Consider the following 220,763-nt stretch of genomic DNA (forward strand, 5'->3'; position numbering starts at 1 on the left):
CTTGCTTTTTCAATGATTCAATGTATGTTGGCAATTTGATCTCTGGTTCCTCTGCCTTTTCTAAATCCAGCTTGAACATCTGGAAGTTCATGGTTCACATACTGTTGAAGCCTGGCATGGAGAATTTTGAACATTACATTGCTAGTGGGTGAGATGAGTGCATTGTGCGGTAGTTTGAATATTCTCTGGCATTGCCTTTCTTTGGGATTGGAATGAAAACTGACCTTTTCCAGTCCTGTGGCCACTGCTGAGGTTTCCAAATTTGCTGGCATATTGAGTGCAGCACTTTCACAGAGTCATCTTTCAGGATTTGAAATAGCTCAACTGGAATTCCATCACCTCCACTAGCTTTGTTCGTAGTGATGCTTCCTAAGGCCCACTTGACTTTGCATTCCAGGATGTCTGGCCCTAGGTGAGTGATCACACCATTGTGGTTATCTGGGTCATGAAGATCTTTTTTGTATAGTTCTTCTGGGTATTCTTGCCACCTCTTCTTAACATCTTCTGCTTCTGTTAGGTCCATACCACTTGTCCTTTATCGAGCCCGTCTTTGCATGAAATATTCTCTTGGTATCTCTAACTTTCTTGAAGGGGTCTCTAGTCTTTCCCATTCTATTATTGTTCTCTATTTCTTTGCACTGATCACTGAGAAAGGCTTTCTTATCTCTCCTTGCTATTCTTTGGAACTCTGCATTCAAATGGGTATATCTTTCCTTTCCTCCTTTGCCTTTGCCTCTTCTTTTCTCAGCTATTTGTAAGGCCTACTCAACCATTTTGCCTTTTTTGCATTTCTTTTTCTTGGGGATGGTCTTGATCACTGCCTCTTGTACAATGTCATGAACCTCTGTCCATAGTTCTTCAGGCACTCTGTCTATCAGATATAATCCCTTGAATCTACTCGTTACTTCCACTGTGTAATCATAAGGGATTTGATTTAGGTCATACCTGAATGGTCTAGTCATTTTCCCTACTTTCTTCAATTTAAGTTTGAATTTGGCAATAAGGAGTTCATGATCTGAGCTACAGTTAGCTCCTGTACTTGCTTTTGCTGACTGTATAGAGCTTCTCCATCTTTGGCTGCAAAGAATATAATCAATCTGATTTCGGTATTGACCGAAATGGTGATGTCCATGTGTAGAGTCTTCTCTTGTGTTGTTGGGAGAGGGTGTTTGCTATGACCAGGTCTCTTGGCAAAACTCTCTTAGCCTTCACCCTGCTTCATTTTGTATTCCAAGGCCAAATTTACCTGTTACTCCAGGTATCTCTTGACTTTCTAGTTTTGCATTCCAGTCCCCTATAATGAAAAGGACAACTTTTTTGGGTATCAGTTATAGAAGGTCTTGTAGATCTTCATAGAACCATTCAACTTCAGCTTCTTCAGCATTACTGGTTGGGGCATAGACTTGAATTACTGTGATAGTGAATGGTTTGCCTTGGAAATGAACAAAGATCATTCTGTCATTTTTGAGATTGTACCCAAGAACTGCATTTGGGACTCTTTTGTTGACTACGAGGGCTACTCCATTTCTTCTAAGGGATTTTTGCCCCTACTAGTAGATATAATGGTCATCTGAGTTACATTCACTCATTCCAGTCCATTTTAGTTCACTGATTCCCAAATGTCAATGTTCACTCTTACAGTTTGACCACTTCCAATTCGCCTTGATTCATGGACCTAACATTCCAGGTTCCTATGCAATATTTTTCTTTATAGCATCAGAGTTTACTTCCATCACCAGTCACATCCACAACTGGGCATTGTTTTCACTTTGGTTCCATCTCTTCATTCTTTCTGGAGTTATTTCTCCACTCTTCTCCAGTAGCATATTGGGCACCTATTGACCTGGGGAGTTCATCTTTCAGTGCCCTATCTTTTTGCCTTTTCATACTATTCATGGGGTTCTCAAGGCAGGAATACTGAAGTGGTTTGCCATTCCCTTCTCCAGTGGACCACGTTTTATCAGAACTCTCCACCATGACCCGTCTGTCTTAAGTGGCCCTACATGGCATGGTTCCTAGTTTCATTGAGTTAGATAAGGCTGTGGTCCATATGATCAGTTTGATTTGTTTTCTGTGATTGTGGTTTTCATTCTGTCTGCCCTCTGAGGATAACGATAAGAGGTTTATGGAAGCTTCCTGATGGGAGAGACTGACTGAGGGGGAAACTGGGTCTTGTTCTGATGGGCGGGGCCATGCTCAGTAAATCTTTAATCCAATTTTCTGTTGATGATTGGGGCTATGTTCCCTCCCTGTTTGACCTGAGACCAAACTATGGTGGAGGTAATGAAGATAATGGTGAAAAATGTTATGGATGAACCTATTTCCAAGACAGTAGAGAATGGACATGTGGTCACAGTGGGGAGGGAAGGGGAAGATGGGATAAATTGGGAGATTGGAATTGAGATATATACACTACCATGTGTAAAATAGATAGCTAGCAAGAGCCAGCTATAATGCACAGGAATTTCAGCCCAGTGCTTCTATAATGACCTAGATGGGTGGGATGGGGGTGGGGTGGGAGGGAGGCCCTCGAGGGAGGGGATATATGTATGCACACGGCTGATTCACTTGATTGTACAGCAGAAACTAATACAACATTGCAAAGCAATTATATTTCAATAAAAAAATTGCTAATACTAATTGAAAAAAAAAAACAAGAGAAGGGGATAGAAGATAGAAAGACACAGAGATTGAGAGCAATCGTTAAATGAAGTACCATTCACATAGGCAAAATAGTTCTCATAACAGGCATTTTGCAATTGCCTAAGCCTTCAAGAGCACTGAGTTAATAGATACACCTCTGATTCCAGGCAATGGTTGGTGAAATAAACCATATGTTCCTGTCTGGTGCACGGGGTTCAAAAAGAGCCCTTTCTAACCAAGAACAAAGGTTTGTGCGCCCAGTCACACGCACAACGCAGTACAGTGATTGACAGGCTGGTTATGAGGCCCAGTTGGCCTCATCTGGCCTTTCTTAAGTGCAATATGGTATGCATAACATGCCATATGAATGCTGAACTCCTGGCAGGACCTGCAAAGGAGACAATGCAGCTGGCAGCCTGACACTGGAGCAGCTGGGAGGGGAAGGCTTGGTTTCTACACATTAACACATTTGACATTTAGTATTTAAAGGAGAGAGCTAATAAATAACCCGCCAACGATGACACTCTGTAATGACAGCTTTTATAACCAGCCAATTAATCCTCCATGCCAGCTCTGTCCTTTCAGACCATCTGGCATTGCAGTCTTATTTACTTATTTTTATTTTCCTGGGGCCTGAACTTGGAAAGTTTGCCTTCTGCCAGTATCATGTTTTGAAGCTGATTCAAGGGATACGGCAGCGGCTGGTTGTAGGTGACTCAGCACTAAGATCTGCAGAAAATGAGAGGTTTTAGCAGGTGGTCTTGAAATCAGTCCTGAATATTCATTGGAAGGACTGATGTTGAAGCTGAAACTCCAATACTTTGGCCACCTGATGCGAAGAGCTGACTCATTTGAAAAGACCCTGATGCTGGGAAAGACTGAAGGCAAGAGGAGAGGGGATGACAGAGCATGAGATGGTTGGATGGCATCACCGACTCAATGGACATGGGTTTGTGTAAACTCTGGGAGTTGGTGATGGACAGGGAGGCCTGGCGTGCTGCAATTCATGGGGTTGCAAAGAGTCAGACACAACTGAGTGACTGAACTGAACTGAACTTGAGTTTGAGGTTCAACTCCATGAAGAGAGTTGGTCCTCCTAGAACCAGAGAAGTAGGGGAAATTCACCTCTTGATTTATGGCCTCTTTCCAGAACCCATATGCAGGGTTTCCCTGGTGGTCCAGTGGATAAGAATCCTCCTGCCAATGCAGGGGACACAAGTTTGATCCCTGGTCCAGGAAGATCCCACATGCCATGGGGCAACTAAACCCATGTGCCACAACTACTGAGCCTGCAGGCAACAACTGGAGAGTAGCCCCCACTCACTGCAACTAGAGAAAGCCCACACACAGCAACGAAGACCCAGTGCAGCCAAAAATAAAAATAAATAAATAAAACTTTAAAAAAGAACCTATATGCAGAGTTTCTGCCTCAATTGAATCCCACACATTTATAGAGCATCTACTATGTGTCCTCATGATATGTGTTCTGGGGACATAGAAATAAGGCTATTTACATAAAAAAAGAAGATGATGCTATTTGCAGAAACATTGACATAGAGATACACTGAATGTGTCCCCATCTCCAAGGAATACAGGTTTCCCTGAAAATACAGAAGTGTAGAAAGAAAGATCAAGGCATGTTATATGTTGGATTTACAATCCAAGCTCAGCCATAGGCACCCGTTTAGCCCACAGGGCTCTGTGCCGTTTGAAGGTAGGAAGTAGACTGTGGTCATACCTGCTTCCCCAGACTCAATCTGTAATAGGTGCATGACACATGAACGTCCAATAAACAAATAAATAAATGAAAGGACATTTATAGTCCAAAGTTCACAATCAATTGCAGGTGCCCCACATTGTCTTCTGTCTTTAAAGGTGCAGAAATTCAGGAAGCCCCAAATCCATCTCCAGTTTTCAGCATAAAATTCATGCCATGCTTTTACAAATGGGCTTCCTCAAATTAAGGAGGTCTCAAATGTTTGGGGGCCAGATCAAAATGAAGCCCTTCAGAAGAAAGTGACACCTTCAATCATGCTTATTATGGATTGAATGTTCATCTGTTGTTAAATCCTAACCCCCTTGTGATAGTATTAAAAAGTGAAGCCTTTGGGAGGTGATTAAGGCTTGAGGGTGGGGTCCTTATGATGGGATTAGTGCCCTTATAATAGAGACCCCAGGAGCTCCATCACCCCTTCCACCATGTGAGGACATAGTGAGAAGTCAGCTGCCTTTGAACCAGGAAGCTCTCACCAGACACCAAATATTCCAGCACACTGATCTTGGACTTCCCAGCCTAGAGAACTGTAAGAAATAAAATTCTGTCATTTATAAGCCACCCAGTCTATGGTCCCTGGAGAAGGGAATGGCAACCCACTCCAGTATTCTTGCCTGGAGAATTCCATGGACAGAGGAGCCCGGTGGGCTACAGTCCATGGAGTCACAAAGAGTTGGACATGATTGAGTGACTAACGTCCATAGTCTATGGTAGTTTATTCTAGAAGTGTGAACAGACTAAGACAATGGTACTAACTGAATCTACTTTGTAGTCTTCTTTCTGGGCTCTGTTGACCCCTATACCCGTATACTACATCCCAGTCACTGGTCCTGCAAGTCCCCCCATCCTACAGGTCAGTCCCAGGACAGGATGAGCCATCGTGTACCTGCCTGTCCCCAGTGTCAGTCATCAGTCTGAGTGCATACGTAATCAGAGTGATGCTCATACCAAATCCTCCACCTGACTGCAGGACAGCAGCCCCCACCCCAACCTTGCCGTAGGATCTCCCTGGGAGTGTTTCACTTCTGCACAAGAACAGTTCCACTCAGATCTCCCTCTGGTCTCTGTACTGGGCCTCCTTCATGTCTGCCCCCTCCTCAAGTCCAGAGCTTGGCTAATTCAGCTGGGAGACGCCGAACCCCCAGGGCTCTGAAGCCACTGGAGCAATGGGGGAAGGACAGACTAGCCCCTGCCTGCCAGCTCTGTCATCTGGATGTGCTACAGTCTTATGTGGTATCTCCTGAATTCACCTCTCTCGACCTCTTGCCCTAGCCCCACCTTCTGCGGCATGCACACATGTGTGCTAAGTTGCTTCAGTGGAGTTCACCTGTTTGCCACCCTATGGACCATAGCCCACCTGGGTCCTGGGTCCATGAGATTCTCCAGGTAAGAATACTGAAGCGGGTGGTCATTTCCTTCTCCAAGCCCCACCCTCTAAGAGGCCTTAAATTATCCAGTAGTGTCGAGTGGGGGGCATGGTAGCCCTTCACCTTCATGCTCCCATGCTCTCCCATCTCCCCCTCCCTCCCCTGCTCAGTTCAGTTCAGTTCAGTTGCTCAGTCGTGTCCAACTCTGCGACCCCATGGACTGCAACACGCCAGGCCTCCCTGTCCATCACCAGCTCCCGGAGTTTGCTCAAATTCATGTCCGTTGAGTCAGTGATGCCATCCAACCATCTCATCCTCTGTCATCCCCTTCTCCTGCCGCCTTCAATCTTTCCCAGCATCAGGGTCTTTTCAAGTGAGTCAGTTGTTCACATCAGATGGCCAAAGTATTGTAGTTTCAGCTTCAGCATCAGTCCTTCTTCAAACTCCTCCTTCCTCCTTTCATCCACACATACAAGTTGAAACATGCAAGCTGGACCAGCCACTGTCAGGGTAGCACCTGGGAAGGGAGGATCAGTCACCTGTCAGCCCAGCTGAGCAGCTGGAGGTCTCCCCCACTATGAGGAGCCACAGGGCAGACAACAGCGTCCTGCTTCTAGGTGGCCCCGCCCCCATCTCTTGTCTACCTGATTACATCAGATGAAATCAACATCAAAGGCCGCCTGTGGGCGCATGGGAGAAGCAATGGGGCAAGACTTTGCTTTCACAGTAACGAAACATGAGAGAAAACAGCAAAGGTTCTACGCCCAGAATCTGTCTCAGATGTTAGTTTTGTTTTGTTTCAATCTAACATGAGTTGAAAGGATCCCTCCTCTGGTCTGGGAGTACCCCTAGGGGCAGTCAGCTCAGTATGGGAGAGGATGTGAGCAGCCAGGACCTGGGGCTTCATGGGCTGTCCATCCTTAATAGTAAGGAGAAAGGTCTCCCAAGTCCTGAAGAGTTCACAGGCAAAGATCTGCGTTAGTGGGTCCTTTCAGCCACTGCAGATTAGAATCAGAAATCCATAGCCAGATCCCAGCAGCAGCAATGGAAATAGGAACTCCTGTGTTTTGGCCCAAAGGGAAATGATGTCATTCCATTTTACCAAAGTTGGAGAAATTTGTTCTTGACACAATAGATAGCTGGCAGATGATGTGTGCGTGCTAAGCTACTTCAGTTGTGTCCAACTGTATGCGACCCTATGGCAGTAGCCTGCCAGGCTCTCTGTCTGTAGGGTTTTCTGGGCAAGAATACCAGAGTGGGTTGCCATGCACTCCTCCAGGGGATCTTTCTGACACAGATTGAACTCTGGTCTCTTAAGTTTTCTGCAATGGCAGGCAGGTTCTTTACCACTAGTGCCACCTAGAAAGCCCAATGGGTATATGAAATAATAATAGTAAAGATGAAAGTGAAAGTTGCTCAGTCATGTCCAACTCTTTGCAACCCCATGGACTATACAGTACATGGAATTCTCTGGGCCAAAATACTGGAGTGGGTAGCCATTCCCTTCTCCAGGGGATCTTCCCAACCCAGAGATTGAGCCAGGGTCTCCTGTATGGCAGGTGGATTCTTTACCAGCTGAACTACCAGGGAAGCCCAATAATAAAGATAGATAGATGACTAGATAGATGATAGCTAGATATATAGATGATACCCAGTCAAGGTGAACCATAGGAGCTCTGGAATTGCATAAATGACTTCAAGAGAGTAAGTCATAGGAAGGAAGATAAGGTCTCTGCTTCCTTTTTACCTTGAACACCATTCTCTTTCTCTAAGAAATGTAGTTTCTTTAAGAGGACCACTGCCTTCCACTGTAACTTGCTAAACTATTCTTTTTCTCAAGACAACAAATTTGTCCCTGCTTTTGTTTTATTTAATTTTTCTGATGCTTTAGTAGATGTCTCTTCAAATGGCCAGGAAAGATTTGGTGACCACTCTGAAATGGTTTCTCAGTCGTTGGTTGTACTGATATTTGGATCCTGAGAATTCATTGTTGTGGGGCTGTCCTATACATTGTGTGTTGTTTAACGACATCCCTGCCTCTGCCCTCTAGAGGCCAGTTGTGACATCCAAACATGTCTCCAGGCTTGTCCAGTGTCCCCCGGCAGGCAAAACTGCCCCAGCTGGGAACCACCATTCTGCAACAATAGGGCTGTGGTGAAGGGGGGATCTCAGTCATCCAAAGTGAAGTGGACATGGTGTCTTTAAATTCTCCGGACTTTGGAGGGGTCACAGCTGTGCTTTTTCATGCACATCCCTGTACCTGTGCAGGAAATGGGAAAACAATCATTGCGTTAGTAAATCCCTCTGTGGGGCCAGAAGGAAGGAATGGAGGAAACCTTTCAGGGAAGAAAAGGTCGAAAGACATTTGTACATCCGAAATGATCAAGGAATACCAACTGCAATCTTGAGTCACTTGAATTCTGCAACCTTCCGTTTTCTACCACGAGATGAAGACGGAGCAGGTCAGAGGTCCCTCAGCCCTGCCCTTCATGCTTTGTTGCTTTCCCCAATACATTGGAAGCCCTCGATTCATCTGCCCACACCCAGAGTTTGGGTGAAGCAGGACACATTCATTCAACAACCATTGAGATCTGTGCTTTTTCAGGAGGTGGATGCAAAATGGGTTTGTTATTGAACTCAGGTTTGGCTGTTCCGCTACTCAAAAGCCCAGACTTTAGAGACAAGTGTTGGTGGGAAAAGAAAGCTGCTTTATTCAGGAGCCCAGCAACCTGGGAAGAAGTCAGACTCAAGTCCAAGAACTGAACCCCAGTTGTGGATCAGGGGTCAAGAGCTTTTAAAGAGGAGGCACAAGAGGAGGGAGAGGACTGCGTGCAGAAGAGCACAGTCAGCTCAGACAGTCCTCTTGAAATTGGTCATGCAGTGGTCTGATCAGTGTCATTGTTTTACGCAGCGCACGTGTGCTCAATTGTGTCTGACTCTTTGCAACCCCATGGACTATGACCCGCCAGACTCCTTTGTCCATGGAATTTTCCAGGCAAGAATACTGGAGCAGGTTTCCTACTGCACGGGATCTGCCCAACCCAGGGACTGAACCGGAGTCACCTGCGGGTTCTTTACCACTGAGTCTCCTGGGAAGCCCATTTTGAGCACAGTTAATCTACAATTCCAGGGTTGGTTTATTCCCATTTTCTTGAGACCAATACTTAGGGTTGTGCAAGATGGAGCATCTCATGTCTTGGCTACAGTCTGGTCAACATGTAGTTAACTTCTTTATGATGTTAAGTTCCATGAAGGGGTTTCAGTAACTGATGGGGGGTTTCAGTAACTGAGAAACAAAGGATATGGCTCAGGATATTATTTCTAGCCTCTGGAGGAGGAATTAAAGGTCCTTAATTTTGTTTAATCACAAAACTATTATTATTTTGTCTTGCTTGACTATTCTGTTTTGCTTCTGCATTTTCTCACTTCTCTGATTAAATTTGTTCTTTGGCTGAAGTTTTTCTACACACAAGAGGCAGGAGGAGGACATGAAAGTGTCTGTCCCAGGAAGGCCCCATAGGATCCTGCTTGGTTACAATATCCCTATAAGGATAGTTTTGGCACAGTGGTAAAGAATCTGCCTGCCAATGCAGGAGATGCAAGGGACATTGCTTTGATCCCCCGGTCAGGAAAATCTCCTGGAATAGGAAATGGCAACCCATTCCAGTATTCTTGCCTGGAGAATCCCATGGACAGAGGAGCCTAGCAGGCTACAGTCCATAGGGTCGCAAAGAGTTGGACACAACTGAGCACACACTTCAGCAAAAACTTCAGCAATAAGGACAGTTAGGTACAAATCAAGGCACAAATGCTTACATCCTGCCAGCAGGAGCAGAGGCATCAACTCCTGTGTCCTGTGTGCCTGAGGCTTCTGTGCAGGCAAGACCACATCCCCTCTCCCCCACATGAATCAGTCAGTCCCTGTCAGGGACCCCTTTGACTGGCTGGTGAAACCTGTGGATGGGGCTTCCCTGGTAGCTCAGCTGGTAAAGAATCCATCTGCAATGCAGGAAACCCTGGTTCAATTCCTGGGTTGGGAAGATTCCTTGGAGAAGGGATATGTTACCCACTCCAGTATTCTTGGGCTTCCCTGGTTGCTCAGCTGGTAAAGAATCCATCTGCAATGTGGGAGACCTGGATTTAATCCCTGGGTTGCCTAGGGACCCAGCCTTGGAAAAAAGTTCTTAAATTTATAAAATAAGACACATGAGGTTACAAAAGGAACCAGTTATATTGAAAGATAGCTGTCAAAAAGATTTTAGCCCTTGATATATTTATATCTATATTTCTTTATTAATGCATTAACTAACAAAGTCTGGGTTGAGACTATAGTTACAACCCTTTTGGATGAACACATGATATTCTGAAATGTCTGCTTTAACTGTTATATGATACAAAATAGATCTGTAATATCTACTGATTTCAAAGCTGGAGGCACTGTTAATACTACTGGCCTATGTTTGTCATTAAAGGGAACACTCAATTTCAGTTAGAGGACATTAAAGTAAAACTGGGCTTCCCTGGTGTCTCAAATAGTAAAAAATCCACCTGTAATACAGAAGACCTGGGTCCGATCCCTGGGTGGGTAAGATCCCCTGGAGAAGGAAATGGCAACCCACTCCAGTGTTCTTGCCTGGAAAATTCCATGGACAGAGGAACCTGGTGGGCTGCAGTCCATGGGGTTGCAAAGAATCGAACATGGCTGAGTGACTGACACACAAAATAAAACTACAAGGTCTCAGATCAGTGTCACTGACCTCCTGAATTTACAGTTCTGTGGATTCCAGCAGATTCCATGCCCTGATGTAGGAATGCTGCTTTCCCCATCACAGGAACAGGTTGGTGACCCAAGCTGGTCCTGTCCCTGTGGTTTTTTTCAGGGAGGTGAGTTTTTCAAGGATGTGAGTTTTTTTGGGTTGAATAGTTAACCCAAACCAGAGCAATCGGCATCCTCTCTGTAACTTTTCTGGCAAAACTCTCAAGGAAGATTCACAGAGTACACAGAGGATATTGTGGGTATATAGGAACTTTGCTGTATGATTCAGGGAACTCAAACCCAGGCTCTGGGAAAGGCTGGGAGGTGGAAGGGAGGTTCAAGAGGGAGGGGACCTATGTACACCCATGGCTAATTCAGGAGCTTCCCTGATGACTCAGCAGGTAAAGTATACACTTGCAGTGCCAAGAGACACAGGAGATGCAGGTTCAGGAAGATCCCCTGGAGGAGGAAATGGCAATCCACTCTAGTATTCATGCCTAGAAAATCCCATGGACCGAGAAGCCTGGTGGGCTACCGTCTGTGGGGTCGCAAAGAGTCGGACACAACTGAGCAACTAAGAACAGCACAAGGAAGACCCCTTTCTCTGCCTGGCTGTCTCCAAGCTGGGGCATCGCTCCAACGCCTTCAGACTCAGATGAGGGCCAGGGCAATACTCTTGGCTCTCCTGAGCCTCCAGCTTGCCGACTGCAGACCTCAGCACTCCTCAGCCTCCATAATCACATGAGCCAATTCCTCATAATGTGTGTGTGCTCAGTCACTTCAGTCGTGTCCAACTCTTTGTGACCCCATGGACTGTAGCCCACCAGGCTCCTCTGTCCATGGGATTATCCAGGCAAGAATACTGGAGTGCTTAACCATTCCCTTCTCCAGGGGATGTTCCCCACTCATGAACTGAACCCAGGTCTCCTGCATTGCAGGCAGATTCTTTACACACTGAGACACCTAGGAAGCCCATTCCTTAAAATGAATCTCGATATAATTCCATTGATTCTGTTTCTCTTGAGAACCCTGACCAATACACCATCTAGGCCTGCAGTCCATGGTACAAATGTTGTGTTTGTGTGAGATGTGATGCACAAAGACACAAACAGCCTATAGTTTCCACTTCCTGAGACAGAGACCTATCCTTTATGATAGCATAACCCCAGGGCAGTGTGATTTTTTTTTAATAGACTCATTAAGAATAACTGAACTTGGGGCTTCCCTGGTTGCGTGTGTTTAGTTGCTCAGTCATGTCCAACTCTTTGTGACTCCATGGACTGTAGCCCACCAGGCTCCTCTGTCCATGGGGATTCTCCAGGCAACCCAGGAGTGGGTTGCCATGCCTCCTCCAGGGGATCTTCCCAACCCAGGGATCAAACCCAGGTCTCCTGCATTGCAAGTGGATTCTTTACCATCTGAGCCACCAGGGAAGCCCCAAAACCTTCAAATGCCAAAACCCCTTCCCTGGTGGCTCAGTGGTAAAGAATCCACCTACCAATGCTGGAAATATGGGTTTGATCTCTAGTCCAGGATGATCCCACATGTTTTGGAGCAACTGAACCCTGGCATCACAAATGAGCCCCAGCATCACAAATGAGCCCCGGCATCACAACTACTGAGTCCACACTCTGGAGCTAGACGCAGCTACTGAAGCCTACCCTCCCTGGAGCTCCGTGCTCTGCAACAACAGAAGCGACAGCAATGAGAAGCTCACACATGTCAGCTGGAGAGTAGCCCTCCTCTCTGCTACTAGAGAAAACCCACACAGCAACGAAGATCCAGCACAGCCAAAAATAAATACATAAATAAAGTTATTTAAAAAGAAAAAAAGAATAACTGAGCTCCCCCTATGGCATGAACTAGTATAGGTTTACTATGTGGCAAATACTGATCCCATAACTGAGAGTAACATACCTAGTGCTTCTGGGGTTAAGTTGCAAGCCCTTTATACACAGTCCTGGAAAACAGTATTCCGTCAGAAGTACTGAAGGACAGCCTGATTCTAGACGCATCTCCACTCGTCTCACCACCTGGTTGCTGAATCTCCAGCCGAAGCAAGGTCCCCTGAGGTGTGTGTTTTGTCTGGAGAGAGCCAACACTGGTAGCCCAGGTGAGGGGAAAAGGAAGGCCAGGAGCAGGGGTCTCCAGCTGGAGCGTAGAGTCAGGGCTAAAGGCTCAGGGGCACTGAGGAGAAGGCCCAGGGATCGAGAGAGCCTGTGGGAGGTGTCCTGCTGAGGTCCTGTTGTCTGTGTTCCCAGCACAGCCCAAGGGTGGGAGGACGGCTGGGACTGAAGGGCCAGGCACCAGGGCACCTTGGCATCATCCAGTGCCCTTACACGGACCCAGCTCAGGATCCAGCCCTCCTGTTCTGGTTGCCATGCCGATAGCAAAGATGCTGAGTCTACCTATTGGTAACAAGTCTACATTCAGACGCCAAGGCATGGGCTCATCACCTGCTGTGTTTCTACAGCTCCTTGCAGCTGAGTGGTCCCATTTTTGACCACACAGATCTGTGCCCTCAAGTGTGACTGCTCCCAGGAGCATTTCGGTGTGGGTTTGCCTCTGCTTAAAATGTAACACCAAAACATTAAAATAAAATCAACCATTGATAACTTAGGAGTTTGACATTAACAGATACAAATTATACTATACTACATATAAAATAGAGAAACAACAGGGTTCTGCTATAAAACACTGGGAACTATATTCAATATCCTGTAATAAACTATAATGGAAAAGAATATAAAAAGGTGTATATATATATAAACATATGTATGTGGCTGTATAACTGAATCATTTTGCTATATGCCAGAAACTAACACAACACTGTAAATCAACTATAATAAAAAGTAAAATCTAATACTGTAAACTCTGACTCAGTCACCCAAGACTGCATTTTCATTTTGTGAGTGAAAAATAAGTTGCCACATGTTTCAGGAACATTAGAACAGGAAAGTCCTAATTTAAGGATATATACTAAATGACAGTCTTAAAAAAAAATGACCCACTACAATTTTCTGTTAATACCCAGGACAAGCTTCTATTCATGTTAGGCTTCGGAGAAGTTTGGGCTCAGGATAGTGTTCAGAAAGAAGACAGTCTCTCAGCCAAGCGGACTCTTCACAATATCAGTCCTCATTATTTCAAAAAAGATGTGACCCTGTGATGGTTCCTTATGTCACACTGTCAAATCTGTCCCCATAGCTAGATCTCTGAGCTTTTGCTCCCTATTACCCCCCACCCCCAAATGGTTGACATTTAGGCATGGGCTGCCCATCTACAGGTGTTGCAGTCCCTTGGACTGCAAGGAGATCAAATGAGTCAACCCTAAAGGAAATCAGTCCTGAATATTCATTGGAGAGACTGATGCTGAAGCTCTAATACTCTGGCCACCTGATGCAAAGAACCGACTCATTGGAAAAGACCTTGATGTTGGGAAACATTGAGGGCAGGAAGAGAAGGGGGTGACAGAGGATGAGATGGTTGGATGGCATCACCGACTCAATGGACATGAGTTTGAGCAAGCTCTGGGAGTTGGTGATGGTCAGGAAGCTTGGCGTGCTGCAGTTCATGGGGTCACAAAGAGTGGGACATGACTGAGTGAACAATAGTCCACCTACAGATGTAGCATGACTTAAATCTACATATCTGTCAGTCAGCTCCAGCCACAGCCAACAGATAAAAAAGCCTAGGGATGCCAGGAGAAAGATTTTTCAATGGATGCACTATTTCTGTTTCTCTGGTAGTGTCTTGGAAAAGATCTTAGGATTCCTAAGGCTAAAACTGCATGTTTTGGGCAACTTCACACAAATGAAATAATCCGATCAAAATTAGAAATATTCAGATGACTTCTAGAAAACTTGTCTGCCTGTTCTCTGATTAAAGCACAGCAGAAGAGAGTTTACTTGTCATCTTTTCCCTTTTCATCCTGAGGGTGGGACACACGTGCCAGACTCCCTGGAGCTTCGAGTCTGGAAAGGAAAGCCATCCAGAGCCAAGTGATGGGGGCCCAGCAGGCGCAGAGCTGTTTTCTCCACCAGCACCTCACCGTGGGCCCAAACCCAGCCTCGGTTGTTTTTAGTCCCTGGTCGTGCTTCTAATTCCAAAGAAACAGCTATTTTGTTTGGCTCTTGTTGCATTACTCATGCGGTGCAACATGTCTGTGCAGCCACGTGGCCAAGAAAGTGAAATCGAAGAGATTAAAAACAGAGCTGTCTAGAGAACAGGTGTCGAGCATTATCTAATAGCAAACTAAATATAAAAGAGAGACTCATTAGAGTTCTGGCATCTCTCCTGCTGTCGTCCTCACAGCTCTTTAACTCTTGAGATGGCTGCTTAGACTGAAAACCAGAGCTCATGGGAAAGGGGAGACAGCGATGCCGTATTCCTGTATTAAAGGGATGTGTGTGTGTGTGTGGGTGGGTGCGCGTGTGTGTGTGTGAGGGAAGAGACAGGGTGAGAGAAGGGCTGGTATTGCCTGGCAATGCCAAACCATGAGAAAGAGTGATAAAGTTGCAGGTTCTGCTGAGAAAAACCCAGTCTTCTCGAATCTTGCTCCTCAAAGGTTGGTTCTCAGAGCAGCCGCAGTAGCACAGCCCCCGAACTGGTTAGAAACATAGTCTAGTAAGATCCTAGAATTACTGAATCAGAGCCTGTATTTCCAACAACTGATTGCCATTAGACATTAAAGTTTCAGAAGCACTATTCCTGGAATTGAGGTGTGATGGGGAGGGGAGACGGAGGTTAAGGCGGAAGGAGGTGTTGCCTGGGACCTCCTGGAGGTCCAGTGGTTAAGACTCTGCCCTACTATATGGAGGATACCAGTTTGATCCCTGGTCGGGGAACTAAGATCCCACGTGCCTTGGGGCAACTAAGCCCGTGCAACTGAAGAAGCTCAGGCGCAGGAACAAAGAGCCCTCACACCACGAGGAAGACCAAGCACAGCCAAATAGCGAACATCATATGACACCCCTTACATCTGGAATCTAAAAAGAAAGGACACGAATGAACTTACAAAACAGAAAGACATTCTCAGGCTTAGAAAATGAACTCATGGCTGAGGGGGAGAGGGGGGCGGTGGGGAGGGATGGTTAAGGACTTTGGGAAGGTCGTGTACACACTGCTATATTTAAAATGGATGACCAACAAAGACCTATTGTGTAAAACAGGGAACTCTGCTCAACGCTATGTGCCGGCCTGGATGGGAGGGGTTTTAGGGGAGAATGGATACATGTATATATATGGCTGAGTCCTTTCTCTGTTTACCTGAAACTATCACAACATTGTTAACCCCAATACAAAAATGTTTTTGGCGTTAAAAAAAAAAGAAAAGAAGTTAATTAATTAAAATTAAATTTAAAATAAATAGAAGGAGGTGTGGCAGGTGTGCCCCTTGATGGGGCAGGTTCGAGTGGGAGACTGGAGGTTGCCTAATGCAGGGGTCAGCACACTTTTTCTGTAAGGTCCAGACAGTAAATATATAAGCTTTGCAGTCCACGTTGCCTCTGTCACAACTAGTCCCCTAGATCCACGTAGTACTGAAGCCATAGCCATCATGTAAACAAATGGGTGTGGCTGTATCCAATGATACTTTATTTATAAAAATAGGCACTGAGCCCAGTTTGGCTTATGGGAAGTAGTTTGCTGAGACTTGGTCTAAGAGAACAAGTTTGTCTTCATACAGTGTGGAATATTCTAGACCAGCTATGGGTTTGATTGCGTCTGATGCCAAAACTTTGGGTCTCACTAATTTCTGAACCCATCCATCTCTGTCAGTGGGGCAGAATACTTTATTTTTTTTGGAAGTTAATTGCTTCACAATGTTGGGTTAATTTCTGCTGTATAACAATATGAATCCACTATAAATATACATATGGCCCCTCCCTCTTGAACCTCCCTCCCACCTGAGGCAGAATACTTTAAATCAGAACTTTTGGGGAGTGGGGGCGGGTGGGGGCGTGTGGGGAGAAGGACCTATGATCTAACCATGTTCCTCAAATATGCTCCTTATTCTGAAAAAATACAGCAAACTCAGGTCACAGCACAGGTTACTTGGAACACACGTTTGAGATGAGCCTCATTAAGTAGGAGAACCTGAGAAGGAAGAAGCTGGTCACCTAGGATGAATCACGCCTAGCTCACCGGAGATCACGAGCATTTTTTTCACCTGTCAACTACAGAGCTAGGGTTGATGTCCTCTCCTAATTTTGGCATTTCATGGCCAGTCCTCTCGGCTGCCCACAACAACCCCCTCAGAATATCCACCAACCCAGGCCTTACACTGATGCTTCTTTCTCGGGGCAAAATGGGGCATTGGGATCACAGAGAGTTGTGGAGGAGGGAAAGAATCACCAAAAAAGATTGCCAGCCAGAGGCCCCATAGTGCTGCATTAGCAGGAACCATTGCCTGAATTTCACAGCATAGACTGGCTGGGTACATGCAAAGGGCATACAAAAACTTCTGGGCCCCAGTTAGCTCCTGTGACCTCAAAGCAACGCTGGGTAAAAGTTCCATTATCAAAAAAAAAAAAGTTCCATTATCTTGGTTTGGGTTCCCCCTGAGACTGAGATTCTAGTGTGGGTAATTTCTTTGGAAGGTGATCCCAGAAAACTCTGGTAGGAGAGTGGGGACATGAGACAGAAAATGGAAGGAAGCTGCTAAATTATACCAAGTCAGTGGCTACTGCAGGCAAGTGTAGCTTGATCTTGCCCCCTAGGATCCCAGGGGAGCCCTGGCAGTCAATGTAGAATCTACCTCACAGTTATCTGCCAGAGAGGCAAGGGAGCTAGCATATTTTATTTTTTCATTTGTTTATTTGTTTTTGGCTGTTCTGGGTCTTCATTGCTGCATGGGCTTTTTCTCTAGTTAGAATGAGCAGGGGCTGCTTTCTCATTGTGGTGTGCAGGCTTCTCCTTATGGTAGATTCTCATCGTGGGGCCCAGGCTCTAGAGCACAGGCTCAATAGTTGTGGTACACGGACTTAGTTGCTCTTCGGCATGTAGAATCTTCCCCGATCAGGGATGGAACTCATGTCTCCTGCATTGGCAGGTGAATTCTTGACCGCTGAGCCACCGGGAAAGCCCCGGAGCTGGGGTATTAATATATCGACCCCTTCAGGCATTGGGTGAAGGCTGCTCGTGGATGTGAAGAGGAAAGGAACATTAATTCCCTGGAACATCCTTCCAGCCTGTCCCGTGTGCAAACAGAGCAGGCTCTAGTGGCTGGAGGAAGCCCTCAGGCAGAGTCACAGGTGCTGGCCAGATAGAAACCAGGCTGGAGTTTCCGAGTAATGGTGAGCACAGAGAAGCTATTTTGAGGGCACCAGCAGCATCTGGTCAACATAGACCTTACTCTCCTCCAAACACATAACTGAGCACAGACTCACAGTAAAAGATATTTAAAGATAGTGAGGGAATCTGTGTCAATGTGGGCTGCATTCAGCTGCAAGAAACTGGAAACATGACTAAGTAATGATTTAAATATATATAGAGGTTTTGTCTTCTCCTGGAACAAGAAATTCAGAGGCTTCCCTGGGGGGTCAAATGGTAAAGAATCCTCCTGCAATGCAGAAGACTTGGGTTCGATTTCTGGATCAGGAAGATCCCCTGGAGGAGAGCATGGCAACCCACTCCAGTATTTTTGCTGGGAGAATCCTATGGACAGAGGAGCCTGGCGGGCTACAGTCCATGGAGTTGCAAAGAGTCAGACATGACTGAGTGACTAACACTTTCACTTGTTTCACTTTCAAGCCAATCAAATCTAACCTGGTGGCTTCCACAGTGCCATCAGAGATGTAGGCTCTTTCTGTCCTGCCATCAGCTGTCTTTATTGTGTGGCTTGGACCCTCATGTTGGTTGACTAATGGCAGTAAAACATCTGCTCCAGCCTCAGCCCCCTGCCCATGGTCTAGGAAGAATCAGGGGAAGGGCAAAGGCTGCCACCTGAATGAATTCCATTTAAAATAGCTTTCCCAGAAGTCCCATCCATCTCATTGATCAGAACTTTCTTACCTGTAAAGAAGACTGGAAGATGGAGCTACTGCCCTAAACAAAATTGGAGTTCTGTTGGTAAAGAAGTAGAGGACAGACGCTGGCTGGAAAATTAATGGTTTCTGCCACAAAATGTTGCCTCTAATGATGCTGGCATATTAACAAGGTAAGCAAAAAATTTATGTGTATATAGCCAACCATACCCTAGAAAACATTTTACTACATACAGTAGTTTTGGACTGAGGATAAAGACAAGGAAAGCTAATTGAGCAGGACAAAACTTCTTCAGGGCAGACTCCTAACTCAGCAGGATCTGTCATTGCAGATGCCACATGATCTGTTGGTCACTCAAATGAATGGCTTATTCTGTAAGTTTGACCCAGAATTTGAATAAAGCTGCCCAGTTTCTGTGAAATGGGGTGTGATGAACCCAAGCTGATGAGTCAGAAGCAAGTATGACATTTCTTTCATAGTGTGGACTTTTTTTTTTAAGTCAACAGTTGTGACTCCTAAACAGATGAACCTTGCCTGTTTTTCTCTTCCTCCCCAAACTCTATAAAAATGACAGTAGAGGAAATTTTTTATTGTAAGACCACAAGGATAAAAATAACAGTGCAGGAGCCCAGATAGATTACCAAGTAGATGGAGAGGTGGTAAGTGACTAGTAGAACTAAAGAAATCTCAGAGGAAAAAAGAGAGAAGTAAGCCAGTCCCCATCCCATGGAACTGTGGGAAAGCCCAGGAAATGGAGACATCGAGTACACAGGAAGTAAGAGTAGGTCTCAAGGCTGAAAGAGAAGGACTGCTTAGACGTGTACACAAGACAATTGAATCTTCATTTTTTTCCCCATCCTTGCCTCCTATACCTGAGGTGGGAAATTTGTTCTCTAAAGAAACTAAACCAAAGAGATTCTCAAGTGAGGGAACTAAGTTGGGAAGGAACCAAGAGGGAAATGGAGAAATGGGGTTGAAAAATAAGGAACCAATCAAAAGACTATTTACAAAATGGTGGAATTCTTATACACTTCTCCTACCCATTCTCAAAACCCTGAAAGGCAGTTAAACCTTGCTCTTGAGATTCTGAAGAAAGAGCCCCAGAATTAAGACCTCCAGAGATGGATGTTTTGAGATTCCCAATTAAAAAGGCTGCCCCAGTATCCCCTGACTCTACAGTGAAACTGCTCTTCACAGATCCCTCCCCACACAGATGACCTCCACTCAACTCTTCATTGCAGTTCATATGAAGAGAAAGCTGAGCATTGCCTGGCGTTTGAGAAACAGTCTCAACATCAAAGACAAATACCAAAACAAACAAACTAGGAATAAAGAAACCCCGAGTCCTAGAGATACTATTAGAAACAGAAAAGGGTATTTAAACACATACACACACACACACACACACACACACACACACACAAATACTTCAACAGAAGAAGAACATTCCTGAGAAAGTTAAGATTTTTAACTCATGAAACAAGCACAAGACACATTGTGAAACAATCAGAGAATAGAAGAGCTCTCAGAAAATGTTTTTGTGGAAACACATATAACACAAAATTTACCATCTTAACCATTTCTAAGTGTACATTTCAGTGGCTTTAAGTCAAATTGTTGGACAACTACTACCACCATCCATCTATCTCTAGAACTCTTTTTGTTTGGCAAAATTGGAGTATCTTCAGCATTATTTTCTGTTCCCATTAAACAATAACTCTCCATTCCATCCCCAGTCCCTGGCAACTACCATTCTACTTTCTGTCTCTATGAATTTGACTACTCTGGTTCCTCTTAGAAGTGGAATCATACAGTATTTGCCTTTTTGCAACTGGTTACTTTCACTCAGTATAATGTTCTCAAGGCTCAACCATGTTGTGGCATGGGTCAGAATTTTCTTCCTTTTTAAGGCTGAGTAATATATTCCACTCTATGTCTACACTACGACTTGCTTATTCATTTATCCATCAGTGAACTCTTGGGTTGCTTTCAGCTCTTGGTTATTGTGAATAAGGCTGCTGTCAACATGGATACACAAATACTTATCAAGACCTTGCTTTAATTTTTTTGAGTATATACTAGAAGTTAAATTTCTGGAATATAGGATAATTGTTTTTTTTTAATAACTTTCATTCTGTTTTCTTGGAAATTTTTTTATGTAATAGAAAGTTTTTAAAATACTCTCAAAATAAAGGTGGAAAACAACATTAAGAAACTCTCTCAGAGAGTAGTACCAAAAGACTAAAAATATAAAATATTGGGACTTCCCTGGTGGTTCAGTGGCTAAGACTCTGTTCTCTCAATGCAGGGGGCCCAGGTTGGATCCCTGGTCAGGGAACTAGATCCCATATGACACAACTAAGACCAGGGACAGCCAAATAAATAAACAAACACATATTTTTATTTTAAAAAAAAGAGAAAACATAGAGTATCAATCCAGGAGGTCTAAAATCCTACCAAGAGCAGTTCCAGAAAGAAGAAATAGAGAAAATAAAGAGAAATATTATTTTAAAAAGTGCATTTTACTAAGTGAAAGAAACCAATCGGAAAAGGCTGCATAGTATACAATTCCAAATATATGACATTCTGGCAAAGGCAAAACTATGAAGACAGTAAAATATTCAGTGGTTGTCAGAGGTTGGGAAAGAGAGGGATTAATAGGTGAAACATAAAGAACTTTTAGGGCAGTGAAAATACTCTTTATGAGACCATCGTGGTGGATACATGTCATTATACATTTGTCCAACACGCAGAATTTCAACACCAAGAGTGAGCCAAAAAGTAAGCTTTAAACTTCAGGTGATAATGATGTAGGTTCATCACCTATAATAAGTGTACCATTCTGGGGAGTGTCAATAATGGGGGAGGTTGTGCATGTGGGGGGCTGGGTGTACACAGGAAATGTCTATACATTTGCTTCAATTTTGCTGAGCACCTTAAACAGTTCTTTAAAAAAAATAAAATAAAGATTTAATAATAAATACAAACACAGTGCAGGATATTTTCCTCAAATCTTAAGGAAATTGGATCCCAAAGTGAAAAGCCTCATTGAGTTCTTAGTATATGCCCTCATGAAATTTCAGACTCCAGAGAGAGAGAAAGATATTTAAGTTTTTAGAGACTGAAGTGGGGGATCAGATAACATACTAAGGGGTAAACTTAGGATGGCACCTTACTTCTCAATATCATCTCTGGAAGCTAGAAAGCAAGATAATGTTAACTTTAAAATTATATATAAAAATGTGCTTCAACCTAGCAATCTGTACCCAACTAAAATATCAGTTGCCACCTCTATTGTCTCTACCATCATAGCCACAGGTCTAATTTTTACCTTTTTCAGGAGTGACTCAGACACCACCAACTAAGTCCCTTTGAGCTCTTAAAGATTCAGATCAGGTTCTGAGGGGACCCACTGAAACCGCTTTGCATAGGCTGAAGTGTCTCATACCCCCTTCTGTGTATGTTCGTGTCTGGATGGGAGAGTTTTTGTGTTAGGATCCTCAGCACTGTGACAGCTCTCTCCAAAACTACTCATCCAATCTGCAATCCTCTAGTCTTCTACAGCCTTTCTTTATAGGCTGGAGCTGGGTGGTCACCTAAGGACAGAATTCAGTTATTGGATTCTCCATTGCAAGTCCTGCTCAGGCAGCCTCAGGCCTCACTTTGGAGTATGAGAATCAGCAGCATCTGTCATCTTGGAGATTCAGCCTAAATTGAGAGAGAAAAAAATGGAGGTCCCAGTTTTAACATCCTATTACACATAATATGCAACCTGGCTCAGCAATAAGCAACATTTATAGGGTCCTAATTATGAGCAACGAAGAACTGATGCTTTCAGACTTGTGGTTCTGGAGAAGACTCTTGAGAGTCCCTTAGAGTGCAAAGGAGATCAAACAGTCAATCCTAAAGGAAATCAACCTTGAATAGTCATTGGAAGGACTGATGCTGAAGCTGAAGCTCAAATACTTTGGCCACTAGATGCAAAGAGCTGACTCATTGGAAAAGACCCCGATGTTGGGAAAGATTGAAGGCAAAAGAAGAGGCTGGCAGAGGATGAGATTGTTAGATAGCATCACCAATTTTGTGGACATGATTTTGAACAAACTCCGGGAGACAGTGAAGGACAGGGAAGCCTGGTGTGCTGCAGTCCATGGGGTTGCAGAGTCGGACACAACTTAGCGACTAAACAACAACAATTATATAAACACTGAAGACTGGTTTAACCAAAAATGCTGATGGGACCGTAATGGGAGCCACAGAGCAGGGTGACAGAGCCACAGTTTCATCCACTCAGTGTGTAAGTCAAGGCTCCTAGTTGCAAGCAACAGACTCCACTCTGAGTTGATAAAGCAGGGAATGAGGTTGTCAAATCAGGTAGCATTCCAGAATCTCTAGGAACAATGCCTAACTCACCATGGGCTGTACTGGTGGATGCCTTACTATCTCCTGTGCCTGGTACCCATGCTGCAACTCATACATCACACTGCCAACACTAAGGACCATGCATCAGAGACTCACAAAAGCCAGACCCTCTCTCATCATGGGTGCCAGAAGACTCCTTCCCCTACAGGCCCCTTTCCTCATGTGCTCACTTCTGAATCCAAACTGGGGCAGGTGCATCTGACTGATGAAACCTCAATTACATTGCTACACCCCAGCTGTAAGGGAGGCTGAGAACACAGTTTTTATGGCTTCTATCCTGGGAGCACAGGAAATGATCAGAATACGAGGAGTGTTCAAAAAAAGTCGAGACTCTACAAATAACCTATGTCTATTTCCAGAAGTCAGTGGATAATGATGAAAACTGATAAATCCAGAAATTGCAGATAGACATCTTATCTAGAAAAGTGTTGTTAAAAACCACAAGAAATAGCTCAAGAGCTGAAAGGCTTGGGAAGAAGGGTGAAAGATAGAGGGTAGAAGGTTAAGGGACAGCTGGGTTTTTTTTTCATCGACGTCATTGAGAAATGTTCATTTGTTTACACCACACATATGTAATACCCTGATAAATATAAACCTGTTAAACGAGTCACACTTCAGAAGCATCAGACTTTAAAGGTGATGCCTCTCAGATACCCCAGGGCAGCTGGCCTGGTAGAGCCCCCGGCCAGGGTTTTTGGCATGCTGCCAGATAGTGTGTTTTCTGCCAGCTCACCCACAGCTGTCTCTTGCAGAGGAAATTGCTGCATCTTTTGCTAACATTGACCTAAGCGGGGAAAGAGACTGGATTTTGTTGGATTTTTTTTTTGTTGTTTCTAATTGTTTTTTGTTTGTTTGCTTATCCACCATAAATATGAAGGTCATGTTGAAGTTTAACAGAAAATTATAGGACTTCCCTGGTGGTTCAGTGGATAAGAATCTGCCTACCAATGCAGGGGACACAGGTTCGATCCCTGGCCCAGGAAGATTCCACCTGCTGCAGGGCAGCTAAGCCCGTGCGCCACAACTACTGAAGGCCATGTGCCTGGAGCCTGTGTTCTACAATAAGGGAAGACACCACAGTGAGAAGCCCACAATGAAAAGTAGCCCCTACCATGAAGAGGAGCCCTTACAATGAAGAGGAGCCCCTGCTCGCCACAACTAGAGAATGCTAGCACCCAGCAACGAAGACCCCGCGCAGCCAAAAAGTAAATAAATAGAAACTTTAAAAGAATAATAAAAGCTAAAAGAAAATTTTCTGGCAAGTTCACCAAGCATTTCTTAATGTAGGAGATTGCATGTTACAAGGCTGTGCTTTCCAAAACAGACCGGAAGAGCCCACTGGGCCTCTTTGCTTCCCTGGCCCAGAGCCAGCTCCCAAGTGTGTACCCTGTACAGAAAGATCTTCTGCTATCGCTGTCTCAAAATTCCAATAACTTTTGAGTGAGCAGCTCCCCCCGTCAACATTTTCATTTGGCACAGGGTCCTGAGAACTTTATTATCCAACCTGGATGTGCTGTTAAGTCCAGGACTAACTGCCAGGCTCAAGCAGAAAACATAAGTCGAGATTTTAGTGTATTTTTTTTCTTCTCCAACTCTCTCTCTCTTTCTCTCTCTCCATCAGAGTTTCTTAATCTGGAGGCTCCTGAAGTTGCACACAAACTTTTCTGTGGATATGGGGACATGCTTTTTTTCTGAAGAGTTCCTCTCATTTTATCAAGTTCTCGACAGTTCTGTGACCCTTTCTCCAAAGTCTAAGAGCAACCAATCCACACGAACTTTTATTTTTTTAAAGTTATTTTGTACTGGGGCATAGCCAGTTAACAATGTTGTGATAGTTTCAGGTGAACTGCACAAGGACTCAGCCATACAAATACATGTATCCATTCTCCCCCCAAATCCCCTCCCATCCAGGCTGCCCATTGAGCAGAACTCCCTGTGCTGTGTACTAGGTCCTTGTTGGTTATCCATTTTAAATACAGCAGTGTGTACATGTCAATCCTAAACTCCCTATCACTTCCCCCTAATTTCCCCATCCCCAGCAACCACAAATTCATTCTCTAAGTCTATGAGTCTGTTTCTGTTTTGTAAATAAATTCATTTTGTATCATCTCATTTTAGATTCCACATATAAGGGGTGTCATACAATATTTCTCCCTCTCTGTCTGACCAACTTCATTCAGTATGACACTCTCTAGGTCTATCCATGTTGCTACAAAATGGCATTATTTCATTCTTTTTAATGTACTTGAGTTTTGACCTTCTAGGTCCTTTTTAACAACCCAGTATAAATATGTACTTCCGTCTTAATCAGCTCTAAATTTTGGTTGTAGGTGGTACATAAAGTTTAACTGCATCATGTGTTCGTTCTATAGAGGCTGGTCCATGTGCTTGAACTTCTCATCATCAGGCCTCCCTTCCAGTGGGGGAGACAGAGCTAAGCAATGGACAAATTCCCTTTGTTTGAAATGGTTGGAAATGGCACAGCTGGTTGTCAGATTCTCAGGCAAAAACACAGGTGCTTACAAGCCAAGTACTCGCTGTGGTTCACCATCTCGAAGGAGCCATTCTATTGCTGTAAGGCAGCTCACCTAAAGGAAAATTCATTTGATACAGTGTGGCTTTCAGAGTTACTTGCCTTTCATGGAATCCTCCAGATAATAATCAACTCTGAAAAAACAGAATCAAAGCATGTTAAACCTGGATGGGTTCCTAGAGACGGATGAGAACGGCTCTTGCAAAGAGCTTAGCGTATGGTAAAGCATTTTCAGGACAATTTGCCAAAGTTTACTCAGTCTTGTGATTTTGACAGGCTAAATGGACCCTCTGAGATCTACATACAGACATTCTTGCTTAATTAATGGAGTTCCAGAAGAGCAGGCGGCTGAGTCTCTGATTTAGTATCTTGCCCAGGACTCTAGGGTTAGCAAAAGGCTTTCACATGCCTGGCTTATTGCATTTGATCTCACTTCTCTTTGGAGTAACATCATCCCCATTTTTCCAGGAGAGAAATCAAAACTCAGAGAGGTTGCATAAGGTGCCCAAGTCCATAGATGTGGGAATGGTGATATTAACGTTTGACTCTTAATCCAGTTCTCCTTCTGCTGTCTCTCCAGCCCTAGGACAGAGAGATACTTTTCCAAACAAGTTCTCTGCAAAGTCGAAGACTTCGAGATTCAAAGTTAAGAGTGAATGACTCCAAAGTCTTTACTGGGAGGCACTGGCCCCCTCTTCTTACCTGTGTGAACTTAGGCAGGTCACAAAACCCCTCCATGCTGTTTCTTCAAGCTCACTATGGCAATAAAAATACTATCCACTCCAAAGAATTGCAGGGAGAATGAAGTGAGTTGTTATTTGCAAAAAAAAATTAGCACTAGCTCATAGTAAACACCCTGGTGTTTATGTTATTATTATTATTAACGCTATTATAGATATCCTTGTACCTCACCAGTATTGAACATTATTTTTCAAACAGCTTCAACAACTTGAAGACAAGAACAATTAGGAGACAAAAAAGGAGACTCTTGATGTTGTTTTGATTTGCACACTTGGATATCTGGAGAGGGTGAACTCTCTTCTTTATTAGCCATTTGTATTTATTTTGTGCATTGCCTCACCATGTCTTTGCACATTTTTTAATTAAAGTATAGTTAGTTTATAATATTGTGTTAGTTTCAGGTGTACAGCAAAGTGATTCAGTTATATACATATATATGTATATATATATATATATAGAGAGAGAGAGAGAATCTTTTCCATTATAGATTATTACAAGATATTAGATATAGTTCCCTTTTGCTATACAGTAGGGCCTTTTGTTTATCTATTTTATGTATGATGGCATGTATCTATTAATCCCATGTTGTTGTTTAGTTGCTAAGTAGTGTCTGACTCTTAGTGACTTCATGGACTGCAGCCTGCCAGGCTTCCCTGTCCTTCACCATCTCCCAAGGTTTGCTCAAACTCACGTCCGTTGAGTCAGTGATGCTATCCAACCACCTCATGTTAATCTCATACTCCTAATTTATCCCCGCTTACCCTTTGATAACCATATGATTGTTTTCTATGTCTGTGAGTCTATTTTGGTTTTGTAAATAAGTTCATCTGTACTGTCTTTGAGACTCCGTGTTCTTAGGCATTTCTGATACAGCATTAAGAAGAGCTTTGGGTTGACATTGCCCATTGAATAGAATCGACATATTAATGTGTCTTGTGCCCCACCCCCATATCCACACAGGAAACACTATGACATCATGAACACAGACAGTCCTTGAAAGTTAATTTCATTGTTCACTCGGAACAAAGTCTGGGGAGCAGAGATGTTTTCTCTTACAAATCAGAGCAATTTTATGGTCATTGGGGAAAAGGCCAGCAATATGACCCACTCATTTTTAATGGAGGCATTAAAAGTAGAGTGACTGTTATTCCTTTAAGATGACTTTTAAATTCACATTGCAGTTCCTTCTTTCTCCAGCCAGTCAACAGCCCACACAAGTCAACCAAGGGGCAGGATTTTCAACTGGAGAAATGAAGAAGAAATTGCAACTGCTTCACCCAATCTCACCTCTCTGTTTTCCCTCATTTTCAACTGAGTAGTTTTCTACACCTCTTGACAACTCTGTTTTTTAACTGACACCTCAGATACCATCTCCTAATGGTGGGGTCTGTTTTGGGAGATGACTACCATCTCCCTATGATTCTATTTGCAAGGTGCCCAGATATAGGGCTTCCTAGGTGGCTCAGTGGTAAAGAATCCACCTCCTGCGAATGCAGGAGACAGAGCAAGACTCAAGTTCGATCCCTGGGTTGAGAAGATCCCCTGGAGGAGGAAATGGCAACCCATTCCAGTACTCTTGCCTGAAAAATCCCAGGGATAGAGGAGACTGGCAGGCCACAGTCTATGGGGTCACAGAGTCCGGCACGACTGAATATATACACGCACAGAGATGGGCAGACTCAGCTCTCTCTCCACCAACTCTGAGCTGTTCTCTGAAGGCGATCTAAGTAAGGCAAGCCACCATGATAGATGTCATAGGGGAGGATCCAAGCTGGATGAGGGATTAGAAAACTAACAAGCTTCCTGTTCCTGTTGCTGACCATCTGGCCAGATAGTTCTCTCGATGGAGTTCATAACAACACAAGCTGCAACAGCATAAACTAGAAGGAAAAGAAGGATCACCAGAATACGATGTACAAAGAGCATAGCCCACATTGCATGATTTAAACCCCAGCTGCATTGAGAGAGTCATTTAGTTTTCCAGAGACTAAATATCTGGTAAGAGGACTTTCCTGGCAGTCCAGTGATTACGACTCCCAGCTTCCATTGCAGGGGGCACAGGTTTGACCCCTGGTCAGGAAACTAACAGCCTGCAAGCCACATGCTGTACCCAAACATAAATAAACAAATAAATAAATATTCAATAAGACCCCAAACTCCATTTTCTCCTCTCCCAGTCCTCTGTCTCAGTTTCCACATCCCCAGGCTGTACTCCATCCCTCCTCCCATGCTGATTTTAGTGTCATGGATACGTGTGGGGAGCTGTTTGGTAAATAAGAAGCCTTTGAAAGAAAGGAAATCTAAAATTAATAATGCCTTTTAACCAGCGGGTGAGTGTGGGCTGAATATACTCCTCATGAAATCAACCTGCTTCAGGGAGACCAGACAGAGGCAGGTCCAGTCGGGGAGGAGAGGCTAAACAACAAGGCGACTTGTACGTTTTTTGTTTGAGTGGCTGGATGACTTTCTCTTATATAAAGTTGTTATTCAGATTACTCAGAGAGGCCTGATAAGTGTCAAACACAGAGCAATCACGAGGTGTGACTTTAATGTGTCCTGAAAATGCAATCATGCCTTCATCTTTTGACTTCCCGGGGTTGCAGGAACATGCCGCATCTCACTGCTGCCGGCTTGTCCCTGGATGCCCCAGACTCCCTTTCTCAGCTGCAAGTTCCTCCCTGATGTGCAGCCATAAAGGACGCTGTTCAAGAAGGAGCTGGAGAAGCCAGCTTCTCACACCAGCTCCTCCAGTATTGCCGAGGGCCACCTGGGGAAGGGGCGGCACTGGTCTGGGTTCAGAGGCCCCCTGGCCAAGCGGGGTGTGTGTGTGGGGCAACTGCTGAGGACATGAGGGAGGAGGCCTTCTAGGCTTGAACACGGGTGGCTCACCCCAAGACCCAGTACTCCTCCAGACTGCATTTGCAGAGCTGACCAAGGTCTCCAAGTTTTCACCTGTCAAGTTGAAGGAGACGAGATGACACATTGCGTTGCCAGGGCCTGGGAAACAAGCATTTTCCATCATTGCTGCTGGGAGTGTGAATCAGTACAATCTGTGATATAGGCACTTTGGCAATAAAGTCTCTAGCTAGATAAGAAAGTACATCTGCCTTTTGGCAGAGTCATCCCTCTTCCACATCTTATCCCGTGGGTACCTTGTTGTTGTTTAGTTGCCAAGTCATGCCAGACTCTTTTTTTGACCCCACAGACTGTAGCCCACCAGACTCTTCTGTCCTTGGAATTTTCCAGGCAAGAATACTGGAGTGGGTAGCCATTTCCTCCTCCAGGCGTTCTTCCCAACCCAGGGATCGAACCCTTGTCTCTTGCATTGGTAGGCAGATTCTTTATCACTGAGCCACCAGGGAGGGCTCATGGGTATCTTACACATGCCCAAAATGCAGTATTAGTAGGTTATTCACAGTAGTATTGTTTGAACTGGAAGGAGATTGGAAACAACCCAAATGTCTCTAAATGACAGGTTGTAAAAATGATGACACCTCCATACAAAAGAAATCAATGCTGACATTAAAAACAAGAATCGATCCTGTACTTTCTGAAACAGAACGAGCTCCACGATAATATGAAGTGAAAAAGAAAGTGCTCAACACTGTGGATAATACACTACTATTTGCACAAAACGTATGTTTCTGTACATAGTGCTTGTGTATGTACAGAATTGCCCTGGAGGTATTCACAAGAAAGTGGTTAACTGCAGTTCCTTTTAGAGAGGAGAAGAAACCAGTAGACGGGAGATAGGAGAGTGAGTCTCTTTGCATTATATGCCCTTTTCTATCTTTCAAGTGTGGACTGTATTCAAGTATTAATTTTTTAACTGAAAAATAAAAAAGCTCTATGACAATTATAAGTACTGCCAGGAACTCTTCCACTGTCCTTGAGGTCAGAAGTCCCAAATCAGTCTCACTGGGCTAAAGTCAAGGTGTCAGCAGGACCAGTTCTCTCCGGGATCTCTAGGGGAGGACCCAGTTCCTTGCTTTCTCCAGCTTTAAGAAGCCACCTGCATCTGTTGGCATGAGGCTGTGTCACTCTGACCTCAGCATCCATGGTCACATCTCCTTGACCCTGACCCTCCTGTCTCCCTCTGATAAGGGGCTTTGTATTTGCACTGGACCTATCTGGATATTCTGGCCTGGAGAATTCCATGGACTTTGTAGTCCACGGGGTCCCAAAGAGTTGGACACGACTGAGCGACTTTCACTTTCATATGGATAAGGTAGGACAATTAACAGATCCTGGGGATTAGGACATGGCGGTATTTGGGGGTCATTATTCAGCCTACCAGAGGGAGCCAGGAAGGAAACACTTCTGTCTGTTTCATTCCTTTTCTCTTGTCCTCCAGGAAGAGGTCATCAGTGGGAGGGATCACTGCATGAAAGGCCGGCCTCACTCACTCTCTGGGCCACCCGTGCTCTTGACCCTTCACTCTTCCACTTTTCCTCTCCCACAAGCATAGCAGTTGGGTCCACCTTAAAGGCCTGGAAGCCTCCACCCTGGAATGGGACACAAAGTTCTACCCCATGTCCCTGCCTGTTCACTCGGAGCTCCACATCTTGGCAGCTGGTGAGGCTTTACCTAGGTCATGCATTGCATTCAATCCATTGACATTTCTGACAATGCCAGATCCATCAGCCAGAACCTTAGAGGGTAAGAGAGCTGGATTTAGACAAAGTCACAAGGGTCCTAGTTAAGATTTCGTGCCACATCTTCCCAATATTTTTTTTTTAAACAAAAGGTTGACCAGTGACTCTTATTTTCTTCTATGAGCTCTCAGGTTTTAAAGGTTTTTGGTCTTCCAAAACAATTTATACTTACTAAGAAGTGGCGCATGTATCCTAATCACATACTAAGGCATAATTTTTACTAAACTTAAAAAAAAATCCTACCGTGTAGCACAGGGAGCTCTGGTCAATGTCATGTGGCCTGGATGGGAGGGGAGTCTGGGAGAGAATGGACATATCCGTATGTATGGCTGAGTCCCTTTGCTGTCCACCTGAAACCATCACAACATTGTTAGTCAGTTATCAGTTCAGTTCAGTTCAGTTCAGTCACTCAGTCGTGTCCGACTCTTCGCGACCCCATGGACCACAACACTCCAGGCCTCCCTGTCCATCACCAGTTCCCGGAATTTACTCAAACTCATCTCATACACTAATATAAAATAAAAAGTTTAAAAAAACAAATAAATAAAATGTTTCTGGGGAAAAAAAAATCCTGAAAAGAAACACATAAACCCCAATCACCATATCTAAGAATAAAAGTCTTAACAGTCTGAGAATTCTAGGTAAGGAAACATGGATTCAAAAATACTCATAGAGACATCAGCAATATCAGTAACAGTCCAGGGAGCCGAGGGCTGAGCGTCAGGATCCTGGAGTCCAGTCCACTCCCCCGGTGTGCAGAATCAGGAAGACACTCACCTGCTCGTGGCCTTGGTCTCCTCATGGGAAAATCACAGGCCCTTCTGAGAGCTTCTGATTCAACTGGCCTAGAGTAGGATCCAGGTCCCGATCCTTTTTAAAGTTTCCCAGATGATTCTGATGGGAGTCTAAGGGTTGAGACCACTGGATGAACAAAATCTAGTCCTGCCAGAGCACAGCGGGCCGGCCTGTGTCTGGTAGCTGAGTCCAAGGTGCTGAAGGGGGAACACCTGGGACCCTGTAGGAGGAAAGGCAGCTGGGGGAGGCAGGTAGGGCCATCGGGGGCGCAGTAAAGGGGGCCAAGCAGTGCCTGGAGGTTGCAAATGTTGGCTCCCAAGGGGCTTGGGCCACCTGGTGAGGCCAAGCAGAAGAGTTCTTGGCCACTCTGACATGACTCATCACGTCAGCGACAGCCAGAGCCTAATGTGATTTGAAAGCCTCTGAAGGGAACATTGCAAATCAGGGTCACAGGCAGGACCAGTCAGCAGTCTGGTCTCCAGGCTTGCTCACTGACCCTCCTGCCCTGCCCCATGGGGCATCTGCCCCCTGCACTTACCGTGCCGGGGCTGAATCATTTTTCCACCAAAATTGACAGAGAGGCAGCATCGTGGGGCAACATTTGCAAAGTCTCTCTGACTCTGGCTTTCCCACTAGCTGCCCCTGAACAGGAAAGATGGGTGGCTTCCCTGCAAGGCTGGTTTCCCAGAAAATGGGACCCTGATAGGCCAAGAGGCGAGGGGTAAAGGTGTGAGGTGGGTGCAGGGTTGGGCCATGTACTAATAATGTCTACTAGAGAATAGTTCAGGATTTAAAGGAGGCCAGGGTAAGGCAGGCTATGTCACCCTAGCTCTAGAGGGAAGGCAGAGGCTAGCTGAATTCAGGTGTCTTCTTTTTGTTGGGACATAAACTGTTCCCTTTCTCCTTTGCCCTTTGTCCTGGAGAGGATTAAAAAGAGCCTCCTGGACTAGAGCTATCTTCCCTGATAGCTCAGTTGGTAAAGAGTCCGCCTGCAATGGAGGAGACCCTGGTTCTATTCCTGGGTCAGGAAGATCCTAGAAATATGATAGGTCCTTCTCCACTCCAGTGTTCTTGGGCTTCCCTGGTGGCTCAGCTGGTAAAGAAACTGCCCGCAATGTGGGAGACATGGGTTCGATCTCTGGGTTGGAAACATCCCCTGGAGAAGGGAAAGGCTACCCTCTCCAGTATTCTGACCTGGAGAATTCCATGGGCTGTATAGTCCATGGGGTCACAAAAAGCTGGACACAACTGAGCGACTTTCACATTCCTGGATTATTCTGATTAGCCATTAGTCACCTATTTCTCTGGCATGTGATGATCTTTTTTTTTTTCATGATTAGAGTGATTTAGATACCTGAACCAAAAATGGAAAGACACAGTTTATGTTGTGTGATGGTAGGTTTTCCCATTTATTTGAAACTGTGTTCAGTTACTCAGTTGTGTCTGACTCTTTGCAACCTCATGGACTGTAGGCCACCAGGTTTCTCTGTCTGTGGAATTTTCCAGGCAAGAATACTGGAACAGGTTGCCATTGCCTACTCCATGAGATCTTCCAGACCCAGGGATCGAACCCACGTCTCTTGTATCTCCTGCATAGGCAGGCGGATTTTTTTTTTTTTTTTACCACTAGCACCACCTGGGAAGACCATTTGAAACTCTAGGTGAATAAAAAGATAGCAAGATTGGATATCAAAGTTCAGACTATAATGAGAAATCTAAAATTCTAAGGAATTTCCAAAACTTTACCATGCCACCACCATAAAAATCATTGTGTGGCTCCCAGAGTAATGGAAATAAGAGCAAAAATAAACAAATGGGAACTAATTAAACTTAAAAGCTTTTGCACAGCAAGGAAACTATAAGCAAGGTGAAAAGGCAGCCTTCAGAATGGGAGAAAATAATAGCAAATGAAGCAACTGACAAAGAATTAATCTCCAAAATATGTAAGCAGCTCATGCAGCTCAATACCAGAAAAATAAACAAACCAGTTAAAAAATGGGCCAAAGAACTAAACAGACATTTCTCCAAAGAAGACATACAGATGGCTAACAAACACATGAAAAGATGCTCCACATCACTCATTATCAGAGACATGCAAATCAAAACCACAGCGAGGTACCATCTCATGCCGATCAGAATGGCTGCCATCAAAAAGTCTACAAGCAATAAATGCTGGAGAGGGTGTGGAGAAAAGGGAACCTTCTTACACTGTTGGTGGGAATGCAAATTAGTACAGCCACTGTGAAGAACAGTGTGGAGATTCCTTAAAAAACTGGAAATAGAATTGCCATACTACCCAGCAATCCCACTGCTAAGCGTACACACCGAGGAAACCAGAATTGAAAGAGACGCATGTACCCCAACTGGAAAATCCAATGGACGGAGGAGCCTGGTGGGCTGCAGTCCATGGGATCTCGAAGAATTGGACATGACTGAGCGACTTCACTTTCACTTTTCACTTTCATGCATTGGAAAAGGAAATGGCAGCCCACTCCAGTGTTCTTGCCTGGAGAATCCCAGGGACGGGGGAGCCTGGTGGGCTGCCATCTATGGGGTCACACAGAGTTGGACACAACTGAAGCAACTTAGCAGCAGCAGCAGCATGTACCCCAATGTTCACTGCAGCACTGTTTACAATAGCTAGGACATGGAAGTAACCTAGATGTTCATCAGCAGACAAATGAATAAGGAAACTGTGGTACATATACATGATGGAATATTACGCAGCTATAAAAAAAGAATACATTTGAGTCAGTGCTAATGAGGTAGATGAAACTGGAGCCTATTATACAGGGTGAAGTAAACCAGAAAGAGAAACACCAATACAGTATATTAATGTGTGTGTATATATATATATGGAATTTAGAAAGATAATAACGATGCCCCTATATGCAAGACAGCAAAAGAGACACAGATGTAAAGAAGACTTTCAGACTATGTGGGAAAAGGTCAGTGTGGGACAATATTAAAGAACAGCATTGAAACATGTATATTACCGTATGTAAAATAGATGACCAGCACAAGTTCGATGCATGAAGCAGGGCACTCAAAGCTGGTGCTCTAGGACAACCCAGAGGGATGGGGTGGAGAGGTAGGTGGAGGGGGTTCAGGATGATGGGACACTCATACACCCATGGCTGATTCATGTCAGTGTAGGGCAAAAACCACCACAATATTGTAAAGTAATTAGCCTATAATTAAAATAAATAAACTAATTAAAAAAAAATCACTGTGTGGGATGTCAGCAAACGTGATGAATCAGTGGGAATTCCTTGGTGGTTCAGTGGTTAGGACTTGGTGCTGTCACTGCCAGGGCCTGGGTTTGATCCTTGGTTGGGGAAGTAAGAGTCCACAAGTCTCATGGTACAGCAAAAAAAAAAAAAAAAAATAGTGGCCCAAGAATCTCTGAAATACTACTTCTCCATAAAAACACTGGCAAAAATTGTCAGAATCAAATGTTGCAAAAACATAAATATTAGTCAAAGGCTAGCAGCAATCCAGGTACATTTATAAAGAAAAAATGGCTGAGTCTTGGTAAGAACAGAGAGCTTTGTAGCATTTTAACTTGCTGTAGTCCCATCCACTCATGAAAACCAATAGCTCACAGTCACAGTGAAAATCAGCAGACTGGCAGCCATTGAAAAGGGCCGAACAGGGTTGGAACTCCTTCAAAGCCCCATTTCTAGAGAACTATCATTATTTGACCAGTCTGGTGGCTCTGGAAAAACTTGATAGGGACACACGAAAGAGATAAAGTAATGAAATAGTTAATCCCACTAGGGGATAGTCAGTAAAGAAAAACATATGGGAGATCCCTGTAGGTTAATGATCACTCAAAAACGCAGGTTTATTTAACCATAAAGCCAAGCAGGCCTGCTTAGCAACAAAACTATGCAAGAGAAGCATGAGACCTGCCCCCAAACAATAAAAACAATGGCATGAGACACATATCCTGCCCAATGAGCTCAGCAAGTTAACGATTCCTAGCACATGCTCCTCTGCATGCATTGAAAAAAAATATATAAGGAAAAGGTGACATCATACTAAAACCTGAGATGGCTTACCATTTATAGCATAGGTTACTGCCTTTTTGCTCATTTCCATGGGCCATGACAATCCCGGCTTGACCATGTAGGGAGAAGAAAACTCCCACACCTGATATAGAGGAGGAGCTGATGACGGAAGCCTGACATCTACTCAAGAATGAGGAAGAAGGTGGCCTTTTCCCCCTCCCTACCTTTCCTTTGATTATAAAACTATAGCCCACTAAGTTCTCGGGGCACAGCACTCTTACCCACATGTAAGCTTCACAATTCTAATAAATCACCTCTTATCTATCACTTTGCCTCTCACTGAATTCTTTCTGCTCTGAGACATAAAGCACTGGAGCTCCTCAGATCCCCTGAAATGTCACCTAGTGTTTTCAGACTTACTAACAAGACTGTCTTTATTTGACATGACTCAGAGCTCTCCAAATGCAAACAGGTTTTGTTTTTTCCTCAAGACAGTTATCAAAAATAATCAGAGACAGTTGTTCAACAGCATGGCTGCCAGAGACAGTAGGGGCAAACAATAAGCCAATCAAAAAGCTTAAAAGGAAAGGCAGGGGAATGAGTCATTCAGACGGCACTTTGCAAAAATCTGACATATTCCTGGCTCTGGAGAGCCACACACATGCATAGGACTGTGAGCACGCCCAGAGCTGCGTCACGGTCAGGTAAGAACTGGAAAGGTCTCAAGCTCTCAACTCTGACTGACCTTGAAGCTCTCTGAAAGCAAGAAATAAATGCTAAGGCAAAGTTGTAAACTACTTACCTGAGTGTTGAAGATACACCCTCCAACACACATACACAGAGCCCCTCACAAACTTAGAGACCTATTGGTTCTGGGCACTTAAGGAACCTCTGTTCAATCATTAGGATACTGCTAAGGTAAATGAGCAGAGGTTTCATGGCCATCCATGACAAAGAATATAGACTTCACAGAATTAATTCAGAAAAGTCACTAAACAAACAACAAAAACAAATCTTAGAGAAGGGAGAGAATCTGCTTCCCAGAGTTGGCACATTATATTATCTAAAAAATTCAGTTTAACCTATGGCCTACCTCCATCCACGGGATTCTCTCAGGCCAGAATGCTGGAGTGGGTTGCCACTTCCTTCTCCAGGGGATCTTCCCGACCCAGGGATCAAACCCAGGTCTCCCGCATTGTAGGCTTTACCATCTGAGTCACCAGGGAAGACAGCTATTCAACCGCTAGGTATATATCTAAGGGGAAAAAAAAATAAGTTCACTCAGAAACATGTACAAAAAGTAATCCTAGGAGCCTACTCACAATAGCCAAAAAAAAAAAAAAGGAAATAACTCAAATGTTCATCAAGAGATAAATGGATAAATACAACGTGGTATATGTTGTTATTCAGTCGTTAAGTCATCATGTCCAACTTTTTGTGACCCCATGGACTGCAGCATACCAGGCTCCTCTGCCCTTCACTATGTCTCAAAATTTGCTCAAATTCATTTAGCCAATGATGCTATCCAACCATCTCATCCTCTGCTACCCCTTCTGTTGCCTTCGATCTTTCACAGCATCAGGGTCTTTTCCAAAGAGTCAGCTCTTCACATCAGGTGGCCAAAGTATTGGCGCTTTAGCATCAATCATTCCAATGAATATCCAGGGTTGATTTCCTTTAGGATCGGCTGGTTTGATCTCCTTGCAGTCCAAGGGACACTCAAAAGTCTTCTCAGTCAGCCTTCTTTATGGTTCAGGTCTCACATGTGTACATGACTATTGGAAATGTCATAGACTATACGGACCTTTACTGGCAAAGTCTCTGCTTTTAAATATACTGTCTAGGTTTGTCAGGTTTTCTTCCAAGGAGCAAGCATCCTTTCATTTCACGGCTGCAGTCACCGTCCGCAGTGATTTTTTTTTTTTTTTTTTTTTTGAGCTTCCCTGGTGGCTCAGAAAGTAAAGAATATGCTTGCAATGCAAGAGAACTGGGTTCAAGATCTCCTGCAGGAAGGAATGGCTACCGACTCCAGTATCCTTGCCTGGAGAATTCCATGGACAGAGGAGCTTAGCAGGGTTGCAAAGAGTCAGACATGCCTGAGAGACTAACAAGGTACATGGCGTGGCCAAAAACTTAAAAATTAAAAAAATTGTAAACTTGGTTGTGGTGATGGTTTCACAACTTTGTGAATGGATTCAAAACCATTGAATCATATACTTTAAATGGGTAAATTCTATGGTACATGAATTATATCTCAATAAAGCTGTTATCAGAACAAACAAAAAAATGGTGGCCTTAAAATTTGTCTTTCCTTTCTCCTTCTCTACAGGGTATTTACCAGAGGTTAGAGGAATCATCAGAAACCTAGAGATCATCATTTTATCTTGTCTAACTTTGACTTACGTAGCAATTTGAAAACAGAAGACAGCCACAAAGGGGCAATTGTCTAAATTCCCTTAACATTTACGTCCTATGCAATCAGAGAATAGCTCAGTTTACAAAAAAGCAACAGGTTGTTTTAAACAGGTCAGAATTTAATTATTTTCCTGGATGAATTCTTTGTTTTCTAAATAAAGGCCTTCCTGAATCAAGGACTCCAAAGAGTTCAGCTCAGTTCAGCGAGCACTTCGGTTCTTTTCTTTGCAAATGACCTATTTAGAGATGAATCGCATTTCTGAGTTTTCCTCTGCAGTTGTTTTTAACCCAAGGTCTGTGCACGTCATTATTCGGTAATCTTCAGGGGCTGGGGTGGGAGACCGAAAGAAAAGAAATAACAAATTAATTGTATCTTGTAAGAAACTATTGTTTGAGGGTTTGCTATTTTGTTGATGGGGGAAAAAAAGTGTTTTCTGCAATGATTTAAGGAATCATTGACCAAAACTGCCCTCCATAGTCAGGCACAACAGTAACAGCTTGCCTGAGCTGTCTCACAACAGGTTTGTTGTTGTTTAGTCACTAAGTCATGTCTGACTCTTTGCGACCCCATAAACTGAAGCACGCCAGGCTTCTCTGTCCTTCACTATCTCCCTGAGTTTGCTCAAACTCACGTCTATTGAGTCAGTGATGCTATCTGACCATCTCATCCTCTGCTTCCCCCTTCTCCTCTTGCCCTCTATCTTTCCCTTCATTAGGCTCTTTTCCAATCTGATGCAAAGAGCTGACTCACAACAGGAGGTCCTGATAAAGAACCAGGTACTGCCAGGGGAAACTAAGCAGGAGAATTTGAGAAGGGCCAAAAGGAGGAGGGAGGAGACGATCAACCTCCCAGAATCCTTCACACTGGAATCCATCTTGGCTGAGAGATGTATACAGCACCAGGAAGGACCTTGGGTTCCCTTACCCGGCTGCTCTCTGCCCAAGCCCCCTTCCCAATAAAATCTCTTGCTTTGTCAACACATATGTTTCCTTAGACAATTCATTTGTCCAAGTGTTAGACAAGAACCCACTCTTGGGATCTGAAAGTGGTCCCCCTTCCTGCAACAGTATAATCAAAATGACTAGCAATAGACAAGGAATTTCAGGCTCACTGGCTTTTTTTTTTCTGTTTGTTTTGTTTTTAAATTTTGTTTTGTTTGGCGGTGCCAGGTCTTAGTTGTGGCATGTAGGATCTAGTTCCCTGACCAGGGATCAACCTGAGCCTCCTGCATTGGGAGTGCAGTGTCTTAGCCACTGGGCCACCAGGGAAGCCCCTTACTGTTTTAAGCTTAGGGACAGAGAATAAAGTATGTAGCAGTCACACGTTCGGTTCTGGCCAGAATCACTGAGGTTTCTTCTCTGTAATTGCTTGACCGTAGCCATCAGTTCTGTGCTACTTATTTTACTATTTTTGGGCACACATAATCATTTTGCTGGGAGTTGTGACCCAGGTCATCTAATCTTGCAGGGAAGGATCTGTGGTTTGATCTCGGGTTGTAAGCATAAACTCCAGACTGGAGTGGCTGGGGTTCACAATGATCCCCCATGGCCTTGCTCTGCTTCCATTTTGCCCCTGGCAACAGTCATTTGTTCCTATGGGGAAGATTTTGGATTCAAAGTGGGCCAAAATTGAAAAGAAACACAAAGTTACGGGTTAGGGTTAACCTGGAGCAGCACTCTTCAAAACTGTCAAAGTAAACAAAAACAAGGGAAGTTTGGAAACTCATAGTCTAGAGGAGCCTATGGAGTCATGACTACTAAAAGTAATCTGGTGCCTGGTGGGATGCTGGGACAGAAAATGACACTGGGTAAAAACTAAGGAAATCTGAATAAACTATGGAGGTTCGTTAGCAGGAAGGTGTCAATATCAATTCACTAGCTGTGATTATGCATCATAACAGTACTAACAATAAGAAACTGGGTGTAGGAAATCTTGCTAACATTTTTTCAACTTTTCAGTAAATCTGAAACCATTCTAAAATTAAAAGCTGATTTAAAAGAGTAAAATAAACAGAAGTATAGAGACTGAAAGTGGTTGAGTTTGAGCGCTATAGCACCACCCTAAGAAGTGATCCGTGTGATTCTGCTGTGGGGTTCCTGCAGTAGCCCTAATTCCTGCTCAGCGTTAAGGTCTTTCCTCGATTCTGCACTGAAACCACACTCTTCTCTAGCTCCTTCCCCTGTCCTGTATGGCTTCCTTCACTCCCTTTCTCCAGAGTCTACCCTCAATAAACCTAGAGCATCAGAATCCCTGCTTCAGGGAACCCAGTCTAAGATGTGTACATAATCCTTCTCGACATAGACACCATGCAGACACTATCAATATATGACTTGATACATGAGGTGAAATCTATTCAATATCTCTCCTGGACATAATACTAACAAATAGGAAAGATTACATCAGCACAAAAGGGAAGATCAACACAGAAGCTAGAAGTCTAGATGATCTGCCAAGGGCTTCTCCAGTGACTCAGTGGTAAAGAATCTCCTGCCAATGCAGGAGATGCCAGTTCAGTCCCTGGGCCAGGAAGATCCCCTGGAGTAGGAAATGGCAACCCACTCCAGTATTCGAGCCAGGAAAATTCCGTGGACAGAGGAGCCTGGCAGGCTACAGTCCATGCGGTCACAAACAGTCAGGCAAGACTGAGTACCTCACCTCTCACTCACTCCCTGCAAAGACAAAGGAAAGTAAGCAGTCTTGTGACTTCGTTGTTGAGACACAGGGTTTAGGTATGGTTTGGAGATCTGTCTGTTCTTATTTCTTCTTCCTCAGTCCACCGTTTAGGGCAAGTGTTTCTGTAGAAAGGACGCCTGCAGGATAAAGTGAAAAAAGGTGAAGTTAAAAAAGTACATCTTTACTCCAAGAAGCTGTCATGTCTAATAGCTGAATGCTTTTCTCACACTCCTTGGCTGGGTGAGCTAGTTAAGGAGTTGGTGCACTCTCTTAAGAGCATCAGGGAACTGGCTGCAGTTGGGCATCTTTCTTACTAAATATAACCTTGCTTTTCTCCATCCTATTGTTTAATGCCAGCTTAGTTTTACCAAGAAAAAAAAAGGAAGAGTTTTGGGTAGGAAATGGGAAAGACTGCTGAACTAAAACTCAAAATAATGGTGACAAAAACTGAATCTATTTATCTCACGTGTAAAAGTCCAGGCTGGGAGCATGACTCTATGGTATCGATCTCTAGGGGGTACAAACTTCTAGTACTTTGTTGATCTATTAACCTTACAGTGTCACTCTTGTCCACCGATGGCCTGGCACACTGCTACATTTCAGCTACCTGGAGGTGGGAAAGGATAGTGGGAAAGGGCAGGATCTGCCCTTTCCTTTTAAAAGAATGATCTGGATCACATATCACCTTGGTGCACTTTGCACTGATGGAGAGCTAGATCCATAGCCATACCTAACTACCCGGGAGATTGGGAAAGGGAGGGTTTAATGTGAAAGTTGGGGTCTTCCCAGATGGCACAGTGGTTAAAGAATCTGCCTGTCAATGCAGGCGAGGTAGGTTCAATCCCCGGGTAGGGAAGATTCCCTGGAGAAGGAAATGGCAATCCACTCCAGTATTCTTCCCTTGAAAATTCCATGGACAGAGGAGCCTGGCGGGATACAGTCCATGGGGTCGCAAAGAGTCAAACATGACTGAGCACGCATGCATGCACTTTGAAAACGTGAAAGCCATGAGTCCAGCTAAAAATTGGGCATTCTATTTCTGAGAGAAAAAAGAGAATGGCTATTGGGGGACAGTTGTTAGAGAGAGAGACCAGGAATGTAGGTAATGGCCTGAGAAAGGCACTGTCCTTTTTAGGGACACTGAGCTGACTTAAAGGTCTCAAATACTCCCATTTAATGCCTCTGGTAGGTTATATTACTGTTCACTAAAGCCTGTCTTCCTCTTGCGGGGTCCCACTCCCAACCATCAACTTTCTTTAGTTATGAGATGGGGGTAGAAGTGATGTGTCTCACTTTTAGGCAGAAGTTTAAAGGCCAGCATATGGTTCATGGCCTCTCCCCTCCCTCTGCTGAGAGACCAATGATGTTCTAGACAGAGGCGGCTCCATCAGCCTTTGAACTGCAGAGGATATGAGCAGAGCCTTGGTTGACCTGAGATGAGCTTGCAGCATGAGTGAGAAATAAATTTTGATGTTGTTGCAAGCCACAGAGGTTGCCAGGTTGTTGCTATATATATAACACCTAGCCTGACAGATTCAGCATTCCTGTCCTCCTGCCAAGGGAATCTTTCTTCAAAGAGTACAGCACCATTGCCATAAGCATAACAGTACTAATGGCTGCCTTTTACTGAACACTTGAGCTAAGCCCCAAGTATTTTATTATCATTAAACTTCACTTGGGTTTGAGAATCAAACCCCTTTACAGATGGCTCCTAATGCTTTCACCTTATAATTCATCACCAAAGTATACACAGTTTACTGCTCATTGAAACAACTCTATCTGATGAATCCTTTTATAAAACAATAATATTTGGAAAATAAGCCCTGCCCTTAAAGCCCTGCCTTTTTCTAGTTTAGCATTTTCACAAATAACAAAACTATAAAATTAGATTCTTAATAATTAGAAAAATGATAATGTTAATGGTTTTATTGTTAACTACCTAACATTAAACAGACAGAATACTTTGCAAGTAAGGAAAGAACCCTAAAAGTAGTTAAAATGAGAAAGACATTCTAAACCGACTTAATCAAAAGCAGAGAGGCAGGGAGGCCCAGGGGTTCATTGGCTTTATGATATTGCTAAGGACTCAGATGCTTTCCACTTTCTGTCTCCCATCCTTAGAATGCCAGTGATGTCTCCCCTCATGGTCACAAGGAGGCTGCCACTGCCTCAAGCACCACATATGACAGTATTTGTCAAAAAAAGAGAAAGGTGCAAATATCCGTTTACAAAATAAATAAGCCATAGGGATGTAATATACAACATGGTGACCATAATTAATAATACCATATTGTACATTTGAAAAGTTGCTAAGAGAGTAGATCTTAAAAGTTCTCATGAGGAGGAAAAAATGCATGCCTGTATGTGGTGATGGATATAAATAGGCTTAATGCAATATATATTCTTATATCAAATTATTATGTTAGACAGCTGAAACCAATGTTATGTCAATTAGATTTTAATTTTTCAAAAAAAATTTTAAAAAGGGAAAAAAGCAGGTTCTCCTCACTCATCTCTTTTCCTGAGGCTAGAAAGCCCTTTTCTGAAGCCCCCATGGTAGGTCCCCTCCTGTGTCAGTGGGCACCTTGCCATACCTGGCCACGTGAAGGACGAAAACAGCAAGGTTCTGTCACTTTCAGCCTCCATCATGGGAATGTGTGCAGCCAAATTAGTCAGGAGATCGTAGGCTCTGCTGTGGTAACAAACATCCCTAAATCTCAGTGGCTTAACACACTCTTCTGCCAAAAGTCCATGGAGTCTGTCAGAGATCCGGGGTGCACCATCTATAACACAAGTCCGCCTCAGGCCCTGTCACAGGGGAAGAGGCGGCCGGAGGCCCACATATCAGCTCCTCTTTGCTTCAACCTGGAAGTAATTTATGTTACTTCCACCTACTTTATTTTTTTAATTAATTAATTGTTTAGTTTTGGCTGTGCCGGGTCTTCGTTGCTTTGCTCATGCCTTCTCTAGTTACTTCGCTGGTGGCTCAGATGGTGAAGCATCTGCCTACAATGCGGGAGACCCAAGTTCAATCCCTGGGTTGGGAAGATCTCCTGGAGAAGGAAATGGCAACCCACTCCAGTACTCTTGCCTGGAAAATCCCATGGACAGAGGATGCTGGTAGGCTACAGTCCATGGGGTCGCAAAGAGTCGGACACGACTGAGTGATTTCACTTTTCTCTAGTTGCCGCAAGTGGGGGTTACTCTTCATTTGCATGGGCTTCTCTTATCGGGGCGCACAGGCTCTAGGGCATGTGAACTTCGGTAGTTTCAGTCTGTGGGCTCAGGAGTTAGGGTTCCCGGACTCTAGAGCGCAGGCTCAGGAGTTGTGCTACATGGGCTTAGTTGCTCTGCAGCGTGTGGGATCTTCCCAGATCAGGGATTGAACAATGCCATCCTGCATTGGCAGATGGATTCTTATCCACTGTGCCACCAGGGACATCCCTGCTTCCACCTAGTTTATTCATGACTCGTTCCACGACCCTGCCTTGCCGTGAGCAAGCTGGAAAGGAGGCAGGGACAGAGGAAGCTCTGTTCTCTGCCATGATGACTTTTCTCCTCTAACAAACAAAATTCAGCTGAGTAAATTTGAAGATCCAATTGGTTTTACTCAAGGATTCATGAGTTGGGCAGAACCTCATGCAGTAACTAGAGAAATGCTCAAAGAGGCTGTACAAAAATGCAAGGTTTTTACAGGCAGAAGGAGGGTGGGGCAAGGAAGCTATCAACAAAAGGAGGAAAATAAAAAGGACTATTTCAGGTCACCTTTCTTTGGGGGAGGGAGCAGGGGTGGGTGGAGAGAGCCCAGGAGACAGATTACCTCATTGGTTCTGACCAGATAGTTCCAGACTAGCCTATTAAGAATACATTCCTGAGGAAGGTCAAAATTGCAATTAGGGCAGAGATTAAATCTAGGTTGGATCTCAGGGGCTTTAGCACAAGTGATGCCATTTTGGGCTTGTGGTTTGCTCTGTAATATTCCTAATCACCCCTTCCTCTCAATCCTGCCTTTGCCCCTTCTTCACTCAACCCCCAATTCCGTCCTCACTGCACCCTGGTTTTTCTAGCCCATGCCACCCCTCCTTTCCTCAGAGACTCATGGGTTCCAAGTCTCTCTATAACCAAAAAGGGTAGGGGTTCCCTGCAGAGAGAGAACCAAGCACGGCTTTCTTGACAGAAGAGAAGCCATTGACAGTCTAAGCCATTTTGTGATCTAAGCCTGACCACAAGGCTCCTCCTTGAACAGGTCTCAGTAACAGAGATCTTAAGGGAACAAAAGAATGCAGGAACAAATGATATTGTCAGGCAAGAGAAGTAACAATAGCAAAGACTCCCAGTTGTAAAGACTTCAGTTCTGTTTCAGCCATAAAGATTAGCCTGAAGGCTCAACCACCAGATCACCTGGAACCTCGGGAGTGAGGATGTTGACCTTCTCTGACCCTCATGACTCTCATCAATTAAAGCTTGGATTCTGTCCACCACTTATGCTCCTTCATGAATATGCATATACCCTTAGCTTAAAACTGCCCCAATTTTGCTGCTCAGGGAGATAACATTTTGAGAAAGATCCCCAGTGTTCTCCTTACTTGCTGCAAGTAATAATAAAGTCTTTCTTCCCCTGATCCTTGACTTGGTTGTGTCTTCTGGCTGGTTACCCACCAAGAGGTGAACCCAGGTTTCAGGTAACACCCCCTGCATCTTAAGGACTGTACCACCTCCAAGGACTTCTCTGAAGTCAAAAGCATTCTTGCCTTTGACCATTGTTGCTGTCAAGAAGAGAGAGGGGAGAGTTTGGGTGCCATGGGGAGAAAAAGATGGACATTAGGAGTCTTCCAGATCAAGGTAGTTTGCTTTTTCCCAAAATGTCTAAATAATCATTCCAACCTCACATTGTGAGAATTAGTTCCTGGAAAATAACAACAAACCTTTCTTAGCTCTGCATAAGCTCAACTTCTAATTCCAGAAGTTTGATCAAACTCATGTCCATATCGGTGATGCTATCTAACAATCTCCTCCTTTGCCTACCTCTTCTCCACCTGCTATCAAGGTCTCTTCCAATGAAATCACCTCTTCGCATCAGGTAGCCCAAGTATTGGAGCTTCAGCTTCAGCATCAGTCCTTTCAATGAATATTCAGAGTTGATTTCTTTTAGGATTGACTGGATTGATCTCCTTGCTGTCCAAGGGACTCTGAAGAGTCTTCTCTAGCACATTCTCACTAGTTATCTATTTTATACATAGTAGTGTATGTATGACTGCCAGAGTCCAGCTCCAGCAGCCAGGGAAACGCCCTGAAGGGATGAACGGGGTCGGTGAACAAAAATGATGCAGTCTCTTGCTCAAAGCACTGGGCTGCATGTTTATTTGAAGCATCAAGTTTTCTTTTATACTTTTACAAAAGCATTAGGTCAGAGGTGTGACATCTTCAGTTTCCCCTCACCCATATTTACTGTCTCCATAAATCATTGTTGTCCTTCAGAGTTTCTTCTTAAGTGTCCCTGTGATAACATTGTAACTCAAGTTTGTCTCTGGGCTGTATATTACATTGCTCAGTTTATTTCTTATCTCTTTAAATCCTGCTATCCCCTAGTAACTTAAGCTTATCATCTCCTAAACAGGCTTTTGGCTATTAGTATCTCTAAAATACCTAGTTGCCATAAGCTATAGTAAAATATGCCAACACTACAACATACCTTAAACCTTTAGCTTCTAACTATTCTTAATTATTCCTAACCCCTAAACTCAGCAACTTCTTTTGCCATAAACATTCCCCTTACAGGCAGGTTTCAGATAACAATGTTTCCCATGGCCTCAAGCTGCAGCCTATGTGCTCACCCTGGAGCATTCTTTGTAAAGATCCTTGAACAAATGTCAATAGTTAACGTTATGAATTATAACATTCTTTCCAGCCAACTCAACCGGAGGAAGGAAAGGACAAGTCAGAATCACAAGACCTAACTCCTTCATCCTGGGACCGTGCCTGCGGGATGAGAAGAGGGGGTTGCGGCTGTGCCTCCATTTTGTCAGTAATGCCTATCGCGGCTCCCGACATATGACATACATTGACTTTTTAACTTCAGTTGTTTAAAAAAATCATATATATGCACTGGAAAGAAATCTTAGCAAAATATTATTAGTGTTTATACCTGTGCAGTGGGACTATATGTAATTTTTACTTTCTTCTTAACATAGATATGCAACCCTTTTAATAGGGATGAAGGAGGGACTTTGTAAAAGAAAAAGCATTTATACAATTCCAAGGGATCTCTTTTCTACTCTTGCTTTCAGGATGACCAGGAGAAGTTGATTCCCAGCACAAATATCAAGTATTATAATCATCACAAATTTGTTTTCTTGAGGGGAGGCAGGAGCTTGGGACAGGCGGAAGGTTATATTACCTGAATTTGAAGTTGAAGCCATCTATGTAGTTTCTCCAGAACTGCCCACCTAAAAAAATCTTCAGAGCCTAGCTGATACTGATAAGTTTCGACAGTAACTAAAATTCTGGTCATTTTCACCCAGAAATGTTGAGAAGAAAGCTGGAGAGGGGAAAGAATCGCCATCATCGCCCTTTCTTGGGCAGGCCCTCTCTGTTACTCATGACTCTGACCACAGAAAGGTCCCAGTGAAAGGACCAAGTCTGTGTGTGAGGTTCTCAATGGACTGTGTCCATGGAAAACTTTGATAGTATTCTGGCCACAGGAGCCAAGAGGAAGAAAACAGAACGGGGGAAGGGTTCAGCTGCATCCCGCCCTCAGCTTTGGTGTTTGCAGTTTCTTAAATGAACAAACCGCCCATGCTATCTAAAGTATTGGAGCTTCAGCTTCACCATCAGTCTTTCCTCCGTGGAGGAAAAGTGCTACAGGATGGGCACATTAAGGACACGCTGAGGGCATTTCCTAAGGAGACAGGCTTAGGTGGTTTAAAAGAAAAAAGCCAGTGTGACTTGACTGCAAGGGGCTCCTGGGTTATTCCCAATCACGTTTCCTGAACCACAGACTTCTGCTTCTTCTTGGTACAGTCAGTCCCCTACGTATGAGCCCTCAAGTTGCAAACTTTCATCTGGTGCCCGATGCATCTGGTGCCAGCAAGGAGCCAGAACCAGGGCCATCACCATCAGGGTTTAGTCTCTCAGTTGTGTTTGACTCTTTGAGACTCCATGGACTGTAGCCCGCCAGGCTCCTCTGTCCATGGGATTCTCCAGGCAAGAATACTGGAGTGGGTTGCCATTCCTTTCCCCAGGGGATCTTCCCAACCCAGGGATCGAACCCAGGTCTCTTGCACTGCATTTGGGTTCTTTACCATCTGAGCCACCAGGGAAGCCCATTAGTGTCAGGCATGAGTGACATTGCAGCTTGCCCCCGGCCCCCATCTCCTGTTGCTGACAATCCTTCAGCTCTACCATCTCCTACCTCCTCTCCCTCCTCCAGTCAGTAACCCTTCTTGCCTGTTCACTCAATGCCAGCCCCTGTATGCCAGCTGTTGTACTGTACTACAGTGCTTTTCTTGGTACTGTACTGTGAGATTTAAAATGTTTATTTTTTGTGTTTTTTTATGTATTATTTGTGTGAAGAAGTATTATAAACCTATTACAGTATAGATTATATAGCCCATTGTGTTAGTTTGGTATCTGGGGTAAGTTTGTTGGACTTAACAAACAACTCATTGTGCTAGGAGGGTCTGGAGATGAAAAGAACCAACAACAACCAGTTATGTGACGCTGGGCAAAAGTCAAGAGAGATAGCCAGCCTCAGTTTCTCCATCCGTAAGATGGGAATAATAGCAGCCCACAACATTGTTGTCAGGCTTAAATAAGACTCAAGTACACAATAAAAATTGACTCCCTGATCAAATGTACGTACTTATCTTTGTACACATGCTCTATACACATAAACTGCCACAAGTATCCATGTCTGAGAAGTTTATCTAAGTCACAGTTTCATTGCTATTTTTGAGCATTGGATGGCTGGGTTTTTGTTTTCTTTTTTAATTACTCAAGAAAATGTGTCTCGAGCTTACTTTTCAGTGAACTATGACAGCAGAGCCCACTTGCACAAATGAATTCCTGGATTCATTTATCTGCGGGTTATTTTCCTAGCAGCCACTACAATCCCTATAACAGGAAATCTTGTTCATGGCTTACTTCTGGGTGACTTGACAGATGCTGGTTAAATATTTAGATATTTCTCTTTAAAGAAAAAAATGAGGCCACTTAAGTTGCTGAAATGTGGTCCTACCCTTCAAAGTCACATTTAAATGTCAAGGTTGTGTTTGGTTTTCAGTGTTTTCAGAAAGGCCATAGTGATTTTATACTTATATTCTTTTCAAAGTCAGTGGAGAGGGTACTTACCCATTCATAACTTTCCTATGCAGTTTCATAGCTTTGACTGTTCACTGTCAGATTCAAGTAATATCATTTTGTGTAAAGTAGAACTTCAAATTCTTCACCAACCAGGGAATGTAAATTGTCGAAACCACTACAGAAAACAGTATGGACAGTCTTCAAAAAACTAAAAATAGAGTTGCCATACTGCATGCATGCTAAGTCACTTCAGTCATGCCTGACTTTTTCGACCCTATGGACTCCCCTGTCCATGGGATTTCCCAGGCAATAACACTGGAGTGGGTTGTCATGCCCCGCTTTGGGAGATCTTCCAGACCCAGGGATCAAACCGGCTTCTCTTATGCCTCCTGCATTGGCAGACAGGTTCTTTACCACTAGCACCACCTGGGAAGCCTATATGATCCAGTAATTCTGCTCCTGGGCATATACTCAGACAAAACTATAATTCAAAAAGATACAGGCACCCTGTGTTCATAGCAACACTATTTATAATAGTCAAGACATGGAAGCAACATAAATGCTCATCTATGGATGAATGGATAAAGAAGATGCAGTGTATAGGTACAATGGAATACTACTCAGCCATAAAAAAGAATTAGATAATGGCATTTGTAGCATCATGGATGGACCTAGAACATAATAAGTGGAGTAAGTTAGAAACAGAAAGACAAATACCACGAGATCACTTACGTGTGAGATCTAAAGTATGACACAAATGAACTTACCTATGAAAAAGAAACAGATTCACAGACATAGAGAATAGACTTTTGGCTGAAACTCCAATACTTTGGCCACCTGATGCGAAGAGCTGACTGACTCATTTGAAAAGACCCTGATGCTGGGAAAGATTGAGAGCAGGAGGAGAAGGGGACGACAGAGGATGAGATGGTTGGATGGCATCACTGACTCAATGGACATGGGTTTGGGTGGATTCTGGCAGTTGGTGATGGACAGGGAGGCCTGGCCTGCTGTGGTTCATGGGGTCACAAAGAGTTGGACACCACTGAGCGACTGAACTGAATTGAACTGCCAAGGGGGAGGGGGTGGGGAAGGGATGGACTGGGAGTTTGGCATTAGCACAGAGAATGGATAAACAATAAGGTTCTACTGCAGAGCACAGAGAACTATACTCAATATTCTGTGATTAAACCATAACAGAAACTGAGCCACTTTGCTATACAGCAGAAATTAACACAACACTGGAAGTCAACTACACTTGAATAAAACAAATTAATGCAAACAAATTCTTCACCAACCAAAGGAAGCACAATTAAAATCCAAGCAACTTTCCAAAGAAGAATTGCTTTATTGGAAGAGGCAAAGTGTCTAGTCTATGATCAGAAATGTACAAGAAGATAAGAGGGCCAGTGTCCACAGATGTGACACCAAAATGGCAGCGTGAAAATGGTCACTCGCTCACTCTTCTCCATCAATGAAGATGCACTGCTACAATGATGTGTTACATCCTGAGTAGTTCCCTTTCTCAAAAGGAAGAGACATAAAATCTTTGCAAGTTTAGAGAGACTCAGAGTCAACTTCCCCAGTCTTGTCACTTGTCTGCTGGACCCAACTGTTGGAAGCAAGGAAAACAGCATCAGAGAAGGGACCGGGGATTCCCAGGCTGAGTTTCTGACACCCCTTCCTCCCTTGATGCACAGAAGAGAACATATGTCAACCCTCCATAGCTCGGAGGCATCCCAGGTAACATTTCATTACCAAGAGCACCATTTTGAAAGACTGTCTTATCAAGCTACTTCATGTCTCGCTGAAGGCTCAAGGCAACTCTGCTTTGCTGATCTCTTGACAATTCCTTAGTTTAAAAACAAAAAAACACCTTTATAGCAGCCAGAAACAGCCTGAGACTGACTGGCTTCCCGGTAAAAGTTGTGATCCACTTCAGGAGGAAAGATGATAAAATTTCCACCACTGTCACTTCTCAAATCTACCTGAATATGGACATTTTAGAAGGGTAAAAGCAGGACTGCTTTCCTCATTCACATCCTTTTATTGAATGAAATAGGATCAGATGGTAAAGAATCTGCCTGCAATGCAGGAGACCCGGGTTCGATCCCTGGGCAGAAAATATCCCCTGGAGAAGGGAATGGCTACCTACTCCAGTATCCTTGCCTGGAGAATCCCATGGACAGAGGAGCCTGGCGGGCTATAGTCATGGGGTTGCAGAGTCAGACACGGACTAAGCACACACAGGCACCAGATATAACAACGTTGCCATTTCCCGCCCCTGCAGAATTTAATATAACCATTTCACTTTGGGAATAAAAGTCACAGGACATAAACATATTTCTTCACCTGAATTAGATTATACTTTCAAAAAAAAATGTTTTTCGCCACTGCTGCACTGCAAAATGTCTGCTCCTCATTTGTGACAGCTATTCTGTGAGCAAAAAGCCTGCCTCAGAATGTGACTTCTTGAATACAGACAGTGTTCAGCTGGTCCATGGTTACTCATTTTATTCAATAAATATTATTGAGCACCCTCTCTGTGACAGGCCCTGGGCTGGGCTTACAGAAAGGAATGTCACCATCCTTGCCCTCAAAAAACTCACAGGGCTGTGGGGCTGTGATAGAAAGAAAGGACAGTGAAGATATACGGCGTGGAGGCCAGTTCTGCCCTGTCTTAAGGGTTTCCCAGGTGGCCCAAGTGGTAAAGAATCCACCTATCAATGCAGGAGACACAAGAGACAAGGATTCGATGTCTGGGTCGGGAAGATCCCCTGGAGGAGGAAACGGCAACCCACTCCAGTATTCTTGCCTGGGAAATCCCATAGACAGAGGAGCCTGGCGGGCTACAGTCTCACTCATCCCTGACTCCTTGTGACCGCATGGACTATAGTCTGCCAGGGTCCTCTGTTGATGGGATTTTCTTAAGAGAATTCTGCCACTATAGGTGTGAGAGGAATCCTAACAAGTGAGTGAACTCTATTCATTTGTTCATCCATCTCCCTGGGACAGTGTGGTATTGGAGGAAAAGAAGGGCAAACCCAGAAGCAGACCCACACAAAAGGACCAACTGAGATTGACAAAGGTGCAGAAATGACTCAAGGGAAGTCGAATGACTTTTTCAGCAAATGGTACTGCCAACTGGACATCCATAGGCAAAAAAAAAAACCACACAAACAAACAAAAAAACAGAATGGTAGCATCAACCTCACACATTCTACCAAAAAAAAAAAATTCAAATAGATCATAAACCAAAATGAGAAACATGAAAGTTCAAACTTCTTAGAAGAAAATTTTTTCAATCTGTGTTTAGGCAAAGCACAGACAGGACATCAAAGAAGATAAAGTTGATAAACTGGACTTCATCAGAGTTAACAACTTTTGCTCTGTGAAAACACTGTTAAGAGAATAAAGAGATAAGCCACATATTTGACAGAGCAGACTTGTATCCAGAATATATCAGTTTAGTTCAGTTGCTCAGTCATGTCCGACTCTTTGTGACCCCATGGACTGCAGCATGCCAGGCTTCCCAGTCCATCGTCAACTCCTGGAGCTTACTCAGACTCATGTCCATTGAGTTGGTGATGCCATCCAATCATCTCATCCTCTGTCATCCCCTTCTCCTCCCACCTTCAATCTTTCCCAGCATCAGGGTCTTTTCAAATAAGTCTGTTCTTTGCATCAGGTGTCCAAAGTATTGGACTTTCAGCTTCAGCATCAGCCCTTCCAATGAATATTCAGGACTGATTTCCTTTAGGATGGACTGGTTGGATCTCCCTGCTGTCCAAGGGACTCTCAAGAGTCTTCTCCAACACCACAGTTCAAAAGCATCAATTCATCAACACTCAGCCTTCTCTATAGTCTAACTCTCACAACCATACATGACTACTGGAAAAACCATTGCTTTGACTAAATGGACCTTTGTCGGCAAACTAATGCCTCTGAAATTTAATATGCTGTCTAGGTTGGTCATAGCTTTTCTTCCAAGGAGCAAGTGTCTTTTAATTTTATGGCTGCAGTCACCATCTGCAGTGATTTTGGAGCCCAAGAAAATAAAGTCTCCCACAGTTTCCATTGTTTCCCCATCTATTTGCCATGAAATGGTAGGACCAGATGCCATGATCTTCGTTTTTTGAATGTTGAGTTTTAAGCCAGCTTTTTCACTCTCCTCTTTCACTTTCATCCAGAGGCTCTTTAGTTCTTCCTCACTTTCTGCCATAAGGGTGGTGTCATCTGTGTATCTGAGGTTATTGATATTTCTCCCGGCAATCTTGATTCCAGCTTGCACTTCATCCAGCCTGGCATTTCACATGATATATTCTGCATATAAGTTAAATAACAGGGTGACAGCTTGACATACTCCTTGTCCTATTTGGAACCAGTCTGTTGTTCCATGTCCAATTCTAACTGTTGCTTCCTGACCTGCATACAAATTTCTCAGGAAGCAGGTAAGGTGGTCTGGTATCCCCATCTCTTGAAGAATTTTCCACAGTTTGTTGTGATACACACAGTCAAAGGCTTTGGCATAATCAGTAAAGCCGAAGTAGATGTTTTTCTGGAATTCTCTTGCTTTTTTGATGATCTAACGGATGTTGAAAATTTGATCTCTGGTTCCTCTGCCTTTTCTAAATCCAGCTTGAACATCTGGAAGTTCATGGCTCACGTACTGTTGAAGCTTGGCTTGGAGAAGTTTGAGCATTACTTTGCTAGCGTGTGAGATGAGTACAATTGTGCAGTAGTTTGAACATTCTTTGTCATTGCCTTTCTTTGGGATTAGAATGAAAACTGACCTTTTCCAGTCCTGTGGCCACTGTTGAGTTTTCCAGATTTGCTGGCATATTGAGTGTAACACTTTCACGGCATCATCTTTTAGGATCTGAAATAGCTCAACCGGAATTCCATCACCTCCAGTAGCTCTGTTCGTAGAGATGCTTCCTAAGGCCCACTTGACTTTGCATTCCAGGATGTCTGGCTCTAGGTGAGTGAATACACCATTGTGGTTATCTGGATCATGAAGATCTTTTTTGTATAGTTCTTGTGGGTATTCTTGCCACCTCTTCTTAACATCTTCTACTTCTGTTAGGTCCATACCATTTCTGTCCTTTATTGTGGCTACCTTTGCACGAAATGTTCCCCTAGTATCTCTAATTTTCTTGAAGGGATCTCTAGTCTTTCCCATTCTGTTATTTTCCTCTATTTTTTTGCATTGATTACTGAGGAAAGCTTTCTTATCTCTCCTTGCTATTCGTTGGAACTCTGCATTCAAATAGGTATATCTTTCCTTTTCTCCTTTGCCTTTAGAATATATCAAGAAATCCCAAAACTTTGCAGGAAGAAAACAAACAACCCAATTTTTTAAAAAGTAAAAAAGCTTAAACAGAAACACTTTACCAAAAAGTAATATGGCTTAAAAACAAGCACACGAACAGGTGTTCATCAGTAGTCCTTATGCAAATGCAAATTAAAATGCCCATGAGGTACCAGTGCACACCTGTTGCATGCCAAGTCATTCTAGTCGTGTCTAACTCTTTGCAACCCCACGGACTGTAGCCTGCCAGGCTCTTTTGTCCATGAGATTTTCCAGGCAAGAGTACTGGAGTGGGTTGCCATTTCCTATCCAGAGGATCTTCCGGACCCAGGGATCAAGCCCATGTCTCTTTACATCTCCTGGCTTGCAGGTGGATTCTTTATCACTAGTGCCACTTGGGAAGCACACCTTTGTTTTTGTTCAGCCGCTCAGTCGTGTCTGACTCTTTGTGACCCCATGGACTGCAGCACGCCAGGCTTCCCTGTCCTTTACCATCTCCCGGAGCTTGCTCAAACTCATGTCCATTGAGTCAATTATGCCATCCAACCATCTCACAAAAGCACACCTATTAGAACAGCTAAAATTAAAAATCTGACAATATCAAGTGCTGGCAAGGATGTCAAGAAACAAAACACTTATAAAGGTAAACATAAACTTACCATATGACCGTGACACAACAATCCCACTCTTAGGTGTTACCCAAAAGAAATGTTGGTATTTGTCTACTCAAAGATTTGTATGCAAATGTTCATCCCAAGTTTTATTAATGTACTCAAAAACTGGAAACAACCCACATGCCCATCCTCAGGTGACTGGGTAAACCATTTGCAGTATATCCATACAATGGACCACCACCAGCAATGAAAAGGAGCAAACCCCTGTTTCCTGAAATAACATGGAGGATCTCAAAACCATTATGTTAAGTGAAAAAAGTCAGACACTGAAGACTACACACTGTCTGACTCCCTTCACATAAAATTCTACAACAGGGAAAGTCATAATGACAGAAGAAAGAAACGCAGCTGCCAGGGGCCAGAGGTAAAAAGACTGACTATCAAAGGGTAGATGACAGAGACGCTCTATATCATCATCGTAATGGTGCTCACATGACTGTATCCATTTGTCAAAACCCATCAAACTGTACAGTAACTTTATTTTCCATTAATGTTATTATATGTAAATTATACCTCAATAAAGCTAATTAAAAAAAAAAAATCAACGGGAGGTAAAAATCCCTACTGGAAATCAAGAAATTCTGGAAAAGGTACAACAGTGGGAGAATTTGCTCTAGGAAATATCAGCCTATATCACAGTGAAAGTGAAAGTCTCTCAGTCGTGTCTGACTCTTTGTGACCCTATGGACTATACAATCCATGGAATTCTCCAGGCCAGAATACTGGAGTGGGTAGCCTATCCCTTCTCCAGGCGATCTTCCCAACCCAGGGATCGAAGCCAGGTCTCCTGCATTGCAGCCAGATTCTTTACCAGCTGAGCCACGGGGGAAGCCACTACCATACTATAAGGTTATCAGAATTTTCAAAGTGTTCCGTAGGCACAGGAACAGACAAACAGATCAACTGACATGAAAGAGTCCTAAACAAGATCAACATATATATTTGGTAAATAATTTAGGCAGGAATTTAAATTAGTGAGGAAAGAATGGACTATTGCGTAAGTGGAGTAGAAATCTGGATTTCATTCAGAAAAAGAATCACCTTAGCTCTGTAATTCACGACATTCTCAAAAGTAAAATCTTAAACCATTAACTGATCACTGGCTTCATTACCCTGTTAAATATTTAGGGGATCACTTAGTGCGCTATGGCAAGGTCTTCCTGTAAATGAATTCTCCCAAACACCTGAACTGATTGTAGTCACTTCTGCCTTCTAACGGAAGGTGGCGTCTTTCATCACAGTGGGAAAGGAAATATGTAAATTGTTCCTTTCTACCTACACAAAGGAGAGGGAAACAGCAAAGTGCCCACTGGCTCTTCTGAAATGCTGATGGGTAAAAGCCAAAGTAGATTTTAGCAGAGACACAGTGTTCCTTGGATGTCTGGTGGAGGGGGTGAACTTAAAATGAACAAAGGGAGGACTTTCCTGGTGGTCCGGTGATTAAGAATCATGGCTTCCACTGCAGGGGACACAGGTTCGATCCCTGGTCGGGGAACTAAGCTCCCACATGCCACAGGACAACTAAGCCCATGCACCACAACACAAGGAGCCACTGCAATGAGCAGCCCGTGCACCACAACTAGAGAGTAGCCCCCTGCTCACTGCAACTAGAGAAAGCCTTTGGGCAGCAACAAAGACCCAGCACAGGCATAAATAAATAAACTTTAAAAAAGATTTTTTTTAATGAACAAATGAAATATTTGCAGAAGTCCCTTCAAGGGCTTCCCAGGTGGCGCTAGTAGTAAAGAACCTGACTGCCAATGCAGGAAATGTAAAAGATGAGGATTCTATCCCTGGGTCGGGAAGATCCCCTGGAGGAGGGCACAGCAATCCACTCCAGTATTCTTGCCTGGAGAATTCCATGGACAGAGGATCCTGGTGGGCTATGGCCCATAGCGTCGCAAAGAATCAGACACGACTGAAAGAACTTACAAACACACACACTTCAAGGTGCAGAGCGTCCTGCAACACAAGAGGAGACCACGTCTTGGGAAGGAAGAGAGGGATCCCTGGCAGAGGTCCCTGGCCTTCCAAAGGCAAGGAGCACCAGCTGCTGACATTCAGTTGTTAAGTTCAGCTGATGTTTGGTGTTAAGCTGCCGGGGTCTTGCACTGTGAATGCCCCTTCTGTCGTATCAAACTTCTCACATCTGAATGTCTTGGGTGAGTGTCTTGGGGAAACAGCAGTGGGGAGGAGAAGATTTTCTTCCCTGTTCTTACCATTCCTTTCTTGAGCATGCATGCATGCTTAATAGCTCAGTTCAGTTCAGTCGCTCAGTTGTGTCCGACTCTTTGTGACCCCATGAATTGCAGCACGCCAGGCCTCTCTGTCCATCACCAACTCCCGGAGACTACCCAAATCCATGTCCATCGAGTCAGTGATGCCATCCAACCATCTCATCCTCTGTCGTCCCCTTCTCCTCCTGCCCCCAATCCTACCCAGCATCAGGGTCTTTTCCAATCAGTCAACTCTTCTCATGAGGTGGCCAAAGTATTGGAGTTTCAGCTTCAACATCAGACCTTCCAATGAACACCCAGGACTGATCTCCTTTATGATGGATTGATTGGATCTCCTTGCAGTCCAAAGGACTCTCAAGAGTCTTCTCCAACACCACAGTTCAAAAGCATCAATTCTGCGGCGCTCAGCTTTCTTCATAGTCCAACTCTCACATCCATACATGACCACTGGAAAAACCATAGCCTTGAGTAGACGGACTTTTGTTGGCAAAGTAATGTCTCTGCTTTTAAATATGCTATCTAGGTTGGCCATAACCTTCCTTCCAAGGAGTAAGCGTCTTTTAATTTCATGGCTGCAGTCACCATCAGCAGTGATTCTGGAGCCCCAAAAAATAAAGTCTGACACTGTTTCCACTGTTTCCCCATCTATTTCCCATGAAGTGATGGGACCAGATGCCATGATCTTAGTTTTCTGAATGTTGAGCTTTAAGCCAACTTTTTCACACTCCTCTTTCACTTTCATCAAGAGGCTCATTAGTTCTTCTTCACTTTCTGCCATAAGGGTGGTGTCATCCGCATATCTGAGGTTATTGATATTTCTCTCGGCAATCTTGATTCCAGCTTGTGTTTCTTCCAGCCCAGCATTTCTCATGATGTACTCTGCATATAAGTTAAATAAGCAGGGTGACAATATACAGCCTTGACGGACTCCTTTTCCTATTTGGAACCAGTCTGTTGTTCCACGTCCAGTTCTAACTGTTGCTTCCTGACCTGCATACAGGTTTCTCAAGAGACAGGTCAGATGGTCTGGTATTCCCATCTCTTTCAGAGAGCTCAGTCATGCCAACTCATGTGACCCCATGCACTGTAGCCTTCCCAGCTCCTCTGTCCGTGGGGTTCTCCAAGCAAGAATACTGGATATGAGTAGCCATTCCCTTCTGCAAGGGATCTTCCGTACCCAGGGATCGAACCCATGTCTTCTGTGATTCCTGCATTGTAGGCGGATTCTTTACCGTCTAAGCCACCAGGGAAGCCCCTCCTCTCCTGAGGCAGGACCTTTGTTGGCATTACACTCAGCCCCTCTCTGGAAAGGCCCTCAGTGGCTCTTGTGTCATTTGTTGGAAAGAATCACCAGGCAGCATCACTCAGCCCGTGGTGTTTACATCTGGGTCACACACTGTGTGGTCTGTTCCTTCTTGCCATCAGTTTTACAGGCCTGGCTCTAATTCTATGGCTTCTATTAGGAAATATGACTGTGCCCCAGGGGCTCACCCTCCTCTTTTTTTTTCCTCATCATCAGATACTGCAGGATTCAGGCAAGGAGGAGAAGGTGTGGCTTATTGAGCCCCCAAATCCCAACAAGAAGTTCCTGAGTAAAGTAAAAGCCCCATTCATGTGAACCATCAAGCAACAGCAGCCTCGCTGAGGAAACCTTCCTTCTCTTGGATTGTCTGACTCTCATTCTAAGTCGTTTGCTTTGTCACCAGGGTCCCTGGCAGACTCCTTCTAGAGCCTTCTCTCTCAGTAGCCGGCCTTCGGGATTTCCAGGGCAGAGTCTGGAGCTGTGCAGGGGGACCCCAACAGAGTCAGCCAGAGCTGAGCCAGGAAGATGGGGTGATGACCCATGGAAACAAGCAGGCAGTGCCTTTCTCTAAGACTGTCCCCCAAAACACGGGCTGCTTCGGCTCTGAAGGGCAGAAGCTTCCTTGTTTGGGTTTTGTTTGTTCATTTGGGGAGGTTTGTGGGGTTTTTTTGTTTTTGTTTTTGTTTTTTTGTGGGCTTTTGTTTTTGTTTTGCTAGAAGGAAAAAGAGATGGCTTGCTTCGGAACAAAAAAGTCAGGCATGAGGAGGGTGGCTGGCTCCAGCCCAAGCCAAGACGATGGGAAACACCCCATTCTAAGCAAGCACACAACCTTCTCCGCTGACTCGAGCCAACACCGATTACTTACCCCTCACTTTGGCGTTCTGCCCTTAACCAGCACCTGGCTTGGGATCATGGAATCCTCGGGTCATTGCACCCACTCACCTCCACCTACTCTCCCCACTTCACACATGAGAAACAGACTCGAAACGTGACATCTCTTACCCGCTCGGGGAGTAGCCGCACCACCCAGACCCCAGCTCCTGAGTGTCAAGGCTGCATCCTCCCCAGGTTTGTTTCATGGCTCCAGGTGCCATCTCCCCCGGAGGAGGACGAAGTCCGAGCTCCTTGATGACAGAGACCTAGGGCTTTGCAGGGAGAAGGGGAGAGGACCCACATTTGAAAAGAGACTTCTCTGTTCCCAGCCCTGACCTCAGGTTGCCACTAGAGCAGACAGCTGTGGGCATGTCTCCCAGCCACCATCCCCCTCCCCAAGCCTCTTTGCTGGAGGGCATTAACTAGTCTGGGTGAAACTTGTGTACCACAAAAAGTTCATGCTGGTGTTCTAAACTCCAGGACTTCAGAATGCAACTGTGTTTAAATATAGGATCTTACAGGATCTTTAAACAGGTAATTAAGGGCTTCCTAAATGGTCCAGTGCTTAAGAATCTGCCTGCCAATGCAGAAGACACGGGTTCGATCCCTGGTCTGGGAGATCCCACAGGCCATGGAGCAATGAAGCCCACGTGCCACAACTTCTGAGCTTGCATGCTGCAACTGCTGAAGCCCTCAAGCTCTAGGGCTCGCTCACCACAACCAGAGAAATGCCTGTGCACAGTAACAAAGACCCAGGGCAGCCAAGAAGCAAGAGATGAGGACTGAGATTCTCCATGGTGAGAGGACCCACATCTGCGAGCCAAGGAGAGGGGCCTTAGAAGAAACCACAGCTGCAAACGCCTTGATCTCAGACTCCCAGCTTCCAGGACTGTGAGAAAATCCACTGCTGTGGTTTAAGAACCACCATTCCTGGCCCTTGTCTGTGGTGCTTTGTAACAGCAGCCATTCCCTACCTTTCCTGTGCTTCTAGACCAGGCCCTGGCCACCTTGTCGTTGTTCAGTCACTCAGTCGTGTCCAACTCTTTGCAACCCCATGGACTAAAGCATGCCAGGCTTCCCTGTGCTTCACCATCTCCTGGAGTTTGCTCATATTCATGTCCATTGAGTCAGTGATGCCATCCAACCATCTCACCCTCTGTCACCCACTTCTCCTCCGGGCAGGAGACAGCTCTTTGCATCAGGTGGCCAAAGTATTGGTGCTTCAGCATCAGTCCTTCCAATGAATATTCAGGGTTGATTTCCTTTAGGATGGACTGCTTTTATCTCCTTGCAGTCCAAGGGACTCTCAAGAGTCTTCTCCAGCACCACAGTTCAAAAGCATCGATTCTTCACCACTTAGCCTTCTTTACGGTAGATCCTAGGTGTGCAATAAAATCTTGTTACATTAAACTGAACACATGGACTTAGGCCTCATTTGTAGACCAGAATACGGACAAATACACAGCATGTTCACACAATTGGAGCCCAAGGGAAATAAAACTAGTATCAGAAATTCATTCATCTTCCTGCCCTTCTTCTTCATTCAGACCTAATGGGGTCAAATATCTTAACCTAGGCTCTCAATGGAATTCTCTGGTTCCCTCAGTAACAATAAGACACAGTTTTGGCCCCACGACTCTGTAAGTCCTCTCTAACTCTTCCCATATGTGTGATGTTTATGTAACCTATGGACCAGGGCAACTACTTCACCAGAAGAATTTCATATTCTCCAGAAATAAAAATCTGAACTCTGAGTCTCTCTCACTCCCTCCCCCCCACCCATTTGTCTTCTAGCAAAGGATATAAACCACCCTTTGTTCAAGACAGTGAACTCGCCTCCCACCAGGCTTAGGAAGTTACAGAAGTCACGAAACTAGAAAAAAAAAACAAAAAAAAAGATGAAGAAAGATCTCAGCTGGCAAAGGGCTTCTGGGTTGCTTTTTTTTTTTATTCTTCTTTATAAAAATAAAATTACTTTTCCCCTCTGGCTTTGGAAGGCCCTCAAAATAAATCCAAGATCATTTGCTTAGCTGTGATTAAACTTCCCAGGCTAAGCGAGACTCCAGAGTTTGCTGGCAGAGAGAAGGAAGGTTTGTTAGGGCCCCCGCCATCTTGCATTTCAACATGGCTGCCTGAAGTCTGAGTGGGGACCCTGGCCGCTTACCACAGCCTCACAGAGCGATGCAGGGGCCATGTCTCTGACATTCTACAGACCTGAGGAGGGAGGCTGAGCATGGGGGTCTTTTTCCGCTCTGTGCGACATATTGTATGTACAGAGCCCTGTAGATCAACTATATTTCCTCATCTCCCCCCAAAAAGGCGTGGATGGATGAAGAAAAACTCAGCATAAAGGCAATTAAAAATCCTGAGCAGGCACTCATTGATGACGTTTGTGTTTCTCTCATAACAGCAGCCATAACTGACTCCATCTTAGAGATGAAGATGAAGGGGAGACCCCAAGGAGCTTCCATCCTCAGCTGGGGAAAAACACCCCAACTTGTTGGTGAGAGTTTACAATGTTTATGTGGAGTTTTCATCTCAGCCTGTCAACCACCCCGTTTCCCAGAGGAAAACACCGAGGCTCAGAAGATGGCTGAGTCCTGACAAGAAGGCAGAAACTTCAGACTGGACACTCTTTCCCTGGCATTAGCCCCAGCCAACTAAGGTGTGGGGCTCACCAGCCCCCAGCATTGAACCTAACTGAGCCTTAGTTCATGCCCCAAATATTTTTTTCCCAAAATGAAAATATCTATACTGGGTTCCCCCACCCCACCCCCTACTTCTAAAATACACACTAATAAAAAAATTTTTTTAACAATACAGATGTTCTATACCAACCAAGCCTCTCTCTCTTTCCATAACAAATCCCTAAAGACAGCCAGTTATCTTTGTAGAGGCAGGTATGTATAATCAGCATGTTGACCTTCTCCTGTATTGACCCACTGGATCCGGACCAGGTCACCCTGATCTGACATCCAGACTGCCGGGACCCCACATGCTGTCTCTTCTGTCCCCCAGGGGGCTCACTGGCAGTCCCCTATCTTTCCTCTCCAAAGCTGGCAACCCCAGCTGAGGATCCAGAGGCGATCTCACAGCTTCCAGAAGGAGACTTGCTGCCCATAGGTTGACTGCATGGGTCTAAAACCTAATTTCTCTCTAACCACCCAGACTCCCTGGCAGGATCATCTACTATTACTCACCCCTCTCCCCTCTTTCTCAGCCCAGAAAGTCCAATAGAATTGTGAGCCCTGGAGTGGTAAAGAAGACTTCCCCTGGGGGTCCAGTTGTGAGTCCACCTTCCAGTGCAAGAGATGTGGGTTCGATCCCTGGTCCAGGAAAATCCCACATGCCTCAGAGCAGCTAAGCCCGTGTACCACACCTACTGAGCCTGTGCTCTAGAGCCTGGGAGCCACAGCTACGGAAGGAAAAAAAAAAAAAGAAAGGAAAGAAGGCTTTCTAACAGATTTCCTCCAAGGGATCTCTTAAGAGGCTACAAAGTATCCCTGAGTCTTCCTTCTCACTGGGGTAACAGCCTTGAGGAAAGGATGTTCTTGATGATTTCTGTGGTTCCTAAAAGTACTGGTTCAACTCACAGTGTCTGTGTCTTTCTTGCTATTTCTTCTTTTCTCCCACACTCCCTCTTTTCAAGTTGTCTAACCTCCAATTCTTAGATGACTAACCATGACTTCCCCTTAAGAAAGGATTCCCCTTACGAAAACTAATGCAGCCACTATGCTGCTACTGCTACTAAGTCGCTTCAGTCGTGTCCGACTCTGTGCGACCCCATAGACGGCAGCCCACCAGGCTCCTTCATCCCTGGGATTCTCCAGGCAAGAATATTGGAGTGGGTTGCCATTTCCTTCTCCAGTGCATGAAAGTGAAAAGTGAAAGTGAAGTCGCTCAGTCGTGTCTGACTCTTCGCGACCCCATGGGCTGTAGCCTACCAGGCTCCTCCGTCCATGGGGTTTCCCAGGCAAGAGTACTGGAGTGTATTCTAGATACTAGTAAAACATCCAAATACAACAAATACGTTTTCATTGTAACAAAAAAGGATATTGATGTGTCACTGTCAGCTACAGCCCATCAGCCTCCAGTAAACAGACCACGCAGCCACTATGGAGAATAGTAATTGGAATAGATACATATACCCCAGTGTTCATTGCAGCACCATTTACAATAGCCAAGACACAGAAACCCTTAAATATCCACCAACAGAGGAACGGATAAAGAAGATATGGAACATATATACAATGGGATTTTACTCAGCCATAACAAAGAATGAAATAATGCCATTTGCAGCAACATGGGTGGACCTAGAGATTGTCATACTTAGTGATTTCAGTTAGACACAGAAAGACCAATATAATATGCTATCACTTAAATGTGGAAACTAAACAAGTGATACAAATGAACTTATTTACAAAACAGAAACACAGACACAGAAAACAAATTTATGGTTACCAAAGGGAAAAGGTGGGAGCGATAAATTAGGAGTTCAGGATTGGCAGATAGAAACCAATGTACATAAAATCGAAAAACAACAAGGTCCTTTTCTATAGCACAGGGAACTATACCCAATATCTTGTAATAAACTACCATGGAAAAGAATATGAAAAAGAATGCACACATACATATGCAAAATTGAATCACTTTGTTGTACACTAGAAACTAAGACAGCATTGTAAATTAGCTATGCTTCAAATTAAAAACAAAAAAAAATGATTCCCCTTAAGCACTTTATTCTGGGATCTGGAAAGCTCAAAACAGAGACATAACCTTTAACCTCTTAGCTCTCAAATGGAACTTTCGTGTATCTCTTCATGAATTTAACATTTAAGAGGATAAACCCATAACAGTCTGTCCCTCCGCTTATGATTTATCAGCAAGTGAAAAAAATGCAGTCATCAGACAAAAATAGAAACTTGATGTTTGAAGGCAACCCCCAAAGTTAGCTATTTACCTCAGACAAATACCCTATTCCAGACTCTTTTTCCTGCAAGCAGGAGATTGTCTCTATGTGCACAAGGGATTAATGACTCCTGGACTCTTAGAAGTATTCATGCTTCACTGTTTATGGTCTGTCTATATTAGGGCACTCCTTCTTATATTTATCAGATACGATAAGTCTTTCTTTACAAACAGCAAATAAACTAAAGGTCAATTTTATTAATAGGGCTCCCCTTCTTCCAGACCATCATCAAATGTTAATAGTTTAAAAGAAGTAGGGAAATGTACTGGGATGTTTAATTGGTCAGCACTATGAATCATACTTGGGTTTCCCAGGTGGCGCTAGAGGTAAAGAACCTGCTTGTCAATGCAGGAGACATAAGAGACACAGCTTCCATCCCTGGGTCGGGAAGATCCCCTGGAGGAGGGCACGGCACCCGACTCCAGTATTCCTGCCTGGAGAATTCCATGGACAGAGGAGCCTGGCAGGCTCCAGTCTATGGGGTCACAAAGAATTGGACATGACTGAAGTGACTGAGCACGCATATATCATACTTAAATTAGTGGGAAGAACTTAAAATAATTGTGACAGACGTATCTACAACAAAGGAAGGCCTTTAAAAAACCTAGCACTTGTCTGTCCCTGCTCTAGTAAAATGAGTGGGCTCTTGTCAGTCCGTTCCAGCCTGTAACCAGAAATAGCCTTTGCTTTCTCCCTTACTTAACTCAGTCGGCTCCTGCCACACTGAGTTCCAGTTTCTGGACCTCTCCAGGGATGGAAAATATGCAAGCTTCATAACGCACTTATCAGGGAACTCAGAATTGTTGTCTTTATAATTTTGCATTCACTCCTTTCTTTCTAACCCGAAACATCTTCCTATGGGGGTGGGAATAAAAAGTTATTTTCTTTAGGAACCTGAGAATTACCATGCAGGTCTTGCAGGCTGCATCGTTGGCAGGCTGGTGGTGCCAAGATCTCCCGTGGTGGGCGGGAGGTCCTCAGCCTCTCCTCTCTGTGTCCTGTGCTGTTTACGCCTCCATAAGGTGACCACAAGGGCATCTACGATATGCTCCCCATCTCCGAGAGGCAGGGGAGAAGGCAAGAGGCAGTGTCCTAATATAGACCTTAAATGGCCAAGACATAGTATCTCAGAGAACACCGTGTGAATGGTGCCCCCCGCCACGAGGGCAGGGCACCCAATGGACAAGGGTCAGAGAGAAGGAAGGCTTGACACCGCTTCGTGTCTGATGAACAGAACTGCACTCTTTGCTTTCCCATCTATGGATGAGTGACGGGTATGTGGGAGGCATGCAGTTTTCAGCTGTAGGCTTGTCCCTTTGGGGTTAATTCAGGCTGCAAATTTCCATTCATGCTCCTGACCTGCCCCCTTTGGGGCCCTTGCCCGACTGGAACTGGAATTCCCAGGATTCTTTTTTCAAATATTTTCCCCAGACTTCCCTTCCGACAGCCGTTATCTCTGACAGCAGGCTGGCCTCTGTCTCTCCTGGGCTGGACAGGATCAGGTCCAAATCACACTCGCCAGCCTCAGAGCAGCCTCCTGACTGATGGGGGTAGGAGGGAGGGTGAGGCGCCAGGGAGGGAATGACCTGCCCCCCTTCCGCCCCCCAGGATCACACACCAAGGGTCCCGCTTTTGCATGCTGCAAGCTCCCTCTGCCTTTGGTTTGTAGTCATCCGGGAGGCAACCAGGCTGTCTGATCAGCCTGAAAGTTTCTACTAGCTTCTGCCCAGAAGTGCCCGTTCAGGTACCACATTACCCAAGCTTTGTGGATTGGCTCATAAAAAATCCATTTTTCCTGGAAAATGTCAAAAATTGGAGGAAACAGGGATGTCCCTGGTGGCTCAGTGGTAAAGAATCAACAGCCAGTGCAGGAGACACAGGTTCGATCTCTAGTACCTGAAGATCCCACATGCCATGGGGCAACGAAGCCCCATATGACACTACTATTGAGCCTGTGCTCGAGAGCCCAGGAGCCGCAAATACTGAAGCCCTCACGCCCCAGAGCCTATGCCCTGCGATGAGAAGCCCATGCACAGCAACTAGAGAGGAGCCCCTGCTCACTGCAGCTAGAGAAAGCCTGCATGCAGCAACTAAGATCCAGCACAACCAAAACAAATAATCTTAAAAACTGGAGACAGTTCTAGATGACTTAATGTCGCACAGCTTCAGTGACAATTACAGTTAATTCATGAAGAACTTCAATTTACTTTTTAGTCTCCTACTTCTTAGGCTAACAGTTGTCCAGCTCCAGTGGCACTAAGGTCATGAAGACTTTTGCATTCATCTACTTGAACTTTAACATGAAGTCTTCATAAAATAAACTACTTGTGACTCAGAAAAAAAAAAAAAAAAGATGGGATTAATACCTTATACAAAAAAGAAAGGACATAAGATCTCTCTCTTTCTTCACCCCTCCCTCACATGTACTCCCCAAGGAAAGACCACACAAGGACACAGGACAAGATGGTAGTCTGCAAACCAGGAAGGGGTTCTTACCGACACAGAATCTGTTGCTAGCTTGATCTTGGACTTCCCAGCCTCCAGAACCACATGAAATAAATGTTTGCTGTTTATGTCACTGAAAAAAAAATTGCAAAATAGCATTTTGAAAAGAAAAGAATACATCCGTATACAGTACACTGCTTTATGATTTTAAATGGTTTTTTCACACTGTTACCCTATCTGATCCTCACAGTTGTCCCGTTCAAGGGGTCAGGTCCATTCATTATCTCTACATTCTGTGATGTCACCACAAAAAAAAAACTAAACCATGACGTGGTTGACTGACACGCTCAGGACTGTATGCTTGGGTGGGAACCGGAACCCCCATCTCCTCTTCTGTTCTTATCGTGTGTTCATTCCACAAGTGATTCATGAACAGAACCCACAGCTGACAGATCTCAGCCCTCAGACCTACCGCCATGTCACACACTCTAGCTCCATTCACTGTTTTTGCACAAAGATTTCACTAGAAGATGTGCAATACCACATTGTCTGTAATACAAAAGGCCTGGAAACAACCTCCTATCTAATGTCAGGAAAGAAAGTGAAAGCTGCTCAGTCGTGTCCCACTCTGCGAGCCCAGGGACTCGTAGTACATGTCCGTGGAATTCTTCAGGCCATAATACTGGAGTGGGTAGCCTTTCCCTTCTCCAGGGGATCTTCCCAACCCAGGGATCAAACCCAGGTCTCTGGCATTGCCGGCAGATTCTTTACCAGCTGAGCCACAAAAAAAGCCCTAATGTCAAGAGTTTGGTTAAATGAACTAATCAATATATGGACTATTATATAGCCATTAAAACAATACTTTAAGTATATATTTGTTAACACGGAAAACATAATATTTCCTATGCATTTTATTTGGGCTTCCCAGGTGGTGCAGTGGTAAAGAGTCTGCCAGCCAGTGCAGGAGAGGCAAGAGACTTGGGTTCGATCCCTGAGTCAGGAAGATCCCCTGGAGGAGGAAATAGCAACCCACTGCAGTATTCTTGCCTGGAGAATCCCCATGGACAGAGGAGCCTGGCAGGCTACAGTCTGTGGTGTCACACAGAGTCAGACGTGACAGAGCAAATACACACGAGCAATTCAGATCCTCCAAAATTGATTAAAAAATAGTGAATGCTCTTTTCACCTCCATGCTACATTGATCTCAGTATCCTTTTAGCAACCAAACATCATTCTCTTTCTTAATTATACATATAAATAAAATGCATAGGAGATAGTGTGGAAGGATATACACTAACATATTATAGTGTTTAGAGTTACAGATGGTCTTATTGCCTTCATTTCAGTTACCTGTATTTTCTAATTTTTGTACAGCAAAAGTACATCTCTTGATTACTTTTCAATGATCTGAATGTCTGTTCCCGGTCCCTTCCCCAGATTTCTGTGTTGAAACCTTAACTCCCAGTGTGATGGTATTAGGAGGCAAGGCTTATTACATCATGAGGGTGGAACCCATGCAAATGAAATTGTTGTTGTTCAGTCACCCAGTCGCGTCCGACTCTTTGCAGCCTCATGGACTACAGCACGCTAGGCCTCTCTGTCCCTCACCATCTCCCAAAGATTGTCCAAGTTCATGTCCATTGCATTGGTGATGGTATCCAGCCATCTCATCCTCTGACACCCTCTTCTTCTTCTGCCCTCAATCTTTCCCAGCATCAGGGACTTTTCCAGTGAGTCAGTTGTTGGCATCAGGTGACCAAAATACCAGAGTTTCAACTTCAGCATCAGTCCTTCCAATGAATATTCAGGGCTAATTTCCCTTAATACTGACTGGTTTGATCTCCTTGCTGTCAAAGGGACTTTCCTGAATCTTCTCTAGCACCATAGTTGGAGGGCATCAATTCTTCCGAGCTCCGCCTTCTTTACTCTCCAGCTCTCACAACAGTACGTGGCCACTGGGAAGACCATAGCCTTGACTATATGGATCTTTGTTGCCAGAGTAATAAAATTAGTACAGCAGATGAAATTAGTGCCCTTATAAAAGAGACCCCGGAGAGTTCTCTGACTCTCTCTCCACCACATGAGGAAACAACAAGAAAACAGCTGTCTGCAACCTGGAAGAGGGTTCTCACCAGAACCCGGAGGGCTGCCCCTCTGATCTTAGACTTCCAACCTCCAGAACTGTGAGAAATAGATTTCTGTTGTTTATAAGCCACGCAGTCTGTGATGTTTTATTATAGCAGCTTGAAGTAAGACATACTTTTTAAAACTTTTAAGATTATTTCATCCAGGACTTCCCTGGTAGCTCAGTGGTAGAGAATATGCCTGCCAATGGAGGACACTTGGGTTCAATCCCTGGTCTGGGAAGATTCCACATGTCTTGGACCAACTAAGCCCATTCACCACAACTGCTGAGCCTGTGCTCTAGAGCCTGGGGGCCACAAGCCCTGAAGCCTGCACACCCTAGACCCCCTGGCTACAAGAGTAGACCCCCTGGCTACAGGAGAAGCCACCACGATGGGAAGCCTGCCCACCACAACTAGAGAATAGCTCCAGCTGCTCGTCACGACTAGGGAAAAGCCCGTGCAGCAACAAAGACCCAGTGTAGCCAAAAAAAATTAAATAAATAAACATAAAAAAAAAAAAAGATTCCATCAGGAAACCTCATCTGAATAAAAAACAAACATGTGTTTACACCTGAGCTAAATATATTTAGCACTATAAAAGGACAGCAGACTTTTCAGCTTATCTTATCATTAGCTCACAATATATGGCAACCAGTTTATTTCTTTGAGGATAACAATAATCATTTTTCATAAGCTTATTGATGTCCACTTTGAGTGAATTTCTTTACGGAAAATAGGATTAATCATAACCACAAACCGTTTCCATGTTTATTGTGTTGGGATTTTCTCCCCCAGAAACCCTCTCAAAGGTAAATCATGATTCCTATAGTCTTTACTGGATTAAGTCACAAGTCTGCTGACCGCGGTCACCCAAAGTGGTGCTCCCTTAGCTACGACGAAGACCTCCAAGCCTTTTCTGTTCGTTTCTGTTTGATTCCCCGTCATGTCTCCGAGTGGCTCCCGTGTTTCTCCATTTTTTCCTTCCACTCCCACTCGAACAGATCTCATCAGATGAACCAGAAGCTTCACCACTTGAGCCGAGCAGTTTTCAAGCTGCATTAGCTGAGGGGATCTTTGTTCCAAAGCCTCCTTACCACACAGCACAAAAGGCGGGTGATACACACGCTGGCCTTGCCTGGGAAGGTTTAGGTCTGTCATCCTGACCCAACCTCTAATTATTAAATCTCCCCCTTTTTACCCTTTCATGTGCCTCGGTTTGGACAATAAATGTTATAGTCTCATTAACAAGGAGAAAAACTTGAAGATGGGGGCTGTTCTGCTTGGGGACTGTTCTCTGTCCTTTTTTTTTTTTCTACATCTTGGCCCACGCCAATCCTTCCCTCATTTAAGGGCAAAATTTCTTTCTTTTTCCTGTGAGAATTCTGACTCTGTTACTTCTTTATCATTGGAAGATCAGTGATTCTCAGAACTGTAGTCTGTGTATATTTTAAATATGCTTTTAATTGCCCATCCACAAGTAGTTCAATTCAAACCCTCATTTCAGAGCTAGAGAAAATAAATGTGAATAAGACCTTTCCTTACAGCGATAAAGCAAACACCAGGCCGGAACCAAAGTCTCTCATTCACAGATCGTTTCACCCCATGCTGGTTCTTTTCAGAGCGACGTCAGGACCAGATTCTCCTAGGTTTCCTTTCAGAGTGGAGACACAGACAACAGCGGTTGCCTTGGAAACTCTGCCCCGGTGAGCTGGCATCACGGGATTTCGCTCGCCTTACTCTGTGTCTGACATGCAACCCTGATTAATTTCAGTTCTGGCTGGCTAAAGGCTTTGCCAAGGGAACACAGTGATGGGGGAAAGTGAACAGGAGGACAAGCTAAAGTGAAATGATGATAGCAGGACATATTTTTTTTTTTCACTGAAAGCAACTGAAGTAGTGACAAAAGAAATCAGTAATATGTTTTAATAACTAAGATTCTCGATCAAATGCTGGTGACCAGAGATGTGGTTAAGTGTTCACGTGCCCATGTGTTAATTCTATTTAGGATTCTGTGAGCCGATTCAAGAATATCTTCAAGACTTGCCACCTGCCAGCCACCTACAACTGTTAATTAAGCAGCAGCAGCAAATGGGGGCTGTACTTCCATTTAGCTTCTTTTGTGGTCCTTGTTCTCTAAACAGCAGGATGTCGTCAATGTCCATCAGATTATAGATGCTTTGTACAATCCTATATCAGCTATTGATCAAATTTTCCATTTCGAGTCAATGCTTAATTAAAACAACACGACATCTGATTGCTTTTACTAGATTAATTAAAGGAAGAAACTTCCTTCCGCAGTGTAGATCAGGCTTCCCTGGTAGCTCAGTTGGTAAAGAATCTGCCTGCAATGTGGGAGACCCAGGATAAATCCCTGGGTTGGGAAGATTCCCCTGGAGAGGGAAATGGCAACCCACTCCAGTATTCTTGCCTGCAGAATTCCACGGACAGAGGAGCCTGGTGGGCTATAGTCCATGGGATCACAAAGAGTCAGGCACGACTGAGCAACCAACACTTTCACTATAGATCATTCTAGTACAGCCTCCTCATTATATAGATGAGGAAAACAAAGCTGAAAGATAGGAAGCCAAAGATGCAAACTGCTTTGTTGGATAGAGGCACAGCAGGACCCAGACTCCAAGGCTCCAGGCTTCCTAGACTAGTCCAACCCCACAGCACTATGTCTTGGCCTCAGTTACATTCCATTGAACAAAATGATTTTATGCATGAGTATTAAAAAAAAAAAATTTCTGCTTCAACAAATGAAATTCTGACATAAAATGGGATTGCTTAAATTTAAGATTGTGGAAAATATTTTAACCTGAATAAAATGGTTTTGTGGCCTCATGCTATAAAGAAATAACTGTTCTTGTTGTTCAGTCGCTAAGTCAGCCCAGTTCAGTCGCTTAGTTGTGTCTGACACTTTGCGACCCCATGGACTGCAGCATACCAGGCCTCCCTGTCCATCACCAACTCCAAGAGTTTACTCAAACTCATGTTCATTGAGTCGGTGATGCCAAGTCACTAAGTCAAGTCCGACTCTTTTCCACCCAATGGACTGTAGCCCACCAGGCTCCTCTGTCCATGGGGTTTCCCAGGCAAGAGTACTGGAGTTGTTTTCATTTCCTCCTCCGGAGAATCTTCCGGACCCATGGATCAAATCCGCATTTCCTGCACTGCCAGGGGGAAGCTTTACCGTCTGAGCCACCAGGGAGTAATAGTGTTCCTTAGTATTTCCCAAGGAATAAACGGCAGTGATCCAGGCAAGGATTCCAGAGAAGCCCTGTGAGTCAGACAATCGAGCCAGGTGATGGGATACGTGCTTCCTCGGGGGAGGCTGACGCCCCTCTTGGCAAGTTTAAAGGGAGCTGGCAAGCGCAGCCTTAAGGACTGGGGGAGGGGACTTAGTAATGAACCTGAGTCATGGAAACACCAGAAATGACTGCAAGAGAAAACATAATTAACTTCCCTGTGTAAAAATGTAAATCTCTTGGGGAAGGCTTATGGGCGTGTAGGTGTAGACAATTTCAGAATGAATGCTGAGTAACCCAAGCCCTTGGCACTGGTCGGGGGCGGCGGGCTGGCGGGGAGAGACCTTGATCTTATTTTAATTAAAAGAGCTCGGTTACAAGCTCAGAGAAGGGGAGACTCCAAGTTGAGACGGAGCAGCCGATGTCTGGGAGGGGGCTTCGGCCACAGCTTTTCTTGACTCTGTAGTTGTGACTGGGCTGGATGAGGGGAGTATTTATTTACACGGTGAAATGCGTCCCCTTGTGGTCTGATTAAGAAAAATCCAACTCAAAAGCAGGAGAGGAATACTACTGACCTACCCACTTTACAAGTGTTAAAGGAGATGCTGAGAACACGATGCTGGTGTTCAGGGTCACCAATGATCGTGACCCAACAGACGAGCGCATGAAAGGGGTGTTTACTAACCCCGTCCTCTAAGCAGCACATCTCCAACGTGAACGTGCATGCAGACCACTGGGGTCTTCTTAAATTCGGGTTCTGGTTCACGGCAGACCTGGCAGGATCTAGGAGGTAATGCCCACGCTGTGAGTGGCCAGGGTCTCGTGGGAAGGCTCCTGCCCTCTGGGTGAGCCAGGGAGGTTCCATCAGAGCCCTGCACTGCAGGGACCACAGGCACCTGTGGGAGAGCAACCCCAGGGGTTACGATTCCTTCCCGCATCCAAACACAAAGGAACCCAAGGAACCACTTTTCTTTTGCTTCTTCAAGCTCAAGAGCCTCTCTCCTCAAGCTCTGAGAGATCCTTTCCTTCCCCCCCCAAAAAAGAGTTTCTTAAGAAGGCAAAGCCACTGACACCTTCCTACTCTCAAATACCTTGTCAAAGGAAGCAGCAATCTCAGGTTGCCATAGGCCTGTGCTTCGTGGATTTCCACATTATAATAAGAGTTGTGGTTTTCTTTCACAGCTTTCCTGATGGCTGGAAGCAGCAAGATGTTTCCGATGCCATTTATTTCCAAACATCCTCTTGCATATTTGAGCGTGGCTTATAAGTTTATCTGCTAGGCTTCCCCCAACACTGACTGCACACGTGTGGCCCGTTTGCATCTTGCTTCAAGTGGTAGAGTTGCATCCACATCCTACTCCCAATTCCAAGAATTCATTGTATTTGGTTAGAAAGAAAAAAACTGATGAGAAGTATTTTTAACTTGATGTGGGAGGGGGAAAATGGAATAGATGAGACAGTAGAAAGATCACAGGTGGGTAATTACACATGTAAATGAGTTCAGTTTGGTAATTCTCCCTTGAATTCCTATTTACATTGGTTAACACTGAATTCTAACCCTACCCCACCACTGCATTTTGGGGTAGTTTCTTTTTAGTCTTTATATGTCAATTCTGAAATATTAAAAGCAATTTAGAATGCTTGGGTATAAATTTTTCTCTAGCTTAGACGCTTTTCATGCTTTTCCATTTATCATCATAATTATACAAAGTAGACAAGATTAAAATGACAGATTAAAATTCTGTCCTTATTTGACAAGTATTAATTACCTCCAGCATATAACGTCTCACAACATGTTGGGTCTCTGGCGGAGGGTGGGGGGAACTCTAGTTTTGCAGGAAATGTTCCTACAAAAATTATTACATGAAATGAGGCAAGAACATCCTGAAGTAATTTAGGAATGATGAAGTGGAAGCAGTTACCTCTGGCTGAGAAATCAGCAAGGGCTTCCTGGAAGAAGTGGCATTTGAGCAGGACCTTGAAAGACAGTAAGAACTGTATATACAGAAAAGGGCTGGGGTGAGACACAGAGCGTTGACAAAAGCTCAGTCCTGGGTAGGAAACATGGGAACTAGAGCTGGGAAGTCATCTGGGGCCAGATCAGGGGACATGGAGTCTCGGATTAAGAGAACTGTGTTCCACGTGTGTTTTGGGGAAATGCAGAACAGGAGAAGATTCATTTGACAATGGTGTGTTGATTGGATCAAGGGGTAAGAATTACAGCAGGAAGACCAACTAGGCAGTAACCTGGGCAAGAAATAAGGAAGCCTGAACAAGGATAAATGGCAAGGAAGAAATGGGCAGGGAGGGGACAAGAAGAGGCTTTGGGAAGGAAGACAGGGGACCTGACGATTGATTGGAGGCGGGGCAAAGAATGGTGAAGAGGTCACGGGCCTCTGGAGTTTCGCGGCCAGGACACAAGAAGGACAACATCACTGAGAACTCAGGAGGCACAGGCAGGGGACAGGGGTGTGCATGAGGGCCTTGAGAGGAAACCATCCGCATCCATTAGCGGGGACACTCGGTGTGCACCTAGAGGACATGGAGCGGGGACCATAGGGCTGCAGGTGGTCGGGAATTCAGCACTGGGTGGGTCTGGGGAGACGGTTTAGGGCCGCGGGAGTCAGAGACCCAGCACTGGTCAGTCACTGAAGTCATGGCAGGGCAGGAAGCATCCAAGAGAGGCGGGAGAGAGAAACAAGGTCAAGGGCAGAACGAGGGGAGGCGGGAGGAAGGAGAGCCGCCAGGAAGGACAGCAGGGAGGACGGTGGATCAGAGGCCATTAAGGATGTGGGTTGGGTTTTTGGTCTGAAAAAAACGGCCACACACACACACACAAATAAAGATATAATGAAGCCCAATACCCACTCAATGCACATATTCTCTGTTGGCTCAGATGATAAAGAATCTGCCTGCAATACGGAAGACCTAGGTTCAATCCCTCGGTTGGGAAGATCCCCTGGAGGAGGGCATGGCAACCCACTCCAGTCTTCTTGCCTGGAGAATCCCATGGACAGAGGAGCCTGGTGGGCTACAGCCCATAGAGTCGCAAAGTGTCGGTCACAACTGAGCTACTAACACACATGCTGATCACCATTCAAAGGTGATAAGTGATTAAGCTATGCCCATGTGCCCTCTTGCTGTATAGTTACTTTACTGAAATATTTTACAGCAAATACCTCATGGCATCCCCCTGCCTCTTTCATCATGCATCGCTGAGAAAAGATGGACAATTGAAAAGAGAACTTTAAAGGGGAGGACAATTTTAAATTATTGGAAGCCTTAGGGGTTTTAGACAGTGACACCTTGTTGAAATTCCTCGGTGGCCTTCAAAAAATGGATTCAGTCATGCCCAGAGTGGAAGACCACAGCAGGTGGAGTGGATACAGTTTCAGGGACGACTGTCACCAAGAAGAGACCTAAGCATGCTTGCAGGGCGAGACTCAGGAATCCAGAGGGTGAACAAAGGCTGATGATGTGGGAAAATAGCTACGTGATGCAGCAGCATTCATTCATTCCATTGACGTGTTAAATAGGCATTTACCATGTCTGCATTCCTGCAGTACAAGGCGAAAGACGGATAAAACTGTTGCCCTCATGGAGATAACACTCTAATGGAGAGACAGACATTAAACACACAAGGGTAAAATACATTCATTGTGGTAAGTGCAGTATAGTAGAATCAATGGCACATGGGGAGGTGGTTGCGAGAGAGACTCAAAATTACCTGGAGAGGTGAGAGGTTGAAACAGGCCAGCCAGCAGCTCTTGGCTGAGGAGGGAAGAGGCTGGGAGACACGGCAGCCAGAGGATCTCAAAGCAGAGTTGAAGAACGGGAAGGGAACTCATGTCAAGGAGGCTCAATCAGCTTTAATTATAGAAAGAAAAAAAATGGGGGTGGGGAGCTCATGACTTTTTAAAAATGTATTTATTTGGCTGCACTTAGCAGCATGTCAGATCTAGTTCCCCGGCCAGGGATCAACACTGTGTCCCCTGCATTGGAAGTGCAGAGTCCTAATCACTGGGCCACCAGGCAAGTCCTGAGAAGCTCATGACTTCTCAACATCTCTGGACACGAGGACTTTTAGTACCACAGCTTCCTTTCACGTATTTTTCTGCTAAGAAGCAAGGAAGCACCACCCCCCCAACCCCAACAAACGCACTCAGTGTGGAGAGGAGGCAGCAGTGCACAGAAAACCCTGGCTCCATTCACCAGCTGAGCAGGACTTCAGGCAGTCCATTTAACTTCTGTGAGTCTCAGTTTCTGCATCTATAAAATGGGAAGAAGGATTTCCATGAGAGGTTTCGTGAGGATGGAGTGAGACAAGCTAGGCGGACCTCCGAGCAGAGCAAATGGTTACACAGTAAATGATTCCTCGATGCTAAAAGCAAAAGGGTACCCAGCCCTGGCGAGGCTGATGTGACCGTCAAAAGTAGCTATCTGTCCCCTTCAGGGAATACCGTTTGATGGCTTCGTAAGATTTCTCTTCAAAATTATAACACTCTTGCATTTGCTTTGGAAAATGTTATTCAAACACACATCTTGTAGTTGTTCAGTCTCTCAGCCGTGTCTGACTCTGCGACGCCATGAACCATAGCCCACCAGGCTCCTCTATCCATGGGATTCTCCAGGCAAGAATACTGGAGTGGGTTGCCATGCCCTTCTCCAGGGGATCTTCCTGACCCAGGGATCAAACCCTCATCTCCTGCACTGGCAGGTGGGTTCTTTACTGCTGAGCCACCAGGGAAGCCCATTTATTTTTCCGCAATTTCTATGATTCTCAAGTCTTCAAAATTACAAGCTTGCAGTTCCCAAGAGAGACAGGAAGGTGACAGCGTTAAAAAGAGAACTAAATTATCCTCAAGTCTTCCAAGTCAGCTCCTGGATTCTCATTTCGCTCCTTTGATTTATTCTGATTTCCTTTCAGCTTACATGAGTTATAAGGTTGAAAGGACCCTTGAGAGATTCCTTTGTCCATCTCTCTGCCATAAAATTAAATAGAGGATCTAGAAACCATGGTAGTAATTGTTTAGGGGAAAAAGTTATAGAGTTAATTTAATTCTGTCAAGCTCACAGAGGTCAGTAGGAGCTAACTCTGAATGAAATGGGGCCAGTTCTCTTCGAAATCACATTTGGGCCAATGAAACTCCAGACTCCAGTACATCACTTCCTCAGATCCCCTCACTTCACGCTCTCTTCCTCCCAGATTATTATAACAAGATTTTAGACAAATGTAAACACTCCAAAGAGACTACAGTTATGCAGCCTGGCCTTGACTGCACTTGGACCATCATGAAGAGAGGTCTGGATAATAAAACATCCTATAGACGGAACTTAGCTCTCACTAAACAAAATTAACCATCGGTATCCAGAACACGTCTGAGTTAAAGAGTAAATGTTGTCCCTCAGTTCAAAAGTGATTGCAGATGAACCTTCTCTGCTTGTTCACAGGCAAGCAGCTGTCCAGTTACTTAATTCAGGAAGAACAAAAAAAGATGTGTAACAGTCACTATTTATATGAAATGTTAAGTTGCTTAAGGTATTTTGCTTTTTCCTCAGAAGAGGTGAAGACCTTGACAGTCCAATCACTAAGGTCCAAAAGATAGTGTTCCATTTGATATTTATTAGATGAAAAGATCTTAGGACTTGGTCTTTTGAGTGTTGAATACAGAAGTCAATTTCTCTTCTCAAACTTTAAGTCAAACAGTAGAGAGGGAGGTTCAAAATATACAGTAATATTCTGGGAAAGTAGCTCTCTGGAAGTAATCCTGCCTTTTAGCAATTGCAGATTTCTCTGGTATAAATACTCCTACATCCATGCTAAGTCACTTCAGAATTGTCTGAGTCTTTGTGATTCCCCTGGACTGTGGCCTGCCAGGCTCCTCTTTCCGTGGGCTTCTCCAGGCAAGAATACTGGAGTGGGTGGCCATTTCCTTCTCCAGGGGATCTTCCCCACCCAGGGATCGAACCCACATCTCTAGTATCGCTTCCATTGGCAGGAGGGTTCTTTACAACTAGCGCTACCTGGGTGCATGGAATCAAAACCAGCTGGGGGCCTGCATTTATCTGGGTTTGCTGTCTACACCATCAATGCCCTGCTTTCCTCTGGCAGTGCAGACCTGCGTCAAGAAGATGAGAAAGTCAGGATCTTGGAGGGAAAGTCCCCATCACGGTGTGTGTTTTGATTTCATTGTTAATTCTCAAAGGCTAAATTTTAGGGATCTTCTCACATTTGGTCCTGCTCATTCCCCGTACTTGGAATGTTCCTCTTGCTTGCGTCTGTGCTCCTAATCCTGGACAATTTGAAGTTATCAAGGATTAAACAGCCAGTTCACAAATTCCGGAAATTTTAACCATTGGCTGTCTGCTCCTGTGCACCCTGCAGTTAGACAAAGAGACGGCTGGTTGAAGACTTCTTTCATGCCTTCTATCTAACAAGTAAACTAAGTTGTTAAGCCACTTAAAAAGTATGAATTATTTCATACCAAAGGATCACATTTAAACAAGCTTTAAAATAGAAGCTTCATCCTAGGCAGTCATTAAAAATCGGGTTAACAAAAGAACATTTAATGATGCAGAAATGTTTATGAAATATTTTTAGTAAAAACAGTATGTCCAGAACAATTCTAAATTTGTATATAAAATGACAACAGGAATATAACCCCAAAAAGTAGTTGCGAGACTGTGCGTGTTTTATTTTGTTCTTTGTGCTATGTTTTACTTTTCAAATTTTCTACAGTGTTCATGTATTTGTAATTAGAGAATGAACTTAGTCCAGTGTCACTGTATTTATTTTAAATATGGTGTTTCAGGTGTTTTTTTTTTTTGAGTTAGTTGCTCAGTTGTGTCTAACTCTTTGCAATCCCATGGACTGTAGCCCGCCAGGCTCCTCTGTCTGTGGAATTCTCCAGGCAAGAATACTAGAGTGGGTAGACATTCTCTTCTCCAGGGGATCTTCCCGACCCAGGGATCAAACTCGGATCTCCTGCATTGCAGGCAGATTCTTTGACTCTGAGCCACCAGGACATCCAAACAATTCGACTAGAAGTCAGACTGATGGGAAGACTGAATCAGATCAAATTAAACAAGGCTACACCTTTGTCATTTATTTTTGTGATGCTTTACTGTTTTTAAAGTACCATTATAAGCACTAGTTTATCTGTGATGCAAGAAAAGCAGGTTATCATAGCTCATTCTACAGGTAAGAAAACAGAGGCTCAAAATGGGTTAAAGATTTGCCCAAGGTCACATGGCTAATAGAGCAGTTGAAGAGGGGGACTCTAGCCGGGGGTTGACTACCCCCGAGATTCCCTCAAAAGCTCATCATGTTGCTCATCATGGCCCCTCTCAAGTAGTTCCTACTGAACACCTAGACCCAACTCTGCAAGGAGGCACTCTCATTTTGCCCATTTTTAATGCCCCAAGCATGACTAGAATCACCCAGGTAGGACATACTCTATCCAGACATCGATCCCACACAAGCAATACCCATCGCAGCCTCATAAGCTTGGAAACTTACAAATATAACAGGAGAGCTTGCTGAGAACAGCAGAACCCACACTCTGGGATGAAAACCATGTACAATGCTCTATACACGTGCATTTACAACAATCTGTTGTAAATAGGTCTTGATACTAGTAATAGGTCCTGATACTAGTTTCTAGAAGTTCTCCCTAAAGAACTGGGGAGCACCCTTTCATGGGGACTGGCTAAAGAAACAAATTCTGGTCAGATCCTATCTGAAGCCTCTTTGTTGGGGTCCTGTGCAATTCAGGCTAGAACGTCTGTTTCTTGCTCCAGGATCCTCACTCCTGCTCATGGGCAGGGGTAACCAGAAATAATAGCACACAGTTACAAGGAGTAATCTGAGTGTCGATTTTAGTATGTGGGCAAGTCAGACAACAAACAGCACACCGATGAGCCATCAGGCAAAGCCTGAAAAGGCACTCAGCCTGAAAAGGCACTCAGCCTGAAGTCACTAGGCTTCAGGGAAACGGGTGGTTTCAGCAGAGGATGACCCAAAGTGTGAGGACAGGCCCTCTCCTCCAAAGTGCCACAGGACAGCCTGTTCTACATGGACCCTTCGAGTAGGCAGCGTGGGAGTCTCAGAGCTCTCTTCCCCACGGTGATAGTAAGCCCACCCTTTCAGTGACATCACAGAGGCCAAAGACACGGACTGTGCCTTACATGGAGACATGACTGTTTCCTGGGATTTGCTTTCAGATGCTTCAACAAAGACTGTGTGATAAATGTGTGTGAGCTCTCCACCCGCATGGTTTAAGTTGACTTCGTCTGAAGGACCCTCACTGGAAATAAACCTCCAAGGGCGGAGAATGTACAGGGAAATGCTAATTAAAGGCCCATACTGGGAGTAGCCACAAAGTCACTTGGGCTGTTTATTTCCTGAACCACAAGAGAGGCTTGGTTAGCACTGTTGGATATTAGAAATTACTTTGCATTGGTGAAATGAGTCGTTTTCAAGATGTATGGATTGGCTAGAAATTATAGCCCAGGATGAACAAGGTAAAAGAATTAAGGAGCCAAACTGGAATGGCCTCTTTGGAATGGCCCTGAAAGTGACTGGAGAAGTCTGTCACCCGTGCGACTAGAAAGTGAGCTGAATCTCTCGGTTAAAATAACTCTCCCATCTGTTCTAAACGAACTTTCAGGCAAACACCACCGAAACACCTACAATGACAGACCCCAGGGACCTCGTCAAGCTTACTGAGGCAGGGTGACTGTTGCCAGCAGGTGTTGAGAAGAGACCTGGACAGCTCACTAACTTCAAATGATTAGAGGCTGTGGACGATCTCTAAAAAAGAATCTAGTAATTGTGAATGATCAATGATCAAGTCAATTTGACTTAGGAACTTTTGCCACGACAACTTGAGGTATTCTCGGAAACAATTAGGGAGGTTCTGAGCAGAAACTGAGTTAAGTTATTCAAACATGCTGAGTACTAATGTTGAGTTAAGTTACTCAGACATGCTGAGTACTAATGTTAGGTGGCCTCATTTATACTCAAAAACAGAGTGGGGGCTAGAGAAATTTGGGGTTACCTTTAGAGTCCTGAGCAGGACCCTCCATACTGCCATGACCAGTAAATATGTGGAATTTATGACACCAGGATTTCTGAGCTCACTTAAATAACTGTTTCATAAAAATCAATTGTAAAGCACTTTGCTTTAATCTTTATTTTCCTTCTCAGTATAAAAATAACAAGTGCTTATTAGAAGTCTTACATTACGAAAACTGAAAATTCTCCCAGAATCCCATCCTCAGGAATAATTACTACCCTCTTTGGTAAATATGCTGCCAGATTTGGGGGCATATGGTAGTAAATAAGGGCTTCCCTGATGGCTCAGTGGGTAAAGAATCCCCCTGCAGTACAGGAGACACAGGTTCAATTCCTGGGTTGGGAAGATCCCCTGGAGAAGGAAATAGCAACTGACTCCAGTATTCTTGCCTGGAAGATCCCTTGGACAGAGGACCCTGGTGGGTTACAGTTCATGGGGTCACAAAGAGTCTGACACGACTGAGCAACTAAGCAAGCACAAAGTAGTAAATAAACAGGACCAAACGGAATCCAACCACCAGTAAAATACATGCTAATCTACTCCTGTGCAAGGTTTCAGAGTTTTGACAAATAATTCAACTGACCAGTTTCTCCAGAAAGCTGTATTCATTAGTTTTCAAAGAAGATTCAACCACAGAGTAGATGGAAAAACCTCTAAGATTTTCTAAGCACTCAATATTAAACAGTGCTCAAACTATTAAAAGTGAAATATAGTTAAAAAATAGAAAATAAAAAATAATGAATTTGGTACAGAGGAAAAAACCATTCAAAAAATTATAGCAGTTTGTTATCAAAACAACAACTCTTAAATTCCAGCAATTATGATGACTTTAAAACCGGAGTTTAGGAAACCATCACCTCTTTACCATCAAACACAGCCAGAAAAGTTCTACTGTTCTTCTCATGTGACCAGCTGATCAGGACAAGAGGATACAATGTACGTGACCGTTCCCAATTCTTTCAGTTCTAAGTGAAGTAAATTATAACAAGAATTGCTACATATGAAAGAACTCTCCATCAGCAGAGGACTGCAGAATGTCGGCCTTGGAAGCAATTCAGCTTTTACAACTGGTAAAGGACAGTTTGGATTCAACCTCCCAAAGCTTTGTTTGCAAGGCTTTCAAAACATCTTCCATCTATCGAATGGAAAAAAGAATAGAAAAAAATACATATAATTAAAATCATACATGATTAAATATGACTAAAATTCTGATCATTAATATCATGCCTGCTATACATATCTGTGTTTATTTAATGGAATTCTGTTTAAATAAGACATAAGCCTATTAACAGTAGTTCTCAATCTCTGATCCATAGCTTTTACATTTATTCACCACTATCTTGCCTGTGACAGGATGTTAACATTCAAAAACAAGGCTGTTTTTACCATGAAAATCAAATGAAATATTGATTTAAAGATATATTTCTATTTTAATAGTTTTAAAATACATACTGCTTTGATTTAGCAGGAGTGTCTTTACAATTTTTTCCATAAGTTTTGACTTAATTTGTAGTTTGGCTCCCAGTAAATCAACTTTACTACCAACTGAAATAAAATACACACTGTCTCACCACGAACGCTAGGATCAAAGAGAGACACAATCAAGAATAATTCATGGAGCAGCACTTGGCCACTCACTGGAAGTCGTTTATACAAAGACACAAACAGTGCACAACAAAATTACCTGCTTTAGAGATTTTTCTATTTCAACTCTACTTTCAAGATTAAAAAGCTCTTTGTCTTCTGACACAATTTGCTTTTCAGACGACCCTAAAACATAACTGAAGTACAGTATAGTACAAAGTTAAAATATGAGAAGGGAGTAAATATAAAGTTTATATTGATAACATGAAAACTCAAAGTATATTGAAGTATATATTAGTACCGAGTAAACACATAAAACAATTACTTTTGTTAATAGCAACCTACATAGGAGGCTGAACTACATGAAATCATGTTTTTCTCCATAACAGCTTTGTCCAAGAACTCCACATATTTCTCAATGATATAAATATTTCGTTATTGGGAATAAAACCAGCTCTTTAGTAAGCTGGGTGGTAAAACAGTAACATTTATGTTCAAAATTCTGTTTTGAAGTTTCATAAGACCCTGAAGTAGCCACTGTTTTACACAACTTTTCAAGAACATGTGCATTTTCAAGTTTTAACTTTTAGTATGCAATTTGTAGAGTTAATTGTTGATTACCTAGATTTTGGCAACTTCAACAGTTATTCTATAACTCACGTTTTGCTCCGCTCTCTGAGGTGATGACATGCTACAATTTGAAAATACAACTGGCCTAGCAATGGAAAAAAACAAGCCCAGCTTTAGCAACCAAATCAATCTAAACAGTAGAGAAGGTGCTGTTATTTCTCCAAAAACAAAAACAAAAACAAAAAACCTTCACTTGTTTGCATTTCTTTAGAAGTCTTTCATCACGTGTAACAACTTCAGTACATCATTTCTGTTAAATATAAACAGTCTTCTGTTAGAAACCCAAGATTAATGGATTAAATTTCTAAAAAATGCCGAAGGAAAAATTACAGAAGGCAGTTAATATCTTGTTTAGAAAAGAAAAATGAGATGGGGAAAATTAAATGGCACGGATTAATTTATAATGCTGTAAATAAACATTACGGAGGGCATCCATTTCTAAAACACACCTGGTCCCCTGCCATTTAAATTCTGCCCTATGACGTAACTTTTCCTTAAATTCAACTGTTGGGGAAAGAACAGCTTCGATACTAGGAGCCAATCTTCCACATATTTTCTTTTATACAGATATGGATCGCATTTAAAGTTCCGTACCAACCATACTGCTTTAAGATTTCATGTAGTTTACACTTGTAATTTTCCCCACATAATTTTCACAAATCTTGGTAAAATTCCCATGGAAATTAAGGGAGCAGTTGTTTGGGCATGCGTCTTCTATTTATCTGTATGACCTGTATGCAGGTCAGGAAGCAACAGCTAAAACTGGACATGGAACAACAGACTGGTTCCAAATAGGACAAGGAGTACATCAACGCTGTATATTGTCACCCTGCTTATTTAACTTATATGCAGAGTACATCATGAGAAACGCTGGGCTGGATGAAGCACAAGCTGGAATCAAGATTGCTGGGAGAAATATCAATAACCTCAGACATGCAGATGACACTACCCTTATGGCAGAAAGTGAAGAAGAACTAAAGAGCCTCTTGATGAAAGTGAAAGAGGAGAGTGAAAAAGTTGGCTTAAAGCTCAACATTCAGAAAACTAAGATCATGGCATCCGGTCCCATCACTTCATGGCAGATAGATGGGGAAACAGTGGAAACAGTGGCTGACTTTATTTTTCTGGGCTCCAAAATCACTGCAGATGGTGACTGCAGCCATGAAATTAAAAGATGCTTACTCCTTGGAAAGAAAGTTATGACCAACCTTGACAGCATATTAAAAAGCAGAGACATTACTTTGCCAACAAAGGTCCATCTAGTCAAGGCTATGGTTTTTCCAGTGGTCATATATGGATGTGAGAGTTGGACTATGAAGAAAGCTGAGCGCCGAAGAATTGATGCTTTTGAACTGTGGTGTTGGAGAAGACTCTTGACAGTCCCTTGGACTGTAAGGAGATCCAACCAGTTCATCCTAAAGGAGATCAGTCCTGGGTGTTCATTGGAAGGACTGATGTTGAAGCTGAAACTCCAATACTTTGGCCACCTGATGTGAAGAGCTGACTCACTGGAAAAGACCTTGATGCTGGGAAAGATCAAGGGCAGGAGGAGAAGGGGATGACAGAGGATGAGATGGCTGGATGGCATTGCTGCCTCGATGGACATGGGTTTGGGTGGACTCAGGGAGTTGGTGATGGACAGGGAGGCCTGGCGTGCTGCGGTTCACGGGGTCTCAAAGAGTCGGACATGACTGAGCGACTGAACTGAACTTCTATTTACATATTAAAACCAAAACAGATCTGATCTCTCTCCAGGCGGGCCTGCATGCTTCACATCAATGAGCAGGACTTGCTACATTATTCTCTTGTGTTAAAGGCTGTAAAAAGTTTGCAGATTTCATAATTTTGATCTAAACTTGTCTAGTTTCAAAGACAGTGGTAAAACTATAGCAATCAAAAAATAATCAAATGAAAAATTATAATAAAAAGAATACTATTGTAAATTTTTTTAAAGAGAAAACCTAAGAAATCCAACAGAGTGACAAAACACTTCAAGTAATGAAGGTGTAGGCACTTTCTTCTCTTCTTAAATTGTTCTTCTTTCTTGACTTTTAAGATTTCCTAGGCATCTCTAAGAAAACCTCTCTAACTGGTAGCTCTGTGGTTAAGAACCCACCCACCAATGCCGGAGACACAGGTTCAATCCCTGGGTCAGGAAGATCCCCCAGAGAAGGAAATGGCAACCAACTCCAGTATTCCTGCCTGGAAAATCCCATGGACAGAAGAGCCTGGCAGGCTACAGTCCATAGGGTAACAAAGATTCGGACACAACTGAGCTCCTAAACAACAACAAGAGAGTTGTTGAGAGTTACATCTTTTCCAGGATAAGTGAAAAGACATTGGGGTCAATTAATTTTGTTTCCAATTTTTAAAACATTAATGAACTAAAGGGTCATTAAGATATATGTCATCAGACCCTAATTCACCTTGTCTCTAAACACCTTACAGAAGTGTTGAAAAATGAAGGTACTTCCTTGCATCTCTCAAAACAGCAGACAGTTATTTACAATCCTCTAAGAAATAGTTGGACTTTGCATTTCTACTTTTCCAGAACACCAAAGGGACTTCTTTCCTGACCATTTCTGAAATTCCTATTTCTTCAAGTTATTCTAGTAGACTAAAAATTAGAGGGAAAAATAAAATGGACAAAATATATTGATACACACAATTGCTTTAAAAAAATCCTATTAAACTAAATTTAATTAAGAACAATAAAAAATATTTACTCTGCAAAATATTCTCACAGTGCTTTCTTCTACAGTTTAGCATGACGGACTTTTCCAATAGCAAATAAACCAGGTCCAAACAACAAAAAAAATCACCTGCTTTAGGGTCAGAAATTATTATTTAAAAACATATTTTAACCAAACAATGTTTAGTTTCCAAGTTTTCATACCAATTTGTCTACAAATAACTTTCTGAGAATTCAGTTATGAGCTATTCATTTATGCCTCAAACTTACCTTTCAATGGCTTCAACACTGAGGCAGAACAAGTCCCTCTTGTAGTCTAGATCCTTGGGTGTGCACCTGTACAGGTAGCCGAGGTTGAGCGAACATCCTGTGCAGTACAAAGTCTCCAGGATGCTGCAACAAAAAACATCACCCTTTAGTAACTGGTTACCACAAAAATCCCATTGTTGAGATCCGTAAACACCTAAACATTTAAGTTGCTAAAGTATGTTATCCTGACCCTACTAGGTCACATGTATAAAAAGGAAAAAAAAAGATAGTAAGTTGCTTATATCAGAAATGTAGACAACTCATCTCCAGGTCACATTGCCTTCAGTACCTAGTGACAGAGGGCATGTACAAAAGGGACAAAGAAGAGAGTATGCTGTATTTCCTTGGTGATACAATGGATAAGAATCCATCTGCCAATGCAGGGGACAAGGGTTCAATCCCTGGCCCAGGACGATGCCACATGCATTGGAGCAACTAAGCCTGTGCACCACAACTACTGAAGCCCGAGCTCCTAGAGCCCATGCTCCACAACAAGGCACCGCAATGAGAAGCTTGAACACGGCCAACTCGAGAGCAGTCCCTGCTCGCCACAACTAGTGAAAACCCGTGCACGGCAATGAAGATGGAGCAAAGACAAAAATAAATGAAAATTTACAAAAACAAAAAAGAGAGTATACTAAGAAGATGGTGTTTTTCTAGAAAGTAAACGCCTCAATCTGGTATTAAAAATTAACTAAAATTTTGAAATAAGGCAAAAAGATTATATATGTTCTTTAGATGTCACATTGTCCACCAAGGATCATTAACGCTCTGGGGCAGGGATAGGCAAATTTTTTTCTGTGATGAGTCAGAGAATAAATAGTTCAGGCTTGCAAGCCATGTGGAGTCTACTGCAACTACTTGTCTCTACCACTGTAGCATGGAAGCCACCACAGATAATACATAAGTGAATGAACACTGTGTTCCAATAAAAATGTATTCACAAAAACAGGTGTTTGGCCATGAGTCATAGTTTAGCATAAAGGATGGGGTTCAGGTGATACAAGCGAACAGAACTCAGCAACACCGGTTCAGAGCAAGAGTCTATTCCCTTTTCAGTTCTCTAGAAATCTTGATTATGAAGAAAAGTCTCAGCCTGGTGCTAGAAGGTCTTTAATGTGTATCTCACAGTTGCTTTTAACTATAAGAGGACAAACCTCAGGCTCAGAACCAGCCAGCCAGTGGTATCTCAGCTAGAATTTAATAACATTTGTTTCCACTGTAATTATCATCACAGTTACTTTCGAGTAACAGCAATTGATACATTCATGGCAGTCACATGGATTCCTTTTAAAATAAACTTAAATAAAAACTCAGTCAGTGTAATGAAAAATATCAAGTACATGATAGCAAAGCTGTAAGCTGACATCAGAATGACTGGAACTGGCAAGTAGAGGACACGCTGCAGGAAGCAAAGGGGTAGCAAAGCACCATCATTACCTCCTGCTGATGTCCTACATCCATGGTGAGGCTGTAAACCTCCCCAGGCCTCATTTTCTTCATCAATAAAGTGAGAAATGATCCAAGGCTGGGTTTTCCAAATTGTTATCACCAGCATGCCAGCAGTACAATTTCTGTTACATTCGCATGCCACCTGTTGTATTATGACTTTAAATTCTCCTTAAAGAGAGTAATTTCTTAAATGAAAATATACTTTACTTGAATAGGACACTCTAACATTATTAAAAATGAAAAACCAATGTTTTAAAATTAAAAAAAATTGAGACTTCCCTGGTGGTCCAGTGGCTGAGACGCTGAGCTCCCCAATGCAAGGGGCCCAGGTTTGATCCCTAGGGATCAGGGAACTGATCCCATGTGCCACAACTAAGAGTCTGCACGCTGAAGAGTCCACAACTAATGATCAAAGGTCCCGAGTGCCGCCATGAAGACCCCGGAGGGCCAAATGGATAAACATTAAAACAAATAAAAAATAATAAAACTTTAATACATAATTATTAACTTCTGTTGAATTGCTTGTGTACCACTTATTCATATGCATCGGTAAGACAACTTTCAGGCAACAAAAGTTCTACAAAGCAAAGTTTCCCATTCAGTTTGCTGAGCATGCAGATTGCAGCAGACGGGTGGCAGACAGAGCAGGATACTGACTCCTTCAACACTTGGAGAGAGAAAACAGGGCCTGGGACAGCTGAAGCCTCTGTGCCGCCGTATATGCAGCCTTGTCTGTTTACCTGAATGGGCCACACATGTCTGTATGTGCCATATTAGCATTTTCCATGGGTGCTACGGCATGAAAAGTGGGGAGCATTTATCTAAAGCATTCTTTGGCTCAGAGATTCCATGATATACTTTCTTTTACTGTTTTTATTTTCAATGTCCTTCAGGACCAAGCCAAACACCCAAAATGGAAGTGTCGGAACGGGCCTTGAGAAGTTTAGAAACACTTCCATCTTAAATCTAAACGCGCCCACTTTCACTCAGGAAACCGCTTGCCAATGCAGGAGATGTAAGAGATGTGGGTTCGATCCCTGGGTCAGGAAGATCCCCTGGAGGAGGACACAGTAACCCACACCAGTATTCTTGCCTGGAGAATCCCATGGATAGAGGAGCCTGGCAGGCTACAGTCCATAGGGTTGTAAAGAGTCAGACATGACTGAAGTGACTAAGCATGCACAATGGCTGATTTGATATTGATTAGCATGAAAAAGGGCTTCCCTGGTGGCTCAGACTGTAAAGAATCCACCTGAAATGCGGGAGACCTTGATTCGATCCCTGGGTTGGGAAGATCCTCTGAAGGAGGGCATGGCAACCCACTCCAGTACTGCTGCCTGGAGAATCAGGGGAGAATCATGGTCCATTCTGTCCATCAGAATGGACAGGGGAGCCTGGAGGGCTATTGTCCATGGGGTTGCAAAGAGTCAGACACAACTGAGCAACTAACCACACACACAAACCACGAAAAAAGTTTTATCCCAAATTTCACTGCTGACGATTTTAAAGATTTTTATTTGGAAAAATAAAAACATACATACTCATATAGCTATAGCTTTACTCACCAACCATTTTCATTTTTACGTTTGGATAGTATCTGCTCCTCATTCACAGAAACATTACAGGTAACACCTGGAAAGAAGGAACAACAATGTATTAATGTGGTTTGATATAATACACATGCAGGTATTTAGAGAACTTCTAATTCAACTTTTAGAACTCAGAAAGCCAGAAAAAAAATAAATGCCCAAAAGTCACTCTCACACACACACACAGTGGTTTAAAACTAAGTGTACAGGGTCTTGTGGAAAAACATAGCAGAATAAGAGTTATTTCCTTCCCTTCCCAGAAAACACTGAAATTAACAAAATGAATAAAATTAGGAATAAAAAATTCAATTGATGGTAAAACTTTGAACAATCAGGGAAGAAAAATTCAACTGATGGTGAAACTTGGAACAATCAGAACCTCAAATCACAGACTATCAAGAATACCTGCCAAAGACAGTAAAACAGGGATTAACCCAAAGAAGACGGTAAAAGTCTGTGTATACATCTCAAGTCTCAAACACAGAGCTCATTTCCCTATAAGTAGCAGACAGGATCCACAGGAACCCAGCCCCAAATCTTTTAGACCATAACTTGAACAGGGGTCACAGCTGAGCCCTAGAAGCAACAGCAAACACTCCCAGAGCATCCAAATTCAGGACGCACTAAAGGTGGAGGAACATGAAGAAAGGACATCAGAACAGACTCTTGAGTTCGCCTCTACAGTCTACCTTACCTCAGTCAACTCCACTCCCATCTACCCACCACTCAGATCAGAAATCAGTGTCACCCTGCATTCATCCTCTCCTTACCCTGCTCCCTACAGATACTCCTCTGATAAGTCCTGTCCATTCTACCTCATGACCCTCACTCCAGCCCCACACCACTGCCACCTCCTCTCCCTGAGCAGCTGTACTGGCTCCTGACTGACCTCCCCACTTCTATGCTTATTCTTCCCTTCAGTGCATCCTCCAAAGAAAAACCTGAGTCATATCACTCTCCAGCTTAAACATCACATTCACTAGAATAGACTCTCGTTTCAATAGTAGAATAAAGATTAAGATTCTCAATTATAACAGCCTACAAAGGCCCTCGTACTGTAGCAAAGTCTCAACCCAAATACATACATGCGGTTCTAAAGCGGCAACCCTGGGAAAAAACCTAGACCTCTGTCAACAGGGGCAGACTGGATGAACGGCATCTCCATTAACAATGTCACTTAAGTGCCACTTACTATTTCTTCTGAGCACAGGACACACACTAACTCACTTAGTCCCCCTAATTACCGCATGTAAGTATTATCCTCCAGTCTACAGAGGAGAAAGTTGAAGCACAGAGAGGCTATGTAGCTTGTCCCAAGACCCAGCTAGTAAGTGGCAGAACAGGATTCAAACCCATGCAGTTGAGGGCCATCACCTACACTGCCTCTCAGCAGGGGTACAAGAGGCAGCTGCTAAAACTGTGAATCATGCCTATATGCACTAATATGGAAAAATACTCAGAATATAGGTGTAGAATAAAAAGTAAGGATGCTTAACAGCATAAACATTATCCCAAGGGTGTTTTTGAAAATGTATATGTTTAGGGAATTCCAAAGAGTGTGCGTTTAAACATGCTCATATATGCATAGAGAACATCTGGAAGTATGAATGAGAATAAAGCATGTTGAACTCTGGGGCCTTGACAGTGTCAGGATCGGGGGATAAGATTTGGGGACAGGTTCTTTTTACTTTTACACCCTTCTGCATTGTTTGATTTTAATAGGTGTGAAGGATTAATCTCAATGAATTACTGTGGGAAATGTATGTTCTTAGGCTTATGTTTAACAACCGAAAAGGATTCAGCAATTATTGTTAAATGCATCCTTAAGGAAAACAGACTTCTAAAAGTTTCAGGTAACAGGTGGACACTGCTCTCCTTTCTTCCCAATACATCCCAGGAAGGAAAACTTTCCACAAATGTCAATAAATCGGTGGTGAACTTCTGCCATTAAAAATATTTACAGAATTCAAATAGAGCACAAATTTAATCTTGAAAACCACAAGTCCAAAAAGAGCAGTCATTTTTACATTAACTCAGAAAACTTACTAATTCAGAAACCTTACTCAGTGGTAACTCAGTGAACCATTTCCCTAAATAAATACTATGAAAACAACAAAACAAAGAAACGATGGGAAAACATACAGGTAACTGGTAGAATCAGTATTAAAAGCTACAACTCTGACCTTCACCCTTTTACCACCACCCTCCTTCCTCTCCAATTTTGTGAGGGTTGTTAGTGCTTTTATTGCACGTCTCCTTCAATTTTTATAATAGCATTATGATCCGTCAACTCTGAAGTTGTAACACTTCAGACTAAAGGCGTCCGCTGATACAACTATTAGGATCTGAGAAATCAATCCTGACATCCCCTGCAGGAAGCAGGCTCCTGAAAAGCTTAATTTCCTAAATAAACAATTAACAATATTACCTCCCGATTAATAGAGCCCACTAATTTCTATGAGGAACAACACAGAGTAGCTACACCTTAAACGCTTACAACCTGGTTGGTTGACTTTTTTTTTTTTCCCCCTAAGTCATGCTCACGACGTTGTTGATTCATCCATCGCTCTTCTGGGGTGGGGGACCCCAGAAAAGGACTTCCACGCGTAAGCCCAAGATGCAGGGATGACTCTCCTCCTGCCCCTTTTCTGGAACAGCTCAGCCTCTCAGATTTTTCTGCTTTTAAAGACCCTGAGTTGCTCCAAAACATCCCCGCCTCTTCCGGGGCCGCCCAGGCGCCGCAAACCAGGGAAGAAGGCAACCCTTAGTCCTACGTCCCACCCCCCACCCCGCCCCAGCCCGAACTGACAGCGCAGCAAGATGCAGTTGGTGTCTTCCTGGCTCGCCACCCAGCTCAGCGAGTCTCCCAGCGGCCGCCGGCAGCGCGAGCACAGAAACACCAGCGGCCTGTCCTCCTCTGCCGGCTCCGCAGCCTCCTCGCGCCGCGTCCTTTCAGGGCAGGCCACCGACGCATCTCCGCTCACGGAGCTCCACATGCTCGCCCACTTCTGCAGCAGCTGGTGGCGGCTCGAGTCTTCCGAGAGCCGCTTGCCTAACAGCGAGGAGTCGCCCCACTTGCCCTTGTAGCCACACGTACAGCTAGTAGAGGAGCAGCCTTCACAACAATCCAGGGAACAAGCGCCCGCCATTAGCTACAAATCGCCCGCGCCGCGGAGCATCACGGGAGGAAAAAAAACCCCTGCGCGTGCGCGGGGCGGAGCGAGCCGGTGGAGTACCAGAGGGGCGGGGCCTGAGGGAGGCGGGGCCTGAGGGAGGCGGGGCCTGAGGGAGGCGGGGCCTGAGGGAGGCGGGGCCTGAGGGAGGCGGGGCCTGAGGGAGGCGGGGCCTGAGGGAGGCGGGGCCTGAGGGAGGCGGGGCCTGAGGGAGGCGGGGCCTGAGGGAGGCGGGGCCTGAGGGAGGCGGGGCCTGAGGGAGGCGGGGTTGGCGAGCCGCCTGATAGCGCGCATGCTCGCAGTGGAGGTAGGGACCAGCTGTGGTGTCCAGGCAGCTGGCTACGTTTCCACCTTCAAGAAAGGCTGTAAAAGATCTGCTCGCTGGACTACCTGGGGAGGAGAGTTCAGCCTCTTACAAAGGAGGGCAGGCGCGTCTGAGAAAGCTATACCCACCAAACTAAATTACAAACCCCTTAGAGTGACCTTCTCCTGCCACCTCCAATCTTTCCCAGCATCAGGGTCTTTTCAAATGAGTCAGCTCTTCGCATCAGGTGGCCAAAGGATTGGAGTTTCAGCTTCAACATCAGTCCTTCCAATGAATATTCAGGACTGATTTCCTTTAGGATGGACTGGTTGGATCTTCTTGCTGTCCAAGGGACTCTCAAGAGTCTTCTCCAACACCACAGTTCAAAAGCATCAATTCTTCAGCGCTTCCCCTTCGGAGAAGGAGACAATAGAGGATCAGATGGCTGGATGGCATCACCGACTCAACGGATGTGAGTTTGAGTAAACTGCGGGAGCTGGTGGTGGACAGGGAGGCCTGGCGTGCTGCAGTCCACGCGGTCACAAAGAGTTGGACATGACTGAGCGTCTGAACTGAACTGAACTAGAGCGACTTTGGCAATGGTTGCTGAAGAGACTATGCCGCCCATACACCACCCAAAGATAGGGGAGCTGGGGTACAGCCCTCCTTTCTAAGTCCTCCTCCCTTCCTGAGACGCTACAACCCTTCGCATTTAGCGTGCGTAAGAGTCACCTGAAAGAAAGTGAAAGCGTTAGTCACTCAGTCGTGGTCACTGTTTGCGACTCCATGGACTGTAGCCCAGCAGGCTCCTCTCTCCAGGGAATTCTCCAGGCAAGGATACTGGAGTGGGTAGCCATTCCCTTCTCCAGGGGATCTTCCTGACACACGGATCCAACCCAAGCCTCCTGCATTGCAGGCAGATTCTTTACCATCTGAGCCAAGAGTCACCTGGGAGCTGGTTAAAACACAGATTTTTGAGTCCCACATCTACTGAAAAAAGAGCACAACTTAAAAGTTGAGAATATGTTTTATTTGATGAACTTGCTGAGGACTTAAGCCCAAGAGGCAGCATCTCAGATAGTTGTGAGGGACTGTACTGAAGAGGTAAGGAAGGAGCCAGGGTATCTAGGAGATTTTGGAGGAAAACAAAACAGGTAGTTGGAACATCAACTGTTAAGTAAAGAAAACCATGGCTGCACAGGTGGCTCTAGTGGTAAAGAACCCACCTGCCAATGCAGGAGGTGTAAGAGACACGGGTTCAACCCCTGGGTGGGGAAGATCCCTGGAGGAGGGCATGGCAACCCACTCCAGTATTCTTGCCTAGAGAATCCCATGAACAGAGGAGCCTGGCAGCCTACAGCCCATAAGATGGCAAAGAGTCTGACACGACTGAAGCGATTCAGCTCACATGCAGACATCTCAAGTTAATGAATTTAGTGCTTTTTCAGTGGGCTCATTGAAATCAGGGAGGCCGTTGATGGCTTGATGGTCAAAACATCCTTTGTTTCCTGATACTGGCAGGCAACGTTCTTCATTCACCCAATCTTCACAGATTCTCAATAGGTGAGGATGGGCCAGAGAATTTGCTTAACAAGCTCCTGGGTGATGCAGATGCTGTCAGTAGAGACACCTCCCCTTTGCAGGGGTTTAGTTTGTCTGCCTAATTTCCTGGAAGTGGAGAAAGCAGGGGTGGCTGGGGAAGCACCCCAATGCGTGTTTCTTTGGTGCACTGTTACTGTTGTTACCAAGACTCTAGAAAGGGCCCAAGATCACTCAGGCTAGCACTGCAAGGACAGGCTGGAGAGACGGTGTGGGCAGCAGTGGTGTGGGCACCATGCTGAAAACCCTGGAAGTGCCTCTGCTGTCTGGATCTGGGAGCCCATGCACGAGCAAGCCTCCCTTCTGGGTGGTTAGCCTTCCTCAGCTGCCCCAGGAAGCCGGCCTCTGACCTTAAAGCACCACAGATTAGGACGGGAAAGCCTGGTGGGGAATGGACCTGCATCATGGGCCACCTTGCAGCACGTCTGGGAAGAAAGGTACCCCCAAGGCCCTGGTCTGCTCTTAGAACTCTTCGGGTGTGCCCTAAGTCACTGCCCACTTTGCATGGTCAGATAAACTATTTACCAAAAAAATTGACTTCCAATTTTATTGCCTCTAGGCAATAGCAGTAAGGCAAAAGCTTTGGAGTCAAAAGCCTTGAGCTGACCTACCCTTCCTGGAAGTATGACTGTGTTGGAAACTGGAAGGTTACTTGCCTTCCCTGAGTCTAATTCTTCATGGATTAAGTGAGTTGGGTTGTTATGGGGATCATTATATAATATGCATGAAAATATGTTAGCAGACTGTGCCCATGTTCATTAGCCTCCAAATAAAAGAAAATGCTTCAAATATTTTAGGTTTTTATTTCACCCATTGAATGAATTGCCTTCCCTCCTCTGCTTCTTTTGTGGAGGCAGGCCTGACTTCCCAGGACTGCTGTTTTCAAGCTCATTATCTCTGGTACAAGTAAGTGGGTAGTAACCTTGGTGTTCAAAGGCTATCTCTTTGATTCAGACTTTAAGTTCCTATTCAGTTCAGTTCAGTTCAGTTCAATCACTCAGTTGTGTCCGACTCTTTGAGACCTCATGGACTGTAACATGCCAGGCTTCCATGTCCATCACCAACTCCCAGTTTACTCAGACTCATGTCCATTGAGTCGGTGATGCCATCCAACCATCTCATCCTCTGTCATCCCCTTCTCTTCCCGCCTTCAATCTTTCCTAGCATCGGGGTCTTTTCCAATGAGTCAGTTCTTTGCTTCAGGTGGCCAAAGTATTGGAGTTTCAGCTTCAGCATCAGTCCTTCCAATGAATATTCAGAACTGATTTCCTCTAGAATGGACTGGTTTGACCTCCTTACAGTTCAAAGGACTCTAAAGAGTCTTCTCCAACACCATAGTTCAAAAGCATCAATTCTTCAGCACTCAGCTTTCTTTGTGGTCCAACTCTCACATTCATACATGACTACTGGAAAAACCATAGCTTTGACTAGATGGACCTTTATTGGCAAAGTATTATCTCTGCTTTTTAATGTGCTGTCTAGGTTTGTCATAGCTTTTCTTCCAAGGGGCAAGTGTCTTTTAATTTCATGACTGCAGTTCCTATTAGCAACACTAAATACTGCAGTGGGATATCCCAGTAAAGAAGGAACGCCAAGCAGGGCTGCCTGATGACTTTGACAGGTCCTAGGAACTTGTCTACCATGTTCCTTGTCCTAGGGACACAGGTCCATGTGCCTTGCTGGGCCCATGCCTCCATTTAAATTTTCTAAAACTTTTAAAAAGTAAATAGCAATAATAATATTTTACAACTGTATTGCTATAAAAATACACATAGAAATGTATTTTAAAATACTTTCTTTGACCTAAAAGTTTAAAACATTTTTGTGGGGTCTTAAAAATATAATGGACCATGTCTAGTGGCAAAGTCATCCCCAAAGCAAAAGTGTTAGTCGCTTAGTCGTGTCCAATTCTTTGCGACCCCATTGACTGTAGCCCACTGTAGGCTTCTCTGCCCATGGGATTCACCAGCAAGAATACTGGAGTGGGTAGCCATCCCTTCTCCAGGGCAAAGCAGAATGAATGCCTTTTAAAGTCACGAGTATGTTTGTATTATGAATATAAAACATTTAGATACCCACAAAATCATATTTTATGCATAGACCAAAGAGATACTTGAGTAGGATGACCTTGGGACAAAAGAGTTTCTTGAGTAAAATGACCTTGGACTGGGTGGTTGTAGTTGCTTCCTGAATAACCCTTCCCACCCTTCTCTTAGTTACACAACTAGGACATGTAGGTAAGGCTGAGTCTAAGACTCATCACCTCCACTACCTTCATCACCAACTCCAGGAATAGGACCCCAGAGGTTTAACCCAGTCAGGATGACCCATGTGTCTCCCATAGTGATCAAACTGGGATGGCTTCTACCCTAGGCTTAAGCCAATCAGCACATGGTGCTCCCCTGGTGGTAGGAATGACTTGGGATAAGAACTTAGCCTATGTAGTCAAATTTCGTCCAATCAGAGTGAATCTCAAGACCTGTTCAGTGGTTGACGGAAGAGATCCTCTTTGTTCTCTGGATATAAACAAGGAAGCACACAACAGGGGCTGTAGGGCGGCCACCTTAGAAATACTGAGATGGACAGAGCTGAGAGAATTACAGAGAAACAGAGCACCTGATCTCTGGACTTTTTCAGTTATGCAAACCAATAAATTCTCTTTATTATGGAAGCCAATTTGAACTGTTTTGTTTCTTTTTATTAGCAGTTAAAAGCTCATGTTCCCAGGTGGCTCGGTGGTAAAGAATCTGCCTGCATTGCAGGAAACCCAGGTTTGATCCCTGGGTCTGGAAGCTCCCCTGAAGAAAGGAATGGCAACCCACTCGAGTCTTCTTGCCTGGAGAATCCCCATGGACAGAGGAGCCTGGCGGGCTACAGTCCGTGGGATTGCAAAAGAGTCGGACACAAGTTAGCAACTAAACAACAAGAGCAAGTGTAACAGTCTGTGACAGTCTGTTAAAACTGAGCCTCCGAGATGAGGTAAAGATGACCTGCCCGAGTGCGTGAGACCAGCTGCTTCTCTCACCCCACACCCCACTGCCACCCCACAGTTCAGAGGCATCTTCAGAGAGGCTATCGGAGAACTAATTCCCTCCCTCCCTTAGACCTTCTCCTGCATCCGGGGAATATCAGAGGCTGGAGAAAGTGGCAACAGATGTGACTCCACGGACGTTTCTTTGGAGACTGGCTGGGTTGTGAGTTCCAGTTCTCTTCCCCAACAGAGGAGGTGGAGGGTATCTCTCCACTTGTTTCAGTCAGTTGAGAGGAGACGTCAGGGAACCGTTCCCTGAGCCTGTGGGTCCCCTGTGGGTTTTCAGACACAGTGGCTGGCAGGACGATCCAGCCATTGAACTGTTTGAAGGAGCACAACAGAGTGAGCCAGATAAGACTGCCAACTAGACATGAACTTCACTGACGGGAGGGTCACCCGGAATTACAAGTGCTGCCCAAGAAGATAACCTGAAAGGATGAGGGGAGGGGGCAGCCAAGTGTGAAAGACCCCCTGGAGAACCTGGACAGAGGGGAGCACAAGCTGGAGGGGAGACGTTCCCAGTTATACAGCTGGGGGCTGGGGTGCTGGCAGTCTCTGAGGGGCCAGGAGAGAGGATTGGTTCTAACCATGCCAGGACAGAAGGTGCAGAACCCGGTTATGACAGAATCAGTCCAAGTGAGCCTGGTCTGTCCCCTCTGACCCCCATTTCAGTCTAGGAATGGAATCAGCAGGCTGCAGACGAGGTGTAAGAGAAGAGTTGGTCCCATGCCCTTCCCCCACTAGAGGCAGGACCCCCTGCACATCCCCCCTTGGGGGAGGAGGGTGACTCTCATCCTGGAGTGAAGATTGCAGTGCTGGTTAATATCTTGGACTGAATACTGTCAGTTCAGCGTTGAGATTCTGTTCGCAACTCAAGTTGGCCACAAAATTGTCTACTCCCTAAGGGAGCGGCACTCAAATTCCAAAAATATGGAGAGGGTTTATTTACAAAGGGTCAGATAACAAAGATGGAGAATGCACACAGGAGAAAACCTCAAGAGGCAGAAGGAACCCGGGTTAATAGCCTCGGAAGTGACACCACCTCTCCCTCAACCCACAAGGATGTGGGGAGAGAAAACAGAATTGGGAAGAACAGAACTGGCTGCATCAAGGGATGCAGCCAGTTGAGCTGACCTCCCAGGGAGGGAGGCTGGAGTTGAAACTCCTTGACTATGTTCTCATCCTTCCCTCCAGTCCCCTGCTGGAGCTCCCCTTGCCCAGGTACAACTGGAATAGAGAGAGCGCAAAGCATATTGAGGTGACCCATCCACATCAGGGTGGAGAGTGGATCTGGAGGGACAAAGGGAAATAAGCCCACCCACAGACCACATCTGTCCCTGCTCAGGGGCTTAGGAGGGCCATCCTCACCAAATATGTTCCAAGGGCATAGTAGGAAGCAAAATTCAGAATAAGGTTCTATTCTTGGGGGGGGGGGGAGGCAGGGAGCTTAGTTCCCCAGTTCCCTGGTGAGGGATTGAACCCATGCCCCCTGTATTGGGAGCACAGAGTCTTAACCATTGGACCATCAGGGAAGTTCCAATAAGATTTTCTCTTGATTCTATCCTTAAGTCCACCTTTCTCCACATACCAGTTACTTGGGACTATCTGATTCAACCCTCATTTCTGGCTGGGTTCAAAAGTCTTGGTGTAATTAACAGAAAAAATACTAGTCTAATTGAATATCTATGGTTTGCACTAGAGAAAGAGAGAGAGACAAAGCATAACTCAGGGAAAGAAGGGACAGGAAAAATGGGAGAAGAAAAACATGAGACCCTGATAGGTTTTTTGTTTTTTTTTTTTCCCTTTTTTTTCTCCTCCTCCTACCTAGACCCTGATAGTTTTGATGGAAAAAATTTATGACTTTCTAAAAGTGCTCTAGCAATTGGGAAAATCAGAAATTAATGGCGTCCACTTACAATCAGGACTAGATGTTAATTGCATGCACTTCCTTGCACTTACAGATAGAGTGACAATAAGGAGTGATTACAGGTCCTTGGAGTCAGCCAGCTGGCCCCTTTAGTATTTAGAGAGCTGGTTGCAGCTGCATTTCAAGGGTGTTTGGTCCAACTGCTACTGGTAGAGAGATGTGTGGGAGCCAAATGTCACTTGCATTGCCCTCCCCGACCAGCTGGCACCGAGAGAAAGCCATGCTCCGCACCCAGCCCCCAGGGACCTTCTGCCACAATCAGAGCCTCCTTAGGGAGATAAAATACGCCGTGGGAAAAGGGTGGGTAGATATTTATATCTGTGTTCCGGGGGTGAAACAGTAACTGCAGGGATATGCTGCACCTTCTGAAAGTCCTCAGAGGCAAGACGTTCTTTAAATAGTTCTGTTTCCCTCTCCTAGTTAATGTGTGGAATCACGATTTCCCGGTCTTTAACAGAGATGTTTAATTCTCATGCAAGTTAAAAAAGAATAAGGAGACGGACATGTGATTTTTCAGCAAAAGCATGTGTTTGAGCTGGAAAAGAACCACAGAGATGCTTCATCCTCACGTCTTACTCTACAAATAGATGAGCTGAGATTCAGTTTGGATCAGAAGTCAAGGCTCTGGTTAGTGGAAGAGATTGGTGGACATCTGGGCTATGACAGGTCCAGCGTTGTTTCCCTTTTCTTGGGAAAGCTGTTTCCCCTCCCCCACTCCAACAGTGTGGCTACAATGGGGCTCCCCATCTTGAAGGTCTCACCCCACTCCTGACCTATCCCAGAGGTGGGCTCACATTCTGGGCCACAGAGACTGGTTCGAGGTGAGCCAGGTGTCAGAATGAGAGCCTGTCCAAGTCCATCCCTGGAATGTTTCAGGTCAAAGCTTGGGGGAGAATCTGCCCACTCCTTCCTCTTGAATCAGGAACCTAGAACTGTCATCAGTCAGGTATCCAGCTCTGTGGAATAGCCTGCATGACTCTGATCCTCAGAGAGAAGCAAGATGTGAGGCAGAGATCGAGAGTAAAAGCAGTACATCAATTACCCCTGTTCCCAGTTCTGTGGGTGCCACTCTCAACTCGCTCCCAGTAAACCCCACTGGTGTTTAAGCTAGTTAGAATCAGGTGTCTGTCTCTAACTCCCAAGGGTCCTAAAACACAGATGCCAATCTAGAACCTCAGTTTCTTGCTCCTAAATACAGTGGTCATACCACTACACCAAATTGTTGAAATATAACATCATACATTTGATAAAGTCTACTCACTCCAGTATTCTACCTGGAGAATTCCATGGACTGTACAGTCCCTGGGATCGCAAAGAGTTGGACACGACTGAGCAACTTTCACTTTCTTTTCACTTTTCACATTTGATAACGCCTTGAGGCATTCAAACTATAATCTCTCAAGGAAGCTAACTCTGGAGAATGACAATATAAGGGAAGAATATATTTCCAGTGTACAATTCTAAAGTCAGTATCTTGCTTTCTTTCCAAACACTCCTTTGTTTTCCCCAGTTCTTTTCATTATTTTTTTTTGTATGTAACCAGAGGAAGGTCTTGGGGAATAGCTTTTATTATAAACTGCATCAAACATACCAAACATCTAAACGCAACACAAACTGATCCAAAAGTGAAGATTGTGACTCCTGGATCTGGAATAATATGGCAGAGACCTAAGATATCAGCAGTATGAATTATGTATCTTTCAAGAGATTTGAGGCAATGTTGCATCTATGGTAGAAGGACTGGAAGGTAACATTAAAGAAAATTCACATCAAAGAAAATATAGTAAAATAACTAAGAAATATAAAAGGTGACGAAAAATAAGAGGCATAAGCAATCAATGCAAGAGACCCAATATCTGACTAACAGGTGGTCTAAACATACAGGAAAGACAAAATAAGGGAGAACAAATAATCAAAGGAATAAAGGACATGACAACCCACTCCAGTATTCTTGCCAGGAGAACCCCATTGACAGAGGAGCCTGGTGGGCTACAGTCCATAGGGTCACAAACAGTTGGACATGACTGAAACGACTTCACACACACACACACACACACACACACACACACACACACAATAATACAATTTCTCAGCTAAACACATGGCAAAGGCTAATAGAGTTTTGCCAAGAGAACGCACTGGTCATAGCAAACACCCTCTTCCAACAACACAAGAGAAGACTCTACGCATGGACATCACCAGATGATCAACACCAAAATCAGACTGATTATATTCTTTGCAGCCAAAGATGGAGAAGCTCTATACAGTCAGCAAAAACAAGACCGGGAGCAGACTGTGGATCAGATCATGAACTCCTTATTGCCAAATTCAGACTGAAATTGAAGAAAGTGGAGAAAACCACTAGACCATTCAGGTATGATCTATTCAAATCCCTTATGACTATACAGTAGAAGTGAGAAATAGATCTAAAGGACTAGATCTGATAGACAGAATACCTGATGAACTATGGATGGAGCTTCGTGACATTCTACAGGAGACAGGAATCAAGACCATCCCCAAGAAGAAGAAATGCAAAAAAGCAAAATCGCTGTCTGAGGAGGCTGTACAAATAGCTGTGAAAAGACAGGAAGCGAAAAGCAAAGGAGAAAAGGAAAGATATACCCATTTGAATGCAGAGTTCCAAAGATAAGAAAGCCTTCCTCAGTGATCAATGCAAAGAAATAGAGGAAAACAATAGAATGGGAAAGACCTGAGATCTTTTCAAGCAAATTAGAGATACCAAGGGAATATTTCATGCAAAGATGGGCTCAATAAAGGACAGAAATGGTAGGGACCTAACAGAAGCAGAAGATATTAAGAAGAGGTGGCAAGAATACACAGAAGAATTGTGCAAAAAAGTTCTTCACGACCCAGACAATCATGATGGTGTGATCACTCACCTAAAGCCAGACATCCTGGAATGTGAAGTCAAGTGGGCCTTAGGAAGCATCACTACGAACAAAGCTAGTGGAGGTGATGGCGTTCCAGTTGAGCTATTTCAAATCCTGAAAGATGATGCTGTGAAAGTGCTGCACTCGATATGCCAGCAAATATAGAAAACTCAGCAATGGCCACAGGACTGGAAAAGGTCAGTTTTCATTCCAATCCCAAAGAAAGGCAATGCCAAAGAATGCTCAAACTACCGCACAATTGTACTCATCTCACCCGCTAGTAAAGTAATGCTCAAAATTCTCCAAGCCAGGCTTCAGCAATACATGAACCATGAACTTCCATATGTTTAAGCTGGTTTTAGAAAAGGCAGAGGAACCAGAGATCAAATTGCCAACATCTGCTGGATCATCGAAAAAGCAAGAGAGTTCCAGAAAAACATCTATTTCTGCTTTATTGACTATGCCAAAGCCTTTGACTGTTTGGATCACAATAAACTGTGGAAAATTCCAAAAGAGATGGGAATACCAGACCACCTGACTTGCCTCTTGAAAAACCTGTATGCGGGTCAGTTAGAACTGGACATGGAACAACAGACTGGTTCCAAATAGGAAAAGGAGTACGAAAGGCTGTATATTGTCACCCTGCTTATTTAACTTATATGCAGAGTACATCATGAGAAACACGGGCTGGAGGAAGCACAAGCTGGAAGCAAGATTGCCGGGAGAAATATCAATAACCTCAGATATGCAGATGACACCAGCCTTATGGCAGAAAGTGAAGAACTAAAGAGCCTCTTGATGAAAGCGAAAGAGGAGAGTGAAAAAGTTGGTTTACAGCTCAACATTCAGAAAACTAAAATCATGGTATCCGGTCCCATCACTTCATGGCAGATAGATGGGGAAACAGTGGAAACAGTGGCTGACTTTATTTTTCTGGGCTCCAAAATCACTGCAGATGGTGACTGCAGCCATGAAATTAAAAGACGCTTACTCCTTGGAAGGAAAGTTATGACCAATCTCAATAGCATATTAAAAAGCGGAGACATTACTTTGCCAACAAAGGTCCGTCTAGTCAAGGCTATGGTTTTTCCAGTGGTCATGTATGGATGTGAGAGTTGGACTATAAAGAAAACTGAACGCCAAAGAATTGATGCTTTTGAACTGTGGTGTTGGAGAAGACTCTTGAGAGTCCCTTGGACTGCAAGGAAATCCAACCAGTCCATCCTAAAGGAGATCAGTCCTGGGTGTTCATTGGAGGGACTGATGTTGAAGCTGAAACTCCAATACTTTGGCCACCTGATGTGAAGAGCTGACTCATTGGAAAAGACCCTGATGGTTCGAAAGATTGAGGGCAGGAGGAGAAGGGGACGATAGAGCATGAGATGACTGGATGGCATCACCGACTTGATGGACATGGGTTTGGGTGGACTTAGGGAGTTAGTGATGGACAGGGAGGCCTGGCGTGCTGCGGTTCATGGGGTCACAAAGAGTCGGACATGACTGAGCAACTGAACTGAACTGAAACATATGGCTCTTTAGGTAGAAAGGATATACCAGCTGCCCAGCCAAAGAATGAAATAATCTCACACCATGACTTAGCATTGTAAAATATCCGAACTCCAACCTTCAGAAAAGGTTCCAGAGTTTCAAAGAAAAGATAAAGGTGCGAGAATCAGAGTGGCTTTAGACTTCTCATCAACAGCTCAATTTCAGCAGCTAGAAAAGTTCAAAATTTAGAGGACAAGTAATTTTCAGGCTGGAATCACTTATCCACTTGAATCTTAATCCATATATAGTGGACATTTTTAGACATAACTGAACTTTTATTATTTTTTAATAATTTTTATTTACTTATTTTCTATTTTTGGCTGCACTGGGTCTTCATTACTTTGTATGGGCTTTCTCTAGTTTCTACAAGTGTGAACTACTCTTCCTTGCAGTGGGTGGTCTTCTCACTGCAATGGGTTCTCTTATTGTGGAGCACAAGCTTTAGAGTGAGCAGGCTTCAGTAGTTGCGGCTCTCAGGCTCTAGGGCGTGGACTCAGGAGTCGTGGCACAGGGGTTTAGTTGCTCCATGGTATGTGGGATCTTCCTGGACCAGGGATGGAACCCGAGTCCCCTGCATTGGCAGGTGGATTCTTATCCACTGCGCCACCAGGGAAGTCCAACTGAACTTTTCAAATGTATCTTGAACATATCCTTTCTTATTCAAAAATGTGCTGCAACAAGGAATGTGACATGCATAGTCACAGTTAAAGAAAAGCAAATATTTAATATATTTAATAATATTCTCTACCACACTCATTTTTTGACTGCACTGAAAACAAATAGCTCAGCTATCAGATTGATAAAATTTGAAACTTTGACAACATAATCTGTTGCCCAGACTATTGTGCAGGCAAGCAGGTAGTTTCCTACCCAGTAAGAATACAGACTATTATAACCTCTGTAGAAAGCAATTTGTCTACAAATATACCTTAGTTTGTAATATTTTATTTTGGAATCATGTAAACATAATAATAAATATTACATAATAATAAGACAAAATAAACATTTAAAAAGTTATCTCTACCTATTGAAATATTTAGTATATTTAATGATGGCATAACTTCATAGGTAGAACTATTTTAAGTGACTTTAACAGGAAGTTGAGGGAATTCCCTGATGACCCAGTGGTCAGGACTTGGCACTTTTATGCTGGGGCCCCTGGCTTGATCTCTGTTTGGGGAATTGAAATCCCAAAAGCCACTCAGTATGACCAAAATAAATAAATAAATAAATAAATTTGACTATATATATTTTGTTGGAGATACTTTAAGGACAAAAAAAATCCCAAAAACAAGAAGCAAAAACACACAAAACAAACAAAAAATCCCTGACTCCTCACAAAAGATCTTAAATTGTTTTCAGTAATCATGTTCTTGTTGATATTGATATTATTTTTCTGAGGGCTTCCCTCATAGTTCAGTTGGTAAAGAGTCTGCCTGCAATGCAGGAGACCCCAGTTCAATTCCTGGATCAGGAAGATTCCCTGGAGGAGGAAATGGCAACCCACTCCAGTATTCTTGCCTGGAGAATCCCAGGGACGGAGGAGCCTGGTGGGCTGCTGTCTATCGGGTCGCACAGAATCGGACACGACTGACGCGACTTAGCAGCAGCAGCAGCAACAGCAGCAGCAGTATGAGAAAAGGGCTTCCCAGGTGGTGCTAGTGGTAAAGAACCCACCTGCCAATGCAGGAGCCACAAGAAATGCAGGTTTGATCCCTGGGTTGGGAAGATCCCCTGGAGGAGGGCATGGCAACCCAGTTCAGTATTCTTTCCTGGAGTAGCCTGTGAACAGAGGAACCTGGCAGGCTATGGTCCATAGGGTCACAAAGAATTGGACACAACTAAAGCAACTTAACACATATGAGAAAAAAGGAAAAAAATTTAAAATAGAGGAAAACAAAAACATGTATCAGTATGAACTCATGATTTTTTTTTGCTTTAAAAAATAAATATTTCCTAGCTCTCTAGGTTGAATAGGCCTGAACATTGTAACCAACTCAGGAGCAATTAGCACCTTTAACATCCAGATTATGATAGCTGAATATTTCCCATTAAAAAACCAGGAGTCCTTGGGAGAAATGGCTGAATCCTCTGCTTGGGATAAGAAATCTACAAAATGAGCCTGGAACATCTTGTCTTCCAGAAAGCAAAAAAGCTATAAAAACCAAAACAAAGCAAACTCCTAATATAACCAACATGAAGAGGCTCTCACTCTCCAAATATGAGGTAAACTGTGCATTGGTAAAGACAATAGCTGTAATGGATGGGACACAAAGAAGTTTTAATTGCACAAGCTCAAAACAAACAAACAAACAAAAAAACCTCTCACTGTTCACTGCTGAACGATGCTAGAAAGCCCAACTATTATTTTGAAAACTGGCAAAAAGAAGAAAGAAGTAAATCAAACATTTATCCCAGCTTGATATGAACTGTATCTGAGGTAACCAGATAGTTCATAAACAAAGATATTTTTCCTTTTTTGGTTTGTTTATTTAGAAGGATGGTAGCTGATAAGTGAAAAAGAAATGATGGAATAAGGAAATCACAATTTTTATTTTTCAGAGGATGTAGGTTTGATCCCTGGTTGGGGAACTAAAATCCTATAAGCCTTGTGGGCAAAAAAAAAAAAAGAAAGAAATCATCATTTTTACGATATTTAATGGATCTTCCCTGGTGGCTCAGATGGTAAAGCATCTGCCTACATTGCGCGAGACCTGGATTCAATCCCTGGGTCGGGACGATCTCCTGGAGAAGGAAATGGCAACCCACTCCAGTATTCTTGCCTGGAAAATCCTGTAGACGGAGGAACCTGGCGTGCTGCAGTCCACGGGGTCGCAAAGAGTCGGACACGACTGAGCGACTTCACTTTTGCTTTTCAATGGATCTCAACAATGAATATCACTGGTTGATAATATCGCACAGAAAAGACACAACCAGACAGTATGTGTCTCCTGAGGGTAGAACACCACAACACCGATGAGGTATTCTTGTCAATAAAAAATTGAACCTAAATGTGATCCAGCCTCTAGGTCTAACTTCACTTTCCAGGAAATACAAGGAATGGGGAACACGGCTAACACAACATGGGACCTAATTGGCAGACTCGTCAGAGTGAATAACTCTTTTCCCCAACAAAGAAACTCCAAATAAAAAAAAAATAGTGGGAGGAAGACAGAGTCTACAAATTTAACAAGACTTGAGAGTCATTTCAACCAACTGCAACACATGCAACTCATTTCCTCCTGATTCGAACAAATCAACTGTAAAAGAAATTATGAGGCAAACTGGAAAAATTATAGTATTGACTGGATGTTTGATGCAATGAACTATTTTTAGGTGGGGTAACAGTACCACAGTTTTACTTTTAAAAAATTTTTCCTTCAGAGATATGTACAAAATATTTACAGATGAAATGATGTATTAGGATTTGCTACACAATAGTCCAGAATGGGGGGAGTGAATGGAGCTACAGATGCTAAGTTACTTACGACTTGATGGTTGTTGAAGTTGTGATGATTCCATGGAGTTTTAAAATACTGTTCTTGCTGCTTTTGCAAAAGTTTGAAATTGCCTATGATAAAAATTTTTTAAGTCATGAAAATTTTGAATTTTCTGTTAAATACTCATGCTTGTTCAATATTAAGAAGTAACTTTTTACCAAAAATCTTTGACAACAACAGATACCCCGGAGAGAGGCACTGTGTTTAAGGATTTGTATACCCACAACGTTTGCCCCATGTAACAGGCTGAATAATAGTCCCCCACCTCCAAATATCTACATCTAATCCCTAGAACCTGTGAATATGACTTCATATGGCAAAAGAGACTTTGCAGATATAACTGAACTAAGGATTCTGAATGGAGAGATTTCCTGGATTGTCTGGGTGGTCAAAATGTTGTGGGTACCTTCATAGGTAGAAAGAGAGAGATTTGATGCAGAAAAAGAAGGTGATGTGGCAATGGAATCAAGAGGAAAAAGGTCTAATGGAAACACAAGTCAAGGAATGAGGACAGGGACTTCTCTGGTGGTCCAGAGGCTAAGATTCCACACTCCCGATGCAAGAGGCCAGGTTCAATCCCACAGGCCGCACCTAAGAGTTAGGCGTGCCACAGGGTTCTGCAACTAAGACCTGGCGCAGCCGAATAAATACATACTAAATAATTTTTTAAAAGGAAGGAGGACAGCCTCCAGAAGCTGGAAAGAGCAAGGACACAGATTTCTCCACAGGGTCACCTGAAGGAAACAGTCTAGGCCACATCTTGATTTTAGCCCCAGAACTCATTCTGCATTTCTGACTTCCAGGAGCATAAGATAATTGTTGTTATAGTTCTGTCCCTAAGTCGTGCCCGACTCTTTGCGACCACATGGACTGCAGCATGCCAGGCTCCCCTGTACTTCACTATCTTCTGGAGTTTGCTCCAACTCATGTCCATTGAGTCAGTGATGCCATCCAACCAGCTCATACTCTGTCGCCCCCTTCCCCTCTTGCCCTCAATCGTTCCCAGCATCAGGGTTTTTTCTAACAAGTTGGCTCTTCACATCAAGTGGCCTAAGAACTAGAGCTTCAGTTTCAGCATCAGTCCTTCCAATGAATACTCAGGACTGATTTCCTTTCGGATGGACTGGTTGGATCTCTTTGCAGTCCAAGGGACTCTCAAGAGTCTTCTCCAACACCGCCATTCAGCCCCAGAACTCATTTTGGATTTCTGACTTCCAGGAGTGTAAGATAATAAATCTGTGTTATTTCAAGCCACTAAGTCTGTGGTAATTTGTCATGGCAACCACATAACATGAATGCATACCAGTCTGCAAGTTCAAGGTGTCCTGGCATGGAGGCTGCCCTACCTGGCTGTTATCCCCTCAAAAGAGGCTTCCAACCCCTGAGCAGAATATTGTGAGAATGACAGAAAACACGGAACAGAGTAGCCAGCTCAGGTGTTGTTCCGCCAATGTTTGTTCTTCCCTTTCTTCTCTTTACCTTCTCCCCTATATTCGATCTGCGGTCACAAGGCTAGCTAACAAATGTGCTCATTTCCTGTAAAAGAAAACATGGAAGGAAAAACAACTTCACCTTCGAGTTTGGGTTTATAAATTAAAGTGAGAGGAAAAGCAAGGCCAACTGTCAAGGTCTTGGAGGTCTTTGTTAATATGAACATGTCATTGTTATCTCAGAGAGCTGACCTTGATGGGAGTATTAGTTCTTACTTATGTCAAAGGGGAAAACACTTTTTAAATCTGTTTTCCTACCAGGGAAATTCCATGGAGTTTTTAAAAGTCAAGATTATTACCAGAGCAATCAATGAATTCATTTGAGCAATCGGTGTTTTGTCTGAAGTGAAAATTCCAAGCTGATGAAATTAAAGTGTGTTCAATTGGAAAATGTATCAAGGAAGGGAGGGAGGGAGAAAGGGAAGGAGGAAGGAAGGAGAAAAAGGGGGAAGTGGGGAGGGGGGAGAGGGCAGGGAAGGAGGGAGGGCTGATGCTGCTATGCGTCAACGTGACTGCATCACCAAAAGCCCAGATATCTCATTAAACACTGTCTCTGAGTGTGTCTGTGAGAGTGTTTCACGTTGGTGTATAGCAAAAACCATCACAATATTGTAAAGCAATTATCCTTCAATTCAGTTAAGTTCAGTTTAGTTGTTCAGTTGTGTCCGACTCTTTGCTACCCCATGGACTGCAGCACACCAGGCCTCCCTGTCCATCACCATCTCCTGGAGTTTACTCAAACTCATGTCCATTGAGTCAGTGATGCCATCCAACCATCTCATCCTCTGTCATCCCTTTCTTCTCCCGCCTTCAATCTTTCCCAGCATCAGGGTCTTCTCAAATGAGTCAGTTCTTCATATCAGGAGGCCAAAGTATTGGAGTTTTAGCTTCAGCGTCCATCCTTCCAATGAATATTCAGGACTGATTTCCTTTAGGATGGACTGGTTGGATCTCCTTGCAGTCCAAGGGACTCTCAAGAGGCTTCTCCACCACCACAGTTCAAAAGCATCAATTCTTCAGTGCTCAGCTTTCTTTATAGTCCAACTCTCACATCCATACATAACTACTGGAAAAACCTTCATTTTGACTAGATGGACCTTTGTAGGGGACCTGAATTTATATGGGTTCACTGTCTACACCATCAATGCCCAGCTTTCCTCTGTCAGTGTAGACCTAAGTCAAGACTAGAAAGTCAGGACCTTGGAGAGAAAGTCCCCATGACGGTGTGTGTTTTGATTTCATCGCTAATTCTCAAAGGCTAAATTTTAGGGAGCTTCTCACATTTAGTCCTGCTCATTTCCAGTACTTGGAATGCTCCTCTTGCTTGCATCTCTGCTCTTAGAAAAGTGAGTGTACAACTTGGAGTCAGGCCCTGACCAGATGAATACTTGTCACGTTTGTCATCAGCCAAGGACTGGTGAACCCTGGGGCCCTATTTCCCAAGAACACAATCCATGCGGGTTCTTGACCTGGAAAACAGCTTCCCTAGTCTGAACAGAGGGAACTGATTGCTTGGTTCTTGGGAGAGCATATGAAACCTGGGACATGCACTCTATTGGAGCAGGGTGTTCTTTGAGTTTGATAAAGTGATGATGTGTCCATGAGAGAGGTTGCAAGTTCAAGGCTGACATCACTCAGGTTCCGCCCTCAGATAAGGAATCTAGGCCAGTGATTTGCTGCTTGCTTAACAGCACTAAGAGCTGCCTTAATGCAAGTCAAGGGCAGTGCCAGGCTCATGATTTGGTTCGATTAATTACTTAGGGCCCAAAGTGGTTGTCCTTTCTAGTCTTAGTCCACATCTTGTCTTTTGAGGGTCCCCAGGGGGATCTGTTTTCTTGTCCGGATGCTGAGGGCCAACCAAGACTTGCACAGGGACCTCAGGCTCCCGCCTTGTAGCTCTGTTTGTTTTGGAGCTGCATCAAGCCAGGCAGGATGGATCGCTCTACTCGAACTCTGAAGATGTCAGGCACACCACCCCCCTGACCTTCCTTCCAGCCCCACGGCTCTGATAAGTGGGCAGGCCTTGAGCCTGCAGACCCACAGACATACTTGGATGATTTTACACAAATCATCGGGGCCATCTCCTAGGCAAGCTCGGAGCAGCTCTGGAAGGGCCACTGGCCAGCGACGCAGCCATGGCCAACAGAACCAACACCTCTGCCCCATATTACAGCTACGAATACTACCTGGACTACTTAGACCTCATGCCCGTGGATGAGAAGAAGCTGAGAGCCAACAAACGTGAGTCCTGAACTGGGGAAGCTGGCCGATCGGAGGCTGGGGGTTGGTGCAAATGACTTTTCTCCATTCACTTATGAATCCCAACAGATATCATGGGAAAGCCAGAATGAGACTCAGAACTCACAGATAGAAGGGAATGGAGGGTGTATCTATTATCGTCTGTAATAAGTTGGAAACTAGCCTCCTGAGAAACTAAGACACTTTGGGAGCAGACTACACTGGTAAGATAGATTTCTCAATAGAGTTATATTTGTCTAGGGGTCCAATAAGCTAGATGAGTTTCTTCACACTGTAGATTTTGAGTTTTCTGTTGTCTCCATGAAGATGTGGGAGAGAGCTACTGTGTCCGCTTCTAAGATGTGTGACTTATTAATTCTTATTAAAATACCCAGCGATGCTTCATCTTCATGGTCTCAGGAAGGACCACCAGACAAGTTAACATCCTTTTCCTCATCTTAACCTGCCCAGTCTTTATCTCTGGAGTAACGCGGTAGTTTGTCAATAATCTTCTCTGATTATTCTAGTTACTCAGACAAGATAACAAGTCAGCTGAGGAAATAAGCGTAAAAACCAAAACAAATACAAAGTTCCGGGAACCTGTCCTCGCTGCCTTTCCTGAAGTCCCTTGGGTTTCAGGGACTTCAATTGTATTTCACTATAATCACATACTATGTCTGTCAAAAATAAATGCCGTCCTTAGAAGGAACAGGATGCTTCCCAAATGAAAAGAAACATAATCTGTTACAAACCAGCTCAAAACTGAAATTCATTTGGATGGTTCAGTTCAGTCACTCAGTCGTGTCTGACTCTTTGCGACCCCATGAATTGCAGCATGCCAGGCCTCCCTGTCCATCACCAACTCCCGGAGTTTACCCAAACCCATGGATGGTAATATTTAATAAAAGGAGGTAGATCCCTGGCAGGGCCCTTGGGGAAAGTCCTATAGAAGGTCTGATTAGGAAGTGTTCATGTTTCCTGTGCCATATCCACCTTCCAGAAGTGGAGGACTTCTGTTTCATGTTTGCTGAGGACTTCCTGTATCCATGACACTGTAGCAAAACTTTGGGGGGGGGGTGTCAATAGGTTTGGTGTATGCTTTCTGATTCGAGGTATATGACCATGAAATGAAAATGCAGAATTTTTTCACATACAACTCACAATAAGGAAGACATATACTAATAGAAAGTGGCAGATTTTAAATAAAAGCTCACTCACAGATATTATCAAAAGTTCAGAATTTCAAGATCCATGCTGACCTGGACAACATATAGATCTGCATTCAGGAAGGACTTTTTAAAATGAACACAAATTAAATAAAATTCTAGCTCAGCTTCTGACATCTCACTCATCACCTGGGCTCTAAAGCTAATCCCTGCTGCTTTGTGTGGGGGGACTATTTGCAACTTTAGAAGCTTAGAAAACACCGTCTCAATCTCTGCCCCCCACCCCTTACCCATAGACAACTTGCGTTTCTGGGGAAAACAGATGGTGTTCTCTAAATTGTGTGTGAGGTTTGAGATGTTCTTTTTTTTTTTGCACTTTGAACTAGAGTTGGACATTTACAACCTGGGGAGCTAGTTCAGTTCAGTTCAGTTCAGTTGTGTCCGACTCTGCAACCCCATGGACTGCAGCACGCCAGGCCTCCCTGTCCATCAACAACTCCGGGAGTTTACCCAAACTCAAGTCCATGGAGTCAGTGATGCCATCCAACTATCTCATCCTCTGTCGTCCCCTTCTCCTCCTGCCCTCAGTCTTTCCCAGCATCAAGGTCTTTTCAAATGAGTCAGCTCTTCGCATCAGGTGGCCAAAGTATTGGAGTTTCAGCTTCAGCATCAGTCCTTCCAATGAACACCCAGGATTGATTTCCTTTAGGATGGACTGGTTGGATCTCGTTGCTGTCCAAGGGACTCTCAAGAGTCTTCTCCAGCACCACAGTTCAAAGCTAGACATGAGGTCCAATAAGTTCTTTCTCAAACTCCCAAACCCAGTAACGATTATTTCAGTGAGGAATCTGGCCAGAGAGACCAGTCCCTGCCCCCACCCCAGACAACCTAGATTTTGAGGACTTTTGACATTCCCAGGGAGAGGCCAGGCTCTGTGTCCCTCCCATGAAAAGTAAGTGTCGATTGGTATTTTTATAGAAAGTATTCAAGTTATACATCTCAGGGGACTGGCTAAATAACTCTCCCATATCTACATACAGGCCATAGAAAACATGATATCTACAACTTGAAGAAACCCACCCAGCTTACTGGAACTCCAAACAAATACATTAAATGCTATCAAGAAATACATTTTAAGGGAATTCCCTGGTGGTCCAGTGGTTGGAACTGGGTGCTTTCACTGCCCAGGGTCCAGGGTTCAATTCCTGGTCAGGGAACTAATAAGATCCCATAAGCCATGTGGTATGGCCAGAAATAAACAAACAAATAAATAAATAAAGTTTTAAGTCTCATTTATTAAGAAAAAAGGAAATCCATCTTAAAAGAATATTCTGTCTCAAAAGTATCTTAGAAAGATACAGTGTCACAAAAGTGTCTTAGAAAGTTAATTCTAAATTTATCACAAAGGCTGCCAAATACCATTTTATACCCAAGTCCTAGATATCAGGAATCTTTGATATACACAGAGAGAGGTGTTTTTATGGGCTCGTTTATTCCTGTTTATGTTTCACATATCCCAGACTTCATGTCTTACCGGATTTTAATTTCTATTGCCTCTGGGAAAGAAATTTGGGGCTAGGCAAAACTCCCCATCCCCCCCCCCCACCTTCCCGGGGTGCTTGCACCTTGAATAGGTTAATTGTCTTGTTTCTTTTTTTTTTTCTGGGTAACCAGCCATGAGCCAGTGACTCTGTCCAGTCTAAGTACATGGACTCTTAAGCCTGTTGGCTGTAGTTTGCATCTGAACTCTGCCGCTTACTAGCTGTGTGTCTTGGGCAAGTAAGTTAGGAAGGCCAGGACAGATTCAGGAGGGAATTATATGGGTTCTAGTGCAAGAAGGGTTAAAAACTGGAGGCAGAGGACTTCCCTGGAGGTCCAGTGGTTCAGACCTTGTGCTCTCAGGGCAGGGGGAAGGGGTTCAATCCCTGGGGAACTCAGATCCTGCATGCCATGCGGCACAGCCAAAAATAAAACAAAAAATTGGAGGCAGTCTTTTCATTTCACCGTTAACAAGAAAAATATGGCAGATGGCAAGATGTGCTCCAAAGAAAAGTCAAATGGGAAAGGTGGTTAGGAGGGCTGGGGCCCGAGGGTGGAAGAAGTCTGGTGAAGGCCTCATCTGTGACCTGTGAAGAGGTGAGAGATTAAGTCTTAACGGCATCTTGGGAAGGAACCTTTTAGGAACACCAAGGGCAAAGGCTCTAAAGCAGAGGAGTGCCTGGCAGATTCCAGGAATGTATTTGGGGGAGCTACTTTTGGAAACTCTCTTTTTCTCTTAAAATGGAAACCGCTTTATTATTTCATAAGTCAACACAACCCATCCATCAACAGGGAAAAAAAAAAAATACGAGCAATTGATATGAAAAGACAGTAACAGAAGAAGCTCAAAGGGCCGAGGAACAGGAGAAAATGCTCAGTGTCACCAGGGAAATCTCCTGGGAAAGAACAAGTAGGTGTCATTTCACAACCGCTCACTCAGCGCGAGTTAGAAGGCTGATCTTTGAAGTGTCGGGGTAGGAAGGACAGCAATTAGTACCGCTAAATGCAGCTGACGGGATGAAACTTGAGTCCATCATTTGGGAGAGCAGCTTGGCAAGAACCAAAGAAGTGACAGATATTCACAGGGCATCAGGCAGAATCCCCTTCCTGGTGTCCACCTAGGGAACTGCTTGCATTTGTCCACCAGGATGCATGTGTTTCAGCGTTCGCTGCAGCCCTGTGTCTGACAGTCAGAAATCGGAAACGGCCTAATATCCATCAACAGGAGATGGGATACATGAATGATGGTTGTGTCACTACAGGCATGCTTAGTCACGCAAAACCAGAAATCTCCTTCATCCAAAGTCTGTGCTCCCGTATCACTGTATCACTTTTGTTTCTTGTGATGATCAGCAGAAAGCAGCATCAGGCTGTCTCAGGGATGCTCTGTTACTTGGCTTTGAGGGTAGAGTAAGGTAGGTGCGAGTCCAGGTGAGCCTGGGCAGAGGTCAACCACAGAAAGCAGGTGACCTCCGTTGCTGACAAATGCTACTTTCTCTCCTTGCCAGTTTCTCTGGGTTGACTCTCCATCCCAGTCAAACAAATCACAAACCATCACACCCCAGGTCTGTGCACATAAAAGACAGAAAGATGCTAGGAATGCTTTAGGCAGAGACAGAGAGGCAAAGCTTTCCCTCAGATTGCCTCACTAGAAGGTCGCCTGGGGCAGCGGGCTGACATGGTGAAAGCCAGACTGCGTTCGACTTATGTCAAGTAGAGAAACAGACAAAAATAGAAGGGAAAAATACCCGAGTTCATGTGTTAACCTAACAAGCAAGAAGGATTTTAAGATTTTTGTGTTCATGCCTAGACAGTGGAATTTATTCCGTCATGGTTGGATGGATAATTGGAAATATCTCAGGATGTAGACACATTTTTATGAGCCTTCAAAGCTGAGTTGAAGGCTGTGGGTTGCCCTTCCCCAGGGAAGGCTTGAAATCTGGTGTGTGATTCTGTTACAGGGACTTCTCAAAGACTGTCACCCATGTGATTTTCAGACATGGCTTCTCTTTCAAGGAAATGCTAAGAATCTCCCCAATACTGTCAAAAAGGTGAAAACCAGGAATCTGTCTCCTGAGACCCTGCCTGAAAATACTGATTCCACGTTTGATTCTGTTTCCTTTTCAGAGGCTAAGCTCTGGAGAAAAAAAAGACAACCCCATATTCCCATCTTACAGTGACAATACAGATAATGTTAACATGATGAGTCTCCCAATACTGGTTGAATGCTCCCTTGTAGGGAGTATCGAGGTGGATTGATTTCCCCTGGGTGGTGCCTGGCCTTACTGCTGTATTAGTTACCTCTTAGCTCAGTATGTCTTCTTCCTTTAATTACCAGTTAGAAAGAGTTTGTCATAGCCCACACCGACTTCTGCTGAGGCATTGCCTCTGGCAGCTTCAATAATAAGGCAGTCTGTTCATGTGCTTCTCCAACAGCTGAGAGAAGAAGAACAAAAACACGTCACTAACAAATCTCTTCTGAACAATCACTAACCAATTTCTTCTGAACACACTGAATAGACTTTAGTGTAAAGACTGAATGAAGGACCTATATATATATATAAATCTTCTCTTCCGGTCAGAGCGATCACATTCAGGTCATTGTTGTTGTTCAGTTGCTCAGTCGTGTCCGACTCTTTGCGGCCCCATGGACTTCACTATCTCTATCTTCACTTTGAGAGTTTGCTCAAACTCATGTCCATTGAGTCAATGATGCTATTCATCTCTTTCAGTCACAGCAAACAAGTTCAGGTTACAACTTTTTCTTTTTTCTGTTTTTGGTTGTGCTGGGTCTTTGTTGTGGCGCTTAGTTGCAGCACGCAACTGGGCTTCTCTTGTTGAGGAGCATGGGTTCCAGAGCACCAAGGCTCTCTAGTTTCAGTGGGCTTACTTGCCCTGCAAGTATGTGGGATCTTAGTTCCCCAACCAGGGATCCAGTGCACATCCCTTGCATTAGAAGGTGGATCCTTAACCACTGGACCACCAGGGAAGTCCTACAACTTTTATTATGATGTCTAAGTCTTCTGTAGATAGTCAGTGCCATGGATACAGCATAAGCGGTGAAAGCGATTTTTAAACAAAGATTGAGAATGTAATCTTGGAACAAATTTTCCATCAAGCTAGTCCCGTGTGGAGCTGCCACACTTGAATGAGTCTGCTGCTGCTGCTGCTAAGTCGCTTCAGTTGTGTCCAACTCTGTGCGACCCCATAGACGGCAGCCCACCAGGCTCCCCTGTCCCCGGGATTCTCCAGGCAAGAACACTGGAGTGGGTTGCCATTTCCTTCTCCAATGCATGAAAGTGAAAGTGAAAGTGAAGTCGGTCAGTTGTGTCTGACTCATAGCGACCCCATGGACTGCAGCCTACCAGGCTCCTCCGTCCATGGGATTTTCCAGGCAAGAGGACTGGAGCGGGCTGCCATTGCCTTCTCCGGGAGTGAGTCTGTCCTTCCTCAAAACCTGCTTGGGACTCATCCTTTGGAACTGACTTTGGTGGCCCTGACACATTCTATGAAATGTCCACAGTAATACATTATGTATTTCTTTGGAGGGTGGATTTGTTTCTGGGAAACAGTTTAGAATCACCCAGAAACCAGTCAGTTGAATGAAATTAAGCTGATTGGTACCAGTTGGGTATTGAAAATAAGATATGATCTCATAAAGTAGTAAAATTGGTGTGTGTGTGTGTGTATGTGTGTGTGTATCCTTGAAGGTAATTCCAACAGAAGAATTTATAAATGTTTGATCAACATAGGTATTTTAGGAAAATTTACATGACTCTACAATAGAGAGGACTTCCCTCGTAGCTCAGTCGGTAAAGAATCTGCCTGCAATGCAGGAGACCTGAGTTCAATTTCTGGGTCAGGAAGATCCCCTGGAGAAGGAAATGGCAACCCACTCCAGTATTCTTGCCTGGAGAATCCCATGCACAGAGGAGCCCAGCAGGCTCCAGCCCATGGTGAAGGCAAGAGTCAGACACGACTTAGTGACCAAACCACCACCACCACTGCAGTAGAGAGAGGATGATTATTTTGAAGGTCAGCATTTATTTGGAATTGTCAGTTTTGGTATGCTCATTTAAGAAGTCATTTATTGACTTTTGTACAGATTCAATGGAGAAAATTGGTTACATTATTGGAGTACCAGATAAAACAGACTTTGATTTCTCTCTCATATATAAGTTTGCAGGGCAGGGTGGTAGGTCAGCTCCATGAAGTCTTCAAGGACTGGTTTTGTTTCAGCTCACACCTCTGCCATCCCTGGGATGTGTCCTCACCATCATGTTCCAATCCTGGCTATAGCCATCACATCCATGTTCTGGGCAACAAAATGGAGTAAGGGAATACGAAGGGATGCATATGTTAGAAATCTAGCCATCTCTGCAGAACTCCTAGAAGCCGTCCTGCAAATGCTCCATTCACATCTCATTGGCCAGAACCTTGTCACATGACCATACTAACTGAAAGGGAGGCTGGGAAATACAGTCTTTATCTCAGGCAGCCATGTGCCTAGCTATAGGAGTGGTTCTATTACTATGAAAGCAGGTGAAGGATTGACAAGAACAATTACCTTTACTCGTAGCTTACGTTTTAGGGTGCTTGAAGGAATCAGCGATATCACTTGCCACAAAACCCTCTTAACAGAAATAATAATTTTAATTCTATGTACAGATCATTTCACAACCATTAAATGAGGAAATCCTGCTATGAGCATTGCGTATGCATATTACTTTATTTAATTTGCATAACAGCCTATATAACACGTGCTATTTTCCCCATTTAACCGATGAGGAAACAGATTTAGAGATGTAAAAATCTCAGATTGCTTGAGATCACAAAGCTAGGAAATAGTCAAGTCAGAATTTGAACTCAAAATCAACCTCCTCCAGGGTCTAGGCTCTTAACCCCATTATTATCCCCCAGGAAGGGAAAAATCTTGCAGTTAACTTGCTCCTGGGACTCTAGAGAAGAGGGAAGGGAAGGGGAGTTTTCCATGACTTGAACCAGTTTCATTGTCAAGCCAGTCTGGTGCTCGTTGTTGTAAAGACAAGCTCACGGCTGTTGAAACATTTCCCACCCTGGAGAAAGACAGCTCTTGCCCTTGTAACAAAATGTTCTCTTCACGCACTTAGGCTGACCCTTCAGGAGGGAGAGGAAAAAACCCTATTTTCTTGGCTGCCTTTTTCGAAAGCACATGATGAAAGAGAATGCAGTGCAGGAAGCGGCTAGTGTCTACTGTTCGCTCTTTTGGTCTGACAAAATTAAAATTTCTCTTCTCTGAAGACTCTGTGCTCTGGAAGAGGTATCATCTCATTTCCTGCTCAGCATCTGGAGATAATGACCAAGGGCTAGGACAGACAGAGTGAGCCTGGGAGAGGGGGAAAGGGCGTCTCAACTGCTCAGTTTCTGACGCTGTTTTCTTAGAGGCTCTGATGGAACTTATCTAGGTACCAAAGACCTCAAATCCTGCATTTTTTTTTTTTATGAAAGAAAAAAAGCATTAGTGTCTGCAGAAATCTGAAACTTCCTTAAACAATAGAACTCCCAAACCAAATTTCCTGAGAACATATATACTCTTATACTTTGAGGCTTAGACAATAAATTGTGACTGTTTAGGACAGAGTTGAATTAAAGCAGGTTCTGGGGAATAATACACAGTGAGCAGGCAAGGAACACTTTGAAAGTCAGAGGCTTCTTTTGATTGACATATACACACTACTATACATAAAATAGAAAACTAATAAGGACCTACTGTACAGCACAGGGAAATCTACTCAATACTCTGTAATGGCCTATATAGAAAAAGAATTTAAGAAAGAGTGTATATCGGGTCTGACTCTTTGTGACCCCATGGACTGCAGCCCGCCAGGCTCCTCTGTCCATGGAATTCTCCAGGCAAGAATACTGGAGTGCGTAGCCATTCCCTTCTCCAAGGGATCTTCCCAACCCAGGGATCAAACCCAGGTCTCCGGCATTGCAGGCAGATTCTTTACCACCTGAGCCACCAGAGAAGCCATGTGTATATGTATGTATGTATGTATGTATATAAGTATATATATATAGAGAGAGAGATGAATTCACTTTGCTGTATACCTGAAACTAACACAACATTTGGCTATATTAGGAATTTGCTTTGTTTGGGTTTTTATAGCATTTTTGCTTTCTGGAAGACAAGATGTTCCAGGCTCGTTTTGTAGATTTCTTATCCCAGATCGTGGATTTTTAAAAATTAAAAAAGAAGCTTAGTACAGACAGCAGCAACCTCATTTCCTATTTCCCAGGAGCCTGTGCATCCCCTTTAACAGTGTGATGCTCCAGGGCAGGCCAGCCATTTCTCAGATCAGGGACAGAAAGCAGAGAGAATGTGAGTCAGCCTGGAGGGCTTTGCTGTCCTTGCCTCTCTGCAGCGTGAGTGCCAACTCGCTGATACATTTCAAGGTGGTGGAGTCCATGATGCCTTTTGCCCGTACTGCATCTTTTCCTTATTACCTGTTTTTGACACTTTTAGATTTAAAATCAACTCTTTTAAGGTTTTAATTGCTCCCTCTAGCTGTCTTGGGTCATAGAGGGCAGAGGTAACAATTTTACTCAATGACTATTATTTACCCCACAAATGACTCAGACATCTCTAATCATTCATTCAATCAGTTATATGTTCATTTGTTTATCCATTTATTAGCACCTTTTCACCTGACTACATCGCAGAAATTTCTTTTGTTTGAACAGAACCCAACAGAAGGCAGGGCAGGACTAGTGCTGATGGTGTAGCAGGAGTGTTGAGGAGGATGCTGGTGGACAGATGCAGAATCCCAGAGGGAGTCAGCGATTTCTGGTAGGCGAGGTTGGCCTCCTCGGAATCCTTAACAGCCCCCAGCAAAGCCTGATTTGCATAGGCATGCCTGTTGATTACCATCCTTCAGTGGCTGCCTTGGGTCACACATATAGGTGCCTAGCATATCCCAGTCTGGGGCATCTTGTTCTGGGGGCATGAGTGTGTCTGGAATAAGATACTTGCTGACGCTAATTATGAAGCCAGTATGCTTCCCTGGTGGCTCAGTGGTAAAGAATCTGCCTGCAGTGCAGGAGATGTGGGTTCAATCCATGCGTCAGGAAGATTCCCTGGAGAAGGAAATGGCAACCCACTCCAGTATTCTTGCCTGGGAAATCCCATGAACAGAGGAGCCTGGCGGGCTACAGTCCATGGAGTCACACAGAGTTGACACGACTTAGCGACCAAAACAACAATAACTCTGTGTCCAGAGCCATAGAAACAAACAAGAGAAACAAACACATCCCTACAGTTCCCTAGCAACTTGCTGAATGTTTTGACCTGGAGCCCCGGGTAAAGGTACCTCCCAAACTGCCAGGTTCCACCAGGTTCTACCAGGGCCCAGAAGAGGTTGAGCATCCTTCCTGTTTTTCCTGTGTCTTTTCACCTCGAGCCACTGATACAGCCAGAGTGGTGGCTGCAATGGTGCTTTTTCCTCCTGCCACTGCTCCCCAGCTGGCCCTGTGCCCCAAAAAGAGAGGGACCACCTCTTTTCACCTCCAGCAGGCTGGCTGGGGCAGCCTTGGGTAACATCTCCACAGCCGGCCCTCCCTGGAGCAGGTTAGCAGCGTTGTCTGGTGCATATCATTTTTCTAAGTCTTGGATCTTGGGGTCTTTGAAAAGGTTCCCAACTGGGCTGGTCACCGAAGGCTCCTGGGAGGGGCTGCAGTCCTCACAGGGGAGGGGAGGCTGTCCTGCCACATGAAGTTGCTCACAGCACTTTCTTCTCCTTCCTGGGAGGAAAGAAGAAGGGAAAACCTATTCTCCGAGCAACAGAAGCAGCCAAAAATTCAAGTCCGGGGTGGGGGGTGGTGATGGCGTGGGAACCCAGTTTCATTTACTGTTTTTCTCTCAGTCATCACCCTAAACTGACCCAGTGACTAGTCGCTCTGGGAAAAAGCCAGGTCCCTGCTGCTTCTTTCCTTCCCAAGGTTATCATTATTATTTAATTGTTACTATTATTTTGGCTGTGCTGGATCTTCGTTGTAGTGCAACACTCTCTACTTCTGGAGCAGGCTTGGTGGCCCTGCGCCACATGGGATCTTAATTCCCTGACCGGGGATTGTACCCATGTACCCTGCATTGGGTGGTGCTAGTGGTAAAGAACTGCTCGCCAAGGCAGGAGACGTCTGAAACACGGGTTTGACCCCTGGGTTGGGAAGATCCCCTGGAGAAGGGCATGGCAACCCACTCCAGCATCCTTGCCTGGAGAATCCCATGGACAGAGGAGCCTGGAGGGCTACAGTCCGTGGGGTCACACAGAGTTGGACATGACTGAAGCGACTCAGCACACAGGCGTGCATACGGAGCACTGGAAGGCAGATTCTTAACCACTGAACCACCAGGGAAGTCCCTCAAGGTTATCATTGACGGGAAAGTCTTCTCACTGCTCACTTATTGAGAAGGCTTTCTCCCAGAGTCCCCGTTCCGCAGCACAGGGGGACCGTGGGGCATGTGAGGTCACACTGACGTCGACATGTATGTCCCCCGCCCACAGATTCGATCGTCATCGCCTTCTGGGTGAGCCTGGCAGCTTTCGTGGTTTTTCTCTTCCTCATCCTTCTCTACATGTCCTGGTCAGGCTCTCCACAGACGAGGTAAGGACGGGGGGGTGTGGCTAAACAGGGAGCCACTATGTCCGAGGTAGAATCCTCTTTGGCCATGAAAAGGAATAAAGCCTTGATTCATGCTACATGGGTGAAGTTCAGAAACACTGTGCTACGTGAAAGAAGCCAGACACCAAAGGCCACACATTGTGCGATTCTGTGGATGTGAAATGTTGCAGAAGAGACAAACTTATAGAGACAGAAGGATTAGTGGTTGCCCAGGGCTGGGGAGAAGCAAAGGAAGGGGTAGGGGGTTTCTTTCAACAATTGTGATAATGGTCTCACAACTCAGGGAACATACTAAAGATCACTGGATTTTACATTTTGAGCTTGATTGTGTATAGAATATACCTTGGTTAAGCTGCTGCAGATAATGAAGCCAACGTGACCCTGTGCCAATCAGGTCACTAGTTCACCAGGAAAGTGAAGGCCCTCATCTATGGCTACTTTCTGTTGTCAGATGCCTACCGTGTACATCCGTGGTTCAATTGGAGGCAATCCACATGTTCCAAGCAGTAATTAGAGCCGAGCTCATTAGACGTTCACTCTCCTGTGTTCATGCAGTTGGCCTCCCACACTCAATTTTCCTCTGGCTTAATCTACCCAAGACAGCCACTGCTGTCCTAAGAACAATGCTTCCAAAGGGTTCTATGCCACCTGTCTCCCTGCCATAGCTGATTGGACCAGGGATGGGCAACTAACCCAGAGAGGGTGACTGAGGGCTAGCTATTGCCTCCTGGAAATGTGTGGCCTGGCAGGATAGCTGGGCTCAGGAGGCACTGAAGTGTCCAGAGGAAGACCTGGGGGGCGGGGGTGGGGCGGAGGGCTGGGCCCCTATTATGGACCAAGTCGTGGGGAGTGGGAACCAGGAGTCAGCACAGGAAGCTGGGGGCAGGGAGAGGTGAGCAGAACTGTTCTGAGAAAAAGGGAAGAGGAGCCTCCAAGCCTCTGAGAGGACCAGAGGGCAGCCCTTGTGCCTGGGGGTGGGGTGGGGGCCCACGGCGGGTTCCGGAGGACCTGAGGATCTGAAGATGCATAGACTTGCCTCAGGGGCAGAGGGGGGGGTCTCTATTTCTTGTAGCCCGTCCCCCACCCACCCCGTCCCCCACCCACCCCGTCCACAGTGTCTCATCCTCCAGGTCTACACACACCAGGTCATTCTGGCTCCCCTCAGTCACATGTGGGAGGCGGGGACCAGCTTTGGAGCAACAAAGAAACCTGAAAGGCAAGTGAAGTCGCTCAGTTGAGTCCGACTCTTTGCGACCCCATGGACTGTAGCCTACCAGGCCCCTCTGTGCATGGGATTTTCCAGGCAAGAGTACTGGAGTGGGGTGCCATTTCCTTCTCTAGGAGATCTTCCCAGCCCAGGGATTGAACCCGGGTCTCCCACATTGTAGGCAGACGCTTTACTGTCTGAGCCACCAGGGAAATCCTTCAGTTTTCAGAACTCAGATTGAAGCTAAGCAGATTTTTACCCTCAAGAGATAACCTGATGGACCAACCAAAGAAATCACCTTTGTCTTCTCTTCTGAGGTGACCTGGAGCCAGCCCTGTGCTAAGGACCGTCAGCTCCCATCCCAGCGGAAGGTTCCAAGGTCCAGTGGGCACCTGGGGGGTCTCTCCCGTCTCCTGAGCTACGATTTTACAACAGGGCAAAACAATGATGCTGTTTTCTCCCGACTGGCCATGTGGCTTGCTAAACAAAACACTCTCCAGGGACTTTGTGACAGACAAGGAATGCTCATGTTGTAGCCACGTGTTCCAGGAAACAAACTCACTCAGGAGGACAATGCAGATAGTGAAGTGCAGTTTATTACACCGGCGGGCCCAAGACAGAGTCTCCCCTTAGCCAAGGACTCTGACCAGTTTTTTGTGAAAACCTTATATACCCTAAGTGTACATGCCCAAACTCACTTCCCCAAATTCCCTGAAACTGGTCTGAACAAAGGAAAAGAAAGATACAAAGTTAACCCATGATTCATATGCCTTAAGCCTAGGTAGTTAACAGTGGACCTAGGCCTGTGGTCATACCCCAGTAAGCATAATAGAATGTATGATTCTATTCGGTTGCACAGATAATTAGGGTATTCTTTAGGCAACGGAGAGTCCTGGGGCTCTTCCTTCCAGGGGCCTGGTTTTCCAGTTGGTATTTCGTTTCCATAGATACTGGGCAAATAGCTCAAAGTCCATAGTCTGGCCCAAGATGGGAGTCCTGCTTTCAAGATAGAGCCTGTTCTGTTTCCTCCTTCACTCAGGGAGGGCAAATGGGTCCTAAGTTAGATTTGGGAAAGAGAATACTGAGTTGCTTCCCAAAGAGGCATTCTTCCCACGCTGAAACAAAACAAAAAATATTGAACAAAAAAGATCGTGCTAGCATTGTCTGAGTCTCTCTGGAAAGTGGCCCAGCTTCCCTGCGCTTCCGTTCCTGGTCTTCTTCATTCATGTTACAGTTGTAACCACGTGTGAACTAGTTCTCTAGCTTAGACACCTATCAGCTCATGGTCTCCTCTCAGCCTGATGCCACGAGGCAGTTGTTAATGTCATCCCATGTCACTGATGAAACCGAAGGCAGGCAGACATGCCCACTGCCATGGCACCTCTTGGGCAGGAGGGTCTGTCCAGGGAGACTGGGTCTCTGACTGAGATACGAGTTGGCTTGAGGCACGGACACAAGATGAACTGCACTCAAACACGTGGGTGGACGGACGGTCGACCAGATCCCCCTCCGGCCCCCTGCCCACCAGCTGTGAATGGGCACACTGGGTCAGAGGGAAAGCCCCGAGGTCAAGGTCACCATGGAGCACTTCATCGTCTCTTCTATTTCTCCACCGTGGTGACCTCAGTGAGCCAAGCTGACCCCACCCCACCCCTGGGCCTGTTCCCCTGGCAGAGAGGCTCTGGCCTGGGGAGAACCTCCTCCTTAGGCTTTGGCCAGGCAGGAGGATGCGGCAGGAGGTCCCCAGGAAGGACTCTTCCCTGGGCGGCTTGGACGTCTTCTCTCATCTGCTCTGTCCACAGGAACAACGCCACCCAGCAGCCCCCAACATGTCCCTGGAGTCTTGGCCTCAACCTCCTGCTCTGCGTCTGGAGGCAGCCCCAGCACCCCAGGGCCCCCCCGGGGGACCCTGCAGCCTCTACTGAGCTCGGTCGAGGAACCAGACGCCAGAGCATCCCGCCCTGTCCAGTGGCTGCAATGGGAGAGCCCCTCCACCTCAGTGCCCCTGGGCCCACCCTGCTCTCATCTGGGAACCGGCCCTCGATGGGGACCCACAGGGCACCAGCTGACGTCAGCAACACGCCCAGTGAGCCTCCCCTGCAGACAGAACCTCTCGATGGGAGAACCAACACCCCAAACCCACGTGCCCTCTGAAGGCCTGTTTACGTAGCAGGACGGGCAAGTAGGTCAAGAATGACTCCACCAGGCGGCACGTGTATACATTTATCCTAGGCTGGCAACCAGGCCCAGCTAACTGAGGGAAACAGGCACAAATGTTGCTCCTTTTTATTTAGTGCACTTACCACTTATGCTTGCGTTGGGGAGGACAGAAAAATAAAATATATATGAAGATGAAAAAATATTCACTAATCTTTACTATGTCACCTTTTAGTTTCAGCTATTACTTCTGCAATAGTCTTTTTATTTTTTTTGCAATCGTCTTTTTATAACTGACTCTCAGTACTTCGGCAATATTCTTTTTATAACTGACTCTCAGTTCACTTGGCTGACCTGTACCTTTTTTAGGACACCCTTGAAAGGCCTGCCAGGTTCCCCTCCATGCCCCCACAGTGCCCGCCTGGCCAGGCTCGCTGACTGTGGTCAAGGGACCCAAGCCACACCTTCCATGGTGCAGCCAGGTCCAGCAGGCAGGGCCTGAGCCCAAGTGGCAGGGGGGTCCCGTGCTGGCTGTGATTTCATATGACCTGAGACCCCCGAAGGACCTAGTTCTCTAGGGCCTGAAAGTTTCCTCCTGGCAAATTGTCTAGAGCCAGCAACAAACCACGAAGCCCACAAACCCCACCCCACCCCATCCCAGGTGACTGAAAAATAATTCTGCCAGGTGAGGGCCAGGCTTGGCCTGCCAGACCCAGGGGCAGACCCAGGGGCGGTGGGTTAGAAGGGAAGATGGAGGAAGGGACACTGATGGGCTCCAGAGATGCACAAAGGGAGAAAGGACCACATAGCCTTTCCAACCTGAATCTAAACATAGCATTCTGGCTTCAAAATATTCTAAGACTACCACTGTGGGTATTTTGCAGGGGAAGGAATAGGAGAAGTGAACGCTCCTTGCCTTCTAGATGATCGGCCTGACTTGTAGGAAGGGAATAAATGCACAGACCATTACTCTTGTCTTGGGAAGAACCTTAAGTCGTATATTAAAAAAACCCCCCAAAACAGGAAAGAGTCTGAACAACACTGGAGGGAAACAAAGGTATAAATGCTTAAGCTGAAACCAAGCCATTCCCAGAACTATAAACGTCAGATGGTTAGTCGCTCAGTCATGTCCGACTCTTTGCAACCCCATAGACTGTAGCCCACTGGGGTCTTCTGTCCGTGGCGATTCTCCAGGCAAGAATACTGGAATGGGTTGCCATGACCTCCTACAGGGGATAAATGCCGTTAGGGTAAATAAACAGCCACCTCCCCGGTGACGGACCGGGAATGTTGTGTGCCGACGTGGCAAGAGGCTACGTGCACAGCTTCAAATGAACAGGACCGAATTTTACCTGGCATGAAATTCATGAAATTTCATATTCAGTGTTTGTCAGCTACAATATCAATTTATATAGGAAACTTAAAAGTCAAATCCTGACCTCTAAAATGCAAGTTTCTGTAGAATAAAAATAGTCTGTGATTCAGTCAATAAAAATGAAACACAAAACCTAACAAAAATAGACATTTATTAACAAGTTATAAAATTCAAAGTCCTCTCTTTCAAACTGAATTTTTTAAAATGTAAGGCTGTCTTTTCCAAGCAGAAGTCAAAATAATTTTATACTTTAAGAATTTAGTACAACATCCTTTCATTTAGTAAAATAACTTTAACACAATACTGAAAGGGTTTATTTATTCAAAAAGTTACACAAAGCTTTGCTGTGACTTCTTATGAAATGGAAACTTGAAACATCTCTCTTCATGCTCCTGTGTCTCATATACTTTTAGACATTTCAACTTTAGCGTTACCTCAATTTGAGGTATTTCTCTGAGAAACAACGAGCACCTCAGAGGAAGGGTCTTCCCTGACCGGGGCTCGTGGGCCCAGGGCTGCCCAGGCCCACTGTAACCCTGACGTCTCTGCATACGTGGTCCCTTGAGCTTATTATGTGTCAGTCACCTAAATGAAGCCAACATTTCCCGTCAGAACAGCGGGTCAACATGCACAGCCTGCCATCTCACAGGCCTTCCAGGGAAACTCCTGACTCAACCCGACTCCTAGAGCCTGGAGCCGGAGATGCCAGCTGCAGGGGTCAAGTGTCGGGGACTGTGGATGCGATGTCCTTGCAGAGCCGGACGATGGCCTCCTCATCGCCCCCTTCTGAGTCCTTCGCGGCATCGAGGACCATCTGGACGTGGCTCAGGAGGGTGTCTGGCCGCTGGGCCCCCAGCCAGATGTCCTTAATGTACAGAGACACCAGGAACGCGGCGGCGGCTGAGGAAGGGACAACGAGGCTGTTAGGACGCAACCCAGTCAGCTGGGAATGAGCCATCCACCCCACGCATGGTGACCCAGGGCTCACGCAGCCCCAGGTGGCAACCTGCCGTGGGCATGCAGACACGTTAGTCCTGCCTGTGCTTAACTGCTGGGTTCATCTTTCCTGTAAGTTTTAAAACTTCTCTTTTCTCACGTGATGACTGTGTGTTGAATGTAAGCCTCTTCCTTGATGCTGACCCACCCAGGCCAAGAACCACAACTGAAGTTTGGGAGGGGTGGCCTGCGGGCCATGGGCACAGGCGAGCGGAGAAGGTTACAGGCCAGGGGAGGTTTACAGGCCAGGGGAGAGAGCAGGATCCCTCTGGGACCAGGTGAGCTCACCTGCCGGGCTGTGGCCCCGCCCCTTCCCCACCCCACTCCAGCCCTCTGTGAAGGGCCAACCCTCCCAGATGTGCACATGCCCACGGCCTCCCTGTTGCCCTCCTATGGCCTTTGCTGTTGCCTCATCCAAGCAGGCACACCTTTATCGCGTGCTAGGTCGCTTCAGCCGTGTCCAACTCTTTGTGACCCCATGGGCTGTCACCCCCCGGGCTCCTTTGTCCATGGGGATTCGCCAGGCAAGAATGCTGGGGCGGGTTGCCCTGCCCTCCTCCAGGGGTTCTTCCCTACCCAGGGATCGAATCTAAGTCTCTTACATCTCCTGCACTGGCAAGCAGGTTCTTTACCGCTAGCACCACCAGGGAAGCCCCCACACTTTTATCAAGCACCCACTAAACGCCATGCTGGAGAAGGAAACAGCAACCCACTTCAGTATTCTTGCCTAGAGAATCCTGTGTACAGAGGAGCCTGGTGGGCGGCTGTCCATAGGGTCACATAAGAGTCGGACACGACTGAAGCAACTTAGCAGCAGCAGCAAACGCCACACATGTGAACTGTGACTTGGGCGCCTGTACGCGCACATGTGTGTTCTTGTGACCACAAGATGCAACCTAATTCTCTGCGTGAATGTTAACGGTAGGAAGTTAGAAAGCCACGCAGCATCCCCAGGGGGATATAAGGCCAGCCGGAGGGCGTTCCTCTCTGCTGTTTCCCCGCCGCTCAAGGTCTCACCTGAAGGCAGAGGTGGGGCTTCCCTCTCCCCGCCACACTTGGGACCCAGGGGCTGACTCTCCGTGCTCCCCAGACCCAGACCCGTGCTGAGGGCTGTCCTCTCCCCCAAGGCTTCACTGACAGCGCCCGTAGGCTGTGAGAACAGGAAGTGCTCCTGGCCCCAAGCCCACCCAACGCGGTCTGCAGCCTCCAAGCTCAGCCCCCTGCGTTACCTTGAGTGGCCGCATCCTCCTCGGCGTCCAGGGAGGAGAGGTGGATGGCCTCGAGCACCGGCTGGAAGGGGCTCCCCGCGAGGCCCCGGGCTGCCACCAGACGCAGCAGGACGGCGTTGAAGAGGCCAGCTAAGCGGTCCTGCGGCCCCACCGGCTCTGTGGGGCCGCAGAACTGGCTGTACAGGCGGAAGAGGCCACTCATCACAGCGCTGTCCCCGAGGAGCTCAGCCACCACCGCCGGCCGTGGCAGGACGTGGCTCTCGAGCCAGCCCAGGAGGCCTGCCGTGTCCGCCCGGCCAAGTGGGCTCACGGCTGTGGAGCGCAGCACCCAGCCGGCCACCAGGGAGGCGGCGGCACCCACGGGGCCCAGGTCTTGGCACTCTGATTCGGCGCTGGGGAACTCGGGCCCCCAGTGGGTGAGGATGGACCTCAAGAGGCCCCTGCAGGCCTCCAGGCTGGATGCCGGCAGCTCGGGGTTGGCCGCCTCCTCCGCCTCACCGAGTCTCCTCTTCCGGCCCCGCGGGCCTTTGGCTTGGGCTGGCGCAACGGGCTTGTTCTTATCCTTGAGCATCTCTGTTACCCGTACACACGGAGGAAAAGAGAAAAGGCGTGAGACTGCTGTTCCCCCCTTCTCTGTCCCCACAGAGACGCAGAGGGTGGGGCATCCATGCAGAGGAGGGGACAGCTCAGAGCTGGGTTCCCATAGGATGCACCCCAGCACCTGGAGCTCGGGGCGCGGCTCAGTGTTTCCCTATGACCGTCATTACTGCTATTATAAGAGCTGAACACAGTGAGCAGCAGAGCCGGGTCCCCATCTCCCTTGAGCGCTATGAAGACAGACAGGCCCTGTCTCTAAGCCTCGTCAGCTGTGGACATGCTGCTCAGCGGTGGGGGGGAAGACCCCAGCTGCTCTGGGGTGGGGAGGGCAGCAAGCACGCCTGGGGAGTGTGAGATGAGACAGAACCACGGGGCGGACACTCACTCAGCAGCTCCCTGACTTGACACTTCTCCGCGGCGGCCCTCAGGTCCTCCTGGAGCCTGACGTCTCTCTCGACGAGGCTCCACTTGTGCAGGAGCACAAGGACGTCCCGGGTGGACAGCACCGTGGCGTTCACGGTGAGACGGTTCATGTCCTTGAAGGCCTGCAGCACGGTGGCCCGGTACCTCAGGACCGAGTTGAGCGCCCCGAAGAAGCCGGTCAGCTGGGCGGAGGCCAAGGTGGGCCTGTGGGGGGAGCCGACGATCCCGGGTTGGGGGAGAGCCACCTCATCACCTGCAGCCCAGGACCCGGGCGGCCGGGCAGCAGACAAGCCACAGACCTGAGGCGCCAATGGTCCACCCATAGCTCAGGCACCCCTTTCCAACAGACCAGGGCGTGGAGCCCAGCACCTCCCCAGGGGAGGCGGACAGGGGACCAGGGTCTGACCTCCACCCTGGTGGCACAGAAAGCTCTCTGGAAACCGGGAGAGGGTCAGGGTGCCAGCCACCCCGCTAACAACTCCATGACAGCTGTATTCTCTCCAACTCAGGAACTAAAGGCTGAGAAAAGCCCGTGGATAGCACCACCCATGGACAAGCCTGACGGAGGGCATTGGAAGGACATATATTCTTCCAAGTTCTAAGGAATTTAAAATTAAAAACTGTCTGCTCTATACAGTTTTCACATTTGTTGTTATTATTTAATAAATTTATTAAATAACTGTATCAATTTATTATTGATACAATTGTTATTCTGAATGACAACCAGTTCTTAGAGACCAGTGCGTCTTTGGTGGTGGTTCAGTCGCCAAGTCGTGTCCGACTCTTTGTGACTCCATGGACTATAGCCCACCAGGCTCCTCTGTCCATGGAATTTCCCAGGCAAGAATCTAGAGTGGGCTGCCATGTATCTTTGGACAACTCCAAAATAAAGACCCTGATGCTGGGAAAGATTGAAGGCGGGAGGAGAAGGGAACGACAGAGGATGAGATGGTTGGAAGGCATCATCAACTCAATGGACGTGAATTTGAGTGCACTCCGGGAGTTGGTGATGGACAGGGAAGCCTGGCGTGCTGCAGTCCATGGGGTCGCAAAGAGTTGGACACGACTGAGCGACTGAACTGAACTGAACTAAGAAACATGGCTACCCAGCATTGATTCAACAGCTAATTTCAGAACAACAGAAAACCAAACGCCCTGTTCTTTATCAAGAAAGTTTTCACTCTGAGATGACAATCCATTCGCTTTCCATCGTCCGGTTCCAATCAGCACACCTCTGTTCCCACACCACAAGTATGAGGACATGGTGTATTTTCTCTAACACAGTAGAATCTGACAAGCACTGAGTTCTCCTGAGGAAACTAGGCGTGTAATTCCAAGGGGAAAATACTGAAATTTTCTAGCAAATTCATGGCTGAAACGGAGCCTGTGCAAGCTAATACAGGTGGAGGTGAGTTTGGGAACAGCTTAACTTTCTTAGGTTTAAAATCATGGAAAACATGCTCTTTCTACATCATTTTGAGTGCTTGAATCCAAATATACAGATAGATGGTTTGGCTGCTAAAAATGATCCAGCGTGACAGGCTGCAAGTTTTCTGAGTGTACTAAATTTTCACAGTATGGAAAGGAACCTCCTAAGTTTAACTGTTAAAGAGGAGCTGGGGAAATTGGTGTCCTGAGGTCACCACAAGGACTGCAGCCCCGGCCCAGAGCCCACCTGTGGAGCCGGGACCATGGCGGGGGGGTGGGGGTGGGGGGGCTCACCTCAGGTGCTTCGTGAGCACAAGGAGAACGTAGAGGAACTCGTCCACCAGGTGGAGGGCCAGCAGCTTCGGGGGCTCCTGGGACCCAGGCTTGCAGGGAGGCTGTGCCCCGGCCTCCACTTCTCTGTTGCCCAGCGTGGTCACCCACAGCGTGTGCAGCAGGGAGATGAGGTTGGAGAGCAGCTCGGTCTCCAGAAACCTGAGGCCAAACATGGGGAGAGTCAGCTCTCTGTCACATCCTCTCCTCCCATCTCCTGGAGGGGGTGGGTGGGAACCAGCGAGGAGACGATGATGGAGGTGGCCACCCCCAAGGGGCTGGCTTCTTCCCCGGCCCCCAGCCCCTCTATGCGCTTACTTAGCCACTGCAGCCCCCAACAGGCATAGCACCTAAGGAAAGACAGGGTGTCTGCTACAAAATGCAGCTCCATCCCAGGGCGAGGCCGCAACCCTCCTTTCTCACCAAAAACTTTCTGGTCAAATAAACTTTCTCACCAACCCTCCTTTCTCCCCTCAGTCCCATCTAAGAGACACTCCGGAGCCTCTGTGGCACAGAAGGAAGAGCCTCCCCGCCCAGGAGAACAACCCACTCTAAAGCACAGAGGTAACAGCCAGGAGCAGACAATCAGCCAGTGCGGGCTTCGGAGAGAAGATACTACTTTCTTTTGGAGAAAAAATTTTAAGTTCTTTTTAAAAATGCACAAAAGAAGAAAGAAAGAAAAAAAAAGGCAAAAGAGTCTGGATATTCCCAGAATTATTATCACAGACATCTGTCTGAAGGAAAGATTCCCGCCACCGAGGAGCTGTCTGCTGAGACAAGAGTCATCTTTTCACATAGCCTCAGAGGTAGCAGACTGTTAGGAATCAAAATGTATCACGTTATGGACTGAACTGTGTGCCCTTCCTCCCCACCCCACCATTCACAGGTTGAAGACCCAACCCCCGCTGAGACTGTATCTGGAGGTGGGGCCTTTGGGAGGTCATTAGGTTTAGATGAGGTCAGGAGGATGGAGCCCCAGGACCGGATTAGCACTCTGTAAGAAGCTTGTGGCCCAGCTGGTAAAGAATTCACCTGCGATGCAGGAGACCTGGGTTCAATGCCTGGGTTGGGAAGATCCTCTGGAAAAGGGAAAGCCTACCGACTACTTCTATCTTGGAGAATTCCATGACTCCATAGTCCATGGACAGTCCATGGGGTCGCAAAGAGTCGGACACGGCTGAGCGACTTTCACTGTCACTGTCTGTCAAGCGGAAGAGACCAGAGCGCTCTCGTTCTCTCTCCCTGCTGGGACACGGTCCGCAGTGTGGTCAGCGGGAAGAGGGCTCTCATCAAAGCCAACTGCGCTGGCCCCCGGGAGGCGAGAAAATGAATCCGTGTCGTTCGAGCCACCCAGTGACAGGAGCCCCATCACAAGACAAGACACCCAGGCCAGCCCCTGAAGCCGCTCCAGTACAGGCCCTTAGCAGGGCATCTCGACCCTGGGCGGGAGTGGCGTGCTGAACCCACACCACCGCATGAGCCAGCGCTCCTGAAACCCAAGGCTCCGCGTTTCTGCCTCAGGGAGGGCAGCGGCCTCGAAACCTCAGAGAGAACCCCACTCCCGGAGAGCAGCCTGGGCCGCACAGGAGAGACGGAAAGGTGGTGTAGAGGACGAGGTTCTGGGGAACGCGGATTCTCCTGGATGTTCCCAGTGGACACTGGAGCTGCCATGGTCTCAGGATCTCCGCCCCACTCCCCTCTGCCTGATGCCCAGCGTGCATGCACCCGTTCTGCCTATACCCTCCCCATGCCCAGGGCGCATGCACTCCCCCGCCCCGCCTCATGCCCAGCACGCATGCGCGCTCTCTCTCCCCTGTCTCCCTCATGCCCAGTGCGCATGCGCTTTTCTGTCCCCATGCCCAGATGCAAGTGCGCTCTCCCCCCGCCCAGCATGCATGCGCGCCCCGCCCCCTCTGCCTGATACCCAGTGCGCATGCGCTCCTCCGCCCCTACCCGCGCCCAACCCCTCTTCCCAGAACACAAGGTGCTTACTTGCTCTCCAGGATGTTTAGGACCCACGTCAGGAGGCTGTGGTCCCGCAGCATCTCATAGGCAGACCTGGCATCCCGGGCGGCATTCTGCAGAATCTCCAGAATCCAGTTCTGTAAACCCCAAGCAAAAAGTCATTGGTCTTCCGTGGGAAAAACCTGACTTACATGAACCAGGAAAGGCCTTAGAAAAAGAGAACGGTGTGTCCCCAACTACACAGGCGGTCGCTGCACTAGACATATGCCAGGTCTGCGAGAATGGTGGCCGTGGGGGACCACTCGCCCCACCGTAACAGCCAGAGGGCACAGATGGCTGCAGGGAGAGCGCGAGCCTGGGGACACCCACCATCTAATCCATCACAAGGGGAGACGCGGCAAGGAAACCACACAGCCCTGCATACCGGCAGCCTGAGCCGGGACAGTGAAGACTCACTGCTAGTCCAGCCGTGAACTGCTGGGCAGCTCATTTCATCGCCTCCATTTTACCACATGGAGAGGACAGAGAGATGGGACTCTCGCTGGAACTGTTAACGGGGTGCTTCCCCCACATGGCATATGGGAATCTTAGTTCCTCCACCAGAGATTGAACCCATACCCCCTGCAGTGGAAGCATGGAGTCCTAACCACTGGAGCACCACGGAAGTCCCTAATTGGGTGCATTAGAGTTCTCACATGCCATAAAAAGTAGAAATCGACGTACTCAAATTCTGCTTATGCAGACTCACTCCTCTGTACCCATATTTTACGTGATGCCAGAGACAGACACTGATCAGGCTAGAAACTCATCAAAACCCCACAGGCTTTTCCTAGTTAACGTCTCACTCCACACGATTTCTTGCTCCAGGGACAGAGCTCACGGGTGGACTCCCTCATCAGCTATGAGGCAGGTGGTTTCAAAGTCCAACTTGTTTCCCAGCCAAGGTCTGATAAGCTGCAGTTTCTGTGTGTTATGTGACACGCTGGTGGCTTGCGCGTGTCTGGAAGTGCCTCAGTCGCTGTGGCGTGACGTGTTTCCAGAGCTCTCGGCCGCCCAGAGCCTCCTGGTTCCTCACTACCCACCTCCCTCCCCGCTGGCCCTGGGCGCAGGCGAGGACGCCGGGAAGCTAATGTGGAAGCAGGCGGTCAGATGAGGGTCCATGGGGACGCGACTTGCAGGTGGTGGAACCCCGAGCGAAGGGCCCCCCTCCCCAGCCCTCAGCCCCCTGGGGGCACCTACCTGGGCCGCCTCGTCGCACAGCGGGCTGCTGAAGAAGCACAGGATGATGTGGAGGACGCCCCGCCTGGCGCACAGCTCGAAGCAGTGCTTGTCCCGCATTCCCTGGCGGAGGAGCCCTAACACCCACTCCCGCTCCGTCTTCTGCTGTAAGGCCCCACAAACAAGAGACTGCCGTTAAACATGTGAAGGCTCTTTTTTTCCTTTCCTGAAAACTCTTCCAGCACCACTACTGTCAAGGGGTGGTGAAGACTGCACCATGGCAGCCCCCGACCCTCCGTTTCTGGGTCTGTTATTAAAAACCCTCCCTCTCTCCTCTCTGCTTCCATTTCTCCAGGTCAGGAATAAAGGACCAGGTCACGTTTACATGCTCAGCTGTGTTCTGTAAAAGCACATCAATAGTCAACCCTATGATTCAGCCAGAAAATAACAGCGAGGAGGCTGTGACTCGAGGCCTCTGGAGTCTGTGAAGTCTGAGAAGTCACCCGAGAATCAAGGTGTGGACTGGGAAGCATTTTCACAGGCAGGCCCCCCCACCAACCCTGACCCCCACGCCCACCCCCGCTGGTGCTCTGCAGCTGACAAGTCTCCGTGGGGAGGTGTTAGCGCAGTGGCTGCGCATCCCACTCAGGAGACTGGGGACCCCGTGGACCTCAGGGCAGGATGCTACCTTGAAGTCCGAGCTGTAGAAGAACTGGTAGAAGCCTGGAACTTTGCTCATGTTCAGGTACTCGTGAGACAGCAGGAACTTGTTGATCTTCATGTACATGTGCTCCTCTGTGAATACAAGCAGACCGTCGTCACTCAAAGGGAAAGTGAAGTTGCTCGGTCGTGTCCGACTCTTTGTGACCCCATGGACTGTAGCCTACCAGGCTCAGTAAAGCCTGGCTCATAGTAAAGCCTGTCCATGGGATTTTCCAGGCAAGACTACCGGAGTGGGTTGCCGTGTCCTTCTCCAGGGGATCTTTCCGGCCCAGGGATCGAACCCAGGTCTCCTGCATTGCAGGCGGATGCTTTACCGTCTGAGCCACCAGGGAAGCCCAACTGTCACTCAGGATGGTGCCAAAAGGACACCCTGTGGCCAGGTGGAGTCGGGGTGTGGGACGCTGGTTGGGGGGGCGGTCAGACAGAAATCCCTGCCCCCATGGGGCTTTCTAATTCTCATCCAGGTGATCGGTTCTCAAGAATTAAAATGCAGTAAGACACCTTAGGTCTACACGGCATAAGGGCTTCTCTCACGGCTCAGGAACCACTTGGGGATGTCCAGTCCTTCGCTGATACCACTCCCTCTGAGGCCTCAGCCTAAGCTCCAATCAGCTGGTGGGCAAAGTGCGGGCTGCCACACCGAAGACAGCACAGGGCTAATACCAGCTCATGGGCCTCCCACTGAGGGAACTTCCATAGCAAAAGGGGCTCAGACCTGCCCTGGGTTACTTGGCTCTGGGATGCAATAGAGCCAACACCTCCTCCCCTGGTCTTACCCTTGGACCATCAGCTCCCATTTATCCAAACCACATGCAGCCTCACAGCCCATCCAAGACCGCTGTTCTGAGCCCCCACACCGACAAGAGGTCTGATGTGGGACAGCTCACCGGGGGGCACAGAGTATCCCTCGTGACCTCGGCTAGGATATTTTCTCTGAAGAGTCTGTTTCTTTAGAGTCTAAATGGCTAATTACCTTCTTCCCTCCCATAATTTCTAAGGTTAAAAAAAAACCCATGTAATAAAAATGATACAGGAGCAGATGAAGATCAGATCTGAATTCCAACAACAACTTGACTGCAGACTAATTGCGGGGCCTGGACAAACTATTTGGGATTCCCAGGTGGCGCGAGTGGTAAAGAACCCACCTGCCAATGCAGGAGACCTAAGAGATGCAGGTTCGATCCCTGGGTCAGGAAGATGCCCTGGGGAGGAAATGGCAACCCACTCCAGTATTCTTGCCTGGAGAATCCCATGGACAAAGGAGCCTGGCGGGCTACAGTCCATGGGGATGCAAAGGGACAGACATGACTGAAGCGACTTAGCAGGCATGCACAGACAAGCTACTTAACCTTGGGGTTAACCTTCAGCTGGAAGGCTGTCTCCTCGTCTGAAAACAACCACGTTACCTGCAAACAGCCCTGTGGTCCCTAATGGCATCAACATTCTGTAACTTTTCACTAGTGACAAAAAGAAAAGTTCCCATGACTCGCACTCAGAGCACCCCGAGTGGGCAGCTGTGAGGACAAAGCGGAGCCCTGTTCTGTGCCCTGGTGATGCGGGCACCGGGACCCACAAGCTGCTTGTCCTCCTGCTGGTGAGCTGCACTGATGCTGACCCCCGAGCTTGGAGCGTGGCTGCCAGCACCGATGGGGCGTCTGCGTCAGGCCCCCTCCAAGTGCTCGAGTGCAGATCTGTGACTCCCTCAACAGGCCCTCTGGTGGAGCCCAGGCAGATAGGAACACACACTCATCCCCCATCACACTCACACACACTCTCCTGCACCTTCCACTTGTGACCCTCACACACGTGCTGGTGGACTGGTCATGCCAGTGGGATTAACGCCGCCAAATGGCCTTGCTCAGCCTCAGAATTTCCACCTCACCCCGACCCGATTCTAGCAGCAGTACCTGGTTTCAAAATCTGCAAGGCTGCCTTGGCAATGAAGAGAGTCAGGGTGAAGGTGAGTCTCATGTTCTTGGTTCGGATCCCGTTCCGGACCACGTCCAACAGGTACAGTACCTTAAAAGCAGGACAAAGGGTGGGGTTGGGGGGGAGAATTTGCAGAACAGCTGTGACTAGCCTTGTCTAGTGCAGCCTAAACCATGGCTTTGCAGGGTGGCCTGCTCCTCACATCCAGGGGCTCACACCCTACCCCACCCCCACCTCAGGGCACGGCTTCTGTGTGTCCAGGGTGACAGCTGCTGTAACCTGAGTTCAGATCAAGGAACCAGTCGACAGAAATGAGAACTGCTCTGCCCTCCATGACACGGGAAGAGTTCTTGTAAGGGGAGACCTCTCTCTACCACCCAGGGCTGAGGACTCAAGATGCCCTCTGGTACCACCCCCCGCCCCGCCAGGAGGAGACAAGACTTCGGTTCTGTATCAGAGTCTCTGGGCAATGCCTCTGAGTTCTTCAGGAAATCCTCCCACCAGGCTCCCTCAGCCCCACTCACCTGGGGCTGCTCCCGGAAGCGCGCCCCCTCCAGCTGCGAGTAGTAGGCCGCCAGCACCGAGTAGGCCGCGGCGCGCATCTGTGGGTCGTAGCTGCTGAGGGCCGCGACAGTCAGGCCCAGAGCATTTGAATCCACAAATTTTCTACAATCCACCACAAATTCTGAGGGAGATAAAACACAGCGTTAAGTACACACACACACAACACACACAAAATGATTCCATGACATGTGTGCAACACGCAGAGTTCCATTTGCTTTTGCAGTTTACCATTATCAGCAACATGTGTGTGTGCCAGACACAGAAATGCAAGTCCCCCTCCTGCTCCCTTAAGTTCTGCTGCGATTGTCTAAAAGACTGTCTCCCCTCCCGTGGCAACGATCACATGCCTTCAGTTTCTAAGACACTTGTAAATCCCAATGAGGACTCTCTTTCATCACTTCTCAAAATACCCAGTGAGTCAGAGAACCAAGGTGACATCAGGACCCACCACTGAGGTCCCAGCATGAAGAAGCCTGAGGGGACATAACTGGGGGGGCGGGGGGGGAGGGGGAAGGGACTTAGCAGGAAAAGCCAGCTTAGTCAGTCTGATGAGTGATCTTGGAATGTACTATCAATAAAAGATAAACCGAAAAAAAAAAAGATATACCACTGATAATATTTTCTACAACTCAAACTCTCTCCCCAAAATTTAAGACTTAAAAAGATAATATCCACAGTTTAAACAAAAAAAAAAGCTAAAAATAAATCAAGAAGAAAAATGATAATAGCTACTTCTTCTTAGTCCAGACAGCTATATAGACACATAACGGTCCTCAAATGGGGGGTTGTCCAAAAGTGCAGAAACCACAGGGTGGAGGACCTGTGGCTGTGCCTGCAGTCCCTGCCTTGGGGTGACAGAGCTGAGAGGGGCTGAATCACGCCAGGGGGCGGGGGACCCGCACATCACACGAGCTCTCTTCCTCCTCCTCCGAAGCAGCAAGAGCTCCTGGAAGCCGCTTACATACGGGTCCCTTCCCCTTTCTCAGCTCTCACACCGTATTGCAGAATGACCACCATTTCCACTTCCAGCAAGGAGACAGACAGGAACGAGACTCCTCTGTCCAAGTAAAAAAACGACTGAAGGCATGAACTAAGGATTTTCAAGACACTGGACATGGAGCAACAGAGGACGGTGATCCCTGAAAACGGGAAACCAGGGGACCCTCCGACTGTTGTAGCTTACACCCGGGGCGTTCCCAGGCCGTGCACAGCGGGGCAAACCGAGGCAGAGTCCGGGCAGCTCTGAGCTGAGACACAGAGCCGGGGGTGGGGGTGGGGGCTGGGAGGCCGAGCCCGGGAGAAGAGTGCTCCACTAAGAGGGCTCCCATTGGCAACTGCACGTGAGCAAGTCACCCCAGGCTGGGAAAGAACCACGCAGGGGGATGAGCAGAGACGACCCCAGGCTTCCACCTGCCTGGAGACAGCTCTGTTCCCACCTGCCAGGGCCAAGTCCCCACAGCACCCAGGGACAAGGTAGAGGGCTCAGGGCACCTCACTTGTGCGGCAAAGGTCCTTCCAGACTAAATGTTGCTTTGGTCCCACCTAACAGACCTTAAAAGCAACACTGGAAAGGATCAAACCATTTCTAAGAAACTTGGATGTGTACTAGAACAAAGCTGAACAACATTTCACAAGAATACCAAAAATGCCCAGCCTCAAAGAAGGCAAAACTCACAATGTTTGGCTTCCAATAAAAATCGCCAGATAGTCAAACAAGCAGGAACATGGTCCATTATGAAGAGAAAAACGTACTATTTGGAAATGACTTGTAAATGACACAGATAAGAGAATTAGTAGACAAAGACATTTATAAAGTTAGCAGCGCCAAATTCTACATGCTCAGGAAACTAGAGGATGGACTTCCCTGGTGGTTCAGTGGTAAAGAATCTGCCTGTTAATGCAGGAGACATGGGTTCAATCCCTGGTCTGGGAAAATCCCACTTGCCTTGGAGCAACTAAGTCTGGGCCACAACTATTGAGCCTGTGCTCCGGAGCCCGGGAACTACAACTACTGAGCCTGCACACCACAACTAGAGAAAAGGCCGTGCAGCCATGAGGACCCAGCACAGCTAAAAATACATAAATAAACAAAAAGAAGCTACAGGAAAGACTGGGTGTGTTAAGGAGAGACATGGAAGATAAGAAAATCCTAATCAAGCTTCTAGAGATAAAAATTTAAAACGTCTGAAATGAAAAATGCACTGGATGAATTGTTGACAATGTAAACTGGTACAGTCACTAAGAACAGTATGGAGGTTCTTTAAAAAATTAAAAATAGAGCTCCGATATGATTCAATAATCCTACTCCTGGGCATATATCTGGAGACAACCATAATTCAAAAAGATGCATGCACCCCAATGTTCACTGCAGCACTACTCACAATAACTAAGACATGGAAGCAACCTAAATGCCCATCAACAGAGGAATGCATAAAGAAGATGTGGTGCGTTTATACAATGGAATATTACTCAGCCATAAAAAAGAGCAAAATAATGCCACTTGTAGCAACATGGAGATGAACTTGGAGATTATCATACTAACTGAAGTAAGCCCGAGAGAGAGAGAGAGAAATAACATATGATATTGCCTATATGTGGAATCTAAAAAAAAAAAAATATGAACTTCTTTATGGTTACCAAAGGACCAGGGAGGAGAAATAAATTAGGAGTATGGAATTAACATACATACACTACTATATAAGAGGGAAAAAAGGCCTACCTTAAAGCCCAAAGAACTATACTCAATATTTTGTAATAACCTATAAGGGAAGAGAATAGATACATTTTTGTATAACTGAATCATTTTGCTGTATACCTGAAGCTAATACAACATTGTAAATTAACTATACTTCAACAAAACAAACAAACAAAAAAGAAAAATGTACTAGATAAGCTGATCAGAAGATTAGACACTGCAGAAAAAAAGATCTGTGAACTTGAAGACACAACAGAATTTAACCAAACTGAAACACAGAGAGAAAAAAGAATTCTAGAAACATGAGCAACGTAAGCTGTGGGACAATTTCAAGCAGGCTAATACATGTGGAAGTGAAGTCCCTGAAAATGAAGAAATAATGGCCAAAACTCTTCCAAATTTGAAAAACTACAAACCTACAGGGCCAAGACAGTCACTGAACATCCGAAACACAAAAAAATAAAGAAAATTACACCCAAGCTTATCATAATCAAATTACTTGAAACCAATGATTAAAAAAATCTTAAAAGTGGTCTCAAAACATAGAGAGGAGCAAAGATAAGAATGGCAGATTTCCTGTTAGAAACAATGCAATCTAGAATCAAGGCGTCAACATCTTTAAAGTACAATAAGAAAAAAACTTGTCAACCTAGAACTTTATACCCCATGAAAATCTTTCAGAAGTTAAGACTTTTTAAAAGCTGAAATAATGGATCACCAACAGCCGTGAACTACAAGAATTCTTCAAAGAAGTGTTTTGGGTAGAAGGAAAATGATAGAAGATAGAAATCTGGATCTACATAAAAGAATGAAGAGAACAAGAAATGATAACTTTGGGATAAACATAAAATATTTAAATCCCTTTAAAAGATAATTGGCAGTTTGAAGCAAAAATAACCACATATTGTGAGCTTTTTAACACATGGATGGAAAATTTATGATACATATAGCATGAAAGCTAAGAGGGGAGAGAGAGATACTAATCTAAGGTGCTTCTAGTATCCATGAAGTGGTATAATCTAACTTGAAGGTAAACCACAATAAATTCAATATGTATATAATAAACTCTAAAGCAACCAACACACACACACACGTACATACACTCACAAGCACACAAACTAATTACAGCTAAAAGTCAATAAAGACAATAAAGTGGAATCAGATCAACAATCAACATTAAATATAAATGGTATATACATTCCAATTAAAAAGCATTACTTCATGGCAAATAGATGGGGAGAAAAAATGGAAACAGTGACAGACTTAATTTTTTGGGCTCCAAAATCACTGTGGATGGTGACTGCAGACATGAAATTAAAAGGCATGACTGAGACTGACTAACAGTAACATGGTCAGACTAGATGAAAAAACAAAACCCAAGTATCTGCTGTCTAAAAGAAACCACTTTTAATCTCAAGATGCAGATTTTAAGTAAAAGGATGGAGCGGTGATCATTTTGAAATGTATACAAATATCAAATCATTATGTTATGCACCAGGAACTAATAGTGCTGTAGGTCAACTATACTTGAAAAACAACAAACAGACAAACCCAGAGGAAAAGAGATCAGATTTGTGGCTACCAGACGCAGGGGCAGGAGGAGGGAAAAGTGATGAAGGAAGTCAAAACCTTCAAACCCCCAGTTATAAAATAAATAAGTACTAGGGATATAATGTACAATACAATAAATTTAATTAATACTATTGTATGCTATATATGAAAGTTGGTAAGACAGTAAATGCTGAATTCTCAGCACAAGGGAAACATTTTTTTATATTTCTTTAATTTTACTGTATATGAGGTATTGGATGCTCACTCAACTGACTGTCATAATCATTTCATGATGTATGTTAAGTCAAATTGCTACGTTGAATATCTTAAATTTATACAGTGCTGATGTCAATTATATCTCAGTAAAACTGGAAGGAAAAAAAAGTAAAAGGAAAAAAGAATAATTAGAAGACTCTTCTGCTCAAACAGCTTACAAACTAAATTTTCTCATTTCTAACAAGTGACTACTTCTGATGGGAGGGGGAAAAATTTTCAAAAGCTTTACAAAGCATCAAACTGAGGGATAAAATTATACTATTTTGGGGAAGATGAGATATATTTAAGATACACCTACATACCTATCGATACATAATAAAAACACATAAATAGAATAAGTTTGGGAAAGAGAACTTTCTAAACATTTAATAGTACACTCACTAAAAATAGCTAGTATTTAGCAGTAATCACTGACACTTTAAAGACAAAAGGATTTTCCATATGTCCATGAGGAAAAGTCAATTTCACATTCTGTGGGATCTGCTATTCTCTGGAAGTCTCGGCTTTGTAAAACGTATGGAAAAGAGCTGCTCCTTGAGAGTTGAAAATATAAAAGGTGATCAAAAAACAGAAATACCAGTCACTTTGTTTAAGAACCTCAAAAACAGCAATCTCCCCTTGTGACAACAAATCTGTCCTGGCTTAACCAGGACAATTATCAAGGATTAAAATATAAAAAGCAGTCCACGTTTTAAGGGGTTCAGTGGCAGTGCAGTGGTGCTGTCAGAGCATCAGGAGCTTTCTTCATCACACCTCCTCTCACACCATCTCCTAGAGGCGGCCTGGCCAGGAGGGCTCGTCCCAGGGAGGGTCCATCGAACCCGCGTCCAGGGCCCCAGTGAGAACCGCACAGGGGCCTCCCTGTTCTGTGAAACAGCAACTGAAGGGCTCGGCCTGGCTCTCCTGAGGACAACAATGTTCTGTACGAGCGTTTGTCACTGCCATTGCTAACAGCCTTGGCTGGCCCTGCTTCTCAGCCAAGGACTCAAAGGAGAGAAGCAGCAAGGTTAAGAAAACAGGTTCCCATTTCCAGCAAAGGGTTGACATGCAACGCTGACACTGGTTCTCTCAAGCCTGGCCACCACACCAAAAACCAATCACACACCCAGTTTAGGATTACAAAATGTTCAGCAACACTTGGACCCCGGTGAAAACATACTGTGAAATACTTCTGCCACACACGGCATGGATGAACCTCACAAATACAATGTGGATAAATGGAGCTTCTACAAAAGAGAGTGTTTAATGTCATTTAAATAAAGTTCAAACATAGGACACTGGCCCCTACTGAGGGGGAAGGGGTACTGGCCAGGAAAGGGCCTGGGGGGCTGTTGACTATGTTCTGTTCCTTGATCTGACTGGTGGTTTTTCCCCCAACTCATATATATATAATATGATCTGTATGGGTTTCTATATATCACACTTCAATAAAAGTTTATTTAAAACATCGTTCATGCTCACTTATCCACCAGGGCGAAAGTAAATGCAATAATAACTTAAAAAAAAAATAACAATATGAAAAAAAGATTCATGACTTAAATCAACCACAATAAGCCTTTGGCCATTATAAATGCTGTTCACAGACTTCTGTTTTATTCAACTTGTCCCTTTACTACTAGTTTTTCCCTCCTGATGAATTCGTATGCTTCCCTTTATCAGATGATAAAAATTTGTTTAAAATATTCTGCTTCCATTTTTGTTGCTGTTGTTGTTCTGGATTATAAGCAAGTAGCCCAGAGCAAAATTTAATGACCTAATTTTTCTTGGTGTGCTTGTTTTGCCTTTCTATTTGCCTATCTATTTCTACACTTTTTAAAAATATTCTACTTCAACGTGAATGATCATAGTGTAACCAGTATTTTAAGCTACCGCAAATCCTTTCTGGATAGACATGATCCGCAAATGTTATAACAATAAAATGTAAAACGGGCTGTATTTCCCTTATTTGAAAGAACATTTGCTAGTTACCTCTCTTCACAAAAGGCCTTTCAGATCCTGTCCTTCCCCTACCCTCCTTTGTCCAAAAAGGGCAATATTCAAGATCCTGAGAACAACAGTCCTGATTTTACTATTTCTCTATTAAAGTGTTTTCCAAGCCTCTGCCTTCTGCCTCCTAAAAGCTCTATTGAAAGGCAGGGCAACAGGCTAAATGACTGGTAGTAATTCACTGAAGTTGCATCATATTTTTAGACTGTGGAAAATCTGTTTTCATATTTGATGAGAAACAGACTTCGCCGGCACAGCCGAGGCATGGGGGGATCGAAGAGCGCAGAACACATGCCTCCCCCAGTCGCTGGTACTAGTCACCACTGGCCATCAGCATCACCCGGCATTTGCACTTGCTCTCTTGCAAAGAAGACTTAGCTCAGCCACAGAACCAGGTGTGCAAGGAAGGGGGCTGTCTCTGAGAATACAGCCCTCTCATTCTTCCGTTAGGAACTGAAGGGCAGTGGTGGAGGATCAGCAAATCTGGTCACAAGGAGCAACATTTGAGTATAAACAGATGTCAAGTTTAGAGAATTCCCCAGTGGTCCAGTGGTTATGGACTCAGAGCTTTCACTGCGTGGGCCCAGGGTTCAAACCCTAGGCAGGGAACTAAGATCCCACAAGCTGCATGGCTGGCAAAAAAAAAAAAAAAGAGATATCAAATTTAAAAAAAGAAAACATAGGAGTGATCAGGAGGCATGGCCTCCCAGGGCACCTAATCTACACGGCCATGGCAACCAGGAGGGTCAGGGACCCTCTCAGGCAGCACACTGACTGGTCCTCACGATGCATCAGAGGGAGCCCAACATAGCAGATGGATGAGGCTCCCGCTTAGGGCCACGTGAGGAGCAGTAGTGACCACTCCTGCCCTCCCAGCCAGGAAATGTCAGTGCAGGGGAGCCGGGACTCCCCTGGCTGGCAGTCACTGGGAGAAAGGATGAGGAGGAGAGACGGTGGATCGCCAAACGGTGGGGTGGATCAGAACATCCAACGCGGCTGGACCTACACGCCACACCTTATATAAAAATTAGCTCAAAATAGGCCTCAGACTTAAAAGTAAACGCTACAACTATGAAACTTTCAGAAATAAACGTGGGAGAAATTCTTCAGGATGGAGGGATGGGCAAAGAGTTCTTAAGACTTGATACCAAAAGCTTGACCCATAAAACGGAAAACTGATAAACTGGACTTCATTGGAACTGAAGACTTCTGCTCTTTGAAGAAGGGTGTTAAGAAGGTGAAAAGATAAGCTTACACACTGGGAGAAAATATTTGCAAACCACATATCAAACAAAGCATTCATAACTACAATATATAAAGAACCTCAAAACCCAAGAGTAAAAACAAATAAAACCCATCAGAATAAATGGGTAAAAGACATGAATTGACATTTCACCAAAAAGGATTATAGATGGCAAGTAAGTCACAAGATGTTCAACATCATTAGCTATTAGGAAAAAGCAAATACATACCACATTGAGATAGCATTACACACCAATTGTTAACAAGATGTCCCAAACTAACAGACCCGACCAGCCTGGGAATATCAGACCCAGGTCTTGACCAGTGTGTACCTGTACATGTTTCTGTTCTGTCTCTCCAACCCATTCACCTGCGAAGATTCCCACACTCAGGGTAGCAGACACAAAATACCATTTCAAAAATATACTTAAACCAAGAGAAAGCCAACCTTAGCAGGCTCTCACTCACTGTCAAGGACAAAATCTCTCATTTCAGTGAGAACTCAGAAAAGGCTCTTGCCATTGCAATTAGGAAAACATCAAAGACATACCCAGATTTTAAAATTATAATTAAAAAAAAAACCAACCACCACCGTGTATTCAAAACATTAACTGTTACTTTGCTGAAAATCACTGGAAGGAATAGGTGAGAAGGCAGTTGAAGATCCTTCAAGAATTATTTTCAAGATTAAGGTCCTAATCGGGTAATTATGGGGGCTTCCCAGGTGGCACAGCAGTAAAGAATTTGCCAGCCAATAAGGGAGACACAGGAGACGCAGGTTCAATCCCTGGATCAGGAAGATCCCCTGGAGGAGGAAATGGCAACCCACTCTAGTATTCCTGCCTGGGAATTCCATGGACAGAGGAGCCTAGTGGGTTACAGTCCACGGGGTCGCAAAGAATCGGACACAACTGAGGGACTAAGCACTCACACACTGGTGATTATGGTAAAAATTATGACCCCTCCACCCACTCTGGAAGACCCCAGTTACCTGGCCTGGTCAGTTCACTGAAGAGATGAAGGAGGAAACAGGGGTCATAAAGGTCACCGAGATCCACTGTGCTTCTGTCTTTAAATATCGGCTCCTGTGCGTCCTGAAACAGCCCAAGTCAAACAGAAATGAGAAGTTCAACCTCGTAAATGTAACACCATGTGGATGTCTGCCCACTATCACTTAGAGTTCAAATTATTCTGAATATTCAAGTGCACTTTAAAAAAATGTTTCTATATAAAAAAACCCAAACAAACAGGGCTTGTACATGAAATGATACCTTTGATATCTGCTTTGTGGAAAGAAGTTATAAATGAAGTTAAGTGTGGCCAGTGCTGACAACTGATGAAGCTGGCTAATGGGTATATGGGTTCTGTCTCTATACCTTTGCATATGGTTTGAGTTTTACGTACAAAAAGTGAACAAATCACAAGCAAAACAGTGCTTGTATTTTATAGCAGCTAAAGCCAGATGGCTCTGCCCCAGGCCCCCCCTGCACCTCGGGGAGCAGCAGCCTCCGGTTCTGGGGGAAGTGGAGGATGGTCTTCATCACGCGGTCACAATCCAGCAGGCGGAGGATGTCCCCGACGCTCGGCTGCTGCCATAGTGACTTGCCCAGGCTCCGGCACGTCTTCTGATGCTCCACGGCTGCTGGGCCCCACAGCAGAACCCTAGAACCGGCGGTCACAGAGGTGATGATGCTGATGATGTTGGAGACCACTGTAGGCAGCTTTGTTGGGCAGCTGACATGCCAGGTGTAAGATGTTCTATCATTTAACCCTTATCATAACGTAGGGGGGAAGGTGGGTGTGATGGAGAGGCTGACCATGATAAGGGTGGGGGTGACACTGTTGGGGATGATGGAGGCCAACACTTGTGGAGGGTCTATGATGTGCCAGGCACTAGTCTAAGTCTGTGTATTAATCCACTTAATCTGCACAAGAATCCTATAAGTGAAAGTTGCTCAGTCGTGTCCAACTCTTTGCGACCCCATGGGCTATCCAGTCCATGGAATTCTCCAGGCCAGAACACTGGAGTGGGTAGCCTATCCCTTCTCCAGCAGATCTTCCCTACCCAGGAATTGAACCAAGGTCTCCTGCATTGCAGGCGGATTCTTTACCAACTGAGCTATGAGGGAAGCCCAAGAATACCATGAGGTAGGTACTATTATCATCTGTATTGCGGGAAAAGAGACACAGAGAAATCTGGGAAGTTGCTCAGCTGGTCCCCTGCCCAGCTGGTAAGTGGCAGAGCGGGAATTCAAATCTGGAGAGTCTGAGCTGGACATAGCGGCAGAATCCTGGCGGTTCGATGATGCTCTACTTATATAAATTCTTCCCTGTTCCCACACGGCCGTGAGCGGACCAGGTCCGCTCACACAGCCTGTGAGCCATCCCCACCTCTAGGGTCCCCCATCTCCACTTTTCAAACCATCGGTTGCGATGGAAACTGCCCAGTGAGGTCACCTTGCCTTCTTCCTGGAAAGTGACTGAACCCATCTGCACCTGGGGGCACCCTTGTGGACTTCGTGACCCCTGAGAGGGGTTTTCAGATGCTGAGGGGCGGGTGGGTGGACGGCTCGCTCGTCACCTTGAGTGAAACCGCTCCCGTTTTCTCTCCTCTCTCTCACGTACCCAGGGGCTGTTTATTCCCAGAAAGAATACAACTGATTTAGCACCAACTCCAAGGCTAGCAAAAGGGTGAGGCCGTTGGTGGGGGGCGCGGGGGGAGTGGGGAAGGAGAGAGAATGTTTATTCACGACCTGGGTGCTCTGAAGATGCAGCAAAGGGATTTTTTTTTTAACTGTTTGTTGTCTTTTTTTGGAGGGGGGTGGTTAATACATCTTTCATCTTCAAAAAAACAGTATTCTAGAAGGGAAATAATTTTTTCCCTTCCCTGCAGAGTTCTCTTGAACTATTTTTCTTGGCTCAGTCAGCTAACTTCCTGTCTCAGTACACAGAGCTCTTTGTACTGGGCAGAGGCTGGGGTGCTGGTCTCAAACTAAGGAGAAAAGAAACCAGGGCAGCGAAAGAGAAACTTCAGACGCTGCCTATGAACAGCTGAGCCCCCGGCCCTGCAGAGCTGGGCCCAAAGCTGTGCTGGCCAAGGAGCAAGCAGCCCCTGGGAACCTAGGAGAGACAGACAGACACAGACAGACAGACGCCGAGAGAAAGACTGATAGAAAACAAGAGACAGACACTGCACACATGCACACACAGACGGGGAAGAGAGTGGAATAAACATCCAGCCAGCACTCCTTCCCCAAATCCATACCCAAGTCACTCCCACCTAAAGGCCAGCACGAAGTGAAAAGTTTTCAGAAAAATCAGCTAAATGACCCCCGAGTCGGAAGGGAGACACACACGGTCAACCAGAGGGGCGCCCGGTGCACACAGGCCCGGCCATCGGGGACCGTCCTGACGGGCAGAGGGCAGAGCAGGCCCTGCTGGTGCTGGAGTGCGAGCGGAGGGGTCCCCCAGCCCACGTTTACCCCCAGAGACCAGCCTGGGCGTGCGGCGCACTGCGCAGGGCCTTCGGGGTCTGCTGCTTACACGGCAGCCCCGGCACCCACCTGAAGTTGACGAGGCTGTGCTTGTTCTGTTCGTACGCCCGCAGGAGAAGTAAAATCTTCTGGTCTGAAATCAACTGAGGGTCAGTTTAGAAAGTTTCCGGGTGACACCCCTCGAGGCCTCATATATACTTCTGCCCACACCGGCTGGTTCCCATGTCCCGGGGTCATACCCCCCTGGTCCCCACAGCCTCCAGGTCATCCCACTTGGTCCCCACATTCCTGGGTCATACCCCCTGATTCCCATACTCTCCTGAGTCACACTGCCCAGTCCTCACATTCCTGGATCACACCGCTGGTCCCTACACCCCTCAGGTCCCACCCCTGGTCCCCACACTCTCTTGGGTCACACCACCTGGTCCCCATACTCTCCCGAGTCACAGCGCCCTGTCCCACACCCCCAGGTCCCACCCCCCGGTCCCCACACCCTCCTGTGTCCCACCACCCGTCCCTGTAACTCACCCAGGATGCTGAGTGAGGCACCGTATGCCCCAAGGAGCACCGCGAAGTGGCTGCTCTCACAGACAGAGGGGCACAGCCTCACCACCGCCGCCATCAGGTCCACCAGCGCTTCTGGAAGAAAATACCACTGAGCTGCCCAGCAGTGCAGGGGTGAGCAGGCGCAGAATCCCAGCAGAGGAGGAAGTGTTTCTGGGAACATAAATGCTTGAGCTACCCTTCTCTGGACAACACTGGCCTGAGAACTGCACCTAGTCCTTCCCGACTTTTTTTTCTTTTTTAATAAAAGCACCTTGACAACCATCTCCCTTCCTTGGTCTTTGGTACCAGCCTCTCCTCAGTCTCCTCCCAAACTTTGAGCCAACAGATTTAAAAACCTAAACCTTTTTCTCCATGATTATGTTACCAAAATCTCTAGTATTTCTACTCTTGTTGGAAAAGGGGGAGAGCCTTTTTACTTTTTTCTACTGACTATACTAGGAACTTGGGTAACGGTTCTCTCCAATTCAGCAGTTTATTACAGCTGGCTCTGCAGCGATCTCTCACAGTTTGGACACGTCAGCTTGTCTCTGAACAACAGGGTGTGGCTTCAGGAGGGCAGGACCCTTCAGACCTCTCCCGTCTCCCACAGCCTTCACCACGCAAAGTAGGCGCTCAGAGAACCAGAGAGGAAGGAGCCGAAGCCGGGGCTATAAGAGGCCCCGGCAGGGACCCAGCAGTGGGGACCTTCAAACCCTTCACCCTTCACCACAGTAAGACATCTCACACAACTGAACAATTTCTCCCAGGTCAGACAGCCCCTCCTAACTTTCCGTAACTCCCAGGTTTTAACACTCGCCCACAATATGGCAGGAGACCTTAAACCTGACTCCCGTAAGCCAGAATAGGCTCTGAAGAGAGGGGAGCATTTGCTATGTGACCTGAAGTCACAGGAAATATTTCTAGAGCTTGAATCTGACAGAAAGGAAATGTTCAGATGGTTGTTGTTGTTTAGTCGCTTAGTAGTGTCTGACTCCTTGCGACCTCATGGCCTGTAGTCTGCCAGGCTCCTCTGTCCATAGGATTTTCCAGGCAAGAATGCTGGAGTGGGTTGCCAGTCCCTCCTCCAGGGGATCTTCCTCCTGCATTGGCACGTGAATTCGTTACCACTGAGCCACCCAGGGAAGCCTTCCATGGGATCTTCCTGGTCCAGGGATCGAACCCACGTCTCCTGCATTGGCAGGTGGATCTTTTACCACTGAGCCACCCGGGAAGCCCACATGAAATGTTCAGACACTGCTTGGGTAACGCTTCCTCAGCTCTGAGAACACATGGGCGCTAAGCTCCAGTGCACAGCTAGCTTGATGGAATCAGAAGAGAAACTGTGTGTCTGGAGTGGGGTGTGGGGTGAGGAGGCACCTCTCACGGGGCTGTCTGCGGTCTCCTCCTCTCCGGCCCTCAGCAGGGTGGGCAGGAACAGGGAGTGCTGGGTGAGCATCATGTGGACCACCGGGAGCTGGGTGAGCTGTGAGTATGTGGGGCTTTCTGGGAGATACAAGAGCTGCGTGGCGGCACCGAGCGCGTCCAAAAATGCGTGGTCCTGATACCGAAACCTAGGAGGAAATGGCGTCACAAACAATAAGAAAACCTTTTTTTTCTCGGCATTTTATTAAGGAGATCATCCCGCTTGCCTCAAAGGTGAGAATTTAGAGCGCACAGTCATTCACTGTCACCCAACCGGGCCGGCACGTGTCACAGGGAGTGCTTCTGAAAGCAAGGGCGGGACGGAGCTTGCTTCCCTTCTTGACGGTGCAAATGCCCAGTGTACTTCCTGCTTAGCTGAGCAGACTGAACAAAGATGACCCTCGGCCCACCTGCCAGGGCAGCCTCCTTCCTTCCTTTCAGCTCCTCAGTATGCCCTTCTAACAGTTCAGAAGTTCTCATCTTAAATCCCTTCAGAACCAATGAAGGAAATGATAGTCTCATGCTCTGGGAAAGAAGGTTTCAGTCACATGTGAATATTGTTAAGAACCACTGGGCCCTCCGTGAGCACTCTAGAAACACAGACTAACCAAAGACTCAAAGAAATGTCGTCAGGTCGTGAAGGCAATCCTCGGTTACCATTAACCTCTGACCTGCCTTCACTTATTTTCTCCTTAGTGTTTTTCCGTTTCATATTGATGAATAATTAGAGAAATGAAAATTATAGCCACAGTGAGACACTGTTTCATGACTACCTGAGCGCCAAAAAGAAAGTCTGACCGCCTCAACTGCTGGTGAGGATATGAGGACAAAATGAACTTCCACACTGTATTACGATAGCAAGAAAACCTTGGGGACCACACGGAAAAATCTCGCAAAACTGAAGCTGTGCCCACACTAACAGCCAGTGAGTGCCCCCTCGCCCAGAAAAATCTGGCACCTGGGCACAAAGAGACATGAGACATCTCACTGTCAGGATGGGAGGGAGGAGGGAAGGAGAGAGGGGAGGCTCTGTCCATCAGCAGGGGGCCAGCTAAATGAATGGGGCACAGTCAGAAGACAGAATGCCCCAGGGCAGTGGGAAGGAATGACCTGGATCATCTCCACCTATCAACGAGGGTCTCAACAAGGGTCACTCGAAAACTTCTGAGTGCACAAAAGGGACGGTAAATTGATCCGTATACAATGTCAAACACAAACACCACTGTGGTTTATCGTCTAGAGATATACTGACATGCAACCAAAGCGTTAAACTCACACAGGGCCACGACAAAGCTCAACCTCAGAAGAAGGACACTTGGACGAAGGAGGGAAGAGAGTCCATTAGGACAGAGAGAGAAAACTGTCGGTCTGTATTAGATCTGGGTGCTACTATACTACTCTCCGCACACCTCTGGCTTTTAAAAAAATGCTTCACTGTTTAAAGGCTGCTTCTTTCATCTTTGTTAGAAGCACATGCATAACAAGGGGCAGGTCACTTCCCTCCCCAGCACTGTCTCATCCGCCCCAAACGAAAGCAGCACCAGTTCCACCACCTCCTTCCTGCAATTACAGCTCCGACCCCACCCCCAGCAAAGATACTCACTGCCTTACTGAGCCGCCCAAGAAAACAAATTCGACTTACTTGAGTCCAGTCTTCACAAATTTCTGCCAATCACCAGGGTCAACTTCATTAAGTGAATTCTAGGAATAAAGTAAGTGAGAAATGATGTGTAGAATATCTGAATTAACTTAAAATAGAGGACATGGGATTTAAACTGCAGCCCTTCAGTAAATATAGAAAATATAGTTACCGAAGCAATTCATAAAAGCAAGCAGTCTTTTCTTCCTTTGATTTTTTTAAATTGTTATGTCCACTAGTAGTTCTGTCATTTTATTAGATACCTATGGTCACCAATGACCGAAAGGAAATTCCCAAACAGTGCTGTAACTTCCCCTTTGTCCACCATTCCAAACAGCACTGACTGATTCGCAATACACACACGGGTGTAGCCACGTGTGACTGCTAAAACACAAGAGTGAACATTCACCCAGGGCAAGACCACTGCGCCCTAACAGGCCGGTCAGAGGTCCACAGTCTCTGCCGTGGAGACAGTCTCCAAACACACTCTGTTATGCTACATCGGAAGAGTGGCTGCTCTGGGGGGAAGGGGACAGACCAGGAAAAAGCACGAGAGAGCTTTCTGGAATGATGAAAACCCGGGTAGGACTCTGGGGAATGGGGGTGTGTACTGGCCAACGGTAAACCACACACTTACGATCTTATATTGCACAAGATGAAAGTCACACTTTGATTACAAGTAAAGGTCTACTGGGGATGCTACTGATAGTGGGGTGGCTGTGCACGTGTGAGCACCCAGGAACTCTGTACTTCCTGCTCAGTGGTGCTGTGAACCTAAATCTGCTCTAAAAAATTTTAGTCTGTTAAAAGGGAGATGGGGGGCGGGGAACAGCAGAGTGGGAGAGGGAGGGAGGCGTGCCCCGAGAACACAAATCTCTACAACAGCACAGCCCCGCACCCCCGCCTCCCCAGCTTGGCTCCTTCCAGGTCTTGGGGGTGCTCCTCCTCGCCCCTAGTTCTGCCGTGTTGGGTTCCTACGTGCCGTAAGTTCACGGTCCTGTAACACAATGCAGTAAGTCTGAAATGCAGGTTATAAAGTCCTTTAGTAGAACTGCTCAGGCACTGCAGCTTGATCCACAACCTATGAACATATTTATCACACTTAAAACCTTCCACCTGGGGCTCTTCTCCTGAGGATTCCTTTTTAAGTCTTGGGTTCAGCGGTGACACACCAGTCAAAGGCTCTAAACTTTTAGCACAACTTTACACCATTCAGTTCAGTCGCTCAGTTGTCTCCGACTCTTTGCAGGCTTCCCTGTCCATCACCAACTCCCGGAACTTGCTCAAACTCACGTCCGTTGCGTCGGTGATGCCATCCAACCAGCTCATCCTCTGTCATCCCCTTCTCCTCCCACCGTCAATCTTTCCCAGTATTGGGGTCTTTTCCAGTGACTCAGTTCTTCACATCAGGTGGCCAAAGTATTGGAGTTTTGCTTCAGCATCAGTCCTTCCAATGAATATTCAGGACTGATTTCCCTTAGGATTGACTGGTTGGATCTCCTTGCAGTCCAAGGGACTCTCAAGAGTCTTCTCCAACACCACAGTTTAAAAGCATCAATTCTTCGGTGCTCAGCTTTCTTTATAGTCCAGCTCTCACATCCATTCATGACTACTGGAAAAACCATAGCTTTGACTAGACGGACCTTTGTTTACACCATGCATTGAGGAAAAACTCACACACTAGCCTTTGGGATGTTAATTATTTCTGTGCAAAAATGTAACACTAAAAATGACAGAAAGTGAAGGCCTGAAACAGCTAAATAGTTGCAAATTTTATGAAAACTCTAAACTCACAAAGCCAGGAAGCTCACTGAACCCAAAACACTGAAAATCTGAAGAAAATGACACTAAGGCATATTGTCATCAAATTGTTTAAACCATGTAAGGGAAAAAAAAATCCTTGAAGAACCTGGGGGGCAAAGTTGTCACGTACAGAGAAACACAGGTAAGAAGGAGAGATCTCTGGACTTCCCTGATGGTCCAGTGCTTAAGAATCCGCCTGCCACTGCAGGGATCACAGGTTCGATCCCTGGTCTGGGGAGATACACCTGCTGCAAGGCCTGTGCACCGCAGCGACTGAGCCTGCAAGTTGAGACTTCTGAGCCCTCGTGCCCGCAAGCCCACACTCTGCAATACGAGAAGCCACTGCAGCGAGAAGCTTGTACTCCCCAACTAGAGAGCAGCCCCCACTCACTGCCACTACAGAAAAAAACCTGTGCAGGCAATAAATAGTTAACTTTTTTAAATGAGAGGCTTCTTGTCAGAAATAATGCACACCAGAAGACAGTAAAGCAATGCCTTTAAAATGCCTAAAGGAAACTAAAAACTGTTAACCTGGAACCTTGTACCCAGGGAAACTCTTCCTAACTCATTCTGAGGCCACTGTTGTGCTGGGTCGCTCAGTTATGTCTGACTCTTTGTGACCCCATGGACTGTAGCCTGCCAGGCTCCTCTGTCCATGGGGATTTTCCAGGCAAGAATACTGGAGTGGGATGCCATGCCCTCCTCCGGGGGCTCTTCCCAACCCAGGGATTGAACCCAGGTCTCCCGCATTGCAGGCCGCTATTACCTCATCTGAAAGCCAGACAAGAATGTTACAAGAAAATAAAATTTTAAGCTTATACCCTTCGTGGACAGATATACAAAAATTCTTAATAAAATACCAGCAAATCAAATCCAAGAGTACACAAAAATGGTAATATATCATGACGGAGTAGGTTTAACCTAGGAATGCAAGGTTGGTTTAATGTTCAAAAATCAATTAATACAATTCATCTTATTAACAGTCTAACACAAAACCAGATAACCATCTCGGGAGGTGCAACAAAAAAGCATTTTGACAAATGTCTACATCCATTTCCGACAAAAGATGGCTCATCATTTCAGAGTCTGCCCTCCACCTGCCTTTTGCCTCTGAGACATGGCCCCTCTTATTCCCTGCTGGGCCGAACTCATGCCCCTAGCTTAAATGTATCTGTAAACCCGGGTTTGTCTATCTCCCTCCTTCCCTTATGAATCTAACCAGGGTCTCTAATAAGAGACACCTACCAACAGTTCGTTAAACCTCAACAGCATTTGCTTCTCCTGATCCTGGGTACCATCCTCCTGCTGGCCGCCACTGAAGGATGCAATCAGCCACTGCACACAGGCCTTCAGTAGAGTCTTCTTCCAGGCTTGCAGCTCTTCTGCCGACCCTTCCAGGACGGCTGAGACGGCGTCAGCCACGACCCAGCTGCAGCAGGAGACAAAAGTCCAGGGTTCGAGGCTTTCGGTATAATCCAACATCACAACGGGCCACAGAAGACAAAGACCCTGAGTTCTGGTCCCTACAACTAACTCCCCCAAGCTCAGAAATCAGAGGCTTCACCCACTCCTTACTCAAACTTCAAAGATGTACCAGAACTTTATGACAAGGAGAAACACCATTAGCACACCAGAAGAAGGATATACTGTCCAGACTCTGTCTAATCAAGCTGTCTCAACTTCAGCACTATTGACATTTGGGGCCAGATAATTCTTTCCCTCTTTGAGGGGAAGGGCCTGTCCTATGCATTACAGGCTATTTAGCTGTACCCTTGGCCTCTATCCTCTGGAAGCCAGAAGCTAGACTCCCCAGTCCCATATCATGACAATAAAAAAATGTCAGACATTGCCAACTGTCCCCTGGAGTGGGCAAAATCACACTTGATTGAGGACCATGGCTCTAAGGGACTCAGAACCATCCACTTATGGACATGGACTCACTCCAGCCAGAATGCTGTTAAGACAGGTTCTCAGAGGAACTGCCTCCTCACTGGCTGACACAACCGCAGGACAGCAATTTTCACGGTTTCATAAGCACTACAGGGGAAGGGAAGCTGGGATGGGAACGGCCATCAGACAGGTCTGGGCTTTCATACCTTGTGTGACTGGCTGGAGTCTGCAGCAAGCTGGGCAAGCGGTCCATGAGGGCACGCAGGTCCTTGGCTCTGGCAAACGGGACCAGCTGGGCCAGGATCTGCTGAGGCAGCCCGGACTCTGGGGGCCCGTCGGCGTTGAGAAGCCTGGTCTGCAGGGGCATCCACAGGGCCTTCCTCAAGACAGGAATGACAGCAGAGGAAGCTGGGGCGGAGACGAACGGGAGAAGGGGGTTGGACGCCATGGAGCACCACAGCCAGCTCGGTGCTTTAGCAACCTTGTGACCTGGGTGAGGTCACACTGGTGGCTCGAGATGGGACCCCAGCGAGTTCTGATGCCATGGAAATTGACAAATGCTACACATCAGTCTCCCCTGAGAGCTGGATGTTAAAACATTCAGCAGCACGCCACCAGCCACCTCTCATTACTCAACCCTCTCAGGGACTGTTCAGCCCTGTGTGCACCAGCTCGAAGGTCATGACGAGATGGTGAGCAACCAAGTCCTGAACTCACTCGGGAACAGGGGAGGGGCAGGGAGAACCACGGGCCATACGAGTGGAGGGCCTCTTACTTTGTAAGAACACTTTTTTGCCATTGATATCAAGCCGTGCAGCACAGAGGCAGAGCAGTGAGCGAAACGCCATTCATACATACTGATAAAAAGGAATGAAACTGGGGCAATCAGAAAGTGCCTTGAATCAGAGACCCGATGGGGGAAGAGGGCGAACTGGGCTCCGTTGAATGGCTCCACTCAGCAAGCTCACCAATGTGCTGGACGGTGGAGAAAGGGGGTTGGGGCAAAGGACCGTCACCCGAGCGATTCCCTCTTCCCCTGGTGAGACCCGGATGAAGCTGCTCCTTCCTTGGCCCTCAGTGGCCACAGCTACTGCCCCAGCTTCCTCTGGGTAACTCAGAGTTGACGCGGGAGCTGGGGCAGACACCAGCGGGGAAACAGAGCTAAACTGAACCCTGGAATGTGATGCTCCAGGGCTTAAGGATGGACACACGAGGAGGAAGGGACAGGGCCCACCCGGCTGCCCCTTCCCATACCTTCTGCGGGGCGTGTGAAGCATCCCTGTGTCCTGCCCTGCAGGTACACGTGAATGATGGGGAGGAAGTTGTCCGGGGCCTCCCGCAGGCAGAGTCCAGAGCCAGCCCGCCTGCACCAGCGCTCGAAGCGCAGCCGGTGGGGCCAGCTGTGCTGCAGGAGAAGGGCCGCCGTGGCCAGGGCCGCCGGCGTCTGCCGCGCCAGGCAGTCGTCGAGCAGGGCCACCCCGACTGCAGGGACCAGCGCCGGCTCCCTCTGCAGAGCCCCGAGGAGCACGGCGTCCAGCTCGGCCACGGCCAGCACGGGCAGCAGAGCCGCCAGGCCCCGCGCATACTCAGAGGCCCAGAGGAGCTCCCCGCTCCGCGGCTGCTCCTGGGGGCGGCCGCTCAGCAGCTGGACCAGGGTCCTCCCGAGGGCGGTCAGGGGTCTCTCCTTCTGGGGGTGCTTGGTGGGTCGCTGGGCCACGAGGCGGGCCTCGGGCAGGCTCAGCAGGGCCAGGATGACCTCCCGGAGCAGGGCGTCCTCCATGTAGGGGTGCAGCCCCCGCAGGGCCTCGAGCTGAGGAAGGAGAGTCTTCGGGGTCGGTGTGGCTGAGCTGGCTCTCGGGCTGCGCAGCTCGCGGAGGACACTCTGGGTGACGGCCTCCGAGTACCTGGCCAGGAGGCCCAGCTGACCGAGGCTCTGGAGGGCCGGGGCACTGGCCACCAGCAGCGGAAGGATTCCCGAGCTGAGGCTGGCCGCCAGGAGCTTCACGAGGACAGGGCTGAGGGTGTGCGGTGGGAGAGCCTGCCGCTCCAGGGCCAGGAACCAGCCCTCCAGTGTAGGGTGCCTGAGGACGGCCACCAGCACCTCCTCCAGCGTCTGGAACACAGCCACAGGACAGAGGCCTCAGCTGCCGCCCTGCCGGCAGCTGCCCCCGAGCAGGACCGACAGCGGAGGGAAGCTTTCCTCAGCCACCCCCCGGCCTCAAGCTCGAGCTCCCCTGCCCTTCTTGAGGAGGGGGCCCACAGCACCCCAACCCATAGCCACTCAGAGCTGTGACCCCACTGAAATGCACCTCCTCCCCGATGAGACCAATGGGCCTGGATTGTAACTTAGTTGGCGCCCCTCTGCCTGACACCAGTAGGAATCTGATGAATGGAGGCTGAATGAACTAACTGTGCAGAGAAACTGCTCTCCACGGTCACTCAGGCAGGCCGGGGCCACGCAGAAATGCCAAAATACGATGACGATCCATTGTCTCCTGGTTTCTCCCAGCAGCCCCGCCCTCCTAAATATATCTGGGTGAGGGACGTGGGTACCACCCGACCACTGGGGCAGGGTGGCCTCTGCTCAGAAAAAGATTCTGTGGCTGAGGAAGGTAGGCAGGGCTTAAATGAGCCAGAACTGAAGGTGAGCCTGCGTCCACTCCCAGAAGGAGACTAGGCCCTCAGGGAACGAACTCTGACCTCAAGACTAGTTCAAACCACCAAGCAGAGAGCAGCCGAGCATGCTTTGCTGGATCAGAGAGGGATCTGATTCAGCCTTGCTGAACACGGTTCCTAGCCAAGGAGGCCACCCAGTCCCTGGGGATAGAAATCTATTTTTCTCCTTATTTACTCTTCAGGGAAGGGAAGAGGAGCCTATGAATTTGCCAACTGAGCTTTCCCAAGTAAGAACAGAAAAGCACAGATTAGGAGTGCTGTGCCTGACGACTGGCTAACAGGTGGTCCTGCCCCAACACCGCCCTCCCCCTCCTGCCCCAAAAGCCCCCTTGGAGACCAAAGCAAGGGAGCCTGGCATTTGATTATATGAGGAACATGCCTGCTTCCTGAACCCCATATAACATGTCAAATGGCAAAGGGTGAGAAAGACTTGGCCTGGCCTTAGGTAAGCAGCTGATTGCTGAGCCACCAATGAGAGAAGGAGGCTCACTCTTCTCGGGCAGAGTGGTCGCTGGAAGTGTTCATGAAGGGCTGCACCCCTGCCCAGCCTTTACTCAATACAGGCTGCAACCCTTTACAAGGAAAAGATGCAGGCTGAGTTCTCAGGATGCTCGGGGCACACAGTGGGAGGGAAAAGTGTTCACAGAAGGGCAGTGTGAGCACCCAAAGTGAATGTGCTTCTCTCGGGATGGGGGTGGGGGTGGTGTTTAGTATCTCCTCCAGTGGCCTCTGCTTTTACCTCCTTCCCTGTAGTGAACAGGTACTGGTTTTCAACCAGAATGGAGGGAAAACCAGTGTCTATAACCTCCCAGGAGAAGGCCAACAGGAAGGGGGAAGAAGGGTGGCCATACCTTGTCGTTGGCCAGCTCCAGCGAGGCCACGGACTCCATGTCCACAAAGAGGTCGGACTCAGCCTGGGCGGCCTGGCACTTCTGCTGGTTCTGGGCATCCAGCTGCTGGCAGTGGATGACTAGGCGCCGCAGGAGATCCAGGAGGAGCTGCAGCAGGGGAGGCCCTGCACTCCGGCCCAGCTGTGAGGACGAGACACACGACTCTCAGGCCTGGAAGGGCCGACAGTCACTGCCAGGTCCCCCTGGGGCCAGAGCAGGCGATGTTGTCAGAAACCAGAATCAAAGAGGGAGACGGGGCTCAAATGGCAACACCAACAACACTGAAGTCACGTCTTAATAAGACGTGTGTGCCAAGTCGCTTCAGTTGTGCCTGACTTTTTGCGACTCTCTCGACTGTGGCCTGCTAGGCTCCTCTGTCCATGGGATTCTCCAGGCAAGAATACTGGAGTGGGTTGCCATGCCCTCCTCCAGGGGATCTCCCCGACCCAGGGATCGAATCCGCATCTCCTGCATTGGCAGGCGGTTCTTGACCACTAGTGCCACCTGGGAAGCCGTCTTAATTAAGACATGTTCTCCTAAATCTTGATGAAACACTTAGGTTTGTTTTGACCAAGATGAAGGGGAAAGGCCCACCCAAAAACCTAAGCTAAAACTCTGGTAAACCACCTCAGGGACAGCACGCTTAACAATGAGCCACCAAATTTAAACTCATGAAGGAAGATGGGAGGCCTGGCCATGATGCCGACCTGGTCAGCTGTGGGAAGGGCCCTGTCCTGACCCATCGCTGCCCAGGTGACCAAGTTCAGCTGCACTGGGCTCCCCGTCTTGAGATCTAGACCTCTGCTCCAGGGAGAAGGGAGCCAGACCAGCCACCCGGGTGCCCGAACTACAGGCCTGCCCAGGGCCCTGCGCACTGGCCACCACCCTCCCCATGTGCAGAACAAGCAGGGCGACAGCAGGTCCCCAGGATGCTCCAATATCCACACTACCACTCAGTTTGGACCCGATCAGCAGAAGCCACACTCGCTGTGGGTGGCGATGCAGGGGACCAGGGGTAGCGCTGACCTGGGCAAAGTTCTCTACGGCGCTCCTGATGTATAGCAGCAGGTGTTTGGCAGCACGCAGGGCCTGGTGCATCGGGAGGCGCAGGAGGGCGGCCCGCAGCTGCGCCTGAACCCCCTCGTCCAGGAGCGGGAGCCCGCCTGGGCCCTGGCCTTGGTCCTGACCGGCATACGCTGTCTGCAGCAGGGAGGAGAAGGAGGGGGCCGTGGGGGCTGGCGGGGCAGGGCTGCCCGAAGTCTGCAGCAGCTAGGGGGCAGCAGAGGCAAGAAGGGGGAGACAGATCAGCATGGGGGGGTGCCAAGGGCACGGTGTGTGGCAACAGGGACAGGTGACACACATGATAGTGGGACGCTTCACAGAAAGTCACCTACTGATGCTGAAAACCACGTGATACCGTTAAGTCCAACATGCTCGGTCATATGTTTTTTTCCCCTAGCGTGTGTTCACGTGAGGGCTCTGGGTCAGGGAGGTTATTTACACGCCCTGGAGAAACAGAGCCGCCCGGGACAAAGACAGAACTTCACTCAAATGGGAGTCACTGTGATCTATCCCTGCAGACTGGGAAATCCTGCCCCGGGAAGGTGCCAGCTCAGTGAGCTGCGGACCTTTCGAAGGTCTCCTCTGGAAGGATGGGACGATAGGGGCTGCGTGGAAGACGGATTCCTGCAAAACAGCCTGTCTCAAAGGGGTTCATTTCTTCTAACTTCATTCTCCAACTGCCATCTTTATTCACCCCAAGTGGCCTGTATTGTTATACCTCCAAACACTCCACTAAGGCCAACACAACTAGGCTATGTGAGCCCTGAAACTCAGAGGGGCTGGAGGTGGGGGTCCCTGGGCCAGCAGCAACATTGACCAGGAACTTGCTAGAGATGCAGACTCCCGGGCCCGCCCAGACCTGCTGAACAGACTTGCCCAGTGACTGAGCATCTGGGGATCCCAACACGCCCCTGTGGGTGGGAACCGCCTGTGCCCAGCTCCACAGCGTGGACGCCGACCCTGGGAGCACCGTGTGGCACAGCCCAACTGCTGACCCACGGAAGCCACTGTGTGGCTCTGACCACGGCCTGGCAGGCAGGGTGACGGTGACGGCTGTGATGGGCCTGGGCTCCGGAGCCTGGCTGCCTGGCAAAACCCTGAGTCCTCCACTGACTGGTGGTGGGTTCACTCTGCACCTCGGTTTCCAAATGTGTACGACGAGGATAGTAAGTCTTGACCTTCTCTGAGTTGTGAGGATTAAGTGGCAGAAAAGACACAAAGTGCCCTTAGGGGGAGGCCCTGATAAACAGTGAACACGCAGTCAACCTGAGCTACTGCTACCAAGTCCAGGAGGCAGGGAGTCCTGAGCTGCCTGCTTTTTTAAGCGCAGCCACAATTGAATGAAAACACAAAAACGCACATGCCAAGTGACCTTCTTGCCCCACTCAGCAACCCTAAGTACTCTGCATTAGAGCCAGACCTGCAGCACCCCTTTTAACAACTTATTGACCACTGACGTGTTAATACTTCTTTCATTGCCTGAACGTTATTTAGTGGAGTATTTCAATATTCACTTACATAACAAACAGCCAGCCACACCTGCTAATTTCTGCAAAAAGCTCCTGGTCAATACGGTGCTAATGATGCAGTCCTCACCAAGAGAAAATGGGTTTCTTTTCCTTCCTTTTGTGCTTTCCCAGTTTTAGCAGAACGTAGCCAGCTGGCGGCCTTCAGGGGCCAGGTCTGATTGCTGGACACAGCTGGTCTAGGGGGTGCTGGGGTGCCTGGACGAGGGCCACCAGGCTAGTGTGTACAGACCGTGCAGAAAGGGAGAAGAAGGGACCCCCCGCCCCCAGTCACGCAGCCAGCGGGGATTTCAATTCTGCCGCATCACTGAGCCCCTCTGAATCGCGACACGTCAGCTGCCCACCACTGCGCTTCCTCTTCTAACCAAAGAAAACGAGAAGGTGAAGAAAGTTCACCCCGTGAGCTGAGAAAAGCTACACAGCTGGGGTAGAGGCTGCCGCAGCCCACGGGCAGGGGCCTCCGGGGTTTCCCAGGGAAAGGAAGGCCTGGTTTCCGCAGGGTCGCCGCGGCTCACCAGGGCTTTGCGGGCTGGCTCCGGGATCCAAAGGCTGTAGTATCTGTTGAACCGGGACAGCTGGCGGCGGCAAGGCAGGCTCGGAGGCTCCAACTGGTCGTAAGACTGAAGCAGAAGACACAGGGCCAGCGGGTCTCTCTGGGTGTGGAGCAGGTCCGTGAGAACCCCGGTCAGATACACCACGACACTCTCTCCTGCGTGGGAGGGAGGAGCTTGCTGGGACCATCGGTTACACCAACTCCCGCACGAATTCGAGACCCGGAAAGATCCATCACAGTTCTAAGGGATCACACGACCACACTGGAAGGCAGATGCTACCACTGCAGACCACACCAGACTTTTACTTAAACATACAGCACACAGTCAGACTGCAGGTGTGGAGGCCCAGAAGTGGGAGACCCAGGCCTGGAAGAGGTGAGGCCAAGGCCTCCAGGATCTGCTTGATGCAAACCAAGCCGCTTCCTCTCTTCCTCGGCACACAGCATCCCTGCAGTCAGGCAGAGACCCCACAATCGGCTTAGCCACTTCCAGACCTGGCCAGAGCACCCTGCTAGACTTTCCACTCTCTCTTCCCCTTCCACAGTCACTCTGGGCATCACATGTTGAGACGGCACAGATAATAAGATGGGAGCAGCCGTGATCTCCTGGACGACAGCCACCCAGGAGAGCACTTGATCTGTTCTGGACAAAGTCAAGCAAGAGACCCTGAGTCCTTAAACCACTGATGCATTGGGACGCATCTGTTACTGCAGCAAATCCCGAACGATCCTGACTAAATGACACCACTGTGATCAGTGAGTGCTTCCTTTGGTCTGTGTTTCCTGGATACCCAGGAAAGATGAAGGACTTGTCCTTTAGCATCAAGATGTGTATTAGCTGATTAGTCGTGTCTGACTCTTTGTGACCCTATGGACTGTAGCCCTCCAGGATCCTCTGTCCATGGGATTCTCCAGGCAAGAATACTGGAGTGGGTTTCCATACCATCCTCCAGGGGAGTTTCCCAACCCAGGGATCAAACCCGGGTCTCCTGCACTGGCAGGCGGGTTCTTTACCATCTGGGGCACCAGGGAAGTGCTCAGCATCAAGATACCATGAAAAAATACCGAAGAGAAAACGCTGGTGTGACAGCAGGTGTGTGTAGCCACGCAAACACATAACTTCAGGCTCATCTGTCAGATGACCCATTTCCCTGACAGCCGAGTCAGCCTCCAGACCCCGCTTCCTGCACACTGAGCTCTACCAGCTGTGCAGCTGTCACTTTGGTGGGCCTGAACCCTTGGTGCCTTGGGTTTGCAACAATTATTTTCAGAGCCCCTGGAAGCCCACCTCCTACCCTCCAGAGACCCAGCTGGCCTGATGCACCCAGAACACCCTGACCATGCATAGGTACCTGCTTCACTTTCTGTTCCAAGGAGCAACTTATTCCTGGCCTCCAGGGCGGCGGGGACCACGGCACTGAACGGGAATGTGAGAAGGATCATGTCTTCATTCAGTACGAAGCCAATCTCCTCATCCAAGCCTTCGCTGCCCTCCACCAGCACATCCACCATGTCGAGAACATCTGGAGACGGAAACGGGGGGAATCAGGCCCAGGTACAGAGGCACTGAAGGTTCCTACTGCAAGAAGCCCCCGGGGAGGGCACGAAAGAGAAGACTTACACAAAGGGGAACAAAGAAAAGCTAAACTTCTCTTGGGGGGAAAATGCTTAATGCAATGTTTGATTCTAAACCGATGAGGGTATTGTCTATCTCTGCTAGACAAAATGCAGGATTATCCGCTCAGGTGATAATGGGTTGAAGTCTCCTCAGGTGACACTGAGAAAAGCCCAGAAACTTTAACCTGGATAGTCATGGAAACAAGCCAAAATCTGAGAAGTGACAAGAGGGTAAAAAGGTTAACGCACAGACTAGGGCCAGAGGGTCTGGGGTCAAATCCTGACTTTGCTACGTACTCACTGTGTGAGGTTGAGCAGACTGCTTAACCTCTCTGTGCCTGAACTGCCTTGTCCATACATAAAATGAGGATAACCCACTTACTTTGGAGTTGTTTATGAGTTAGCATCTGTAAAGAGCTTAGAGCAGCACCTGGCACAATGTAAACACCGCGCAAATGAAAATAACACAGTGAATAAGCCCTGGACATATTTCCTGTTACAGAAACAAACAAGGGGATTTCCAATTCCAGAGGGGGCTGATCTCTGACGCAAAGAAAGGGGACACCTGCCCTCTGCACGAGGCTTCAGAGCCATGCTGCTTTCTGTCTCTAACACGCCACCAGGGCTGGCTCTTCAGAAGCCCAAGGAGTGTTGGGGAATGACACCTACCATCGATGTGGGAGATGGGAATGCTGATGTCATCGGCATCCTGCCGCGTCCCAGCGGCCTGCAGGGCGCTGGCTTCCTGGACAAAGTCAGACGCCTTGTCTGTGTACGAATACGGATTCGCCACCAATGTCAGGAGGACCTGAGCATGAAAGAGTCAAGTGGAAAGTATTTAGACAGTCACACGTGGGAGGAAAAGTGCCCCTAAAAGTCACAGGTGAAATAAAGGGAAGAGTGAGAATCTTAACAGGCCTTTGTAAGAGCAACACTTGCTGCCGAGTTTTTTGAAAACCACTTTCTGTTGTAGAACTTTAAAAAAATGTCTCCTTTTCACACTAGACTATTGCTTTTAATACTGATTTTAGTATACCACTGTGGGCTTCCCTGGTGGCTCAGATGGTAAAGAGTCTGCCTGCAGTGCGGGAGACCCGGGTTCAATCCCTGGGTCAGGAAGATCCCCTGGAGAAGGAAATGGAAACCCACTCCAGTATACCTACTTGGAAAATCCCATGGATAGAGGACCTGGCAGACTACGGTTCATGGGGTTGCAAAGAGTCAGACACGACTGAGCAACTTCACTTTCACTTTAGTATACCACACTAATCCCTCCTATGAAAACGAATGCCCCAAGGGAAGTTAAATAGCACTCAATAATATATTCCCATTTTACAGATGCTAAAATTAAGCAGTTTCTGATGTCTCAGAAATAATAAGGAAGTGAACCAGGAAGATGGGCCTCTTAATTGCCTAAGAAATGCCTTAAATACACTAAGGATCACTGAGTACATCGTCCTGAACGTGCTCCTCTACGTGGGAAATAGGTACTCACTCGTTCCAAAAACTGAATCACAGCCTCCTTGTTCTCCGCCGCTGCGTCATCCAAGTGCTCCAGCCACAGCTGCAGCTCCGGCCAGGTGTGCTCAAACATGCCTGTGTCCCGCAGGATCTGTCGGGAGGCAGACACTGGGGGTAAGTCAGGGCGGAACCCCGCTTTCTGCGCTCTCGGTCTCCTTCTCGCACACGGGCTGAAGTTCCATCCGGCTCTCCTCTGCAAGCCACATCAGGGGACAGCACTCCCCTCTGCCAGCGACGAGAGGCGGCTCTGGGCTCCGTCACAGAGAACGCAGCCCCTTGTCTTGCTGCTGCTTATTCCTTCCCTTCAACTCCTAAATGGTATAAAGGGAAACCACCCAGCTGCTACCAGCAAGTCTGACTTTCAACCTGGACTCGATCCTCAGCCTGTGTGAGATTCCTCAAGACAGGGAACCAGCCAGGCCAAGCCATCTCAGCCTGGCCCCTCAAGCACCGCCGTTTCTAAGGGGGGTAGAATCTGTTCCGAGGCAGGACTTGGTGAGGTGACAGCCCCACGTGGTCGGATGCCAGGACTCAGGGTCTCGGGAGCGTGAGCCCCACACCGAGCATCCCGAGGGAGAGCCTGGCAGGCCCCTCCACCCACACGCAGGGAGTGGTCGTGAGATCACACCCGCACAAGCGTGCAGAGGTCAGAGGTCAAGATCCAGACATTCACGTTCTCCAGGCAGCTCATGTGAGGTTCAAGTGCCAGGGAGACAACTGGTACTTCTATGAAAGGTGAAATCTTTGTCCCCTAAACTTTTCTCTACTGGTTCAGATAGTTAATGAATCTGCCTGCAATGCAGAAGACCTGGGTTTGATCCCTGGGTTGGGAATGGCAACCCACTCCAGTATTCTTGCCTGGAGAATCCCCTGGACAGGGGAGCCCGGCGGGCCCAAGTCCGTGGGGTTGCAGAGAGTCGGACACGATTGAGCGACAAAACTACCAAACACAGTGAGTGTGATTTTTGTAGCAACTCCCTCGTGCCACCCAACGCCCTGACAAAGCAGAACCAAGGAACTGGATTTCCTAGCACTGCAATTAAGACCTAAAGTAGCCCTGGAAAACAAGGTCAAGTGTAAGAAAGAAGAGACACCAACAAACTCATTTCCTTCCTCTAACTTTGGTGACACCTGGGCTATGGTGACGGCTTAGGTCAAAAGGCTGAAGCCCTGGAGAGGATTGAGTCTGGAGATGAAGGAAGAGGCATTACCTACTAAACTGGTCCCCAGAGGGTGGGCAATCTAATGTTTATTGAGCCCAGACTGTGCCAGGCATGGCCTACTGCTTGATCACATGTCATTTCTTCTCCAATTCTAGTTTTGTTATTCCCATTTGCCACAAGAAAACTAAGTTCAGAGAGGTTAAGCAATAAGTTCGATGCCACCCATGAAGGGGCAGAACCAGGATTCAAAGTGCTGGCTTTTCCCATTTCACCAGGCTGCCTCTTGGGAACACAGCTAGGTGAAGACAGAATAAATTACAGCTGCCATAAAACCCTCTCTCCTTAAATTGTAACAGTCCTACTACATTCTTATTTCATCATCTGTTGACTAAGCCCCTACTATAAGAAAGACTGTGTGAAATGCTTCCAGAACGAGGAACTGGTATAGAAAAGGCTCACCTTCACAATCAGAAGTTTGGTTGATGACTTGAGCTGTGAATGGCCACTGGTCACAAACATTTTCATCAGTAAGTAAAACACCGATCGCTTGCCTCCAATGATTTCTGCATCTGGGCCTTCCTGGAGTTTGAATGACAGAAAGTTATAAACAAAACAGAGGTCACTGCAGCTGAGCGAACAGATACTACAGGCCCAGTCTTCTTTCCAGCCTCTCGCCTCATCTTGACCACCCCTTGGCAAGCCTGCTGGGACGTCAGACATGAGGAACCTCAGGAGTCAGCGGGCTCAGCCCCCTACCCGCCGACAGCAGCGGCAGTAACAACAGAGTCACAGCAGGAAGCATGGGGGCCCTTCGGGTGCCTCACAGACGCTGACTCGCTTTATCCTCCTGACAAGCCTGAGCTGGGGACGACTGTCACCCCCTTTTCACATGTGCGGGCACTGAGACACAAGGAGGTAACAGGCTGTTTTAACGACTGCGGTGGGACTCAAGCCCGGGAGCCCTGGAGCAGAGGCAGCTCCGGCCAGAGGCTGGTGGGAACCACACCCCCTGGGGCTACCTGACCCCACCTAACGCCAAACTCGCTGCATCTCAGCAAGACGCTGGTGCTGATATAACTGGTTCCTTTATACGCAATCCAGACTCTCAAAGCCTTCTGGGCTTTGAGCACAGGGAGCTCCAGACACCGCCCAGACTCTGTGTCTTCCCGGTGAGTCCCTGCAGCCCTGATCTGAGCACCTGAGGGACTGGCGTTTACAAAGCCCAGTAGACCCATATTAAAAGCAAAATATAGCACAGGCTATAAACTAATATGTTAATACCAGCTCTTTCAAGATAAGAGGCCTCTCTGCTCACTTTCCAACTAAATCAGCAAGGTCTCAATGGTCAGGGTCAGCTGGGATGATAAACTAAACACCCTAGACGTATCATCTCTCCGGGGTCCTAGCAATGACTTCAGTGAGTTGAGAGCAGGTTCTGGGCCACACTCCCTGGGCCCCATCCTGGATCCCCCAGGACCCCACAAAGTCTCCTAACCACTCTGCGCTCCAGCTGCCTTGTCTGTGAGTGGTGGTAAACGAGACGATACGTAGAACACTGTGCCAAGCCTGGCGCTAAGTTCCGATAAGAATTATGCTCAGCTATGACACAGGTGAACCTTAGAGACGGGAAAACAGAGCCCCCAGTGACACGCGTTCTTGCGCGTCTAGAAGGATCACCTCTAACAGAGCCAACGCACATTTCCACACTAATGGTTCCTTACAAGGGCTCATGGAAGACCTGAGTCATTAAAACAAGTTATCTGAGCTACTGAGATACACCCTTATCGACGGCGCTTAATTTGACCTGGTCGTTTTCCCTCCCTGGACAGAAGCAACATAGCATTCTGTATTTAAGCACGTGGATAAACGTCTCTTGCATCCTGAGTTTCCTTGATCAGTCAACATTATGTTCTCCAGAAAGAGCTAGGAGACATTATCAAAGACGTGGAAAACAGCAGCAGCAATCTGTTTTTCCATCAGCCTCAACCCTCTCCTGGCTTGGTGTCTATCTCCATCTCTGTCTTGAGTAGTTCCAGGATGAGGACAAAAGAGAAGAAATATATTTTGTTTCTTTCCAAAAAGGTTTTAAAAGGACTAGAAAAATGTAAAAGTCCTGGTAAAAAAAACACAAAAACTGGCAGTACATGGCAACAATGTATTTTTCAGTAAGGACAGGTAAGGACGTTCATTTTCAAGAGTAAAGAGATTCCTGGCTCACAAATCGGGACCTGGCCTCTGCTCTGAGGTTTCACTCTAAAAGGAGAACCGCGGATGTCTTCCTCTGGAACTGGGCTGTCTGGGTTCCGATCCAGCTAGAAATTCCCAAACAGCCACCCAGGCTGCAGGGGAACTAAGGCCGGAGGGCGGGCTCTTGGCCTCTTACCTGGGCCTTTAACCACAGAAACTTGCTGGCGGGCAGCTCCAGGGCCACCTTGAGAATGTGGTGCTGCAGAAGCAGGGGCACCTTCTCCCGAAGGCCCTCCTCTGAGATGACCCCTGCGGGCGGAAAAGAGGAAAACAGATGAGAAGTCAAGGGGGAAGCCCGGCTCCTGATGCCGCGGCCATGAGGACCCGACGAGGAACTGTTGGTGGAAACAGGCGGAGAGGGCGTGGGGCTCGGTCCACCCTGTGTCCACCCTCCTGCCCACACGCCTCAAATCCCCCTGACCTGCGGTCTATCCAAACCTTTCACTCAAGAGCTGGGACACTGCTGGGCCGAGGAAGCCCTTCCCTGTGCTCCGCCACACTGACCACCTCCGACAGCTGGAAGCCCCCCCTGGCACATGGCCCTCCATACACAGTCTGTCAGTGTGACCCCTGGTGGGAGACATGGGCCTTGTTCCCTGGACTGCGAGCATCTTATGCATGGCCTGCGGCCGCTGGTACCCGAGGCGGGGTCCTTAGCCCCTGGCCTCGTTTCTGGGTTAACCCTATACTTGGGAAGGATGCGGTGAGTAAATGTTCAGCGGCCACGTTCTAGCAAATCTCATCTTTTCAAGGCAAGAAAACTTTTTGCCTTCGAACAATCAAAAGATTAATTGTAGCTTTTTGAATAGGACTATTTCAATAGCTTAGATAAATTCCAAGACTGATTATTTCTGCAAGTCTTCCTCCGTCGGCCCAGTTATGAAATCAGTTTTAGTAGACAAACTTCTCCATCAAGGAAACGTGGCCGGACAAGCATGATGTTACTTCTACAAGATGTGGCTGGAACCTGAGTCAAATCTGAGTAACTATGTCAGAAGCATGTGTGCACGAATGGGACCTCCTTCTCAGGGGCTCTCATTTCTGCACCCTTTTTCCTTTGAAAAGAAGATTTAGAATCAACGCCACATAATCCCATCTATATGGCTTCCCAGTGGTAAAGAAGAATCTCACCTATATGGCACTAGTGGTAAAGAACCCACTTGCCAACGCAGGACACATAAGAGACATGGGTTGGATCCCTGGGTCGGGAAGACCCCCTGGAGGAGGCCACGGCAACCCACTCCAGTATCCTTGCCTGGAGAATCCCATGGACAGAGGAGCCTGGAGGGCTGCAGCCCATAGGGTCGCAAAGAGTTGGACACTGAAGCGACTTAGCACACAATCTCATCTACGGATCACCCCTGGCAGGCAACTCAGACTGGCTGGCTTCTCCCTTCTCTCTCCTGATGCTGTTAAGTGTTCATCTGATATATTTGTAAAGAAGGCTAGCACTGATCCAGATGAAAACAACCAGACCAGGGGATCACACAAGCCGGTCAAACTGCCCACCAGCCTTCCCGGTCCTCTGCCCTGGGGACTCAGTTTATCTGCGGCCCCTTCACCCCCACGGGCAGGCCCAGCGGAGGGGCACCTGCCATCGCTCAGGATGTACCTTTCAGGAGCTTGCTGAAGTCAAAGTTGTACTGCATGACCAGGTGCGGGACCACCTTCTGGTAGAGGCAGATGACCTGGAGCAGGATGGCTTTCAGAAGAATGGCTTCTGCATCATCTGAATCAAAATTAAACAGTTTGAATCAGGAAACACCCTTGTTCTCTGTCCTCAATCAGTAAGCAATCCCATCACGGTCAACTGCACGCAGAACACCGAGGTTGCAAACAAATGCCCGTGGAACGAGATTTAGGGAGTCAACGTGGTAAAGAAGTCAAGACTCCTCAAACAGGCTGGGTCTAAATCCCCACTTCACTGCTGTGATCCTGGGCAGGGTAAAGCTACTCGGGCTCTCAGCGCTTCAGGGTCCTCATCTGCACAAGGGGGACACACAGCGGGGCCTACCCCCCACAGAGCCGAGAGAAGGATTGAACAGGACAGAGATCCAAGACACAAAGCACCATGCAACGTCAAAGCCAAGGTCTGAGGCAACACATCTTACTAGCCAGAGGTAATGTTATATCTGCAGAACAGAAGAGTGTCCCACACCTGCCTCCACCGTCCCCCCACCGAAAGGCCAGAGCACACAGCATCCATCATGCAAATGTCGAGAGAGATGTGCGTGGTGCTTGCATAAAGCTTGGGCACATTTCTAATAGATGCTAAAACTCAAAGTACAATGCCAGGCTCCTTCTTCTCACTAAGCCAAAAAGGACATAAGATTCTTTCAGAGTCAGAGAGGCCTTCACAAGCTCCCCCGGGACAGGAGGCTCCCAGGCTGCCTGGGCCAGCGGTGTCTGCAAACAGCCCTCACCGCTTTCGGGAGCCACGCAGGGAGCAGCGGTCCTGCTGGCCCTTTTGTTTCCTTTCTCGTCGTCCTGTTCTGAATCCTGCTTCCTAAGTGACTGCCAGACCCAGACGATGGCATTCAGGTCTGGTAAAATCTGAAAGGAAACAAAGAAACAAACAAAAAATCAGTCACACTGAGAGGAAGAGAAACAGATTGAACTGATGAGAATCAAAGAACAGGGGAGAGGGGCCAGCGCACGCACGTGTGTAAGGGAGAGACCCTGGCCTCTGGGGGCCCTGTTTTGGGGTATAAATCCCCGAACTGAACCTGGTAAGGATCTGGTGAACACACAGGTGCGTGCTCAGTTGCCCAGTGTGTGTCCGACTCTGTGACCCCATGGACTGTTGTCCGCCAGGCTCCTCCATCCATTGGATGAAAACACAAATGCTGATCATTAAGACACCCCTAAAGACTCGCTCACCAGAGCCAGACATTGGGAACTAAGCAATTCACCCTTCGGACCGGCTCGGGGCACCCTGCCCAGCAAGCCTGTGGATGTCTCTTCTGGGCAGTCAGCCAGGCCACGGATGCCCAGACTCCCTGCTCATCAGACCAAGCCCGGGGAGGAGGGAGCAGGCCGCCCATCGCTGCGGTCCCAGCCTGGCCGGTGTGCAGCAGCAGGGAGGGGAGTGAAGCGGTACAACGGTTCCTAAGGAGACCAGAGGTCCCAGGAGCCGCTCCCCCACTTCCCTTCACTTCACCTCCACCCTCTGTGCCCCTGAGCTCGTCTCTCCCAGCTGCTGTGCCACCTCTAAGGACAGGCCACGCCTGGCTCTGGGCCTACCTTGCTCAGAGCTTCTCTGAAAAGCCGCACAAAGTCCTCCATCATGGTGGCCGTGTAGACGCCCGACTCCCGCCAGGCCTCTTTATCCAGGCAGTGCTCGATGGTCTTTAAGGCTCTCTTCAAAATGACGGCAACAAGGGATAAAGCTGTGTGTTTCACGGATACGCTGTCCAACTGGGAAGAAAAAAAAAGAGTTGAGTTCACAAATGTCTTCAGATGGCCCTGGTGGACACAGAGCACCTTTCCTGGGGGCCCCCTGGCCTCTGCCTGCTTGATCTCCTGCAGATCTGACCTCAGCAGATGCGGGGAGGCTGGTTACTAAAGGAGAGGAGTCTGATGGTTATTCCTAATTTTTATTCCACTGTCTGTTTTTTATAAGTCTTCTCTGACAACCACTGGGCTCACACGGATAATTCGCATCAACACAGCCGAGGCCACACCAGGACCCGACCAGCCCCTAAAGAAACACTTCTTGTCAGATGGAGAGATGATAAGCAAAGGTACCGGGCACCTGGGTCTGAACAGCCACCTCTAAGCGCGCCACAGCCCCCACCCCAGGCCCCCACACCCGGACTCTCTACTTGGATTCAGATGACAACCAGGAGGACCTTCAACACCCTCACTCACTGCAGAGACTGAGTAAGGTTCAAGAGCCTGTGTTATCACCACCAAGGTGGAAGGCGAGGCCCCTGGTGACGGCAGTGTGTCCCTGGGCCAGCAGAAGCGAGGACATCTCCGGGCACTTGGGAGACACGCAGGCCCAGGCCAGCCCACTGCCATCAGCCTCAGGGGACCCTCAAGGACAGAGAAGTCCAGGGAGCACTGGCTCAGACACTGTAGTTTAACAGTCAAGTAGAAATAACAAGATTTTCTGATGGACCTTCAGTCTAATTAACACCCTAGGCCCCCAGCATTCCAATCAGCTGGTGTCTCATTTTATGTGGACGTTGTACACTCAAGAAGGGCTACGTTAAATGCCCTGAACCAATAACCACTCCCACTCTGTCATCATTTCAAAGGCAGGACCGAAATGAGTGCTTAACGCATATACCCACTGGCTTGGAGCACAAAGCTTGGCCAACCGCCTGAGGCCTTATCTCCGAACAGCCTTCTAATTTCCTGTTTGTAAAACGAGCTCACTCTTTTCTTTCTGGTTCTAAAATCTACGCTATTAAAATTTCATAGATAAAACTATAGTGAATAGAAGGAAAATGTCATTCGACAACCCTCACACACACACCCTTAACTCCACCCCCAAGACACACCTGTCGCAGGTGTCACTCACGTGAACACAGGTACAGCTGGGAAAGGGCCACGGATGGGGAGACAGAGCCTCAGCTTCCCCTTCGCGGGCCCTGGGCCTCCACAGGAGGACAGTGGCCTCGGGAGCAGAGGATGACGTGTCCTCTGCCCCAGCCCAAGGCCACCCCATGCGGGGCATGAACACCCCCAGGGGCACAACTCCTCTGTCCTGGGAGCGAGACAGCGTTTGACATCCCAGGCCACCAGGGACAGACCGGGGCCGGCTCAAAGCGGAGAGGAAATGCAGCCAGCCATCACCTCCCACCCATGAAGAGGCAGCATCAGACATTCCCCTCTAAACTCGACTTTCTTGCGAGTCTCTTGGGATAAACTAATTTGTGTCTCACAAAACAGATGGGCAAGCTAGCTGGGTCCTAACTCTGGTTCTGGGATTTGGCCACCAGAGCAAACAAGCTATCCTGCTTGGTCCCACCCAGGCCTCTTCTGTCCACTCCACACGCCCCACCGCCCACTCTCAGCACCATCCCTGGACGGGAACCACAGAAACTCTTATCCCACAATACCATCCAAGGAGTTGGGGCCACTTTACAGCAACTGCCCCGTGGACACCGGGTCCAATCCACACTCTGCGACCCACCGCGGCGGACCCTGGTCCTCCGTGCTCACACCACAACCAGCCTGCCTGAAATACGGGGACTCTACCCACCCTGAGGAAGCCCCAGGCCCTGCCCCACTCTAAACACCTGGCCTCTCCCAGGTGGGTCTTGAGGCAACCTGGGTTTATGAGAGGCTGGCAGGACCCAGAACCCGTGTGTGTGTGTGTGTATGTGTGTGTGTGTGTGTGTGTGTGTGTGTGTGTGTGTCTGTGTGTGTGTGTGTGTCTGTGTGTGTGTCTGTGTCTGTGTGTGTGTCTGTGTGTGTGTGTGTCTGTGTCTGTGTGTGTCTGTGTGTGTGTGTGTCTGTGTGTGTGTGTCTGTGTGTGTGTGTGTCTGTGTGTGTGTGTGTCTGTGTGTGTGTCTGTGTGTGTCTGTGTGTGTCTGTGTGTGTGTGTGTCTGTGTGTGTGTGTGTCTGTGTGTGTGTCTGTGTGTGTGTGTGTCTGTGTGTGTCTGTGTGTGTGTCTGTGTGTGTGTGTCTGTGTGTGTGTCTGTGTGTGTCTGTGTGTGTCTGTGTGCACGCGCGCACATGCTAATTCGCTTCAGTCGTGTCTGACTCTTTATGACCCTATGGACCCTATAGCCAGCCAGGCTCCTCTGTCCATGGGATTCTCCAGGCATGAATACTGGAGGGCTTTGCCAGACCCTTCTCCAGAGGATCTTCTCACCCCAGGGATTGAACCCGTGTCTACTTATCGTCCCCTGCATTGGCAGGCGGGATTTTTACCACTAGCACCGCCTGGGAAGCCCAGGACCCATGTGCTAACAACTCATGGCAGGTTTGGCTAAGACCGTGATGCTACAGTGAACAAGGCACGGGTCCCTCATAATGTGGCTTCTGCCGGGACTTGGAGCTTTATGATAAATGATGACACAGAATTAAGGATCAAGTTTTTCCATGAACACGTCCTCCCCAAACTCCTGAAACAGCTGGTCCTCCAAGTCAATGTTCCCCAGGAAAGTTAGCACTATTTGTTTAAAGCACAGAAGAAAGGATTTGCTAGGCAAACGTGAGGCCCACCCTGTCCAAAGATCCTCAAGTAATGAAACTTCAACGCGTGACACTGGGCTGTAGCTGAGCACACATCCCCTCCTCTGATTCCACCCCCTGCTCCCCCCACCCCCCATCGACAAAGGCCCAGCGCCACACAGGATCCTAAGGCCCCAGGTCAGCGCTGCAGCTGGGCAAGCATGTGCTTTGGGCCCCAGGGCCCCATCCCCAAGCAAGTGGACACATGGAAAACCTTGGAAGCGCTGACAAAACACGACCCAATACGCATAGGCCAGTATTCTCAGCAGAGTGGCTAGCAAGGCCAGGAGGGCGAGCGGGAGGGTCTGGAGGCAGGGTCCCCACTCACGTTCAGCGCCTGCGTGAACATGATCTTGTTGCACACCACTGGCACGGTGGTCACCATCACCATCGCCAGGAGCCGAGGCAGCGGGATGAACTCTCGGGTCTGAAACGCCCGGGAGATGTCTGGCTGGGCAGCGTAGATCTGGGAAAGCGACGACAGAGGATGAGCTGGTGGTGGGAAATTAACTTCCAAACCTAAGTCTAATGGGAGGCGCCCAAGAGTGAAACCTCTCCAGGGAAACAGTGATAGTAACAAAGGTCCAAGGCTCGCCACAAGGAACAGGGTCTGGAATGTCGACCCCCAATTCCACTGGTTAGAGACCAGGCAGGTGATAAAACTACTACTGGGGGCTGCTGCTGCTGCTGCTGCTGCTAAGTCGCTTCAGTCGTGTCCGACTCTGTGCGACCCCATAGACGGCAGCCCACCAGGCTCCGCCGTCCCTGGGATTCTCCAGGCAAGAATACTGGAGTGGGTTGCCATTTCCTTCTCCAGTGCATGAAAGGGTAAAGTGAAAGTGAAGTCGCTCAGTCGTGCAGTGACCGTCAAAGCAGAGCTTGACTGGTGGGTCTGGGGAGCCTGTTAAAACCTCTGATGGCAAACAAGTCACAACGGGACGACTTGCTCCCCACTGACGGCACCTGGCAAATTATGTCAGCTTTTTAGCATTTCATGACAACCCTTTGCAGTAGCGATATTTTATATCAAGATAAAACATGTTTACAGATGACAACACTAGACCTCAATGAGGGGAACTTCCCTTGGACCGCAAGGCTAGAAGGCAGACTCTAGACTTGAGACTAGAGAGTTCTAGAGACTGCAGGACTACCATCCAATCCTGCAACAGTCATGCACCTGCCCCTCCCTGTCCCACTCCAGAGAGCGGCCAGGGCAGCTTCCAACAGGGGTGGTGGTCACAGAGATACCATCACCGAAGTAGGGGGCAGAGTGCCTCCTTCTTGTCCCCAATACACGGGGGTACCGCACACACAGGCGCTCAAGGAGAATGATGGACTAAGTTTGTTTTGCAGATAACCCCAAGCCCAAGTCAAGGCATAAGAAAATAATCTGAGGTGTGTTATCACTGCGTGCTAAGTCGCTCACTCGTGTCTGACTCTGTGACCCCATGGACTGTAGCCTGCCAGGCTCCTCTGTCCATGGGATTCTCTGGGCAAGAATACTGAAGTGGGTTGCCATTTCCTTCTCCAGGGTATTTTCCCGACCTGGGGATCAAATCTGAGTTTCCTGCGTCTCCTGCATTGGTAGGAGGGTTCTTTACCCACTGAGCCACCTGGGAAGCCCCATGTTACATGAGGCAGACCATAAAGCTGAGAGAAGGGATGATGGTGAATGGAAGGACTTGTAGCATGTGCTTCCACTGGTTAAACAAGGGGAGGCTGACACCCGTGATCAGATGGAAATTCACTCATATCTACAAGACAGACCACCAAGACACAGCTTATTTCAAGTTGTTCTAAGAACTTGAAATAGCAATCTTTAAACAGCTGTGCTCCTTGACTTGCATTTCACGGTCAGGCATTTTGCTAATTCTAGCCCAACTGTGGCTAGACTCATCAAGATCATACTCGAAGAGAAATCTGGATGGAGAAGGTGAAATTGGCTCAACAGATTCAGCAGCATAAACCTCAAAATGCAGCTCTGTGAAAAGTAAAATGTCCTTAGAAGAAAAAGACACTGAATTAATATCATCTAGGACTGATGCTGAAGCTTAAAGCTCTAATACTTTGGCTACCTGATGTGAAAAGCTAACTCATTGGAAAAGACCCTGATGCTGGGAAAGACTGAGGGCAAGAGGAAAAGGGGGTGACAGAGGATGAGATGGATGGCATCACTGACTCAACGGACATGAGTCTGCGCAAACTTGGGGAGATAGTGAAGGATAGGGAAGCCTGGTGCGCTGCAGTCCACGGGGTCGCAAAGAGGAGGACATGACTGAGCGACTGAACAACAACAAAAATATGCCGGAAGAACGGCTGAAAGAAGTTTCTCATCCTGCAGTTTATCAGGATGTCACCCAACCTCATCCTCGCCACCCCAACTCCTCACACTTCACCCACGACCCCATGAGGCAGACTTCGAAATGCCAGTGATCATGACCTTGTTTAGCAGCCTGATGTTGTTTGACCAAGTGGACTTCACCCTTGGGAGAAAGGAAAACGTCACTTCCGTGAAGTACTTTTTCAGGAGGTCTGGGCACACTTTCAGAATGTTCACCACCAGCTCAGCGACCAGCTCGTCGTCCGCTGCAGTTTTCAAACCCAGCAGGAAGTGCAGGAGAGTCAGGTTCCCTCCTCTGTCACAGAAAGACAGAACAGAGAGGGATGAGCGGGGCGTCTTCACAACACGCCGGACACTCAGGATGATGGGGCAGGTCCTCGGAACCCACCAGTAAACACGGCACTTTACGCTGTGATGCAGCGATGGGCAAATTTCACTCCTGGTCAGTTTCCCTCACAGCATCGGGTGAGATGCTCTCACGGTCTGTGGGGTTCCCACTCTCCACCAAAGGGCCTGAACTTCACTCCTCTACTTCTTTGGCCTGTGGGACTTTCCCCACAAGGGATCAAATCTGTGCCCCCCTGCGTTGGAAGCACAGAGACTTAACCACTGGACCACCATGGAAGTCTCACTCCCCTACTTGTGAGTAGCTAAAAAAAGTCTCCCCTTTGTCCTGTTTCCCACCTCTCCTTCCCTCCCTCAAGTTCAACTGACTTTCAGAGAAAAGGAAGAAACCCTTTCTCTCTGAATGCACAGCATAAAAGCAATTTTAAAATTTCCTTTTGAGATGTTACTGACCTCTTTCCTCCAACTATGGGCTTCCCTGATAGCTCAGATGGTAAAGAATCCGCCTACAATGCAGGAGACCCCAGTTCGATTCCTGGGTCGGGAAGATCCCCTGGAGAAGGGATAGGCTACCCAGTATTCTTGGGCTTCCCTTGTGGCTCAGCTCGTAAAGGATCCGCCTGCAATGCGGGAGACCTGGGTTCGATCCCTGGGTTGGGAAGATCCCCTGGAGAAGGGAAAGGTTACCCTACGCCAGTATTCTGGCTTGGAGAATTCCATGGACTGTATAGTCCATGGGGTCGCAAAGAGTCGGACGCCACTGAGAGACTTTCACTTCCTCCACCTACACATGAAAAAGCACATATATGAAGACGTATGTGCACATTAAGTAAAAAATACAGAGGCATGCATTTTCCTTTAAAAAGATTACGTTGGGTCTCCCTGGTGGTCCAGTGGTAAAGAATCCGTCTGCCAGTGCAAGGGACATGAGTTCAATCCCCGGTCTGGGAAGATCCCACATGCCACAGAGCAACTGAGCCTGTGTGCTGCAACCACTGGGCCTGCGCGCCCTGGAGTCCAAGCTCCGCAGAAGAGAAGCCCCTGAGGTGTGGAGCCCTCGCACCGCAGTGAGAGAAAGCCTGTGTGCAGCAACGAAGACTCAGCACAGCCAAAAATATAATAAATAGATAATAAAATTATAAACAAAAATAAAATTTAAAAAATAAAAAGATTACACCTTTTCCCCATGAAGTGCTCATGAAATAACACAGTCCAGAGTACCACAAAATTATTTCTAGAACTTAACCAAGTGGCACAGAGTCCTTCTGCAGGTCTTCTATTTCCTCTGTTTCTAGCTTATTTCAAATTCCTACACCTTCACTTAGCAGCTGAAAGAAGCTAATATGGGGTGGCAGGAATCTACTGTATGAAAACAGTTAAAACTTGTCTCAAAGTGGGCAGTTTTCAAAGATATAAGATGATAAAAACAGGAAAACTTACAGACTTAAAACCTGCACAAACCTGGGCACCTAGCCCAGGATCTATGTGGTCAAGTGGGTTTTACCCCCAGATACATTTTCGTATCAAGCTTGTCCCTGGAAGTCATAATATCCAGGGAAAAAACTCAAAACCGGCCTCAATGGCGTGTCATGTTGATGGCTTGTGGGACCACCGGTTTTGTAGCCCCTTATAAACTGACCAAAACTAAGAGGCTATATGATACTTTACAGATAATAACGATTTTTCAAAATTTGAATTAAAGAGTAATTTTGATTAGAAAGCTATCCTTTAAAAAGCTTAACATTCTTAATAGGAAAATTTCATGAGCAAAACACACTTTGTGCTTTCAAATGCACAGAATGTTAAATTTGCAAAGCATGCCAAAAATAAGGCGCACACACAATTTTAATCAATGATGTAATAAAATGAACAATATTTACAGAATTTGCAGCATGTGCCAGATACTGCTCTAAGCAGTTACCATGCGTTCTCTAAGGTGGGTGCTAATTGTATCTCTCTTTTTTATTTTTTTAAACAGATGAGGCAATATTGGCAAAGAAGAGCAATAACCCACTGAGGTCTCTGAGGCACTCCAGAAACTGTTCTCTGAACCTCCACGGCAGGGCTCAGCAAGCTCTGGCCCACCACCTGCCTTTGTCAATAAAGCTTTATTGGAACACAGTTACACCCGTTTGTGTATTTATGTCGTGGCTGCTTGGGTATTACAATGGCATAGTCAAGTGGCCACAGTAGGGACTGCACAGCACACCGAGTCTCACATACTTAACTACCTGAACCTTTAGAGAGAAAGTTGGCCAACCCTGGCCTACCTAAAATGCTTCCCTATGTGCACTGTCCTAGACTCTGGGGATTCAAAACAAACTAGCCAGGACCTCTTCAGTGGCCCAGTGGTTAAGAATTGACCTGTCAACGCAGGGGACACGGGTTCGATCCCTGGTCCGGAAAGGTCCCACATGCCGCGGAGGTCTGTGGTCCACGCACCACAACTACTGAAGCTCTTGTACTTCAGAGCCCAAGCTCCACAACAAGACCCCGCAATGAGAAGCCCATGCACCACAACTACAGAAAGCCCTCAGGCAGCAATAAAGACCCAGCACCGCCAAAAATAAAATAAAAACGAAAACAAACAAAAAAAAAACAGACTAGCCTCTGTTCTCACCGATTCTTGCCTATCAGATAAAGAACCAGCAAACAAACATGCAAAATGGTGACAAGTCGCCATCAGAAGGAAGGGCCAGGCAAAAGGACAGTGAGAGTGGAAGGTCTGTCTTCGTGGAGAGTTGCCAGGGAATACCTCTCTGACGTGGTGGCGTCTGCATGGAGACCCTCAGGACACAAGGGAGCTTGACGACCACTGGGAAGCCAGGCATTTCAATTTTCTCAAAGCTTTCCATTAACACCCCACAAACAAAACCCCCTTCCTCTCTCCTAAGCACAAATATTTGCCTTTGGCCCACGGCTGAAAAATTTTACATAAACCTCGGCTTATTTAAACAGACCCACAACCACAAGTTGATTCAGTATGCTCATGAAATGATCATCTACTTTATGGGTCTCCTTCACAGGAAAAAAGCCTTTTTCGGCATGTTTATATCAGACTATAAAAGTCTGCTCTTACATCTCAGCAAGAAAACAAGTTTTCTCTCACTGATGACAGAAAAGCTACAATATCACCAAGACAAAGTTGAAAGAGTTAGAAATGACATGGCAAGTTAATGCATAATAACTACAGAATCGAAACAAGTTCAAAGCCACAAACGGGGAGAAAAATTCTCACTAGGTTAATCCCATTATAAGGGAATCAGTCATTGCCTGACTGGTGGAAACCAAAGCAAATCAACTCTACTCATAATAAAATGTTGAGGAGATAAAACTAAGGGTCACTCATGATGACCAGAAAATACATCCACTATTTTTACTGTCAAATGGGAAAAAAGCAGATTGATGAACGATATATCTAACAGTAGGGTGTTTTGGTTTAAAAATTAACACAGATATGTATTATAGGTTTATGTCTCTAAAGAGAATGTCCAAAAGAACATAATCGAAACCATTAGCTGTGGACTTCATGTTTCCTTACCGATGAAATGCTATCATAACGGTGCAATATGAAATAAAAGGTAAGAAGAAAACTTTGAAAGCCTGACTCACCAGCAGCCAGCTCTGGGGAGAGGGGGATTATGTGGCCGTCAAGAGTGTGGGCTGGGAACCAAGACCTCTCAGGTTCCAACCTGAGCTCTGCCACTTACAGGATGAGTGACCTGACCTCTGTGGGCCCCTTTCCCTCATCTGCAAAACTGGGGTAACAATGGTAGCCACCGAGCACTGTGGGGAGGCCCACGGGAGGGCCCCTTGTCTCTGGGAAGGAGGATTTAATGGATTTATTCTCAGATTCATCTGGTGCAGTGTTCCCAAGTGGACACACAGCACCCTCCTGGGCGAGACACCTCACACAGCATGTCTGAGTCAACTCCCCTGAGGGCACACAACGAACAGGGACTATCTGAGTCCTGTTCCAAGTTCATCCCCAAAATGAGTCAGGTAACATTTAAAACGCTAGTTCTAACCCCTTACACTTCCATCACTTGACAGATTTCCACGGGAAGTCATGGATGTGATGACCTCCAAGAACTCACACTCAGGATTCACACAGGCTCCAGCCTTACCTGCCGAAGGTACCAAGAGATGCATCGTAAAAATTAATCCCATGCTTGAGCGAACAGCATAGATCCATCAGGAAGTTATGAACAAGCTCCCGCACCATGGTCTTCCCTGCGTCTTCAGCAGAAGTCTATGAGGGTTTCAAAGACACTCAATGACCAGCCAAGCTTCATAAGCCTTAGTAACAACTACAGGGTAAAAACTGGACAATGTCACATGCCTCATATTAATAGCAACTCAGAAAACATTTTAAATTAAACACTTGGTAGAACTGTGGTGCTAGAGAAGACTCTTGAGAGTCCCTTGGACGGCAAGGAGATCAAACCAGTCAATCCTAAAGGAAATCAACCCTGACTATTCATTGGAAGGACTGATGTTGAAGCTCCAATACTTTAGCCGCCTGACTCAAAGAGCGGACTCAATGGAAGAGACCCTGATGTTGGGAAAGACTGAAGGCAAAAGGAGAAGGGGATGACAGAGGATAAGATGGTTGGATGGCATCCCCGACTCAATGGACATGAATCTGAGCAAACTCCGGGAGAGAGTGGAGGACAGAGGAACCTGGCGTGCTGCAGTCCATGGGGGTCACAAAGAGTCGGACATGAGTTAGCGACTGAACAACAGCAATAATAATTCAAAACAAAACTGCACAAATAAGAGAAATACCAATCAAAACTTAAAAAAGCTCTGATATGTGGAATCTGAACAACATAAAACAAATAAAACAATAATTATTTTTTAAAAAAACCTCACAGAGAGCAGATTGGTAGCTAGTTGTCAGATGTGGGGGTCGAGAGACTGGGGAGAATGGGTCAACTGTGGGGTTTTTTTTTTGTTTGCTAGTTTGCTTTTCAGTTTCAATAAACTGAATTAAAATTTTCCTTCTTAAAGCTGAACGAACAGGGGGCTGCTGGAACCACAAGAAACTACAGATAACTTGAGACTTTCTGTCGTCTCTGACTGTCTCCGAGCACTTTACAGGAGTTCTTAGTGCAGCGCCCTGAGCCTGGCTGGGGAGACAGGATTGCACCCCTTTGACAAAGGAGCAAACTGTGGATGACACCGCTGAGGTCAGCACTGAGACAGGAAGTACAGAGCAGGTCAGTCTTGGGACCCCCAGGAGCAAAGATTCTGTTTACAGCACATGCTTTATTTTTTCTAAGCTTGCTCTTGCTTTTGCTTTGTGATGCTGTGGCAGAAGACGGAAACGTTTGGTCGTTGCCCCATTCCTGGCACAGAGCTCCTAAAACCCTTGCAATTTTCTGAGGGATGGGGACGAGAGGAACGTCTCACATGGAGATTCTGAATCCCTCAGAATCTCCTAGGTGACAGGAACATCTTTCATTCTAATGTGGCAAATCTTAACGCGGCCCCAGGAGAGGTTCAGGATGGGGTCTGGACACCAGACTACCAGTAACCAGAGCATTGCTTATACCCCAATTCTCCATGTCCTCACCTACGCAATAGAACCATTAGGGACTGCCCTGATGATCCTATGGTTAGGACTCTGCACTTTCACTGCCGGGCCGCAGGTTCAATCCCTGGTCAGGGAATTAAGACCGGATAAGCCACACAGTGCAGCCAGAAAGCAAAAACAAAACTCTTCAGAGGGGCAAGTTTAAACCTGTATTTTCAAACAAGCTTAGGAACGACTTAGTTTCTCTTGCTCTTTTGAATAAAATTCCACAATTGGGAGTGTTCTTATGAAGCCCCTGGGGCTTCCTGGTTATGGAACATACAAAATATGTGCAGAACAAGGACATAGGCTAGTCGTGGAGATAGAAAGGAGTACAACAGTGGGCTCTTGAGAGGTTATCCATTCTAGAGTTAACAGGAAGTCTGAGCCTTCACTACTCTGGCCAAGTCCATGTTCAGAAACGCCCTGAGAAATATCAAAATAAGGAAAATTCAAAGGTATGCTGGCCTCAGGTCCTCGTGAGAGTCTCTTATTTAGCACTTGTTGCCTGCCAGGTGGCGCTAGTGGTAAAGAACCTGCTGCCAACGCAGGAGAGGCAAGAGATGGGGCGATGGGGGGGGAGCGCGATTCCTGGGTCAGGAAGACCCCCTGGAGTAGGAAATAGTAACCCACTCCAGTATTCTTGCCTGGGAAATCCAGCGGGGAGAGGAGCCTGACGGGCTACAGTCCATGGGGCCGCAAAGAGTTGGACACAACTGAATGAGCACACACACAGAGCAAACTATACTCGTCAGCAGGTGAGAAAGTTGATGCTCCCTAGATACCAGGATCCTAAAGTAGAAGCAACAGGCCTTGAAATGCTGATGACTGGAAAGATGTGAAAAGAATAGATGGGAGAGGAGAGGAGAGGTAAGCAACGAGGGAGAGAGCGGGAATCCACCCTCTAAGTATACCATGCGAACACTGCAGGGAAAATGAAGATGCCCTGCAGCTAAAAGGAATAATGGTTTGCTCGTTAAAGAAAAAGACAGAAAAAAGTTTAATATGATACCTCGGAGATTAGAAAAAATTTTACTCTAATTAAAAGAGTCATGTTGTATCTAGGTAGATAATTAATATAACCAGAGGCCAAAAGAAACAGATCAAATGGGGGGACTTTTTTAAGGCAAGTGTATGCATAGACAATGCTTTTGTGTGTGTGCATGCATGCTCAGTTGTGTCTGATTCTTTGTGATCCCAGGGACTGTAGCCCATCAGGCTCCTCTGTCCACAGGATTTCCCAGGCAAATATACTGGAGTGGACGGCCATTTCCTCCTCCAGATCTTCCCAACCCAGGGATCGAAACTGTGTCTCCTGAGTCTCCTGGATTGCAGGCAGATTCTAAACCACTTGAGCCATCAATATAACATATATAGATGCTTCGGTCTCCCGGCTCTGGGTATCTCATGCTAACGGTGATGCAAAGCGAACCCCAGAGATTGTACCTCAACACTGTCCAGGCTCACATCGACAATCCCCTTCCAGCTGTAGAGAGATGCTATGTGGTTCAGCACTTGTCCAGTGAAGAAACGCACCTTCTGGGTTTTTGTGATATTTTTATTGTGAACTACCTGAAAATAATAGAACAAATGGCTTTCAAGGAAGCTGATTTTTAAAACATGTTGGATTTCATCATCATAAAAATAATATAGACCTGTGGCAGAACACTTAGCCAGAAAAAGAAAAAATGTAAAGAGAAAAACAAAATTCATCAATACTCTCACCTTCCTAGGACACCAACAGCTTACATTTCAGTATATTTCCTTTCAGCCTCTGCCCCTCCTCACAACACACACAAAATATATACATGTGTACATATTAAGGGTATTGAGTTTTTATTGGGGTTTGGGTTTTTTTTTTTTACTTCTTTGAGATTATATATAGCTTTGTACCTGCTTTATTTATGTAGCATGAACTGTCTCTACATCATTAAAAATTCCTTTAGAACATCATTTTGGAGAGCTAATCATCAATCTATCCTAGGAGTGACCATAAATCATGTACCCATTCCCCAGGTGGGTACAATCGGGCTGTTTCCATGATCAGCATCCTTGCACAGAGCCTGCATTGCATCCCTGCTTATGGACTTGGAATGGTCCACAAGTTCTCAGCTCCACCCAAACGACCCCCTACCCTGGATCTCTGAGGGCTTATGACTTATTTTAAATCCATTCCCCAGGTGATACTGAGGCAACTCCCCAAACCTCCACCTCCAGGTTGATACACAATTTCAAGACCTCTGACACACACACTGCCAGACCTGCTGTCTTCCAGAGGAGCAATACTCCAGGGAAGTACCTAATTCAGAGCCTCTTTGCTGGCACTGAATATCAGGTCTGAAAAGTCAAGGCCAACTTGGTAGGTGAAAAAACCTATAATCTCATGACTTGCTCTGCTTTGAATCCAGGTTTACCAACCTTAGCACTACTGACATCTGGGGACAAATAACTGTTGTGAGAGGCCACCCTCTGCACTACAGGATGCTGAGCAGCCTATAGTGGTTGCTCGACCTTGATCTCTGCTCACCAGATGCCAGTCACACTTCTCCGGTTATGACAACCAAAACTTGCCAGATGGCCCGTGGAGGACAGAATTGTGCCCAAGTTGAGAAGCACTAAATGCTATGTGCTCATGAGCCCTTTTCATGTGGGCTGCCAGCTCACAGCCTTTGGACAACTTTTTTTATTTTGGGAGAGTCACAGAGTTTTTCTCATGGATCACAGAAGGGGCTTCTGTATCAAAGACAGCGATCCTTTCAGCAAGTTTTCAGATTTCTGCAAGATGCTTATAAAAGGCAGAATATGGAAGATGACACAAAATAATATTTTGTGTTATTATGTTATACAACACAACATGCTAGGTGTGTACATGAAGAAGGGTTATCATTTACGGCTTGCAGTTACCCCAGTGGCTCCCTGTGGAATGGGGGTGGGGGGTGGGGGAAGCGGGTAGCAGTTTATCTCCTCTTGTAAGAAAAGGCAGCTGTAACCTTCAGGATCACTCACCGCCACCAAGTTCTTGCTTAAGAAACAGCTTCCCATCCAACCTACACAACAACCCGCATAACCTATGATGTCATAGCTCTGAAGTCCTGTCAAAAAAAACACTGGAGTAAACACACGACAGGAATACTGATCACCAAACACGTACCTTTGTTTTCAGTGTGGACAACAAAATATTGATGGTGGAGATCCTATCTTCCTTGATGCCTGAGCTAAAAATGCAAGGAATAAATTCTGAAAGTAAAAGGTTTCAAAGCATTAGATTCAAAAACACTTTGAATGGGAACAGATGAGAGACATTACTTCTTAAAATTGTTCTTAAAATGGTACGGCAAACAATATCATTGACTTGCCTTTTTTTTTTTCAGGTTTTATCTTGTTTAATTACACAAGTTCACAGCAGGAAAAACTATTTTCGTGATATAGGAAATAAATATCTAAAGGCAAAACAATGAGTGAACCATTAAAGTTCAACAGTTCTTTGATTCTATTTTACCTTTTTTCACATTAACTTCAATAAAGTTAATATTAACAGTTTGAAAGAGCATGTGTGGTATGATTAGTTTTCCAAAGTTTCACTCTTCGCTTAGACCAGTTCAGAGATGCCTCTAAAACGACAGTCGTCACTTTGTTGATTGGCAGTAGAATTAGACTGATTTATTTGCTTTCTCTCCCCAAGGACTCAGCCTTCCACAGCTTGATGCTCTGTCATTACTAACATACTGGTGACACTGGTAAAAAGCAACAAACCCATTACAATTTCTCTTGCTCTATACATTCTTCATGAGCACATATAATTTCTTCAAAGGCAAATTCATTATTCTTAAAAAAAAAAAAATCAGAAAATACCAGAAAGAAACTTAAAATCAACCATAGCACCACTACCCAAAAGTTCATATTGGGTAATGTCTGGGTTCCCAGTTGACTGTCAACCTTCTACTATGTCCATATTCTGTTAAACTTTTAGTAAAATGGGATCATATTTTACCAGTTTTATAACGGAGTTACACCCAATCCTATACCCTTAAAAAACCCGGTAACAGTAAGTATATTTCTACGTCCTTTTTAATAGCTGCATTCCTCCTTATGACCAGTGCTCAGCTTGCTCAGTCCCTTGCTGGTGGGTAGTTGGAGGAGTCTGATTTTCAGCTAACAGAAAAAGATGTCCCCTAACAAAACCTCTACTCAACTCCTTAATTATTCCCTTAGGATAAATGGCTGGATGTGGAAAGGCTGGCCCAGCCCAGCTGCCCTGCTGAAACTGTAACAGAAGCGCATCCTTGCCCTTTTAGCAGTGTAGACGGATGACACCAAAATCAGTGTCTTCCGCTTAATAAAAGCCAGACACCAAGAAGACGCGGGGGAAGATTCTGAAGAAATGCCTGGCCCTGGAGGCAGAGGGCATCCCACGTGGGCTGGCAACAAGCAGGACCTGGGGCACGACACCACGGGAAGGAGGTGTGTCCTCCACGGGGCTGCGGTCTGGGTGGCCACCCGGCCCTGGGTTGACCACCTCCAGGGACCTGCACCCGCACTTGCTTGTAAGTGGTCTCGGCAACTTGCCCCGGAGGGGACTCAGGTCTCCTGCGCTGGGGGAGGCGGGGAAACGGTTGCAGGCCCCATGCTCTTCTCTTCCCACGAGCCTCAGGGCCCCAGCTGAGATGGCAGCCACTCCTCACCCGCAGACAGGGCTGGACCCTGGGGGTCTCACTGGGCGACGACCCTCTCTGCACTGCCATCCACGGTCTTGAGAAAAAAGTTGATGGCCCTAATGGATGAAACCATGCCAAGCCTCGCTCTAGGGAGACCGGCACCAGCTGGAATTCTCTGAAGCTCGACTACTGTATCCTGGTCACACCAGGCATTTAAAAAAAAACAAAAAACACACAACCACTAAGAGAAGCTAGGTAGCCAGGGCTTTGAATCTGAGTCCTTTCTGAAGCCATAAAGCCTCCTTTGTTTGCATGCGTCTCTGAAGTTTGCGTTTCTCCTTGGTTAGGCTCACTCAGCATCCAGCTAGTGCAACAGGGACCCCTCTATCTGCACTGACCAGCGGCGTTCAAGCCACGGTGATCAAAGTCTCACCGCACACACCCCTCACTCCCGTGTGCAAGGCAGCCACAGAGGCGGCTGACCTTTGTTAACCCGCTAAACGCTCCGAACAATCACGGGGAGGCTGGACCCCAAGACAACGAGACTCTCCTACCTTTCAACTCCAGCACTTGCGTGACTGTGTTGTCATCGCCGGCGATCAGAAAGGAAAGGGCGAACTGAATGTAGGCCAGCCGGACGTCATGTACTCCCTGGGGGCGAAGGAGATGCGAGTTACTCGTGTGTTCACATGCACACACACGCACACACACACACACCCCTAAGGAAGCAGGAACACGAGGCTGCCCCCCCACATCCCGCGCATCCCCATATCACAGAGTCCTCCAGGCTGGTACTATCAGAGGGTCGACGTCTAGAACCATTGGTCATCTCTTTATGGAAACCAAGGGTTTTTCTTTAGCTCTTTCTCTCTCAAGCTTCTACCCTTTTTTCAAGCCCTCTCTAAATACCAAAGCATAGGTCTCCCCTTCCCTGCCTGTAAGACACACACATTTTTAGCTCAGGGACCGCTTTGGTATACAGCAGAAGATGCTCGGCCTGTCTACATACCATCTGCTCTTACATCATGAGACAATAGGTCTCTGTTTTCGAAAATCCAGAGATGATGGAAAGGCTGGTGCTGCTTTTGATGCGACACCCATGAGGTGATGTCTGGTTTTTATTAGATACTAGACATTCACAGCAGACACCAAAGCACAGATGCAGCCACATAACACAAGCAGCATGGCCTTCCCGGGCCTGCAGTCTGCACTGTCCCGCGGGGCATCCTCAACGAGGGCCCAAGGCCATGACCGACAGCCAGCCCCTCAGGAGCGCCCACGACAGCCACCGCACCAGTCTTCCCTCCCAGTAGCTTTAAGGCAAACCTGTGTCTCACATTCCTGTTTTACACCCAAAGAACCCAGGGCATATGGTCACACAGGGCATGTGTCAGCTGGACCTGCGCAAGCACACGGCTCAGAGCCCCCACTGCTTACCCCGACAGCATTTCCCTATTTCAGTTATTCCAAAAAAGGTTCCAGGAGTTTGGGGTTCTGTCCACTGAGGTCCCGGGAATCAGGGCTCTGGAGTACTGGTCCCAACCTTCCATTCTAGGTCTTTCTATCCCGTGTGAACATAGCAGAGACCCTCTCACGGGTGCTGCCAGCAATGGATTTTGAACTGAAACGGAAGTTAGTTCTCACCCGCTGGCATCCATCTTTTATGTCCCAGAGAACCCCAAAGTTCAGATTCCTGACACGGTGGAAAACAAGACCCCCGAGACACAGCCTCGGCTATTTGTTTTTCAGCAGCCGCCACCAGGCCCCGTCTACCTGACCAAAGCCCCTCGCTGCCCCCAGCCGCCGCCCTGCGTCTCCAGCAAACTCCTTCAAAGGCAAGAAGGCCACACACGCCTGGCCCTCATTCCTACGCTCTGACTTCACGGGGCTGTTATCCCAGGGAGAAAACATCCTGCACTCGATGGCGTGTTCTGCAAAACACTGTCTGAAATAGACCAAAACATATTTGGTAAAACTGCTCTTTGGCACAGGACTTTTAACAATGCTTTCTTTGGATGAGAAAAAATATTCATAATCCTCTTTCTTCACGAGGCTTGAATAACTCCCTCTAAAATGTTAAAAACACTGAAAAAAAAAATCTCCCTTAGCTTCTTCAATAACTAAATGGCATTAAAAAAAAAAAAAGTGGGAGAAAAGCAGAAAACTCAAAGATCTGGAGAGATTCAAGAAAAGTGCCAGCAAAACACTCCATGTAGCCCCTGTGTGGATCCTGATTTGAACCACAGGGAGCACCGATGTTTCTGAGACAGCAGGGGAAAAGACTGAACTGGGCATTAGATGATGGTGAGAAATTATTAACAGTGTTAAGTATGATGATGGCACCATGGTTTTGTTTTCTAAAATGTTGCTTTCTGTTTGAGATACTGAAATATTTATGGTCAAAAATATATGTGCACTGTGCTGTAATAGGGGCTTCCCAGGTGGCGCTAGTGGTAAAGAACCCGCCCGCCAATGCAGGAGAAGCAAGAGAGCTAGTTTGATCCCTGGGTCGGGAAGATCCCCTGGAGAAGGACATGGCAACTGAACCTCATGGACAGTGGAACCCAGTGGGTTACGGTCAACAGGGCTGCAAAGAGTCAGACAAGACTCTGCCCGACTGAAGCGACTTAGTGTGCACACACACACACGTGCTGTAACAGACTGCCTCAAAACCCAAAGGCAGGGAAGGATGACAGCATCTGAAGTTGGATGACAGGGACATATGAAGTCACTGTGCCGATGTTTATTTTTGAATGTCCCTGACATTTCCCATATGAAAAAAATTTTTTTTTTATTGTCTAGAAACGATTTCCTACAATATACAAAGTATTTCAGACTTCCTGGTGGTCCACTGGCTAAGACTCCACACTCCCAATGCAGAGGGTCCAGGCTTCCCAGGTGGCGCTAGTGGTAAAGAACCTGCCTGCCTTGCAGGAGACGTGAGAGATGTGGGTTCAATCCCTGGGTCGGGAAGATCCTCTGGAAGCAGGCATGGCAACCCACTTCAGTATTCTTGCCTGGAGAATCCCACAGACAGAAGAGCCTGGTGGGCTACAGTCCACGGGGTCGCAAAGAGTTGGACAGGACAGAAGTGACTTAGCACAGCACGCACAAACTATGTAAGACACTTGATACAGATGATTAAGCAAAGCAAAAACACTTTCATTTCTACAGTAACTCCCGTTTTCTGGATCAAGAGGTAAAAGGAGGCCCTGAGCTGAAGCAGCCAGATCCAGACAAAGACTGGGTTTTTTCCACGCTGTGCGGTGGCAGGTGGCCTGTCCACTGAAGTGCACTTTACTTAAGATGGAAAGGCTGGTTGAGGTCAAGACTGAGGGAGGGAAAGGGAAGGGATTCTGACAGGTAATTACTGCCAGGCTGATGGCCAGGGAAGACCAAAGAGCCAGGTCTGCCCTCGGGTGCAAATAGAACACACCTTCTTTTTGTCAGACACGTGTTTAGATGCCAGGAGCCATCACTCGTTAAGTGGAACTTCGGACACACTGATCATAGTATATCCATGAAACAGGAAGACCTGGAAGCTTTTCCTCAGAGAAAAACCTTATTCATAATTCCAGAAAAACCTTCAACGCTCTTGTTACTGTGATTCACCTTCAGTCTAGTATTACCTGGCAGTATTTTTTTTCTTCTTCTTTCTTCTTCAAGTCACTCAGTCATGCCCAACTCTTTGTGACCCCATGGACTATACAGTCCATGGGATTCTCCAGGCTAGAATACTGGAGTGGGTAGCCTTTCCCTTCTCCAGCGGATCTCCCTGACCCAGGAACTCAATCAGGGTCTCCTGCATTGCAGGTGGATTCTTTACCAACTGAGTTATCAGGGAAGCCCTGGCAGTATAGAATCTCTTTAATTCATAGGAAGAGCTGGAGAAGGAGGTCACACTTGGCTGCAGAAGTCACTTATTCTAACGTGGCTCCTCCACCGGGGCACAGAGGTGGGCCTCTGTCACCTGGTACTGATGCCAAGGAAGGAGGCGTGGAGGACAGAGCCAGCAGTGACGGTATGTATGCGTGTGTGTTAAGTCGCTTCAGTCATGTCTGACTCTTTGAGACTCCATGCACTGTAGCGTGCCAGGCTCCTCTGTCCATGGGGATTCTCCAGGCAAGAACACTGGAGTGGGCTGCCATGCCCTTCTCTGGGGGATCTTCCTGACCCAGGGTTCAAACCCACGTCTCCTGCACTGGCAGGTGGATCCTTTACCACTAGCACCACGTGGGAAGCTCAGCGTGGAGGGCAGACCCTGCAAAGGGGAAGGGGCGCCTCGACCGCCCACAGCTGGCACAGGGGTTGGAAGGGTGCCCATGCTCCGGCTCATGAGTTCTGAAACTCGTGCTTTTCCCTCAAGATCCTTTCAAACCCAAGGGAAACTTCTGGAGCTCCTAGAAAACCCTTCTTCTTCAGACAACTCTCCTAAAAACCAATCGTTCACACTTCAATTCTCTTTGGCACAATCCAGCCCCTACTCATTGTTAAGACTTCTTACTGGGAGGCACAAGGAACATATTAAAAAGCCACAAATGTCAGGCTCCCCTGGTGGCTCCATGGTAAAGAATCCACCTGCCAATGCAGGAGACACGGGTTCAATCCTCGATCCAGGAAGATTCTCACATGCCACAGAGCAACTGAGCCTGTGCCACAAACTACTGAACCTGAGCCCAGGAGCCGCAACTAGAGAGCCACAAGCTACTGAAATCCGTGCGCCTAGAGCCTGTGCTCCACAAGAAGAGAAGCCACCGCAGGGGGAAGCCCGCACTCTGCAGCTACAGAGTAGCCCCTGTGTGCCACAACTAGAGAAAAGCCTGCAGAGCAACAAAGACCCACCACAGTCACAAAATAAAGCAAATAATAAATAATAATTATTTTTTTTAAAAAGCCATAAATGTCATTTCTGATGACCTCACTGGTGTGGCCTCTCGAGGGTTTTTCCACACAGTGGACGGAACATGCATGGGAGGACCACCACGAGGGCCACCCCATGAGGCCGGTGGAGACCACTGCCACTGCTCTGGGAAGACACCCACCAGCTGCACCATCCTCACGGGCCAGAAAGGCCCCGCCATGCTGAGCCCCAGAGGAGCTGGCCTCAAGATGTCCCTGTCACTCAGGCCCCACCAGGTGACCAGGCCCCTACCACTGGCCAGGGTGAGGCCGCCCTTCCTCAAAGTGGCTGCCGAGGCGCATACCTCTCCACACAGAGGCCTCCTGCTCCATCTATGTGAGGACCAAGGCCAGAGAGAGGAGGATCCAGGAACCACCACGGCTCCCCGGAAGGAAAGGAAAACTTGGGGGTGGGGGGAACATATGAGACGTGCCTCACCTTTGGATCCCTCTTGGTCACCAGGGTATGCAAGGTCTTTTTATTCAAATCGAAATGGCTGCAGACGTCCCGGGCGGCCTCGGGACCCTGGGTCACCATGGCGGCCATCAGGTTCAGGCAGGCTCGAGCCATCCTGTTCAGGATGAGTGGGACATCAGGTGTGTCGGGACAGCAGGACTGCAAAAGCCCCCTCGAGGCCAGCTGCACCCTGGCTGTGTGGTCTGCTGGCCCCACACCAGAAAACAGGAGGAAGGAAATGTGGAGACATGTCCTTTCTTTAAGAAAAAAAAAATATCCTAACAAAATCTTCAAAGAAAGCTAAAAAACTGAGTCTAAGGAAGACCCAAGAACACAAGATGAAGGTATGGAGAAGATGGCAATGTCTCTCTCCAGTAAGTCATCAGGGAGCTGGACCCCACCCCCCGACCCACAGTGCAGGTCAGAAGACTTCTGCACAGGGGACATCTCTAGATGCAAGAGCCCGGCTGCCTTTCCACCCTGTGGCAGGTTACCTAGCATCCGCAGTGACTGAGCCCCTACCACGTCCTATTTAAGTGCTGGGAAAACAGCAATTTACAAGACAGTCAAGGCCCCACCCTCATGCACCCTGCATCCCAGCGGAGGGAGACAGTGGGTCAGGAGATGGCTATGGATATTATGGCACACGTTCAGCTGTGGATGGGATGGTCAGAGAGGGCCTCCCTGAGATGACACCTCCACAAGGCCGTGAAGGTGGAGGGGGAGGGAGTTTGTGAGGACCTAGGAGACAAGCCGTTGGGGTTAAAAGGACAGGCAGCGTTAAGGAGGTCTGGGGTGTTCCCCTGACCGCTGGGGGCGGGGGGTGGCAGGACGGGAGCAGCGGGCACACAGCAACAGAGGAGTTGGTGACAGCGAGGGGACAGTCAACAGGAGGAAGAGGGGCACCGCCATAGCCTCAGAAACAGCTTGGTTCTGTGGGCGAGTGGAGGGCTGAACGCAGACCAAGTCCAAGGCTAGTCCTGCCATGTACAGGCGGCCAACTTACCTGTAACCTGAGGCGTACAGGGACTCACAGATGAGCTTCATGTGGTTATTCATTAGCTTCTTCACGATGTTGGTCCCCACCATGTGAAAATGGGAAAGGTCACTGGCTGTCCGCAATAATATGGCCTCAAAAACTTGAAATACTAAAAGCATCTGCAAAGACAGAATCGAAGTGCTTACAAATCATTCCCCTTTTCTTTTCTACCTCTACAGACACTCGTCTTAGCCACAGTCACCTGCAAGTTTAAATCTTTCAACCTGCCAGGTCCCGAATCAAACACAGGGAACTGCCAGGCCCTGAGCTTTGGAATTAGTCTTGCTCCAAGAGTCCAGCTAAATAGAGAACAGCTTGCTTACAATTAAACCAATGAAATTAAAAGAGAAATTTCTAGTAATGATTCCACCTCACTGCTTTGGGGATATTCAGATCTACAGTCTTACAGCAATAATCCTGATACTTCAGCAGGTTCATAAACACTGCAAATTCTGAACCTCTTTGGAACCAGAAAACAACAGACAATTCAATATACATCTGCACCCGGGACACGCGGTCTTTACCTATTTCCCTTCCGTTAAAGCAAACTATGCGGAAACCAAGTGCATTTGGACAAGAATTTATGATCCTTCCTTCTGGTATTATTCACCAGTGACAAGTTTAGCCCTTTCCACTAAATGCTTTCAAAGGTTACAATGCAAAAATGAATGTATCCCTACAGCCCAGGCACAGAGCATCATTTTCAGTAGAAAGCTGGTAATATCTTAAGAGATTGATATCACATTTCTCTTCATCAAGCTTAACATAATAGCTGTTGCTATTCAGTCGCTTAGTCGTGTCCAACTCTTTTGCGACCCCATGGACTGTAGCCCACCAGGCTCTTCTGTCCATAGGATTTTCCAGGCTAGAATACTGGAGTGGGTTGCCATTTCTTTCTCCAGGGGATCTTCCGAACCCAGGGATCGAACTTGGGTCTCCTGTGTGGCGGGTGGACGCTACCACTGAGCCACCAGGGAAGCCCCAACACAACAGTAGCATTAACGTTCCCTTCTCCGTATCAGGCCAGGCAAGGAAGAGCTTACCTCACTTTCAGGGCGCTTCTCCCCACTCAGGAGCTGGAACATCTCGGCACACTCCACAGAAATCTTGATGTACCCCTCCACAACGTCGTACACGTCTTCTCGGGGGAGCTTCTTAGCAGCGGAAACAAATGCCTCCAGGGCTGAAATGAGTCACGATCAGATGTTAATAAGGACGGTCTCTTTAGAAACAATCCCAGGTGCTGCAGTGACAGAGGGAGGCTGCTGGCAGGAAACAGCCAGGTGACTGGAAGCGGCCCGTGACAAGATGGCACAGCGGAGCAGGGGGGATGCGGAGATCGAGAGAGAAGACATTTCCTCTTCCCCATCACCAGGAAGTCACGGGGAGCATCTTTGAAAGGCACTGGTTGAGAGCAGAACCCTTCCTGACGCAGGAATCCTCCTGATGGGTTACCATCCGATGCTCCTGAGCATCCTCTGGGTCTTTATCAATCTAACCCTGCTCTCCATCCCCACCCCCCATCAACATGAAGGGGGCATAATGGATAAAGAAAATGCGGTATATCTATACATAGAAATACACACAAAAGGGACTTCCGGTGGTTAAAACTTCGCCTTCCAATGCAGGGGGGCAGGGCTCAACCCCTGGTCAAGGAGCCAAGATCCCAGAGACCTCCTGGCCAAAAAAACATAAAACAGAAACAATATTGTAACAAATTCAATAAAGACTTTAGAAAGGGTCCACATCAGGGACTACCCTGGTGGTCTACTGGTTAAGACTGTGCTTCCACTGCAGGGGGCATGGGTTCGATCCCTGGCTGGGGAACTAAGCTAGCACATGCTGTACAGTGCAGCCATACATAAATAAATGAGTGAACAAATAGATAACTAAAGCAAAATAAAAATTTTTTAAACTGGTCCACATCAAAAAAAAAAAAAACAAAGGAAAGAGATACATACAATGGAATATTATCCAGCCTTCAAAAAAGGATACTTGGGACTTTTCTCGTGATCCAGTGGTTAAGACTTCAAGCTTCCACTGCAAAAGGTGCAGGTTCAATCCTAAGATCCCACATGCCACTCAGTGCAGCCAAAATTAAAAAAATTTAAAAAAGAAAGTAGGTGACTTTACTTTTTGCAGCATTCTATATGAACCCTGAAGGTATTAAATGAAACAAGTTATGGAAAGACAAATACTGTATGTTCTCACTTACACATTCAATCTAAAAATTGAGGGCCCATCTGATTCTTACTCACCATTTGATCTCTACCCCAGCAAAGAATAGCCCCTTGTAAATAATGAACAAATGAATGAATGAAATGTATGTGCTTAGTCACTCAGTCATGTCTAACTCTGCAACCCTTTGGACTGTAGCCCACCAGGCTTCTCTGTCCATGGGATTTTTCAAGCAAGAATACTGGAATGGTTGCCATTTCCTTCTCCAAAAACTAATGAACGAAATGTATAATTCTGTGCTAAAGCAGGTATCATCTTCCTAGCACTGGCTAGCAGTTGCGGATATCAAATCTTAAAAAAAAAAAAAAAACAATCTGTGGAAGACAAACGAGAAACTGAGGATATTCTGGCCATGAACTTAATAATTTTTCACTTGAGAGAAACACTGTCACTGTTTCATTTTGACACAATGCCAGTGTTTCCACATATTAGCCTAATTTGATTGTGTTTTGTCCTCATAATCTAAATACTTTCTAATGGATTACAAGAAGTTGTACAGGGTGATCACACTTTTCAAAAAGTGAAATTATAGAATCTACTTCGTATCAGTCACTAATCTTGGTCAACTGACAGGCCCTGTGGTGGCTTCATGTGATAGCTTATTACATGTTCCCGGGTCAGTGTGAGTGGTGGAGAATCAAAGCTACGCAAAACAGAGCTGACAGCCATGGCAGTTAACTGCAAACCGGCTCACTGAACGGCCCCGAACTGACTCTTGCGATCCCATGGACTATAGCCCTCTGTCCACGGTATTCTCCACGGAGAATACTGGAGTGTGTTGCCATGCTCTTCTCCAGGGGATCTTCCCGACCCAGTAATCGAACCTGGTTCTCCTGCATTGCAGGCAGATTCTTTACCGATTGAGCTATGAGGGAAGCCCCCGACTCACAGTCAGGACTCCATAAATATTCGCTGTGGTGAATGAGGAGTACATTTGTCCACTTTCCTAACAATCGCAATAAAAAAAATTTTAGAGCTTGCTGACAGATGCTGCCCGGGCAGGGAAAGTATGTACTCTCAGGGAAACTATCACCATCAAGCAAATCGTGGCCCTGGACTCCCCGGCACCCAGGTCTCAGTTTCCTGACTGCAAATCGGGAAGCTGGGCTCAGACCCTCGCTGCAGAAATGAGCTGCTGCGTCTGCACACGGAGGCCCCACGCAGACAGAAGAAGCCGGGAGATCGCCTCTCAAGCTCGAGCTCTCTTCCCCACTGCACTCACCAGGCCCCGCGCCCTGCGGGTCCCTCAGCTGAGTCTTGAAGCGCACGCCCGTGAGCTCTTCGGTGCGGGCCCGCTTGGCTGCGCCCGCCGGGGCAGCCGCGCCGTCCTGGCCGCCCAAGACCTTTCTCTTGGGGACCCCCATGGCCAAGAGGGCAGGGGCGCGCCGGGATCCACGAACCCGGAGACCTGGCGGAAACAAACGCGCGGCGACCCAGCCAGCGTCCCAGGGCTCACACGTGGGCTGAACGGGGGCGGGGCTGGCGGAAGGGGCGGGGCCTCGAGGGGAAAGTCGACGGAAGGGGCGGGGCCTGTGGGAAGCGCGGTCCGGCGGAAATCCGGTAGTGGAGGTAAGCGGTTTCCGAGGCCCGGGTTTCCGAGGCCCGCGTTCCCGGTTGGTGCTACGGCCGCAGCTGGGCTGCTGGAGGCTCGGGAGCGAGGCGACACACTCCGCAACACACAAACCTCCCCCGCTCCCCGCTCGGCTGCGGCGAGGAGAGGTCCTTCGGCGGCCCTTCTCGAGGGTTCCTGGCAGGAAGAACCCTCAAATCCTCCGCTCCCGAAGGGCGCGAGCCCAGACCGGTGGTCGCAGCACAGTCAGATCCGTCCTTGCCCTGAGGGCGCTCTGCTGTGGCCTCTGGAACGTGATTAACACGCGGCGGGATTCGATGCTTTGCTTAAGTCGAAGTCCTGCTGGTGGGTCGGGAGGGTGGATGCCCCTGGCTAATAGATTGAAGGCGGGAGAAGAAGGGAACGACAGAGAATGAGATGGTTGGATGGCATCACCGACTCAATGGACGAGTTTAAGCAAGCTCCAGGAGATGGTGAAAGACAGGGAAGCCTGACGTGCTGCAGTCCATGGGGTAGCAAGGAATCGGACACGACTGAGCGACTAAACTAAATTGCCAGGCGGGCTTGTTGCGGGGAGGTCCTTGGTCAGGCAACTGGTCCGAAGTCGTGCGGATGCCCCTAACCCCGACCCTTAGCTTATCTCACCTCTCGGACCGAGACCGGCTTGTCTGGTGGGATGTCACCACAGACTGACCTCCACTTCCTCAAACTAATGGGAGGACGGGCACCCTTTCAGCCGTGCAGGGTGGGAGGAGAGGATAAAATGAAGTCACGTCTGTGAAAACCCCTCGTGGACAGCGCAGCGGCCGCCACATCTAAGCCCCGGGTCATTAAAATGGAAACAGCGAAGCCAGCTGTTGCCGATTGGAGAAAATGATGCCACGTGTGAAAAACTGCTTTGACAGGGGAGAAAGAACTGTGTGTGTTTGTAAGATGTTACTGGTTGACTTGAGAGCTACATGAAATGTTCTGAAATAAAATGGAGGCATCAATAAATAAGTAAAAACAGGCTGGTGCTTTCCTTAATACACTTTCATCAATACTTGGTTATGTGTTCAAATAAATCATGAACCAGGTCATGAGATGGGTAATTTGGTGATTCCTCGAATCATCCATTAGCTCACCCTCTACTTTGAGGAAATACTCTCCTGTGTTCTGTAAGCAGATGTGTATTGAACATCTAAGGACGTGGGGTTGTTTGTGACCTGTTGAAGTTCTGACCTTGTAGGCAGGTCAGAGCAAGTGGCTTGACCAGATATGAGTTCTTGCAGCAATATTAAGAGACAGGGATATGCCCAAAATTCAGGTTGTAAAGGGTAATACTCTTGTTAGTAAAGACAGACTTAATTCTTTTTTAAAAAACTTTTCATTTAATATTGGAGTATAACAGATAACAATGTTGGGATAGTTTCAGGTGAACAGCAAAAGGACTCAGCCATACATATACATGTATCCATTTTCCCCAAACTCCGCTCCCATCCAGGCTGCCACATAACATTGAGCAGAGTTCCCTGTGCTGTACAGTGGGTCCTCGTTGGTTATCCATTTTACATATAGCAATGTGTAGATGTCCATCCCAAACTCCCTAACTATCCCTTTCCCCCAACGTTCCCCCCCCAGGAACCGTGAGTTTGTTCTCTAAGTCTAAGACAGACTTAATTTTGACTAATTGTCAACACGGGTTCTTTTCTGTCGTTTATTGCCAACCAGCAAGTTTATTTTCAACCAGAGTGGACCTGACCAAAGAGACAGGAGGGAGAGAGGAGGGAGCAGGAGAGAGATGTAGAAAACAGTCAAAAACTATTCAGTCTCTGCCTGTGTGGCCTTGGGCATGTTATCAGCTCTCTTTACAAAAGGGAAGTGAGTGGGAGAACTTGCCAGTGCTACCCAGCTGATGGGTGCTGGACCATTCACCCAGTGTTTCCTAACCTCAGTTTAAAAATGAAGGAAGAAAAGTTGTTGTCCATCCCAACCTTAGTCAGAGACACACCAGATGGGGTATGGCTCAGAAGAACAGGTGGATGCATCAGACAAGGTCAACCTGGTGCAGTGAATCATCGGTCACTAACCCAACTTGTTCAGATATGAGGCTCACCAATCAGCCTCTGGATGGTGACACCCTTTCTATGTAACAAGCCTGCATGGAGAGAAAGGACTTTATTTGCCCCCAAAACACTCCAGTCAACTGAAAATAAGCACTACTGTTCCTAAGACATTCTCAGCTGGTATCCACTTCAGGGCCTTAGTGCTTGCAGTTCCCTCCCTCTGAATCTCTGCCCAGACCTCATGTGACTCATATTCTGACTTCATCTGGGCTCGTCCTGTCCATCTCTCACTCCCTATCTTCGTACCCTCCTCTATTTTCCTTTGTCGCCTTTATCACCTGCTGTTGTTCAGTCGCTCAGTCATATCCAACTCTTTGTGATCCCATGGACTGCAGCATGCCAGGTTTCCCTGTCCTTCACTATCTCCCAGAGTTTGCTCAAACTCATGTCCATTGAGTCAATGATCCCATCCAACCATCTCATCCTCTGTCATCCCCTTCTCCTTACCTACTAGTAATATTAGATATTTATTTGTTTGTCAAACTCCTTTACTAATATGTGCTCTCTATAGTGACACAAGAAAATTCACTGCTTCATTTTCACTGCCGAGAACAGGGCTTGGCAGCTCACAGGGCTCAATAAATATTTGTCAATTAGGTAGATGTCTATATAAATGGATACAGAGACCTGGGTCTTGATGTCAATCTATTATAAAAGATAGGCTGACTAGGTATGCTGTCAAAAAGCCTCAGAATGCAGGTTTTCCAGTCTACAAGCTTATAAAGTGGCACCTGGACTATGCTGAATTAGCCAAAGGAAGAGTCCAGCCTCTAATCGCCCACCAGTTCATCTCCTCTGGCCATTCTTCTCATTCACATCTGGTAAGTGAGTGTGTTTATTTACTCCTATTTCAATATTACAGAGTTAAATTCAAGTTCTAGAAAGGGGTAAAGGGAGATGCTCAATCAAAGACTCTTGTCAAGTTCATATGAAAGCATGTTTATCACAAACTCTCAGGATGTCGGAAGGATGCCTTGTGTTCACAAGATGAAGTTGTCTTGACAGTTTACCCTGCATCATTTCATTGGTTAACAGCTTGTTAATGCAATCACATTACACAGAGGAGAGGTATGGAATTCCTTTCTCTTTTCTGATGCAAATTTTAGTCTTTTTAGTATGGCACTTAGCTGAAGTCAAGACTATTCCATTATCTGTTTTTCAGTGGGAATAATGAAGCATTCTTTCAAAGACAGTTACATGAACTCCAATGAAAGATGCAGTCTCCATAGAAGAGACAAGTAAACCTATGTAATATTTGCACTAGATAGCTAGCCATAATAGATTCAGAAAAGTATTACACAGCAGCCTTACGCTTAAGAGATTTACAGTTCCACTGAGGACATGACACACCTGATAAGTTCAATCACAACAGAGAATTTAACCAAGAACCAAAGATGCTATTAGATGTTGCAAGACCATATAATAATTATCAAATGAATTATTAATATTTGAGCAATAGATACATCACACTAGTATGATTCAGGTTAAGTCATTGTGAATTTCTTACTGATGAAAGAGAAGAAACCAGAAGCATCAAACTTGTCCTTTTTTGTTCTCTGAGACTAAATTGAAGAAGAGCAGAAAATGTTCCCCTCTTGTCCAATATGGAATAAACTAGCCATAAGTGTGAGGCCAGTCGATAAAAATCATGACAGATGATATCTGTCTTCTTAAATTTCCCCAAGTCCACTCTCTGCTCACCCACCTCCCCACGCGTGCATACGGCAGCTTCTTGCTGCTTCCATCTTCCCAAAGCCCCGACTGCTACAGCTTTCCAGAACTTATATCCCTGGAAGTACTTATTTTTTGCCTCACTCCCTATGTTCCTTCTTCCCTACCCTTTCTCCTTAACCTGTTTCCTTACAAAAGCTGCTTTTAGCTGGTCATCAGAAAATAGAGAAATTTGATAAATTCACCATGAGATGGGCTTCCCAGGTGGCTCAGTGGTAAAGAATCCACCTGCCAATGCAGGAGATGTGAGTTTGATCCCTGGGTTGGGAAGAGAGAAGGAAATGTCAACCCACTCCAGTATCCTTGCCTGGAGATTCCCATGGACAGAGGAGCCTGGCGGGCTGCAGTCCATGGCGTCACAAAGAGTTGGACACAAATGACAGACTAAACAACAACAACCATAAGATGTTTGTTAGAGAATAATATCAACTTGCAGTCAATCCACAAATAGTTTTACACATTAAAAGGGGACATTTGGAGATTACAACTCCCCAGATGAATTTCTCGTAGTTGTGTTTTAGTTACTGTGGCATTGAATGGGGGCTAGGGAGGGGGTATTCTGAACAAGAAATTTGGAAAACTCAGCAGTGGCCACAGGACTGGAAAAGGTAAGTTTCCATTACAATCCCAAAGAAAGGCAATGACAAAGAATGCTCAAACTACCGCACAATTGTACTCATCTCACACACTAGTAAAGTAATGCTCAAAATTCTCCAAGCCAGGCTTCAGCAATATGTGAACCGTGAACTTCCAAATGTTCAAGCTGGGTTTAGAAAAGGCAGAGGAACCAGAGATCAAATTGCCAACGTCTGATGGATCATCGAAAAAACAAGAGAGTTCCAGAAAAAACATCTATTTCTGCTTTATTGACTATGCCAAAGCCTTTGACTGTGTAGATCACAATAAACTGTGGAAAATTCTGAAAGAGATGGGAATACCAGACCACCTGACCTGCCTCTTGAGAAACCTGTATACAGGTCAGGAAGCAACAGTTAGAACCGGACATGGAACAACAGACTGGTTCCAAATAGGAAAAGGAGCACGTCAAGGCTGTATATTGTCACCCTGCTTATTTAACTTATATGCAGAGTATATCATGAGAAATGCTGGGCTGGAAGAAGCACAAGCTGGAATCAAGATTGCCAGGAGAAATATCAGTAACCTCAGATATGCAGATGACACCCTTATGGCAGAAAGTGAAGAGGAACTGAAGAGCCTCTTGATGAAAGTGAAAGAGGAGAGTGAAAAAGTTGGCTTAAAGCTCAACATTCAGAAAACGAAGATCATGGCATCTGGTCCCATCACTTCATGGTAAATAGATGGGAAAACAGTGGAAACAGTGGATGACTTTATTTTTGGGGTCTCCACAATCACTGCAGATGGTGATTGCAGCCATGAAATTAAAAGACGCTTACTCCTTGGAAGGAAAGTTATGACCAACCTGGACAGCATATTAAAAAGCAGAGACATTACTTTGCCAACAAAGGTCTGTCTAGTCAAGGCTATGGTTTTTCCAGTAGTCATGTATGGATGTCAGAGTTGGACTGTGAGGAAAGCTGAGCGCTGAAGAATTGATGCTTTTGAACTGTGGTGTTGGAGAAGACTCTTGAGAGTCCCTTGGACTGCAAGGAGATCCAACCAGTCCATCCTAAAGGAGATCAGTCCTGGGTGTTCATTGGAAAGACTGATGTTGAAGCTGAAACTCCAATCCTTTGGCCACCTAATACAAAGAGCTGACACATTGGAAAAGATCCTGATGCTGGGAAGGATTGAGGGCAGGAGGAGAAGGGGATGACAGAGGATGAGATGGCTGGATGGCATCACTGACTCGATGGACATGAACCTGGGTAGACTCCAGGAGTTGGTGATGGACAGGGAGGCCTGGTGTGCTACGACTCATGGGGTTGCAAAGAGTAGGACACGATTGATCGACTGAACTGAACTGATTCTGAACATTCTGCATGAATCTGCTTGTGAATTCCAGCCATTATCCCATATATTGCATTTTATAGCTGGGGGGATGCCCTCATTTTTAAAAATATACTTCCAAATCCATTCGACAGTGAAAAAAAGTGAAATCGCTCAGTCATGTCCGACTCTCTGCAACCCCATGGACTGTAGCCTACCAGGCTCCTCTGTCCATGGGATTTTCCGGGCAAGAGTACTGGAGTGGGTTTACATTTCCTTCTCCAGAGGATCTTCCTGACCCAGGAATTGAACCTGGGTCTCCCACATTGTAGGCAGATGCTTTACCGTCTGAGGTGCCAGGGAAGCCCCTTCCCTGATTCTGCTAGGACAAGTCCCACAAAAGTCATATCCTCAATAAACATGTATTGTATGAATGACCATATCTCAGACCAGGCTTTTCAAAAATACTAGGTTATTGAGTTGATTGCCCTGTTCTTAAAACAGCAAAATGGAGCAAATTCCGTACCCAGTTTAGAGATTAAAATGTCAGTGATAAACTTCAAAGCTATTGTTAAAAGTAGGGTAACCTCTTAGTCACTGGACAGAAATATGAAAAAGTATAAAAAAATTTGAATGTCAATGTATTCGAATTAATCAATGGTATGAGAACTTTATATACAAAGACAGAATACATTTTCTTCTTAAATATAATGGAATTGTCATAAAAATTGACAATCTCCTAGGCCACAAAGAAGGCCCAAATTCATTCCTCCAAAATTAATATCATGCAGACCATGTTCTCTGACCAACAGGCCATAAAATTTGACCTTGATAATAAGAGGATAGGCTTTTTTTTAATCTCATAAGCCTATGAGAGGGAAATAAAAAAACTTCTAAATAATCCTTGGGAAGCACTAGGGAATTTATGAAAGCCTTGGAATGCAATAAAATGAGCACTTTACATTGCTCAATCTGTGGGACACAAGTCTTAGAGGAAAATTTATAGTTTGAAGTACATTTATCAGAAAGCAAGAAAGATTGAAAACAAATGAACTGATAATACATATTTAAATCAAGAAATTGGAAAAAGTACAGTAGAATCACCCAAAGAAGTAAGAAGAAAAGGGAAGCAAATGTAAGGAGCCAAATCAATTACAAACAGAATGAGAAAAACAGTAAAGAATATTCACAAACCAAAAGCTAATTGCTTTGGTTTTGAGATTAAGTAAACATACCTGTGGCAAGGTAAGTGAGGATGGAAAAAGAAAGGATGCAAAACAACAAAATACAGGAGTAAAACATTATATAAACATAAATTTTAAATAGTAAATATTTAAATATATTTATAAACATATTTAGAAACAACTACTCAAAAACCTTTCAAAACTAAGAGTAATCTCAGAATTAAATTAAAATGACTGCACAACATCTTTAAGGAGAAAATTGTAAAAGAAGATCTGACTAACTAGACAGTAAAATATTCATGGAAGAATGTCTTCACGGTGTATATTTGTTAGGTCTTCCTAAATTAAGCTGTAAGAGAAACTATTGCCATTCAAGTCAAAATTAAGAAACTAAAACAATCCATGATAAAGTTGTATAGAAAAATAAATATCTGTGAGTAGCTAACTCAAATAGACTTATTTTTCATGGATAAAGACATATCAAAGTTATAATAAAATTAGAATGGTAATGGTGAAAAAAAAGTCAAATAACCTTAGGGAACAGAATACAGACTCAAAAAAGACCTGTATCATGGAAGTATATGTTAACAACCTGAAATTGCTTTTCATGTATCCTGGAGTTGAATCAATAAGCAAATGGATGGGAGATAATGGGGGTCAGGTTTCTCACTGCTAAAGAGGGTAGATACTTAGAACTAGAATTAGGGCTTCCCTGGTAGCTCAGTTGATAAAGAACCTGCCCGCAGTGCAGGAGACCCAGGTTCAATTCTTGGGTCAGGAAGATCCCCTGGAGAAGGGATAGGCTACCCACTCTAGTATTCATGGGCTTCTCTGGTGGATCAGATGGTAAGGAATCCACCTACAATGCAGGGTACCTGGGTTCGAATCCATCGCAACTCAGGAGACCTGGGTTCGACCCCTGGGGTTGGGAAGACTGGAGGAGGGCATGGCAACCCACTCCAGTATTCTTGCCTGGAGAATCCCACGGACAGAAGAGCCTGGCAGGCTACAGCCCGTGGGCTCGCAAAGAGTTGTACATGACTGAATGACTAAACACAGCACAGCAAGGCTAGAATGAACCTGTGGGACTGGATAATGCCTGGTGACATTGGTGGTCTCATATTTAATCTAATATAAACAGATAAATGGATACAGAAATAAGTATAGATATTCCTTGTACCTGGATTTGTACACATGCATGTATTTCCCAGCTCTTTTTACTGACAGAACTTAGAAGCAGTGATACCCTAGTAGCACTGAGCATACCCAGCACTCACATCTTGATTTCTAATACCATTATCAAATAAAAGGAACCAGGACTCCTTGGAGAAATGGCTGTGTCAGGGCACATATAAAATGAGCCCAGAGCATCGTGTAGTACCATAAAGTAAGAAATGCTTTGGGGGGGGGAGGGGAGGCGGCAATTATATGTTAAAGGGACCTAGGAACCAACCTGAGATAGTTCCCACTGGAACAATTTGTGACAAAATAATTAACAATTTGAGTGCAAAAATAATCCAAATAATTTTATTATAATCTCAGGTATAAAATTAATATTTATAAGTCTATACTGATTAAAAAATGATTGAAAAATAAATAAATGGGGGAGAAGATCTTCCTTACAAGGTAAGCTTCCTTACAAATACTTCCTACAAAGTAATCCCAGTAATATATGTAGATATTCCTCGATCCAAGAAGTGGAACTTAGTTCACACACTCCCTCCCCCACCCTCCAGTGTAGGCTTGGTGACCAACTTTCAAAGATTAGAGTACGGCAAAGGAAAAATGGTTGCTTTATAGTGGAGAAGCACGACAACCACTACCTTAATTAAGTGATCGAGGTTAACATCACCAGTAGTAAGTGATGTTGCTACCATATACCCTTGATGTGATGAGAAGGGTATTTCACATTTAGAGGATCCTTCCCCAAATCCATGACCCCAATCATATTAAAGATGTGAGACAAATCTAAGTGGAGGGACAGTCTAAAAAAATACACCACCCGTACTCTTTAAAATTGTCAAGATCATGAAAAACAAGGGAAAACTAGGAAACTGTCAAAGATCAGATGTGACTGGGGAGACATGACAACTAAACACACTTTGATGCCCTGGACTGCATTCTGGGACAGGAAAAGGGACACTAGGGGAAAAGTCAGTGAAGTAATGAATAAAGTCTAGAGTTTAGTTAATAGCAATGTTCCAAAGTTGGTCTCTTGGTCTGAACAAGAGTACCAAAATATGCATGAAAAACGGGGCCATTAGATGAAACTGGGTGAGGGTGTACCAAATTCCTCTTTTCAGATTTTCTGCAAATCTAGAATTATTCCAAGATTAAAAATGTATTCAAAAGAAAACCAAGACCTATGCACATATAGGAACTTGATAAATGGTAAAGATTGCACTCCTCACTAACAATAGGTTTTCCACCAGAACACAGGTGTCATGAAACCCACCACTGAATCTAAGCCAAATGGCAAAGGAAAAGACTCATATCAACACTGTCATCATTGGACAAGTAGCTCAGGTAAGTTTGACATTCATGCCCATCTGATCTACAAATGTGGGGGGGCTGGAAAAAGAACCATAAAAATTTGAGAAAGAGTCTGCTGAGATGGAAAAGGGCTCCTTCAAGGATGCCTGTGTCTTGGATAAAGTGAAAGATAAATGTGAGTGTGGTATCCCTATTGATAGGTGGTACCACCATCAACATCTCCCTGTGGCAGTGCAAGATCAGCAAGTACAACGTGACTATCATTGATGTCCCAGGACACAGAGACTTTATCAAAAAATGAATGTAGGCACATCTCAGGCAGACCATGCTGTCCTGATTGTTGCTGACAGTGTTGGTGAATTTGAAGCTAGTGTCTCCAGACCTATTAGCGTGTCCTTCTGGTTTACACACTGGGTATAAAACAAGTAACTGTTGGTGTTAACAAAAAAGGTTCCTACAGCCAGAAAGAGATACGAAGACACTGTTAAGGAAGTCAGCACCTACATTAGGAAAACTGGCCATAAGCCTGACACAGTAGCATTTGTGCCAGCTCTGATTGGAATGGTGACGCTCTGGAGCCATGGAAAGCCGTCCATAAAGATGGCAGTGCCAGCGGAACCATACTGCCTGAAACTCTGGATTGCATCCAGCTACCAATTTATCATGTATGGATGTGAGAGTTGGACGGTGAAGAAAGCTGAGTGCCGAAGAATTGATGCTTTTGAACTGTGGTGTTGGAGAAGACTCTTGAGAGTCCCTTGGACTGCAAGGAGATCCAATCAATCCATCCTAAAAGAGATCAATCCTGGGTGTTCATTGGAAGGTCTGATGTTGAAGCTGAAACTCCAATACTTTGGGCACCTCATGCGAAGGGTTGACTCATTGGAGAAGACCCTAATGCTGGGTAGGATTGGGGGCGGGAGGAGAAGGGGACGACAGAGGATGAGATGGTTGGATGGCATCACTGACTCGATGGACATGGGTTTGGGTGGACTCCGGGAGTTGGTGATGGACAGAGAGGCCTGGCGTGCTGCAATTCATGGGGTCACAAAGAGTCGGACACGACTGAGCTACTGAACTGAACTGAACTGAACCAATTTGTCTGACTGACAAGCCCTTCTATCTGCCCTTCCAGGACATCTATAAAATTGATGGAACCGGTACTGTCCCCGTGGAGACTACTGTTCTCAACCCCCAGCATGTTGGTCACTGGGCTCCAGCCGGTGTTACCAATGAAGTCCAGTCCCTTGGAATGCACCATGAGGCTTTGAGTGAAGCTCTTCCTGGAGATTCCGTGGGCTTCAGTGTTGAGAAGGTGTCTATCACAGATATTTGCCATGGCACCATTCTTATGGTGACAGTAAATATGACCTCCCAGTGGAAGTAGCTGACTTCCTGGCTGTCCTGAACCACTCAGGACAAACCAGTGATGCCACACATCTGTGTACCATTGTCACACAGCTCACATTGCTTGCAGATTTGTTGAACAGAGGAGTTTTGACTGCTGTTCTGAGAGGAAGCTAGAAGGTGGGTCCGTATTCTGGAAATCTTGTGAGGCTAATATGTGTGTTGAGAGATTCTCTGATCCTCCTTAGGGTCGTTTTACTGTTTGTGACATGGGCCAGCCAGTTGCTGTGGGTGTCATCAAAGCAGCGGGCTGCTGGAGTTGGCAAGGTCACGAAGTCGGCCTAGAAAGCTCAGGAGGCTAAAGTAATATTATCCCCAATGCCTGTACCCCCATTATAATCAATGGTAAAAGAATGATCTCAGAACTGTTTGTCTCAATTGGCCATGTAAGTGTAATATAAAAGACTGGTTAATGATAACACTGTTTCATTGAAAACCTTCAGAAGGGAAACAGAATGTCTGGTGAGCTGGGGAGGTTGTTACTGTTATTTAGTCGCTAAGTTGTATCCAAGTCTTTTTGCCATCCCATGGACTATGGCCTGCAATCTCCTCTGTCCATGAGATTTTCCAGGCAAGAATACTGGGATGAGTTGCCATGCCCTCCTCCAGGGGATCTTCCCAATTTGGGGATTGAACTCACGTCTCCTGCATTGGCAGGCAGATTCTTTATCACTGAGCTGGGGAGGGGGGCAATTTTAAGTTATTAGCTTTTAAAATAAACACTTTTTAATGGAAACAACTGGACCAAAACTTAGGCACAGAATTTCGAGACCCCTGAAAACAAAGTTTAATGAGCAAAAAGGAAAAAAAAAAAAAAGATGGCCCCAAAGATGAATGGGAAAATGATGGTGTGGTGAATTGCAAAGTGCGCACACAAATTCCTCCCAGCCTGGGCATAAGACTTTGCAGTTCCATCCTCCAGATGGGGAAGGGTTTCATCACTCGTCCAGGAACAATCTGGAATTAGAGGCCTCAGCAGCTGAGTGCCACTGTTGTCTTCTCCTCCTTTAGGTCTCCTCTGTGAGTATTGATGTTCGGTAACATTTTAACTACATCAACACTGCAATTTTACTTTGTTGCTATTGAAGTAATCCTGGATCACTAATTTCACATGTAACCATATTTCCAAAGAGGTTTGTGTGGGGCAAATCTGCCTTGAAAGTGCAGGAAGGCCAATGGAATGTCAGGCAGGTCAAGTTGAATTGGTGTACACTGGGACCGGCAGCCGGTTCTGAACGAGTTAGAGTGGAGCGCTGTGGCAGTTAGGGGAGGCAGTGGGACCGTTCCAGGTAGAAGCCACAGCAAATGCAAAGGCACTGAGACAGCATCGTAATCAGAGGGGTCAGGAAACAGCAAAAAGGCCCTTGTGTCTGCAAGGGAGGCAGGGTCAGAGTCGTAAAAGTGAGGTTGTTGGAGAGTCATCCAGACACAGTTTATGCAGTTCTTGTTGACAAAGGAAGGTCTCTGGAGTATTCAAATTGTCTAGATTTGCAGTTCTTAAACTGGGAACCTAGCTGCCCAGAGCGCCCCAAGAAACTCACAGATTAGATGGGTTTTATAAGTGGAGGGAAATGCACCAATTCCTGACACCTGTTGCAAAGTATGAACTCAACATAGTTCATAGTTTGAGCATTCGATTGTGCTACGTTTCTTTTTACTTTTTCTTTCTGTGTGTTACTTTCCTCTCAAAGATATCAGAGTTTCACAAAGCTGGGATTTCAGTGGTTACTGTAATAGGAAGAAGTAAGAACCAAGAAAAATCTACATGAAACAGAAAATAAGGGTAGCAGTGTCTAATCTGATTTCAAGGTTAGAAAGATAGCAATATGCCTAACAGGTGCACATATCTCCTTAGTAAATAATTGAGGTTATTTAAGAATAAAAGAAAAAATAGTTTTTCTTTTAAATGGTATGCATTTCCACCCACATAGCTATTTAATTGTTAGAACATAAATACTTGCTTAGTTGTTTGGGTCTAACTATTTCATAAATTTGTAACAATTTGGTAATTTGATTTTTTTTTTTTTTTTGCCTAGGGCCCCAGGAAAAAGTCTCTGAGACCCTAAGGGGACCATGAGTTGAGAAAGTTTGGGAATCTCTGCTCTATACCCTTAATTGGTACTCAATTTTGTGGATTCAGAATTCCCATCAATGGACTTCAATTTTTTTTCTTTTTGGTAGCTTTAAGTTTCCCCTGTCAACACGACTGAGCGATTAGTACTACTTTACTTTTGGGGGAATGATCATTTAAATTCAATTTTTCTTTCTTTCTTTCTTTTTGTATACCCATGTCCATAGCCGTATCATTCACAATAACAAGAGGCAGATGCAACCCAAGTGTCCATCAAAAGATAAACAGATAAATAAAGTGTGGTGTATACATACACCGGAATACTATCCAGCCTTAAAAAGGAAGGAAATTCTATACATACTACAATGTGGATGAACCTTGAAGACATCATGCTAAGTGAAAGAATTCGGACACAAAAGGACAACTGCTGTATGATCACAATTATATGAAGGACCTAGAGTAGTTAGATCCATAGAGACAGAAGGTAGAATGTTGATTGTCAGGGCCTGGGGAGAGTGGAGAAAGGAGAGGTCTTGTTTTGTGGGGAAAGAGCTCTAGTTTTTGAAGATGAAGAATGTTAGGGAGACAAATGGAAGTAATAGTTGCACAACAATGTGAATGTACCAAATGCCATTCAACTGTACACTTAAAAACGGTTGAAATGGTAAGTTTTAGGTTAGGTGTGTTTTACCACAGTAAAAAAAAAATGATTTATGAATTTCACAGGCCAGGGTTATCATTCCTAAGACATAAATTAAGATTCTCACCTACAGAGGGCGCCCTTGTCAGTTCCCTTGTGGTACTTTCCCTTGTGGGGTTGCAGGAACTGTACCTTCATTTGAAAATGGTGAAGATGTTTGGTAGAAACCAACACAATACTGTAAAGCAATTATCCTTCAATTAGAAATAAATGAATTTTAAAAAATGGTGAAGATGCTATATTTTATGTTATACATATTTTTATCACACTAAAAACTAATTTTAAAAAAGCAAGATTACATAGTGTGAGGCCTTTTAGGATTGGAAGAGCTGATGTCAGATTTGGCTGAATTTAATCATTCACAATGCTCCAAGAGCCAAACAGCCCCCCAGAAAAAAATTTGCTCATACTATATTCTTCATCTACAAAGAGAAAAATATGAACAACATAGAAACAGCATGCAAAAAAAAAAAGAAATGAAAATATGTATTTAAGAAAACATTGGGCTTCCCTGCCATTCTGGAGGGAAGCGAGGTACCAAGAACTCAGGTATGTCACAGAGGGCTGGGCAACAGGGATGCTCCTTGGCAGAGGAGGAGAGTGAGGAGGCTGACAGAGTGGACCAGAGGTCGGGAGAAAGGAGGGGGATTCAGAAACCAGGGTCAGGGACAGTTCACAGAAAGAAAAGAACCAAAATTCTGGTGAAAAATAATAGCTAGCCGTGTCTCCTGACAAAATCGGAAATCATTTCCATCCTTACCTAACAAGGCAAAGAGCATTTGATTACAGAGACATCCCTAGGGGTTTAAATGGAAACCAGACACTGTATTATGCTCAAGCAACAATAATACACAAAGGCCATAAAGTGGTTATGCTTATTACCATGTATGGGGCTTCTGCTCTCACTGTGTCTGCTCTATACTTTTCCACCATCCACAGCACCAGTACCAGTAGGGGCAGGGCTGGGATTCGAACCTGTGAGAGCTGACCATGGAGCCCCTACAATTACCCACTGCACTACAGCCCGTGGGGCAAGCTTGATTGTTCAGAGCTAGATAAGCTTCTTTCCAACCTCCTATGGAGCCTTCTTCTATCAGCACTCTTTCCTTTCTGATGGCAGATAATGAGGTAGGAAGAGTGGTTTAGTCGCTAAGTTGTGTCTGACTCTTGCAACCCCAAGGACTAGAGCCGGCCAGGCTCCTCTGTCCATGGGGATTCTCCAGGCAAGAATACTGGAGTGGTTGCCATTCTCTGGAGCGAAATGCCCTGCTCTCTGGTAGAGCTCTAGAGGCACTTGCTGAAGGCAGCATGTCACTGGCAGCAGGGAGCAGCCTCAGGGCTTCTGTGGGAACCCAGAACTTCCCAGCCTTAGAGGGCGAGATGGTATCTGCTCCCTCCAAGACGGAGTCATGCACTCCTCCAGAAACTGAATTTACCACTTTGAAAACTCCCACGGATCAGAATTTAATCATTCACAATGCTTCAAGAACCAAATCGCCCCCCAGAAAAAAATTTGCTCATACTATATTCTTCGTCTACAAAGAGAAAAATATGAACAACATAGAAACAGCAAGAAAAAAGGAAATGAAAATATGTATTTAAGAAAACGTTGGTGGCTCCCTGGTGGCTGAGACTCAGGTTCGATCCCTGGATCGGGAAGATCCCCTGCAGAAGGGAAGGGCTACCCACTCCAGCATTCTTGCCTGGAGACATTCCATGAAGAGAGGAGCCTGGTGGACTACAGTCCATGGGGTCACAAAGAGTCAGACACGACTGAGCAACTAAGTGCGCGCACGCACGCACGCGCACACACACACACACACACACACACACAAGCAAGCATTAAGGAATGTCAAGGAACCAGTAGAGGTTTAGCCCAGTTTCCTGAAATCCTACATCTAATTTAGAGTGTGGGCTTTTAGAGCCAAAGTGGAATTTTGAGTCCAGCATTTTCCTTTTGCAAAACTTGAAAAATGAAAGACAGGGAGGTCCAATGCCTCTGTGGGTGGCTGTCTGTGGGTGGCAGGGGCCAGGTACAGACTACAGCACTTGGTGCCTTTGACCTTGGACCAACCCCAGTGCTGAGCCCATATCCTTCAAGGCCTCCTTCCAAGGACTTTTGGGTCAAACATTCCCCTCGCAGCCTCTCTCCGCTGCATCCCCAGCTTTCACAGTCCTCAACGAGCATGCTGTTTGCTATTGATGTGGCTCTTTGGTGCCAGCTCTATAAACAAACCACCATTTGTTGCTGTCTAAAAATAAGCCTTTTTAGCTCTGGATGACATTCAGCCTCAGTATCCTGAGCTGAAAGGTTGGTTTCTTTGCAGCTGACAGACGGTGGCTTATGTCTTCTCAGAGCAGCTGCAGCCCATCTTTGTTGAGCGGCCCAAAGCCTTACCTTGATGGTTTAGGGAGAGGACCGGCTCAGGGCTGGGAGTTGAAGTGCCTAGCACACAAACATCCTCCAAAATAGATTTGGCTATGTGGGGAGGGAAGTAGCCAAGATTTCAAGGAAGAAGGAAAATAAGGATGTAGCTTGGAGCCAGGAAGAAGGAACAGGGTGGCTTCGAAAGGAAAAAATTTAAAAGGCAGGAATTAAGGTATGTAATTTACAATGTCCAGCAAGGATGCATCTTAGACACAGAACAATTATTCCAGATACAAAGGCACTTCTCAAGCTCATGTGCGAGAAGGGGCAAGATGGCCAATGGTCCATCCCATAGAAAGCGACACTTATATTTTATTCTGTCTTAGCATCCATCCCCTAATTCCTGTGCCTTTGCAGTTTAAGAGGACTTCAGATCCTGCTGCAGTTGATCTGCATGAGTTGGGTTGTCAGTTTCTGTATCTGAGACAAGGACATACTGGTAGTGCCTGGGCCAGCTTCATGGGCACGTGGCTTGTACAGTCACTCAGGGCCCTGTGTTTGAAGAGACCAAACTGGATTTACTGCCTTGACATCACTACCTTGAAATTCGTAATAATTTTTGAGCAAGGAGCCACGCGTTTTCATTTTGCACTGAAGCTGAAGCTCCAATACTTTGGCCACCTCATGTGACGAGCTGACTCTTTGGAAAGGACCCTGATGCTGGGAAAGATTGAAGGCGGGAGGAGAAGGGGACAACAGAGGATGAGATGGTTGGAGGCCATCAATGACTCAAAGGACATGAGTTTGAGCAAACTCTGGGAGATGATGAAGGACAGGGAAGCTTGGCATGCAGCAGTCCATGGGGTCTCAAAGAGTCAGACACGACTGAGCGACTGAACAACAACAGTGAATGCTGTAGCTGGTCCCAGTCGTTAACCCAGAGCTTAGGTATTTGATGGTTTATTTTCAGAAAGGGAAATGGGAACAGGGGGTAACTGGCTTCCATTTTGCTGGAAGTACACAAAGTAGGAGGAACAGAGGAAAAAATAAATAGAATTCTTTAATTTTCTCACAAGATGTCAAAATTCTTAAAGAAATCAGAATAGGACTAAGGTGTGATTTAACAGGGAGCAAGTGAGGGGCACAGCACAGAGCAGGCAGGGTCTTGTCCTCCAGCCTCATACTCAGATCCTGCAGCCAAGTTGCTCCACCCTTCCTGAACACCTTTCCAATCTGGCCACTTCCCCCTTCTCTCTGGGCCTGCAAAGCCCCAGGCCAGTGTGCAGTCACAGCCTCCCTGTTACTCTCCCCTTCTGACCATCTCCCTGGACCCACCGGTGGTCTTTGTTTGCACTTTTAAAAAAAAGGAAGAAAGTGAAGTCGCTCAGTCATGTCCGACTCTTTGTGACCACATGGACTGTAGCCTACCAGGGTCCTCTGTCCATATGATTTTCCAGGCCAGAATACTGGAGTGAGTAGCCATTTCCATCTCCAGGGTATCTTCCCAACCCAGGGATCAAAGCCAGGTCTCTCACATTGCAGGCAGATGCTTTTCCATCTGAGCCACCAGGGGAGCCCTATAAAAAATAAGGTCCTACTGTATAACACAGTGAACTATATTCAATATCTTGTAATAAACCAAATTGGGAAAGAATATGAAAAAGAAAAAATTTTCAAAGAATGTTTATATATGAATAATTTTATAATTTTATAAAATTTTAATTATAAAATTGTGATTTTATAATTTTATGTATATATGTTGTTGTTTAGTTGCTAAGTCGCTTTTGTGACCCCATAGGCTATAGCCTACCAGGCTGCCCTGCCCATGGGATTTTCCAGGCAAGAATACTGGAGTGGATTGCCATTTCCCCTCCAGGGGATCTTCCCAATCCAGGGACCGAACCCAGATCTCCTGCATTGTCAGGTCGGTTCTTTACCACTGAGCCACCAGGGAAGCCTATATATATATGCCAGTGCAGGAGACCTAAGAGACTTGGGTTCGATCCCTGGGTTGGGAATATCCTCTGGAGGAAGGCATGACCACCCACTCCAATATTGTTGGCTGGAGAATTCCATGGACAGAGGAGACTGTTGGGCTATAGTCCATAGGGTCACAAAGAGTCAGACATGACTGAAGCGACTTAGCTTGCACGAGTCACTTTGCCGTATAGCAGTAATTAACACAACATTGTAAATCAACTGTCCTTCAAAAAAATTTTAAGTAAAAAGGTTTCAAATGAACAAGCGGCTTTCTGAGGAATTCCTTGGCAGTCCAGCACTTAAGTCTCTGTGCCTCCACTGCAGGGGGCTTGGGTTCGATCCCTGTGAATTGAGATCCTACATGCCTTGTAGCATGGCCAAAAAACAAAAAAGCTTGATTGAGATATAACCCACATACTACACAACTTACCCATTTACAGTTCAGTGGGCTTTGGCATATTACATTATTTTTTTTTTGAAGTTATGGTAACTACACAGCATAAAAACTGCCACTTTAAGTGTACAATTCAGTGGTATTAATTACATCCAGAGTGTTACATACCCAACATCACCATCTATTTCCAGAACTTTTTCATTGCCCCAAACAGAAGCCCCATATCCATTAAGAAATAATTCTCTGTTCTCCTTTATCCCACCTCTCAGTAACCTCTAATCTCTTCTCTGTCTCTATAAATCGGTCTGCTATGGATATTTCACTAAGTGGTATTTATGCAATGCTTATCATTTTCTTATTTCACCTAGCATGTTTTTAAGGTGCTTCAATGCTATAGCATGTATCAGAAGTTCATTCCTTTTTATGATGGGGTAATATTCCACACTTTGTTCATCCATTCATCCATCCATGGACGCTTAGGTTGCTCTACATTTGGCTACTGTGAATAAAGCTGCTATGAACACGGATGCACAAATCTCTCTCGGATTTGATTCTTTTGGGTGTATTATCACCCCTGGACCCACTGTTGACCACTCCAGTCCAGTTGCGCTCAGCAGAGTCATCTATTACCCAACACACAGTCGATTGTGTCACTCATCTGCTTACAACAGTTTGCTAGCTTAAGATGGAAATGCTCACAAAGCTTAGGACAAAGATGGCAATGCTCACCGAGGTCTCTGGTCCCTGAGCTCTGGCAGCTGACCTCTCCACATCACCTTGCCCTACGCTTTTCTCTGTTCCATTCCCTCCGTGCTTCTCAATGGAGCTGGGTTCCGTTTGGATTTCACATGTGTTCATTCATTTTCCTAAGATGTTGTGTGTGTGCGTGCTCAGTCGTGTCCGACTCTTTGTGACCCCATGGACTGTAGCCTGCCAGGCTCGTCTGTCCATGGAATTTTCCAGGCAAGAATACTAGAGTGGGTTGCCATTTCCCATTCCAGAGGATCTTCCTGACCCAGGGATCGAACCTGCGTCTCTTGCATCTCCTGCATTAAAAGGTAGATTCTTTACCACTACACCACCTGAGATCTGGTGTTCTCCTAAGAACACTCCTAAGATATTCACCCTCCCCAAATACCTAGCTCTTGCTTGACCAACTCTTCCCATGTAATGTTAAAAAGGGCTTCCCTGGTGGCTCAGTCTTAAAAAAGGTTGCTAACACCTGCCTTCCTCACTCCCTCCCTTCCTCCCACCCTCCCTCTGTCTTGCTCCTGTGGTCCCTTGCTGTTCATTTGGCTTACCAGTTCAAAGTCTGTCTTCCTTAGCCATTGTTGTTGTTGTTTACTTGCTAAATCATGTGCGACCCCAGGGACTGTTGCCTGCTAGGCTCCTCTGTCCATGGAATTTCCCAGGCGAGAATACTGGAGTGGGTTGTCATTTCCTACTGCAGGGGATCTTCCCACCCCAGGGATCCAACCCGAGCCTCATGCATTGACAGGTGTGTTCTTTATCACTGAGCCACCAGGGAAGCTTCTTCCTCACTGTGCCAATGACTAATGTTGACTGAGCACTTAACTCCTTCCAGGCCCAGTTCCTGCCCTCCTCACCTGTATCAACTCCTTAAATCTTCCCAGTAAGCCTATTGCCTTTACAGATGAGGAAGCCTGGGGATGCTGTCCCTGTTAGGGGCAGTGCCCACACTGGCATCCTTGCAGGACAGTGGTGGGAGCCCCCAGCCCTGAGGGAGCATGGTTCCCTTCCTGGGCCAGCATATTCACTTCCTAGCAGAGGATCTAGCCCACACAGGTACCTAACTCCTATCGAAACTAGATGATCAATGGAATGCAAGGTACATGGAGGAAACTGAGTTTTGAGCAAAGATCACTTACTGAATGGTTGCTAAGTGCTAGGCATCCTTACCCACCCCCACCTCCCGCCCCCCCGCCTCAGTTTCCCCAACCTTGAAAGCGCACAAGAATACTGAGGTTCAAGGGTTATTGAGAGGGCTGAACGTTTTCATGTAGGTTTTAAAAATCCTGGTGCCTGGCTGACTGGGTCCCACCAACACATGTTGATGGTTACATCTGCCTCGCTCCCCGCCCCCGCCCCACTCCAGACAGAAGAGGAAACAGCTGGAATCTTCCCTTCCAGAGCACAGAGTGGGACGCGATGACATCCAGCCCCGGTGTCCTTGTGGCCCACCTCTAAGAGGTTCCCGCAGGTAGGCCAGCGAGTCGCTCGCGGTTCCCTCTCCAGGCCTCCCCGACACGCGGTGCGGTGCGGCGCGTCTCCCCCTCCCGACCCCGGGCAGTTCAGACCCGGGGGGCCCGCAGGGCGCCTGGGCCCGCCCTTGGGCCTCATTATCTACGTTTCCGCGTCAGGCCCGCGGCGAACTTGGCAGGCGCTCCCGCGGTGTTCGGGAACACTCTGTGCCGAGCGCGCTCCCACCCGGCCCTCCTCCCTCCCCGCCCGCCCGGATGCCCCGCGCAGTCCGCGGGCTTTGGGTCCG

At 46.4% G+C, this 220,763-nt stretch overlaps 3 protein-coding genes and 1 non-coding gene across 14 annotated transcripts; 2 read left to right on the forward strand and 2 right to left on the reverse strand.

The window, feature by feature from the left end:
• The first annotated feature begins 20,791 nt into the window (after positions 1 to 20,791).
• On the forward strand, positions 20,792 to 20,864 carry TRNAE-CUC (transfer RNA glutamic acid (anticodon CUC)). Its single transcript has one exon. It is a non-coding gene; the product is annotated as a tRNA-Glu (tRNA).
• Positions 20,865 to 31,120: 10,256 nt separating this feature from the next.
• MIS18A (MIS18 kinetochore protein A) lies at positions 31,121 to 92,750 on the reverse strand. Of its 11 annotated transcripts, XR_014073491.1 has the most exons (10): positions 92,404 to 92,750; positions 89,571 to 89,637; positions 86,515 to 86,637; positions 83,023 to 83,119; positions 82,196 to 82,473; positions 66,939 to 67,020; positions 43,369 to 43,466; positions 40,757 to 40,911; positions 36,779 to 36,940; positions 31,121 to 31,227 (listed from the first exon to the last, which is right to left on the reverse strand). XR_014073491.1 is itself a non-coding variant. In XM_081558282.1 (5 exons), exons 1-5 carry the CDS (start codon positions 92,741 to 92,743, stop codon positions 82,393 to 82,395), a joined length of 708 nt encoding a protein of 235 aa, XP_081414408.1. In that variant the 5' UTR covers positions 92,744 to 92,750; the 3' UTR covers positions 81,426 to 82,392. The 11 variants fall into 11 exon arrangements, 2 of the variants coding, with proteins under 2 accessions (XP_081414408.1, XP_081414458.1); XR_014073496.1 differs by lacking the exons at positions 31,121 to 31,227; positions 36,779 to 36,940; positions 40,757 to 40,911; positions 43,369 to 43,466; positions 66,939 to 67,020 and adding exons at positions 76,111 to 76,530; positions 78,492 to 78,640; positions 83,583 to 83,802; XR_014073497.1 differs by lacking the exons at positions 31,121 to 31,227; positions 36,779 to 36,940; positions 40,757 to 40,911; positions 43,369 to 43,466; positions 66,939 to 67,020 and adding exons at positions 76,111 to 78,380; positions 78,492 to 78,640; positions 83,583 to 83,802.
• A 17,964-nt stretch (positions 92,751 to 110,714) lies between these two features.
• On the forward strand, positions 110,715 to 126,228 carry MRAP (melanocortin 2 receptor accessory protein). The gene is made up of 3 exons (XM_081558360.1): positions 110,715 to 111,298; positions 122,544 to 122,643; positions 125,671 to 126,228. Exons 1-3 carry the CDS (start codon positions 111,193 to 111,195, stop codon positions 126,020 to 126,022), a joined length of 558 nt encoding a protein of 185 aa, XP_081414486.1. The 5' UTR covers positions 110,715 to 111,192; the 3' UTR covers positions 126,023 to 126,228.
• A 1,306-nt stretch (positions 126,229 to 127,534) lies between these two features.
• Positions 127,535 to 200,105, reverse strand: URB1 (URB1 ribosome biogenesis factor). The gene is made up of 39 exons (XM_081558344.1): positions 199,566 to 200,105; positions 197,149 to 197,288; positions 196,073 to 196,224; positions 195,049 to 195,181; positions 190,265 to 190,361; positions 188,207 to 188,292; positions 186,502 to 186,627; positions 183,605 to 183,729; positions 179,232 to 179,427; positions 177,120 to 177,257; positions 173,845 to 174,018; positions 173,025 to 173,154; positions 172,214 to 172,330; positions 170,738 to 170,850; positions 168,814 to 168,933; positions 167,166 to 167,282; positions 166,340 to 166,478; positions 165,406 to 165,576; positions 164,016 to 164,209; positions 161,939 to 162,181; positions 160,874 to 161,053; positions 158,601 to 159,459; positions 157,553 to 157,754; positions 156,702 to 156,885; positions 153,657 to 153,715; positions 151,970 to 152,163; positions 150,575 to 150,685; positions 150,116 to 150,179; positions 148,043 to 148,214; positions 147,544 to 147,646; positions 138,763 to 138,923; positions 138,217 to 138,328; positions 136,275 to 136,381; positions 135,608 to 135,751; positions 134,396 to 134,505; positions 132,368 to 132,565; positions 130,608 to 130,849; positions 129,626 to 130,198; positions 127,535 to 128,300 (listed from the first exon to the last, which is right to left on the reverse strand). The coding sequence occupies exons 1-39, from the start codon at positions 199,705 to 199,707 to the stop codon at positions 128,119 to 128,121; spliced, it is 6,810 nt and encodes a 2,269-aa protein (XP_081414470.1). The 5' UTR covers positions 199,708 to 200,105; the 3' UTR covers positions 127,535 to 128,118.
• Positions 200,106 to 220,763: the final 20,658 nt, after the last annotated feature.

This window comes from Giraffa tippelskirchi, chromosome 2, assembly GCF_054371585.1.
Source record: "Giraffa tippelskirchi isolate mGirTip1 chromosome 2, T2T-mGirTip1v1.2.pri, whole genome shotgun sequence".
NCBI lineage: Eukaryota > Metazoa > Chordata > Mammalia > Artiodactyla > Giraffidae > Giraffa > Giraffa tippelskirchi.

Excerpts from the sequence above, each read along its gene's own strand:
- MIS18A (XM_081558282.1), bottom strand. The coding sequence starts at position 92,743 with ATGGCGGGCGCTTGTTCCCTGGATTGTTGTGAAGGCTGCTCCTCTACT. Across the intron at positions 86,638-89,570 it reads CGTAAAAATGAAAATGGTTG|CATCCTGGAGACTTTGTACT; the intron begins GTGAGTAAAGCT and ends TTTTTGTTGCAG. Across the intron at positions 83,120-86,514 it reads AGTGTTGAAGCCATTGAAAG|TTATGTTTTAGGGTCGTCTG; the intron begins GTAAGTTTGAGG and ends ACTGTACTTCAG.
- MRAP (XM_081558360.1), top strand. The coding sequence starts at position 111,193 with ATGGCCAACAGAACCAACACCTCTGCCCCATATTACAGCTACGAATAC. Across the intron at positions 111,299-122,543 it reads GAAGCTGAGAGCCAACAAAC|ATTCGATCGTCATCGCCTTC; the intron begins GTGAGTCCTGAA and ends CCCCGCCCACAG. Across the intron at positions 122,644-125,670 it reads TCAGGCTCTCCACAGACGAG|GAACAACGCCACCCAGCAGC; the intron begins GTAAGGACGGGG and ends CTCTGTCCACAG.
- URB1 (XM_081558344.1), bottom strand. The coding sequence starts at position 199,707 with ATGGGGGTCCCCAAGAGAAAGGTCTTGGGCGGCCAGGACGGCGCGGCT. Across the intron at positions 183,730-186,501 it reads TGAGCCTGGACAGTGTTGAG|ACTTCTGCTGAAGACGCAGG; the intron begins GTACAATCTCTG and ends AAACCCTCATAG. Across the intron at positions 166,479-167,165 it reads TGATTCAGTTTTTGGAACGA|GTCCTCCTGACATTGGTGGC; the intron begins GTGAGTACCTAT and ends TTTCATGCTCAG.